The sequence below is a fragment of the Dunckerocampus dactyliophorus genome, chromosome 2 (assembly GCF_027744805.1).
Source record: "Dunckerocampus dactyliophorus isolate RoL2022-P2 chromosome 2, RoL_Ddac_1.1, whole genome shotgun sequence".
In the NCBI taxonomy this organism is placed as follows: Eukaryota; Metazoa; Chordata; class Actinopteri; order Syngnathiformes; family Syngnathidae; genus Dunckerocampus; species Dunckerocampus dactyliophorus.
Genome location: NC_072820.1, coordinates 4494842 through 4783199, shown reverse-complemented (window position 1 = coordinate 4783199; position 288358 = coordinate 4494842). Strand labels below are relative to the sequence as shown.

Genomic DNA, 288358 nt, shown 5'->3' with positions numbered 1-288358 from the left:
GCCCAATTTTTGATTACCTTTCTTTTTAACAGTCGTGTGCATTTGCAAATGACCCTCGGCCCATACCGTAGTTTGAGGAAACGCAGCAGTGGCTCTGAAGTCACAAGCGGGAATAAATATTGAGCAGAAATGGACAAAGAACAGGGGATTTTGACTGGTAATTTTCAGATGGCTTTCTTGACAAGACCAAACTTATTTGCATCCACCGTCGGTGTGAGCTGAGTTGTCACGGAGTATGTCGCCTCTCATACGAGTGTTTTTTAGATGTGAGCCGTCTCTTGGCTGATTTTTTGCTTTAAACCTGCGAGCTAAAATTTGGTTTACGAACTGCTAGTTACCGGCAGGCATAGCCGAGGACAGCTATTTGGGGGCTTGTGTAATTTTGAGAATGACTGAAGACAAGAATTAATTTAAACAGCATTAGCATTGCACCAGCTTGTCATCAGGAAAGCTTTTCAACACATCGAAACATACGTACATTATAGCGATCTAATTGATCTTATTTATGATGTATTGTGTAAAGCTATGACATCAAATTAAAAGCACTAAATGAATACAGACCCACCATCCACTAGTTCGAACCTGAAGTTTGTTTTTCAGGTGCACAAATATGCACATTAGCAGTCAATAAGATTATCAAATTTGACCTTTATGCGTTCCCACATAGTATCAGCATTTGCGACCAAATATGAGGTGAAAGAAAAAGGAGGAGAATACAGTATAGTAGTCTATCTGTGCAGCACGGGAGAAAGTTAGATGGTGTGTTCAAGGACCGTTGAACAAAGTGGGACAAGTCGCACCTCGCATTAGACAAGCAAAACCTGTGGCATTTCTAACTGTATGTTAATTTTTTAAATTAAATAATGACCCATATTTCCAAAATTAGTATCTTTTACATAAAATTTGATGGAGTTATTTACAAATAATTAATTTTTTAAAGTTTTTAAGTGTGTGGGGTTTTTTTTAATCATTGCGCCTGAACGTTTCCCGCGGCCGGTGGTTGAGGACCCCTGCCTTACAGCGTGCTTGGGGATATGATGTGCTCTTTTACACATTTGAAAATACAGTAAGATTGCCACTTTTATACAATTGGAAATTATTTCCATTAATTGCCATAACATATAATTCATTTTTAATCGAAGTTTGCGCTGTTTAGTGTCCTCCTTATTGAGTTGTTTGGCTCTGCAGCCTTAACTGGAGACTCTAAATTGCCCATAGGTGTGAATGTGAGTGTGAATGGTTGCTTGTCTAAATGTGCTCTGCGATTGGCTGGCGTCCAGTCCAGAGTCTACCCCACCTCTAGCCCGAAGACACCCACAACCCTACTGAGGACAAGCGGCATATAAAATGGATGGATGGTTCTGCAGCCTGTCACTACCGGATCAACTACCCATTTGCGCATGCTTGGACCAACTGCCCGAAATGCGTTGCCAGATATGTTTTAGGGATTTTGAGTCATTCTGCGCTGCAGTTGGGTTAATTGCGTTAAAATTTTAAATCAGATTAATAATGTTACTGGTTGAATCTGCATGAAGGTGCCATTTTTTTTTATTATGTGAGAGGCTGTAAAAAAAGTTATTAATTATTAGTATACACATTTTAGTATTTTCTCTTTAAACTTTGCCCTATTTTTCCAATTTTTGCTGTTTTATTTATGTAATTTTATGTTTACAATGTGATGAGGGCCAATAAAAAAAAAGAGGCAAAAAAAACCCCACAGGCAAATACACACACACACACACACCTACACACACACACACACACACACAGAGTCTCCTAAGAATTAGCCTCATTGTTTCCCCAAAGTGCCCAAAGATGTTACGTGCACATCTCTTCCCCATGCACAAAACCTGCATATTACTCACTTGATACGTATCTGGTAGCTAGCTAATTTGGAACAGAACAGCCCAAAAGCGTTTAGCATGTTTTGTGGTGTGACTTGGCAGAGTGGCATGTCCGGGAAAGCTACGGGTTAATTTAAGACTGGAAGCAAAAGCTGTTGCCAATTAGGAGCAGTGAACGCCACATGTGGGCTATGCAGAAGGAGCAAAAGGGGGCAGAGACCAGCGAGTGCACTGGAGCTCGACAACTTCAGTTGCTCCTTACGTGGATGGACAGTCAACAACTGAAGGGACTCTGAAGATAAGCAAGATAAAACAGACCTGAAGGATTAAGACACACAAAAGCACCTTTTCATCATCTCAACATGGCATGTATTTCTGCAATGTTTATTTTCAGTGTCAGTTTTTTACTGAGCAGGACTGAGAGTGCTTCCGAAATGTGCCGGGGCTCTCGGTGTCTCACTAACCAGGATAGGAGCACGGCGTGCGTGGGAGCACACTGCACAGACACTGCAGCACCCAGACGACAGTTTCACCTTGGACAAATGCACCCCAGCTACCAACAGGACTCTCGTGCATACGCTCACCACCAAGCCAAGGCAGCACCTTTGACCCCTTACACCAACATCCAACCTCAGCAAGGAGGCTTTGTCCAGCGAACCAGTAGCGATGGCACCAGGAGGACCAATCCGAGAACCATCACCGCTGAGGTGTTTCATCCTGGCTGTGCAGGCGGGACCTGTCCGACGACTGGCGCACATCGCCCCACGCCTGGCAACGGGGATGCATCACAGGACTGCAAAGGGAATAACTGTAAACTGCGTCAAGCTAAACCTTGTATTGGCTGCAACACGCAGAAAGGGGAAGATGGGAACTCTTCTCCGATTCATATAAGAGACAGAGCGGCACAATTTGTGGAGGAGAGGTCAGAACGTGGTCACTGGATACAGTTGACGTGTGACATGAAAGCAGGTCTGTATCTAATGTCATGATATTACTGTAAGTAAGAGCTCCTAATGGCTGACTAAGGTGAGCAAATGATTAGAAACACCTTTCAGTATGCTGCAGTGCAGTTCTACACTACTAAAGAACCACAGTCACTTAAATACCTGTAGTACAGGCCTCCTTCGCAAGGATGGAATTTGATGTTACACATTTCCATATGATGTCTTTATTCTTTGTTTTGTTTGTAATGCTATGTGTTGATGCTATTTTTTCTTTATATTATGACTTTATTTTCTGAATATTTTGTCCCTATTCTCCATTTTGGCAGTTGTTTTTTTAGTTATATTTTTAGAGCGTGCCGAGGCCCAATAAAAAACATCCGCAGGCTGTTAATGGCCCCTGGGCCACACGTTGGACATCCCTGGCCTAGACAGACCAAATCATGATGAACCAAACACAAACAGTTAGTGGTTTGGTCCGCAACAGATCAGAAAAGAGGCAAACCCTGTTTTCCAAAGTCAAAGCTGATGTGTGTGAATATGTTGTTTTGCCTAAAACACAACGATAATAGGTCGGCTTTCATGGATGACTAAAGAAATTAAAAAAAAAACAGATTTTAGAGACTGAAATGACAGTATATTTACATTTGTAAATGGAAAAAATGATTAATTGAACACCAAAATAGTTATATACTGTAATGGATAATGGATTTATCATTGATTATTTGCTGCAGCTCTAATGATGCATTTCTATTTACCGAGTGTCTGGAATTTTGAAATGTCAAATCGTTAAGAACTGCTTACTGTACTATATCTTCATTAGTTGCCCCGACTTCTTTGGCAGTGCTTTCCAATACAACAGCAGCATGCTTGGCACCTCAATGATGGATGGTTAACACGTCTTTCTCATTGCCGTGATGTTCTAAAGTATGTTCCACTCTTGGCTTGGACATCTGTGTGTACTTTGTATGTTCTCTTCATGCCTGCGTGGGTTTTCTTTGGGTACTCCGGTTTCCTCACACAGTCCAAAAACATGCATGTTCGGTTATTGTGGCTGATGAGTGTTTGACGTAATGATTTCTCTATCTTACTGCAGGTACAAATGACGTTCCCTCTGAAGATGCTGTCGTTTTGCAGCTGCAGCTGTCCAAGGACCAAGAGAAGCTTGTGGAAGCTATGAAGGGTCAGCAGGAAGAGGTCAAAGAGCTGCACAGACGCCTCAGCGAGCAACAGGGGGCGCTAGTCTACCAGCAGATAGAAATACTGGAGCAACAGAGGAAGATGCATGACTACATGGAGCAAGTGAGTGTCCAGTGAGAGTGATGGAGATGTTCGATCATGTATAGTTGACCTCTGTGTCTTAGAATAGTCGTGCTCACAGAGGAAGAATTGAGTTTAATTAGTTCATTTTGTGGTTTTTCAAGGTAAAGGTACAATACAATGTACTATTGGACACCATCAAGCAAATGTCAATGCAGAACCTTCAGGAGGAGCTGGATACTCGCACTGACGCCCCGAGTGAGCCGAGTGGACCTCACCGAGCCCAGCAGGCCCTCTCTTTGCACAAGGTGGACATGGAGGCCAGTGTCATGGAGGTAAATATCAAATATGTGCAAATTTGATTGATAAATGATTGGACTGACTGATGCCCCCCAGGTGGGCCATTTCCTTGTGGCTTGTGGAAGCTGTGGTCCTGAAGAGTACTGTGGCTTCAGCAGTGGTCATCCTCGCTGTGAGAAGTGCACCGTGTGTCCTTCTGGATTCTTTCTGGTTGCCCAGTGTTCAGTGCACGCAGACAGAATCTGCCAGGTTAGATGTGTCATTTTGGTCATATGTACTCGTCACTCTGTTGTCAGAACAGAAAGAAAGTACCATCATTTCCGTAATTGAGTGCACCCGAATGTCCACCGCGTCCACCAAATTTAAAGAGATAAAAAACTGTACATACAGTATATGGGTCGCACAATCAACAGCTGCCGCGGTCCAAGCAGAAGATGTAGTAATTCTACACTTGATCAAACTTGCTTAAGATTTGTCAGATCAAAAGACGATCGCTGCATAAGACTTCAAAACGTGTGATATTGGCTTTTACCGCGGAAATGCACAACTTTCTGTTTCGGCACTCTAAGCATTATGGCAGTGGTTCTCAGTTATTTTCTGTCATGCCCCCACTGGGGGACAAAAATGTTTTTGTGCCCCCCCAAATTGAAATACTATTGAGAAACTGATGATATCTATTTATTTATCTGTACTGTACAGACTGAACTCGAAACTGAAACCAGTGAAATGCAACAAAATGGAGTGCAGTGAAGCATACAAGCGTATTTAAGAGTCAAATTGCATGCTGGATACGACAAATTCATACATGTTGGCAGGTCTGCACTAATACTGAAAGTCTTCCCTCCTTCTCACGGCCCTCCTGACAATTCACCCCACTATTTGGGAAGCGTGTGAAAAAAGTAGCGGCTTATGGTCTGGAAATTAGGGTAAACACCTTTTTGGTCATTTTGTGTTCAATGGCACAATGTTAACTTTACATTTGTTCTTGCAGGACAGAGATGAATGCCTTGAAATAACTGACCTTTGTGAAGATCAACTTAAATGTCTAAACACACCAGGTAATACAACTTCTGTCAAAATTGATTGTAAAATATAACATAGTCTCTATGCATTCATGGACCACATGGCATGGCGGTCCAACATGATATATGTTATCCTCCTATTCCGTGTGGAAGTGGTACATTTTTGGCTTCTTACTTTCTTTCTTCCCCACTCCATTTGTATTATGACACATTCTCTATTTTTTTCTCTCCTTCCCAAATAGAAGATGGTAACATTCAAACACAGGAAATGAAGCAACTATCAGTGTCAGAAATCACAAAACTCTTTAACCCTACACTACAGTATTGCTACAGTATCGTTGAGCATGTTCAAGGATATTAGTTACAGTAATGTTTTCTGTTCTCTCTTTTATTACTGTTTGATTTAATTCATGTATTTACTGGATATTATACACGTGTTCTCTGTACAGTGTGAGCGACGTAAGTGTTAATTTAGGCATGAGTTCCGACTTTACAATTACAACTCGTGGGAAGGAACGGAATTCGTTCCTAACCTGAGGACCTCCGGTATATAATTATATGTATCTATGTTAAGGATGAGCGAGTACACCACTATCTGTATCTGTATCTGTTCACCCATCGAAATTATCCATGTTCGTATCTGTACTACCAGAAGTGGGCGTGGTTTATCCGAAAATGTGTGGGGCTTAAATCGGTGCATCATTTTAAGTCTGATATTGACATGGATTGATCACAAGTTGCTATATTTATTGTTTATTATTCAGCTATATGTGTACTGCGTATGTGTGTAAGTGACCTGTTAGACTTCATTATTTCATCGTTTTTTTAACGATCTGTATGAAGTTCTTGATTCATGCAAACATCCACTGATGGCAAACAGGGAAATAATCTGTCAGCCTCGTTCACTGTATTTTTCTCAAAAGCACCGCGTGCAGTACCACAAGCAAAGTTTTCTAACTTTGTATCACCAGCCAAATAAGCAAGCAGACGACAAAAACAAAAACAAACCCGGCACTGCAATGCAAAGGTTTTTTTTTCTAGTTATATTTAAATGTGCATTTGTATTTAACTATAAATGTTTTGAGTCGTATTTCTTTTTCATGTTCTTCTCAGGTGGATTTAGGTGTCAAGGGATGACAGAGCGAGATGCCAGGGCCGGCATGTGTGGGCACGGCTACTTCTACAACTTGGACATGGATGAGTGTCAGGCCTGTGCCGAGTGTGATGGAGAAGCTGTGCCATCACCGTGTACTTTTGTATCAGACACCATCTGTGCTGGACCTTCTGCCGGTGACAGCGTTCTCTCTCTGTCCTGGGCCGGACATGTGAGTCTGCCCGGTGCCAAAGGCCGCATGATGAATCTTGCCTCGCCAGGAGTGCCGCTGCACATCCGAGGAGCGGGCGACGGAAGTCTGGTGTCGGCCGAGGAGGGACGCCTGCTGCTGAGGAAGCACGGACTGGTCTGGCTGGAGGAAAACCTCTCTGTAAGCCACGGCTGCCGCAGCTTCGTGCAATTGTCTTTGCATCTGAACGGTACAGATGTCTCTGAAGGTCGTCACCTAAGCGGAATCAGAATTGAGCAACAAGAAATAAGGTTACTCCAGGGTGTCAGCATGAGCGGGGTAGCAGAGGTCGCCCCTGGTTACATGATCTCCACTTCCCTTTGGAGTGCCAACCAACATTGCAACCAAAGTAATGAAGGTCTGCAGCTGCATGACCCCTCAGCTGCTTCTCTTAGCCTCATGTGGCTCTCTCACGACACTGGTGCTGTCGCCATGACGGCACAGGCGATGCTGTCTGCACATTACCACACAAACCATCGCGCGATCTTTAGCACCACCTCCACTTCGGACCCTTACGTAGTCGGGTTGACTCATGACGGTCGTGGTGTACGGTTTGCAGAAAGCGGGACCGTGCGCTTTGTGTATCAGCAGGCGTTGTACTCCATGGGTCAGGCATGCGTGAGTGAAGGCTTCCAAATGTTGGCGTACCTCAACCGTAACGGTACCGGCATGGAGCTGTGCCGGAGCTTCAAACCAGGTGTCCACTACCGCGACACATCCATATCTCTCTCTGGAGCGACTGAAGTTGGTTCTGGAGACACGCTGGCCTATGAGATTCTGTCTCCTGCTCAGTGCAACGTACGTTTCTTTAGTGACGCCACAGGCATCAGTCTCCTCAGCTTGGTTTGGGTTCCTGCTGCTATCTCCTCTTCTATCCATGCCTCTGTGGCTCAAACGGGACTTCCCTCAGGAGCCGTACGAAACAAGCCTCTCTTCTTTCGCCAGACCAGTCCCCAGGTGCACCAAATGGGGCTGCCAGGAAAGGGGTCCACAGATCCGAGCCGAGATTTTGTCTTCAGGGAGAGCGGCACTGCCAGTGTTGCTCTAGACATCAAACTGATTCACTCGTGCAGCCTGGTAAAGGTGACTCTGCTCAGGCTTAATGACCCAGAGGGGAGAGCACGATCCGTCCCCCTTTCCCAGCAAGTGGGTGGACAGATGCCTGATGGTAGCCAATGGGCCAGTGTGAGCCTGCGAACGTCCTTCCAGGTACAAAACGGCACCACAGTGTTCTTCACACTGGACTGTGTACGAGGAAGAGTCAACCAAGTCAGCCACCACACAGGAAGTGGAGTGTCAGTCCTCTGGGTGGCAGCATAACATCAGAACTGCTTGAACAAATGGATTCCATTCCAGCGACCAGAGGAAATTTAAAGAACCGACTCATTACTGAATTACACAGCTTTTGGGCAAAAATACTGGGACACCTGGCCATTAAATCGATGGGAAGTAAAATTGGAAGAATTGCTCCCCTGTGCAGCTACAACATCTTTCACAACACCAGGACTTTCTATAAAATCTTTGTGCATGTCTGTGGGAATTTTTGTCCACTCGTCCAGAAGAACATTTGTGAGCCTGAGAGAGGACTTGTTGTCTCACAGTCTTAACTCCTTCCACACCGTACTCGTCCAATACAACAGAAGACGACCATCCCAAAATTGATTGGCCAAAGTTGGAATTGATCAAAAGACAAAGAACTGACTGATTTACTTGGGGGGTAAGTCCGAAGACCTTCGCCCATATGTTTATTCCTATACTTAATATAGCTTACAAAAGTACACCCCTCACATTTCAGCAGCCATTTCATTATAACTTCTATTGGGACATTACTACAGATAAAAATCTTAGATTTAACCTTGAGTAGTCAGAGCTAGATGATCTGTCTTCTGAAAATAAGTACTCACACAACCATTATTGTCTAAATAGCTGGCAACACAAGGGAGTACGAGTCACAGTGCCACAGCCAGCTAGTGTGGCTGTGCGATGATGATAGTATGTTATTTAATCCTCACTCCCTGATGCCTTAAGAGCTGCGCTGGACAACGGTTTGACAAGCCAGGGTTTTTGGCTCACTAGTCCAGCGCTGACTGACTTATCTCTCAATCAGTGGGGATGTGTGGATGCGGGATTGAGCTCAGGCAGGGTGCAGGGACTGGTTCTTGTTACACAAACTGTGCCCAAAGCATCAGTATTTAGTTTTGTGGATTAGATTGCAGATATAGAAGACAATATGGGACTCCAGCTTTGTACTTTTTTTAACTAAGTACTTTTTTGCCCAGTAATAAAGAAATTCAAGTGCTCATGACACCAAAACACCGTAAGTGAAAATTAACATTCAAAGGCATACTTCCTGTGTTTGATGTGTGCTCGAATATTGAAATATTTGTCATGTTTAAATATTTTTGTCACTTTTTCTGGGTCTGGAGGAGGCGGAGCAAGTGACATCTACACAGGACCGTCCCACTCAGAAGTTCCCGTTCACTACAATGCATTCCCTGTTATTATGTGTCAGTCTTCTGTGAATTTTTGTTTTGTGTTATATATTTTTTTATATTATGCCGCTCGTTGCGTTGAAGGCTTTTGCTGGAACACTCGAGGAGACGGAGTAAGTTTGTTTACATTTCTAAAAGACACCACTGGCCTCGTCAGATGATTGGCGAACTTTGTGGGACAAATGTGGAAATAAAAAGTCCAAAAGACCGAGAACAGACATTTGAGCTTGAAAGGCAAGTTATAGTAATAACAATAAACTGGAGAACATGATAAATAGGTGTCTGTTAACATGAATAGGTTGTATGTTAACGTGACATATTAACAGTTATTCGGACAACTATATCCTAAACAACACAAGTAGTTTACTTGTACTGTAGCTTCTAATCTGCAGAATGTGATTTCTTTTTGGGGGCATTTGCGTTCCGTCTTTTTCAGTTGACTTTATACTGTAAGCTGATGTTTACCTTGTACAGTATAAGTCGCGGGACCAGCCAAAGCATGAAAAAAAGTGCGACTTATAGTCCGGAAAATATGGTACTTTTATTTTGTTACTGTTTTTATAAAACTTTTTTTGCTGTCTTGAGCACTTTAGTAAGGTGGATCAATGACAAATTTAAAATATTATTTTTTTATGAAATGCAAAAGAATGCAACAATACCAAAAAAGTGACTGCCCGTTTCACTTTCAGTTTTGCTTGAGGAATTTATGACGGCAAACTCGGCTATAAAATGTCATAAAATCTCAACCTAACATTCTTCCACATTTGTGTATAAACATAACATACACTTATAATGACTTTCTTTCTTCTTCCTTTTCGGCTTCCTTTAAACTGATTCATGTTTGTTTCTACCCTTTTTATAGCCAGCAAGACAGATCACCTTCTGCATCTGTTATCCATCCGATATTTCACTGCACTGCAGCATTACAAGTATATATTACTGTATCCGCAAATGTAGCATGATTCACCAGTCACTATATGTGTAGCCTAGCATTGTGTGGTACTACAGTATATAAGTTGGCTTTGATATTTATGTAAAGAAACGACCAGTCACTCTCACCACATTTCCTGCTGTCATCAAGAAAATGTTAGTCCGTGTTATGAGCATGTGTTTCATATTAGTCACCATTTTCGAATGTGAACGTTTACTGCGTGCCTTGTTTAATGTGCTGTGTTCTGCATCTTAAACAGACGCACATGTTCCACAGAGGTCCTGTTAATACACAATTGTCATAAGATGTAGCTATCACGTACCACAGCAAGTGCTAAATTTATATTCGATAGTCATGGAAACAAATAAAGGTCTTGTTCTGTTTTCCGACACGATTTGTGACCTTTCTCATGTCAGAGTTTTAGAGGCTGGTCGATCTTGGCAGATCCTTCCAGGTGCTTCCGATTACACAAGAAAGCGATGAACCGCTTTTCCATAAATTTAAATGACAAAATGATATTATTCAGCCACCAGTGGCCCGCCGACAACCTCCTCACCCCCTCACTGCTGAATTGTTTTGGCATGAAATCAAACGTTCCCAGGTGTGTTTTATGAAAACCAGTAGACCAGTTGATGTACTTGTTACCTCACATTGGTGCATGTTTGCTATGGATTTTTAAGGAAATCACAACAAACTGATTGTGGACTACTTTAGATAGTCAAATATGTATTTTAATGCAACAATGGCACATTTTAAAGTAATATAAGGGGAAATTGTTCCAAATGGACGTCAAGATCATCTGGACGTAGTTTCCATTTATGTTGAGTCCAATTGGGATTCCATAAATAAAATAGTTTTTTAAAAGTCTTGCATAATCCCACACATTAGGCAAAACATTAGGGACACTAGCATCTGATATCTAATGAGATCCAATACAAGGATTGTATGAAAATGTCTGCCTTACAGACATAATGCCTGAGAGATGATAAAAGCCTATATTAATATGTACAGTATATTATTCCTTCTTTAATTTTCAAACTGTATGTACTCTATAAATCATGCTTACCAAAATAATAAATGTATTTTGATGCCCAGACTAGAGCTGTCCTATCTAGTCTTTGAGCATGAACTGATGACACCTGCCCTGAGGCACTGCCTATCCTCTAGTCCAGGGGTGTCAAACTCGTGCCATGGAGGGCCGAGACACTGCAGGTTTTCTTTCCAGCCAGTCACTAAAGCAGGTGATTTTAATGATCAGCACCTTCAGTTTGAGGGAAGGAGCTCATCAATAAAATCACCTGCTGAAGAAACTGGTTGGAGAGAAAACCTGCAGCGTCTCGGCCCTCCAGGGCACGAGTTTGACACATGTGCTCTAGTCCCTTCAGACTACGACTGTCCTATCTAGTCTTTCGTGAGTCTGAAGAGACTAGATAGGTGAGTACAGCTGTCCTATCTAGTCTTTGAACAGGTCTGAAGAGACTAGATGTGAGTAGAGCTGTCCTATGTAGTCTTTGAGCGAGACTGATGGGACCGCCATCTAGTCCCTTCAGAATAGAGCTGTCCAATCTAGTCTTTAAGCAAGACTGGATGGACTAAATAGGAGAGTAGAGCTGTCCTATCTAGTCTTTGAACAAGTCAGAAGGGAGTCTGAAGAGACTAGATGTGAGTAGAGCTGTCCTATGTAGTCTTTGAGCGAGACTGTATGGATGCCCAATCTCGCCCCTTCAGATGAGAGCTGTCCTATCTAGTCTTTAAACAAGACTGAATGGACTAGATAGGGGAGTAGAGCTCTCCTATCTAGTCTTTCAGTGAGTCTGAAGGAACTCAATAGGTCCCTGTCCTATGTAGTCTTTGAACAAGTCTGAAGGGAGTCTGAAGAGACTAGATGTGAGTATTGCTGTCCTATGTAGTCTTTAAGCGAGACTTAAGGGACGCCCAATCTAGCCCCTTCAGATTAGAGCTGTCCTATCTAGTCATTAAGCAAGACTGAATGGACTAGATAGGGGAGTAGAGCTGTCCTAGCTAGTCTTTCAGTGAGTCTGAAGGGACTAAACAGGTGAGTAGAGCTATCCTATCTAGTCTTTGAACAAGTCTAAAGAGAGTCTGAAGAGACTAGACGTGAGTAGAGCTGTCCTATGTAGTCTTTGAGCGAGACTGAAGGGACGCCCAATCTAGCCCCTTCAGATTAGAGCTGTCCTCTCTCGTCTTTCAGTGAGCCTGAAGGGACTAGATAGGGGAGTGCAGCTGTCCTATTTAGTCTTTGAGCAAGTCCTTATGAAGGGACTAGTCCCCAATGTAGTCCCTTCAGACTAGAGCTGACCTATCTAGTCTTTAAGCAAGTATTAATGGACTAGATAGGGGAGTAGAGCTGTCCTATTTAGTCTTTCAGTGAGTCTGAAGGGACTAGATAGGTGAGTAGAGCTGTCCTATCTAGTCTTTTGTTGCCCCTCCCGCCTGAAGAGGGGTGGGAATTATAATCCTGTGGTATAGAATAAGGAAGACAATCCACAATGAGTTGTTGTATCTTCACCAGCAGGATTTATTCTTCTTAGAAAAATAACACTTCAAGTATTATCAGTTTAACCTTCATTTGAACACTGATTAAACAGTTATACAACAGCATTTCTGATGTTAAGGCATTTTCTTCACATGTCAATCAAGTGACAATTTAGGGACAAAATGTATACTTATATAACATAACTTTAGCACAATAACATCATCAACACAGTCAATTCACAGATTTCAATTAGCCTGCTTAGTGCTGTTCACCATGCACCAAGGCCTGTTAGCGTTAGCCATTTAGCGTGTGCTTAAATGCTCAACAATACATTGTATAACGTACCACTTTACATGTAGCTGTTTACTTTATCAACATTCTCCACTCTTTACATCTGTTTGTGTGAGTTATTTCTACTTTCTACTAACCTGTGGTATAGAATAAGGAAGACAATCCACAATGAGTTGTTGTATCTTCACCAGCAGGATTTATTCTTCCTCTGTCGCTTTAATACCTCCTCTATACCACTATCGCTACCAGCACCCCCTAGTGGACTTGCGGTATTACACCTGAACACCAACAATGGGGATTTGAATTATTTTAGAGACAAACATATTTTTAAAATAGTGGGGTGTCTGTTTTTAACAACTGAATTTTACATATCCAACATCTTTATGAATTATTACCACTTTTAACTACTTTAAGCATATTTATGCATTTTAAACTGTTTTTAGCCATGTTAACTTATTGTATCCTTTTTTATGTACCTTACACTTTCAACAAGTCCTTATGAAGGGACTAGTCCCCAATCTCATCCCTTCAGACTAGAGCTGTCCTATCTAGTCTTTCAACAAATCTGAAGGGACTACTCCCCAATCTAGTTCCTTCAGACTAGAACTGTCGTATCTTGTCCCTATCTTTGAGCGAGTTTTACTAGAGCTGTCCTCTCTAGTCTTAAAGCAAGTCTGAAGGGACTAGATAGGGGATTAGAGCAGTCCTATCTAGTCGTTGAGCCTGAACTGATGAAGCCTGCTCGGCTGAGGGACGAAATCAGACAACTTGAGCCGTCCGGTTCCATCAATTAAAAAAAAGAGCATGGATGAATGAGAATATTCACACATATGTATTTTGATGATTTCTCTGCAAAAGCCAAGCAGAGTAAGACATAGTCCGCACTATAAATGTATGTAAACTTAATCAAAATATGTACCCCATGTATAGTAGTAAAATATAATATTTGTGTGTTCCATTAAAATGATGGACAGTTCTATAATAAGACCATGTACAAAAAACTAAACACATTCAAACTCCCTTCAGCTATTAAGTTTTTATTTTCTTTGCATGTGTATAGCACTTCTTGCATCAATATGTAGTCTTTATGTAGTCTAGTAGTCCATTAAATGAGTCTATTACAGCAGCCACTATCATCTTAGCTTTACAAAGCACACAATTGTTACATGAAAAAAAAAAAAAAACATCAGTGGGCTTTCAGCAACATTCAAGCCTCGTACAAGCAAACTGTCCTAAATGCACACGTCATCTCCACTGTTACATAAGCGTGATAACTGCGACGTGTGAGCAGCCGTTTGTCCAGTACAGTGAATCCATGACCAAAACAATACAGTTTGGTAAGTGTCGTTAAAAACCCCCACACATTAAAACAGTCTGATTACAGTAATTGTCTGGTATGACGATGGTCTTTCGGCACTTACGTGTTGAGTGTTGCAGCTGTAAATCATTTGCATACTACAGTATAGGAAAGGCATCTTTGAGGCAAATCAAATGAAAGGATCAAACAGCAAAACAGTGAAGCAATGCCATGTGTCTGAAATGCCAACTGGAGGAGAAATGCAATTATGTATGAGTGAGTTTGCATGCTAAAAGCCAGTGACTGCATGTACAGTATGTGTATGCGTTTACACAGAACTACGGCAGTAAGAAAGTTTCCACTGAATAGAATCATCTTGGAAAAACTCTCAACGGCAGTTAACATTTTGCTTTTTGGTCCATGCTGCAGAGACATTAGAGACATAGTGGACAGACACCTAATTAGGAGTACATGACAGCAAGGATAGCGAGTAAGTAGTGAAATACATTGATGGAGTGCTTGCAGGAGGTAGAGAGGAGGATAAATAAGGCCAGGAAAGAAGAAAAGTGTTTCAGTGCAAGATCTCCAGCAGGAGACGCTTGAAGTCGCCGCCGCACTCCGAATCCAGGGCGTCTTTTAGGGTGACGTCGTACTTCTCCAGGTACATGTCCTTCACCGTCTCCAGGTCGATCTGGTTGGTAAAGTTGCCGTCGGCACAGAAAAGAGCTCAGTTTTTGCCGGGATTTCATTCGTTGTTGTTTTTCCACCATAAAACATAAAACCAAGTAAAAACATACAACATCCAAGCAGTCGTATATTTACTTATTGGGGGAATAAATATATAAAAAATAAAGCAGCAAGAAAACCCAGAGTTTGTAGTTTCTTTTGGTGTGTTTTTGTTTTAGAAGAGTACCGCTGACAACAAAAAGGATGTGATGACAACCATAGAACCAAAACTGGAACTGATGTCCACTGTGTTCTTATTATTACTAAAACTAAAAAGTTGGTGTCCGTGTGGTGTCTCGCTGCCACATTGTGTCTTTGGGAACAGTCCCGTCTTCAGTGAAGGTAAAAGTAACCTCAAATGTTCATTTAACCCTTTTATTCCCCATTTTTATAAATTTACACGTGTTTTGTGTTAACATTTGAGGGTCAACCGCTGATGACATCATAGGCGGGCGACATAGCTGACTTCCCGTTGCCAATTTGTTAGCTAGCTAATAGGATGCTAACAAGAAAGGACGTCTTCTGATATTAAAAAAAAAACAAAACACGTGCGCACTCACCTCAGAGCGACCCACAATGATGCGGATGAGAGTGTCCTCATCCGTACCGAGTCCTTTCATAGCAGCGTTAAGACGCCGGGCGAAGTAAAGCTGGGGGTTCTTGGCACACCTTACTATAGCACACACACATTCACTCAATTAGGGCACAAATATTTGGTAAATATCTCCTGTAAAACGTCAACCTCAGCTGGAACATCTGGCTTCCTCCCACATTCCAAAAAGACGCATGTTAGGTCATTACACGCTGGACATGTGCATGGGTGCGAATGTGAGGTGGTGTTCTATTATACCAGGGGTGTCCAAACTTTTTCTATCGAGGGCCACATACCGAAAAATCAAAGGATGGACGGCCACTTTGATATTTTACATTTCGTAAACCAGCTCGTGTAGATTTACTGTATATTTCAAGAAAAAGCAGCCATGTTAGCTTTGTGATGCTTTTTGAAAAGGCATTTTATTCGCCTAACATTCTTCCTTTATTACTTTTTTTTCCTTTGCTCATTTCCCCATTCCTCTTGTAGTTTTTTTCATTTTACAAATATTGCAACATTTACATTTTCTTTTCCCCGTATCGTTATGACCTCATTCCTATAATATTTGGACTTGATTGTCGTAATATTAGAACTTTTTCCCCAACCTAAAATTCCAAAAAATTGCAACTTTGCTTTTTGTTTTGTTTCTACATAATATGATGACTTTAGAAAATAGCGTCTGTTTTCCTTTAATATTTCAACTTTCACTTTAATGAATTAGATTTGAATTTTGATTATTATTTCATTGTTTATTTTAATAATTAGATTGTTATTATTGTTTCTTCCTCATTATATTATGACTTCTTTCTCATAATATCATTAATTTATGCTCTTCACATTTAAACTTTATTCTCATAAAATTACTGCTTTTTTTTTTTTTTTGGTGGTCCACTGTGGTGAAGAGATTTACCGGATCCGGATCCTAGTTTCTACCCCTACCTAGTAGAACCGCTGCTCCTCCGCATTGAGAGGAGCCAGATGAGGTGGTTTGGGCATCTGGTCAAGATGCCTACCGGACGCCTCCCCGGGGAGGTGTTCAGGGCACGTCCCGCCGGCAGGAGGCCTCGGGGAAGACCCAGGACACGTTGGAGAGACTATGTCTCTCACCTGGCCTGGGAACGCCTCGGGGTCTGCCGGGAGGAGCTGGATGAAGTGCCGGGGGAAAGGGAAGTCTGGGTTTCCCTGCTTAGGCCGCCGCCCCCGCAGCCCGGCCTCGGATAAGTGGTAGAAGATGGATGGATTTTCATTTTCTTGTTTATTGTATTTTTAGAATGTGCCACGGGCTGCAAATGGCCCCCCAGCCGCACTTTATAGTAGTTTCTATCATGGTTAAAAAAAAACAAGTAATTGATACGCCCAAAAAAAAAGTCTGTTGTGTTTAACTCAATGCAAGTTTTGAGGCCGGATCGGCTGTCGATGCTCGTGCTTCTGTAGCCAAGTGAACTTTTGCGTCTCATAAAAAGTGTGCAATCTCTACGCTTGACAAAAAAAAGCGTGAAGCGTAAAAGCATAAATGCGTAAACAGTGTACGTGTACGTGTACGCGGGACACTTGGAGCGAATGGGATGTGTTTTCTTCTATTTTCAGACGAAACATTTTTGTTTTTACCAAAAGTTTGTATTTGCAGGTTAGTGTTGTGGGAAATCCTTTCGTTGCATACCTAGAGTGACGTAACAGTCCTTTAGAGTTCCTGTGGCCTCTGAGTCAATTGTATCCAAAATATCTGTCCCTGAAAGCTTCAAGACAAAGTTGAATGAATCAAGATGGACATAAAGTAAGGATGCCAACCAGTGCGTCCTCACAGAATGAACACTACTTACCGCCTCATAGGCCTTAAAAGTGGCCTGAAGCTGCATGTAGTTCCTGTGTGCCAAGATGTGGCTGAAGGTGGACTCGTCCGTGCCAAACGTGCCTTCTCCAGCCTGTGGGTTACAAATAAATAAGAGCAGGAAACCTTTCAGTCCGATCTGGTTCCAATTTGCAGGAAAGATGTAAACACACCATTTGGCTGAAAACTGTTTGAAGCTAAGTAAACAGTAATGCGCTCATTTTCAGGTGCTCAAAACCTGCTTGCAGCAAAATGATCAACATTTTATGACCGGTTGAAAAATGGCAAGAATTTACATTTTGCACTGTTGGATCTTAAGGAGGCTCTAAGTAGAGTTTCAAAATGGACAAAGAAGAAATGGGAGTGAGTCAAAAAAGCAATTTATTGCAAACAAGCCTATTACATCAAAAGTTTAAGACCACAGCCTTTAAAAGACTAAATCTTGGCAAAAATGTGGCTTCTGTTATGTTCTGTGTTGTCGCTCTGCTGCCGCCTGCCGCCATGTCATTTCAGTGCACCATCTCCCTGCAGCAGGCGGAGCTTTCCAGTCACACCTGTGCCTCATTAGCATCTCCTTATTAGCGCTGCAGCGCCAGCACACCGGTGCCAGATTGCACCGTCATGCTCCACACGCTCACCTTGTGTTGTTTGCTACCCTCGCCTCGCTTTCTGGCTTTTAGTTTTGTACTATTGTCAAGAGTACCTGCCCGCCTTGTTTCAGCTGTTTTGGGTTCCGCTATTGTGACCTTTTCCTGCTCTAGTTTATGTAGCAGTGACTTTTTGTTGGGCCTTTTCTATTAGTACTTCCTGCCTACTAGCTTAGTAGTGATTTTTGTATTAGTAGCTTTTTAGTGGCGCTGCCATTTCTATTTGTTGTACCTTTTTTCATTTTTTCTTCTCTCTGATGATAAAGAATGGAACCTTGACGGTCCTGATGGCTACCAGCGTTACCGGCATGACAAGGAGATCCCACCTGAGATGTTTTCCACACGGCACAGTGGAGGGGGCGCCATTATGATCTGGGGTGCTTTTTCCTTCAATGGAACAATGGAGCTTCAGGTTGTGCAGGGGCGTCAAACGGAAGCTGGTTATGTGAAGATGTTGCAGGGGGCGTCCCTCATGACTGGCGGACCTCGTCTGTGTGGTGATGACTGACTTTTTCAACAGGACGACGCTGAACTTCACAATGCCCGCCTCACGAAGGACTTCCCGAGGAATAAGCTCACTCTTCTGGACCACCCTGCGTGTTCCCCTGATCTAAATCCAATTTACAACATTTGGGGATGGACGGCAAGGGAAGTTTCCTAAAATGGACATCAGTTCCAGACGGTGGATGCCCTCCGTGAAGCCATCTTCACCACCTGGAGCAACTACCGTCATGTGCGATGTCATGTGAGGTGTCGGCTTACTGATTCATTCCACAAGTGTGCTTTTCTATGCCAGTTTTGTGTTCTTTTTTATGTGCTGCCTTTGCAGAAGGGCAAAGGAGAAAAGTGTGATGAAGACCACAGAACACACAACCCGTCTTTTATACTGCATACGTACGATGTTGCTGCTATTGGAATCTTAATATCCCGAGGGGATTATTGAGGTCAATCTAATCGAATGTACGTCAACCAGCATCATGGCACATCGGAGGTTCAGGTTGGGCTCACGTGACCAAACACTTAACATTAAAATGGTGCTTTTGCAGACATAAAATCAGATGAGCAATTAACTCTGCGCTCCACATCACATCTGAGAAAGTACCTCAAACAAAGACGTGGCGTCCTGTTCGGCCAAACCCTCGTCCACCTCGTAGCCCTCGTCTCTGCTGGCCTGTAGACAGGTTTGATGATGAAGATAAAGAGATTTAGCAAGGGGGAGAAAGGCCGACGCGATGGATTACACAAATATCCTCGCATATTTGATGGGATCATACTCATCTGCAACACATTCATAGGATATAGTAGGAAGTCACAAGGCTTTGTTGTGTTTGTGGTTTCTTTCAAGGGGAAGGAAAAGGGTGGGGGCGATGAGAGGGATGGAGATGGTATGCAGGCATAACAATGGCGCCGTGTGTTGCTAAACATCTCAGTAGGCGAACACAAGCACACACAAAAATGCACCATCCGTACTAATGATTCATTTACTCAATGGTCCTTGATCAGGTGAATCAAAAGCTTACCTGCAACAGAGAGATGAGAAGGTTCCTCACATCTCCACTGGTGTCATCCTCTACATCGGCCTCCAGGTCACGTTCGTGCACTGCAAAGTCATTACTTTAAACAAAAAGTTCATATTTACCGGGTTCAATATATTTGATTCTAGTGAAAGTGTATCACTGTTGTACAGTAATCCCTCATTTATCACGGTTAATTAATTACGATTAAGATTCCTTATTTATAAATACAATATTTTGGTAGTTAGAGCATAGAAAACCTGTTTACAACCTTCTAAATACGGGTTTTAACATTATTAGAGCCCTCTAGACACACGGTAACACCCCTATAGTCACCTTTGTATTTGTACTTTATTTATCCCACAGTGGGGAAATTCACTTTTTACCTTTACACCTTTAATTCATACCTTTAATTCACCTTTACACTCATATTAGCCATTATAGTTGACATAATACGAGTAAATAAGACATAAATAAGATTCGTGCTCGTCTGCGTTGCTGTAAATGTGTTTCGGCGCTATGGGGAGCTGAGTGAGGGACGAACAGGAAGTGATGTCAGGGGTTCAGAGTTGAGTTTTAGCTTCATTACGGCCCTAACAGTAGCCGGTGTTTTTATTAATGATTATTGTGCCTGTTGTGAGATAATTCAAACCTGCTGGTGCTTGTGTGTCTCACCGAACATTACAGTAACATTTGTGACACCGAGTGACGAGTATAGAACTACACAGTAGCACACACATCATCACAACATCTTTGAATGCGTCTTCTGCATGCCTTATATTTGTATTTTAGTTCATTTTGCCATTTTTATGCTTAAACACCTAACCCGGGCAAATAATAGGTAACATTTGTTTAAATAGGTATATATTTTTCCTAAAAATAGGCCGTATCCAACCACGAATCGGCATGATTTATTCATGAATATATTTTTGTAAAACTGCGAGAGAGCGAAGCTGTGAAATTCGAACACCGAAGTGGCGAGCGATGACTGTTCACATAACCGTATTGTTTTTTTCATTCAATCCAAATGCCTACCTCGCTCACGGTGCAACCAAAAACTACACAAAAAGTAAAAGTACCACACGGACTAGGCAGGTCCCAAAATAAATGTTATATATAAATACAAAACAATACTATTTTATGGTCATTTATAACCCACTAGGCATGCCGGGGAGCCCACATGTACACTTCCCCAAAAGGGTGTTACCCAGCATACCTTGCGGGTGACACACTGGTATGAAATGGTATTGTTTTGCATGCATATTCGTGTTTATTTCCATACTCGCATCATCCGTGTGTTGTAGTTATTGTGTGCAGGGTCACCATGGCAACAATTTTGAAGGTGTCTGTGGTATTTTTATGATGACTCAGCCAAAAACAGAACCTACCCTGGGCGTAGGCCTCCTTGTAGGCAATGACGTCCTGATCGAAAACACAAAAAGAGCAAGTTGAGGGAAGCCACTTTAACAAATGGGAACATACAAGAATATTGGCAGACCTCATTGGCAGCCGTGCACAGGATCTCAACCAGCACCGCTTCGTCCGTGCCCGCCCCCTTCATGGCCTTCCTCAGCTCCTTGGCGAAGTACACGCTGGGGGGGTCCAACATGGCCACGATGGCGCTCTCCAAGTTACCAGTCAGCTCCTTTTTCAGGACCTCCTCCAACTCCTCAAAAAAGAGAGACGCGCCAGATTGCCGACAGGCAGGAAGCGAGGGAAAAAAGGCGGGCGGATACTTACATCATCATACTTTTCAAAATAAGCCTGCTTGATCTCCAGACGTTGCGCTGCAGAGCGATTGGCCAGTATTTGAATAATGGCCTCCTCATCGGTGCCTGGGGAATAAACGCATCAAGAGTCAATTGAAGTCATCGAGGTTATGTTCCGTTATGTGGCATCACATCTCGGCTTGCTTTATAGGACTGAACATAGAGTTACAACAACTAAATCACACACAAAAACACACTTTCCTGCAATATTGACATCTAGAATATGTGAAAACATTTTTGCTTAAATCTAGCCTCATAAAAGCAAATTTGGTCTCAATTTAAGAATCTTATAAGAGCATTTGGCTTGCTTCTTACCTTTTAATAAGAGCATTTTACCTAAATCGAGCTATTTTAGGACTCATTCTTGTCTTAAAGGTCACGGGGAAAAGATTCTCGTCCTAAGAATTCTAGCCAAGCAACTTTTGCTTACCGCATTGGCTGAATTTTTTGCTAGAAATAAAAGAAGTTGTCTCATTTTTAATATCATTCGGGCTGCTTTCAAGTATGGCTGTTTTTGCAGTGTATAAATCCCAAAACAACTACACTTTTCTGCAATGTTGATGCCGACGGTCTCCAATCGCTGGACATCCGCTGTCGTAGGTTCATGTCAGAGTCGGTCAAAGTTGTGTTCCGGGCATCACATCTTGTCAAAAGACAGTCGTAGTCGAGTCACAACAAGTAAAACACAAGAGAAAACACTCTTTCTGGTGGCGATACACTCGTAAGATGATGTCATTAAAGAAGAGTTGCTATATTTAGCGTTATTTTCTATCTACATAAATGTCCGATAACTAAAATAGGATGTTTCCTGACTAACTATTTGGAAATGGGCACAAAAAAGAGGCACCGGTCACGTCCTCGGGGCTCCACTAATGTTTCCTCCCCTCCCTTCCCCGCTTGACAAACCAGTATTTCCAGTGAAGGTGCAAATGAGTGTGTACATTTCTGGTTGTGTGAAACAAGAGCAAACGACGACCAAGCTTCACCTGCGTGAAATGACTGAGCTTTGTTTTATGTTCCGACGCGTAACCAGAAAGCCTTGACCGAAATAAAGTAAGAAGATGAACATACTCACCTAAACCTTTGCACGCTTGTCTAATAGCCTTTATGTCCGTTGTCGTATCAAAGTCCTCAAATGGGACGATGGTGGGCTGGAGAGTAAAAACAGACATGGCAGTCAAATGTTACTGCTGTACTTGCTCTCTCCGACATAAGACACAGTGTGTCCCATGCATTCATTTTTTACTTGGACTGTTCGAGGAAACATTTCAAATCCGGAGGAACTGACCGACGGCTTCTAGTTCGCAAGAGCGGTCTTTCTCCCGAGCACTGGCATTGCGCTTGCTTTGCATTCACGCCAACAGAAGATTCAATTGCTAAACTTATTTCTTGGTCTCATAGTATTATTTGGACTGTTGTTAGAATAAAAGAAGGGTTGGTCCCAACAGAACCACCACAAAGAGATCAGGTACTACCTGTTCTCCCTCATTCATAAACGCAAAACGCGTACGATGCCAGGACGATTCAGTAACTTTAAATCGATTCGGTATCCTCTTAGCCAAAAATTCAACCGGCGTGACTGTGAAATGAATACTGGAGGTGCAGGTGAAGTTTCCTAGATGCCCGTTGCTTTTTGTAAGGGGATCAGGTTCTAATGATTAATGCCCTCACCTTAGGGCGCAAAGGGAATGTGGTATGGTATCGTCAATTAGGTAGTGAAACGTTCTCACCTGATCAGAGCAGCCGTTTGAAAGAACGGTGCAGCAACTAGCAAGTCAACTAGCGGCCTCCTTGCGCCCTTTGCCGCTTAACAGAGACACCGAACGGGATAGCGTGCTGTGGTGGGTTTATTAGCAAGCGTGCGCCATTTATTGCTTCCTCGTATGTGAGCGTGAACACCCACCTGTGCCCACGTGACCACGCCCCTCTACACCCGTGCAGACTAAACACAGCGCTCTCCACCACACTTTAAACCCGTCTCCCTCGAGCAAGAATACACGAGTGACAGACGTTTGGCAGCGCACATCCGTGTTGTGACCTGGACACGCCAGGCTGGATGATGACGTCACTAAGCGTCCCTGCTACTGGACCGTAAACGACCGTCTGGAGGCGTACAGACGTCTTCATCATTAGAAGTGCTAAAAAAACAAAAGCCTGCCATACTTAAATCCTAATGCTTTATTTCCGAGTATCGATTCTATCGACTGATTGCCTTTTAAACGGTGTTACATCAGTAAATGTCGTCAGGAAGGGAAACTTGCTGAACACAGAATCATCGGATTATAAAGCGATGCATCGACGTAGTGAATGAATGGTTGTACTCCTACAAAAAAGGGTAAGAAGTTGACTTAGGGATATTAGTGTACATATTCAGGGTATTCCCCGTGTTTTTCGGTTAACGTGGAAAATGTGCAGTCAAATTTTGCCTTGGTTTGCGTACATTTTCGTGTTCGCATACAATATGTCTTGTTGTGTTATTAATACACTGCATGAGTCCAACTGTGTTCTAAATGTATTTATTTTTTTATCAGAAAAGGTCCCACGGAAACAGGAACTGCAAATCAGCTCCGGCGCCTGTCTATGATGTCATCAGCCGTTGACTCTGTAGTTCTTTGCTAACTAACACAGTTACGCCACAAGTCTCACAAATATGAACACAAAACACGTTTAGAATTGTACTTTTACATGCATAAAACAATTCTAAATGCATATAAATGGCGAACGAAAAGGATAAATGAACATTTAAGGCTCCTTTTAATCTTGCAGTGGACCCTGCAAGGTTTCTAGCGTTTCCTGTTCTGTAGTAAGCAGCAGTAGAACATAGGTAAGTTTCGGGAAAATATTAGATCCCAACAAAAAAAAGGGAGAAAAACTGATTTTTGTGCAAAAATACACTTCAAGCTTTCATTTTGACACACGTTTTGCTTTTATGGCAGCTCAAATATCTAAACGACTACACCACAACATAAACGACACAAAAAAGGGGTTGTTTTACATCAAAATAACAATTTATTTACAAATATAACACCATGAGCTATTTACAATTTCACATTTGGAACTAAACTGTGTGTGTGTTGACGTGTGCGCGCGTGCGCATGCGTTACAATTTCCCTGCAATGCGTAACGCTACACTCCTCCACGCTCTCCCACTTCCTCCTTGCTGTCCAAATACATGGAAAAGGTCATCAAAGATTATCAAATGCACTTCTGCCACCTTGTGTATAAGAATAAGTACGTCTTTGGTATTGAATGAGTTCATGTTATCGGATTTATTGGTATAATGTCATAATTCCCTCATATTGGCTCCATAATTATCGTGTGCCGCTAACTTTTACCTTCCTTGAAGACGTGGCATCGAGACACCACACAGACGCCGCCTTCCCGTTTTTGTCCTGATTTATTTCTTGACTTCAATAGTGTTTCCCGCCTTCTTTATCAAAATCCTGGCACCTGCAAATTTACTTGGCTCCGTTTTGGGTTATTTTGGAGCCGTGATCAAAAGAAAAGCAGAGACTTGTGGTGAGAAACACGACTGAATTTAAGAAATAACTCCTGGCTTGGCCTGTCACGATAACAAATTTTGGTGGTCGATGATTGTGCTACAAATTATTGTCGATATTCGATTTTATCGGCAATTTTTTGGGGATAATTTTTTTTTTCATACATTTTCATGAAAAGGTGTAATTCACATTTGAACAACTGGATGGTACTCAAGTATAGTGTACGGTGTACCTGTATGAAAAATTAACTTGACACAGAAGTTGCCTGTATGTATGTTTTTGCAAAGTAGCCAGCGACGCTGTCTGTGGGTGCGCCCCTTTGTTTATACTTACCAACCGAACGCCTCAGTACACGTTGACTATCGGGACGAAGGCTCCGTTGCCTGAGCACCTCCATCTGTAGCTTTTTTTCCCCAGTTGAGAAAACTGTCCGTGTCAGTCGTCGGTGTTCATGAACTCACCGTGTTCCTTTGTTTAAAACCGAAATACTCGCATTCGCTTTTGTGCCGTCATCCACGTGTATGCTGGCTCACGAAGCTGCTAGGTAGTAGGGTAGCAGCTAGTAGCCCTGCCTCCACAAAGAGGCTGAATGAGATGAGCCCACTCACTCTGTTCATTCCACGCTAGAACCAATGTGCACAGACAGATGCAGAGTAAACGTAGCCTTGATTGTAAACCTAGAAAAACATGTTTTGTGTTGACATTTTTGGCATTTTTCTGACATTGTGCCTTTTTGCTCAATTTATTCCCAATTCAGTAGTTTTTTTTTTCTTTCTTGTTGTTTAACTTTATTTCTAGAAATGAACCGCGGGTCGCAAATGGCCCCCAGGCTGCACTAAGCAGTTAACTCAACATTTGTTCATCATTTTTGACTGTAAAAGTTTGCTTTGCCATTGACGCTGGAAGTGGTTTTACCCCATAACGAGACGCTCATATTGCAATTATTGGCTTATCGTACTAATTCAAGCTGCTAAAGCGCAAACACTGCGTCCCGCGCGTTGCCACAAAGCGTTTCTAATGAGTAATTTATCATCCCCAATGAAACAAGAGGAGGTTTGGGAGTGGAGGTCCTGGGTGTGACATGCAGGCCATTTTGTTGTGCACAACGTTGCTGTGTCATGGCTGAGAGCGTCCTCCCTCTCTCCATACAATGCAGCATTATCGATTACACTTTCCACATTATTACTGCTGCCTGCCTCCACCTTTGAATTGTGCAAAAATTGTTTTGAAAAAAAAGGACTACTTCAAAGATTTGAAAGCTGAATAAAACCTACTGTTGCGTTTATTATTATTATTATTATTATTTTCCTTTGAATTTAAATACATCCACAGCTGACAAGCTCGCCAGCCCAGGTGTAAAAAGTGCGTTTTTAAAAGGAAGGGGCGTGCAAAACTCCTGAAATGGGACACAACTAGCCCCCAAACAACGAACAAGACATTTGACAGACACTTTCGTTACAAAAAGTACTCAGAAATCCAAAACGACGAGCACACTTCATTAGAATTGAGATTATTACGTCAGTGGATGTTTGCCTACCTGCACGTTACCCATGATGCTCCTGACCAGTCTGTGTTGTTATTAACACAACAAGCAAGTGTTGCGTGTTCGGATGCGTGTGTGATGATGAAAAGGAGTGTCAGGTCTGGTCGGATGATCCTGCAGAGACTCAGCCCTGTCCGGTACCGCAGAAGTGACGTCACCATTGCGTACTTTAAAAAAAAAGGCTATTTATATCAGCTGTTTTAGTCAATAACTTATTAATACGGGACAACAATATACGGATACCATGAACGCTTCTTGTTTTGGTCGATGTGGTTTGTGCTGGACAGGCCTCATTTATAGATGTCATGACTCCAGTCCCCCACCGGGTGGCAGCGTTGCACAGCACGTGGAAAAACAGTTTTTCTGAATCAGCCGAAAAGGACGCAAAAGGAGGGGCGAAGGACAACAGGTGAAAGTAATAATGACCTGTAGCGGAAACGCGGGTAGGTAAACGTTAATAGAAGCCGACAACGTGCGGTAGCAACCATAACCAATGCAAAATGTCCGACAGAAGGCTTGGATATGACTTTATGCAGCACTCTCAATGCATTATGCAAATCTGGATGGAATACAGGAAGTGTTAATATTGCATAAAGTGAATGTGGGCCATAATCAAGGCAAGTGGCTCTTTTTTTTTCCACATGCAGTATAAAAACTATAAAGGAGGTACTGTAATTATATTCAGGACAAGTGTTTATATTCAAATAATAATTATTATCACAATAATAGGACAGCATGGTGTCGCCGTTGTCAGCATATGACAGAACAAAATGTTGGAAAAAATGTTATTGCCAAAATCGGTGCAAATTCCCGCACGTTCGCGATTACAATGTGCAGATTTTGTTTTTTAAGAAACCAATCATTTTCCTCTGAAAGCAGGATGTTTTTTTTCCACACAGAAAACACATCTCATTCACTACAGGTTATTTGTGTCAAAAACAGGCATTTTTATGAGCATATCAACTTGTGTCCCGAACTGTAATAAATACAGTTTTACTGTTAATAAAATGCAGTCAAAAATGGGCATATTTCACACATGGTTGCAAATGGTGATTAATCATGATTAGTTAATTTGAGAACTGCAATGAACCTGACTTAAAATTTTAATCATCATATTATTAAATTATTTTGTTTATTTATTGTGGATAAATAACTAAAATAACTTATTTATATTAATTCACAAGTTGTAACTCTGTTGTAACACATACTTATACTGTCTTATTTTCTTATGTTATTCAGAAGTGCTAAACGGTACACGTGGAACACGGGACGTGAACACATTTATTAGCAGTTGCTGTGAAACAGGGAGGGGTCAGATTAAATAAGCTCTGCTTCTTCCTACTCCTTTTTGGACATGCGGAATTGTGAACTGTAATATGCGATGTATTCCGATGCAACGTGTACGCATGATGAAAATAAATTAAAGCATCACCATTGAACCATAATAATAATAATAATAGTAATCATAACCATAATAATAGACCCCTAAAGCGCAAAAAGAGCCAGACCAGTGATAGTGAGTTTTATTATAAATATTCCATTTTAATTGTATATACATGCAACAGAATATGAATGTCCATATATAAATACCCCCACGTGGACGCTAAAACAGTCTGTAACATTTTGGGAGTGAAACCATATAACAAGCATCAAATAGTGTACATGAAGTGGGCAAAACCTGTGTTTCAGATCTGATAGCAAAACCATCAGTAAGAATTGACTACATTTAACGCATTTTGCTGTGCTGACTTCTGAAACAGCCCATTACGTCATCCATGAAACCATTTCAAAACTCCTCTCTCACAGTATTTTCATTCTCTGTCTTGTATGTGAATTATGCTCAAGCGTGGCGCACGCGTGCACACATGACTCATGACTCATGACAGGGGTAGTGTGTGATCACGCGGCACAACAGTTGATGATGTCCTGCATCCCAATAGAAGGAGAAAAACAAACCAATTGAATATGAGCAAACCATTTTTAAGAAGTGCGTTCGAAATGTGAAAAAAGTGACACAAGTGATATTCACTCCTGACAGCTTTTTAAAGAAGTGTGTAATACTTAAATGTGTGGGGTTTTTCCCCCTAAAAAGAGCACATAGTAAAAGACACAAAAACTTGTAAGTGCTTCAACACTCATTACCGGGGACTGCAAGTTGGTATTTGCACAAATGGTGGTTCAGGAGAGACAAACACCATAACAACATTAATAATTCCACTGTTGTAACGAGTAAAAATAAACATCAGGATGCTTCACAGATACCGCATGCGATAGCTTTTCCAAGATGCCGACAAACAGCAGAAGAAGGCTGGACGATAATATTTTGTTGTCCCCGTCGTCTTCTAAACAAACATCATCATTCATCACGTATTTGGTCTGGTTTCACACAGCTTCTATGTACTGTAATGGTCCCACCGTTTCTTACCTGTCTGCCCTTTTGTGCATCATCAGTATCTATCCATCCATCCATTTTTTTTCCACCTATCCAGATCCGTGTTGCAGGTGGCAGCAGTGTCAGAAGGGAAGCCCTGACTTCTCGGTCTCTGGCCACAACTTCTAGCTCCATTGGGAGGACACCGAAGCGTTCCCAGACCAGCTTTGATGGTCTGATGTGATCATGGTCCCTTCAGCGTGTCCTAGGTCTGCCCAGGGGCCTCCTCACCTCACCAGGGGGATGTCTGGAGCCATTTGGCCTAGATGCCAGAGCCACCTCAACTACTCCTCCAGCACAACGACGACATTACTACAGATGGTGCACCGATTCATCTGTAAACCTAACACACTAAACGTCCTGATTGAACTCCTCTACCTCGGAGAAGACCTCACTCCCGACCCGAAGGGTACAATCCAATCTTTTCTGACTGAGAACCACGGCCTCAGACTTGGAGGTTCTGAGTTGCAAACCGTCCAAGTAAACACTGAAGGTCACAGCTTGATGAGGCCATCAGGACCACATCGTCTGCAAATAGCAGAGAAGACATCCTAAGGCCCTCAAACTGGACTCCCTCGACGCACTGGCTGAGCTTAAAAATTCTGTCAATAATAATTCTGAACAGAATCTGTAACAAAGGGTAGCCGGCGAGGGCTACCATTCACCGGGAACAGGCTTGACTTACTGCTGGCAATGCAAAGCAGGTGAACAAGGACCGAATGGCAAGTAGCAGCATGCCACTGACCCTGCACTCCTGGAGCACCTTTGACAGGACGACACCGTGAGGGACACAGTCAAATGCATTTTCCAAGTCCACAAAACATGTAGACCGGTTGGTCAAGCCTCCATGTACCCTTGCCAGGGTGTAGAGCTGGACCAGTGTTCTGCCACCAGGATGAAAACCACATTGTACCTCCTGGAGCCAAGGTTCGACTAACGGTCGTACCCTTCTCTCCAGCACCCTGGAATAGACTTTCCCAGGGAGGCTGAGGAGTGTGATCCCCCTATAGTTAGAACACACTCTCCAGTCACCCTCCAGTCCCAGAGGGACCATCCCTCCGGTCTGCCAATCCAGAGGTACTGTTCCTGACTTCCACGCAATGTTGGAGATACTTGTCAACCAAGACAGTCCCTCAACATCCAGAGCTTTGCCGCTGAGCAGTTTTTTGACTACCTCAGACACCTCAGGTGTTGGACCTGTCTTCGGAAACCGCTACGTCTATGGAAGGTATGTCAGTGGGATTGCGAAGAGCCTCAGGATATTCCTTCCACCGCTCATATCCGTCAGTATCTAATGGACTGTAATGAGCTTGTCAATAGTCCAATATCTGATTGGTGAAGCATTCACTTTTTGTGGCAGACAGATCCGCTGGTAAATACAAGTAAGATTCAAATTCTTTTTAGTAAAACAAGTGTGGTTTAAAAAGTGCAGACTAGCAATTAAAGTGACTTCAAGGTTGCGTTGGTAGCAACATAACAGGAGCTTGCAATTGCAAATTTTCCATTCAGCATCTTATTTCCTTCACTGAAAAACAAGGAAAGGGATGGGAAAAACAAGTAACACATGCATCTGCAGAACTGTCGTTGTCGAAGACTGGATAGCCTAACACTTCAGTTGTTAAAGTCCCTCTGGCTTTATTACTTATAAACAGTGTTGGACAAATTATTTGTAAATAGTTATAGTTACTAGTTACCCAAAAAAGTAATTGAATTAGTACTCCTTCACAGAGGTTGGTAGAATAGCCAAATATTTTCCTCAAGTAAGAGTTACTTTAGAATAATATGACCCAAGTAAAAAGTAGTTCTGTAAATAATTAAGACTACTCACGTACTCAGTAACTGGAATAGTAATTAATTAGATTACCCGTAACTGGTAAAAAAATATTGGCGTTACTAACACCGATATTCCCAACACTGCTTATAAATGCACCAAACATTTGTGTCCAATTTGTCTTCTATCTGTAATTGTAATTTCTATCCATGATTAGCATAGAAATAGAGCAAATTATTTAACTCAACCATGTCACAATCAAAGGTGTTTAAGAATGTCCTTCAGTGTAAAAAAGGATTGCCACGTACTTCCTGAAAAGTGCACAAGTCAGACTTGAATGAGGGTCTGGGTCTTTTCAATCAGACATTTCAACCTTTTCTTGGTTTTGTTGATTGGTCAGGAGTCCGTGAATACAAATAAAAAAACAAGACATCTCAGTCATCATGCCCTCTCCCCACGGTCTTGGTCCTCAAAGTCCCAGGGACAAACGTCAGCCATTTTTGGAGCGCTAACAACTGCAGGTTTGTAACTCCTCTCTTTCTTCCTGTCAGTTGAGGTTTTAGTCTGACCAAAGCTGCTGTGCGAGGCTTCGGTCTCTCTAGAGAGGACCTCTGCCTTCCTGACCTCTATCCCCTCTGGGTCTCTGCTGGAGCTCCTCCGCCGCTCAGAGACCGGACCGCCACACTCTGACGACTGGCTAATACGCCTTCTCTCTGACACTGGCTTGCTGGAGGAGCTCCGTCTTTCTCGGGGTTTCTCCCTCCCCTTCTCCTTTTCCGGTTTGTGAGTGGATGAGCAGGAACCTTTCCGTTTTTTCTTGTGTGTGGAGGGGCTGCTGCAGGTCTTCTCCTGCTTGGGAGAGGGCGGGCTGGAGTAATCCCAAGGGCAGATCTCTACCATTAAGGAGGGAGGCTGCAAAAGGCTTCCGGTGGACTTGGAGTGGTCTGAGTGAAGTGCCTTAGGCTTCCCATCAGTGGGGGTGACGCTCTTTTTACGCCGGATTCTGTCTGGCGAAATGGACTCTGAAACCCCCTCCAGCATGGGCTGCTCGTCAAACTCCCAGGCGGACACATCTGGCTTGAGAGGCAGAGGTGACCTGGGTACACGAGTTTTCCTCGTCTCCCTGACCTCCTCCCTTTCCCCCCCTCTATCTTTAGAACGGCGTCTGTTGGAAGGGGACTGTCCAGTTTTCGGTCTCTGCTGAGACCGACTACTTTTGCTGATACCAGAGCTGCTACTTCCTCTTCGGCTTGTATCGGCTTCCTCTGGGGCGATGGAAACATGTTTCTGGGTCTTGGTTTCGGAGGGTGTCTGAGGCTCTTCCATCTCCCAGGGACAAACTTCGGAAACATCATACAAGTTCCTGCCCGTCTCAGAGCAAATTGATGGCTGGCTGCCGCTCACCTGTTAGTTAAGCAATGAAATAAAAACATAAGGTGATTCAAAAGGTCCTCAGTCATGAAAAACAGTCATTGCATGCAGTGACTTTGTTTGCCAGTGCCCAGGATGAGGCATGCCCCCTAACCCATAGACCTTAAGCACTCCCTCCGCAGACCCTTTAGGGCCACCATAGTTTAAAAAAAAAAGTCAGCATAAAAAAGAAATACATTCCATTGTTGCCCTCATGGTTAGCATGTTCCTGTGCTATTAGCACAGTCAGGAGATCGTGGGTTCGAATATCGGTTTGGGCATCTCTGTTCCCAAAGTTTGCACGCTTTCCCTGTGTGTGGGTTTACTCCGGGTGTTCCAGCTTCCTCCCACATTCCAAAAACATTCATGTTAGGTTAATTGGAGACTCTGGTTGCATTCCACCGGCAGTTTGAGTTGCCCTTGATGACTTCCCCTATGCACTTGCCCTCGGGGGAATCCTCGCCACCATCATAAGTGTCGGTCCATTTCTCCAAAAAGCTGAGGTAAACTTGGTGAGATCTACCATTGCAGGGCTGACGGTCGATGGTGACTCGAGATTTGTATATCCCCCACAATGCATTGCAGTGGGGCAACAAGGGCAACTAAAACTGCTATTGGAACGCAGCCTCTGTGAATGGGAGTGTGAATGGTTGTTTGTCTATACATGCCCTGGCTGGCAGCCAGTCCAGAGTGTACCCCAACTCTTGCCTGAAGTCAGCTGGGGGTAGGATAGGCTCCAGCTTACCCATGACCAAAACAAGCGGTATAGAAAATGGATGGAGGGTCTAGACCTCATAGCTGGCTACAGGCATGCTAGACAAGGACTCTTAAATAGGTAGAAGAGGAGAGCGTGATGCAAGTAAAGGACCGATGACGTGTTGAATGGATTCAACGAAATTGTCCGAGGTAGCTGGGAGCACACCTGTTGTATTACTGTAAGTTCAGCGAGGTTTCAGCTGGTCGCTGGTTAATTTTCTTTGTATTTGTTTTTTTTCCACCTTTTACGCTTGTACTTGCTTGTTCTCTTGGATTTATTGTCCCTTTTTTCAAGGCAGCTGGGAGCGCACCTGTTTGTAATGTGTAATTAGAGTTTTACTTCATGGGGCTTCAGCTAGTCGCTGATTGTCTTTGCTTCACCTGTGATGCTTGTACTTGTGTTCCTTTGGATTTATTCTACTTTAGTTCACACTTACACATTCCTGTTTACACCTGCCATTGTGAGTTTTGTGTTTAGCCTTTGCGGTCCCTCCTTTCTTTTCTGATACTTTAGTGCTTTGCATTTTGTGCGCCATGCCGCTCCATGTGAGCTAATCTACATTGATTACACCAGCCACTATGTCCTTGCATGCTGGGGTAACGCTCCGTGATCCATGAATCACGTAACATAATAAAACAAAATGACCCCAGCAGCTTTATTAGATAATAGTGTGCAAGAAATTGTCAGTTTTGGTCTCGGTTATGTCGACAACCGCATATGTGAATGTCAGTCAGCCAGTCGGAGGATTAGGGTTAGGGTTAGGGTTAGGGTTAGAGTCAGGGAGGATTCCACTGTGTTAGTTTTCTTCTTTCAGGCTCCCTAGTAGCGGTAAAATTATATTTACTAAGCCACTGTGGTTAATCTACATTAACAGTCGTTAATGAGTACATGGTATTTGTTAGGGCAAAAGCAAAAGATGCCAAGCTTTAGATGTGCAAAACATGGCATGGTTGCCGTGGCAATGCCAGAGAGGCCACTCTACTAATTATAAACCAGCATACCATCAGTTATTTGGAGGCTGATCTAATCAAACATTTGGCAACAGATGACTGTCATTAACTCTCTGAGGATGTGAGAGTGATCCGTGCACACGAATTGAGCACATTATTTCATTTCAACTAGGGATGCTCGGCCACCGATCAGTATCGGCCGATTTTCATGAAAAAAGCACGTGATCGACATATGCCCATAAATGCCTTTCAGCCCCGACCACAAAAGCTGATCACCTTAGGCTCGTACTATTGTAGCGCCCCTAGCGAGCGTCCCCCGCCCACCTTCACACTGTGCAGGCATGCCAAACCCAAAACAAACATCTGTGCCGTGTGGAACTTACCTGCCGTTTGTGAGAGTATCAATTTTGCATGCCACGGAAAATATCGCACCGGGGTAGCATATTAAAAAGCTTTAATAAAGCATTCGAAGAACAAACACTTGACGGAGTATGGTGAGTTTTCGAGGCTCACGATGTGACCATCAAACAGATCAGATCAATAAACATTGCCAAAATCATGGGAGTAGTGTCTAAACCAGATTTAGAGAGACTAAGCCATGCCTTTGTCTCCAGCACGCTAGCCTTCTCACCGGGCTCTCTAAACGAGCTGTAAAACAGCCGCAGTACATCCAGGATGCTGCTGCTCAAGTCCTGACTAGAACCAGGAAATATGACCATATTAGACCAGTACTCAGGTCTCTGCACTGGCTTCCTGCCGCTTAGAGAATCGACTTTTAAAACAGCTCTGCTTGTGTAGAAGGTTTTTCATGGTCTTGCGGCAAATTACATCCCTGACATGTTAGAGCCACATGAACCATCTCGAGCTCTGAGAAGCTCAGGGAGTGGTCTCCTGCGGGTGGCCAGAGTCAGGACTAAACAGGGTGAGGCTGCCTTTCAGTTTTATGCCGCCAAAATCTGGAACGGTCTTCCAGAAGATGTGCGACAATCCTCAACTTTGGCAATGTTCAAATCCAAACTGAAAACACGTCTATTCAACTGTGCGTATGACAACTGATAGTAGTTCATCTGCACTCTTCATTTTTTCATCTTTTTTTTAGTTTTATGGAACTTTATGTAATGATTTTATGAAGTGATTTTACCCTTCTTTTCTGTATAGCACTTTGAATTACTTTGTGTATGAATTGTGCTTTATAAATAAATTTGCATTGCCATCATCAGTCAAACGGCAGCTAATGTAGCTAAAACGCTGGACAACATTCGCCCGTATGTGCTTGACAGTCAGAAGTCTAAAGCAAATAACCCGAAAAATGATTGAATTCACCAGACTAGACGAGCAGCCTCTCCCAGCAGTGGAAGACACCGGGTTTGCTGACTGCTCTCAGTTTCACTCAGGGATGATCGGTATCGGAATCGTCAGCATAAAACCCTGATCGGAGTATGTAAACTAATTGAAAATGTACCTGCTGCTTCATGATGCCCATCTTCAAGGGTGTCTTGGAATACTCCACCGACTGGCTCACGATCATTTTGGGATAATGCTCAGGAGTCTCATCCACCTCGGACAGCATCCTGCCCTCCTGACACTTCAAACCTTTTTTGCTGGCGTCCTCCACACTTTGCGTCTTGCCGGCGAGCCCCGGCATCTTCTCCTTGGCGCTGGCGATCACACTGAGAGACTTCTGCATGATGGAGGTGCGCAGGTGCACAGGTTTCTTTTCATGTGTTAAATTGTGAACGCTGGCTGATTTCCAGAAGAGGGGGACTGACTCTGTCGACTCGGCCGGTTCCAGCTTGGGCGGCGGGGCGGCCGGTTCCAGCTGCTTCTTGGAATGTTTGCGGCCAATGAGGGAACCCAGAAGAGAACCCTCCCCGACACCTCCCACTGGAGTCGTTTTGTCTCCTGCTGTGGAGCCACTTTGGCTTCCATTTTCCTCATCTTGGTCACAAACGTGGTCATAGCTCAGCGACTTCTGCAAGCCTATCACTTTGTTCTTCAGAGAGTCATCTCGGGCTTTTCCTAAAGGAAGAATAAAAGCGATTGTTGGACATTTATGAAAAATCTCCCTCTCACTTTAAGATGACATATCATTTCTAGGTTGATGTATTGGCAACAAAGCATTTTGTGGCTCCCAGTTGGAGGTCTCTCCCGCTCAGTGCAGACTTAAATATCTTGACAAGTATTGGATTTGCAGCCCTTGCAGCGTGAAGTCTAAGTGAATTTTACATGCACCATTTACAGGAGGCCTACAAGGTCACTGCCTGTCTTCATTTCACTCCCTGTATGGCGCTGACATCAAATGTTCGGAGGCAGCTGAATGTGTTTTTACAACTCACTTGTTTTAAGCTAGAAATGCATCATACCTGTCAACATTTGCATGTGAAAATAATGGCAGTTTTCCTGGAAAATAAGGTGAAATGGCTCGTACTGTCACCGTTGTCACCTGCAGTACGGGAGAGGATTTTCACAGGAAAGTCACGGGTCACTATTAAATGTTTGGGCGACAGGAAAGAAAGACAAAATGCCGGAATTTACAGTGGAAAACGGAGAGGTTGACTGGTATAACAGACATAAACAACCAAAGTGATATCGCTAAGGATCTGCATCCCGATCGGCTAAGGGACTGTAGACCATCAATCCATCTCCTCCATGCCATGTGCCCTGTACAGTACAGAATGCCTTCAGCTTGCCTAATTGTTCGATCGCTAGCAGTGTGGCTCTTTAGTGCTGTATGTTTGCTAGTTTTCTCCCCGGCAAAGCTCACAATGTCTCCGGTTCGTACCATAAAGAAGGAGGAAAGTAACATAAGGACCACAGCAGCACTACATTTTAACAAGGATGCAAAAAGGGCTTTAACTGTCCGCAACAAGACCACGGAGAGGCCGCCTCTGCGGATGCCGTGGCAGAGGCAAACATGAGCACATTTAAAGCCATCATCGAGCAAGGGGGACATGAGCCTGAACAAGTTTTTAATATGGATGAGACAGGCTTATTTTGGAAACACTACATCGCTGATTCAGCCCATGGACCAAGGCGCAAGTTGCGCTTTAAGGGCCCTCCATGCGCAACATATAGATTTTCTCATGTCTGAGAAAAGTGTATAAAGTGTGTGGTGAGGGGTTTTACAGCCTTAAAACATATATAATAAACAAAAAACATATACTGTAAACGAAAAAAAACAGATAATAAACAAAAAAACATCCTGTCAATGAAAAAATATAGAATGAATGAAAATACATATATAAAAAATGAAAAAATAGATTTCACTTAACACTGGTATATGTTGGAAACTAACCCCCGCGTTAAATGAGGGAACACTGTACATGTTTGCTGTACATTTTACCTGTATTATCACATATTTAGCATTTTTAAACAAATTGCCTATTTTTGTAGGAAACAAAATCCTCAAACTTGAGGGAGGCTGTGAACGCTGAATCGTGAATATGCGGGCATCCACTGTACTGCATTTGCTAAGTCTTGTATTGTATTCCATCCATGACCACAGATCTCACCGTGATGACTCATCTCCATGTGGTTTCTCCTCAAAGTGCTGCGGTTGCTGCCGTGTTCGCTGCCGTCCTCGCGGCTGCACTGGCGGTGTATGTGCATGGTCTCGGGGATCTCTGTGATTCGTTTCATCAGGGTACGGCCGAGGCCCTTTTTGGAGTTGCGCTTCTTTTGGAGGTGAGGGTTGTTGGCGAGCATCTTCTTGCGTTTGTAGACCTCCAGCTGAGCGTAGAGCTTTTTCAACTCGTCCTAAAAAAAAAAGAAGACTTTGGATCTTGTTGGAGTTGGAGTTTAGTTGTAGAGTTGTAGTTTACATCAAATAAATGTAAGTATCAGTCACTGACAACACAGATGAACACAAAATGCACTTTTTAAAAGAAACTTTTTATTATGAAGGGAGAAATAAAATCCAAACCTACATGGTCCTGTGTGAAAAAGTGTTTGCCCCCTAAACCTAATAACTGGTTGGGCCACCCTTAGCAGCAACAACTGCAATCAAGCGTTTGTGATAACTTGCAATGAGTCTCTTACAGCGCTGGGGAGGAATTTTGGCCCACTCATCTTTGCAGAATTGTTGTCATTCAGCCACATTGGAGGTTTTTCCAGCATGAAGCGCCTTTTTAAGGTCATGCCACAGCATCTCAATAGGATTCAGGTCAGGACTTTGACTAGGCCACTCCAAAGTCTTCATTTTGTTTTTCTTCAGCCATTCAGAGGTGGACTTGCTGGTGTGTTTTGGATCATTGTCCTGCTGCAGAACCCAAGTTGGTTTCAGCTTGAGGTCACCAACAGATGGCCGGACATTCTTCCTCAGGATTTTTTGGTAGACAGCAGAATTCATGGTTCCATTTATCACAGCAAGTCTTCCAGGTCCTGAAGCAGCAAAACAGCCCCAGACCATCACACTACCACCACCATATTTTACTGTTGGTATGATGTTCTGTGAAATGCGGTGTTACTTTTACCAGATGTAATGGGACACACACCTTCCAAAAAGTTAAACTTTTGTCTCGTCAGACCAAAGAGTATTTTCCCAAACGTCTTGGGGATCATCAAGATGTTTTCTAGCAAAAGTGAGACGAGCCTTTGTTCAGCAGTGGTTTTGGTCTTGGAACTCTGCCATGCAGGCTGTTTTTGCCCAGTGTCTTTCTTATGGTGGAGTCATGAACACTGACCTTAACTGAGGCAAGTGAGGTGAAGTTCTTGGATGTTGTTGTGGGGTCTTTTGTGACCTCTTGGATGAGTCGTTGCTGCTCTCTTGAGGTAATTTTGGTTGGCGGGCCACTCCTGGGAAGGTTCACCACTGTTCCATGTTTTCATCATTTGTGGGTATGGCTCTCACTGTGGTTCGCTGGAGTCCCAAAGCTTTAGAAATGGCTTTATAACCTTTTCCAGACTGATCTCAATTAATCTTAGTTATGTATAACAGGGGGCAATCACTTTTTCACACAGGGCCATGTAGGTTTGTATTTTTTTCTCCATTACTAATAAAAAGCTTCATTTAAAAACTGCATTTTGTTTACAGTTGTGTTGTCATTGACTAATATTTAAATTTGTTTGATGATCTGAAATATTTAAGTGTGACAAACATGCAAAAAAAAAAGAAATCAGGAAGTGGGCAAACACTTTTTCACACCACTGTATATATTTGTAGTGGATCTCAATAGATTGTCCAGGTGCCCTTTAAATAGCACCATTCACCTCTCTGCTGGATTCATTATCCCTCACCCGAATATCCTCAGGGTCCAAGCTGTGCTCGCTCCAGGCCGACGTGATGCTGTTGTTGAGGTAAGAACCAGATCTCCCGATGTCCAGCTCCTCCTCATAGGCCTCAGTGGCAATGTCATCCCGGGCCTGAGTCCCTTTGGACAGGAACTAAGACAAATGGAGAGTACCATAAAAAGAAATTAAAAAAAAACAAGAAAAGGTTTAACAAGGTGCACTTATTGTACATACTGTCTATTCATCATTTGACAAAATAATACTTTGGCCGAGAAGGAAATCAGAGGTGTGACAGCACTAGGCAATTGTTTCCTGCAGCGAACAAGTAAGTGATATGGATTTTATGAAATTACATTAGTTCCTTTCCTGTCTGAAATTGAATTTGCTCGAACTGGACAAATGAGTCATTCCTGCCAATATAAAGCACAGAATAAGACATGATTACGTACGAGCTGGTACTTCAGCAAACTTCCTGCAAACTTCCCGTGATAGAATCAATTAAATGAAGGTCATGATGCTGCAGTCTTGCGCTGACAGGAAAATACACCATCAGGGTGCTGTAGTTATTTTGCACCAGCTCACACAATTGCATGTAATAAAAGGAAATCTGGATATCAACCGATACCGATATCGGCAGAAGCTCTTCCCACAACCTAATATTAATGAGCACATCATGATTCTTTTCCTGTAAAGCCATTGAATGCATTTCACAAACACTGTGCCAAAATAAGACAAATCCTGCAATACGCAATGTAAGTTACAGAGAACGTGACATATTTATTTTTAATTTAGAAAATCATCACCAATAGCCAACTAAAATAACAGGCTAGTCATAATAAATTCATAAATACGAATCCAGTTAAATAATACCGGCAATCATGCAATTTGGGAAGCTGCACACTTCTATGTTGCACAAACATCCGCATAAGAAGGTGCCAAGTATGAAACTCTGGTCCAATCAACTTGCCACCCCGTGTCCCCCTGCGTCCACATTTTCCTGGGAAGCAACGGCTCCAACGCAGCAGGAACTCTGGCCACAGTGTCCTGGATTTTAAGTTATTCCTGACGATGGTACTCACAACAAATGATCAAAGAGAAGACAAATAAAACCGCAGTGAGCTGAGGGAAGCAGGGAGCCAGACACACCGGCTTATATTATGCCATTTAATTCATGAAAAAATGGTCTCAAAATGCTGATAAAATTGATTATCGACGAAAATTTGTAGCACAATTTGTTATCGTGACAGGTCAAGCTGTGTCTGATTGTGTGTCCAAAGAACATGTTTTTTTTGTTAGTACTTCCTTGTTGGTTTTTCCTTCTTTCCAGGACATCTTTACTATTTTACGTACACACCATGTGGTATTAGCGTCCCTCGCAGCGCTTCAGTCTTTGCAAATGGTCTAGTTACAATCCAACGGCATTCCAGACCGCAGACGTCATCACTCGTGCGGCGATATCATTATTGGCAGAAAAAAATGATCAAATTTTTATGCCAGTAGCTGCCGATATTATCGGACATCACAAGGACAATATATTATTTTATTGATATTGTTACATTGTCTTATATCGTTGTAGTAAATATTGTTCAAATGTGCACAAATAAACATGCTGATACAAAAATGTCATTCTGATTATTGTCATGATAAACAAATGAGAGACAAAAATCACTAAAATCATCATCAATGATCAACGAAGCATCATTCCACGATCGTGAACACCGACCAAGTAAAAAAAAAAAAAAGTTGTATCGGTATAATCGATACTGACCCTGTATTTACTTGATACTGAACTGATAGGAAAGTTTTTAGTATCGCCCGCCTTTAATTTTAGCACCAAGTGAGCCTCATTCAAACACCACAGCCAATGTCCGCCCCCTTTTGGCGTGAGGACATGAGGATACTAAGCCACTATAGATCAGGGGTGTCCAAAGTGCACCCAGGGGCTATTTGTAGCCCGTAGCCCGTGGTTTTTTTTTGCATTCTAGAAATATAAGAAAAAAAAAAGAAATTTCATCAGAAATTTTACAAGAATAAAGTAAAAATATTCAGAGAAAAAAGTTTAAAAATGAAATAGTTGTATGATTTTAGTAGCAGAGAGTTGAAATATTAAATAAAAAATGATATTTTTTCTAAGTTGTAATATTTAACAACAAAACTAAAAAAAAAAAAAAAAAAAAAGGAAAAATCAACTGAAATTTGACCAGAATAAAGTCAAAATATTAAGAGATAAAAGTTGCAATCTAAGGACAAAAAGTTAGAATTTTACAAAAATAACGTAATATCATCGGGAAAAATAATATAATTTTAGTAGTGTAAAGTTGAAATATTAAAGAAAAAAGGTTGTAATATTATGAGGAAAAAAACAAACAGCTAATAAGGTTGTCATTTTTGGAAAATCTGGTTGTGAAAAAAATGAGAATGTTACAAGAATAAAGTCAAAATATTATGGGAATAAAGTCATAATTACGGGAAGAAAATTTACAAAGTTGACATAGTTGGAAAAAAAATGTTTAATGGAAAAAATAGCTGTCGTTTTACAAGAATAAAGTCAAAACATTGAGAAAAAAGTTGTATTCTAGCAAAAAAAAGTTAAAATTTTACAAGAATAAACTCATAATGATGAAAAATGTCATTTTAGTAGCACAGAGTCGAAATATGAAATATTATTTTTTTAAATGAAAGTCGTAATATGAGAAACAAGCAAAACAAAACAAAGTTCTCATTTTTGGAAAAGGTTGAGACATGGGAATAAAGTCAAAATATTATGGGGATAAAGTCATAATTATGAGAAGAAAATTGACAAGAACAAAGTCAAACTATTTGGAAAGTTTAAAAAAAAACAGCAGCAGAAATAAATAAAAAAAGAACTGAAGAAAATGTAGGAGAAAAAATATTAAGAGAAAAATGTTGCATTTTGCATTACAATAAACTCTAATATTATGAAATTAAATTATTAAGTCAAAATATTACAAAAAATATAAATTATTTAAGAAGAAAGTTGAAATATTCAGAAAAAATTTTAAATGGAGGGGAAAAAGAGCAGAGAGTGAAGTTGACACTAATAATAGCATTTTTCACCTCATCACAAAGCTGAGATGCAGTTCTTTCTTAACTTCTTAGCATATTTGCATGTGTTGCTTTACAAAATATCAAAGTCTTTTCATTTTTCACTGTGTGGCCCTCGGTGGAAAAAGTTTGGACACCCCCGCCATATATAGACAGAGTCGGAGATGATGGCGCAATGATTCAGTTATGCTTGAGCAGAGAAAGTGAGAGTAAAGCGTGGCCAAATATTTAGGCCAGACTGAGAAACAGCCGGCGTGTGAGCTTAACAGCCTCCCGTTGTGCTTCATTATCCCAGCGTACTCGACTGACTGGAACGTCTGAAGAGCCTAATTAAGACCGAATAAAAGAAGCAAAAACGTCGATGGTGCGCTGCTTTTCTCTCGCAGCGGGACAATTAAATGTTTTCCATCAGACATAAGAGACTGCGTATAAAGACACCCCTGGGAGAGTTTAGCGAAATTACAGTCATGACTAAGACGTCTTGAAAGGGTCAAAGGCACTGTGAATATACAGCATGTTTCCATCAATTGATTTTAAGATGATTGATGAAGGCGCAGCGACAACGTAAATCTCTGTATTGATTCTAACTTTCATTACAGGACATTAAAGGGGTTCTGTGCTTCTCATTTAGAAAATGAGTATGAATCCCAGTGGGGGGCACTACAGTAACATTCGTTTCACAAAATACTGTAATTATTTAGTTGTACACTGGGTAAATCTGCATTCTTCTCCTCTCAGATTCAGCAGCTTCCTTCCTTCGGCTGTGCCTACTTGGTTGTTATTGGTCCAGGTTCGATCACCCCCTCCCCAAACCCCTCCCACACCACGCCACCACTCAGAGCTGCATGGAGATAATAATAATAATAAATATCATCAAACAGTGAAGAAGAAATGGCAACGGGATCTCATTGGATGACTACAGTCATTCCTCATTCAGTTCCAGACCCGACCGTGATAAGTGAATTTCCGCAAAGTAGGATTCCTTATCTATAAATCCAATATTTGTGTAATTACGGCATAGAAAACTTGTTTATGAGCTTCTAAATACGTTTTTTTTTAAACTTTATTAGAGGCCTCTTGACATGAAATAACATTCTTATATATTCCTATATAATATAGTAAACATAAGAGAAAATAAGACATAATATTCACTCACACATGTTAGCACCGTCAAGGTCCTTGTTGTTGTTCCTTTTTTTAACTTTATTTTTTTCTGTACAGTACTTCCTGTGGTGCCTACTCATTTTTTTTTTGCATGTTCATTTCACTGATGTCCGCTTTGAAGGAACACCTTCACAAGAAGCATTTGGCATGAAAGTACGGTCTAAACGCATTTTGAAAAAGACTGTTACTTCACCGGCGAAATAATACCAGCCGGTACACAGGCAAAAAAAAAAAAAAAAAAAGACAAGAATGACAACTACGTCAAAGTTGCCACAGGACAGAGTAAGTCATGTCTTGTTTACATATTCTATTCTAAACACTATTCCATGATAGCGACAAGGCTTGCAATAATTGAAGCAATAATTGAAGGATAAGCAATAAGCAAAACGAGAAATCTTCACGTTTTAATCTCGCGGGATCTTGTGACACCTCTGGTAAAACATGATGAAATATTTTTGACGTTATTTTTTTTTCTAATAGCAGGCAGTAGTCAACCACAAAACAGCAATGATGTACCCACAGACAAGTATATAAACCTGAGATGGTGTACTGTGTGGTGCAATAAACTACCTCAAACTATTCCCAAGAGCGTCTCAGGCCACTGAACTGGGGGTGGACAGACGCTCATTAGCCGCAGATATGGAAGCATACCTTTGGGACAAGAAGCAGACCCACAGTCACGGTGACAGTTAGATGTGTGTGGGCAAAGATCAGCATCAGCATCCAGTCAGGGTGAAGGCCGGGTGCCAGAGAGAACCTGCCGGAACACAAAGACTGAAAGTTTTAAGTAGATAAACAGAGAGCTTTTCCTGTTTGTGAATCAATGCCTGCCGGCAGTGCTTCCTTTGTCTGTTTACAGAAGCTGTAAATAAAGTAGGACTGCATGAAGATGGAAGGTGTGGTGTTTCAGCTAAAAGAAACCCAGGTCAGACCTGGACATTATATGTTGGCTTTTTTCAATTACTGTGTGTGCATTTAGAAGTTGTTTAATGTTTCGGGAGATGGCGCATGGGGAGTGATGCAAGTTTTATGCGTTGTTGGTCGTCACTTTAAAGGCGAGCAAGCGCTGTTGACTGATGTTTCCGGAACAGACGACTGGTTTGGTGTCCTCATGTTTGCATCATTTGGTGAGCTGTTGCGTGTTCTGAGCATTGTTGTACATTGAAGGTGACAACCCAGAACAAAACACAAGCTAGGGGCTGTGATCAGAATAGGGTTGATGATCAGTAATGTCATATTACAGTCTTACCCAACTTTCATTTAGCTGACATTGAAAAAAACCTCATGGCACACCACCAATTGAATCTCAGCGAACACTGCTTTTCGCCGGGTATTCCAAAACAATGCATGGAGACGCTAAATCAGGGGTGTCCACAGTGCGGCATGCAGCTGTTGTTTTTGAATTTAAAAATATAATTGAACAAGAAAAGTAAAACAAAAAAAAACTCGTGAATCATGGTGGAGGGGTTTGAGGGCCCGAGTGATCCTAGGAGCTCTGTTGTCTGGGGCTATATGCCCCTGGTAGGGTGTCCCAAAGCAAGCAGGTCCTAGGTGTCAAGCCAGACCAAGAGTGATTCAGAAGACCCTATGAATAAAAACAAGAGGAGGGACCGCACCTCGCCCGGACGTGGGATACCGGGGCCTCGCCCTGGAGCCAGGCCGGGCCCAGCCCGAAGAAGCCACACGGGATCTCCCCCCGTAGCGCACAATGTGCAAACCAGATGAAAACCCTTAAATGGGCTAAAATAAGTGGCTATATTTTTCATCAGCATGTCAAAGATAACATCCTCTACTTACTCTTGTACGTGTGTATGTGTGTGTGTGTGTGATTTCATGCAGAGAGCAAAATAGGCCAATGCAATCTCCGTAATCAACCGCTGTCATCTAACGTTCACTTCATGTGCCCTCCAGTAAAAGATGAGTGTGCCAACCAAGTCAGTGTCACAATCTCAGCTTTGAATAAGTGTCATGGCTTCCAATCAAACATGTGCTTTTGGGAGCATCATATGAATGAAAGATGCCTTGTTTACAATTTATTAACTCATTCCTTACCAAAGACGTAGTCCTACATTTTTATAAACTCCAACGCCCGATCCCAACAACGTATTTATACGTCATTTACAGTTGTTTGCGCGAGAGGCGAGAAGAGGTGATGACGCAACTCTCCACTAATGCATTTCACTTCAGAGCAAGTTTAAGCCATAAAAAACGGCCACAAGGTGGCAGAAGTGCATTTGATAAGAGCTGGGCAGAGATCATGTAGATGGCAAGATCACACATGACAGGAAGGAGGAAGTGAGAGAGCTCGGACGAGTGTAGCGTGCACAAGGTTATGCATTGTAGGGAAAGTCTAACGCATGCACACACACACACGTGCACACACACAGTTTAGTTGGAAAAGTGAAAACTGTAAAGAGTTCACGGTGTTATATTTGTAAATAAATTGTTATTTTGATGTAAAACAGCCCTTTTTTTGTGTCGTTTATGTTGTGGTATAGTTGTTTAGATATTTGAGCTGTCACAAAGGCAAAACATATTCGTGTCAAAGTGAAAGAAAGTTATGCTTGAAATGTATCTTTTCACAAAAAGCTGGTTTTCTCCCTTTTTTTAGTTGGCAACTGATATTTTCCTGAAACTTACCTACGTTCTACTGCTGATTACTAAAGAACGGAAAGAGGTGGAAACAAACTTTTTTTTCTGATGAAAGACAGGAGTCTAATCTTTGTTTTGGTAGGTTCCATGTTTATATAGCCATAGAACACAATGTTCTGCGCACCTTGAAAGATCACTGTCTTTTGAAAAATGGCTGGGATTGAATGAGTTAACATGGTGTTTGACTTTTGAAACTACAGACTCTCCATTTTTTGTCTCTTGCTCCCGTTTCTTTTGTTTTGATTTTAATTCTCAACTTACAATGTGGTTACAACCCCTCAGTGCAAAATGTGAATACAAGTCATCCCAGATTTTGTTTGCGTGCATGTGAGGGTGTGTGTGTGTGTCAAACGCTAAGCAAGCCGGGCTTATCTCTGGTCCACAGCCAACCAGAACCATCAGGCAAGTGAGCACAGCATGATTTATAACCACGGTAATGATAAATCTGCGCACACTGGACCCTTGAGTTTTTTAATGAATTTAAAGAACATCTTTTTTTGTCCCACTGACTCCTGGGAAACGCTGCTCATGTTAAACATCTCAGTACCAATTTTATTATGTGGGGTTGAAGTCCATCATCAACAAGATCATCTTTGATAATAGCAGTCTGTAACCTGCCTGGTTCAGCCCCGATGGCTTGAACCAAGGTCCGCAGAATGAGAGTTGAGAGCGCTAGCCGCCATGCTAAAAGTCCGGACGCTCAACTCAATGTCCAGCGTGACTCTTAAGGAATTACATCCGTACAGCCACACAGGCTGGCACCCGTTACAAGTCCTTGCTGGCGTCTGATTGGAAGTGGAGCTCTGTGCCCGTTGCTGATCCAGTCAGTGTCTCTGAATGCGGAACACCTTCCACTTCTGGCCACTCCAGGTAGGTTGTACTTGTAGTACAGGTATTTGAAGGCACCAAAAGATAAGTAAGGGCTTCTTGATGCCGTCACCTTGATTCTTCTTAAATCTTTGGACATTCATTTGCTTCCTTTTCATTTCTTGTGACCTGTTGGTTCTCGGATCATACTCCACTGTCTTAGCAATTTCAAGAGTGCTGCATCTTTTGGAAAGATTTGTATTTATTTTTTTTATTTATTTTACAATTTTGGACTTTTCAGCATCAGTTACACGTCTTGTTTGGCCCATTTTGTCTGAGGGAATGAAGCTGCCTAAAATGTCTATCATAATCAAATCAATAATCAAAATGTCTATGCCCGTGTCTAACATTTATCATTTTTAAAAAATTCATATTTTATTATTTTCCATGATTTTTTTAATTTTTATACATAATATTATGTATTATATATATTTATAAATAATTATAATTTAAAAAATATTTACATTTTAAATTATTTTTTTAAATGTCAGATTTTTTTTTGACAGATTTTTAATACTGTATATATATTATCATTATTATATCCATGCATTTTCTGTGCCGCTTGTTCTCATTAGGATCGCGGGGGTATGCTGGAGCCCATCCCAACTGACTTTGGGCGAGAGGCGGGGTACACCCTGGACTGGTCGCCGGCCAATCGGACAAAAAATAAATTAATTAATCATGTAGCGCTCATTTACTCAGGGGAAACTCCTTTTTTTGGGATGGTTCTGGTTTGCTTCTGTGGTCCACGTCATTCCATGGTGTTACTTCACCTGACACTCTCATTATCCCAACGATGGAGCTGAACTTCGCCTTTGTTGTGACATCGATACATTTCGCACCAGTTTTGCACCCACCTGATGATGTGGAAGACGGCCGATAGGAGGAGTTCATTGTAGATTGCCACCGCCATGTACCGCGGCTCGTGGAAGGCCGAGTGGATTGTTCGGACAGCGTAGCACAGGTAGACGCCCCAAAACAGGAACAGGAACTCCGCTGGGAAGCAAAAGAAACCAAGTTGATTTACTGTAATGTTTTTCAGTATATTGTTATATCTACACCTCAAGCTTCTTTCCAGAGTGAGCAACACATACCTGTCCTGTATAACAATGGAGAAATTATTTTTATTTTTATATACCACTTATCCTGTTGAGGGTCACTGGTAAGATAAAGACTAACCCAGCTGACTACAGCGCACCCGATTACAGGGCACATATAGACAAACAACCAATCACACTCTTACTGAGATGGAACTAAAGCAGGGGTGTCCAAAGTGTGGCCCGGGGACCATTTGTGAACCGCAGCCGTTTTTTTATCGGCCCGCGGCTCATTCTAAAAATACAATCTAACAAAGACACTAAAAAAAACAGCAAAAGCAAAGTTGGAAAAAAGCAGTAATTTTACAAGAAGAAAGTCAAAAAATGAAGAGAAAAAAATTGTATTCTGACAAGGAAAATTTTGTAATTTTACGAGAATAACGTCAAACTATTATGCGGAAAAATAATGCCATTTTAGTAGCATAGAGGTGAAATACAGTGTTCTTCGTTTATCACGGGGGATAGGTTCACAAAATACCTTGCAATAAGTGAAATCTGCGAAGTAGCCAACTCAAATTTTTATACAATTGTTATATATATATTTAGGCTGTAAAACACCTCACCATGCACTTATACACTTTTCTCAGACGGGCAATAACATTTTCTCACATTTCTCTCTTCTTTAAACACTCTCACAGTTCAAATTTCATTTGAATTTTAATGATCAATCTACGAGGTTGGACACAAGAAACACTGTATTGCGTTTTTTCAGAAAGTAATTAATTAAGGGGCAGTACGAAACACTGAGACAAAATTACCTTACATTACATTACCTTAACACTGCATGATTAAGTTCATTATGATATTTTTGCCGAGCTGCTGGAAAAGTGAATTTCCCTTTCCGATTAATAAAGTATCTACAAGTATCTATCTATGGAGTTGTGAAGTCAGCCATGGCATGTCCGACATGATAGAGTGGAAAAAAATTCTCCTCCTATTCCGTGTGGAAATGGTAAGTTTTTGGCTTCTAAAGTTTAGAAAAAATTAATTTGAGGCTAACTGGTTAGCTCGCCAGCTTTCGAGTCCCTGCAGCGTATGAGTTGTGCAATGTTGTGTAAACAACGAATAATAGGAGTGTGAAGGTGACTATACTGGTGTAATTTCATGTCGACAGGGCTCTAATAATGTTAAAACCCATATTTAGAAAGTCATAAATAAGTTTTCTATGCTTTGACTACGAAAATATTCAATTTATTAACATTGAATCTTATATGGCAAACATTAATTTGAATGGAACCAATTAACCGCTACAAACGAGGAACCACTGTATACAGAAATGACTTAAATTATTATTCTTTTAATTATAAAATAAAAATTCAGCCTCAGTTTTGCTCGAGTATTCATCTATTTCACCTCAATGTGTTTGATTTACCTGTTTTATTTGACGCCTCCACTCATTCGAACTTCCTATTTACTATTACAAATTATTTCATATTTGATTTCTTTCATTACATTTTAATCTTATGTTATCCTTATTTTTATGTCTTCTTATCACCTTCCTTTCGTTTCACTCAGGAAGTGAAGATATGGTGTGAATGAATGAGACGGGGTGGGATTAAAGAAGATCTGCTTCTTCCTACTACTTGTCAGATATGTTGATTTGTTTCAAAAAACATTATAAACAAAAACATACCATACCATCCCCAAAAATGGCAAAAGAGCAGGTAACGCATATGGTATAGGGTCTTGATTTATGTCTTATAGACCGCAAATGGCACCATTAACTCCAGCGTGAGGTCTATAAGAGTACATAAAGTATTTGCAGTGATTACAGTCTATTAATATTTATGACTATATGTCATTAAATTACACGCTACTTAGTCTCGGGATGTCCGGGGAGCTCCTCGTGCACGATAAATCAAATAAATGCTTGTATGCTGTTTTGCTGTTGTTCAGTCCCAAATAACGTATTGCTTCTTAGACAGAGGAGTGTTCACGTTGGACATAGCACCACAAGGTCATTTTCGTGTTTATTTTCATCATCAAGACGACATGTGGAGCTGCTCGAGTGTTCACAAGCAGCTTTGCAGGGTGTTTCCTATTTGAAGCGTAGCCTCAGTACCAATGTGTCCTCCATGGTTGTCACAGCAACCGGCAGGCTCCCTCATTTCCTGCTCCTGCACACAGCGCACACATGCAAATATGGAGGGATCGTCGTGTTTAACGTCAGTCACTCCGTTGACAGTGCCTGGTGTGTGAGGTTCTCTCTTTCTTTCATCTGCCGAGCATCCTCAGCCCTCCTTTCTCCTACACACCAGCAAGCATGACAGACGTTCCCACTGTAGTCGCTCAAGGAAGCAGCATTATATGCCATTGTACCAGTTGGGAAAAATGACTGGTAAATTCTGAGAAGTATATAAGCAAAACATTGTCGCTTTCACAACTCTCGCAGCAAACAATAATACTTACTAAGCATTTGGAATGTCTGGAAGGAAAAAGAAACCACCGGTGTGCTAAGGAACAGACGTGGGACAGGTAGACCAAGGAAAACGTCACAAGTTGATGACAGTTACACTGTGAGAGATGTAACGGAAGCCCCTAAAGCAACTCTTAGTGACATCAGCAACAACCTGCAGGGGGCAGGAGTGGAGGTGTCACTGTCTACTACTGGTAGAAGACTCCATAAACACAAAGGACAATGGCAACACCAGAAGACGCAGACCACTCATCGGCAAGAAGAATAGAACGTGTCAAGGGAAAATCTGCTGCTGGCTCAAAAATAGATGAGAGACGAGACAAGTGCTTTGAGAGTGATGAGAGGTACAATTTAATGAAAGGAGACCGGCGGCTTCTCGACAAAATGTCTGACTGTTCATGCTGAAATGTAAAACCATGTATTCAAGGAGTGGGGTAAGCAGCGACGATGAAGGGCAGACTCGCATGCCCAGACACCCAAGGCTATTTCAATCAGGTGGTAAGCATGTGGAGGACGTGTTTTGGAGACCAGATGCCTCTAGCCTCAAGCAGACAATTATAGCAAGTCAGTGTGCATCAGATGGGTGGGTGGATTTTACAGTATAAATGCAATAACAAACCATGCTTTCCTGACAGGAAGGCCAAAAAGTACAGCGATAAAACAAATGCAACAGGAAGTTAGCCAGGCAGCCAGGAGTGCCAGACCTGAGGGATATCTGCCTTTAAAGAATTAAGAAATAATATTTTACACTAGAAACCAATTTTACGGCAATTATTTAACAAAGACAAAGAATTTCATTACAATGGTCTCATGTCTTTAAAGGGGGATATCCCTTAGGTCTGGCGCCCCAGGTAGCGTGGCTAACTTCCGTTTTGTTCTGTGACCTTGTCGCATTTCTCTGATGCTGGGGGTTCGTATTTGTTTTTGGCATTTGCAGCCTTTTCCCGTTGCATTGGCTTTATGGTGTTTGTGTTTTTTTTGGTATACGATCGTTTCTGCGGACACCGTTTTTATTTCTACTAACAGTTCTGGAGGGAAGAGCACCCACATTTAGCCTGATGAATGACGCTAAGGTTTGAGTTAATGGCAAACATTGTTCCCGTTAGATCTGTTTGGGAATAAAACCCCACTGGGCTCATGCAATAGGAGATGATGCATGCTTGTGCTCCCCTTTGAGCACCTTACAAATACAACAAAGGCTATTGATTCATTTTTAAAGGATCCAGGAGTTCTGTTTTGGGAGGCATTCTGTAGCAATGGGCAGAAAAGTGAGTAGTGACGCTCAGCTTGGTGAATAACTTTTCAAAGCGCTGTGAGGGCTGCTACCTGGTGCACGAGGATACTGCCAAGACTTGTTTGTCACGATGTGACAGCTATGTGTGGCGAGTATGAGAAGACACTATCTGGGAGCTCGCAGGAAGCGATGAAAATAAACTGTACATTTGTTCACAAGTCCGTGTTCTTCTATAAGGGGACAGTAAATGTGTGAAAATGATTTTGCAGCATAATCTACCACTTTAACACTCAAAAAATAAATAAAGACGGAACAAAATGATCTCATTATATACACTCCTGGTGTAAATATTTAGACCAGTTGAGAAATTGCAAGAATTTACATTTGGCACCGGAGGGTCTAAGTAGAGCTTCAAAATGCACAAAGAAGAAATGGGAGGGAGACCAAAACATTTTTTGACTAAGCAATTTATTGCAAACAAGCATTAAAGTGAAATAGGCTGTTCATCAGCTGATTAAAAGTTTAAGGCCACAGCCTTGAAAAGCCAAAATCTTGGCAAAAATGTGGATTCAATGTCATTTTCTGTCAGGTATTCAGTCATGATCTCTTGATGGCAAAGGCGAAAAAGCGTTCTCTCTTTGAACGCAGTCGGATTGTTGAGCTGCATAAGCTGAGGTTGGACGCAGTAAGACAGTCTTTTGAAACTTCTTCAAACATCCTAAAGGTTATGGAACAATAAAAGTTAAGTGGTAGACCCCAAAAAAAATCACCGGTTGGCTGTCCGTCAAGACACGGGACCATCCTCGACCCGAATGAAGGTTGTCACTGGTTCCAAGTGCAGTCCAATAACCATCAGACGGCATTTGTGAGAGAAGGGTTTTAAGAAGAAAACAGCTTCAAAGGCCTCGTCTCCTTCAACGCCACAAAGTTGCTCGTTTGGAATTTGCACGAGAGCACCAAACATGGGACATCAAAATGTGGAAGAAGGTTTTATTCTCTGATGAGAAAAAATGGAACCTTGACGGCCCTGATGGCTTCCAACGTTACCGGCATGACAAGGAGATGTTTTACACACGGCACAGTGGAGGGATCAGGATCCTTCAATGGAACAATGGAGCTTCAGGTTGTGCAGGGGCGTCAAACGGCAGCTGGCTATGTGGAGATGTTGCAGGGGGCATCCCTCATGACTGAAGGCCCTCGTCTGTGTGTTTAGCTATGGTCTTAAACTTTTGATCCGCTGATGAACAGCCTATTTCACTTTAATGCTTGTTTGCAATAAATTGCTTACTCAAAATGTTTTTGTCTCACTCCCATTTCCTCTTTTTGAATTATAAATCTCTACTTAGGACCTCCTTAAAATCCAACAGTGCAAAATGTAAATTCTTGCAATTTTGATCTTAAAATTTTGATCAGGAGTGTATATGATACACGAAAATGAAAAGTTTGGACACCCTCACCCTAAAATGTCACATAAAAACGCAAAATCTTCCAAATAACTGACCTGTTGACGCTAGGTGATTATGAAGTGACTCACCAACAGCCATCATGTAGTCCCAGCGGTCTAACAGACACATACGAAACTGCAGTCCTTCTGGTGAGAAGCCAGCTGTGATTAAAGCCCGACTCAGCTCAGGGTTCTGGCACACCGCTGAGGTCCAGGCCACCAGGAACCACAGCACCACCAGCAGAATCACCGTCAGCAGCCTCAGGACTCGCCAGCTGGTCATGTAGGGCGTCCTTTGGGCAGTGCGTGACAAGAACACCTTTAACACTCTGCAGGGCGCGAGAAGAGAAGACAAGACATCTTTGTCAGCATGCACAGTGGGATGAACAACGCCTTCATTGTTTTTTGTGGATGTTTACTTGAATTAGAGTAATATATTTTGTGTTGAAGGGACAAATGCAGGGATTACCGCTTAAAGGAGGAATTAACTAACAAGAGAACGTGTTTGCTTTTTTACCAACAAGACGGATTTAGCTAATTGGAAATTCCTCATGGGGCTCAGCTGGTAGAGGCGGTTTATTTACTGTATAATTTGTTCTTTTCACTGCTTCCACAAGACAATATTGCATCTGGAAAGAGAATTCAAACACATCAGCCAAAATGAATTTAATGGATTTTTCCAATACTGGAGGTGAAGAGCCATATGGACTTGGAGATAGGATCATCAGCCGCAGCAGATATGCAGACAGTCATTGGGAGCGGCTCGTAAGAGGTCCCCCCCCTCCCCCCCTCACCCCCACCCCGGGGCGCACTTCACAGCCAGCCAGCCAGCCAGCCAGTACGGAAGTACATCAAATTGGTACACTGGCGAACATTGGAGAACACTCTGACCGCCTTGACCTCCCTCGACTGACACATGCACAGGAAGTGTGCGTCTGAGCAGTCGAAGGCAGCAGAAGATAGACATGATGTGAAATTTAAATGAGATGCTTGGTGATGTGTGTGCACCAGTGTGCAGACCAAGACGAACTGGAGAAATGGGCTCTTTGGATGCTTGATTTGGCTGCACAAGTCAACATTTTAAACACAGCTCTTATTCTGAAATAGTGTAGTTCTGGGCCATTCCACCAAGATAAAACGTCAGTTGCTCTAAATCTGTTAACACACATATTGAACTACTCAGAATGTGTGTTAGCCCATCTCAGACAGCTATTTTTAATTGTTGTATGAGTTTCCTAAGCCAAAATGATTAATTTAAGCAACTGGAGTGAGTTTTTGGCGTAGAATTAGCAAATACGTGAAATATAGCCACACGGCATGTTGACACTAAGCACATTACAGTGCGTAAATAAATTACTTTGCATAAATAAATAACATAAAAAAAATTAGGTTACAGGATAGTAAACGCCACCCCCTATCATATTTGAACTTGAATATACAGAAAAATGAATGAGTGAACTTACTTTGGGCCTTCCCATGGCATCCACAAAGTTGCACCCACAGCCTCTGCAGGCTGTGGGTGCAACTTTCTACGGGTGATGTGACTTGTAGAATATTAAACTCCCATGAGCTCACCGCTCATGCGAGGTGCAGAGCGAGTTGGGTGGCGATGTTCTGATGGGGGACTTCAACGCTCATGTCGGCGGCGACAGTGAAACCTGTAAGAACGGCCCTTCTGATCTGGTACTTCGTTATTGGACTTCTGAACTCGTCGCAGATTGTCCATAACACCATGTCCAAGCATAACGTGTGCACTTGGCACCAGGACACACCGGGCCATGGTTAGATGATTGACTTTGTGGTCGTGTCATCAGACTTGCAGCCACATGTTTTGGACACTCGGGTGAAGAGAGGGGTGGAGATGTCAACCGATCACCATCTGGTGGTGAGTTGGCTCCGATGGTGGGGGAGGAGGCCAGTCAGACCTGGCAGGTCCAAAAGCACTTTTGAGGATCTGCTGGGAACATCTGGCAGAGTTCCCTGTCAGAAGGAGTTTCGACTCCCACCTCCGGGAGAGCTTCTGCCATGTAGGCAGCGGATATTTAGCCCGAGTGGGCCGTGCCTCCATTGTGGAGGCGGCTGATCAGAAAGGAAGTGGTATGTGTAAGGTGGTCTGTGCCTGTTGTAGAAGTAATCCCAGAGCAGTGAGGGATGCCGTCAAGCTGAAGAAGGAGTCCTTTTGGCACCTGGCACTCCGGCGACAGCTGACAGGTACCAGCAGGCCAAGCGGTCTGCAGCTGTGGAGGTCGGGAGGAGTTCAGAGAAGCCATGGAAAACGACTTCCATACAGCTTCTTAGAGATTGTGGACCACCATTTGCCGTCCCAGGAGGGGGAAGTGTATGGTGGGGATGGTGTGCTTCTGACCTGGACTCCAGATGCTGTGAACCTGGTGGAAGGAATACTTCGAAAGACTTCCTCAATCCCACCGACACGCCTTCCAATGACTCACTAGTACCACGCAACAATAGGCTTTTATTATTTTATAATTAATAATAACATAAGTCATATAAATAATAACAGTCATCGTCATCATTACGGAGGCATGTATATTGGCATATTCAAGCAACGTTTTTTTAACTAAATATAGGACATTAGCAACGAGTTTACCTGTACAGCTTGAGGATGATGGTGCCGTACATAATGGCGAAACCCAGCAGGCGTACCCATCTCAGCAGGATGCAGCGGAAGACACTGGGGTGGAAGTACAGTATCATCACCTGCAGGGGAATACAACATACAGCCTATCAGCGTCCATCTTGTCACCATCAAGGGGAGACACAAAATACAGGAATACAATATTATATTCCATGAAAATCAATTTCCATATCACAAGACAGACAGAAATGAAGAAAAAAATAAGCATCCGTTATTTGTTATAATTGGAATGGGATGGGAGACTGGATGTTCTGAACTCCTGTTTCCGTGACAGCTTTGTATTGAGTACAATGATGACGCCTGGAAAGGATGCCATTTAATCCCAACTGTACATGACTTCAGTGTTTCCCACTCATTCATTTATTTCAGGCGGCCCGACACAAATACAGTACATTTGGACCGCCACAGATAGATTCGGCGCTACCTTTTCAGCCCCGCTTACAAACGCATGATAATGGGACTGTGTGTGTAGCTTGTCGATACAACTCCGTACAGTAGACGCCATCGTACTTTTGCTTCTTAACCTCATACGCACATACCACAACTATTATAACGCATCATTCATATAATACCGCTGCACAAAATGAAACCAACACTTATTTGGACCACAAACTGTATAATAAAGAGCCCTTCTGCTGGTTGCAGTCTTGTCCAAAATGAGCGAAGGCCCGCTAAATCAATCATAACCGCACAATCTACCAAATTCTACCCAATTAATAGGTTGCTCTGCTCGTCCCTATGCAGCAAAATCTCTCTGTAACTGAACTCCTGGAAAGAAGAAGCAATGTAATTATTCTTACTTCATGTCGTATTCATTGCTTTTTAATGGAGGCACAGATAAAATCCCTCCATTAAGTGGGAATTCAGTACCACAGATAAAGGTTTGAAGTACATTACTAACACACTGAATGATTCTTATCTTATCATATCGGCCTATCTGATTCAACCGCGGGTTGGAGTTACAAGGAAGCCGGTCTTTTACAAATCTTTAGTACATCGGGAATATTCATTATCCATTCATCCATTTTCAACGCCGCTTCAGCATGCTAGAGCCTATCCCAGCTGACTTTGGGTGAGAGGCAGGGGACACCCTGGACTGGTCGCCAGCCAATCACAGGGCGGATGGATATTCATGATTTCAACGTGAAATATGTAAACACAGCAACACACCGAAAAACCAGTTACATTGTCTATAGCAGTGATTCTCAACTGGTACGTTGTGGAGTCGTTTTCAGTAGGTTGCGACACGCAGCTGCAGATATCTGCTGGATGAGAGCGCGCCATAAAGAGTGTGACAGCGTCTCACCGCTGCAGCTCATGTTGTGTCGCAAGCAGTACCTTTAAATATAAGGTATTTGAGAAGATTGAGTAAAACTTTTGCAGTTTGGGTCACCTCTTGTCATTGAGGGGTGCCGGTGGGTCCCGCAGCCAGATCAGCTGAGAACCGCTGCTTTAGAGCGGCGGTTCTCAACTGGTAGGTCGTGACTGGTTCGGTCACGTGTCTTTGCAGCCGTCCCTTGCTACATCGTGGTTTTTCAAAAATTGGTTAATTGGGTAATTATTGTTAATTATTAAATGATCACTGGCTAAATCAACCAAAATACAAATATAAGGCATTTAGATGATGTTATATGTAGTGTAACATCTCTGATGTCGTGTGCGCCTTTAAGAGGCGGGGCCTGGGAAGTGCTAGCTACTGTAGAGTTGCTGAGTGTTAGCATCAGTTAGCAGTGTGTCTAAATAATGTCTTATTTATGTTTAAAACGTCTTACTTTCTATTATTATGTCAACTATATTGGGTCATACAAGTGTAAAAGTGGCTATAGGAGTGTTATTTCATGTCTGGTGGGCTCTAATAATGCTAAAAAAAACATTTTTAAAAAGTCTTAAACAGGTTTTCTATGCTTTAACTCCGAAAATATTCCATTTATAATTAAGGAATCCTACTTCGCAGATATTCACTTATCACAGCGGGTCTGGAACCAATTAACCGCAACAAACGAGGGACGACTGTAATGTAATGACCTGATGTCCATGAATGCACCTTTCCTTCTTGTCCGTGCTGTTTACGTGCTACGCCGCCGGAAGATATTTGAGAAATTTCCGCTATTTGGCTCACTGCTTGTCACCGGGGGGGTGACGTTGGGTTGAGGACCACAGGTCTGTAAGGTGCGACAAAGTTCAGATTGTAAACCTCCGGCCGTTGGCGAGTACAACGTTTCCTGTTTTGTTTTTGTTTTTTATCAAAAAAAGAGGACAGCGGACTTGAACGTCTTTAATAAATCCCAAATTAAACAAACCGCTTTTTATTCTTAATTGTTCTCCTTCGCTACGTGGCGTGTGCCTTCCTGTTTTTCCAAGTGGATGGTCTTATTGTGGCTCAGGTTGGAATTGAAACCCCGGTTCCATCCCTGACAGAAGAGCTCACATTTTTATTTACTTTCTTTCACACTTCCTCTGCCGTCTGGCTTCTATCCAATTCACACAAAAGGATTTTGACACGAACATGAAGTCTCCAGTAAGTGGCAATCACAGGCAGAACGGACTTCGTTCCTCCCACCGCTTGCTCTCTCTCGCTTCTTTGTCATCTCCGAGCAAGTCGTCCATACATCCTGTCTGCCACCACATAGATTGTAAACATGCTCCACCTGCCACTCTTTCATTTTCCACACACTGCAGGAGTGTCTCAGGTGCGGCCCGGGGGCCATTTGCACATTCTCAAAATGTCATTTAACAAAAAACAACTAAAATGACTATAATAATTTTTCCTCATAATATTCCAAGTTTATTCTTTCAAAATTGGGACTTTTTTCTCGACTTTTTCTCATAATATTTGGACTTTCCAACGATCTCAACATATCACGAGAAGAAAATTCACAAAGATTAGACGCAGTTTTGTCTTGAAACGTTTATAACTTCTTAGCATATCTAGTGAATCATTTGCCTCCATCTGACCCTGTCTTCTGCATCCTCTTCTCTCACACCAACTACCTTCATGTCCTCTGAACACGACTGAACACGAAATGCAGTTTTTAAATGAAACTTTTTATTATTAAGAGAGAAAAAAATCCATGCCTACATGGCCCTGTGTGAAAAAGTGATTTCCCCCCCCTGTTAAAACATTTCTAAAGCTTTGGGACTCCAGCGAACCACAGTGAGAGCCATTAACCACAAATGGCAAAAACATGGAACAGTGTTGAAACATCCCAGGAGTGGTCGACCAATCAAAATGACCCCAAGAGAGCAGCAACGGCTCATCCAAGAGGTCACAAAAGACCCCACAACAACATCCAAAGAACTGCAGGCCTCACTTGCCTCAGTGAAGGTCAGTGTTCATGACTCCACCATAAGAAAGACACTGGGCAAAATTGGCCTTCATGGCAGAGTTCCAAGGCCAAAACCACTGCTGAACAAAAAGAACATTAAGGCTTGTCTCAATTTTGCCAGAAAACATCTTGATGATCCCCAAGACCTTTGGGAAAATACTCTGTGGTCTGACGAGGCAAAAGTTGAACATTTTGGAAGGTGTGTGTCTCAAGTATATATATATATATATGAAAGTATATATTATGCATCTATACTTACATAAGTATAACAACATTTCCATCTTTTTTTATCCTTTAGTATTACCCCCATGAGCTTTTTTCATGAACTATACCAAGATAACAAAATAACAGTGTAAAATAATCTGTTGTTCTGTGTGCCTCGATTTGCAGTCCAGGTTGTTTTGTGGCACACTATGTGTTGAATAATTTACACTTGACTCTACCACAGTTATCACATACCGCTTGGCGTGAGGTTTGTTCTCACCTGTTCCTCCTCTCATAGCAGCAAAATGCTCTGCGAGCGTGATTCTACGTATTTCCACCACGGAAAAGAAATCCTTTTATTCACCGTATGGACGTAACCTTCTTGGGGGTTGGAAGGGCCAAAGTGAAAGGTGGATTGTTGAATACGTATTCCTAGTTATATCCCTGCACACTTCATATTCATAGCTACAGTGTGGGGTTCCAGTCTGTGTATGCTTTATTCATACAGTAGATATTCAAATGACTGCGGTGTATTTTACAACTCATTGTACAGTAACAAATATGATGTTTTTCACCCCTTTTCACTTTCCGTGGGGGTTACCTTCCGTCAGGGCAGCAAACTAATGAAAGCGTGCTTTTATGTCATCGCATTAATCGGTATTTTTGAATAATCTGACACCGTCTTGGAATGGGTGATTCGTCATTCAGCCAAAATGTGCCCCACTGAAACACTCCCTTTTTCGACCCATCTATAGAACACAATCATGAAGAGATCAAACATACTTCAGTTTTCATTTGTTTAATACTTTGTATTCAATTTCAAAAGTTTTTTTTTAATTTAATAAATGGTTTCTAAAATATTTCATTTGAAGTCAGCAGCAATTGACAACAAGGACGCTACAATAACGCAGATTGTGCTGAATTCAGCAATACGTAGAAACACGTTTTATTTATGGATTATCACCCTCAATTTATATACAGAAATTACTTAATTTAAAAAAATACATAGAAATGTGTGATTCATTTAAAATGTATATATTTATGCTATTTATACTGGATATTTACTTGCCTTATTTAATGTCTCCGCTTATTGTAACAGATTTATTTAAATTAATTATTCCTATATTATCACTTTTATTCAATTTTAATATTATTTTTATTCTTATTTTTCCACATTTTTTCCTTCCTTTTCCTTAAAACTACACAAGCTATATCGTGTTTTATCATTTTATTTGCTTTTTTATAGATCATTTTTTGTTGTTATTCATATTTTACTTGAAGAAAATATTAAGAATATATTTAATTTTAACCACCATCAATTGACAATAACAACTTTCATTTCATTTATGGATTATCACCAATAAATTATTGCTCAATTTATATGCAGAAATTACTTAATTACAAATAATTCAAATAATTCAAATTAAAATGTGCTTTCAGTTAACATTTTTCCTCTACAATTTATATATTTGTCATTTTTATATATGTCCTATATATGTCACTTTATCACCAATAACTTATTGCTTATAAAAAATAAAAAAAACAATTAAAATTTAATTTTATTAAATGAAATTATGGGAATTGCGCAACACAGTTTAAAATTTTGCTCCAGTATGTATATTTATCCTCAATATTTTTTACTTTCCTTGTCCTATTAAATGTCTCCACTTATTCTAAAACATTTGTTTCTATTTCTTATGAACAATTTTAGCACGTTTATAACATTTGTATCTTATTTTAATCATTCATTTTACTTTTTTTTTTCTTCCTTTTACTTAACACTGCACAACTCAAGCTACACCGTGTTATCATTTGAACCCCTATTTGCTTCTTGATGTGTTTTTTTCACACGGGAAGTGAAGAAAATGCAAGCAAACGGAATATTGCAAGTGTTATTAGTAATGTTATTAGTTATAGACATGGAGAAAGGGTCCGCTCTACTTCTTCCTACTCCTTTTCAAATGTAACCACATCATGTTCCGTCATGTTACTCGTTCCTCCACGACGCGCTGCCACAAAGACACCAGTGAGGGTGCAGACGAGAGTCCAAGAGGAGAACTAAAGGCAGATCAGAACAATAAAAGTTTCTTCCTCATCCTGCATATTTATGTGTCTCATCTCTTTGTGTCTCTGCAGAAGCCATCCACTCTTCCAGACCTCCTATCTACATGACAACAATAAATCACCTTGGCAAATAGGAGGCGTAAGTAGGCCACCCTGTTTCTCACACCCACGTATGCAAACGCAGGCATGCACACATTTGTCCTGCATCATGCAGACATGTCACGCCCTTTCCGCAATGCTACCTACAGAGTAAGTCACAGGGGACCGTGCGATTAAAAAGCACATTTTTGTATCACCCAGAAGAAACGGTGGCCCTCCTTGGTTTTCATCCAAGCCTCCTCCATCAATTAATCAGCAGATGTACAGTATTTTTAAAACCAGCGGCGCTAGAAGTAGATGGACTGTTTAAAAATGCAGTGAGCACCAGAACGGAGCAGCTGCGCCGTGCTTGGTGGCGGCAGAAAGGAAACAAACTGTATCTTACGACGGCATGGAACTTGAATGGCAGACATAAAGAAGAGATGAAGAGGCAAGCATGAGATGAGAAGCTGGGGGAACGGTAGAGGCACACTTAAAAGGTAGCAAGATAATAGGAAGTGCGGTGGGAAAAAAAACAAAAGGAAAGAGAGGGAGACACCCTCCTGTGTGTGCACATGGATATGCGAGAGGAGCTATTTTTGGTGTCTTTGGTGCAACTGGGGAGCAGGGAGGATGAATGCAAACTCCAGTCCTCCTATCACGTGTAGGCAAACTTCTTCAGCAACAAAAATGCCAGGTGCTTTGTGTCGTTCACAAGATAACGCTCCGGCAGCGGGAGGAGGAGTATTTATTTGCTCGACACACTAATGCTAACAGCAAACATCCAGGCGGCAGGTTTTACACTTTTGAAAATGCAAATCCCCTGTTTACCTCATGCAGATCTCCCTCCCTTTGCATTGCTACTTTTTTAAATTACCGAACTATCGAAATTATTCCTGATGTGAGAGACTCTGTGCTTTGTGGTGATACATGGTTCATTACGGTAATCATAGGGACTGCGAGTGGGTTTGTAGAAAAGGGGTATTTTATCCTTTTTATATCGTTTTTTACCGATTGTTTTTGTGTTTTGCTGTGTTTGGCACTTTTTGCTGCACTGAAAAAAAAAAATGTTAACATTTACTTGGAAAAATCCAACTTTTTGCAGGATGATATTCTAATTCAACCCTACCACAAGGACATTCCTTTGCTCTGATCACATGAACGCTAAACAGGATTGGTAAATAAATGTTATACATTGTTCCCTCGTTTAACACGGGGGATAGGTTCCCAAATTAGCTCGCAATAAAAATGAAATCCGCGAAGTAGCCAACTTTACAATTATTATATGTTTTAAGGCTGTAAAACCCCTCAGCATGCACTTTTTCCTCAGTCAGGCATGAACATTTTCTCACATTTCTCTCTTGTTTAAACACTCTCAAAGGTCACACCTTGGTTTGACTTTTAATGATCAACCTATGAGGTTGGACACAAGAAATTATGAAGTGACTCACGCGTATTTCACTCCTCCGACCGAGCCTCTTTGTCCTGGCGCCGCTCCGCTGGAGCGTTTTTGCATCCTTGTTAAAGCATATTATTGCTGTCGTCCTATTTTCCTCGTCCTCCTCCTCCTTCGACGTTGATCTATTAATGGCGCCCTACAGCCGTGTAACTTCTAACTTCCTTCAACATTTCCGGAGGTCCAACTTTTTGTGTGATGGTTGGCTTCCTCTGCCTTTTGGGTGCGGAACGTTCCGCCGACATTGTGGGTTTTGTCGGGGGATAAACGTGCAAACATACAGAGTTCAGAGTCACCGCAAGCTGTTTGCTAGCGACCACACAACAGGAAACACGGAAGTGCGGCACGAATGAGATTGATTGACAGTGGTCTACAGCCAATCAGGACGCAGAAGACAATGTTCATACGCTGAAACCCGAAACAGCGAGGCCGCGAAAGATGAACCCCAATGGAGCGAGGGACCACCGTATTACAAATATGTTTTCTTGTGTGAAAGAATGAAGTAAGGTGTATTTGCAGTATTCATTTTTAGTGATTAGTAGGGTTGTCACAAGATCTCACGAGATGAAAACCTGACAACATTTATCGTTCAGAAAAAAAAGTCTCATGGGCACTAAGCCTGGGACGATAATAAACAAATTAATGACTCATAACATACCAAAAAACACCCACATATTCCCGCCGCAAGGCATGCTGGGTAGCTTGTGGTACATTTCTCCCAACATTTTGCCGTGTTTGTCGCATTTTTGCTAGATTGCAAAATATGTTGAGGGTGTTGTCAAAGAAGTAAACAAGGAGGAGTTAACATACTCTGGATATCCAAAGTTTTAGTGTTCATAGTTCACATAGTTGCAGCTGGACTACCCAGCATGCCTTGCGGGCATTTGGGAAAAAGTTACAGTCTCAAGTTACATGTTATGTTTGGCCATCCATCCATTTTCTATACCGCTTCTCCTCATTAGGGTCGCGGGGGTATGCTGGAGCCTATCCCAGCTGACTTCGGGTGACAGGCGGGGTACACCCTGGACTGGTCGCCAGCCAGTCGCAGGGCACATATAGACAAACAACCATTCACACTCACATTCATACCTATGGACAATTTAGAGTAACATGCATGTTTTTGGAATGTGGGAGGAGAAAAACCTGGAGACGGGGAGAACATGCAAGCACCACACAGAAATGCCCAAGGGAGAATCGAACCCGGTCTTCCCGATCTCCAGACTGTTACTGTGTTGCCCAACTAACCACTAGACCACCGTGTGGCCCTTGTTGATTTATGTGATGCGTTAACCTGCTGTGGATGTGTTGTGTTTTGGTTTCATTGCACCGTGAGCAAGTATGTCGCTCTGTTTGATGCCACCTATATGTATAGACGGCGCCTCCACCAAATTGTTTAACCCAATGTGGCCCGCGAGTCAACGAATTTGCTCACCCCCGGCATAATGCATGACACTTACGGCGAAAATAACACAAACAATTCCAGGTGGACTGGCTGTAATTTCTATAAATAACAACATGACTTGGGGTCCAAAACAATGCAAACTGAGTGAGAGAGGTGGAAAATCATCTACTTACGGGGAAGTACAGTAGTAACGCCCCAAACAACATTGCTTCCAGCAGAATGAATCCAGATGTGCGGATACTCTGTACACGAGGAAAGACGGGTGGGTTTTCAGGTGCGGCACATAATAGCATACCACAATATAAGATATATGTTATATGTTATAGTTATAGTGCACGGATATGAACTGATATCACATTTCTATACCAATATCAGCAGATAACATCGGTTGGATGGTATTATTGGGCATCCTTAGTAATATACATGTAATTCTATTTCCTATTCGTTTACAGTATAGCCCACAAGGCATCGTAGGCAACGTCCGGTTGGGGACGTTTGTGCACGGGCAACAGGCTTTATCTGCTTACCTTATTTCTTCTGAGGTGGTAAACTGCCACCATACTGGCCAAGTCCAGCACCATGCACAAGCCCTGGAAGGAGGCCACCGCCATCCGCAGCCCGCCGTCCTCCTGGGCGAGGCAGGGCGTGTTGTCTCTGCAGTCAGGACAGCCCTCGCGGCAAGGAAGGCACTTAACGGAAACATCAGAAGTGTCCTCTCTGTGAGGGTCCCGCTCCTTATCTGACAACAGGACGGGGGGGGTTTAGTCAGACATGTGAATACTGATGAGTTCATACAACGCTACCAGAAATTCCCTCACTAATTAGGAGACAGGTTTGATTTACTTAATTAGATTGACAAATGTAAAGAGATTGTATTTAGCAGTGTCACTTTCGACTCCTAAGTGGTTTCTTGAAACTAATTAGTTTGAATGAGCAAGAACTCACCAGTCCAATAAATCAAAATATCGCTGCAATGATAACAACACAAAGGCTTTAATTAGGGAGATTAGGGAATAATGAAGGGGAAAAAAGAACAAAGCATTGTAACACTGCATTCTTAATTACTCATGTCTGCAGGATTGTTGTTGTACACAAACATGTTGCTCTAATCACGTCTTCTCCCAGACTGCCGTTCAAACAGCTTAACTCTACAAGTGTTCTGCGGGTTACACGGTAGTTGATTGGGTTCGATACGTTCTAATGCATTCAAAGATGTCAGTCTTGTCCGGGGGTCGCCAACCCGTCGATCGTGAGCTACTAGTTGATCTTTGTGACTTTGCAGGTCGATCGCGAGAACATTTTGAAAAAAATGTATGATCATATCGGAGAGGCCGCTTGTACCCGTGATCTTGTCCTTTCGGTCACTACCCAAAGCTCATGAGCATAGGTGAGGGTGGGAACATAGATGACCGGTAAATTGAGAGCTTTGCCTTTCGGCTCAGCTCCCTCTTCACCACGACAGACCAATGCAGAGTCCGCATGACTGCAGACGCCACACCAATCCGCCAGTCAATCTCACATTCCATCCTTCCCTCACTCAAGAGCAAGACCCCGAGGTACTTAAACTCCTCCACTTGGGGCAGGATCTCATCCCAGACCCAGAGATGACAGGCCACCCTTTTCCGGCCGACTGTGTTCCTCTTGTGGGTACTAACTCTTGTGGGTAGTATTCAAAAAGTATGGGGTCCTGGACCACCTAAGTCAGGCGGTTCGCTCCTTGTATGACCGGTTGTCAGAGCTTGGTCCGCATTGCCGGCAATAAGTTGAACTCGTTTCCAATGACGTTTGGACTCTGCCAGGGCTGCCCTTTGTCACATATTCTCTTCATTACTTTTATGGACGGAATTTCTAGATAGACACTTTATTCATCTCCAAGGGGATCCGGTTTGGTGACTGTAGGATTGGGTCTCTGCTGTTTGCAGACGATGTGGTCCTGCAGGCGTGATCTTGCCATGATCTTCAACTCTCACAGGGTCGGTTCGCAGCAAAGTGTGAAGCGGCTGGGATGAGAATCAGCACCTTCAAGTCCGAATCCATGGTTCTCGCCCGGAAACCCATCATGACCAGCAGTGGCGGGAATTTTGTTTGTTTTGAGGGAACTGGTTCCTTTGGCTCTTAGGGCACCCAAACGGCTCCACAGAATTTGTTGTTTCTTAATTTGATTTCTTACCAAAATACATGTTTATTATTTATATCAAGCACATGTGTGAAACTCGTGCCCTGGAGGGCCGAGACGCTGCAGGTTTTCTCTCCAACCAGTTTCTTCAGCAGGTAATTTAATTGATGAGCTCCTTCCCTCAAACTGAAGGTGTCGATCATTAAAATCACCTGCTTCAGTGACTGGCTGGAAAGAAAACCTGCAGTGTCTCGGCCCTCCATGGCACGAGTTTGACACCCCTGCTATAGAATAACATGGAACAGATTGCAGCAAAAACGTAATTACAATAAACAAAAAGACAGACCCATCTCAATTTGCCGAAAAGGTCCATTCTGATTGTGTGTATTATTTGTAAATTTGCAACTATTTGCTGTGAAACAACACAACATCAACAAAACATTACACAACCAAATATACATTAAAATGTGGAAAAACTCAAAGTAAAAGCAGCATCGAGGTGACAGTTTTTGCTAGTGATTAAAGGGTCACAGAGATCGATTTTCATATGTGCAGATGGTCATAAATGCCTATCAACTGGTCTGGCTGCGGGACCCACCATCGCCCCTCAATCACCCAAATTGCCGACATTTTTCAACTCAAGCGTCTCAAATATCTTATATTTAAAGCGACTGTTTGCAACACAGCATTAGCTGCAGCGGTGAGGCCGCTGTCTTTCTCTTTATGTTGCGCTCTTCTCCAGCAGATATCTGCAGCTGTGTGTCAGATGGACAGAATGTTAAGTCACCAATCGACGACCTTCCCCTCCTGCTCAAGCTTGACAAAGTCTCCCATCAACATGACACGGACTAGTGGCGACTGAGCAAGCGAATAGCACAGACGAGAATGCGAAATGGATTCGGGTCATGACATTATTATTTTTTTGCCCAGGCAAAAACCCGCGACCCACTGAAAATGGTTGGGTCACAACCACCAGCTGAGAATCCACCAGTGCAAATGAAAAGGTATACCATTACTAATTACAGCTGCAACAATTAATCCATTAATCAACGATAAATCAATTATCGAGTTAATCGCCAACTATTTTGGTATTTGATTAATTGTTTTTTACTTTAAAAATGTAACTATCCTCTAATTTCAGCCTCTCGATTGTAAATATTTTTAACTTCCTTAGTCATCCCTGCAAGCAGACCTAATATCTTTGGGTTTTAGGCAAAAGACGATATTCACACACATCAACTTTGGCTTTGGAAAACACTGACCAACATGTTTGCCTCTTTCCTGATACGCTGCGAACCAAACCGCTAACTGTTTGTATTTGGTTCATATTGATTTGGTCTGCCGAGGGCCTGACCGATTATGCAATGAATTGAAACAACAAGCTTCAGATCGACTAAGAAAATAATCACTAGTTGCAGCCCTATGGGTAATACTATAATCAATGGATATGGACACTGTAAGGTACGAATACTGCATGAATATTTATTGCACATTATATCCAATAACCTCTTACACAGTGGAGAGTTGTTCTATAAATGAATAGCAGTCTCTCAGAGAAAGAGCCCCTCTTCCGCTGCAGTTTCATGGATAGGATGCAAAGAATTGCCCATGATGAGCAGTTTGCTCCTTGATCTATTGTCCTTCGCTGACTCAAATGACTCCTGCATCAGTCCCATATTGTCACCAGCCTTCTTAATGACTGTATTAATCGTGCTCGTCCCGGGCACTGATGCTGCCCCCCTCCCAGCAGACCACAGAGAAGTAGCTGGCACTTGCTACCACAAACTGGTAAACGATGAATAATAGCTTGCTGCACACAAAGGGAATCCAGTCAGCTCATTACCGTCTTTACACATGTTGGTCCTGCAGCCCAGTCCATTGTTCAAGCGTAATCCTTACCTATTAAATAATCAATTGCGTCCTTTCCAGCGCAGTTTTCCTAGCTTTACCTTGTAAACTTCCAACTTGCCACAAAGAGAATGAAAGGCGCTGCAGTCATATGCAGCATGTGACATAAGATATCCGATTGCCTAAACGACAACCTAAGTTTGATAACTTTTTTTTTAATATCACAGTCTTTCTCTCGCCGCGTCCTTTTGGCCTGTTGCTAGGGAACAATCATTCTCCAGCCGAGTCTGGTCTGTCTGATCTTCAGATGTGCGCAAAGAATACAGCAGACACTTTTCCAAGAGGGGCTATCAGGGTCAGCAGCTGCTGCGAGGCAGCCTGAATCGCTGTGATTTTTAAATGTCTGTTCACAGAATGAGCCTGCAGACCTCTTGCCTCATCATGCTGCATTACAATAAAGCTCCAGCTTAGCATATCATGGCCCCGGGGGCACAGAATTGCTAGAGTCAGGGATGAGAACCCCTGCAGCTGCTTGATTATTTCGTTCATCAGAGCCAAGCTTGCTGCCTGAGGACACTGCAGTGCTCTCAGTCAAAGGTGCCAGCGTGAATGCAGGCATTTGACTCAAGCGCACAATCAGGAGCGGTAATGATACGCTGTGAAATTGTTCAAACCATGACTAGAAGGAATTAAGATCTGGTACCAATGTGTTGAGTCATATTTTTGCAACCAAAGCTGACTCCATTTGACAAGTGTCATACTGATATTTGCTTGCAAAGTTTAACAATGACAAGATAGGAAAGACAGAAGGCACGCTCCCAAGATTTGGGACTTATTGTGAATTATGACCCCTAAAGCAACCGGCCTGCGATCCACCTTTCGGAAAAGGTAGCAGTAATCAGCTGTTGTTGTGGTGTTGCTGTACAATAAACAAACGCACACACTCATTTTTGGTCCTTAATTATTTATTATTTCCAAGCCATAATACGACGGAGAGCGCTGCGCTTGGCGGAGGTTCCATTTTTGCCGGCGTTTGTTTGTGTTCAAAATAACTTGAAAGGTTCTGAATGGATTCGGATTAAATTTTCAGGAATTGTCGGAAATGGGGACATTGTTTGGGACATTCAGGCTACCTATATTTATTTTGAAAAAAAATTTTTTTTCAAGTGTACATTTTTCCCAGAATGTACACTTTTCCGTAAAACCTACTATTACTTCCACATTTCTCAACCGATTCACGCTAACGTTAGCATACTAACATTTTTAGCTATTTTCATGGTTAGACACATATATAAACACTTAGCACTATCATGCTAGGTGTTAGCATGCTAACATTAGCATGTTAGCATTGCTAGCATGCTAACATTCGTACAGTAGCATTTTTAGCCATTTTCTGAGGTAGACACTTATAGATAGACTTAGCACTGTCATGCTAGGTGTTAGCATGCTAACATTAGCACATTAACATTGCTAGCATGCTAACATTAGCAAAGTAGCATTTTTAGCCATTTTCATAGCTAGACACATACATAAACGCTTATACCACTTGTTGGTATAGACTGTTTTAAATTAAAAAAATTCATTTTTAGTCTTTAATATTTCAACTTTATGCTCTTTTTTTATTACATTTTGACTTTATTCTCCTTATATTTTTTCTTTATTCTCGTGAAGTTGTCATCTCCATGGCAACTGCTGTGTGTGCGGTGACTTCCTGTGGACTAGAGGCTTCAAGAGGCTGGGCGAACTTCTTCAGGCCTACACACACATGCATCCAAGGACACTCTCACAAATGCACATACACACACATGCACGCACACACACCACACTTCCCTAGTCCCACGCCTTCATCATCCCCCTAGTGCAGAAAGGCGGGGTCCACGTTATGCGCCAACATGGCTGGTCTGAAATACCTACAACTCCCTTTTCCGCTCCCCTGGTGCAAGGTTTCAAGTTGTGCGCTTACTTGTGCCCATGTTGCTGATGTTTTTTGCCAGTCCCGCACCGTTAAACAGTTTTTGCTGGAATTATATGGATAGCAGTTGGAGCTGTTTGCATTGCCCTTGTCAGTTCTTCAATGAACCTGTATTCGTGCAGAAGCGGGACTCCAATACTGCACACCAAAGCTTGTCATTTGCACGACAGCAAAAAAAACCCAATGAGGAATTCCTGCAGGTTTGTAATGCCACAAACCCCGGGATACCCTTTCAAAGCCAGAAGAGGAATATCAAACGGAAATGTACTGCTGTCAACTGCTAAAAGGACTGCTTTTTCCTCAGTCCTAAAAGGCTTGCATGAGAAGATGCAGGTTTTGATGTGACACGGAGTTGCAATAAGTACTGTAACAGCAAAGAGGGATTTGTAACCTACTTTTAAAGCCATTGAGCGCCACAAGACTCGGATGGTAAAATCCTCTTCTGCACTGGCACTTGTATTTGTCCAACACAAATCCATGGCCGGAGATGGGCGTGCACTGAGAGAAGAAAAGACACAGACACACACACACACACACACACACACATACACCTTTAGAGGGTAATGCTAATCCAACTGTGGTTAACACAACAATAATATTACAAAGAGTAGGAACCGTACACGTGGGAGGTCACATTATTGTGTGAAACCTCAGAAGTCAATTTAGCAAGCAACACGAGAAAAGAAAACAAATATACCCCAGAATTGACGTGAAATAAGGTGACTCGCAAGTATGCAGTGTGCGCCTGCAGTGTGTGGCAAAAGAATAAAGAATCGCCTGAGAATCGTTCACTTTTTGCAACACATTACGCCTCCTAAGCAGCAGTGCGCCAAGGAAAAGGAAAGCCGTCACCACGGAGAAGAGACATTTTATCATTCCAAACTGTTCTCTTTTTATTTCTGTTTCTGTTTATTTCTTCATGTGTTCTGTGTACAGTGTGAGTGACGTAGGAGTTCATTTCGGTGTAAGTTCTGACTTGCACTAAACCTCAACTTAGTGACCCGAGCACCACCTGTGTGAGAACCATCACGATTGTTTTCTTCAGACTTAGACAGACTTAGACCGGAAATTGTTTGGTTACAGTAGCTCAATTGCAGAAGAAAAAGAAAGACACACACTCACATAAAATGTATTAAAACAAAAAGAATAAAAAATAAACAAGATTTGCATATTTACTAATAGTGTGTAAAAACATAAGTAGATACAAGTGCATTTACACTTTATACAATGGAGGGCAGACAGTACAGCAAAATAATGTTGAGACAGGTGAGTCAATGTAGAGCTGGATGGCGTGTGGAATGAATGAAGTCCTGTAGCGTTTACTGTGGGAACGGAACTGGAGGAGTCTGTTGGAAAATGAGCTCCGCTGCCCCTCTATTGTCCGATGGAGTGGGCGGGTGGGGTTGTCCATGATGGAGAGCAGTTTTTAACCACCGTACTGTACTGTACTGTAGCTACTGTGACCTGCTGCCACTCTCTCAGGCGGGAATCAAAGAAGCGGCTAAAGCTCCTCTCTTTTACACATTTAAGTCAAATCATGACCTCATGAAATGTGGCCTCTCTATTCATGTACACCAGGGGTACCAGACTTTTTCCACTGAGGGCCACATAGTGAAAAATGAAAGGATGCCCCCGCCATTTTGTTGTTTTGTAAACCCATACATGGACGTATGCTCAGGAAGTAAAAAAAAAAAAACCTGCATCTGAGTTTTGTGATTTTAGTGAAAAATTCTGTTATTAGTATGAACTTCGGTCCTTGATCATTTTTCCCATTTTTGCTGTTGTTGGTTTTTTAAATTTTCCAAATATTATATAAAAGTTGGAATAAATATTATGGCTTTATTCCCATAATATTTTGACTTTATTTCCAACTTTTTCCCCCAACCCGATTTCCCGAAAATTACACTTCTATTTTGTTTTGTTTGTTCCGCATAATATTACAACTTAAAAAAAAGAATGTATTTTTTCTTTAATATGTCAACTCTGTGCTATTAAAATGACATTATTTTTCCTCATAAGTGTATTCTCGTGAAATTGTTTACCTTTTTCTTGTCAGAATACGACTTTTTTTCTCTTAATATTTGGACTTTATTGACGTAAAATTACAACTGTTTTATTTTCAATTTCTGCTGTTGTTGTTGTTTTTTTTTTAACTATTTCAGCTTTTATATTGTAATGACTTTCATAACAGTAAGACTTAAAAAAAAAGCTTTTTTGTTATTTTTCCTCATAATATGACAACATTATTCTTTAAAATTATGACTTTTTCTTGTTAGGTTACAACTTCTTTCTCTTGATATTTTGATAGATACTTTATTTCTCTCCAAGAGAAGGTCACATTTCCAGCAGTTGTACAAGAGTGTCATAGTACATTTAATCACTTCAAAAAATAATAAAACAAACAAGGCAAGATGGGAGAGATAAGAAAATAAGAAAATGGAATAAGAGTAAATAAATAAATACAGAACAGATGTCTTCAAATTCAATAATACTTAATAAAGTAATAAGTCCAGTCCTGTGTGTGTTTTTATTGCTCCCCCTTGCATGGCGTGGGGGAGGAATGATCTGCTCAGTCTTTCAGCGTAGCAGGACAGTGATAGTAATCGGCCGCTCGAGGTGCACTTCTGTTGGGACATGGAGCTGTGCATTGGATGATGCTGGTTGGTTTGACTTCATTCTTGTAAAATGATTGCAGATTTTTCCATTTTTGCTGTTGTTGTTGTTGTTTTTTTTAGTTTTCTTGTTAAATTGTACTTTTATAATATGCGGCGGGCCAATCAACGAACAGCCGTGAGCTGCAAATGGCCCCTGGGCGGCCCTTTGGACACCCCCTGATGTACAGTAGACCACATTTACAAGTCATATCAGCGCTGAGCTCACCTGAGTAGCAAGACCACAGAGGACGCTACATCCACAATCATTTTCCATCAAAACAATTAACCGGTAATCAATCTGCACAGAATAACTTGTGTTCCCGCATAGAACTCTGCACTTGGTTAACTCTGGTTCGGTTAATGAACTCGCTGGAGTCAAGTTATTGTGTCTTCAATATGATGCTATTATTCTGCAGTGGGAGGCAGCCGCAGCAGCAGCAGGCCCACTTATAAACACGGCTGATGTCAGGGGAAATCACAGAGCTTTGCCAAGTAACAGGGACACTAATTAATATCTAAATTAAGAATTACGGGTTGTTTGCAGAATTCTGCATAACTGCAGCGTGGTTTTTACCTCCACAAGCTTACGTACCATCTGGAGCTGAATGACTCGGTTTTGGACACACGTGGCAGCCGCTAAAATTAAAGCGGCAATAAATTTGGCATGAATGTTCATAAATAGTGCAGCGCTTCGCTGCGGGGAGGATGATAGGGCCAGCTAAATATATACTTGCTTGGCCACAAAATATGTCTGACTTACCGGAGCCATCTAATTTCTTGTGGTTTTATGTCACGCTACCGCCGTTGGCGTAAAGTTGCTGACTTTATGACCGAATGAATTTCACTTTTTGCAATGACTTACAGTGGTGTAAAAACACGTCTACCCCCTTCCTGATTTCTTATTTCTTTGCATGTTTGTCACACTTAAATGTTTCAGATCATCAAACAAATTTAAATAATAGTCAATAACAACACAACTGAACACAAAATGCAGTTTTTAAATGAAACGATTTACTAGAAAAAAAAGGAAACCAAATGGCCCTGTGTGAAAAAGTGATTGCCCGCCCGTTTAAAACATACCTTAACTGTGGTTTATCACACCTGAGTTCAATTTCTCTGGCATAGCTAGCTTTGGGACTCCAGCGAACCACAGTGAGAGCCATTATCCACAAATGGCGAAAACATGAACAGTGGTGAACTTTCCCGGGAGTGGTCGGCCAACCAAAATGACTCCAAGAGCGCAGCAACAACTCATCCAAGAGGTCACAAAAGACCCCACAACAACATCCAAAGAACTGCAGGCCTCACTTGCCTCAGTTAAGGTCAGTGTTCATGACTCCACCATAAGAAAGACACTGGGCAAAAACGGCCTGCATGGCAGAGTTCCAAGACCAAAAGCACTGCTGAACAAAGAGAACATTAGGGGTTGTCTAAATTTTGCCAGAAAACATCTTGATGATCCCCAAGACCTTTGGGAAAATACTCTGTGGTCTGATGAGACAAAAGTTGAACTTTTTGGAAAGTGTGTGTCCCATTACATCTGGCGTAAAAGTTAACGCCGCATTTCAGAAAAAGAACATACCAACAGTAAAATACGGTGGTGGTAGTGTGATGGTCTGGGTCTGTTTTGCTGTGATAAATGGAACCATGAACTTCTGCAAGTTATCGCAAACGCTTGATTGCAGTTGTTGCTGCTAAGGGTGGCCCAACCAGTTATTAGGTTTAGGGGGCAATCACTTTTTCACACAGGACCACGTAGGTTTGGATGTTTTTTCTCCCTTAATAATAAAAATTTCATTTAAAAACTGCATTTTGTGTTCAGCTGTGTTGTCCTTGATTAATATTTAAATTTGTTTGATGATCTGAAACATTTAAGTGTGACAAACATGCAAAACAATCAGGAAGGGGGCAAACACTTTTTCACCTCTCTGTACTGTACTGTACTGTTTTTTAGGCTGCGACTCCGTCTTTGCTGGTGCTAAAACGCATGTTTACTACTTTCATTTTCCACATAGCTGCATTGTAATGAAGACAGCAAGTTGCAATATGCTACAATTCCTTTCCCAATTGCTACAATAATTCCTTTCTTTTTGTTCTAAACTAAAAGCAGTTACATCAGGAGAAGATAAATATCTTAAACCATTTAAAAAGACTTTAAACTGATTGTGGAAGCTTTCATCATGCAGCAAGTCTGCATCCGGCACTGGGCGGAGCAACGAGGCACACCTGAGTGCTCCCAGCATTTGCGTGTTGTCTTCTGCCTTCCTCGTTACCTCCAGTAGTCCTTCCTACGCATGCTAGTTCTTCTTTTGTGCATCTTTAAGGTCAGTGAAGCATGAAGACATGAACATGTAAAAATTGTGGGCTTTTTTAACAGTAGTACATGTATGCTAGACATGTTTGCTTGTATTATCACCTATTTATAAATTATTAAAATTTTTTTAGTGTTTTCTGCGCAAAAAAAACAGCCTTTTTTTCTTTCTTTTTTTTTTTTTTTTTAATAAAACTCCGTAAATTTTGCGAGGTTGTGAATGCTGAATTGGGAATGAGCGGGGATACACTGTCCTGAACAATTTTTATGGGGATCACAAAAATGAAAAATGAAGTGGCAAAGGTATGGAAACACAAAATTGAAGTCATTTCCCAAACATGTTGGGCCATGACGGTATTGCGTGTTTTGTGTCGCTTCTCTGCTTTTCTCCTCGTCGCCCCGGATGGCCTTGTTGCTCCAGCCGCACACTTTTAGTTGAGCTTTTTGTTTTTTTGACTGACTTCCCGCTCTTTGTGAGCAACTGTCACAACAACGGAATTCATAAAGTAGAAGGTTTCACACCGGCCGAGTCAATCTCCAGACGTAAAGCCCACAGAGCATGCAATTTACTTGCTGAAGAGGAGACGGAAGGGCATAACCCTCGAAAACAAACAACAACTGAAAGAGGTTTCGGTGAGCCTGGAAAAGCATCACAAAAGGAGAAAAAGTTTGGTGATGCTAATTGTCACACGTTTGCTGCACTTAACAAAGGATTTGCAATTAAATGTTATTCACGTCAATCTATTTAAGTATATCTGTTTCATTTCACGCCTCCCTGGGGAGGTGTTCAGGGCACGTCCGACCGTTAGGAGGCCTCGGGGAAGACCCAGGACACGTTGGAGAGACTGTGTCTCTCAGCTGGCCTGGGAAGGCCTCGGGATCGGCCGGGAGGTGCTGGACGAAGTAGCTGGGGAGAGCGAAGTCTGGGCTTCCCTGCTTAGGTGCTGCCCCCCGTGACCCGACATCAGGTAAGCAGAAGGAGATTGACAAGAAAAAAGTTGAAATATGTAGAAAAAAAATTGCTGTAATTTTACGAGAATAAAGTCAAAACATTCCGAGAAAAAAGCCTTACTCTAATGAGAAAAACACTTGCAATGTTATGAGAATAAACTCACAAAATTATGAGGAAAAATAATGTCATTTTAGAAAAAAAGAAAAAAATACGTTATTTTGTCAAAGTCATAATATGAGAAAAAAGCAAAACTAGATAAAGTTGTCCTTTTCGGAAAATTAGGTTGGTGAAAAGGTTATAATATTATGGGAATAAAATCACATTTATGACAAGAAAATGTACAAGAAGTGGAAAACCAAAACAACCAGCAGCTGAAATTCAATAAATATTAAATATCAATATATTTGTTAATCTTGCGAGAAAACATTTCAAGATAAAAAAAGTTGCATTTTTACGAGAATAAACTTGAAATATGAAGTCACAATATTACAAAATTTACAAAGAAAGAGAAAGTAGAAAGTTTACATATTTAGAAATGGGCAAACACGGGGGAGAAAAGAGCAAAGATCATGCTAATGCTTTTTCACCTATATCGCAAAGCTGAGAAAGAGTTATATATGTATATATATATAGTATAACTTATAATACTGTATCTACATGTGTTGCTTTCCAAAATATCAAAGCATCCTTTGATTTTTCAGTATGTGCCAACACCAAGGATTCACACTTTATGAAAGAGTGTTTTCAAAAATGAGGCTGACTGGAATTTAGCATCAAGTATGCTTGTACAAAGTAAAACAGCAAATACTTCATCGATAAGTGAGCGCAGATCTTGCGGGAATAGCACTGAAAAACACATATGCAATAGATAAGATGCCGCGTGAGAACTAATATTAAAATTACCCAACCACTAAAGTGCCTTTAAAGCACACATTGCTTGTCGTCTAACACCGTGCAGTGCCACTTTATCCCTTTATAGACTGTAAGCAACGCACATCTGATAGTAAAGCTCTCCTCATTTTTCTTCAGGCATAATGAAAGAGCTATAAAAGGCGGTTCCATTTGATGAGCCCTTTCATCAGGCCACAGGCTGACAATGAGACATTATTTAATAATTGCATGTTACTTTGGATGCAGAGCAGCTTTTAATGCTCAACTCTGGAGCTCTTGGCTCTCACACTGCCAGGCTGAATTGTTATTCACAGCTAGTGCAAAAAATACCTGTCTGTGACAAGGGAAACCTGCAGGGACTAAATGATGCTGTAAAAAATAACCAAAACAGATGCTTCTTGTCGCTTACAACACACTTTAATAAATGGTGAGAAATGTGCATACATTATACAGGAAATTATGTTCCAGGACCGCCAGTGAATATCAAAAAACGGGTAATGATACGCCCATAAAAATGTCTATTTCTGACACATGCTTTACGTGCGCCTCACACACTGATAAGTATAAAATGGATAGGTACTCAACGCCGATGAATAGGGGCGTCACGAGACACCCAACTCTCGAGACAAGACGTTGCACGAGATTTTAACATTCATTTTAAGAAGAGTGCAATGAAAAATATGACTGGACAAACAATTTTTTTATTTAACCGAGTCACAAATCAATGCAGATGCGCTTTGAAATGTTTCTTGTCCAGCAAATTGACAGTAAACTGTATTATGTCAACATTTTTTGAGACCAAATAAACCAATGTTTTAATAATAAATATTAATATATCATAATAATCCAATATTTTCTTTGTTATGTCATTTTTAATTCTGCAAATCTGTACAACTGCCATTTGTGACATGCATTTTCTCACAGACAACTCGTACTGTCTGTGAAACGTTTGCAGCATTTCCTGGAATGCTGGCTTTTCAACTGTATTAAAGACCAGCATTCCTTTTACGATGGCTTTCTGCACACCATTTTTCACTGTTTCGCTTTCGTATTTAGTGTGCCAACTCCTAACTTCTAACAACGTTACCTTGCATTGCTCCTGACAAGGCCCCCTTCTCCCACATAGAGACAATGTGACTGTATGACTGACAAGAGGTGTCACTCTGTTCTCCGTTGTTCTATGCTGGACCAATACACAGAGTGACCTCCCTTCCTGCCTGTTTGGAGGCGACAGACAATAAAAACAGATACGCATGCACATGGCAATATGTGGAGGCTGGCAAAATTATTTAAGTTCATTTATCGTGTGATGAATTTATTTATGACCGTGAGACAGTTTTTTTTCTGAACGAGAAATCTCATGTTTTAATCTCTTGTGACACGAGATCTTGTGACACCCCTACTGATGAATGATCATGTATGATGATGATGAACATATGGAATCGAAGACACGGTGTAGCCAGTCACAGCACTCAACTACACTATGATGCTTTCAAGGACCGCCAAAGTGCAACATTGCAAGGCTTGGTGAAAAAACATGATTAGTGAAGCATAAAGACATAAACATGCAACAACATGTATGCTCAAAACAAAACATTTTGTGGGGAGCACTCCGGGATTATGGGGTACCGGACCAGCTAATGAGGGTTGTCCTCCGTCACCGATTTCGTTCATTACTTTTACGGACAGAATTTTTAGGCACAGCCAGGGAGTTGAGGGGTTCCAGTTTGGTGGACGCAGGATTGGATCTCTGCTTTTTGCAGGTGATGTGGTCCTGCTGGCTGCATCGGTTCGAAGCCAAATGTGCAGCGGCCGAGATGATAATCAGCACATCCAAGTCCGAGTCCATGGTTCTCACCCAGAAAAGGGTAGAGTGCCATCTCAGGGTCGGAGATGAGATCCTGCCCCTAGTGGAGGAGTTTGTGTACCTCGGGGTCTTTGTCACGAGTGAGGCAAGGATGGAACGCAAGATCAACAGACGGATTGGTGCAGCATCTGGAGTGATGCGGATTTGCATTGGTCCGCTGTGGTGAAGAGGGAGCTGAGCCAAAAGGCAAAGCTCTCAATTAACCGGTTGATCTACGTTCATACCCTTACCCATGGTCATGAGCTTTGGTTAGTGACCGAAAGGACGTGATCGTGGGTACAAGTGGACAAAATGAGTTTTCTCCATGGGGTAGCTGGGCTCTCCCTTAGAGGTAAGGTGAGAAGCGCTGTCATCCGGGAGAAACTCGGAGTAGAACCGCTACTCAGTCCAAGAGATCATCTGAAGTCTGGGCCCATCAACGTGCTGCTTTGATCAGTTACCCACTAGATTTCTAAAGTCTGTGCTGAGCAGTTTGCTACCACAACTCGTGCATCTCTTCTGAAGAAGAGCAGTTTTGATGCCATAGTACTGAACAACTATCGGCCCATATCAAACCTGCCATTCTTGGGAAAAGTCTTAGAAAAGGTTGTATACCAACAGCTTACTGACTTTCTGCTCTCTAACAATGTGTTTGATACTTTCCAATCAGGTTTTAGGCCCCACCACAGCACAGAGAAAGCTCTGATCAAGGTGACAAATGATATCCGTCTGAACACACCACGCAGGCAAAGTCTTACTTTTAGTTTAGCTCAGCCGGACCTGAGCGCTGCCTTTGACACAGCTGACCATGTGATCTTATTACAAAGGTTCGAAAGCTGGGTGGGAATCTCTGGTACTGCTCTAAACTGGTTCAATTCCTATCTGGAGGACAGGAAGTACTTGATGGAATTGGTAACTGTGTCTCAGAGCAAATGGCTATGACATGTGGGGTTCCCCGGGGGTCAATCCTGGGACCCCTATTGTTCAATCTGTACATGCTTCCTTTAGACCAACTAATACGCAGCTGCAACGTGTCCGACCACAACCATGCAGACGACACTCAGATCTACGTGTCACTGACGGCCGGTGAACATGGTCCTGCAGATTTACTTTGTCACTGCATCAAACAGATCAGTGTGTGGATGCGAAACAACTTTCTCCAGCTAAACTCAGACAAAACTGAAATCATTGTCTTTGGCCCACAGAAACAAAGAGAAAAAAGTGTTATCAGTCACCTTGAGACTCTTTCTCTAAAAGGTTAGAAACCGAGGGGTAATAAAGAACTCAGATCTGAACTTTAGCAGCCACATTAAATCAATAACATCATCATCTTTTTACCAGCTAAAAACATTGCCAAAATCAAGGGAACAGTGTCTAAGCCAGATTTAGAGAGACTCATCCATGCCTTTGCCAGCAGGCTAGATGGCTGTAACGGCCTTCTCACCAGGCTCTCTTAACGAGCCGTAAAATAGCTGCAGTACATCCAGAATGCTGCTGCTCGAGTGATGACTAGAACCAGGAAATATGACCATATTAGTCCAGTACTCAGATCTCAGAGAATAGACTTTGAAACAGCTCTGCTTGTGTACAAGTCTTTTCATGGTCTTGCGCCAAAGTACATCTCCGACACATGAGAGCCACATAAACCATCTTGAGCTCTGAGAAGCTCAGGGAGTGGTCTCTTGCGGGTGCCCAGAGTAAGGACTAAACACGGTGAGGCTGCGTTTCAGTTTTATGCTGCCAAAATCTGGAACAATCTTCCAGAAGATGTGCGACAATCCTCAACTTTGGCAACGTTCAAATCTTTTTTAATAAATTTGATCTGCATTCTTTTAACTCTATAAATAAACTCTATAACTCTATAAATAAACTTGCCTTGCCTTACTCCTCCTCATTGAGAGGAGCCAGATGAGGTGGCTCGGGCATCTGGTCAGGATGCCTCCCGGACACCTCCCTGGGGAGCTGTTCAGGGCACATCCGAGCGGTAGGAGGCATCGAGGAAGACCCAGGAAACGTTGGAGAGACTATGTCTCTATGTCCTGTTGCGAGGAGCAGGACGAAGTAGCCTCACAGAGGGAAGTCTAGGCTTCCCTGCTTAGGCTGCTGCCCCCGCGACCCGACCTCGGATAACTGGAAGAAGATGGTTTGATGACCAAAATTTCACAAATTTGCGGGGCCATAAATGCTGAATTGAGAATGTGCAGGAAACCACTGTAATTGTTTTAAGCGGTGTGTAGATACTTTATCATCATTATATCATATCATGCTGTCATATATTACATCATTTTATTACTCATTTTAAGTTCTTGTTTCATTAAACCACAAAAGCAAAAAAAACCCGGAGCAAACAAATCTTTCTGATCGGTGTCTTTAATACGCAGAACCAAATAATTCACGTTTTTGCATCGATACCACAGAGAAATATCACTGTTATCGGGCTGTACTACATCGCACACATACGCTTGAAATATTTTGACACTTAAAAATGAATTATCTTCAAATCTAACATGTAAGTTCCTTCTCTTTGGCTTGCGTTACACCTGTTTAGCTTTCCTCACCGCCCAGCAATGTGATAAAAAGCTGTGAACAAGATGCTAAGATGGGAGTTGGCAAAAGCATGAGAATGAGAAAGCACTCTCTGTCCCTCAGAGGTCTATAAATACACTGGAAGCATTAAACCCTAAAAGCATTACAATTGGTTTGTCCCTCGAGTAAAGAATCTTCCCGCTGCTGTTTCACAAGACAACCCAACACCGGAATAAAGAAATGTGAGGAACAGACGTTGGACTCACTGCTGCTTTCGATCCCAGCCATTTTTCAAAAGACGATTTTGACTGATCTTTCAAGGCACACAGAATATTGTGATCTATGGCTACATGGATTATAAACATGGGACCTACCAAAAGAAAGATTAGACTGCTGTGTCTCATTAGAAAAAAAACATTTGTTTTTGATTTGATATTTAGTTTGAAATTTTTCTTGACATTTTTGAAAATGTGTTTATTTTGTGTTATTTTGTTAATTGATTGTTTGGGGGGGGGGGTTCCAACAAAACTAGGTAAAAGTGATGTTAAATGTTCAGTTGTCCACTCCTTTGTCATTTGTAATTATTTATGAATCTTTTTTTTTTGGATCTATAAAATGTGTTTTTTGTTTTAGTTAACATTTTTGGGTGTCGAACGGATTAATTGGATTCACTGTGGTGTGAAAAAGTGTTTAGCCCCTTCTTGATTTCTCATTTTTTTGCTTGCTCGTCACATTTGAATGTTTCACATCATCAAACAAATTGAAATATTACTCAATGACGACTAACTAACACAAAATGCAGTTTTGAAATGAAACTTTTTTATTATTAAGAGAGAAAAAAATCTGAACCAAATGGTCCTGTGTGAAAAAGTGATTGCCCCCTAAACCTAATAACTGGTTGGGCCACCCTTAGCAGCAACAACTGCAATCAAGCGTTTGTGATAACTTGCAATGAGTCTCTTACAGCGCTGGGGAGGAATTTTGGCCCACTCATCTTTGCAGAATTGTTGTCATTCAGTCACATTGGAGGGTTTTCCAGCATGAAGCGCCTTTTTAAGGTCATGCCACAGCATCTCAATAGGATTCAGGTCAGGACTTTGACTAGACCACTCCAAAGTCTTCATTTTGTTTTTCTTCAGCCATTCAGAGGTGGACTTGCTGGTGTGTTTTGGATCATTGGGCCTCATTCACGAACATCTTCTTAAAAGTCTTCTTAAGAAGTGTACTTAAGAAGGCGTGGGTTGGAAACTGCGCCACATTCACGACACGTTCTTAAGTAGGGATAATCGTTCGCACCGGTGTTCTTAGGTTGATGAATGCCAACAGCGATGCACATGCATGTAAGGCCTAATTTGCATAGGTCACCGTCTATTATTTCCTATATAAGGTAAAAAATGTGCCGTGCGCAACAGGCAGCTGGAGGCGGAGATGGCAACGCGCAAGGGCAAGACTGAGGAGCAGCTGGACAACAAACGAAAGAAAAACTTCAATTCTACTGAAATAGAGGTGCTTTTACAAGGAGTGACCGAACACAAGACCACCTTATTTTCAAGTGTATCCACCGGTCATCAGGCCATCCAAAAAGAGCCGGCCGTTTCCACGGAGAAACGCACCACCGCAGAGGTTAAAAAGAAGTGTTTTGACTTAAAATCAGAGTAAAAAAAAAGATTAGACTGCACCGGAGGGATCTGGAGGAAACGGGAGGTGGGCCATCAATCAGAAACCAAACCATTTCAGAAACTCTAGAAAATATTTACACAATCATGATGGAAAAATAAAGTCAAAATACATAGTTTGTGTGTGACAATTTATTTTTTCTGTGGTTACATTTGATTAGACGTTGCCTAATTAATACAGCAGCCCCGTGCTCTGGCTCTGGGGGTGCATGTCGTTATCTGGGGGTGCTACGTGCGCAATAGACACACCACATTTCATTGTGATGTTATTCTGATGATCCTGCATACCTGCAAGAACAGAGAGGGAAGCACTACATTTTTTGGGATCAGGTTGCAAAATCCATCATGAGGGCGATTGCGCATTGAAAGTGCAAGCTTTGCTTGTGCGTAAGAGTCCCCCTGAGCGTTCGTAGAATTTGTTCTTAGATCTAAGAACTGTGAGTTAAGAACACGTTTCGTGAATGCCAAAAATCTTCGTAAGAAGGCTTTAAGAACACATTTGTGCGTAAGAACGTTTCGTGATAGAGGCCCATTGTCCTGCTGCAGAACCCACGTTGGTTTCAGCTTGAGGGCACCAACAGATGGCCGGACATTCTCCTTCAGGTTTTTTTGGTAGACACCAGAATTCATGATTCCATTTATCACAGCAAGTCTTCCAGGTCCCGAGGGAGCAAAACAGCCCCTGACCATCACACTACCACCACCATATTTTACTGTTGGGATGATGTTCTTTTTCTGAAATGCAGTGTTACTTTTCCACAAGATGTAATGGGACACACACCTTCCAAAAAGTTTGACGTTTGTTTCATCAGACCAGAGAGTATTTTCCCAAAAGATTTGGGAATCATCAAGATGTTTTCTGGCAAAATTGAGACGAGCCTTAATGTTCTTTTTGTTCAGCGGTGGTTTTGGTCTTGGAACTCTGCCATGCAGGCCGTTTTTGTCCAGTGTCTTTCTTATGGTGGAGTCATGAACACTGACCTTAACTGAGGCAAGTGAGGCCTGCAGTTCTTTGGATGTTGTTGTGGGGTCTTTTGTGACCTCTTGGATGAGTCGTCGCTGCGCTCTTGGGATCATTTTCGTTGGCCAACCACTCCTGGGAAGGTTCACCACTGTTCCATGTTTTCGCCATTTGTGGATAATGGCTCTCACTGTGGTTTGCTGGAGTCCCAAAGCTTTCGAAATGGCTTTATAACCTTTTCCACACTGATAGATCTCAATTACTTACTTTCTGGGGTGGAGCAACAGGTGGGGCAATCACTTTTCCACACAGAGCCATGTAGGTTTCCCTTAATAATAAAAAGTTTCAGTAAAAAACTGCATTCTGGGTTCAGTTGTGTTGTCATTAACTAATATTTCAATTTGTTTGATGATCTGAAGGATGATCGGGAAGGGGGCAAACACTTTTTCACACCACTGTACATTATTTTCTATTGGAAAATTAGCTTTGGTTAGAGTCCCTTTTGGTTTGAGTCGGACGTTCTGGAATGGATTAATGATGTTAGCCAAGGCGCCGCTGTAGTTCCAGCGCTCTATATTACACGCTTCTCTGTCGCTCTCCAGACCAACACACAATACACCATTCTTAAAAAAAAGGCATTGTTTTGAGACAAAATGTGTATATTTTCCATTTTTTAAGCATCGGTTCGGGCATGTCAGCGTCAGCACCGTTTCAAAAGTACGATATCCAACTCTATACAAGACGGTCACATATGAGAGGGATTGGAAGGGAAAGTGATTAGAAGAAATTTTGTGTTCTGGTTCTATACCCCTGCCAGCCCAACCACTTGCTCTTTTTTGGAAGGGTATACTTTTTGATTCATACCAGCTCAGAGAACAAAACTCAGTTGGACATAGTTATTAAAACAGACTGTAAGGCAAATGGAACTTCTGGTTGGCAGCTCAGCCTTTGGACATTCATCATAAGTGCAATGAACCTGTCATTTTAGAGGTTATAAAACAAGTGTTCTCATTCAGAGAATTGGGTGGGTGGTCCCAAGACCTCCACGTGGATTCGAGTGTGAGGCCCCACTCAATTGTGATCCCAATGTCTGGTATGCACCCACACTTTGTTGCAGCAGCCACTGAGCTGCAGGCAACAGATTAGGGAGTGATTGGTGCCTCCCTATGGAAAATGAATCCTCCTCTCTGCTGCCACGTCTTATCTCTCCTTGTCTTGTCTGACTTCTATACATCCTCGTCCTTCCTTGCACTCTCCTTCCGTACTTCACGCTATAATGCATGAGTCATCAGCATAATTAAAGATTATAGAATGGATAATGAAGAAATCTGCAAATCATGCAGTAATTCTTCAGTTGGTACCAAACATCTTGAAAAATATACACTCCCTCTCATGTTTAAACTTTACTTGGGATTTTTTTGTGTGTGTTCATCCATGTGACGGTCAGCGGACTCAGTGGAGTGGCGTTTAGGACAGACGCAATTATAGTAGTTCTGAATCCTAGAGCATATACTTATAGATTTGAAACGTCATACCCTCTCACATTGCAACTGATTGATGGAGCATCGAGCAGCAGTACAATATACAGTAGGTGAACTCACAGTACTCACGCACGCACTGCAAGGTGCTATATTTCACTCCTTCGATTTTTGGTCAGAATATAGGACAACATATCTTCTGCACAGAAAATAACTACAAATGCTCAATAAGCTTCTTTGTGACAAGAGAACCTGCATTGCAGTGCCATCCACCCATCCATTTGCTTCCACTTATCCGAGGTCGGGTCGAGGGGGCAACAGCCGCAAAGACATATAAATATATCTTTGGGATCGGGAGTTCGGGTTTATAAAAACGGATAAATACGTCCTTGGTATTGATTGAGTTAATTAAATACGACTGGAATTAAATGTGTTATTAAATGTGCCATTAATTCATGAAATAAACGAGTACACCATGAAAGAATGACTTCAATGCGTCATTAATTATATCAATTGGAATTAAATACATAATAATAAATCATCCAAATGCCAGTTTAGTGTGAAAACACATGCAATCATTTCAATATTTCATTCATTATTTCACTGTTTAGTTAATTATTTCACTATTGACCTGTGTCGGGAATTTATTTTAACTGTCAAACCGACACATCAATACAGCTGTAAATAATTACTTAAATGTGTAATTAATTCAATAAAATTATTAAATGTGCCATTCATTGCTGAAATAAATAAATACACTGTGAAATAATTACTTAAATGTGTCATTAATTCATTAAAATTGGAATTAAATACGTAAATGTGTTATTAAATGTGTCATTAATTAAGTAAAATTATTGAATGTGCCATTAATTCAAGGAATTATTAAATACACCATGAAATAAGTACTTAAATGTGTCATTAATTCATTAAAATACCAGTTCACTTAATGTAAAACCTTTTTTCCAATTACTATTTTGTAAAATGATCTGCCAAGTCTCGGGGGGGGTTATGAAATAAGCACGCCACACAGAATGCTGTGGTATCGCAAACAGAGAATACCTGCAACATACGGTACGCTCCCCTCCGATAGTATTGGAACAGTGTGGCCAATTCCTTTATTTTTGTTGGATTTCACATGAAAAGATAAAATGGAATAGAATATGAGACAAGAGATCAATATTCTATCCAGGTATTTTACATGTGGATCTGATCCACAACTTAGAAGAGCACCTTTGTTTGAAAATGCCAATTTAAAGAAAGCTGCAAGCAAAGTCATTGGGAAATCCTTCACCATGCAACAAGACAAACACCCCCAAACACACTGGCGGAACAACAAAAGGGAAAAAAAGACCATACTGCCATGTACGTTACCATTACCATGTGGTTTCAACCTATACTTGCCAGCAGCTGTGTGTGTTCATCATCAAAGAAATCATTAATTATGCACTGAAAGCTGCATTTTTTAACAGTTCAATTCAAGGTCGATAAGCCTTCCGTTTTCATGCACAGCGCTCAACCGTGAGCAGCAGGAAGCTTTCTCTGCAGCTTTACATTCAATGTACTTAATAAACGGGTTTGCTCTGGGGGACCGTATGGGAAGCATCCAAAACAGAGTGTGAAATCACATGACTGGTCTTTATGACAACCACCGGGCTGGAGGGCCGCAAAAAACATCCAGTTGCAACAGAAAAATTAATAGACACACATTTTTCAAATTGTATTTTATTGTTTTACATTAGATAAATACACAGACGTTGCCTTGTGGTCAAAGTTGGGCATGCTAATCCGCCAAATCCCCTGTGTGTGAGTGGGAGTTCGTTGTTTCGTCATTTTGGATTCAAGTTCAAAGGAAATATCCAGAACTTGCGTTACGTCATAATGGCATCGAACACGTTGCCATTCCCATCCAATTACAGTTCTTGTGAAGAAGTTTTTTGACCACTACCAAAAAAAAAAAAAAAAAAACGGACGTGAAAAACACACGTCAATCCTCGCTCTCTCTGGAAAACAAACTCTACGCTTGCACCGATGGTGAGCATGCCATATTTGCATTTGATAATAAGGGATTTTATTTTTTATTTTTTTGTAGAAAATTAGGGAAAATAAGGGAAATGTTTTGCAGTTGCAGCAGCGTCAAGGTGATAGGTGTTTTGTGCGCTTTTGGTGCATGGAGATGAGAAACGTCAGTCAGGTCAGGTCATAGGAACCGCCGTAGAAATCAGAGAAGCATCGATCTGAATCCGTTTTCACCTACAGGATGTTGCCATAGCGACAGCAACTGCTTTCAAACGTGTGAGACCAGCTGAGAAACCCACTCATATCATCTGACGTTCGCTGTTGTTCCCTTAAAAAGACCGGGGGTCATGGGGATTTTGTGCACATTACGCAAGCAATCATTCTCCAGCTGTTACTTTACTACGTCTGACCAAGAACTCTTTAGAAGCTTTTAGTAGATATGGTCAAAATAGCATGTGTTTTTTCTTTTTTTACTCCCTTTTGTCCATGCTTTTCTGACTTATTAGGGCTCACTTCACAATTGACTTGGGCACAATCTTAAAATAATTATTGGTGTATAAACCGCACCCACTAAATTTAGAGGAAAAAATTGATTTGCACATATATAAGCCGCACCGGTGTATAAGCCACACGTGTCCACGTCATAAAATGACATAACTGTGGCGCGCACGAGTCCATGAGGACAAGGCAGCTCTTTATTTGACAGGAGCCAATCGTGAGCTATGAAAAAACTCACAACAAGCTTGTCAACTCATTGGAAATTGCAGGAGGTTATTACTCAAAATAACAGTCTGACTCACAGTGTCATCTTACAAAGAACATTAAACTCACACAGCAACTTAACACTCAAATGATATGCCTAATAAATATACAAACATGTACCAGTACCAGTCCAAAATGAAAAAAAAATACATTTTAGAGTTTTCCCATAATGCATTTTGTTTGAGCAAAGCATTTCATTTGAGGATAAGCAGCATTGAAAATGGATGGATGGCGCTGCAATGCTGCCTCTGTCTACCATAGGGAGCCAGAGGAGTCCAGAGGGAGGCTGACGTCATTGCAGCACCCCAATGAAGGTGTTGCTGAGATGCAATGAATTATGGGAAAACTTTCAAAGAGGTGTTTTTTCCATTTTCAACTCATATCGATATGTTTGTATATTTCTGTTATACCTTTTGAGTGTTAAGTTGCTGTGTGATGAGTTTAGTGACACCGTCAGTCAGACTGTCATATTGTTATACTGTTACATATAATGACCTCCTGCGATTTCCAGTGGGTTGACAAGCTCGATGTGAGTGCACTGATAGCTTGTGATTGGCTCCTGCCAAAGAAAGAGCTACCGTTTCCTCACCGTCTGGCGAGAGGCACAATATTTAAACAATTAGCAGCAGTTGTGAAGTAAAGGAGATGTCACAAGATTAGAATTTAGCCATAAATTAGCCGCACCGCTGTACAAGCCACAGTGTTCGAGGTTTTTACGATAATAGAATTGAACGCTCACCTCAAATAAAAACGTTAAAATACAAGGAAATGCAAGGAAATTTAAACAAAACATCAGCTAATTCAAAGTGAAACGGTACACAAAAAGCCATAGTCGCAAAAAAAATAAATAGACTAGGAGGTACAGCAAGGGCTAACATAAAACTCACCATTGGAGGTGGAAACAGGAATGCGCCCGAGCAGGACAATACTACCAGGGAACAAGCTGCAACAGAAAGCATCCAACACACAGCTAACAGCAGTCCAAAGAAAAGTAGCGAAAAACAAAGAACTGGCTACAAGCAGAAGCCCCCAGCCGAACTAAACAGGACTACTACCAACTACCAATGACAAGCAGGTGCGCTCCCAGCTCCCTCTAACCACAGTAAAGGTACTACATACAGTGCTAGACAGGAAACGGAAATAACAAAATAAGATCACAGATCAGGAAATAAGGGTGGAATGAAGAAAAACCAAACCAAGAGTCCACACCTCTTACTCGAAGTCAGCTGGGATCAGCTTAGACTCACCCATGACTGGGAGCAGGCAGGGTAGAAAATGAATAAATAAATAAATTCATAGTTATCACTGCAACGCAAATCAGCACCTCCAAGCCCATGGTTCTCGCCCGGAAAAGGGTTGAGCGCCATCTCCGGGTCAGGGGATGAGATCCTGCCCCAAGTGGAGGAGTTTAAGTGCCTTGGGATCTTGTTCAGGTGTGACGTCTGCAGTGATGCGGACACTGCATCGGTCCATTGTTATATATGTTTTTACATGAAATGAACTGGCATTTTAATGATTTAATGACAGATTTAAGTCATTCTTTCACGGTTTATTGATTTATTTCATTCTGCCCCATTTGATCCTCCATACCATTGGCTCGTCATTGTTGCATATTATTTTAAGAACTATAGAACAACAACAAAAAAAAGCCAAACAAATAGACATTTTTATGAAAATAACTTTCCTATTCTAAAGCAGGGTCCTGCGGGGCCATTCAGGTTTCTTGCAGCAGTGCAGAGAGGAGCCACGTGTGTACAGGTGATAAATTTTTCAGATGCGAGCGACTCGCATCACTAAAAATACGTACTTGCTGTGCTGCTGCCAGAATTAATAGCGTTGCTCTTTACAGCAGTGCTCAAGGTCTTTGTTTGAATCATGTTGCCTATGAATGTTCCTGCAAATTAGATGCGCTGAGAAAAAGAATGGAACAGGGTGCATGTGATAACAGCCCAGGTCATCCGGTTCTGGGAAGGAAGATGTTATGCGGGAGCATATTCAGCAATCAGAGGAGGCGGATGTCACTTCTCACTGACTTTCAAACTTTAAGTGATGATTTAAATGCCAAATTACCAAAAAAAAGCTCTGCTTTTTAAGGGAATAAAATGCTGGCAGATGCGGGAAAATCATTTCTGGCGGGCCTATCCTCTCTTTTCTGAGGATTTAATTGGCTTATGAAAATGGAGTAGGGGTGTTTAACAAGGCCACATGGAAAGGAGGGTGTGATAACTAGAGACAAGAAGAAGTGAGAGAAATCTGAGCTCAAATGAAAACGGAGCGTGAGGCAGAGAGCAGGAAAAGGAGGCAGTGTGGGGTTTAGAGTGGGTAACCCTTCTTGGCTGTCATAGTAGCTTATACTCATTAGCAGAGCTCTGCTTTTGCAGGCTTTTATCTCCAGCGACACATTTCCCAGAATGGGCAAAAACAAACACACACATGCATATGCAAACATACTCAGCCCACTTTGATGCTTACTACACTTTAAAAGCGCACCATTGAAATCCCAAATTCATTGTCTCATAAGCATCCAGTCACAAATCACCCGAACAAATCATGTTGAGACTCTTGTATAATTACAGGAGTAATCATGTAAGAGGCAACCCTTGTGACTCGTCATCCATAATTCATGAGGTCTTGTGTTTAGTCCATGGTGACAAATCCCACTTCCTCCGCAGCCTTTGCTGGAACTGAGAAGTGCAAGGAAAATCCAACAAACCGCACAGAAAAAAATCTATATGCAGTTAACCCATAGTTTATTTTCTTAAAGGGGCCCTATCCTGCTCATTTCAGGGGCTTTTACAATACATACATCTTAAGTAAGTGGAGACGACATGCCATGGCTAAGATTGAGTGAAAAAAAGGTTCTCCTCTCAATCCATGTGGAAGTGGTAAGTTTTGGACTTTTTTGTCCTTCTTTCCCACTCTGTATGAAACACTTAGCAGGGAATCCCAGACTTCCCTCTCCCCAGCTACTTCATCCAGCTCCTCCTGACGGGTCCCGAGGCGTTACCAGGCCAGTTGAGAGACATAGTCTCTCCAACGTGTCCAGGGTCTTCCCCGAGGCCTCCTACGCGCACGTTGAGGGGAGCCCACACACGCTGAAGCCTCCTAACGGCCCTGAACACCTCCCCTTGGAGGCGTCCGGGAGGCATCCTGACCAGATGCTCGAGCCACCACATCTTCCTCCTCTCAATGCGGAGGAGCAGCGGTTCTGCTCTGAATTTCTCTCGGATGACATGCTTCTCACCCTATATCTACCGGTAAATTGAGAGCTTTGCCTTTCGGCTCAGCTCCGTCTTCACCGCAACAGATTGATGCAGAGTCCGCATCACTGCAGACGCCGGACCAACCCGCATGTCGATCTCGCATTCCATCCTTCCCTCACTCATGAACAAAACTCAGAGGCACGTAAACTCCTCCACTTGGGTCAGCATCTCACTCCCAACCCGGAGATGGTGATGGTGCTCCACCCTTTTCCGGGTGAGAACCATGGACTCAGCTATGGAAGTGCTGATTCCTGTACCAGCTGCTTCACACTCGGTTGCGAAAACCTGTATTTAGAAAGTCATAAGCAGGTTTAAAGAGGCAGTGATATTCTAACCGCAATATAACGAGGGACAACTGTAATTGGATCAATATTGGAGAATTTTCAGCAAAGGGGAAGTGACCCCGAGGTAGATCTTTGACTCTCCAGAAAACAACGGCCTTACTGCCAGACACGACTTTTGTGGTAGCTGTTTCAGTTCTTGCCATTATTTCATGTTTTGCGCTCTTATTTTGTTCTCTCCGTTTCCTGTTTTGGGTTCTTAATGCTGCATCTTTACTGTGGTTGAGGGAGCTGCAGGGTGCAGCTGTAATCTTCATCTTGCTGTGAGTTCACTAGACTTTCCTTGTAGAGGTCCTGCTCCATCACTCTTCTCTACGGCTACTCCCGGACCAACTGTACGTCTTTCTAGTGCTCCGGTAGTCACATCTTGTGATCTCACCTCTGTGTGCTTCTCCTGCAGAGCTGAGCGCAGTGGTTCCTCTTCCCTTTGTTTTTTTGTACCTTGTGTTTTTAGACTTCTCCGCCTAAGACTTTATTGATCACACAGGCTGCCATGACTCCGCATCGTGGGGCACCCCTAAGATTACAGCAGAACGTGACGGATAGGGCCCCTTTAATTGAATCCAGCCAACTTCACACTCGGTTCCAGTGATGTGTGGATCGATACTGAAATATTGATACCTCCGATACCAGTGCTCTAAAATTGATTCTCACATCAAAATATCAATACTTTGATACTTCAGTCATTTGAGGTAATGTATATCGTTAGCAGGAACACAGTGGAAAGTCACTAAATGATTGAGCTCTTGTCCAAATGACACGCGATTGATTACCTTTTATTCCGGGTAACCACAGTCAGTTGTTGAAACGAAGGGGGATCGTAAACAGAGCCATGTGTGAGTTGTGAATTACAGCCTAACCTTGGTTAGTGTCATTAATTTCTTCCAGAAGGTCTGACTCTAACTGAAACGGACGCTAACCAAATCCATTTTTCCCATAAAAAATAATGTAAATCCAATTCGTTTTCTCCAGAAAGCCAAAAATGCTCAAACAAAACACGTTTTTATAGATTCACAATTATAGTTTGACATGCAGAAAACAATTAAAAATGCATATAAATGAATATATATATGAATGAAAGGGATAAATGAATATTTAAGGTTACTTTTACTTTCACTGACGACGTGATTCTTGATTACTGTCCCCAAAGACACGATGTGGCAGCGAGATCGACCACCTACCTGCTTTGACATGAGTTGTTTCTTGAATTCAATAGTGTGCCTCACCTCGACACTGTAGGAAAATTGCAAGTGTCAGCATTTAATAAAGAAGGTGAGAAACACTAATGAATTCAAGAACTAAGTCACAGCAAAACAGGAAGGTGGTTTCCGTGTGTGCCTTGCTGTCACGTTGTGTCTTTGGAAACGGTACTCTTCAATCAACGCAAAGTAACATCAATTGTTCATTTAGCCCTTTCATTCGTCGTTTATATGCAATTTAGAACTGTTTTATGCACGTAAAACTATCATTGTAACTATAAAAACGTGTTTTGTGCATTTTTCAGAGCCAACCGCTGATGAAATCATAGACAGACTTCCGGTTCTGGTTGCCATTTTGTTTGCTAGCTAATACGATGCTAACACAGAAGGATGTTTTCTGATTGAAAAAAAATACATATTAAGAATACAGATGGGCTCACGCAGTGTATTATTAGCATGACAGGACACGTGGCATATTTACTTTAACTGGCGAATGCGCGCAAACCATGCAATATTGTGGCGTAAATTTTCGACCAAAAAAAACATGCTAACTGGGGCGGACGCTAACTGAGGCTTGACTGTAGTTTTCAATATAGTAGTTCTTAATAAATAAATGATTTATTTTAGTGGTTTTATTATTTTACATATTTTCAGTTTTTATTGTTTAAAACACAATTTTTGCACATTTTATAAGATTTTGTCCTTTTTTTGTATTGTGTTAGCTTGGCTATATTATAAATCACATCGCTACCTCAATATAATTAAGAGTTTAAAATAAATCAATTACTTTGATGTCTTGTATTCTTTATACTATCACTTGAAATACATTATGGTTCGAACATCACTCCCTTACGCTATAGTGTTTCTTCAGAAATTAATTAATTAATAAATGACAACTGTTTCAGGTTGACTATGGCCTATTATTAGTCAAAAAATATTGAAAAGCAAGTTATACGTATTATTCTGGCCATTAGACGTCAGTAATGTTACAGGACATTTGATTAGATTACATTCACACTGCATGTAGTCAGCCATGGCGTGTACGACACGACATAGTTCTCCCCCCATTCCGTGTGGAAGTGGTAAGGTTTTGGCTTCTTACTTTGTCCTTCTTCCTTACTCAATTTGAAGTACTTTCTTAAGTTTAGAATGAGTACATTTGAGAGGCTAACTAGTTTGCTCGATAGCTTACGATGCTTGCATGCAGTCTCTTGTGTCCCTGAGTGATCCCGTACAGTGATCCATTACAGTTGAGCAATGTGTTGTAAACAAAGAATAATAGGCGTGTTAAGGTGACTGTAGGTGTGTTATTTCATGTCTACAGGGGTCTAATAATGGTAAAAAAAATCATATTTTAAAAGTTATAAATAGGTTTTCTACACTTTATGAAATTATTACATATCATTGAAATTCACTTAATGCGGTCGAGTCTGGAACCAATTAACCGCGATAAACTTGTGTAAAAGTGACGACTGTCCATCCATCCATTTTCTATACCGCTTCATCCTCATTAGGGTCGCGGGGGCATGCTGGAGCCTATCCCAGCTGACTTCGGGCGACAGGCAGGGTACACCCTGGACTGGTCGCCAGCCAATCGCAGGGCACATATAGACAAACAACCATTCACACTCACATTCATACCTATGGACAATTTAGAGTCGCCAATTAACCTCACCTGCATGTTTTTGGGAATGTGGGAGGAAGCCGGAGCACCCGGAGAAAACCCACGCGCACACGGGGAGAACATGCAAACTCCACACAGAAATGCCCAAGGGAGAATCGAACCCAGGTCTTCCCGATCTCCAGGATCTTCCTGTGTTGGCCAACGTGCTAACCACTAGACCACCGTGCGGCCCTAAAGTGACGACTGTACACAATTTTTTTTTTTTAATTATGAGGCACATTAGGTGTATTTGCAAGTATCGGTATCGGTTCGGTATCCCCGATACCAGCCAGAATTTTACTCAAGATCGGATCGGATAAAAAATCTGTGGTATCGCACATCACTGCTGGGTACCAACCTTTGCAGACCTTTCGAAAGTTCATTTAAGAACTATGGGATTTTAAACTTGGGCTTCAAAATCATTTTGATGTTGAACTGGTGCTGTAATGAGGATTTTTAATAGAGTGTCATTCAATGGCATGGAAGTCAAGCTCACCTACTTTGCTGGTCTATAATTTGTGAACACCTCTCATGCTGTGTTGTACAAATTCCAACAGTGATTCCCAGGCCAGTGGCCCCAAAATCCAGCAACTGTAGCTTCCCAGTGTTGGTCCAGCCCACCACAAAAAAACAACAATTGTTGCAGCTCCATTGTTCAGGGATGTTAGAGGAGGATAACAAGGGTACACCAGGTAGATCACATCCACATTGGAATAATGTGAATGTACTAGCAAACAAAGTCACTCTGTGGAGACTTGTTGGCCCAAACAGTTTCATAGACCATTAATGGTGTGTTTATGGCTGGTTATGTTGCCCTCAAGTTGCCAAGCATAACAATTCACACAGCTCTCAGTTCAATGAGACATAAAGTTTGAAAGCTGGGGCGCATAATCACAGCGCCCCTGCTGAACACATCCGAGAGGTGTTAATGTTGGCCAGCTGCACTGAACCATCACATCAAAAAGAGACGACACTGCAAAGTTGATGCTCCAACACATTGAGACAGACTTAACTCTTATTACTTCTGTGTGGTGTGGTTGGAGAAATGAGCTATGCATTGACTTTCCATAGGCCATTTCCGCTAACGGGGGATTTTTCGTGAGAAAGACAAGAGGAGAGTATATATAGAGATGTCTTTGTTTGTGTAAGCTGTGTGTGTGTAAACTCTTCTACTCGGGAACCACTGCACACAGAAAGGGTAAAAATTTGGCAAGACATGCAACTGTACTCTGTTACCTGGGCTTTTATTTTTCTGACAAATACACCACATGGTGGCGCTGTTATTAAACCCTCAAAAGCCGAACTGACTTGAATTTGTTTCACACAGCTCAATGCGCTCTACAAAACGTCCACTGTGACTTTTGAGTGCTTAGCTGAATCGTCACAAAATTTGGTGCACACCTGAAAGGAACTGACATGCACATGTGTGTAAAATTTCAGCAAGATTAGTTAGAAAACATGACCGCCATCAACCAAAACGTCTTTGGAAGGGCATGTCCGTGACTTAGCAACTAATTGCTCATAAGTCACTGACTATCTGTCTCGTGATTGTACAACTGTGACAATATCGCTTTTGCACTCCTTTTCAAAATTTTAAGACCACTTGAAAAATTGCAACTATTTACATGTTGCACTCTTGGATCTGGAGGTTCCAAGTAGAGCTTCAAAATGCAAAAAGAAGAAATGGGGGTGAGACAAAACATGTTGGACTAAGCTTTATTGCAAACAAGCATTAAAGTAAAATAGGCTGTTCATCAGCTGATCATAGCTCAAAAATCCGTGAAACTCCCCTAAAATAGAAATGAAATAAAAAGGAATGAGTATCTGCGCCATTCTTGTTAACTCAAAAATTAGTTTGGGCATGCTTGTTGCCAGTGTTTCCAGGAGGCCAGTGGGAATGTTGCTCCAGGGTGTGAAGATGGCTTCACGGACGGCATCCACTGTCTGGAACTGATGCTCGTTTTTGTAAACTTTCCTTGCCATCCATCCCCAAATGTTCTCAATGGGATTTAAATCAGGGAAACACGCACACAAGAGTGACATTCCTCTGGAAGAAGTCTTTTGTCAGGCGGGTATTGTGAACTGCAGCGTTGTCCTTTTGAAAAAGCCAGTCATTACCACACAGACCAGGGCCTTCAGTCATGAGGGACGCCCCCTGCAACATCTCCACATAGCAGGCTGCCGTTTGACGCCCCTGCACAACCTGAAGCTCCATTGTTACATTGAAGAAGAAAAGCACCCCAAGATCATGATGGCGCCCCCTCCAGTGTGCCATGTGGAAAACATTTCAGGTGGGATCTCCTTGTCATGCCAGTAACGTTGGAAGCCATCAGAGAATTCAACTTTCCTCCACCTTTCAATGTCCCATGTTTGGTGCTCTCCTGGCCAAACGGGCAATTTTATGGTGGTGAAGAAGGAAAGGCCTTTGTTTTTTCTTCTTAAAAGCCTTCTCTCGCAGATGCCGTCTGATGGTTATCGCACCGCACTCAGCATCAGTAACAACCTTCATTTGGGCCAAGGATCGTCCCGTGCCTTGACGGACAGCCAATCGGATTCTCCGGCTCTGTTACATTCCAGCCCGCAGGCTCTTATTTCCGTGTTCTTGCTACCTTCAGACTTCCGGGAGGTGGGCGCTGGGCGGAGCCACGAGCTGCAGCTACAATCAGTCTGGCACTATTTAACGGCAGCCCTGTTCCTAGTGTGTTGTCGGAGTATTTTCTTGCTACCTTGCTTATATCCCGCTGTGCTTTGTGTTTCACATCTCCCAATTCCATTTGTCAAGTGCTATAGGTAAGCCTTTTTGTGTTAATGTTGCCTTGCTCTTAGTTTGTATCCTGCTTGTTGTTTTGCCCCAGCAGCGCTTTATTTTGTTACTTTGTTTTGTTTCTGCGCTCCTTTTGTTTGGGTTTTTTCACTTACCGATGTTTTTTGTTCTCTTTACGACCATTAAAGTATTTTTGTGAACATTTATGATTGCCTGCGGCTCCTGCTTCCGGGGTTCGCTGACACTCAACCTTCAGTCTCAAATGTCTTACTGCGTCCAACCTCAGCAGCAATGGCGCGCTGAGAGAGGCAGTGTTCAAAGAGAGAAAGCTTTTTTGCCTTTGCCATCAAGAGATCATGACAGTGTGAATACCTGACAGAAAACAACATTGAATCAACATTTGTGCCAACAATTTGGCTTTTAAAGGCTGTGGTCTTGAACAGAAGTCCCACCCCGCTATTTGAGAAGCACCAGAGAACCACAGAAAGCATTAAACTGCCTCAAGTAGGAACAAGCTGAGGGAAGAGAAGTATACAAAAGGCAAGAGGCAGAACTGACACGATAATGAGCTCATCCGCACATTAGAAACAGCACTGCAAGCGTGAGCATGTACTGAGGTTAGACGATGAGGATTAATTATTTTTCCACAGTCGTCGTTTGCCTTAGGTGACCCTTTATAACAGTTAAATAAATATACTCATGGCTTTGCAAGTTTTGAATGGTATCAGGCTCGAGCTTCTTCTGGGCCGCCCTGAGAGATGACCCTGCAGATGCAGTTATACGTCTTAATTAGCCCAGTCAGATAATTCAATGATCCAGCCAGCGACGAAAAATTGATTACGCTGTTATGAAATCATCATAGTAATCTGACAAAATATCTTTGGCTGTTCATAATATTGGAATAAAGGACTGTGCGGCATGAATCTCGCCTCCCACGTTGCTACTCAAAAAAGATAAACAACAGTGATGACTCAAGCTGGCAGTGAATCACCATGTGAATGTGCCAAATATGGCATGTGTTAGGAGAATCATCATCATCACAGAGTAAGAGGCGGCAAAATGTGCATTGTTGGCATGCATTTTTCTGAGGCTACTCACTCCTCAAAGCCCACTCCCTCATTTACTGCTCATACACGAAAAGCAACCAGCCAGCCAGCCAGCCAATAACCAATCTGCATTTGTTGCAGAATACCTATTTTATATTTACTAATAAAGGTCAAAGGGGGAGGCAGGGAGACGGCACGTGAAGTCAGAGCGAAAATGCTGCTTACATGCGCTGTTCTCGCATGTGGAAATTGTTCAAATAGGGATTTTGGTAAAGGTTATTACTAAGATAATCCATCATGAAGTGGTAATGTTCAAGAAACAACCAGAAATTACAGAGAAAGGTGGCTGCTGAACTCGTCTCTCTTGCTGAGTGAACACGCTCGAGTTTGACTGACGACAACAAGAACACTTTTCAAAAAACAAAGTTAAAATATTGTTGGGACTCCAAAATGCTCATGAAAATGTGCAATGCAGAAAGAATTCCCTCACAACTGACAACTGTAGATTTGTCATTTCCTCATACCGCTTCAGCTAAATCAGGGGTGTCCAAAGTGCGGCCCGGGGGCCATTTGCGGCACGCATTCTAAAAATAGAATTTACTTTCAAAAAGTACAAAAGAAAACAATGAAAAAATCAGACGGAATTTTACAAGAATAAAATCAAATATTAAGAGAAAAAAGTTGAAAAAGAAAAGAGCCGTAAATTTAGGAGAATAGCGTAACATAACGAGGAAAAATAGAGTAATTCTAGTCGTTAGACAATTCCAATTTATTAAAAACTAATCTTTTGGTCGGATTGTCTTTATGTTCACTAAACAACCACACACAAGTAGTGTTTTGAAGATAAAGTTGTTCAGTGATACTTGAAAAAGTTAGTACGTACCCCACAAAGGTAATATCCACTTCCCCGTGGGACAAAAATGAGCTCCAAACTAACCGCATTGCTTGTTTGTTTTAAAAACATAATTTCACTGTGGTGAAAAGTCACTTTGGAGTCCGGAGATGAGAAGCTAGGTGGATAATTCTAGCTTGGTAGCTGGCTAGCTAGTTAGCTGCGGACAACTAGGCAAAGCGTGTCAAGAAAGATGCAAGAAAAGTGGAATATCAATAGGTTTGACATGGGAGTGATCAAACACGCTGGCATGGATTGGTGTAGTCTGTGTCAAGCTGTCAGACTGAAACCATTGGAGGTTTTACAGACTAGTGTTGATTCTCACGGCAATACGGACCATTTTCGGCTCAGTACGGATGTCGGCAACCCAATGTGACACAGCACACATGCACATTCATGTCACGTTTCTGTTGTCATGACATGAATTGTCATGTCACCGCCGCATGGCGATCGTTTCTTGTGATCGCCGTTGAAAGGCATTTATCGGCATATGCCGATCACGTCTCTTTTAAGGAAATACTATACTAATCGGTGGCCGATCCATCGGATCATCCCCAGTAAAAAAGTCATAAATATGAGAGGAAAATTTACAAAAAACAGTTGAAATAGCTGGAAACTTCATTTAAAAAAAACAATTGGATTCTAACAAGAAAAAAGTTGCAATTTTACAGGAAAAACCCGCAATATTATGAGGAAAAATAATGTCAATTTAGTAGCATTGAGATTAAATAATAAAGAAAAAATATGTTGTTGTTTTTTAAAGTAGTCATAGGTAATTAGGTTGGGGAAAAAGTTATAATATTATGGGATAAAATGTAAATATTATGGGAATAAAGTCCTAATATTACAAGAAGAAATTTAAGAAATCAGCAAAAATGGGGGAAAAGAACAGCAAACACTGATGTTCATAGTAATAATAGGCTTTTTCACCTCCATCACAAAGCTGAGATGTGATGTTTTCTTGAAATATATATAACTTCTTCGCCTATCTACATGTGCGGCTTTACAAAATATCAGTGGCCCTTGCATCCTTTCATTTTTCACTATGTTTGGACACCCCAGGTCTAAATCCCCCATCTGTATAAGTGGCAAGTTATTCAATAAACACCATAAATATACTGCCAAGAAAATAGGATGGAAAAGTAACACACAAAAAGGGGAAGAAAGTCTGCACCAGCCGTACATTGAACCTGTGCCGGAAAGTAATAAAGTTACACCTAAAATGCTCTCTTCATTAACTCTAAGCTACGAAAACACACATCTTCACTTGTTTAAAATAAATATTTCTAGAAATAGACTAGTGTTCTGGCAGAGCGATACAATCTAATAGCAAATATGAACCACCCATGTCAATTGCAGGCTACTGGGAAGCAACCTAACAGGGTTGCGATTGCATTCTTTCATCAAATTAATATTCATACGCTACACCTCCACGGAAAAACACAGCGAAACGATGAAGGACACATACCACAATGTGTTCATGCAGACTGACTTGGTGTCAAAATGCAAACAGAAATGTTAGAAGCGCTACGTCTGATGGAAGATAAGCTTGTTTTCAGCTACTTCATGTCTTTATACAACACACCGTGCACACTCAAAATTGGAGCAAATCATTTCAGCGGCATACAGCGTTATTCACATTACTCTGCCAACCATTTTACAAAGATACTGAGCGTGTATGTGGCTGTATCGAAATGTTTGCCCCCTCATCCGAACACGTGGTTGCAGCCCAGCAGCACTGTTTCTCACCTTGTGTAGCCCCGCACCACCACCAACACAAACCAAGAAATGGGGAGGGGGCGCACAGACAAAGAGCATGGTCAATTATTCAACCCATCTTGATGCAATCCATTACGCTACATTTATTATACATCACATGGCGAGCGACATGCCATCCACGCATGGCCGTCTACAGAGCCTCTCCCTCCCTGATGGAGTCACAGAGGCTTCCCGCACTACATCACGTGAAATTCATTGGCACCGACATGAGCGTGGAAGCTGAAATGCAGGACCCCACACAAACTGACGCATGCAGACTGAACACACACGTTCAGGGGAGCCCACACACACTGACACATGCAGACAGAACACGGGTGGTCTAACAGGCGACGGATCGCTGCCTCTCCATCAACTTGGAAAGTGTCAAACATGATATATAGCCTGTATATGTATAGCCATCCCAGCAGCGCATTTACAGTATTCAAATGAGATATGAAGTGTTCATACCTGGACTGGTAGCTTTTAGTATTTTTGTGTACTTTTGTGTTTACCTTTATATCTTACCTTAAAAACTATTTATTTTGCCTTGACTGATTTCCTTTTTTTTTCAGTGCAACCCCCCGTGTGTGACTATATTGTTATATTTTTCTTTTTGGAATAATGTATTAACACATTTTGCATAAAATCACCCAAAACCCAAAGTATCAGACACATTAAATCGATAACATCATCTTTTTACCACCTAAAAACATTGCCAAAATCAAGGGAATAGTGTCTAAGCCAGATTTAGAGAGACTAATCCATGCCTTTGTCTCCAGCACACTAGACTACTGCAACGGCCTTCTCACCGGGCTCTCTAAACGAGCTGTAAAACAGCTGCAGTACATCCAGATTGCTGCTGCTCGAGTCCTGACTAGAGCCAGGAAATATGACCATATTAGTCCAGTACTCAGGTCTAAGCACTGGCTTGAGCCACATGAACGATCTCGAGCTCTGAGAAGCTTAGGGAGGGGTCTCCTGCGGGCGCCCAGAGTCAGGACTAAACACGGTGAGGCTGCGTTTCAGTTTTATGCTGCCAAAATCTGGAACAATCTTCCAGAAGATGTGCGACAATCCTCAACTTTGGCAACGTTCAAATCCAAACTGAAAATTTGTTGTTTTATCGAATGATTTATGAAACTTTACGAAATGATTTTAGAATGATTTGATGTTTTTATGGAATGATTTTATGATGTGATTTTACTCTTCTTTTCTGTAAAGCACTTTGAATGACTTTGTGTTTAAATTGTGCTCTATAAATACACCCCTTACACAATGTGGCCCATTCCAGGAAAAAAAAAGCTTTTTGTCCACCTCAAGGAAGCTGAAGACAACATCTGTGATCATCGAGCGGGAAAACCTTTCACAGCCGTCATGTGCATCTTTGTTAGCTCTGCAACTAAATGGCTGTTCACGCTTTCATTGATTTATGATTGATTTATGATGATTGCTACCACTAGTAAGGTGCTGTCATTCCCCGTTTACTTTCGGTGTGAAAGCGGCTGCCGAAATGTGACAAAATCAGGGTGAATATTATTGATCATACACCTGGCTTTGCTTGACCAATTTTTCACCATTTAATGACCTGAAGTCTGCATTTTCATGGTGAGTTGAAAGGGAGTGAGGGCATCATTATGCTACGCTGCCTATGATACTGCCCCGGAATTTTCCGCGTCTGCGAGTTGAGACACTTCTGAGAGTTCAAATGAATTTTCATTTGTTGAAAGGGCGTCTTCTGTTTTGAAATGACGCAAGAACGTGAAAAAGGCTGTAAGAAGTTGTGTTTTATTTGCTTTTATTTGCTGAAAATGACCCATAGTCCTGATTTTATCCGACAGTTTTGAGGTTATACAGTTGTCCCTCGCCACAAACATAGCTCCCTCACTCTATCGCGTTTTTTCAAAAATTAATTAATTAATTAATGATCATTGTTTCATGGTTGACTACGTCCTATTTTTAGTAAAAAAAATATTGAAAGACAAGTCATATGTAGTATTCTGGTCACTAGGAATCAGTAATGTCACGTTGATGAATTAGATTAGATTACCTTCACACTGCATGGAGTCAGCCATGGCATGTCCGACATGACAAAGTGAAAAAAAGTTCTCCTCCTATTGTGTGTGGAAGTGGTATGTATTTGGCTTCTTACTTTGTCATTCTTCCCCGTTCCGTTTGACACCCTTTCTTAATTTTTTTTTTTTTGAAATGAAACCCTTTCTTAAATTTAGAATAAATACACTGGAGGCTAACAAGTTACCTGGGTTAGCTTGCTATGTTTAAAGCGGCGGCCGTCTGTTGTTTCCCTGCAGTGATACCGTAAGGCTGCGCATTAGAGTTGCACAATGTGGTGTAAAGAAAGAATAATAGTGTAAAGGTTACTACAGGGGTAGTTTCATGTCTACAGGGCTCTAAAAATTGCTAAAACCCAAATTTAGAAGGTCATGAACAGGTTTTCTATGTTCTAACTAGGTAAATATTCCATGTATAATCCTAATTCTGGAACCAATTAACCGTGATAAACGAGGGACAACTGTATAATCTTTTCGAAGAGTCTAATAACTTGCATCATCGCTGATCATTTCTGAATGAACTAACACTTCTTGTTTGGGTTTTTGCTCAATTAGTTGAAACATTCAAGCACAATCCAAGCAACGAAGAGCAGGTCAATGACACGCTTCAGAAGGAAACTAGCGGCAACACTTCACTGAACAAAACCTCATTGTTGCAATGGCATACTGAGTTTTAGTGGAGTCAAGGGTGTAAGAATGAGTTAACAGAGAAATGTGCTACTGCACTTACTTGCATGCTGGTGAGGTTGCAGCGATGTGTCCCCGCAAACCAGCCGCTGGTGGAGCACTGGTCAATATCCACATCCTGCAGGTTCACGTCCACACGGACAACACCCCTGCCAGGTGGAGAAGACAGGAGAAAGAAAGAGTAATTAGGGCTGTGTAAATGAAGTCAAGGCAGAGAAAAGATGTGGCACAGCAGTCGTTAAGTATGTGTGAAGAATAAAGTGTTGGAAAAGTAAATTAAACGGTATAGAAAGAGCTATCCCCTCGAGAAAGAAGGTCAAGAGTGTAAGTGGGAAGGAAAGACGGTTTGGGGAAGAAGTTAAGACTGAGGAAGATAAAAAAAAACAACCTTAAGCAGGGAAAAAACGTTTCAATATTATAATATAGCGTGTCAGTGATAGTGTAGTGGTTCACTCGGCTCAGTGAATGTGATTGGGAAGGGTGTTCTGTTTCTACAGTGGTGTGGAAAAATGTTTGCCCCATTCGTGATTTCTTATTTTTTTGCATGTTTGTCACACTTACTATAAATATTTCAGATCATCAAACGACTTGACATATTAGTCACTGACAACACAACACAACACAAAATGCAGTTTTTAAACCTAAACCTAATAACTGGTTGGGCCACCCTTAGCAGCAACAACTGCAATCAAGCGTTGGTGATAACTTGCAATGAGTCTCTTACAGCGCTGTGGAGGAATTTTGGCCCACTCATCTTTGCAGAATTGTTGTCATTCAGCCACATTGGAGGGTTTTCCAGCATGAAGCGCCTTTTTAAGGTCATGCCACAGCATCTCAATAGGATTCAGGTCAGGACTTTGACTAGGTCACTCCAAAGTCTTCATTTTGTTTTTCTTCAGCCATTCAGAGGTGGACTTGCTGGTGTGTTTTGGATCATTGTCCTGCTGCAGAACCCAAGTTGGCTTCAGCTTGAGGTCACCAACAGATGGCCGGACATTCTCCTTCAGGATTTTTTGGTAGACAGCAGAATTCATGGTTCCATTTATCACAGCAAGTCTTCCAGGTCCTGAAGCAGCAAAACAGCCGCAGACCATCACACTACCACCACCGTAATTTACTGTTGGTATGATGTTCTTTTTCTGAAATGTGGCGTTACTTTTACGCCAGATGTAATGGGACACACAGCTTCCAACAAGTTCAACTTCTCGTCAAGTCTGATGCTTGTGTGTCTCCCAAAATATCACAGTAACATTACTGACACTCAGTGACAAGTGTGGAATACTACATATCATCACAACGTCTTTCAATGCTTCTTCTGAATGCCTCATATTTGTATTTTACTTCATTTAGCCATTTTTATGTATGAAAGTGCTTACTTTAGGCAAAAAAATGTCATATTCAACCACAAAAGCGGCACGATTTATTCATTCATATAGATATGATAGAGTGAAGCCGCGAAATTTGAAGCGCTGAATGGCGAGGGACGACTGTAATGACTTTAAAAGGATTGAATTTTCACACACAAGAGTGTAAAATAAATATTCCTTAAAGCCGTCTCCTTCATTGAACGGTGGTCTTACCGGATCTCAAAAAAAACCTGCCAGTTATATACTGTACAACTTCACACCACAATCCTCCCTCTACTCTTTTTCTCTTTTGTGTTTCAGTGGATGAGTCTGACACCCGCTGTCTCCATCTGCCTGCTGGGAAGTGGAACAAACAACCATGGAAAGAGGCTTTCACCACCACGTAGCCTCTGTAGTACACAGCCAGACAGAACGAGAAAGGATGCGTGTGTATGTCTGTCTGTGTGTGTGTAACAGTCAAAGCTTGATAACACTAAAACCATTCACATCTGACAACTGCATCCACATTTCACATCTTTATATACTGTATATTGAGTTCATTTTTTAAATTTAATATACTGTAGCCTGAGCAGCCTGTAAAAAAAAAAGAAGCAAATTGCACAAGAATGGGAAGAAAGGCTTAATCCTTTCTGTCCAGACTTGCTATTTTTAGAAACATCAACACAGCGCTGAGATGAGCAGAGGACGCAGTTAAACACAAAGGGCCCATAGCTCCCGTGAACATGAACCGTGAAAGAGTTCAGTATTATGGTTTGTCATTATACTGCAGTGCATCTTTATGAGGCCCACTGCATCATTACATCATCAATTTATTACATTTTATCCAAAGCTGATTTGTTAATTGGCATTTAATTCATGTTTTAATGTATTTTATTTGTCTAAGCTTTTACAAATTACTGTATGGCAGGGGTGTCCAAAGTGCGGCACGGGGGCCATTTGCATCCTGAGGCTGTTGTTTTATTGGCCCGCTGGACAAATATAGCTTAACAAGAATTTTTTTTTTTTTAATTTAAAAAAGAGGAAAAAACAGCAGGAATTGTATCAGAATAAAGTCAATATATTAAGAGAAAAAGTTGGACTAACAAGAAAAAGTCATACATTTACGAGAATAATGTTGTAATATTATGAGGAAAAAAATCTTCATTTTAGCATCAAGAAGTTAAAACATTAAAGAAAAAAGATGTTTTTTTTTTTATTATGAGAAACAAAGAAAACAACAAATAAAGTTCTAATTGGTTGCGCAAAAACTTAGAATGTTATGACAATAAAGTCTAAATATTATGGGAATAGAGTCAGAATTCTGAGAAGAAAATTTACAAGAAGAAAGTTGAAACAGTTGGAAAATTACAAAAAAACCCAACAGAAATTGACAAAAACAGACGTAATTTTATGTGGATATAGTCAAAATATTAAGAAAAAAAAGTCATATTCTAATGAGAAAAAAGGTCACAATTTTTTTTACCAGACTAAACTAATATTATGAGTAAAAATAATGTAATTTTAATAGCACAGAGTTGAAATATTAAAGAAAAAGTACATTATTTTATATAAAGTCGTAATATTATGAGAAACTAAACAAAATAAAATAAAACTGTAAATCTTTTAAATGATGTTAGCATGCTAACAGCATGTCAGCATTGGTAATATGCTAACATTATCATGTTAACATTTAAGCAATTTTCATAGGTTTAAACCGACACAAAGACTAAGCGCTATTATGCTCGGTGATAGCATGCTAACAGCTAGCATGTTAGCATTGCTGACATAGCATGCTGACATTAACATTTTATCTTTTTTGCTATTTTCGTCTGTATTACCTTACATAGACACTTAGCGCTATCGTGCTAGGTGTTAGCATATTAGCAACATTCGACAGCGAGTGCAGCATTGCAGTTTGGCGTCAGCATTGCCAGCATTCAGACGCAATTTCACCCGAAATTGCACATTCTAGTATTAATATAATAATCCGATTTTTTTTTTTTAAAACAACAGCAAAAATGGAAAAAGACCCAATTTTTAAACTCATAAAAGGGTTTTTCAACTATATCACAAAGCTGAGATGCATTTTTTTTCGTGAAATATGGCTAACTTCTTAGCATATCTACATATGCACGTTTACACAGTATCAAAGTGGCCCTGGTATCCTTTCATTTTTCAGTATTTGACCCCCGGTGGAAAAAGCCCTATTCATACGGGCCTCAGTGGCCATATGCTGTACACTTGTACATCCGTTATTATTTACTCACATAGTGTTATTGATTCTTGCACCTCTCCTTGTCATGTGAGAACCCCGGGTGTTTCACCGTGCAGATTTACAACCCACTCATGCAAACGCCACACTGCGTAGATGCATTCAGCAGCACGAATCTAACAGTGGCGCTCAGATGCTGTGCATGAAGAAGACATGCCCAGCTGTGTTGTGACAGGAGAGCATTTTAAATGAGAAAGGTCTACGATTCCTTCTGCACCATCTGTTTTCTTCTTTCAGTGCTACTTTCACATTTGCATTTAGATCACATAATAATGTCCAATGTGGGTTGTCATTATGTGTGTAAATCTTAAAACCCTTTATAGCTAGTTTGGCTGCGGGACCCACCATCACCCCTTAATGACAAGCAGCAACGCAAATTGCAGAATTGTTTCAACTCAAACTTGCAGCAAAACAAATAGCACAGACAAGAACACGAAGTGCATTCAGGGCGGGGGGTTTTTTGGCCCACGCAAAGACCCGCAACCCAGCAGTTGAGAATCACTGCTTTATAGGACACTCATTGAAATACTGGGACATACGTTTTACAAATATTATAGCACATGGAAGACTTATCTACCAAAATGTTAATCATCATCTTTATAAAGTGAAACCTCGGTAAACGTATGCCCTGGTTAGTGTGTTTTTTCGGTTAACGGCAAAAATTTACGCCAAGATTTTGCGCGTACACTTTCCAGTTAGCGTACAATGTGCCTTGATATTAATACACTGCGTGAATCCAACTGTGTTCTTAACCGGAAGTCGGTTCCGTTGCCTGTCTATGATGTCAACAGTGGTTGACACTGTAGTTCTTTGCTAACTAACAGCTACAGTGTTCCCTCGCTATGTCGGCGGTTCATCTTTCGCGGATTCGCGTTTTTTTAAGTGCAATTTTGCACAGGAGTAAAATACTACAACAGGAGCAATGTGTTTCAACACTACAGCCGAACGCCGCCAGGACGACGCACATCAGAGGAGCGGATACGGTGAGTCACTTCATAATTTCTTGCGTCCAAGAGATTGATCATTAAAATTCCAACGGAAGACTTAGCAACTCGTTGTCTTAACACTTGTTTTTTTTAACTGTGACGTCCACATTGCAGACAACGGGGGCCTCCATGGTGTTTACAGAAAACCCACACACACCAATACCTCCTCTTTGACCCGCACCACCCACTGGAACACAAACTGGGTGTTATCAGAACCCTACAACACAGAGATGGTAATGTTCCCACCAGGCTATAGGCCAAAGAGAACCCGAGGGAGGCCCTCAAAAGCTGTTGTTCACCAGCTGACCGTTTGTAAAAAGTGCATCTCGTTCCAGAAGGAACCAAAGCAAGGTGGATGAGGAGGAAAAGAGTAGCAGACGGAAGAACATTAGCATGCCGTATGTCTCAGGACTATCTAAGAAGGATTCTTAACAAACACAACATACCAGTACACTTCAAACCTGCTCACACTTTGAGACAGACGTTGGCACAACCCAAAAACAGGACACCTCATACCCTTGGAGAACAATCTGGTGTATGTTGCCCAGTGCAGTGAGGAATGCACCGATTTTGACATTGGGGAAACCAAGCAGCCAGCTAACTCTTCAGGCCAAGACTCTGCGGTCTACCCGCACCTCAAAGAGAAAGACCTCTCTTTCGAGGACAAAAATGTACACATTCTGGACAGAGAAGACAGATGGTTTGAAAGAAGAGTGAAGGTTGAAAATAAGGATGTCCAGATCCAATCTTCAGGATCAAGATCGGCTGCCGATCCCCTGTATTTTGAAGGAGGGAGTCGATCCGGTTGCCGTATCACGTTCGTAACTCTGAGCCACACTCCAACATGGTTGCCACCCGACTCCCGCCACCCACAAGAAGACGAAAGCGCAACACCACCATGTAAACATGTCGGCGGCGTACCGTGGTGGAGTTAGTTTCACGTTGGACGTTTGGCTCCGTAGCTACAGCGGTAGGTCCCCTCACTGCGCCCGGACTGCTGTGTCATGGTGGCCATCTAGACATTTCAGGTATCATTTCAGGTATTGCCACCCCTGTGTGAGTAATGGTCTCACCTTAGCCACCACAATGAAAGATTTCTGGCTCTGCCACTGCCCGCACAAGAAGTACTGCTCTAACCACTGGTTGTTTACAATCGAAACCGTCAATAAATTACTATCGCGCTGAAGAGAGTTTGTTATTCTAAATCACACCACAAATTGATCTATAACCATGTCAAATGATGTGTCCTATCCTAAAAGTATTTTGGATGGCCATTTTTTCCAATTTTGTCTTTTATTGGATGGATTTTGTATTGGATTAGGGACCTGACTAGACTTTGTTACAAATCCAAACAATATTGTTGCTCATGCTGTGTCGCAAAAACGTACATTCAGCAATACTTTGGTTACATTCTTTTTAATGCATTGATCGGATCGGATCGGTTTGGCAAGACTATAAAAAAAAATCAGACCGGAAGCTGGAAAATGTGGATCGGGACATCCCTAGTTGAAAAGCCATCTGTGAACAGAGGGGCCGGGGGCTCCGACACCATCTTCCTCCCACATACAATGCTGTCCTTTCATCCTTTTCTAAAAGATTCAGTTACAGCCACCTTGGTTTCAGGTGGGTCCATGACCATCCTTACAGCTAACGAAGGTGGTACCACCCAAACGGCCATCGCTGGCAGGCAGAGGCCCCACTCCATTGTATCCTAACAACGTTATTTGACAAATTAGAGGACAAATAGATTGGCTCTTGCACCAAGCTCTCGGACTAGAGCTGTCCTATCTAGTATGACTAGTGTGTGTCCCACCTAGTCTTTGAGCATGAACTGATGAAGCCTGCTCGGATGAGAGGAGAAACGTCTTCTAAGACAACCTGAACAGCGCAGTTGCGATCGATTCAATGCCCTGGGAATCCAATCCAATCCACATTATTTATGGAGCCCATTTTATAAACAGTTCCCAAAGTGCTGCACAATGTAGTCAAATAATAAATAAGTAAAAGTACCAATTATTACAGTAAAAACTAATAAATCAAATAAAAACAAGAGCATTTAAAACATTAAGACATTGAAAACAACAATAAAAACAATAAAAGTAATAAATAAAATAAATAGTTAAAAAAAAAACAAAAAACGAGGACAAGTAAAACCAATTAAAACTAAAAGAAAAGAATAAGAGATACAGAGGACCACACGACTCACGGCGAGTTAAAAGACAGTAAATAAAAGTGGGTTGTAAGACAAAACTTAAAGCATTCAATTGTGGGGGCTGTTTTTACATGGGGGGGGATTGTTCCACAGCCCGGGGCCGACGACAGTAAAGTCCCGGTCTCCCCTTGTCTTAAGTCTCGTCTTGGGCACCGCTAGTTGGAGCTGGCCTTCGGACCTCAATGAGCACACTGGAGTGGAGCATTGCGGCTTATTCCAGAGTAAAGCGCATTACAGTAGTCCAGATGTGACAAAATAAAAGCGTGCATGACTTGTTCCAAATGTTGCAAAGATAAAAAATGATTTGATTTGAGATGAAAGCTGAAGATGATAACAGCAGGATTTTACAACGGCGTTGATTTGTTTATTAAGCTTAAAATCACCGTCAAGTATGACGCCAAGGCCGGTGGCTGTAGGACGTGCATAGTTTTTGAGGTCCAAAAGGGTGCCGCTTGCCTCATTGAGCTTGAAGACATTTTCAGCCAACCAGACCTTGACGTCACTTAAGGACTCGAGAAAGGGTGTCGGGGGGCATGATCATTTTTTGTGACTGGTATATCTGCATAAAAGTGATGCCATGCTTTGTAAATATTGTGCTAAATAGGATCATCAGGTACACAGCAAACAGGATGGGCCCAAGAATTGATCCCTGGGGGACTCCACAATCAAGCGTGAATATTCACAGGCATCATGCCACATGGCGTCGTTGTCAACAACACATCTTCAATGAAGCTGAAAGTAACCTTAAATGGTCATTTTTATCCCTTTCATTCATCATTTACATGCATTTCGAATTCTTTTCTGCATGTCAAACTATAATTGTAAAATATACTAATGTGTTTTGTGTTTACATTCGGGTGGGTGTGTCGGCATGCCCCCCACTCTAAGGCTGTAGAAATGTATCATTTCGCCCGATAATCCGGAAAAAAATCTATTATAATGAAACATGTACAATGCAAATGAGTTAAATATTTAATGGGGGTGAGTTTAATTCATTTAATGTGCTGTAATTTATTTACAGTAGTGCCAATTCAATGCTGAAGTTATCTGAAGGTATTTTTCATGTTTAGGACGATGCTACCCACAGACTGAATGAATAATACATCAATGTATTGTAAATACATTAAGCTATTTTTAAAGTATACTGATATCTATTATAACGGTGAAACGTTTTCAGAAAAAACGTGTATGTGGTTTTGAGTACGTTACTTTCTTTGGGGGGGGGGGGGTGCTAGAGTGATAATTTGTAGTAAAATGAGCTGTGCTCTTTGTGCTGTAATGAAATTGAGTCTCAGATGTTAACTTCTTTGTGTTAAATATATATTTGCACATGGATGGCTCTGATGCTCTCTTCTTCCTCTCACCTGAACTCTGGTGCAGAATCCCTCCTGAGTCCATAGAAGCCAGCTGACAAGGTGAGAAGCCAATGGGGCACAAAAGCCCCATGTTCGCACTCCAGGTAAGGCGCAGACCACTTAATGTGGTTCTTGTCCAGCAGGTAAACTCCAGCCTTGGGATCAGATCTTCTTCTGTGCGTGTGTGCTCTCCTTCCATCCCTAAACTCGTTGAACCACTCGGACTCGGGGCTCCTGCTCCTCAGCAGCCGGTGCGCGGAGCTGGAGAGGTCCTGCAGCACCACTTCCTTCTCGGTCCTGGTTGCTTGCAGAAAGACGTGAGGGCTCGGCGTCGGCGCTTCCCCGTGGAAGGTCACCACAGCTCTGTGGATTTTGGGGTCCCCCTCGAGGATGCTCCGAACCAACGCGTGATACCAGTGCAGGTCGCGCTGAAAGGTCTCCTCTCCGGACCTGTTGGCCTGCAGGATCATGTTCAAGAAGTTGGTGGCGTGCGTCATGGTCTCCAGGATGCCGTGCAGCGAGTAGTGGGAGGCGACGTGCAGGCCGCCTCGCAGGCTGCTGAGCTCGTACCTCCGTGAGCAGTTGACCTGCCTCAGCGCCGAGGAGTCGCCGCTGTGGAGGAAAGCCGTCACCACCCTCGGGAGGTCCTCCTCGATCTTGTGCGCTACCACGGTGCGCTCGGTGGCCGGCAGCGAGTGGTAATAGGTCGGGTGATGGGGCGGCTCCCTGTTGATGACTTGGGTGCCAAGCACTGTATTTTCGTCTCGGTCGATGTCCGACCACTCCACATATCCGTAGTTCGAGCCCAAAACAAGCCCGGTTTGTAGGAGCAAGACCAGGAGAGCCATCCTTCCTCTTCAGCGGCACGGAGGAGAAAGCGCTTGGACAAGTGTGGCGAGCATAACCAACAGCACGACACAGCACAGGAGCACACACAAGAAAAAGAGCCAACAAAAATGTCCACTTTTCAGTCACAGCGCTCAATGAAAATCAACCTGATTCCTCTTCAATGCGCCATTCATTCATTAGGAGCGACCACATCCATGGCAGAAGAGTAAAAGGAGGAAGGAGTAAATTGGTCTCCAAGTTCTGTCATTTCCCTCCCCTCGACAAAAAAAAAAAAAAAAAAAAATCCCAATAGGCCACGGGAGGTGTCGCCCACTACAGTGTGTGGTCGTTTCTCACAGCCAGCCTGCCGGAGGTGGGCGGGGCGTGGGAAAGGACTGGAGCTGTCCAGTTCTGAAAGTAAATAGTAATAGCACCAGGATATTCCTCAAATTTCCCAATGGGAATGTCATCATTAATCGTGCAGAATAATGTATGATGGAGCAATGAAACCACCAGGTTTCTGCAATTAGGCACATTTAGGGGTAAAATGGCTGTCATGCTTGTTTACCATTGACTAACTTTAATAGCTTGGATGCATTATAGGAGCAAATGCAAAAGCTGCTAGTGGCTCTCATTCAAATTCTTTGGCTTTTTGCCTCAAAGCCCTCCTGTCTCCAATAACTCCTGAGGTGACATTTTGTTTGTGCACAGTACAACAATCCAGTAGAGCCTGTAGATATAACAATATCAACCATGTAACACATGAACAACACAACAAAAAAAATCATATATTTCTGAAAATAAGAGAAGTGAGCTGAGAAATATCAATCGCAATAAGATCTGATCTGATCAATTAGATACTGATACTACCCTTGCTATGAGTATTACCGATACGCCCACCCCTACAGATGTGGGTCCTCAAACTTAAATTAAGGGCCAGAATTTTTCTCTGCAGACACTGTATATATATATATGTATTAGGGCTGTCAAATGATTACAAATTTTGATCAGATTAATCACAGTTCTAATTAATTGACAATGATTAATCACCATTATCAACTATGTCTAAAATATGCCCATTTTTACTGTATTTAATGAACAGAAAGACAAATGACAGGACAGGATTATATATATTTGTATGTATTAACAGCTTAAAATGAGCTGAATATGTCAGTCAAGCTAAAAGATACCGCACAAGTCTCATAATCTATGTTTCTCTTTCATAGCAGCAGAACATTTGAATCACACTTTAGACGGTGTTATTACGAGTAGTGTGGGGTTGCGTTCAAAGACATCACGTAATTTAATATAAATGTACTTGTTTTCAGTGTATTTTCCAGCATACTTAAACGTAGCAAATTGTACATTCGAATTAAGAGTTACAAAGTGAGTGATAAGAATATCTACTTCATGTTTTTCTTTATATTCTTGTTTATTTAAACACACTCGCGCGCGCGTTATAAAGCCGATTTTTGTGATGTTCGGAGTGTCCCTGAATGCATCTCGCTTTCTTGTCATGACAATCAGGAAGTGTCGCTCCCAGGGTGAACGGACTAGAGATGTGTGAGTTGGAGATACATACAGTATGTGGTGTTGGAATTGTACTGCTGTTGATGTGTTCAGGTCAGAATGAAGTTAGAAGAGTGTCAGACTCTGTGTGCCTGCGTGGGAACGCTCCATTGTGCTCCATTGTGCTATGTGCTCAACTGTGCTTATGATGACGGATCCGTCTGCTATCACAACAGAGGCGTGCTTGCTCTGGTGTGCATGCGTTAATTACACTAAAACATTTAACGTAATTAATGAAATGAATTAGGTACGCGTTATTTTTGACAGCCCATATATATACAGTATATATATACAAATACATATGCAGTACAGGCCAAAAGTTTTCCTGATTAGATTCTCACTGAAGGCATCAACACTATGAAGGAACACGGAGAACACTTAACAAAAAAGTGTGAACTAACTACTAATACGTTTTATATTTAAGATTCCTCAAAGTAGCGCAAAATAGCTTTTTTGATAGCGCTGCAAACCCTTTGTAGAGGGCACTGCGGACTGCGGATAAAAGTTGTACAGCACCACTAAGCTTGTTATTATCATGGTTCATGGTTTTAATTCATCCTGAACATGCATATGAGTCAAAGAGTAGCACATCACATAGTACAATTCACAATTTTGCGTGTCCAAAAAGGAGTAGGAAGAAGCAAAGCTTATTTAATCCTACCCCTCATCAGTTTCACATCAGTTGCAATACATTTATTCACCTCTTTTTCTTCCAAGTGTACTTTGTAGGCCTACATAACAATGTAGTGCAATCATAGCCAAGGTTTTTACTTACTAAAAGGAAGCTAGAGGCTTAATAATAACTGATAGAATATATCCACGACCCACAGAACAAAGCTGTGCTAGTAATGTCTTACACTTGTTTTTTATATTTTACTTTTTATACGGCAGTGTCATTACAGCTTTAGTTCATCAGGAAGTGACGGGAAGTGACGGTGGGCGTCCCGAGCAGGAGAGCTAGGCTCAGTGCTAGCTGTGAGTTTGGAGAGAGTTGGGAAGTGTGTTTATGTTGGCGTGGATGTAAAGTCCTGCAGTGTTCTCCGCTGTTAATAAAGCCATTAATGTGCATCGGCGACGTGAGTCTCTCCTTCCCCACAACAAGCGGCATTACAGTATTGACCAGTGCACACCAGGAAATAAACGGTGTCATTTCTTACAGGCATTGGCTGGACAGCTATATAGTGGGGCTTGTTTAACCTTTGCCTTGTGGGCAAGCAGGAAGGAGAGACGATGCTGAGAGATGTGTGTGTGTTCTGAGCTGCTGTCTGGTGGCCGCGTTCAAGAAATAAAGTTGGCAGAAGCAACAGGAGAAGTTTCCTTCTTTGCTTCGGAGCTGAATAACACTGTCAAGTTAACAGACTAGTAGCGAACGGAAAACAAGACTGCTTTGTTTGTGTCGAATACAGAAGATGAGGACTTTGATGGATTTGTGGATGAGGATTGATGAAAAATAGTACATTCTAAAATACTTCAATTAAGTACAACCGAACTCAGTTTTGCTCCCGCTGCCGCATGCATGCTAGCGTATGTTTTTTTATTTATTGTAGCGTCGCTGGGAGCACGTCCTGTTCCCAGCCTAATTTGCGGTAATGTTTTGGTGCAAATGCTCTTAAAGTTACATGTTTGACCAGGAAATAGCAAGCTCAAAAGAAGACGGCTTTTTTATGTGGAACAACTGACAGTTTGTGTGGATCTTGTGAATGATTGTGACTGAGTTAGGACTCAGTAATTAAAGTCTACGCACGACGCCTTCATTGATTGAAAAACGAAACTTTTTCATGCATAAAGCTTCTACTTGAGTCGGTAATTTGGCTGCTATATGCAGTCAGATATTGACCAAGGGAGACAAAATGGGTGGCCGCTGGCCGCGTTGGACAGGTGACTGCTATACACAGGGTCTATAACATGTAAATTTGCTGCGGGGGATTTTTCAGTGGCTGCTATAGGGAGGTGGCCCTTCTATAAAAGAAGCCGCTAAGACAGGTTTGACTGTATATATATATATATATATATATATATATATATATATATATACAGTATATATATATATATAGTGTAAAAGTGTTTTCCCCCTTCCTAATTGATGATTTTTTGCATGTTTGTCACACTTAAATGTTTCAGATCATCAAACAAATCTAAATATTAGTCAATGACAACACAACTGAACACAAAATGCAATTTTTAAATGAAACTTTTTTTTATTAAGGGAGAAAAAAAATCCAAACCTACATGGCCCTGTGTGAAAAAATGATTGCCCCTTCATGAAAACATAACTTAACTGAGATTAATTGAAATCTATCAGTGTGGAAAAAGTTATAAAGCCATTTCTAAAGCTTTGGGACTCCAGCGAACCACAGTGAGAGCTATTATCCACAAATGGAGAAAACATGGAACAGTGGTGAACCTTCAGTGGCAGGCCATCCAACATGACCCCAAGAGCGCAGCGACGACTCATCCAAGAGGTCACAAAAGACCCCACAACAACATCCAAACATCACTCCCTAATCTGTTGCCTGCAGCTCAGTGGCTGCTGCGACAAAGTGTAGGCACATACCGTACATTGGGATCACAATTGAGTGGGGCCTCACGCTCAAATCCACGTGGAGGTCTTGGGACCACCCAGAACACTTGTTTTATAACCTCTAAAATGACAGGTTCATTGCACTTATGATGAATGTCCAAAGGCTGAGCTGCCAACCAGAAGTTCCATTTGCCTTACAGTCTGTTTTAATAACTATGTCCAACTGAGTTTTGTTCTCTGAGCTGGTATGAATCAAAAGGTATACCCTTCCAAAAAAGGGTACTGAACTGCAGGCCTCACTTGCCTCAGCTAAGGTCAGTGTTCATGACTCCAACATAAGAAAGACACTGGGCAAAAATGGCCTGCATGGCAGAGTTCCACGACCAAAAACACTGCAGGCACCTCTCAATTTTGCCAATTTTGTGGCTGAATTTAGGCAATTCTGCAAAGAATTCCCCCCCAGCACTGTAAGAGACTCATTGCAAGTTATCACAAACCCTTGATTGCAGTTGTTGCTGCTAAGGGTGGCACAACCAGTTATTAGGTTTAGGGGGCAATCACTTTTTCACACAGGGCCATGTAGTTTTGGATTTTTTCCTCCCTCATTCCAAAAACTTGCATGTTAAATTTTCCATAAGTATGAATGTGAGAGTGAATGCTTGTTTGTGTATACGTACCCTGCGATTGCCCAAAGTCAGCTGGGATAGGCTCCAGCATACCCGCGACCCCAGTGAGGAGAAGCGGCATAGAAGATGGATAATATACATATTCAGGGATATGTGTATACACGTGCGTATCATTCCTTGCCACGTCACGCTTCAAATTTTGTGGTTTTTCACATTTTTTAAAAAATATATGAATGAATAAATCATGGTTTGTGGTTGAACATGGCCTATTGTTAGTCTACATGCAAATTTCAGGAAATGGTAAGTAATTTTTGCCTAAATTAAAAATGTTCAAGCATAAAAATGGCTAAATGGAACTTAAATAAAAATAAAAGGCATTCAAAAGATGCATTCAAAGATGTTGATGAAATGTGGTATTCTACACTGGTCACTTGGCGTCAGTGATGTTACAGAGGACACACAAGCACAACTTGATCACCGGAACAACAGGCTTTTATTGCAGGTTTGAAAATACAATGTATGATCCCTAATAAAAATCCCTAATAAAAACATGGGCTACTGTCGCAGCTGTTACCCACGCAAAGTTGAAACTCAACTCTGAATCCCTGACGTCACTTTCCTCACTTTGGGGAACACATTTTGAGTAACACACGAGCACGAGTCTTATTTATGTCTTAAATGGCTCATTAACTCTTATTTTGCCTACTATATTGTGACAGTGTAAAGGTGACTACGGGGCTTTTAGTTCATGTCTAGAGGGCTCTAATAATGTTTTTAAACAAATGTAGAAGGTTGAACGGTTGTTTTCTATGCTCTAACTATGAAAATATTCCATTTCTGAATAAGGAATCCTAATATTTTTTAGCTTTTGTCAGTGTTAACAGACTTATATACTATCTGGTATTTTTTAGCTTTTGTCAGTGTTAACAGACTTATATACTATCTGGTATTTTTTAGCTTTTGTCAGTGTTAACAGACTTATATACTATCTGTACTGCAGCAAGCCACGAATGTCTTGCATGGGTCCAGATTTAAAAAAACAGAACCGCCTGAACCGTCAATAATTAGAGGGAATGGGAGGATGGACCGCTTCAAATTTGTGATGAAAGTACCTCCGCAGGTTATATTCCGTCGTTTACTTCATTACAAAGTTTACTTCATTACTGCAAGTTCGATAAGTACGTATTTTGGAGCCCAGTCCAATTTACAGTGTTGTTCGGGCCGTCTTCTACTACTGCTGCTTCAGTGTGACTCAAAAGCCTCAGTCTTGCCCCCAGCTTTGGCGGGCAGGATGTAGCCCGTACGTCGCCTATTGAGGACCACTGGACTACAGTATTGGGGAACTCAAACGCAAAAACAACTGAACACTTTTTGAATTGCATATTCTTCCATGGCCGAGTCGGTGGCCTGATCTCAACCTGACAGAACTTGCTTTTCACAAACTAAAGACAAAAGTGACCCATAGTGTTGATGGCTGCAGTAAAGTCCTGGCAGAACATCTCCAGGGAGGAAGCATTTTGCAATTTGGCTGTCATGTGACCGCAATTGACTTTTTGCCTCGTACTTGCGTGACTCTTCCGTGCTGACTCTTCTGTCATCGGTTAGAACGCCCATGGGAGCCCATCTCGCAATGTTCTGCGGACATGTCTAGTTTGTTGTCTCTTGCGCTTTGCAGAGATGGTCTGTTGTCAGCCTGAGAGTGAAAATGGGCGTTGCACTGGCCAAGGTGACTCACGGGCTGCTGCCACGGCAGTAGAAAGTGATGACTGTAGACACTCTCCCCTACATGATGGCCACTGCAGCCACTAATGAAGAAGGTAACCTATTTGGCCCTGCAGCATCTGCAATTACACTTGTAGCTCTCACATCTGTGCAGACATAAGACTTAGAGGGGAAAAAGATGACACTGCGTGAGATGAGTGCTCCTGACCCCGCTATTTCATCCTCTTTTACAAGCTGCACTGCCTCTCCTAATGTAATGAATATTTCATAGTCATTTGCTTCTTCATCTGCATGCTTTACAACTTGAGTCCGTGCACCCACAACCATGGTAGAGACTGCTGCACCAGCCATCTTTACCACTTTGCTCGCTCAGAGGTTTAGGGTTTGATCAGAGGAAACCAATGAAGGAAAAAATGCTGGGTGTCCTTTTCTTCCCGAAAGCCAGCTGCATTCAAACAAAAATGTGTCACTCAAGGACTATTCTATTTATAAGTTAGCATACCTTTGCCTCTAATTTTATATACCGTCATTTGAAAATGTTACGACACCTCATGCGCAGTGCACTCCAAATCTGACAAAACATGCACAAAATTATAGAACATCATGCAGTGTCCTGATTGTGTCACATGACTGTACATCTAAGTGAGTTATATGCACATCTGAATGTGACAGCACAATCGTGTGTGCGTCAACTCACTTGAGTCCTACCATAATAACTCTTTAAACACAATAACAGCAAAAAAAATGCAAAAATCACACTTTCATACACACATACACACAATTTCAGTCAGTTAAGTACACTGAGGCAGTCAAATCTGTGCTGCCCTCTAGCGGTGTACGACTTAAATCGTCAAGCTTGCGTTACTTGTAGTCGGTCACTCCTGAATGCGAGTAAAAAGTCCAGCTAAACTTTGACATTGTAAGCCATGCATCAATATTTACTATATAATATATATTTGACAATAATATATCTACGTTTAAAACACACTTCGATTTAGGAGGGTGGTTGAGGGTATTTTAGGAACAGGTGGGGAGGGGGTTAGAGATATACAGAGGGTAGTGATAGAATATTTGAAAGACACAGGATTATATAATAGAATATAGATAATAATTAGATAATTTTATTATAGTATTATTATTAAGATTATTATTATTAGTAGTAGTATAAGTAGTATCCACATTATCTAAGTTAGTATAAAGTAAGATACTGTATGTGGCCCATGTTACATACTCCGGTACAATAGGTGGCGGTATGCACCTTTTAAAGTCATGGTTGCAACCCGCCATTAAACTAAAAGAAGAAGAAGAAGAGGGTAGTTGAGGACTTAGGGAACAGTATTTCCGACAACAGATGGATACCATGAACGCAACTGTTTATGACGACACAGGAAGTGATCGCGTTAGGCTAGCTGTTTGAGCTAGCAGTTTGCTTCTAACTGGTGGTAGGTAACCACGTTCAAGTCTTTGGTAAGTTGTTGTTCGTGTATTTTGGTTAATTTAGACACTTTTGGAAGTTTGTCCCTCAGCGAGTGCGCCAACAAACAATTCGACGCTATCGGCTAACAGTAGCTAAACCTGTGTAAATATTTGGTAAGTTACAGAGGGTGCACCATTTGTTTATACTTTGCAAAGACTGCTTGGGCAATCCTCGTTAATTGAATTGCCCCTTAGGTTGATTGGCTCCAGATGGATTCTCCTCGGCAATCTAACCGGTCCAGCCAAAAACGAGAAGTAAAGGTCAGCCAAAGTGAGTCCAAAACTCCTCGTCGTAAAGATGCCTATGCCAGGCTTCTGAGCCAGCACCGCAGCTGCACTTTCACCAAATTCCTGGAGCAGTATGCCCAGGAGTCTCTCCCAAGGGAAGACAATGGGCCGGGTGTACCGCTTAAAGCTCAGGGTGACAGGTTGAACATGCACCAACAAAAAGTGGACCCAGTACCAAATATTTCATCTGATTCCAGTGACTTTTCCCCCTCTTCCTGGAAAGACAAAGGAGACGAGAGCTCCCTGTCTTTGTATATGATGAAATTAAGCATTCACAATGCACAGCAAGATGGTGAAAGGAAACCGGGTGTGTCTGAGAAGCAGCGAAAGACACAGAGAAGGGATACCGCCACCAGCCAAGATGGAGACATTGAGTCCGGTGAGGAGCTCAGTGTTTTAGGACCAAATGACACCAAGAAGCACCAGCGTCAGCGGAAGAAAACCAAAGACTCCAACAAGGACATCTCAAAGGATGGCGGCCTGTTGGTGGAGTACAAATCCTGCTCAAACAAACCTGAGCAAGAGGACACAAAGAAGGCAAAAAAAAATAATCTATCCAAGCAGCCGGACGATAAGATAAAAGATTCGATAACAAAATGTGGAGGCGACTGTCACAAGCCAAGACCTAAGTCCCCTCATGATAAAAACAAACAGCAAGCGCCCACAGGTACATTCAGTTTAATTTCATGTTTATTTTGTATTTTGATCTTTCAAATAACTCAATTTGGTTTCAGCGTCCAGTGTCAACTCGACTGCAGAGAAGAATAAGAACAGAGGAGGCAGGGGGTCGAGGAAACAAGTGTTTGAACCGTATATGACCTCTGAGGACGTTTCTCACGGCCTTAAACGGGGAGAACTTATTCAGGTACAATTCCTGAGATGGTGGCCACATTTCTGAGCATATTTTAAGCCACATAAGTATAATGTTCTGGTGTGATTCTTTTTGGACCCCAACATCACAACATGCATTATCATGTTTGCCATCAAATAAGTGACTTAATGAGTTCAAAAAGTTGCAAATAACTAATTCAGTTTGCGTTTAAATATTGTTTGTAATTATGTTCTGTTGTTAGATTTTTGAAAGCGAACGGTAAATTCGCAAAAATGACATTTACAGTTGTTGGCGCCACCCTTGATGAGGTAGCTCTCGCAGTTCAGCCTCATTCCGGAAGTGACGTCATCGGGGTGACGCCTCTCGGCTAAAGCGGAGTAAACAAACGCTTCTCGAGGTAGATGGTCGACTTGGTTCAGTATATTTTTCATCCAAGCAGTCATGCCAAGATGCTGTGTTGCCGCTGGATGTTGACAGATTCTGAGTGATACTGTAAGTTTGTTCTTTTTTCCAAAAAGAGGAAGGTTTAAGACAAAAATGGACAAAACAAGTGCAGAGAACAAAAGACAGATGGACGCCCACCTGAGTTCTGTTCTGTGCAGTGACCATTTCACTGGTGACTGCTATGAAGGAACATGTTTTTAAGAAGCATTTGGCTTGAAAGTACGGTATAAACGCATTTTGAAAAAGAATGCTATTCCGCCGGTAAACAGGGAAAAAAAAGGCAAGAAGAACAACGTCAAAGTTGTAGAGTAAGTCATGTCTGGTTTACATAATGTATTCTAAACACTATTCCATGATAGCGACAAGGCTGTAAAGCAGGGGTAGGGAACCTATGGCTCGGGAGCCAGATGTGGCTCTTTTGATGACTGCATCTGGCTCTCAAACATGTCTTAACACGATAAAAATGTATTTTAGTTTTTTTTTTGTTCGCTCACCTTTAAAGTACATTACAGAAATCCCAGTGTTAAAAATAATGCTCAAAATATAAAACTTTCTTATGCGTTTTAGTCCATCCATCCATTTTCTACCTCAATGCGGTGTGGCCAGTGCCAGCTGTCCTTCCGATATTTTCCGGGTCAGACACCAAAATTGGATAATGCGGTAGCCTACGCGCATCATTGAGATGTCAAGAAGTAGCTAATTCTGTAGAGCCGACCCTTTTGACAAAGAAGATGGTGAAAAGAAAAAGATACGGAGTACGGTGCAAATCCACGCAGCACCAGAAGTCGCATTAATGGTAAGAAGTATTTTATTTATTATTGGATAGCTTCAGTATAACAATGTTAATAAAAAGAATAACTTTAGAGACTTTAGAGGTCTTGCTTAAAAATGCCCACATTTAGTTGTATTCAATGTTAAAAAATATTATGTGGCTCTCCCGGAAATACATTTTAAAATATGTGGCTTTTATGGCTCTCTTAGCCAAAAAGGTTCCCGACCCCTGCTGTAAAGCATTGTACATGTTATATAAGCATCTTTTCACAGCATATGTATGTTTACTGTGAGGGGTGGCGACTGCGACGAAATATAAAATAAATCAGGCTATAAAACCCCCTTTACGCTCATTAAGAAGCTGATTTAAACAATAATTGAAGGATAAGCAACTCTAGAGTCATTTACTCTTCCCATTCTGTGTTTTGAAGGCGACCGATCTTCATCTCCATGTCTTAAGTCCATGTTCTGCAAGTTCTCTTAGTTCATCTCCAAATGTTTCTCCCTTCTTTTCTCCGCCCAAAACTATTGACAAATCGCTTAAATCCTCGCTATAATCACTGTACACACCCTCTGTCTCGTACACCGCTATGTTTGTTTACCTGAGTGGTGAACAGCGAGAGCGAGCTTGTCATGGCTGGCGCCATGAACTACAAATGTCATTTTTTTGCGAATTTACCATTCACCTTCAAACAATATGTAACATATTTAAGCCAAGTTGATCAATCATGTCAGCGACCCTTTAAATAGTGGTACAACGTAGGAAAGCTGTTGTGGCCTAAATTGATGGGTATTATTTTCTTCTAGGGACAACTGCGAATCAACCCCAAGAAGTACCATGAAGCGTTCATCCCATCCCCTGTAAGTACTTTTTGTCGTCAAATTTGCATGTAATTTAAAACAAGACTTATGCATATCTTTTTAAAGAGAAATCCTGGTGCTATTATTAGTAGCAACTTCCACATCTCACCTTTGATGACGGTGGTAATGCACAATGCCTGGCCGTGTGGAGGTGCCCTGCATTCCTGGGTTGTCTGCATTTTCACACTTCGCCTTTTGTGATCGCTCGTGTTTGATTACCGAGTAAATGCATGACGCAAGAAACACCGTATACCGCGTGGGAGTTCGAAGTGGAGTTACGATTCATATGACCGCCTCACAGGTAGCGCGAAACCCATTAGTGGCGGTCCACCCCAAGTAAAAGAATGTAAGGGAAACGCTGCTCTTTGCTGAAATGTGTACCGTACATGGGTCACCGAAATGACATAATTGTGTTCGCTCACAGGATGACACTCGAGATATCTTTTTGGATGGGATTATAGCTCGTAACAGGGCACTGAATGGAGACATAGTTGTGGTGCAAGTCTTACCACGGGAGCAATGGAAGGTAAATTCAACTCTCATGTACAGTATACAGGGTGTCCCAAAAACATGTATACACACTTTAAATAGGTGTTTAACTAGGTGTTTATTATTATATGTTACATTTTCCAAGTGTCACCGACTGTTTTCAAACTGACGTCCGTCGTGGTCCAGACACTGCTGACAACACGAAGCAATGGAATCGCTCACGTCACGAAACAGTTCCCTGGGTTTATGCGTGCATTCACGTTCAATGGCTGCTCTCAACCCAGCGACTGTTGCAGCTCTCATAGCGTAGACTTTGGCGTTTAGGTATCCCCATTAAAAAAAAGTCTAGTAGTGTGAGGTCTGGTGAACAAGGAGGGCATTCAATGAAACCCCTTCGTCCAATGCACCTGTTTGGCAAGGTCTCATCAAGGAAGGATTTAACATCACAGTAGTAGTGTGGGCGTGCTCCATCATGCTGAAAAAAAAAAAACCTCTTCGTCTTTAAAGTCTTCTCTAACACGTGGGGTGACAGACTGTTACAGCAAGTGTATACATTTTTTTGGGACACCCTGTATGTAATAGTTTTAACCATGGCACCACCAACCTGGATCCTCTGAAGTTGAATTGTTATTCAGACAAATATTTTTGTAAACGTACTAAAACATAATTTTGGTGTCATAAATGTTTGCCCGTGTAGGTTGTGAGGTCGGACACTGACTGTGAAGGAGCCAGTGAGCCAGAGACCCAGAAGGCACGTGTGCTACAAACTACACAGAATAAGATGGAGCAAAAGCCACACGTGTCTGTGGAAGAACAGCATAGCGACCCGGATGAACTTGCATGCAAAGGTCAGAACATGACCCTTCATGCTCATTTTACCATTCATGGAACAGTACGTTTTTTGTTTTTTTTTAATAAATACATTGTAGTGCCCCACAACGACATGCAGCCATCCAAAATGTATCCTGACTGTAGCAAGGCTTATATACTAGTTGTACGTATCTCCGTAAAGGGCAAGAGAAGCGCGGAGGTTGTTTTTGCCGGCGTTTATCTGTTTGTTTGTGTTCAAAATAACTTGAAAAGTTCTGAATGGATTTGGATGACATTTTCAAGAATTGTCAAAAATGGGATATGGAAGAACTGATGATATTTTGAGGGTGATCCGGATCACCGTCTGGACCCAGGAATTTTTTAAGAGGATTCTTTGACATTACGAGTTCGTACCATTTTCGGCATTTGTGCATATAACTCCACAAGTTGTGTGACCCGGAGGAGTTTGCAGCTGTGGAATGGGGCGGAGCAAGCATTTCACAGTATGCTTTGTTGAAGTTAAAATGATCACTTTTGAGTGTCTTATTCCCATTTCAGGTGGTATTTTGGACAGACAAGTTGGAATAGTTTTAAAGTGGTGTGGTTTTCAGTCGGGTGCAGTACTACTCCTGTTACTTTGAGTCCAAATCTGACACCTTCAGCAACAATGGTTGTGTAACTAGTGCTATTTACAGTAGTAGTGTGACCACTTATGGAGTAGTTTAAACTGACAATTACATTATTGTGCAGATGATTGTGAGCACGTTGTTTGATGAGACCCGCGATATGGCCCAATCTAATCCTACTCTATTTTCCAAACGCTTTTACGGGCCTTCAGTTTGACACATGTCACACAGAGTATTGTTTTGTTACCCTAACTTGGTACATAAAACGCTAAGTAGAAACAAACAGAAATGCAGTGTGTTGTACAACAATGTAGTGTTAAATTAATACTGCGACAGTGTCAACATGATTAAAATCTTTGGTGAGGAAGAATTTTGATGCAGATCTCAGTAGATTGTGCAGGCATTGTGTGGTTGTATAACATTCCAAGCGCTCACTTGCATCCAAATGAAGTAATAACAGCTGTTTTTTTTCTGTCATCTGTTTGCAGGCCCACTGAGAAACACCTTAACACCACAGTCCAATGGGGAAATGCTCCAGATGACTGCTAAAGTGAGCTCTCAATCTACCTGCTTTTTATGATAATTATCTACTAGATGTTATTGTTGGTGGTGATGGGCGTTCATGAGTATACCCTTTTCATCGTCCATGTGTCAGGTGGTGTACATTGTTGAAAAGAAGCACTCAAGGGCTGTGACAGGCGCCCTAAAATTTCTGCCCGACAAACCTTTTGCCATGTTCTCCCCCGTGGACCACCGCGTGCCAAGGATTAATGTTCCCCTAACTGACTGCCCAGAGGACTTTAGCTCCCGCCCGGGGGATTACGCCAACACCCTGTTCATCTGCCGTATCACCAACTGGCCATCTGACAATAACTTTGCAGAAGGGTGAGTAGCGTGGTCTGTAAATAACAAGCACTGCGTTCTCATTGTTTTCTGTTTTTTTGGTCCGTCAGCCGACTGGCCAAGACGTTGGGTCAAGCTGGAGAAATCGAGCCGGAAACCGAAGGTATTCTGGTAGAGTATGACGTCGATTTTTCGGAGTTCTCAGATGAAGTGTTAGACTGCTTGCCCAAGAATGTGCCGTGGATCATCCCACCTGAGGAGATGACCAAGAGAAGAGACCTAAGGTGGGGACAGTATGCTTTAGAATGATTCTTTTATGTGCTATTGCCGTGTAAATAAGAGTGACTTCCCTGGTCACTGCACAATTGAAAGTGGTAAGCTTGAGCTTGGTACGCTTGTGCATTTTATTAGGCGATATATTCATTTTACTCATAAAGGACAATTGTGCTTTCATGTGTAGGAAGGAGTGCATCTTCACAATTGACCCAGCGACTGCCAGAGACCTGGATGATGCCTTGTCTTGTAAACAGCTGCCAGATGGTAATTCACACTTTGGTAGATACAGTACATCCTGTGTCTCACCTAAGTGAGTACACCACTCACATTTCACAACCGTTATTACAGCATATCTTCTCAAGGGGCAATACTTAAAGGGATAGTTTGGATTTTTTGACGTGTGACAAGTAGTATGATCGGTTCTGGTCGGATTTCCGTAACGGGGAAGATAGTTCTGCTTAGTTGCTGGGACATTTAAGTAAAGAGCCTTCTCAAAACAATATGCGTTCAAAAGAGTAATACATTTGCAACCTCCAAAAAATTAGACCTCACAAATCGCTATGCGTAACATTTATATCCCGCTGTGTCGCCTCTCCATTCGTGTGTATGTGATGAAGACGCATCATCTTCCACTGTGGAACACACACAACCAAGATGACCGCGGCACTCCATCACAGAGGCGACAGTGCGCTGGGACACAGCGGGAGACAAATACAACGCAGAATGATTTGTGAGGTCTGATTTATTTTTATTTTTATTTTTTTTGAGGAGGCATTTTTATGATGCAAATGTTTTACTCTTTTGAACCCACATTGTCTTGAGAAGCCAAACTCTTTACTTAAATGACCCGGCAACTTAGCAGAACTACGTTCGTCACGGAAATCCGACCAGAACTGGACTCGTGGGACCAAATGGGCGGGTAAGTCACTGTTGATATAGTCCAGTGCTGATGGGGACGTCATACAACTTTATGTCAGAAAATCCGAACTACCTCTTTAAAGGAAAACTGCAGTTTTTCAAAAACAGCTTAAAAGACTCAGCTAAGAATGCATGTAATGGGAAACACTTATTCCGTCTATAAAGCCTTCTGAAAAAATTCCAAAAAGCACCAACAACGCGCCATTTACATATACTGTGACGTGCATATTAACCAAGCTACAGCGACATAGTTATTATTATTGTTATTATTATTATTATTATTATTATTATTATTATTATTATTATTAACATTGTTACGCTGAACTACTTTACTGGTGTGTTGACACCTCGCTGGTGCTAGCTACTAACCACACACTTGCCCGCAGTGCGTCACAATGCCTCAGGCCACTGCCGAAAGGTAACGCTACATATTGGAGCTGCCGCTACTGCTGCTGCTGTTTTTATTCATGAATTTTCTAAAGTTAATGCTAAATGTAGCATTCGTTTCTAAGTTGCTCTGTGAAATCAATGCACCCAGGAAGGAAGTTCCGGTAATGCTTAAAAGGACCAAAATACTATAAGCATTACATATTATCATGAATGTACCTGTTACTACATGGTCACAGCATGTATATAAAACCTTGTTGGAGGTGTTTCAGTACCGGTCTTTGTAGGCGGCATCGGTGTGTGCCATTACGTGAAGTAATGAGCTGTCTCTTTTTTATCTGTTTTTATATCTTCAGAATGCCCAGAAAAAAGATAGACGTGTGTTTATGCCTTACATAAGGATTGTGGATGATGAGCAAAATTACTGAAAAAGTGCAGTTTTCCTTAAAGAAATGAAACTTGGATTGTATTGCAGGATGGATATACAAGCCACTGTAATGACTCAACACACCGCCATTGTTGTCTAAATAGCCGGCAACACAGGTGAGCACAGTTGTGGCCAAAGGTTTTGAGAATGACGCAAGTATTGGTTCACAAAGTTTGCTGCTTCAGTGTTTTTGTCAGCTCTTACTATGTTCCCCAAACCACTTAATTATCACTTTTGCCTTTGGAAAAGGCATTGGTCGTCACCAAACTGTTGTACTGTATGGTTGGGAGAAGTTGGTTCTGGAGGCTGTTGTGGTGCCATTGTTTATGTGTCCTCAGGAGTCCAATACCTATCTTGTGCAGAATACCAGTCTGCCCCTGATGTTTTTCCGAGAGAGGAGTGGCTTCTGTGCACCCTTCTTGACACCAGGACACCTTCCAAAAGTCTTCGCCTCACTGTGCGTGCAGAAGCACTCACATCTGCCTGCTACCATTCCTGAGCAAGCGCTGCACTGGTGGTGCCCCCATCCTGCAGCTAAATCAACTTTCTTAGACAGTCCAGATGCTCGCTGGACTTTCTTGGGTGCCCTGAAACCTTCTTCACAGCAATTGAACCTCTCTCCTTGAAGTTCTTAATGGTCTGATAAATGTTTGGTTTACGTTCCATCCTACTAACAGCAATATGTGTGCCTGTGAAGCCCTTTTTTGTGCAAAGCAGTGATGACTTCACGTCTTTCCTTGCAAGTAACAACAAAGATTTCAAGCACCACCCCCCTTTTTAAAGCTTCCAGTGTATTATTCTCACTCAATCAGGATGACAGAGTCATCACCAGCCTTTGTCTTTGTCAACACTCTTACGTATGTTGACCAGAGAATCACGAACATGATGTCAGTTGGTCCTATTGTAGCAGGGCTGAAATGCAGTGGAAATGTTTTTTTTAAGTTTAAGTTCATTTTCATGACAAAGAGGAACTTTGCAATTAATTGCCACTGATCTTATCACTCTTCATAAGGGGTATATCCAAATTGCCATCATAAAAACTGATGTAGCAGACTTTGTGAAAATTAATATTTGTGTCATTCTCAAAACTTTTGGCCATGACTGCACACCTGACAGTGGACAAATCAATACTGTTTTCCACCTTTTACACTAACGATTCTAATACAACTAAGTTACATCCACGTTTCTTTTCTGTCGTAGTGTCTCCTGAAAAGATTTAATAAAAAGGTTGCTGAAATGAAAGGGGTGTCCCCACATTTTCGCTGCAGTCAGACGTGACTTCAGTGAAGCGCCCTTCAATTCACACCTCCTTCCAGAGGGTCCATGACTGGGGATCCTGGTGGTCTTTTTGCACTTATTGGAGAATGTCCTCAAAGTGTGTTTTCATTTCATACAGGCAACTATGAGGTGGGAGTCCACATTGCCGATGTCAGTTATTTTGTCGAGGAGGGCAACGCTTTGGATACCATTGCTAGCCAGCGAGCCACAAGTGTGTACCTTGTTCAAAAAGTGAGTAGCTTTTTGTCACTTTATTGGAAAATTCTGTTTGATACCTCAAATATCATCATGGCCCCTTTTGGATTATTTGGTGTTTTTGGGTTGCAGCTACAGGTGTCATGAGTCACAAGACAAGACGATACACAAGATTGAGTCGGCGAGACGAGATTTTAACTTTACTTTTATAAGAAAGCCACAATGAAAAAATATTTAAAATATATTGCAATCTACTAATATAATTTCTACAGCATTACACTCATCTCATCGCATTCTCTGTGCATGCTACCGGCCCCGCCTCCACCCACTGAGACGAAGAGACTGTATGACTGACAAAAGGGCTCACCCCGTTCATGCCCTTGTTGTACAGAACAAATTTGCCAAGGTGCTGAAAGCACAGAATGCACAGAGTGAACTCTCTTCCTGCCTGTTTGGAGGTGGGAGACGAGGAAAACAGACACGCATGCCTATGGCAATATATTGAGGCTGGCAAAATTACCCAGTTCGTTTTCATTTACTGTGTGATTAAATCATTTATTTATTATCGTCCCAGGCCTAGTGCCCACAAGCCTTTTTTTTTTTTTTTTTTTCTGAACAAGAAATATTGTCACATTTTAATCTCGCGACACGTCTATTTGTAGCTCATTAGCCACTGTCTTAATGCTCATTTCAACGTGATCTTGTGCGTCATCACTCTCCAGGTGATCCCTATGTTACCTAGGCTGCTTTGTGAGGAGCTCTGCAGTCTGAACCCTCTCACTGACAGGCTCACCTTCTCTGTCATTTGGAAAATCTCACCAGAAGGAAAGGTATGTATATACACAACCACATGATAATTTCAGTGTCGAAACGGTGAAGTCAAATTTCATTTGAACTAAAACTAAATGTGTTTGTTGCCATAGTCTTGTTATGCGTTGTTCCCCATATAGTAAATAAATAATGTATAGTAGATACCTGCTTTTTGTGGGGGTTTCTGCCCGGGACCATCAGCAAATGGCGAAAGTCTGCGAGGAGTTGATCCCCATAAGTTTCTTGATCTTATCCCCCCCCCCCCTTTTTTTTTAAATGTTGTAAGAAGGCTAAATATGGGGGAGATATATATGTGTATATACCTGTGTGTGTGTGTGTGTGTGTGTGTGTGTGTGTGTATATATATATATATATATATATATATATATATATATATATATATATATATATATATATATAAAACAAAACTTTGTTTTATTATTAGTTATTAGCTTCTTCTCTTGGACATTTTTTTTTTTTCAATTTTTCCTGTTTTTTTTGGTTTAATTTTAGTTGTACACTTGCCGTGGGCCAGTTTAAAAAAAATAAAATTAAAAAAAAAGCCAAGTGCCGCAAATGGCTCCCGGGCTGCACTTTGGACACCTCTCCCCTAGACAGACCAAGGGGGTATTCTGCAAAGCGAGTTTAGTGGGTTAGCAAGCTGTGTTGAGTGGAAAGCCTGACTTGCCTGTTGAGCGAAGGTAGCGATCTTTTAAAGCAGCCATGTCACCCTGAAAGTGCCACTGTTTCACTGTTTAGCTAATTCGGAGATGGCGTCACCATTTATCCGTTGCCCCCGAGGGGACATGGAGGAAAAACAAATGGGGGGAAAAAAGAGCGTTCCCTGATATTAACTATCTATAAGAGAGAGAGATTTTCAGACGAGGGAATACACTAGATATGTTCACACGAGCACCAGGAATAAAATGCAAAATGTAATATTGTAATAATGCAATATGACTACATGTCACAGCACAGTTGCGAGTTCTCAGCCGGTTAGTCTTCTGATATTACAATGCAAGCACTCTCAGGCATCAAGCAACTGAAAGAAAACACGTGGTTATGTCAACACTGCCATCTAATGGTCACAACCAGATACAACATGAAGACACATTTCAAGATTAACAAACGACAGTTGTTGCTCCAATGTATTTATTTTTTAAATGGGTAAGTGTTAAAAAGTCCAAGTTGTGCAGTGTTGAGCGTTGATAAATGAAAAGACTAGTAGGGTATAGTTAGTATAAGAAATCAGTGCTAACTTGGCAATTACATGCTCACCATTATTCTGTCAGCGGTCCTCCCTCACTGTATTGGTGGCGACTGTGTTGCTTTTAGCAGTCATAATCTTTTGGGAACTCCTCATAACGCCCCATAATAATTACTTGCTCATCTTGTATAAAATACACCAGCCGGGATGGCTACATATTTGAGCAGAAGTAGAATAATATGCCGTCAAGCGCCCCCTTTCATGTGAACTTGCACTTAGCACAAAGCCAAGAACCGGACTTGACAAAGTTAGCCGATAACCACCGTTGCAGTACCGTTTAGTTCTGCTTGGGGAATTTAGGTTCTGTTAAGCTGCATCTTGAGTACAAAGCCTGGGTTGGCTGAGCTGCTTTTGCAGAATACCCCCCCAAATCAATCAAAATCAATGGTGGTCTGGTCTGCAACAGATCAGAAAAGAGCCAACAATGTTGATCAGTGTTGTCCAAAGTAAAATCTGATGTGTGTGAATATCATGTTTTGTCTAAAACACAAAGTCCGTAGGTCTGCTTTTATGGATGACTAAGGAAATAAAAGATAAAAGAACATTTTGAGAGGCTGAATTCAGAGGATATTTACATTACCATCCATTCATCTTCTTTGCTGCTTTTCCTCACTTGGGTCGCGGGCATATGCCCGAGCCTATCCCAGCCGACTTAGGGCCAGCGGCGGACTGGTTGCCAGCCAATGGCAGGGCACATATAGACACATTCATGCCTGTGGAAAATTTTGAATCGCCAATTAACCTAACATGCATGTTTTTGGAAAGTGGGAGTACTTGGAGAAAACCCACGCATGGGGAGAACATGCAAACTCCACACAGAGATGCCCAAGCGGGGATTCGAACCCTGATCGTCCAGACCTCCTGACTGTGTGGCCACCGTGCTAACCACTAGGCCGCTGTGTGGCCTGATATTTACATTTTTAGAAAAAAACCTATGAATCGAAAGCCAAAATAGTTGTAGATTAACGGAATAATCGATTAATTGTTAATTGTTGCAGCTCTAATAATGTAAGATGAGCAGATGGAATTGATGTAGAAGTTATGTTTCACTTTTGCATCTCACGGCGACTGTGGGACATTCAAGTACCGCCAAACATGTGAAATCTCAATGCTTGAAGAAAAAACATGAACAGTGAAGCTTAAAGACATAGATATGCTTTTTTATTTATTTATTTATTTTACAGTGGTACATGTATGCTGTACATCTTGCCTGTATTATCACGTGTTTACAAATTATTTCTCAGAAATTATTTCTGACTTAAAGTGAATGAGAAAAGATGGCTTATTTTTGGAGAGAAAAAATAAAAATATCTTTTGTGACCTAAAATCGACAAATTTGCAGTGCTGTGGATGCTGGAAACTAAAACTAAATTTAAAAAAAAATAGCCATTTTGAAGAAATGCAGAGAAAATGTTAAAACTTAGACACCTGCAAGACTTGACACTTCAAAACGAAGACCGTTCATGAAGTAGACATGGCCAAATACTGTACAGTCATCCTCATTTGTCTTTTCTTCCTTCCAACAGATCCTGAGTGAGTGGTTTGGCCGCTCTGTGATTCGCTCCTGTGTCAAATTGAGTTACGACCACGCTCAGAGCATGATCGAGGCCCCCGAGAAGATGTTTGCGGCAGAAGAGCTGCCACCTGTGGACCCCGAGCACCCCATTGATGAGATCCACCAAGCTGTGCTGAACCTACACTACATTGCCAAAAACCTGAGAGCCCAGCGTTTCTATGGTGGAGCGCTCCGACTGGATCAGGTTAGCCCTCCTGTGCTGCCTGATTTGAACTATGAGTGGCTACAAGGACATTTTGAGGTTTAATCATCCACTTTACCATCCACTTTTTGCTTTGTTTTAGCTGAAACTGTCTTTCACTTTGGACAAAGAGACCATGATGCCTCAAGGCTGCTACATTTACCAGTACCGGGACAGTAACAAGTTGGTATTGAAGCTCAAATATCAAGCTTTGGACTGAAGTTTGTTAAGAAGTGCTTAAAAACCACCCTTGTGTGCCTTGGTCCCTTTTCACTCAGGTTGGTTGAGGAGTTCATGCTTCTGGCTAACATCGCCACAGCCAACCATATTTACAAACGCTTCCCTGAGCTGGCATTGCTCAGACGCCACCCTCCACCCAAGGCTAAGATGGTGGATGAGCTGCAGGAGCTGTGTGACCAGCTGGGCATCGACATTGACCTTTCATCCGCTGGTGCATTGCATGTTGGTGCTCACTCATTGCAACTTGTACAGATAAAACAGTTCAAAGTGACCTTAGTCCTAATGTTGTTCATCTACTGACATTTTAATGGAAAATTGCACTTTAAAAAACATTTTGGCCATCATCATGCACAGTCCTTATGTGAGACATGAACACACGTCTTTCTCTTTTCTGTGCCTTCTAAAGATATAAAAACGGCTAAAAAGGGGCATCCCATTGATGCACGTAATGGGACACACCTATTCTGCCTACGAAGCTTGCTATTAAAACACCTCCAAGGTTTTATGGTTTTATAATCATGCTGTGATCGTGTAGTAACATGTACATTCATGATAACATGTGATGCTTACAGTATTTTGCTGTATTTTGGTCCTTTTAAGTATTCTCGGAACTTCCTTCCTGGGCGCATTGACAACATAAAAACGAACGCCTACACCAGCATTCACTTTTCCAAACTCAAAAACACTCAGCAGTGGCGCCAGCTCCGATATGTAGCGGCACCTTTCGGTAGTGGCCTGACGCGCTGCGAGTGTCACTACGCCATTGGGGTAGTTCTTCAGTGTAACAATCATAATAATAATTACAATGTCACTGTAGCTCGATTAATATGCACGTCACATTATATGTAAATGGTGCGTTGTTTTTGGTTTTTGGAGGTTTTTTCAGAAGGCTTTATAGGCCGAATAGGTGTGTCCCATTACACACATTCTATGCTGCCTTTTTTTTTTTTTTTTTTTTTTTAGCTGTTTTTATATTTTTTAGAAGGCACCAAAAAGAGAGACGTGTGTTCATGTCTCACATAAGGATAGTGGATGATGGGCAAAACATTTTTTTTAAAGTGCAGTTTTTCTTTTAACACTTTAGTAATGGTCATGGTTTGACTTACTTTGAACGTGCATACAAGGTTACATTAGTGCACATCACATATCTACAGTATAACTACTACTGTAGTATAATAAAGCATGTACATTAGTGCATTGATAAGTAAATACCTCCAAGTAAATAAGTTTAGTAGTTACAGTTGGCATAAGATACATGAGTACAGAATATATTCTCTTTAGAAATAAGGTTCAGGGTAATGAACACAGTGTGGTTCAGTATTCTTAGCACCCTGCAAACACCATACAGAATTGTGTTGTTATTACATTGTAAGTTCTTTGCTCAGTCCGTTCCATTATTTAATTCCACATACTGATACTGTATGATGAAAGTTTGTGGTGTTTTTAAGTTTAGTTTGTCCCTAAGGTCGTACTTGTCCTTTTTTGTTGAGAAGAATTGTGTTCCAGTATTTGTTAATGGATTGAATATTTTCTCTCTTTTTCTAAACATGTAGAAGAGTCTACTTGCCACACTTGGCATTGATGAATATTCTACTGCTAGGAAGGAAGTCCTCACCCATATGTGCTCCAGACCCATGCAGGTTAGCTTCATTGTTTACCGTCTATTTAGATTAGATTGATGTGACAAAAATGTGTCTCTAACAGACACATATCGGATAAAGTGTTTTTTTTTTTTTTGGGTCGTGATTTTGTGTATTTTCTAGATGGCGCTGTACTTTTGTACAGGTGTACTCCACGACGAGAAGCTTTTTAAGCATTACGCCCTGAACGTTCCTCTGTACACTCACTTCACGTCACCCATCCGACGCTACGCCGACATCATCGTGCACCGACTTCTGGCGTCTTCGCTGAGTATGGCATTGAACACAACGCACGAGTCCGTTTTCGTGGCAGCGGCAGAAATGTTCTCACTCTTTGTATGTTCATGCAGAGTGTGGTCCTAAGTTAGGACTGTCGACAGAGGGAGTCCAAAAACAGGCGTTGCGCTGCAATGAAAAGAAGACTGCATCCAAAAGAGTTCAAGAGCTCAGCTCTGAGCTGTTCTTTGGAGTATTTGTGAAGGTGGGTGACCCCAGCCACAGCGTTTGGTACACCTTTTAAAATGTATAATGAATGAATAACCAATGAGGTCCAACAAGGTGCCTTGACAAAGGTAACCAGAAAGGCACTCGGTAGTGTGCATAGCTCTCCTAAAATGGAAGGATTGTGGTCTGCATTCCAACACAAAGTATTCCTGGCAAGGAGCAGTTTAAAAAATGGTCTATATGAGTTGATGACCGAGTTATTTGGTGTTCATAAGTCTGATGGCAGGAGGTTACTCCAAACGTACCGTAGCCTCCTGCCTGAGGGGAGGGGGTCAAGCAGATTGTGTCCAGGGTGAGAAGGGTCAGCTGTGATCCGGCCATCGCGCCTCCGAGTCTTGAAGACATACTGGGCCCTGGAGAGATGGAAGGGTGCAGCCGATCTCCTTCTCAGCCGCATGCACAACGTGCTGCAGTCTGTGCCCGTCCCTGGCAGTGTCCCCAGTGATTGTGGAGGTGAGGGTGGACTCGATGATGGTCGTGCAGAACTGCACCAGCATCTTGGTTGGCAGCTTGAGTTTACTCAGCTGCCACAGGAAGAACGTCTTCTGCTGGGCCTTTTTGATGGTCCCTAGGAATGGGGGGGTTTGACTTTCCTGAAGTCCATAGTCATCTCCACAGTCTTCTGGCCGTTCAGCTCCAGATTGTGACTGCACCAGGACACCATCCTGCCCACCTCCCTCCTGCAGGACAGTATCATCCACAAACCTTATCAGTTAACTTGCAATTGTGAAGAATATAGACATTTTTTGGATAAAAATCTGTTTTTTTTTAAACCACTGTTGGCAACATATGCTAGCCAGTGGTGGTGGTCTTATATTTTTGGGGGTGAAGAAAGTGTCATTTGGAGCACTTTTTTAAATAGTGCTTTATTTACGATGCAACCGTCCACTTTTAGTATTGCAGTTATTTTGAGGTTGTGTTCAACAGGACTGTGGCCCCCTGGACTCTGAAGCTATGGTGATGGGCGTGTTGGATCAGTCCTTTGATGTGCTGGTTCTTCGCTACGGGGTGCAGAAACGCATCTACTGCAAGGTTAGCCACAGTATACGTTATGAACAAATGCTTCAGCTATCATTTCATAGTTACATTTTGTTTGTTTTTTGTTTTTTTTTAAGTTTCCAAATGTTTAAGCTTTCTTCTTTTCATAATATTATGACTTTATTCCCATAATATAACTTCCCCCAACCTAATTTTCCAAAAATGACAACTTGATTTTGTTTTAATATTTCAACTTAAAAAAATAACCATTAAAATGACTTTATTTTTCCTCATAATATCCCATTTGTTCATTAAATTCATTCATTTATTAAAATTGCTACTTTTTTCTCATTAGAATACGACTTTTTTTCTCATATTTTGACTATTCTTCTAAAATTACAGCTATTTTTTTTTCCATTTCTGCTGTTGATTTTTTTTAATTTCCCAGCTATATCAACATTCTTCTTGTCGTAATTATGACTTTATTCTTGTAACATAACTTCTTCTGCTGCAAGATTTTCCAAAAATTACACCTTTTGCTTGTCTTGCTTATTATGACTTTTAAAAAGTGTTTTTCTCCTACTATTTCAACTTTGCTACTAAAACGATGTTATGTTTTCTCATATTACAAAGTTATTCTCGTAAAATTATTAGATTACAACTTTTTTCTCTTAATATTTTGACTATTTTTGGAAAATTACAACTATTTTTTTCCCCTTAAAAAAAAAAAGTCTTTTTAATGATATTTTTAGAATGTGCGACAGGCCGATCAAAAAGCAGCCTCGAGCCGCACTTTGAACACCCCCTGTCTAGCATGTCTGCAAAGCCTTTGAACAAGCACCATGGTTTATCTTTATGAGAAGCGCCAATCAGTGTACTGCACTGCCAACCGCTCAGAGCATCTACGCTGCCTAATTGTTTAACAGAATTTCTGAACAAGTACAAATGAAAGCGTTTCAATCAAGTAACCGTGTAATTATGCTTGATGAGCAAATCAGCTCAGCACGTGTACGTCTCTACTGTCACTTCTTATCTACCTGGAGGCCACATTTTAACTGGCATGACAGCTGTGAAAAGGAAAGAGAAGCCGTGCACAGTCGCACGATGCTTGATTTATTCCAACAAACCATTTGTCTCTGTGGCCATCAGTCTGTTGCCGGCCTGGCCTCTTTCCAGCATCGCAAGGTAGGGAAAAAATCAGAGCTGACTCTCCTGTGGACGCCAGAGGACCTACAGGGAACCCCAGTAGAGCAGGTAAGACTAGTCTGTTAATAGCAATCCTGTCAGTTTCAAGTGAATGTTGACAAATACGGTGGTACCTTGGTTAACGTCTGCCTCGGTTAGCACATTTTTTAGTTAACCTCCAACATTTTTGTTGTTTGTTTATACCGCCATCTTGGATCATGCGCCCAAGATGAAGTCTCGCAATACTATGCATTGTGGGTGCCATTTTTAGGGCAACAGCTTTTGTTTATATCAGAGTTGATGCTGCCAGAGAGAGATACACAACTTAAGAAAAACAGTCATGGAAAAAATGATTAGACCGCCCTTGTTTCTTCAGTTTAGTGATCCATTTTAATGCCTGGTACAACTAAAGGCACATTTTTTTGGACAAATATAATGATAACAAATATAGCGCATAAGAGTTGAATTTGTAAGAGCTGATATCTAGCAACTTCCATGGTTTTCTTGATAATAACCAAAATCACGTAAGTTCTTACATGAGTAGCTATAGCACTGTACTGCCAAAAATGTAACTCTTATGAGCTAATTTTTGTTATCATTATTACATTTGTCCAAACAAAGGTACCTTTAGGGGTATCAGGCATTAAAATGAAACTGTAGAAACAAGGATGGTCTAATAAATGTATTTACTTTCTACAAAGGAATTTAAGTTAATGCCTCTCGTTTATACATTCACACACGTACTAATACACTTAGGTAGAGTTAGGCACCAAAAACAACGTATTTAATCTTCTCAGATGGCTAAGATAGGACTTCATGGATCCCACACAGGTAGTAATTCATATTACATCAGCTATAGAGCACAAAGTAGTGTCACAGTGCAGCTTATACACAGTGTATGTATGTCTGTGTGTGTGTATTTAAGTAAGTTTAATGATTAGTTTTACAGCAATAAAATAAGAACATTAAGCTATCAATCAAAAATAACAATCAGCAAATTTATGTATTTTAAACAATACCCCTTTAACTAAAAATGATTTCAATATTTCCAAAAAATAACATAAATCAAGGCACAAGAAACAGAAATGTATTCTTGTATAAAATATGTAATACATTAATTATCTAATCAGAGATGGGTGGAGTGGCTAACAAAACAGCTGTACTCATTTAAGAGTATTGTTACTTTACAGCAATTTTACTCAAGAAAAAGATATGTGATGTTATATGGGATATCGGTAGCAGTTGATACCTGAATAGGAAATTGAGAGTTGGACAATATTGGTTATCAGCAAAAAAAAAAAAAAGCCAATATCGGACCTCCCTAATTGTGATGCATCCATAATGCCCAACGCTAATGTAAAACTAATTGTCTATAAAATGTGTTTTGTGTTAAAAGTTTTGGGTGTCTATAATGGATTAGTTGGATTTACAGTATTTTCTATGGTAAAACTTGCCTTGGTTGGAGTCCATTTTGGTTTGAGTTGAACCTTCTGGAACAGATTAATGACGTTACCCAAGGCATCACTGTAATTACTGTATTTTTTTCCATGACTGTAGCAAATACTAAACTTTGTACATAATCGCAAATTTCCAAGTATGCATTCTATTTGTTTTAGAGGAAGACCGGGGGGGGGTTAATGAAAAAACTATTGGTTTGTGAATTGCTGATTTCTCCTTAGGTCATTTCCATCTTCACACTGGTGGAGGTGCAGCTCAAAGCAGACAGCGTGCCCATGAAATACAGCGCAGTGCTCAAGAGGCCCAGTGCAAACACATCTTAAATACTTCCCTGCGCTCTGTAACTGCCGGACACGTACAGTAAGCAGCGTTACTCGGTTTTACGCATGGACATCACCATTAGCGCCAAACCACTTGTACGTAGTCTAACATGGTGTGACTTGAATTAATTTACTTGGGAATCGTGGTATCACTCTGAAGTAGTCGGTAATAGCTTTTAGCCTCATTTACTCTGTGCAGGAATTGTTCTAATTATGAATTTTGAACAATTTTTTTTTAGTATTTTTTTTTTTACCACAGTACATGTACGGTAAGTGGTATTTAAAAAAAGGGAATAGAATGTGAACTCATTTTATCATTTTACTTCAGGCTTATGCCACAGTTAGCATTTGCACTTGTCAACTAGTACTTCTTAATGATGACGTAATTGCAGCGTTTTATGCAGTGAAACACATATATTTCACAAAGTACCGCTTATGGTTTACATTTAAGTTCCTAGAAATGCCATACCCAAGGCCTAAACGTAGGTCTGGTATTGCTTACCTTAATAAGCTGAATAATTTATTCATCTTTGTCGTTTTTACTACAAGATTGATTGACTTGAATGTAAATTGCTGCTGAGTTCTTCATTAATTGTATTCTAATGTGCTTGGAAGCTTCTTTTTTTAAGGACTGATACTTTTAAACAAGCTTCCCTTTTTGCTTTAACAGTACCTCAGTTGAGTTCATGCTGAATTGTGCCATTTGATTAGGTTTTTTTCCTGTCTTGAAAGCATGCATGGTTTAGTTTGCGTTCCATTTTGACATGAGCTTTAAAGGAAAACTGCACTTAAAAAAAAAAAATTTGCCCACAAATCTCACGTACAACATGAACATGCATGTCTTTCTCTTTTCTCTGTGTTCTAAAGATATAAAACCGGTGAAAAGAGACAGCTCATTACTGCACGTAATGGGACACACCTATGCCGCCTACAAAGACCGCTATTAAAATACCTCCAAAAACCTCCATCAAGGTTTTATGGTTTTATATCCATGCTGTGCCAATGTAGTAACAGGTACATTCATGATAACATGTAATACTTAGTGTTTTGGTCCTTGTAAGCTTTACCAGAACTTCCTTCCTGAATGCATTGATTTCATACAGCAAGATGGAAATGACCGCTACACCTTGCATTAGCTTTTCCAAACTCAAAAATAAAAGCACAGCAGCAACTCTAATGTGTAGCGTTACCTTTCGGTAGTGGCCTGAGCTCTGTGGCGCGGGGGCGAGTGTGTGGTGAAGCTGGTCGCTAGCCGGCTAGTAGCTAGCCCAAGTGGAGTGGCAAGGTGTCAGTATGCCAGTAAAGTAGTTCTTAAGTGTAACAATGTTGCGCGAGCGGCTGCACGGTGGCCTATTGGCGAGCTTGTTGGACACACAGTCAGGAGATTGGGAAGATCTGGGTTGGAATCTCCGTTGCGCATCTCTGTGTGGTGTTTGCATGTTCCCCCTGTGCATGCGTGGGTTTTCTCCCTCATTCCAAAAACATGCATGTTAGGTTAATTGGAGACTCTAAATTTTCCATAGGTATGAATGTGAGAGTCTTTATGTGCCCTGATTGACTGGCGACCAGTCCAGGGTGTACCCCGCCTCTCGCCCGAAGTCAGCTGGGATAGGCTCCAGCAGACCCTAGTGAGGATAAGAGGCATAGAAGATGGATGGATGTTGCGCTAGCTTGGTTAATAGGCACATCACATTATATGTAAATGGAATGTTGTTGGTGCTTTTAGGAGTTTTTTCAGAAGGCCTTATAGGAGGAATAGGTTTTTCCCATTACGTGCATTCTTAGCTGCATCTTTTTAGCTGTTTTTGTATCTTCAGAACGCACGGAAAAGAGAAAGACGTGTGTTCATGTCTCTCGTAAGGATTGTGCATGATGGGCAAAAGTGCAGTTTTCCTTTTAGACATATGAAATACATTAGTTTTAATTGCCAAACAAGTGGACTGTTTGTGATGGGGGTGGGCGTGGGAATGTGTATAGAAAAAGTTATTTTGCAGTGTCATCGTCATGTGTAACCTCACTTACTCGACAGGCAATGGTGTGCCGCAGCCTTTTTTTTGACATGTTTATCGGATGTCATGACAGAAAGGCAGCAAGAGAGTGCGAGAAAAAGACGACTTTAACCTCTGTCGCTAGATAAATAAACCCATGCATACTTGAAAATGTGTTCTGCTGTGTCACTCTTTTTTTTCTTCTTCTTCTTTCTAAATAGACAAATATATTGTGACAGCTCACAGGGGAGTGTCTGCAGTCAACAATTACAAACTGCAAGCACTCTCAGGTGACTCCAGGCAGTCCGCACTGGGTACACCTTTCAGTGGAGACATCCCTTACACATTTTTATTTCACATTTGTAACACTTGAGTGATAAAAGAAACATTGCCAATTATCGGTGCGTCATGCTGATAAACCTCTCCAAAAAGGCGTGTCTGTAAAGAAATAGACATTGGGTGTGACGATTTATGCAACCTATTTTAGTACCTTATCAAATCTGTCCCCTTCAAAAAAGAAATGCTGTTTCTCAACCGGGTTATGTAGGTATTCATTATTTATTTATACTGGTTTTGTCTGGTTTACATTACACAACTTATTTATAAGCAACATAAAAGAGTTCTACGCTGGTGTGACAATGAAACAAAAGTAGGGTAGAAGTCGATCTTTATTTCTAGACTTACTATGACGTGTTATCATCGCCACGCCTATGCACTCCATGGCGCGATAAACCCATCAATCTTTGTGTTGCCACAGTAGCACCCGGAACTTTTACTTTATGATCATCTGGTGTCAAGGTCAGCTGCATTTTATGTCTTTCCAGGGCCCAAACTCTTGTCTAGTATGTCTGTTGTGGGAGAAGTTTATTTTTACAGTATGCTGCTAAAGCAACATTTAGTGTATTTTCCGGACTAGAAGTCCCGATTTTTGTCATAGTTTGACTGGTCCTGCGATTTGCATATAAAAAATATTTATAGATAATTGAACCTGTTTTTAAGTGTTAATTCATACTAAATGTTGTGAACAAAGGAGTGAACGTTACCAATGAGTAGGCTTGTGACAATACATGCTGCTTATTATGTTCATTCAGCCCAGCGGTGCCCATTACGTCGATCGCGATCTACCGTACCTTTAGATCGCCACGGTAGTTTGGGTTGATCGCGTCAACGTCACTTTGCAGATGTCATATGACATCAGTCAGCTGACATTAAGCTCCCCTCCTGATTCGCTCTTGCTCCCCCGCGGCATGTCAAGATATTACTGATAAACTAACTCAGCGGTAAGATGCTTATAGTTATAGTAAAGTTGTCCTTTGACTTATGAGAAAGTGTATTGGTTGATGGCTTTGCTTCGCATCATGAACTCCGCTAGAGAAATCAGTGTTTTCTCCACGTCCGCTTCTTAAACTATTATTTCATGATGAAATGGAACATGTGCCCATTGCTGAAACCTTTTTAATATGTTGCCTTGACTTCGGCTGCATTGTCTTTTGCATCATCATCTTAAATTCTTGTATATGGGTAGTGTTTGATATCAAATGCTAACTGGATGTAACACATGAACTGTGTGCCCTAATGAACGTTACATAGCTAATTTGCCTGACATATTACCAGTACTCAGGTTATGTACACAACTATTGGGGAATCGTGTGTAATTATCTTTATTGCCATACTGAATCTAATTATGATATCAGCTACTTTGATTATGTGTCAGCTTTGAAAATGTGCATGTGAAATACTAATCATTAATATGTACAATAGTATTTCAAAGTTTACCGGTTAGATTTTATGTATGTTTATATGTTTTATAGAAAGAGGTAGATCATTTTGACTTGTAACTTGCATGCTGAAAAAGTGCATGCACCCCTGATATAACATACATAAATAGTTTTTTTTTTTTTACATACATACACTAAATATATATTTTATGGATAGGAGGTTTGCATATATTTTGTGTATGAGGTAGATCTTTGGGACTTGGTCATTTTATAAGTAGCTCGCAGGCTGAAAAAGTGTAAGCACTGCTGATTTAGTCTCTTCAGCCTCCCAGGTATGTTATTGTGCAGTTGAATAACCGTTAATGTGGCACCTATTCAGCCTGTTGTTCTGTGTGCTATTGTGTAGTTCACAGGTGTCAAACTCAAAGCCCGGGCGCCAGATTCGGCCCGCCATATTGTTTTATGTGGCCCGCAAAAGCCAAGAAGTAACACACATCAAAAAGACATGTTTTTAAAAAATTATACTATTTTTGTGTTATTTTTGAAAATATATATTTTTTTACTCTATAACTATGTACAGTATTCCCTCGCTACATTGCGGTTCACCTTTCACGTGCTTTCAACGTCACGCACTTTGTCAGTCTCTCTATTGCTTTTGTTGACTGTCTCTGTGTCACTTTCGTCTCGAGGCAAATATGCCCTTTAGCTTGAGGTTTCTTGAGCCTGAGGCTTTCAAAACCAAACCCACTGGTGATAGTGGATTTTTTGTCACACTAGAAAGAAAGACTCACTATAAACCTTGCAATCCTACCTCCACTCCGGGTTCTCAGCGTCACTCGTTTGCTCTGTGACGTGACTTTTTTTTTTCATCAGAGTTCAACATTTGTCGCGGTCCAAGCAGAAGCTGCAGTAATGCTCCACTTGATCAAACTTACTTAAGATTTGTCAGATCAAAACGCAATTGCTGCACAAGATTCCAAAACGTGGCCGTGCGATTTTTGGCGTTCCCCAAATGGATGCATTTTTTAATTTAATTGTGTTCGTGGAGAACATAGTTGTGACCATGAAACAGGACTATGTCGACACGCATGGAGGACGTATAAAATATCTAAACTTGCGTTGGACACGCTAATTACGCATGTGGGCTGCACGTGTGGCACGCAACACACATAGGAGTCCGCAAGTGCGACGTATGAAAAAAGTGACATTTTTCTCCAAACCTGACACCGGCAAAACGTACAAATGATGCACCTTGACCGTACGGACGATGCACGAACACGTCGTCTTGCAACCTGGAAAAAACGTAAGCCCCGTAGAGTTTGACATGTCAAAGAACCTCAGCAGCAGGTGTGCGGCCAGTCTACGGCGAGAAAATCAGCACGCAGTGTCCCCCCCCCATCCCGTGCGTTTCTTGTGGTTTTTTGCACGTAAACCCGTCGTAGGAGCCCATACGACCGGTTGTGACCAAGGTTTTAGCGTCCACTTCACTACTTCCCGCAGCTTCACTCTAAGCATCATGGGAACCGTAGTTCTTTTAGCCATAAATGAGCCGCATCATGATAAGCTGCAGGGTTCAAAGCATGAGAAAAAAGTAGACTCTAAACACTGGAAATTGTAGTAAAATGGGTTGTTTTTCATCAAAATAACTATTTATTTACAAATATAACACCATGAACTATTTAAAATTTCACATTTGGAACTGAACCATGTATGTGCGCACGTGCGTGTGTATGCATGTGCATGCGTTAAAATGTTCCTACAATGCGTAACCTTCTACACTCCTCCACGCTCTCCCACTTCCTCCTTCCCGTCATGTGTGATGCTTCCATTCACATGATCCCTGCCGAGTTCTTATCGAATGCACTTCCGCCACCTTGTGGCCATTTTTGTGGCTTAAAATTGCTCTGAAGGGAAATGCATTAGCCTAGAGTTGCGTCATCGCCTCTTTTTGCCTCTCGCGCAAAAAAACGTAAAAGACGTAAAACTAGGTTGTTGGGATCGGGCGTTCGGGTGTATACAAACGTATAAATACGTCTTTGGTATTGAATGAGTTAAATGTCTGTTCTTGTTCATGAATTTTGTGAAAAAGAGTTCTAAATACGATTTGTCGTCCAGTGCGTCTTTTTTTTCCTCTTCATAGCGCTTTTTTTTTTTTTTTTTTTTTTACTGATACAAAAATAAAATACGGTACTTCGGGTGTGAAGCATACTTTATACTGCTAGAAAGTGGCAGTAACTGAGGGGGGGGGACAAAGCATGCTTCTTCAACAGATGTCAAATGATTAGTGCATGTTGATCACTTTTATCTCTTATTTACATCTTTATTGCCAAGACAATCTGTGTGTTTGGAAGTCCCACCTCGTACATGCCGCCAGGGTCCAAAGTCCCCATATAAATTCACTACAACAGCCACCATTTGACCCTAGTAAATACACAATGCTGCACGGTTGTTTGAATAGCTTATATTAGCACATTAAACACGTGTGATGTTGCTCCTTGTTCGTGAGTCAGTGTCTTGGCTGAAACGTACCCTGCTCAGGATAGATAGGTCTGTATTGAAGGGTGAAAGGACCACAGTCGATGTAACTGGATCTTTTTTCATTTAAGAACACTGAACGGATCCAACCCGTCTCATCTCGGAGGACACCTTCTTGTTGTAAGTCTGGTAATAAGTCCTGTGTTACTCTCCCCGACCTCCTTCTGAGCCTGGCAGTGCAAAGTCAAAGTGCCATAAAGTCGGTGTGTCCAAGTATTTCCTCCCTTTTCTCCTAGTGTCATCACAGAGCGTGAAAAGACAGGATTTGATCAAGAGATCTCTCGACACAGGAACTGAAAGGTAAGGTTCTCAACCCCAATGGTTAGGATCCTTTTCTCTAAACCAGGAGTGTCCAAACTTTTTCCAGCGAGGGCCACATACTGAAAAATGAAAGGATACAAGGGCCACTTTGATGTAGCTTTGTGATATAGGTGTAAAGTGTACTATTGGTAGGAACTTCAGTCTTTGCTCTTCTTTTCCCATTATTCCCCCTTTCTTCTTAAATCTTCATGAAACATTTTTTGTAATATTATGACTTTAATCCCCTAATATTAGAATATTTTCCTTCAACCTAATTTTCAAAAATTACAGATTTATTTTGTTTTGTTTGTCATAATACTACAACTATTAAAAAAAAAAAGTATTTTTTTCCTTTAATATTTCAATTACTTTTTTTCCACATTATATTACAAGTTTGTTCTCATTAGAGTGTAACTTTCTTCTGTTTGAGAAAAAATATAAATTTTTTTTTTTTTTTTTGGTTTTTCATAATATTACGCGTTTAAAATAAAATAATGCTTTTAATATTTCAACTTCTTATGTTTATCATGATATCACGATGTTATTCTTATAAAATTATGACTTTTCCTCTTTTTTCTCTTACTATTTTGATTTTATTTTTGTAAAATTACTGTGGATTTTTACATTTTTGCTGTCATTTGGAAAATTTTAAAAATATTATTTGAACTTTCTTATATCTTTGTAAATGTTATTTTTGTAATATTTTGACTTTATTCCGATGATATAACTTTTTCCCCAGTCTAATTAATTTTGTCGTAAGAAGACAACTTTTTAAAAAATATTTTTTTCTTTAATCTTTCAACTTTTTTCCTTTTTCCTCTTAATATTTTTACATTTATTTTTTAACTAGTTAAAGGTTTTGTTGTTTTTACTTTCTCATAATTTTTCCTTCAACCTAATTTTCCTGAATTTCCAACTTGATTATTATTATTTTTATATATTATCACTTGAAAAACTATATTTCTTTAATATTTCAACTTTATGCTCCTGTCTTTCTTCTTTTTCCTCATATTACGATGTTATTCTCTTATTTTTCTCTTATTTTGGCTTTATTATTGTAAAATAACTGATGATTTTTTAAAATTTTTGCTGTTTTTCTTCTTTTTTTTAATATATTTTCTTGTTAGATTATACTTTTAGAATATGCTCCATCAGGCCGCACTTGGACACCCCGGGTGTAAAACAATCAATGTATCACACTTCATGTTTCAGCTTTGCTCTTCAGATTGTTGCCACGTTTCCTGTCATTCGTCATTATAATGTGTTTTTTTTTTTTTTGTTCTGGGTGTAGAAACATTGCATATTGGTGATGCTGAGAAAGGTAAGACTTTCCAAAGAGAGTGTTTTGTTTCTCATTCATTCAGATAAATACAGTCCATGAACTAAAGTGAGTGTGCTATGGTGCTTCCAGGGAGAGTGGGTTTGGCTAGACTCGGACACCGGGGTTCCCATCGGAGCCAGGGTCAAAGTAACGCCAAGTGGTCAGTGTTTATTGGTGGATGATGTGGGAAAGGTAAGTACCCTCCCCTCCCATTTTTGACTTCTGTGTCATTTTATTCCTTACTTTTGGTTCTATTCCACACATGGTCAGGAGCACAAACTGTCCCAGGAAGAGGAAGCCTCCCTCAAGATCATGCACCCCACATCAGTGGAGGGTGTGGACGACATGATCAAACTGGGGGACATGACGGAAGCTGGCCTGCTGCGAAACCTGCTGCTGCGCCACAAACAAGGAATCATCTATGTAAGTTACACACAATTTGGCTGATCGTGCTTTTTTTTCCCATAGAAATGCCAGGGTCTTTTCTATACAACACAAACGTTTTTCGAAAATTGCTGGTTATATTCAGTCAGCAATTGGACTTTCAGCTCAAGCAAGTAAAATTACAGATAAACGTGATATAAAAAAAATGATACTGGAGCATTTACCAGCAATGAGAGTTCCGTGTGAACGCGCAATAAAATAAGGCAATTACTTCCGCAAAGCACAAACATGGAGGACATGCTGTGATACATTTTGTCATTTTGGAATTTTCTGTCTGTTAAGGTAAAGGGTTTGGCTTGGGGCCCGATAATATTCAAGATACAATTTTAAAATTCACAAATATATTTTAAAATTCAGAAATATTAAAATTCACAAAATATTTCTGGGCCGCACGTTGGCCAATACAGGAACAGCCTGGAGATCGGGAAGACCTGGGTTCAATTCTCCCCTGGGCATTTCTGTGTGGAGTTTGCATGTTCTCCCCGTGTGCGCGTGGGTTTTCTCCGGGCACTCCGGCTTCCTCCCAATTGGCGACTCTAAATTGCCCATAGGTATGAATGTGAGTGTGAATGGTTGTTTGTCTATATGTGCCCTGCCATTGGCTGGTGACCAGTCCAGGGTGTACCCCGCCTGTCGCCCGAAGTCAGCTGGGATAGGCTCCAGCATGCCCCCGCGACCCTAATGAGGATGAAGCGGTATAGAAAATGGATGGATGGATGGACAAAATATTTCTACAACTTCATAGATAATATGCTGTATATACACTCCTGATCTAAATGTTAAGACCAGTTAAAAAATTGCAAGAATGTACATTTTGCACTGTTGGATCTTAAGGAGGTTCTCAGCAGAGCTTCAAAATGCAAAAAGAAGAAATGGGAGTGGGACAAAAAAAGATTTTGGAGTAAGCAGTTGATTGTAAACAAGCGTTAAAGGCTTAAATAGGCTGATCATCAGCTGATCCAAAGTTCAAGACCACAGCCTTTAAAAGCCAAAATCCTGGTAAAAATGTGGATTCAATGTCAGGTGTTCACACTGTCTGATCTCTTGATGGCAAAGGCAAAAAAGCTTTCTCTCTTTGAACGCGGTGGGATTGTCGAGCTGCATAAGCAGCGCACCCTTGCTGCTGAGGTTGGACGCAGTAAGACAGTCATTAGAAACTTGGTTGAAAGATGCTGAGGGGTTATGTAACTAAAAAATCAGGTGGTAAATGTCACCAGCTCTGAGCCGGATGATTCGATTTGCTGTCCGTCAAGACGCGGGACCATCCTCAACCCAAATGAAGATTGTTACTGGTTGTCGAGTGCGGTCCAATAACCATCAGATGGCATCAAAACGTCTTCAAAGGCCTTGTCTCCTTCAAGGCCACAAAATTGCCCGTTTGGAATTTGCAGGAGAGCACAAAACATGGGACATTGAAAGGTGGAAAAATGTTTTTATTCTTTGATGGGAAAAAATGGAACCTTGACGGTCCTGATGGCTTCCAACGTTACTGGCATGACAAGAAGAGCCCACCTGAGATGTTTTCCACACCATCATGATCTGGGGTGCTTTCTCCTTCAGTGGAACAATAGAGCTTCAGGTTGTGCAGGGGCATCAAATGGCAGCTGGCTATGTGGAGATGTTGCAGGGGGCGTCCCTCATGACTGAAGGCACTCATCTGTGTAGTAATGACTGACTTTTTCAACACGACAACGCTACACTTCGCAATGCCCGTATGGCAAAGGGGGCGGGGGTCTTTTTTTTTTATCTATGGTCTTTTGATCAGCAGATGATCATTAAATACATTTTCTACTAACTACCAGTAATTTCATTTTGGGAAGAAATGAAAAAAAGATATTTTAATATTTGTTTGTCATGAAACCTTCTTTGTATTTGTAAATATTATTTGATCGTATTTCACTGAAACTGGCATGTCAAAGCCACAACTCACAAAATGTTTTTTCATTTAAATAAAGCAACTGCAAGGTGAGCATGCTTTGTCTGATTTATTTGTTTAAGCTTCTTAATGTTGCATAACACTTTTCTTCCAGACTTACACAGGCTCAGTGCTGGTGGCAGTGAACCCGTACCAGTTTTTCCCCATATATTCAAATGAGCAGGTGAGTTTACAAGCCCCTGGGCACTCACATTTCTATTCATCAGCTGTATCGGCACATATTTGATGTTGTCATTCCGCTCTCCTTCAGGTAAGACTGTACCGGGGTAAAAAGCTCGGGGAACTCCCTCCTCACATCTTTGCCATCGCTGAATCCTGCTACTTCAACATGAAACGCCATCATAGGAACCAGTGCTGCATCATCAGGTCAGACTGAGAGACTTCCAGTGTCTTTCTAAACATCCATGAATAGAACAGCCTTAAAGGAGGGGTTTCCAAACTTTATCCACTGAGGGACGGTTACTGAAAAATGAAAGGATTGGGGGGGGGGCCGCGGCCGCGGCCGCGCCACGCCACGCCACGCCACGCCACGCCACTTTTACAGTTTTCAAGTCAACCCATGTAGATGTGCTGAGACGGTTTATTTTATATTTAAAGAAAAAACTGTCTCTACCTCAGCTTCAGTTATTAGTGACAAAGCATACAGCGTTATCAGTATTATTATTATTATTGTTATTAGTATTTCTCCTTACATTACACTTTTTTTCACTCACTTTTCCTTTCTGCTTTCTTCTTGTACATTTTTCTTGTAATCTTATGTCTTTATTCTCATAATATGTTGACTTTTATCGCAATATTATAACTTTTAGCCAACCTAATTTTCCTAAAATTGCAACTTTACTTTTTGTTTTGTTTGTTTCACGTAACTTTAAATATTTTAGCCTTTAATATTTCAACTTAATGCTATTTATTCTCTTAATATTGTGACTTTGTCGCAATATTTAGTATTTAGTCATTATTCTTGTGAAATCACTGTTCCTTTTTCCCATTTTTACCGTTGTTGTTTTTTTTTTTGTTTTCTTGTTTAATTGTATTTTTAGAATGTGCTGGGGGCCAATAAAAAAACAGCCGCTGGCTGTAAATGGCCCCCAGGCCGCACTTTGGATACCCCTGATCTTACGCAGTCATAATGAATTCACTTTAGTTTAAAAATATGCCAAAGGCCAATAAAAAAAAATAAAAGAAAAAAGATCCGTGGGCCCGGCCGCACTTTGGACACCCCTGCCTAAAGAATGTTGCTCTTTCTTTCTCTTAAAGTGGAGAGTCTGGAGCAGGAAAGACTGAGAGCACCAAACTGATCTTACAGTACTTGGCAGCAGTCAGCGGTGAACTCTCTGAGCAGCAGATTGAGCAGCAGATCCTGGAGTCCAACCCAATACTGGAAGGTACTGTAAAAACGGAATGAAGTAATCCCTCGTTTATCACAGTTAAATGGTTCCAGGCCCGACCGTGATAAGTGAATGCAAATTGCACGAAGTAGGATTCCTTTTTTTAGAAATGGAATACTATTTAGCATTATGGGAGCCCCCTAGACATGAAATTGCACCCCTATAGTCACAATTACTCGTATTACCCTATTTAGTAGACATAATAATACAAAACATGACATTTTAGACGTAAATAACACATAACATAGACTCACATGTTAGCATTGACAGCGACAGGGACAGGAGCAGGATCAATAGGCTGATCAGGAGAGCGATTTTGTATTCACTATGTCTATGCATTGCATGCATTGTCTATGACTATGCATTCTTTACTTGTGTACATACTTGTGTATCTTGCTTGCTGCTGTAACAGATGAATTTCCCTGCTGTGGGATTAATAAAGTACTACTACTACTACTACTACTACTACTTCCTGCGGTGGCTGTTGCCTCATCAATGTTATGTTACTCACACTTGTTGACGAGTGTAGAATACTACTATAATGCAGTTAACGATGCACTTCAGTCGCTTTATTAACAAGCAGAGAGCGCATATGCAGTGAACATTCACACAGGAGCTGCTGTCGGTCACAACACACGCCAGTCACACGCACTGTCCATACCGCTAACGCTCAGTTAAACACAGTAAACTCTAGCTAGCTGACAGCACACATGTCACTTCCTGGGCCCCGCCCCTTAGAGGAGCACGCAACAAGTCACAGATATTACAATACATATCTTCTGAATACCTTTATAATTGTATTTTTATTCATTTAGCCATTTTTATGCTTTAAAATGCTTAATTTAGGCCAAGAATACTTACAATATTCTTAAATATGCACGCTTTTTTATGAATAAAAGGCCGTGTTCAACCACAAACAGCGATCATTTATGAATTAATGAATGTTTGAAAAATTAGCCACAGTAGACTGCATTGAGAACTGCATTTATTTATTTAGAGATAATTCATTTATTTTTCATATGTTAAATACCCAAAATTCGGATGTATCAGCTGCTTTTTTTTTTTTTTTACTTTGAACCCTGCGGCTTATACAGTGGTGCTAAATTCTTTGGAAAAAAAAAAAAAAGAAAACAAAAGGGGTACAGTATACCTGACAAATATACATACAAGTGCCAATATGAGTTTGAAATGAAAAAAACACAACTCTTAAAGTTTTCCTGTAATGCATTACATCTGGGGCGCTGCAATGACGTCAACCTCCCTTTGAGCTCTGAGCTCCGGGCTCTTCTGTCTCTCTCTGGTGGACAGAAGCAGCACTGCCACACCATCCATCCATTTTCGATGCTGCTTGTCCTCCAATTAAATGCTTTGCTCAAACGAATGCAATATGGGAAAACTTTAAAATGTTGTTTTCTTTCATTTTAAACTTGTATTGATATACGTTTGTATATTTCTGAGGTATACCTTTTGGGTGTTGACCTCCTGCAATTTCCAATGGGTTGACAAGCTCGTCATGAGTTTTTTTTCATCACTCGTGATTGGCTCTCGTCAGATAAAGAGCTGCCTGGTCCTCACAGACTCGTTTGCACCACGGTGTGCCATTTTATGACATGGACATGTGCGGCTTATACACCAGAATTTACAGTACATATTTTCCACTGTCATCTTATATGGTGTAAAAATGACTTTTGGCTTGACTTGTTGTCTTTTTTCAATAAAGATATTTCAAAATAACACATTTTTATATTTATAATACGTAATAATAATGATAATACAGTGAAACCGTGATATTTTTGCCCAAGGTTATCATACAGTCACAATCTCCGACCCATGCCGAGCCGTATCAGTTACTCGCAGTTTTTCGGCATTCGCTAGTAGTTCCGGAACGTGACTCGCATTAAAATTGTGGATCTAGTGTACACCTCACTGGCATAGATAGATGAGCAAAGATACATTATTTGTCAGGAGTAAATATTTGTTCCCCGGCACGGCCGTATATGATTAAAACTGTTCCTTTGTGATTGAAACAGCTTTTGGGAATGCAAAGACCATCAGAAATGACAACTCCAGTCGCTTTGGGAAATATTTGGAGATCTTCTTCAATGATGCTGGCGTGATTGAGGGGGCCAGAGTGGAGCAATACCTGCTGGAGAAGTCTCGGGTCTGCCATCAGGTGAGGACACTCTCGAAACTACGCCACAGCTTGCCTGTGGGCATGTCTCCAGCGGAGGCTCTCATTGGTAACGGAGACAACACATCACGGCAGAAGATAGTCTTAACGGACTGATAAGCTTCCCTCCTATCGCTAGTTGGAGAAACATAAACCTAAGATACAGATGTCACCTTCTGATCACATTTCAAGCACTTTTACGTTTAGCAAAAGGTAACATTGCTCAGTTTTGTCACCACCTCAGGCCCAGGAGGAGCGCAACTACCATATATTTTACTGCATGCTGGCAGGAATCACAACAGAGGAGAGGAAAAGTCTGCATCTTTGTGATGCAAAGGAATACAAATTCCTCACCAGGGTAAGTCAAGTGTCAAACCATTGCTCGAATTCCTTAGGAGACTGTTGCTTTTATATTGTTTATATAGATTTGTACTCACCTGAAGTGTAGGTGAGCTAATATGTGACCAGTACTTTGTTTGCTATTGTGTTTGTAGTGGTGCAGAACTGCCATGCATCACACAGAGAGGCGTTTCTCATAAATGAACTTTCTCAGGTTGATAAATAAAGCCGCGGTAATATTGAAAACACCTAACTGTCGTCATGTGCGCAAACATTTTGGGGGACACCAGTTGCAAAAAATATTCATGAAATTATTATTATTATTATTATTATATATACATACTAAGGCTGTCAAAAATAGCATGTTAACGGCGGTAGCTAATTGATTAATTATGTTAAAATCTTGAGCGTAACTGACGCATGCACATCTGGTCAAGCCACACCTCTCTGTTATGACGACAAGGGGGGGGGGGCACAATAGCGTCCTCACACAGAGGCCGGCGCTCTTTTATGACTTTATTCTGACCTGAATACATCAGCAGCAATTTAATTCCTGCACCGTGTATGTATCTCCAACTCACAAACACGACTTCCGTCCGCTTGCCAGCGGAACGACACTTCCTTATTGTCACTACTACGACCGCGAGGTGCGTTCAGTGACACGCCGTACATCACAGCAACGTCTTTATTAAGCACGTATGTGTGGTATAAATAAACAGAAAGGCAAAGAAAAACGACCATATTTTCCAGACTATAAGTCGCAGTTTTTTTCATGGTTTGGCTGGTCCTGCGACTTATACTCCAGAGCGACTTATGTATGGGTTTTTTTTCACACCGAGCCGTGAGAGGGCGCTCGAGGCTTGTGTGTCAGTATCTGCTACTCTTATCGCTCCTGTACCACTGAAAATGTACAACGTAAACCTCAACTTGAGAAAGACGGAACACAAAGGCCCCCAAAAAGAAAACCATTGTGTGCAGATTACAAACTGCACTTAAACTAGTTATGTTATGTTGCTGAGGCTGTAGTTATCTGAATAACTGTTAATATATTACGTTAACATACCACCTGTTCACGTTATGTTAGCGTTGTTCTCCATTTTATTATTACGATAACTTGCCTTTCACGATGAAACGTCTGTTCTTGGTCTCTAAAATAAATTTCCCACAAAAATGCAGCTTACATATGTTTTTTTTCTTTTTCTTTGTACATTTTTGGCTGGTCATGGCGTCCCACAGGGTTCCGTGCTAGGACTTTTAATGTTCATCCTTTATATGTCCCCCTTTGGCAATATCATTAGAAAACACTCCATTAACTTCCTCCGCTATGCAGATGACACACAACCGTACTTATCAATGACACCCAACCAAGCTAATCAGCTGTCCAAACTCCAGGCGTGTCTTAACGACATAAAGAGCTGGATGACCTCAAACCTTTCACTATTCAACTCAGATAAGACTTAAATCGTAGTCCCTGGTTCACAGCACGTCAGAGACAAGATTGCAGAAGATATTACCACCCTAGATGGTCTTGCACTCACCCCCCCCCAAGGTACAGTCAGAAACCTTGGTGTCATCTTTGCTAAGGACCTTTCCTTTACTTCCCAAATACGACAAGTGTCAAGAACAGCATTTTTCTATTTACAAAACATAAAGAAAATCAGAACATTTCTGCCACTACCAGGTGCAGAACAACGTGTTCATGCTATTTGTAACTCTGTTCATAGGTTTCCCTACGAAATCTTTTAAAGAATCTTCAGTTAGTCCGAAATACTGCCGCACGAATCTTAACCAGAACCAGAAGAAGAGATCATACCTCACCTCTATTAACCCCACTGCTCCGGTTACCTGTAAAATTTAGAATTGAATTTAAAATTCTCCTTACATACAAAGTACTACACAGTCAGGCACCAGTATATCTAAAAGAGCCCCTAGAACCCTGTCAACCCAGGAGAACACTGCGCTCCCAGAATTTACAATTACTTGCCACTCCTAGAATTTGTAGAAGATTGGGAGGCATAGCATTTAGTTATCAGGCCTCTCTGTTATGGAACCATCTCCCCGACTCAATCCGGGGGGGGCACACACACACCACATATAGCTAGAACTGAGCCCTGATACCATGATTTGTATCAGAAACACTCCTCTGTGTTCCTTGGACTAAGACTAAGACTTCTAGCTTGATCCACCATCTCACCATCTGTTTTTATATCTTAACCCAACCGGTCAAGACAGACGGCCCCCCCACAGAGCCTGGGTTCTGTTCAAGGTTTTTCCCTGCCTCCGTCGCAAAGCGCCCGCTCATGTGGCGTTTTAGTCAGTGTTTTTCATTTGTGGCCTTCGTGTGTAAAGTGCCATGAGGTAGCTGCTGTTGTGGTTTGGCGCTTTGTAATTAATTCGTTTGACAACTGCGATTAATTTGATTTTTAAAATTTAATCATTTGACAGCCCTATTATTTACAAATATGATTAAATTCTAATCATTTTTTTTAAGCTGATGACACAGTACACACTATATTTATTTATTTTTGACTGTTTTCTGACAGTTGAAATGTCACACTAATACTACCTCACCAGACTCCCATGTAGCTCATTTTAATGCCTTCCTTTCATCTCAAGAGCTGCAATTTGAAATGAAACTAAACTAATGAACTTGCCTAAAAGGTTTTTAAATTGTCTGCCTGAGCGACCTCCCTCTCTCCTCTCGTTAGAACATGACAAACGTCAGTAAACAGCTGGACATGAAAATGAACGGGGGGTGGGAAAAAAACCATGCGGGGTAAAAGGCCCCGCCAGGGGTCTGTCCGTGCACGTGCCTCAACACAGCACATCATCCGTTCCGGCGTACTTGCATGTGTCACCAGTCGAGTAAATGTATCGCAGGGGGACTGCATCGCATGTGAAGGAAGGCGTGACACCGAGGACTTCAGTCGTATTCGATCTGCCATGAAGATTCTGACATTCTCAGAGCAGCAGTGTTATGAAATTCTCAAGCTCCTTGCGGCTATTTTACACCTGGGCAACGTCTCCTTCGAAGGCAAGTGAAGGTTCAAAGTTTGTATGATATTTTTGTCATTGTCATTTGACCCCCCCAACAGTGCTTATGTGACGAAATAGCATAAATATAAGTGTTAAACTGATGCTGACCTTTGTGATTTTACACCAGCCAACACACAAAATAACCTGGAAACCAGCGACGTCAGCAAATCAGAACATTTCAGCATTGCGGCCTCACTGCTCGAGGTTTGTCTTCTTGTCTTGGCAGCCGTAAAGATGCACAAACAGAGGAATGTGCTACACGTACACTCTACTCTCTGTTTTTATGTGCGTGTTTCCCGCAGGTCCAAACGTCCTCTCTGGCCAACAGTTTGACCCATCGTTCCTTTATGACCAACAGAGAGAGGGTGACCAAACCCCTGGACTGTGAGCAGGCCGCTGCCAGTCGAGACGCCTTTGTCAAGGTCTGACACATTGCAGCTAAGCCTCCAGTTAGGTGGCAGCAGAGCTCAAACTAATCAACAGGCTATGCTCAATCCAGTAGCGTAGGGTAGCATGCTAACCGTTAACAGGTTAGCTTTGTCAATATGCCAAAGTTATCATCATTTAAGGCATTTTTATAGGTATACATTTGCATAAACACTAAGCACTATCATTTCCCATGCTAGCATTGCTCGCATGTTAAAATTAGCATGTTATCACAGGTATAAACTTACATAGACACTTGGTGTTTTCTTGTTAGACATTAACATGCTATCAGTTAGCATGTTAACATTTAAGCAATTTTCATATGTACAAACATATATAAAGACGAAGTGTTATTATGCTAGGTGTTAGCATGCTAACTGATAGCATTGTTAACATGCTAACATTAGCATCTGAGCTTTTGGCTATTTTCAAATGTATAAACTTACATAGACAATGTTTTCATTGTAGGTGATAGCATGATGCTAACATAAGCATGAAAGCATTTTTAACCACTTTTATATGTATAAACTTAAGTAGACAGTGTTATTATGCTACGTGTTAGCATGCTGATAGTTAGAATGCTAGCGTTGTTACCATCTCAGCATTTGAGCCATTTTCAGGTATTACTTTAGATTACTTTAACAACTATGTTGCTAGGTGTTAGCATATGAGCAGTTAGCATGCTAGCTACAGCATTTCAGTGCGGCGTCAGCTTGTCAGGGTTTGGGCGAGGGATTCGACAGCGAGTGCAGAATTGCTGATCAACTTCAGCATAGCCAGCATTCACACGCAAATCGCAGATTCTAGTTGTACAGTACATGTAATACATCATTATACTGTATCGTCAATGGGAGTACCCAGCATGCATTGCTGGTCCCATTGAATTGATGTGCCAGTATTTCATTCTATATCGTATTTTAAGTGTAAACCAACTGAACACTGACGTGTGTCTCATCCCTCAGGCGATCTACAACAAACTGTTCATATGGATTGTCGGGAAAATCAACAGCGTCATCTACAAGAAACTCGCTGACAACCGCAGATCTTCCTATCTGTCTATCGGCTTGCTTGACATATTTGGCTTTGAGAACTTCCAAACAAACAGGTCAGAAAGCTTCTCATGCGACTTCAAAAGTCAGAGAAGTCACCTAAAAGTGAACAAACTCGCCTGTTTTGCGCTCCAGTTTTGAGCAGTTGTGCATAAACTTCGCCAATGAGAAGCTGCAGCAGTTCTTCGTGGGACACATTTTCAAGCTGGAGCAGAAGGAATATCTGAAAGAAGACATTGTGTGGAAGAACATCAACTTTGGTGACAATCAGAAGATTCTGGACCTTCTGGCTGGGAAGCCCTGCAACCTGCTGGCTCTGATCGATGAGGAAAGCCACTTCCCAAAGGTGGTGTTCCGCACTGGTTCCACTTGCACATAGTGAATCTTTTTATTGTAAAGCTCTGAGGCCCAGGCAGCTCTTTATTTGACAGGAGCCAATCACGAGCTACAAGGGAACTCGCGACAAGCCGATCAGGCAATCGGAAATCGCAGGAGGTCATTACTCGATATCACAGTCTGACTCACGGTGTCATCTTCCAAAGAACGCTAAAATGATCACACAGCAACTTAACACTCAATAGATAGCTAAGAAATATACAATGCAAGTACCAATACGAGTTGAAAGTAAAAACTGTTTTAACGGTTTTACATCATGCCTTTCTTCCCAGCGAGGCATTTTATTCCCTCTGCCCACCAGAGGGAGGGGGCCGAATGAATCATTGCAGCGCCCGGCCAATGAAATGCTTTGCTTGGAAGAAATGCATGATGGGAAACCGTAGCTGTTTTTTTTAATTCTAAACTCGCATTGGTACTTGTATCGGTTCTTTCTTACCTACCTTTGAGTGTTAAGTTGCTGTGTGATGATTTTAGAGTTCTTTCTAAGATTTCACCGTGAGTCAGACTGTTGTACCGGCGATTTCCGATGGTTTGACCAGATCGTCGCGAGTTCCCTTATAGCTCGTGATTGGCTCCTGCCAAAGAAAGAGTCCTCGCTGACTCGCAAGCAGCACAGTATTCACACGATTAGCGGTAGCTCAGAAGTAAAGGAGATTAGAACTTAGCCAAAATTAGCCGCGCCGCTGAATAAGCCGCGGGGTTCAAAGTTTAGGAAAACACAGTGCCTGTTTTCAGTGAAATAATGGTGGTGGTGGTTGACAGGGCTCAGATTTCACGATGCTCGGCAAGATGAACCAGCAGCACCGCAGAGACAAGACCTTCATCGCCTCTAAGAGAGAACACGACACGGACTTCGGGATCTGTCACTTTGCAGGCGTGGTTTATTATGACTCCAAAGGTAGGTAGCTAATGCCACCACTCGTGCTGTAGGGAGCATCCTGGTTGTGCCTGTACAGTTTTTATTATTTAGACACAAAGTGTCAACTAAGGTCTCTGCATTACGCACATTGTTCCCTCCCAATGCACAGCTGCTGCTATACGATGCTGATTATATTTCATGAATTCCTGCCGACAAGCTGTGTCCTCCCAGGTGTTGTTCGTGTTGTGGCCCTTGTGTGTATGACGGGGGTGTCCAAACTTTTTCCAGCGAGGGCCACATAGTGAAAAGTGAAAGGATGCAAGGGCCAACACACAGAGATATGCTAAGAAGCTATGCTGTATGTAGCTTAAGAAAAAACTGCATTTCACCTTTGTAGTACAGGTGAAATGTTACTAAAAATGACCTTTTTTCCATAACAACTTTAGAATTTAAAGTTAAAGTTAAGTTAAAGTTTAAAATTGCGACTTTTGTTCTTCGTTCGATTATTACTTTTTTTTCCTAATATTTTGACTTTATGTCCTTAAAAATTAAATTTTTCCATTTATGCTGTTTTTTTTTTAAATATCCCAACTATATCATTTCAGCATTCCTCTTGTAAATTTTCTTCTCGTAATGATAGCTTTATAATGTATTTTTTTCTTTATAGCAACATTGTTATTAAAATGATATTTTTCCTCATTTTACAAGTTTATTCTCATAAAATTGCAACTGTTCCATTATTTTTCTCTTAACATTTTGACTTTACTCTGGTAAAAATTCTGCTGTTGCTGTTTTTTTTTTTGTATAATTTTCAAAATATTTCAACTCTCTTCTCCTAATATTTTGACTTCATTCCCGTAAAATTACAGCTATTTTTCCATTTCTGCTGTTTTTTTTTTATTTTCCAACTATATAATTTCAGCATTCCACTTGTAAATTTTCTTCTCGTAATGATAACTTTATAATGTATTTTTTCTTTATCATTAACATTGTTACTAAAATGCTATTTTTCCTCATTTTACAAGTTTATTCTCATAAAATTGCAACTGTTACATTGTTTTTCTCTTAATATTTTGACTTTACTCTGGTAAAAATTCAGAAGTATAAAGTCATAATCGAATGAAGAACAAAAGTCACAATTTTACAAGAATAAACTGGTATTATTATGGAAAAGACGTCGTTTTCAGTAGCGTTTCGCCTCTATTACAAAGGTGAAATGCAGTTTTTTCTTAAGCTACATATACAGTAGCTTCTTAGCATATCTCCATGCGTTGCTTTACAAAATGTCAAAGCGGCCCTTGCATCCTTTCATTTTTCACTATGTGGCCCTCGCTGGAAAAAGTTTGGACACCCCTGTGTTAGATGGTAATATTTGTGTGTGTGTCCTTGAAGGGTTCCTTGAGAAGAACAGAGATGCTGTAAGCGCTGACATATTCAAGATGGTTGAAATCTCCACCAACAAGCTGCTTCAGCAGATCTTCGTATCAGAGCCGTCAATCAATGGAGTCAAGACGACGAAAAACATGAAGATCATCATGACACCCAGGAACTCCATGCGGGTATGGAAGCGTCTTCCACATTTGGACTCATTTTAAACTCTTCATTGCCATTGCCTTGCGTTGTTGTGTGATTTCGTCTCAGTCCCCAGCTGACAACCGCAAGCAAGTGCCGACCCTGAGCGGTCAGTTCCGTCAGTCTCTGGACGCCCTCATGAAGGCTCTGTCCGTCTGCCAGCCTTACTTCATCCGCTGCTTCAAACCCAACAACAACAAACAGTCTGAGGTGAAGGATCAGTCCAAATCATGCAAGTTAGGTTAACTGGAGACTCTTAACCGTCACTGAATTTGTCTATATGTGCCCTGTGATTGGCTGGCAACCACTTCAGGGTGTCCCCCGCCTCTCCCGTGAAGTCAGCTGCCTGCAAATGCGTTTAGCAACTAGATCAGGGGTGTCAAACTCGTGCCATGGAGGGCCGAGACACTGTAGGTTTTCTTTCCAGCCAGTCACTAAAGCAGGTGATTTTAATGATCAGCGCCTTCATTTTGAGGGAAGGAGCTCATCAATTAAATCACCTGCTGAAGAAACTGGTTGGAGAGAAAACCTGCAGCGTCTCGGCCCTCCAGGGCACGAGTTTGACACATGTGAACTTGATGATGGCAATGACAGTGAAGAAGACGTGCGAAGATGGCGTGTGAATGCAGAATGAAGTATTTAATACAAACAACCAAAAAAATTAGAGCAAGCGATTGCAAAGCATTTTTGAATGGCATGGTAACTCAAAGTGTCTGTATATGTTAATACTTAGTAACATTTTTTTACATTTTCATATGTTACTGTTAGAATGCTAGCGCTAACATGCTAACACCTAACATGATAGCACTAAGTGTTTATATAAGTTTCTACTCATGAAAATGACTAAAATGTTAGTGTGCTAACGTTAGAATGCAAAACCTAGCATGATAGTGTTGAGTGTCTGTCAATGTTGATACGAATGAAAATGGATAAAAATGCTACTACGCTAATGTTAGCGTCCTTGCAATGCTAACATGCTAACTTTATCATGATAACACTTAGCATGATAGCACAACGTGTTTCTATGAGTTCTACTTATAAAAACGGCTAAAAGTGCTACTTTTTGTAACATTAGCACGTTAGCATGCTAATCTTAGCATGCAACATCAAGAAAGGTAGCGTGGATGTTAATACTCGCTAGCATGCCAGCATTAGTATAGTAGCATTTTCTACCATTTTTATGCATGCTAACATGTAGCACGATAGCGCAATATGCCAGGAACGTCAAATGTGCATTTTGACTTTGGAATGATTTAAATCGGTTGAAAAATGTGGCAGCAGTGACAATTGTTTTTAGAGAAAAGTAGGAATTTTGTGTAAAGCTAGCATTTTTGCCACGTGAAAAACAGGTAGCCTGATTGTCCTGAACGTATTCCGCAGTTTGATGTTTGGAATGACTTGAACAGGTTGAGAAACGTGGTAGTAGAAACATTTGCTACGGATTTACAGAAAGTGAGAATTTTCCGTAAAATGAACAATTTTGTCATGTCAAAAATAGGTAGCTTGAAGCTTAAACGTATTTGAACAGTTTGTTGTTGGAATGGCTTGAATGAATTGCAAAATCTCGATGTTGAAAGAAATCTTAGAAGAAGAGGAAGTAGCGTTACAAAAAAAGTGTAAGTTTTGCGGAAATTTTTTTTTTTGAAACTTGAAAAATGGTCAGTTTGAGTGGAATGGTTTCATGGTTGGAATCGGTGGAGAAATGTGCGAATGGTGGAAATTTGAAAAATGGCCCATCCATTTTTAATAGTAAAAATGGGAAAATCTTGGAATGTTTTGAAATATCTGAGTCGATAGCAAACTATTCCCGAACGAGCGGAACGATTTCATGCTGGATTGGTTCGAATCAGTCAAAAAGTGGAGGAGGAGTTAGAGGGGAAAAAAAAAAAAACGGCGGAATAAAAACAATCAAAACACCTGGTTAGAATTTTGTAAGTGTCAATTCACACAAAAAGATGAAAAGTAACATTACACGTTACATAAAACCAGATCTGACCCACCAGACTACAATATGACGCCTGTGTGCTTGGTCAACAATGTCGCCTTCCATAAAGCAGCTAATTTCCTGCTTCCTTTGAGAACCCATTTTGTCGTTGATGATAAAAAATTCTGCGCTAATGTTCTGTGTGATATCCTTTGAAGGACTTTGACCGAGAGCTTTGCATGCGTCAGCTGAGATACTCCGGCATGATGGACACCATCCGCATCAGGAAGCTGGGCTATCCCATCCGACACACCTTTGAGGAATTCCTGAATCGCTACCGGGTGCTCCTGAAGATGACCGACTGCGACCCCAAAACTGTGAGATATCATACCCAAGAGTATTTATATATACTGTAGGTATTAGCTACACCTGCCTTTGCAAAGATAATCATTTGCTCATCTTCCAGTGATGCTTAAACGTACTTTCAAAGTGTCAATCAAAACTGTGCATTAGCTCATTCGATACCGAAGACGTATTCAAACGTTTTTATAAACCCGAACGCCTGATCCCAAAGATGTATTTATAAGTCTTTTACGTTTTTTTCCCGCGAGAGGCAAAAAGAGGTGATGACGCAACTGCACACGAATAAATAGATGCCCCTTTTTGACCCAATAAAAAAAGGCCACAAGGTGGCAGAAGTACATTTGATAAGAGCTCGCCATGTATTAACACACTGGACAGCAAGGAGGAAGTGGAAGAGAAGATGCAGAAGGCTACGCATTGTAGGGGAATTTTATCGCGTGCACACACAATGGTTAGTTCCAGTTGTGAAAATTGTAAGTAGTTATGGTGTTATGTTTGTAAATAAATTATTATGATGTAAAACAACCGTTTTTTGTGTTGTTTATGTTGCGGTATAGTTGTTTTAAATAGTTGAGCTGTCGCAAAAGCAAAAAATTTGCGTCAAATTGAAGGTTATGCTTGAAATGTAATTAATCACAGAAAGCTGTTTTTCTCCCTTTCCTTGTCGGGAACTATTTTTTTTCCTGAAACTTACCGATGTTCTACTGCTGATTTACTAAAGAACAGAAAAAGGAGGAACAAAAGAGTAATCGTTCTTTTTGTAGGTTTACTTGCCAGAGAACACAATATTCTATATGCCTTGAAAGATCAGTCAAAAGAGTCTAAAATGGACGGTACTGAAGGGGTTGTCTTTTGAAAAATGTCTGGGTTTGAATGAGCTAATACCGTTTTTTTTTATATCGCTTGTATTGTGTATGTTTCTGCTTCATGTGCCATTTCCTGACGATGAATTCGCCTGTCAATATCCATCGATGAAACGCTCTCTCCGCAGAACACAGCTGCCGCCTGTTGTGATGCCATCTGCCAGACAGCAATTACAGCATCTGACGAGTGGAAAATTGGGAAAACCAAGATTTTTCTGAAGGTTCTGAAAAGCATTTACTGGTCTGCATGGTTACTTTTTGCCAGTATTTTCTCATACTGGTGAAATCGTGCTTATGGGAAATCATACGGACTTGAGTCGCACTTTTTTTTCATGGTTTGGCTGGTCCTGGGACTTATACTCCGGAGCGACGTATATGTTTTGGGGGGTTTTTTCCACCACACCGACAGCCGCCAGAGGGCGCTCGGGGCTTGTGTGCCAGTATCTGCTACTCCTATCGCTCCTGTACCACTGAAAATGTACAACGTAAACATCAACTTGAGAAAGACGGAACACAAATGCCCCCAAAAAAGAAAACCATTGTGTGCAGATTACAAGCTGCAAGTAAACTAGTTCTGTTATGTTGCTGAGGCTGTAGTTATCTGAATACCTGTTAATGTATTAACATACCACATGTTCACGTTATGTTAGCATTGTTCTCCATTTTATTATTAAGATAACTTGCCTTTCGAGATGAAACGTCTGTTCTTGGTCTCTGAGTTTCTAAAATAAATTTCCCACAAAAAAATGCGACTTATAGTCCAGTGCGACTTACATACGTTTTTTTTCTTCTTCATTGTGCATTTTTGGCTGGTCATGGCGTCCCACAGGGTTCAGTGCTAGGACTTCTATTGTTCAGTCTTCTTTGGCAATATCATTATGTGCATAACTGTTAATATGTCACGTTAACATACCACCTATTTGCGTTAGGTTAACAGACGCGTACTTAGCCTGTTGGTCTCCATTTTATTATTACTATAACTTGCCTTTCAAGATGAAATGTCTGATTTTATCAAATAAATTTCCCCCCAAAAAATGCGACTTATAATCCAATGCGATTTATATGTTTTTTTTCTTCTTCATTGTGCACTTTTGGCTGGTGCGACTTCTGCTCGGACGTGACTTATAGTCCGGAAAACACGGTACACTTGGGGTGCTTTTCTGTTATGTTCCTCCCTTCCTCCTGCTGTTTTTGTGCTATGCCGTTTGTTTCTTTTTAAATCTCTGTGAGGGTTTCCAGGATGAATCACAAGACTGACAGTTGTGCTTTCCAGGATGCCCATGATGCCGTTCTGGAACGCTTGAGGGAAGAAGAATTCAGCAAGAAAGCGCTTGTGATTCAGCGGGTCATGCTGGGATACAAACACAGGTGATATCTTTGGGCAGACAGAGTTTGGGGTTTGGGTGCACCTAATGTCACGAGTGATGTTATTGTTATTAGAAAGTCTTTTCTGAAGAAGCGGAGGGCTGCCGTGGTCTTACAGAAACACTGGAGAGCTTACAGGGAAAACAAAGTGCATCGAAAGGTAATTCTGTATAAACTGGATCTATATCTAACACTGTATGTGACATTTATTTTGCCAACTCATCCCACTTCCAAATAGCTCCTGCAAGGTTTTGGACGCCTCGTGTCAAAGGTCCGTGGCCGGATGCTTCAGTCCCAGTATCAAAGACAGCGAGCGGCAGCCGTCATTTTACAAACTCACGTATGTAATCAAGATATTCTTTGTGCACCAACCAATGCTCTGTGTTTAATTTGATGTGAAAACTCATCTCATTTACTGTAAGTCGGTAATCATTTGCACATACATGATAATACCGGTAATATCTGTTAAAAAAAGACCACCATTTTTACATATTTGGGGGTTTTTTTGTCAAGCCTTGACATTTCACTTTGTTTGAGGGTCCTTGAATGCACCATAGTTGTGTTCTCCTGCGACGCTACGGAAGCACTAGCTTTGACAGTTAGCAATCATTACATTATCATTTATTAGTGGTAACTGCTAGGGGTCTCACAAGATCATTAGCATCTTAGCTTTTTGCTCTTTTCAAATGTATAAACTTACATAGGTAGTGATACAAACATTAGCATTTTTAACCACTTCCATTTGTCTAAACCAGGGGTGTCCAGTCTTTTTCCAGCGAGGGCCACATACTGAAAAATGAAAGGGCCACTTTGATATTTAGTAAAGCAACACTTAGAGATATGCTAAGAAGCTATACTGTATGTAGCTCAAGCAAAAACTTCATTTCAGCTTTGTAATATGGGTGAAATGCTACAAAAAATGACGTTTTTTCCATAATAATACCAGTTTATTCTTGTAAAATTGCGACTTTTGTTCTTCATTCGATTATGACTTTTTTTCTGCACATTTTGACTTTATTACAGCTGTTTTTTCCATTTCTGCTGGGTTCTATTCCCATAATTTGTAAAAAAAATCTTAAAAAAAAAATGATGTATATTTTCTTTGTTTCAACATTGTTATTAAAATGCTATTTTTCCTCATATTACAAGTTTATTCTCATAAAATTGCAACTTTTTTCCCATTAGAAACACTTTTTTTCTCTGAATATTTGGACTTTACTAAATTTCAGTTGTTTTCTATTTGTTTTTTTTGTATAATTTTCCAAATATTTCAACTTTCTTTTTGTATATTTTCTTCTCCTAATACTTTTACTTTATTCTCATTTTATACATTTTTTAAAGTTTTTAAAAATCCTAAAATGACTTTTTTCCTTATACTATCACTTGTGAAATTATGGCTTTTTTTCCTTGCTAAATTACAAGTCTTCTCTTAATATTTTGACTTTTGATAGATTTTCCCATTTTTGCTGCTTTTGTTGTTTTTTTTTAATTTCCTTGTTAAATTACATTTCAGACTGTTCTGCGGGCCAATAAAATCACAGCCACGGGCCGCAAATGGCCCCCGGGCCGCGCTTTGGACACCCCTGGTCTAAACCTACGTAGACACTTGGTGTTATTATTGGTGTTAGCATGCAAACAGTTAACATGCTAGAGTTGTTAACATTCCAACATTAGCATGTTAGCATTTCAGCCATTTTCAACTTTCAGACACTTAGTGCCGTCATGCTAGCTACAGCATTTCAGTCCCGCGTCAGCTTATGAGGGTTTGCAGCGATTGCAGCATTGCAGATAGACGTCCGCAATGCCGCAAAATTATTTTTATATATTTTAAAGTCAAAGCAAGCAAATGTACAGTATTTGCTTTTTTAAAATCGCCTGTGTCATCTGTTGAAAAACACACACAAAACACATAATTAGATGCATTTTAGTGGAATTTAGTACGACATTCGGGAAGAAGATCTCGTGTCACAAGATCTCGCGAGATTAAAACGTGACAAGATTTTTAGTTCGTTCGTGGGCACCAGGCCTGAGACGCTTCTAAACAAGCAGGAAGAGGTTTCACTCTGTGCATTGTGTGATTAATTCCTTGATTTATTAGTGCCCACAAGACTTTTTTTTTTTCTGAACAAGAAATCTTGTCACATTTTAATCTCGTGAGATCTTGTGACATCCCTAGTACCTGTACATTTTATACTTTAAATGCATATTTAAGGCTTAAACATGGGTTGTGTCACAAGTGAACAATGGCAATTGAAGAGAGAAGGGGAAGGCTCTGGAGCTGAATCAAATGTGGTGCATTTACAGAGGTGTGGAAAAGGTGTTTGCCCCCCTTCCTGATTTCTTTTTTTTTGCATGTTTGTCACACGTAAATGTTTCAGATCATCAAACAAGTTTAAATATTAGTCAATGACAACTCAACTGAACACAAAATGTGTTTTTAAAATGAAACTTTTTATTAAGGGAGAAAAAAAATCCAAACCTACATGGTCCCTGTGGGAAAAAGTGATTTCCCCCCCCCCCTGTTAAAACATAACTTTTTTTTTCTCTCTTAATAATAAAGTTTTATTTAAAAATTGCATTTTGTGTTCAGCTGTGTTGTCATTGACTAATATTTAAATTAGTTTGATGATCTGAAACATTAAAGTGTGACAAACATAAAAAAAAATAAGAAATCAGGAAGGGGGCAAACACTTTTTCACACCACTGTATATATACTGTGTATCTTTTACCGGTCATCTAAAATGACAAGTAAGCACTGAGATGCTGTGTAGATACGGGGCTACCAGACGAGGAAGGGCTGGAAGCAGAAGAGAGATGCGGTCTTGCTGCTGCAGGCTTACACCAGAGGATTCCTGGCTAGAAGATCATTTCAGGGAATGAGGACTCATGTAAGTGATGAAACTCTTAAAAATTACAAATAAATACCATGCTAATCGTCCATCCTCTCCCGCTCATCTGACAGGGCTTCCTTTCACACACGGAGCTTGAGAACGAGGACGACATTGCATTAGAGCTCCAGCGCAGACTAGAAGAAGTCATCATTCAGGCTCAGCAAGCTGACGAGGAGCCTGAGCCAATCGCTGAGGCGGAGGTGGCGGCGGAGAAAGACGACGATGGCCTGCTCACACCCATTGTGCAAATCATAGTACATGAAGCACCAGATGAATCAGCATCGGAGGAAGAGGAGGTTCGATGTGTGCCGAAGCAAGTCTATGACATATTAACGAAGCAAATGCATTCAAATATCCAACGTATCTTTCTTTAGATTGTACAGAAAGTAGACACCATGTCTGAGATAAGCATCCCTTCCTCATACGCAACAACCCCGACTCCATCATTCGAGGAAGAAGACGACTTTGAAGACTCCACCGAGGAGTTTTCTTTCTACAAGTTTAGCATTCTTCACTTCCAGGGTGACGCCAGCCACACACACATCACACAGAGACTCAGGAAGCCTCTTCTGCAGCACGACGATGAGGCCGACACGTTGGTGAGTGGGGAAGACATGCATACTTCATCCTTGCTCTGGTCCAGCGAGGGCCACAGGGTGAAAAATGAAAGGACTCGAGGACCACTTGGATATTTTGTAAAGCAACACACATAGATATGTTAAGAAGTTATATTTATTTCAAGAAAAAACTGCATTTATACTGTAGGTGAAAAAGCCTATTATTAGTATCAACTTTGATTTTTGACCTTTTTTTTTTTTTTTTTACATTTAAGTTTTCTAAACATTTAAACTTTCTTCTTAAATTATCTTCGTACATTTTATTCTCATAATATTTAGACTTTATTCCCATATTCTAACTTTTTCCCCAATGTAATTCCTCAAAAATTACAACTTTATTTTGTTTTGTCTATTAAAAAAAATAGTAATATTATTATTTCTTTAATATTTTAACTCTACATGACTAAAATGACATTATTTTTCCACATACTATTATGACCTTATTCTCATAAAACTGCACCTTTTTTTCTCATTAAAATATAACTTTATTGTCATAAAATTACAGCTGTTTTTTCATTTCTGCTGTTTTTTTTAAATTTTCCAACTATTTCAGCTTTCTTCTTGTAAATTTTATTCCCATAATTACGATTTTAGTAATATTATTTGACTTTATTTTCATTACATAACTTTGCCCGCAAACTAATTTCCCAAAAATTACAACTATATTTAGTTGTTGTTTTTTTTTTTCATATTACAACTTAAAAAAAAAGTCTTAAATATTTCAACTCTTTGCTACTACAACAAATTATTCTCGTAAAATTGACTTTTTCTTGTTAGAGTTTTTTTTTTGTTAATACTTTGACCTCATTCTTGTAGAATTACTGCTGACTTTTCATTTTCTTGCTAATATTGTTTTTTTTGTTTTTTTTAGTGTTCTTGTTAAATTATATTTTTAGAATGTGCGGCAGGCCAATAAAAAACGGCCACGGGCCACACTTTGGACACCCCTGCTCTATGTGGACATGATGTCTCCTTTTATCCCCGTCTAGGCATGTTTGACCGTGTGGTGGATTATACTGCGATTCATGGGGGACCTGCCAGAGCCCAAATCCCAGGATGCCATTTCTCAGGTCTCTCTCAGCATCTCCCGGCCTCTGCCTCACAGACAAGGCAGGAGGCTGAGCAACCTGGTGGGACTCGACCAGGTTAGTCTGGAGGAATGACGAGTTTGATGGCTGCCAGAGCCGAGCTCTGAAATGATATTACTTTGTTGGCTATTAGAAAATACTTAGGAAGAACAAGAAAAAGCATGGAAACAGAAAAGCATCTGCAATTCCTGAGGAGGTCAGTTCACATGCGCTGATAATCCTGTTTGCCATTTTTTGTTAGAATTTAATATTTTTCTTTTTTTTCCCCCACAAAACTAGCCCGAAGACGTCACAGAGGATGAGGGTGTTTTAATCGGAGAAGGTCCCACACTAGACAGGCCACTTTCCTCCCTTGAAAAACTGCATATTATTGTTGGATACGCTCTATCCAGACGAGGCATAAGGTGAATATATGAGACGAACAGTAGAACAGGCTTATCAATATTGCATACATCAGGGATGCGGCCCACGGGCCATTTCTGGCCCACAACTCATTTTATGATATACACAGTGGTGTGAAAAAGTGTTTGCTCCCTTCCTGATTTCTTTTTTTTTTTTTGCATGTTTGTCACACCTAATTGTTTCAGATCATCAAATAAATTTAAATTTTAGTCAATGACAACACAACTGAATACATAATGCAGTGTTATGAAGGGACACAAAAAATCCAAACCTACAGGAAAAAGTGATTGCCCCCTAAACCTAATAAGTGGTTGTGCCACCCTTAGCAGCAACAACTGCAATCAAGCGTTTGTGATAACTTGCAATGAGTCTCTTACAGCGCTGTGGAGGAATTTTGGCCCACTCATCTTTGCAGAATTGTTGTAATTCAGCCACATTGGAGGGTTTTCCAGCATGAAGCGCCTTTTTAAGGTCATGCCACAGCATCTCAATAGGATTCAGGTCAGGACTTTGACTAGGCCACTCCAAAGTCTTCATTTTGTTTTTCTTCAGCCATTCAGAGGTGGACTTGCTGGTGTGTTTTGGATCATTGTCCTGCTGCAGAACCCAAGTTGGTTTCAGCTTGAGGTCACCAACATTCTCCTTCAGGAATTTTTGGCAGACAGCAGAATTCATGGTTCCATTTATCACAGCAAGTCTACCAGGTCCTGAAGCAGCAAAACAGCCCAAGACCATCACACTACCACTACCATATTTTACTGTTGGTATGATGTTCTTTTTCTGAAATGCGTCCAGATGTAATGGGACACACAGCTTCCAAAAAGTTCAACTTTTGTCTCTTATTTTCGTAAAGGTCTTGGGGATCATCAAGATGTTTTCTGGAAAAACTGAGATGAGCCTTAATGTTCTTTTTGTTCAGCAGTGGTTTTGGTCTTGGAACTTTGCCATGCAGGCCGTTTTTGCCCAGTGTCTTTCTTATGGTGGAGTCATGAACTCTGACCTTAACTGAGGCAAGTGATGCCTGCAGTTCTTTGGATGTTGTTGTGGGGTCTTTTGTGACCTCTTGAATGAGTCGTCACTGCACTCTTGGGGTAATTTTGGTTGACCGGCCACTCCTGGGAAGGTTCACCTCTGTTCCATGTTTTCACCATTTGTGCATAATGGCTCTCACTGTGGTTCTCTGGAGTCCCAAAGCTTTAGAAATGGCTTTATAACCTTTTCCAGACTGATAGATCTCAATTAATCTCAGTTATGTTATGTTTTAGCAGAGGGGGCATTCACTTTTTCACAGCACTGTGTTATTATAGATATTGCACTAGATGTTGATGTTTTGTTCAGATAGCTCGGTGTATATTTAGCTACATCGGATGGTTTTAGAATCTTTAATGTACAAAAAGTACCAACTGCATCCCTCAAGTTTTCTGTATGTAACCCTTGATGGCGAAAGTTTGGACACCCCTGGCATGTATGTTTGTATAAGAGACAATAAAAAGTTCAACAAAAATACATTCCCGGATCACAGGCGAATGGCAAAAAAAAAAAAAAAATTGTCTATTTTTGACACATCAAAATTTGGGGGATTTTGCTTTTGGATCAACATTTGCAATAAAAGTGACTGTTCTAATCATTACACTAGAGTCAGCTCCAGAACTTTCCCCTTCTCTCTTCAATTGCCATTGTTCACTTGCAACACAATCCAGGTTGAAGCGCTAAATGTGCCTCACATCCTTATTGAACACATTTAAAGTATAAACTGCGTGATGAAATTGAATGATAATGTAAGATGATCCATGCACAGATGGAATCGGAGTTACGCCGTAGCTTTTAGCCTGGTCGTCATGGCTAGACCTAGTGGCTAGCGGGCGAGAGAAGACATTTCTCCAAGACGCGTCGACATAATCCACACTGCTTGCCTGTTGCAAGTCCAATAACGACTTATGATCATATGATAACTTGTGATGACCTCGCTGCAAGTTTTGAGGCCGGATTGACTGTCGAAGTTAGTGCTTCTGTAGCCAAACAAACTTTGCATTCAGGACCGCCGAGAAAAAGTGCGAAATCTCAACGCTTGACGAAAAAAGATTACCAGTGAAGCATAAAGTCATAAACATGTAAAAAAATTGTGGGATTTCTAACTGTGGTACAAATTGGTAATAGTGAATGAGATGTGTGTTCTGTGTGGAAAAAAACACCCTATTATCAGGGGAAAAATGCTGAAAATAATTTTTTGACCAAACTGTGAATTTGCTTAATCACGACTGTGTGGGGATCTACTGTATAATGTTTTCTTTTTTTTATTTTTGTATTAATGCCAATATGATATGAAGTCCTCTTCTGGGCTTTTTGTTTTATTTGATTTTTCTCCTTGCACAGGGATGAGATTTACTGTCAGATCTGTAAGCAGCTGTTGAAGAATAAAAACAGAACAAGCTGTGTGCAAGGATGGCGACTTCTCTCCATCTGTCTGGGCATCTTCCCCCCGACAGAGCTCTTCATAAAGGTAAGCTTCACCAGCTTGCCTCCGTGTAAAACTACCAGTTTTTTCCAGAGTAGTGATGGCTGCTACAGCATAGTTAAAATGTTAGCTGCAAGCTGCACTCCTGATTAAACATTTTAAGACCAGTTGGAATATTTCAAGGATTTTGCACTGTGGGTCTTAAGGAGGTTCTAAACAGAGCTTCAAAATACAAAAAAAAAGAAATGGGAGTGAGATAAAAAAAAAAATAGTAGATAGTAGATACTCAAAAGTCTTTTCTGTCTCCAGCTGTGTAAAATGTAAATTCTTGCAAGTTTTCAACCGGTCTTCACATTTTGATCGAGATTGTGTAGTAACCGAAATGATTCAGAACGAGTAAGAAATACATTCTTGAAATATTTGTGTAGGCGATCTATAGAATATAACAGTTTCACTTTATGACTTGAGCTCTTGAAATAAATTCACTTTTCAAACATATTCTAAGATGCACCTGTGTATGTTTGATGCACAACAGCATGTAACTTTGTGCCTCAGCTTTCACCCAACATAAGAAATCAGTGACGGTACAGCAACGGGCTGTGAATTTAAGTTAGTGAGCCTTTAAAATAGTACAGTACAATTGATACATCATGAATTTCCCTTCTGACTGTAAATGATTTCTTATTGCTGTGTTTCTCGTAATTTTATTTCATAGCTGTCTTATTCCACACTCTCCCACAGTATCTGGAGAACTTTGTCCGCAGGGGGCCAGATGGTTATGGAGAATATTGCAGTAAGCTCCTGCAGCGCATTCAAGCCAACGGTGAAAGAAAAGAGCTGCCCTGTTGGATAGAATTACAGGTACGTACTCGTCGGTCCTCATCGGATTGGTTGTGGAGGTAAAAATAATTCTCATCAACTTTAAGGTTTATCTTTTCCCTCACTGACAGGCTGTCAAATCCAAGGAGCCCATCGAAATGACCGTCAGTCTGACTGATGGCAGTAATGTCAACTTGCAGCTGGACTCGGCCTCCACCTCTGCGGAGGTCTGTCAAGCTGTGGCTGACAAGATTAATCTGCGTGACACATATGGATTCTCCCTCTACATCCGCCTCTTTGATAAAGTGAGCTTTACTTCCTCTGCTAAACAGGCGAGGGATTTTCCTGAAGACCGGCTTTGCTAAATCTCATATTAACCTTAAGTGGGACAGCACTCTTTAATCATTTTGACCTTTTGACTCCAGATGTGGTCTCTGGGCAGCTGTGGGAAGCACGTGTTGGATGCGGTGTCCCAGTGCGAGCAGGAGATGAGGAGGCAGGGCAAGGAGGAGCGGGACACCCCCGTGAAGCTTGCAATCCGCAAAGAGCTCTTCACGCCCTGGCACGACTGCTCTCAAGACTCCATCAGCACGGATCTCATCTACAGGCAGCTCACTCAGGGCATCAAGTCTGGAGAGTACACCAGCGAGAAGGTGAGGCCCTGAACGCAGTGGGCTGAAGTTCTGATACAATATTAGCACGTCAGATAAAGGCCACTACATGTGGTACACCTGCACTGTCAAATCACCATTTACAGTGGCAGCAAGAGCATTTACTAAAAGCCATCATCTTGGATGGATTTGGCCTATGCCCTGGAAGTGACACATGCAGTGATCCTCCCCTGTGAGAGCATAATACAACTGGGCCTACCTTACTTGCCAAAAAAACTATACTTCTGGAGCATATTTTCCCACACACCCCTGACTGTTGGGTCGGGTCGCTGAGCAGGTTTGAAAAATCCTTTTTTCTTTATTATTCTCAAGCTGCTGCACCTCCCCTGAAGTCTTCTGGCGCCTGCCAGGGGTGGCGTGCCTCCTTTTGAAAATACCTGGCCTACGTCATACACCTCCATTATGTTTTGTGGAATTCTTGGAATAAACTTAACTAAACATACAACAGAGACTAAAAATACAAAATGTTTGGGTTGACAATTGACAATGATTGACCAATGCTGTCAGGTAATCAGAATACACGAAAACATTCATACAGCTACAGTGTCAGCATGATGCAGTGCTGTTACAACCACAAATAGGTTCCGCTGCGGAACCACCAGCGAATGGTGAAAAACAGCCAGTAACTGACACGCCCATGAAATAGTCTTTCAGACACACGGCCTGCTACGAGTCATACCCTTCCAAACCCTCCTGCTAGCTTGATGTTGACTTTCTCTTGCGATTTCGGATCAACATTTGCAATAAAAGTGACTGTTGAAATTATTTGATTACATTCACCTCCAGAAACCTCCCCTTCTCTCTTCGATTGCCATCGTACACTTGTGACACAATCCGGGTCTAAGCCCTCAATATGCCTCACACACTTTTTAAACACATTTAAAGTATAACTAATGCGTATAACTACGGTGCGTTCCAGGACCTCAGAACAAAGGGTGAAATCTCAGCGCTTAACAAAAAAATCTTACCATTGAATCATAAAGACATAAGCATGCATCATAAACAGGTTGGCCGCCCTGTGAGAAGTCTAGGTCAGATCAGAAGCACTTCTAATGAGAGTTCAGCAAGCAGTCAGACTTGGACTAGGATTTGCAAACCATTACGTCAACCTGTTGTCTTGAGGGTTGGCTCTTTCCTTACATGGTCAAGACACATGTTTCTTTGACATTGACTAACGACTGTCACATCTATGAAATCATGGCGCCAACCAGTCTACCATCTTTGAGACTCTGGGCCTCTTCCCAAACATTGCCTGCAACTGGGGAAAAAAGGTGCAATGAAATGAGTAATTAACTAATAAAGGGGCGTCATTGTCATTCATCTTATCACTCTTCATAACATTCTGGAGTATATGCAAATTTGCCATTATGAAAACTGATGCAGCAGACTTTGTGTGAAATTCGTGTTTGTGTCATTCTCAAAACTTTAGAGCCATGACTGACAATTCCATCCATCCATTTTCTATGCCGCTTGTCCTCACTAGTGTTGTGGGGGTATGCTGGGGCCTATCCCAGTTGACTTTCGGCGAGAGGCGGGGTACACCCTGGACTGGTTGCCAGCCAATACTGTATATATACAAATTATTACTGACTTATGGTGAATGAGATGTTTTCTGTGGGGAAAAAACGGCCTATTTTCTGAGAATTATTTGTTTTTATTTCTGCAAGTTTGCAGGGCCTTGAATGCTGAATTGCGAGTGTGCGGGGCTCTACTGTTCAACCACAATACCTATCTGACAGTGTCAATCACAACCAAGCATGATCTTTGCAAAGGCTGCATTTTTTGATATCTTTCTTGTTAGATCTCTCAGATCATTGCAGGAGTACCTTCCTGGTGTCCAGTACTGCAATTACATGTCTTTATTAAATACAATATGCTGTTTATAACATGGTAAAAAAAAAACAGAATCTGTCACTTGAAGTGTGCTTAGTACATGCAAAGACTATTAGGTATCCCGTTATGTATACTTGGACCCACAATTAGAAAATAGTGTATTCAGTCAAATCTACAATATGTTTCTCAGGAGGATGAATATATCCAGCTAGCAGCAAAGCACTATTACATCCAGTTTGGCTCTGCATACAGCAAAGAGAACATGCAGAAGGTGGTGGAAGACTGCATTGCTACGCCTCTCATCGAAAACAAGTCCATGGGAAAATGGGTCCAGCTCATCAGCTCAGCATTCTTACAGGTGGGAGAGACCAAATCAACGACAACACAAAAACCGGCCCCGATTTCATGCTGTGTTCTCCACATCACGCCAAGTATTGTATGTGAGGCAACACCTGAGTAAAGTTCTCACATCCGCAGGGCCCTTACAGCAATGGTACTGTGAGCAAAGACAGCGTTAAAGGAGAACTCGTCGACAGCGCTCGAGAGAAATGGGCGGTGCACTTCTCCAAGTTTTATGAAGTTACGATGGTGTCCGGTCAGTCAACTGATTCTACATACAGTGCTTTAAAAAGTCAACGAGATGGCATTCATGGGGTAACTTTGGATTGATACTTTCCTAAATATACCCACAGGACGTCCTCTGCCCAAAAGCAGGTTCATTGTGGCGGTTAACTGGACTGGCATCTTCTTCATGGATGGAAGAGACAAGAGACTTCTTGAGCTGCCTTACCTGGAGCTAAACCGAGTCCAAACGTTAAGGTACGGTTGATGTCTGAAGTCGTTGCTGTGGACACCATGATCATTTCTGTTTCCTTATGCTTTTTTCTAGCAACGGCCCTTTAAGTGACCGGTCGATAAGTGTATCCACTGTTCAAGAGGAATTTGTCCTAAAGTGTGACGAAGCTGATGACATGGTTGCACTTGTAGAGCACAACCTGAGTGGACTGCGAGCCCGCTCGGTATTTGCGCTGGCCCAGCAGGACTCCAATAAATCAGGTAGAGGAGTTTTGTAACAATTCATCGAGAAACCAACATGAAGAACATAATTCCATGCTGCTACTCCTACAGATGACCCCACATTCTTGGTGTTTAAACGAGGGGACGTCTTGTTGATAGAGAAGGATCACAAATATTCTTCTGACAAGAACATCGTCAAGGCAACAAATCAGAAGACAAACAACAGCGGCGCCGTCGATGAGGCCGTATTGCAGTTTCTTCCAACTCTCAGTAGACCCACTGAGGAAATGCTGGTAGTGTATATTCAGTAAGATTTTATTTGCCTAAGACAAGGGCATCCAGATTTTTTCCACCGACGTCCTGATTTAAGGTTGGGGGTTCCACTTTTGAGCATTAAAGATGCTGAAACGAATCCAGTGTAGGTCAATATACAGTGGTGTGAAAAAGTGTTTGACCCCTCCTGTTAAAACGTAACTGAGATGAATTGAGATCTATCAGTCTGGAAAAGGTTATAAGACCATTTCTAAAGCTTTGGGACTCCAGCCAACTACAGTGAGAGCCATCATCTACAAATGGCCAAAACATGGAACAGTGATGGCCAACCAAAATGACCCCAAGAGCACAGTGACAACTCATCCAAGAGGTCACAAAAGACCCCACAACAACATCCAAAGAACTGCTCACTACTCACTAGCCTCAGTTAAGGTCAGTGTTCATGACTCCACCATAAGAAAGACACTGGGCAAAATGGCCTGCATGGCAGAGTTCCGAGACTAAAACCACTGCTGAACAAATCTCACTTTTGCCAGAAAACATCTTGATGAATCCAAAGACCTTTGGGAAAATTCTGTGGTCTGACGAGACAAAAGTTGAACTTTTTGGAAGGTGTGTGTCCTTTTACATCTGGCGTAAAAGTAACACCGCATTTCAGAAAAAGATCATACCAACAGTAAAATATGGTGGTGGTAGTGTGATGGTCTGGGGCTGTTTTGCTGCTTCAGGACCTGGAAGACATGCTGTGATAAATGGAACCATGAATTCTGCTGTCTACCAAAAAAATCCTGAGGGAGAATGTCCGGCCATCTGTTGGTGACCTCAAGCTGAAACCAACTTGGGTTCTGCAGCAGGACAATGATCCAAAACACACCAGCAAGTCCACCTCTGAATGGCTGAAGAAAAACAAAATGAAGACTTTGGAGTGGCCTAGTCAAAGTTCTGACCTGAATCCTATTGAGATGCTGTGGCATGACCTTAAAAAGGCACTTCATGCTGGAAAACCCTCCAATGTGGCTGAATGACAACAATTCTGCAAAGATGAGTGGGCCAAAATTCCTCCCCAGCGCTGTAAGAGACTCATTGCAAGTTATCACAAACGCTTGATTGCAGTTGTTGCTGCTAAGGGTGGCCCAACCACTTATTAGGTTTAGGGGGCAATCACTTTTTCTTTTTTTTTTTTTTTCTTTTTTTTTTTACACAGGACCATTTGGATTTGTCTCTCCCTTAATAATAAGCTTCATTGAAAAACAAAACTGCATTTTGTGTTCAGTTGTGTTGTCATTGGCTAATATTTAAATTTGTTTGATCTGAAACATTTAATTGTGACAAACATGCAAAAAAATAAGAAATCAGGATTGGGGCAAACACTTTTCACACCACTGTATGCTGTGTTCCATCCATTGTCCCCCACTTATCTGGGTCCAGATCCCATGAGCTACAGTCTCAGCAGGGAATCCCAGACCTCCTGGTTTCCAGCCACGTCTTTTAGTTCCATAGGGGGGGTGCTGAGGCCTTCCCAGGCTAGCTATGAAGCATAATGCCCCCAGGCTTCAATTTGGACACCCCTGGCCTAGGATTAGATGACATGCATTGCAAACAAAATATATAGAAGTGGTCTAAGAATCATTTTGGTTCAATTGTTTCTGACCCAATCAGGAACTGCTCAGTCCAGGCCAGAGGACATCTGTGACACAAAGTGGGCCCCAGAGAGAAGAAAAAGTTTCTCCAGTCTCTTTGAGAGAGTTCGCTTTGGACAATTTTAGGTAACGTTTTGTGTTTCTTGTAATTATAAAAAGCAGCTCATTATGCCATTGCAAGAACGTGAGATGCATTCAGGGACACTCCGAACATTTAACTCTTCATTCAATTGTACAAACAAGTAAATTCACCTTAAATTACGCAATGTCTTTGAATGCAACCCCTCGTTGCTCATTATAACAGTTTAAAGTGTGATCCAAATCATGTGTGAATCACTACTATTAAAGAAGCTAGTGTTAGACAAATTGATTTTTAGACTCGTGTGGTATCTTTTAGTTTGATTGACATACTCAGTTCATTTGGAGCTGTTAACACATACAAATGTATATATAATGCTGTCATGTCATTTAGCTTTCTGTTCGTTAAATACAGCAAAAATGGGCATATTTCAGACATAGTTGCTAATGGTGCTTAATCGTTATTGATTAATTTAAAAACGGATTCATCTGATTGAAATTTGTAATCTTTTGACAGCCCTAATTTAAATAAATTATACACTTAAATGAAAGGAATCGATTAATAATTTATTTAAACCCTGAACTGTACTGAGGCAGCGGGGTGAGTTACAATAAAGCCAAGTTAATATACAACAAAAGGAAAAAGAGGACAAATGATAGAAAATATGTGACAATAAAACAAGAAAATATGTCAAACATGACAACCATTAAAATAAATGATTCATGATGAATAACTACTATAATGAAAACTTTATTCACGCGTGGCTTTTCAACAGACAAAAGTTTCAAGCAAACATTACCTCAAATGACTAAAGTGTCGATATTTTGACTTGAGAATCGATTTTAGAGCATGAAGAGCTGTTATTGGAAGTATCGATGCGCACATCACAAGAAAATAGTTAAATGGCCGGACACACGCGCACTTTATGTCCAAATGCAGTTACATTAATGTCTGATGGTACCCATAAAGTAGGTGTCATGTCTCTTTTAACCCGCTCCCTCTGTGTTCCCACATGTCACAGACCTCTTGGTAAAGAGAGGTTGTGGGTGTGTTCGAGAGAACCTCTGAAGCAGCCGCTGCTGAAGAACCTGGTCCGCAACTCTGAGCTCAGCTACCTCGCCTGCAACGCCTTCACTGATATCCTCAGAACCAATATTATTGTCTATGTTGTCATACTATCCCGGTTTTGTTTTTTTTTACACGGAGTCCGTCCTTAACCTTGGGTGCTACCTATTCTGAAGTACATGGGTGACTATCCCATCAAACAGATCCGCAGTCCAGTAGAGTTGACTGACCAGATCTTTGGCCCGGCTGCGCAACACGAAGACCTGCAGGATGAGATTTACTGTCAGATCATGAGGCAGATGACGAGCAACAACAACAGGTAGTTGTTTTTTTTCGTTGTCATGCACCTAATTGTAATTCAGTATAAGCGCTGCTGTAAGTGTTGTCCCTGTCCTGCCTGTAGGCTGAGCATGGAGCGTGGATGGCAGCTGATGTGGTTGTGTACAGGCTTGTTCCCGCCCAGTCAGTATTTGATGAGACACGCTCAGCGTTTCCTGGAGTCACGACCCAGAGAACTTTTGGCAGCAGGATGTCTACAGAGGCTGCAGCAGATGCGCAGGTCAGGCTGGGGATGAAAGTTGAGTAACTGGGTTGTATATGCAAATTCTGCAAAACGAATACCGTAAATTCCGCTGTATAAGCCGCACCTGCAAAATTTCGAGGAAAAAACAGTTATGTACATGTATAAGCCGCACATGTCCAATGGCATATTGTGGCATGTACGAGTCCGTGAGGACCAGGCAGCTCTTTATTTGAAAGGAGCCAATCATGAGGTATGAAAAACTCACGATGAGCTTATCAACCCATTGGAAATTGTAGGAGGTCATTACTCAATGTAACAGTTATGACTCACGGTGTCATCTTACAAAGAACATTAGACTCATCACACAGTTACTTAACACTCAAAAGGTATACATTTTACCAATACAAGTTTAAAATGAATAAAACCCAACATTTTGCATTTTGTTTGAGCAAAACATTTCATTGGAAGGCAAGCAGCATAGAAAATGGATGGATGGCGCTGGAATGCTGCATCTGTCCACCAGAACGAGCCAGAGGGGCCCAGCGGGAGGCTGACATTGCTCAGATGCAACGCATTATGGGAAAACGTTAAGAGTTGTGTTTTTTACATGTTAAACTCTTATTGGTACATGTTTGTATATTTATTAGGTTTATATTTTGAGTGTTAAGTTGCTGTGTGATGAGTTTGGTGTTCTTAGTAAGATGACTCTGTGAGTCAGACTGTTATATTGTCATACTGTTATATATAATGACCTCCTGCGATTTCCAACGGGTTGACAAGCTCATTGTGAAGTGCACTGATAGCTTGTGATTGGCTCCTGCCAAAGAAAGAGCTACCGTTTCATCACAGATGCATGAGCAGCACAGTATTTAAATAATTAGTAGCAGTTCTGAAGTAAAGGAGATGTCACAAGGTTAGAATTTAGCCATAAATTAACTGCACCGCTGCATAAGCCACAGGGTTCAAAGTTTAAGAAAAAAGTAGCGGCTTAATACTGCAATTTACGGTACTACCGTTTAAAAAGGTGGGTGTAGTGGCACAAACCGTCACCGAGATTGAGCTATCCTAAACCGGGTGGTAAATGATGTCATAGTCTAATTTGCATAATTTGCCATGATGTATGAAAACCTGTTTACGACCTTCTAAATACGGTTTTTAACATTATTAGAGCTCTCTACACATGAAATAACACCCCTATAGTCACCTTTACACTCGTACTATACTGATATGGTAGATGTAATAAGAGAAAATAAGCCATTTAAGACATAAATAAGACTTGTGGTCATGTGTGTTGCTGTAAATTTGTTCCGGTGCCAGGGGAGCTGAATGGGGGAGCGGACAGAAAGGGATGTCAGGGGTTCACAGTTGAGTTGTAGTTTGGCGTGGCTGCAACAGGAGCCGATGTTAGGGATTATTGTGACGGTTGTGGCATCACTGAAAGCCTGCAATAAAAGCCTGTTGTTCCGGCGATCAAGTCTGGTGCTTGTGAGTCTCACGGAACAGTACAGTAACATTACTGACCAGTGTAGAATACTACTACACATACTTTCTCAACATCTTTGAATGCGTTTTCTGAACGCCTTATATTGCTATTTTAGTTCATTTTACCATTTTTATACTTAAATGCTTAATTTAGGCAACAAATACGTATAATTTGGATCAATACGCATTTAAAAAAAAAACTATTAATAGGCCGTATTCAACCAAGAAACCATTATGACTTATTAATTTATTTTTGATGTCACAAAATTCAAAGCGCGTAGTGGCGAGTGGTTACTGTATGTGTGCCGTGCTGCCACAGATAAATGAATGGATGAATGTGAAACACTGCTGTTGTTGTTCTCAACGTTTGTCTCCTGTGTGTTTTGTTTCCTCAGCAAGGAGCCCAGGAAGCATCCTCCTCATCTGGTCGAAGTGGATGCCATCCAGCAAAACAGCAGCCTCATTTTCCATAAAATCCACTTCCCAAATGACTCCAATGATGTAAGCCACAAGACTTTTTAAAAGTTTTTAAAACAGATTGTGTGTTCTTTGGGCGCATGTTAGACCCATGCATTGAATAAGAAGGATGAGCATGTATTAAAATTCACGGGGGTTATGATCCAAGCGAAACACCGTATAATTGACACAGCCGTAAAAATGCCTAAGCATTATAACAGGGGTGTCCAAAGTTTTTCCACCGAGGGCCACGTTCTGAAAAATGAAATGATGCAAGAGCCACTTATAGTGATATAGGTGAAAAAGCCTATTTGTATGAATTTTGGTGTTTGCTCTTTTTTGCCCCATTTTTGCTGGGCTTTTTTCCAAATCTTTCAACTTTCTTCTTCAGGAATATTCATAAATTTTCTTCTCGTAATATCTTGACGTCATTATTTTGACGTTACACCCATAACATTCTAACCTTTTGCTCAACCTTTTTCGAGCGACAAAGCACAAATGAATTTTTAAACTAAGAAATTTGTGAATATGCAGGGATTCACGGTATGTATTACTTTGACATTCTTCTCTTTTTGCAGATAATTGAAGTGACATCCACAACCACAATCCAAGACCTGTGCTGCAGTATTGCCTCTCAACTCAAGCTGAGCTCAGCCGATGGATACGGCCTTTATTTGAAAACACCAAATCGGGTAAGTTTGGATGATATTCCTGCAAAATATTTGTCATTTTCCATGTAAGTTTGGTCAGAGGTGTCATGACTCTACCTTGTAATTGCATAACTTCAGGTGCTGAGCTTGAATGAGCAGAAATATTTCTTTGACAGTTTAAGGGAGACTTCTGATGCTCCTAAGAAAGGGAAAAAAGTGAGAGAAGGTAACGAAAAGTATATTTTGAATAATCATCAGCCTCTTCATATTTATGATTGACATTTTGCTTACCAGGAAACTTGGGAAACACGCCCTATCTGGTGATTTTTAAGAGGAAGCTGTGGTTCAACGTGATCCCGGGCAAAGACTTGGTCGCAGACCTTACCTTCCATTTCCCACAGGTATCCCAACTGATGCTTCATTCCACTTTGCATGTTGCTGCTAGTTTCCATATAACCTACAGTGCTGTGAAAAAGTGTCTGGCCCCTTCCTGATTTCTTTTTTTTTTTGTCACATTTAAATGTTTCATATGATCAAACAAATTTAACTATTAGCCAGTGACAACACAACTGAACACAAAATGCAGTTTTTAAATGAAACTGTGTATTATTAAGGAAGAAAAAAATCCAAAATCTTGGTGGCCCTAAAAAGTGATTGGTTCTAAAGCTTTGGGACACCAGCGAACCACAGTGAGAGCCATTATCCACAAATGACGAAAACATGGAACAGTGGTGAACCTTTCCCAGAAGTGGCCGGCCAACCAAAATGACCCCAAGAGCGCAGCAACAACTCATCCAAGAGGTCACAAAAGACCCCACAACAACATCCAAACAACTGCAGGCCTCACTTGCCTCAGTTAAGGTCAGTGTTCATGACTCCACCATAAGAAAGACACTGGCCGAAAACAGTCTGCATGGCAGAGTTCCAAGACCAAAACTACTGTTGAACAAAAAGAACATTAAGGCTCATCTCAATTTTGCCAGAAAACATCTTGATGATCCCCAAGACCTTTGGGAAAATACTCTGTGGTCTGATGAGACAAAAGTTTACCTTTTTGTAAGGTGTGTGTCCCATTACATCAGGCGTAAAAGTAATGCCGCATTTCATAAAAAGATCATACCAACAGTAAAATGTGGTGGTAGTGTGATGGTCTGGGGCTGTTGTGCTGCTTCAGGACCAGGAAGACTTGCTGTGATAAATGGAACCATGAATTCTGCTGTCTACCAAAAAATCCTGAAGGAGAATGTCCGGCCATCTGTTGGTGGCCTCAAGCTGAAACCAACTTGGGTTCTGCAGCAGAACAACAAACGCTTGATTGCAGTTGTTGCTGCTATGGTGGCACAACCAGTTATTAGGTTTAGGGGGCAATCACTTTTTCACACAGGACCAGTAGGTTTGTATTTTTTTCTCCCTTAATAATAAAAAGTTTCTTTTAAAAACTGCATTTTGTGTTCAGTTGTGTTGTCATTGACTAATAATTAAAATTGTTTGATGATCTGAAACATTTAAGTGTGACAAACATGCAAAAAAAAAAAGAAATCATGAAGGGAACAAACACCTTTTCACACCACTGTATATGTGACCCCACATTGCCATCATTTAGGAACTTCCAAAATACCTGCGTGGGTACCACAGCTGCAGCAAAGAGGACATGATCAGACTGGGTGGACTGCTTTTCAGAGCAAAGGTGGATTCTGACCGATCGCAGTTTATTATGATCCCCAAAATGCTGAGGGAGCTGGTTCCCGCTGACCAGATCAAAAGCGCATCCCCTGAGGAGTGGAAGAAGGTATAGGAGTGGATGGAAAGAGAAGTGCAGAAGTACAGTTGATGTGGTTTTGCACGCACAGGAATGGACTCACATGATTTTTTTTTTCTTTTTTTGTTCAACTTGCAGCACATCATGTCCTCCTACAACAAGCAGAGTGGCATCACAGTGAAGGAATCCAAAATTGCTTTCCTGCAAGCCATCTCAAGCTGGCCCACCTTTGGCTGTGCCTTCTTTGAAGTTAAAGTAAGTCATGAGGATGAAAGGAGAGGTCTGCAGACAATGACTGTCGATATGGGAAGGACTCCGGTGAATATGCAGTTTCTTCATCATACGTTTCATTTTGCAGCAAACATGTGAATCGAGCTACCCGAGTACAGTTTTGATTGCTATCAGCAAGCAAGGTGTGAGTCTAATCAACCCAAAATCAAAGGTATGCATAATAACTTTTCTTAAAAAAAAAAAAAAAAAAACTATATTAAAATATATGTTGTGGACAAAAGTATTGGGACAGCAGGTACTTTCACCTACACTACAGAAACTAATTATGTAAGCAAATATGATTATGATTCACACTCTCTATTCTAGTTTATTCCAAGGGTTTATAGGAGTGTAGGTCAGGGTTCTCAAGTTCTTACCCATCACAGAACTGCCCAAAGGTGTCTTGTCCAACCCCCGATTAGCCGATTAAGAAATGTGTGTCATTTTGTCACGATAATGTATAATTTATAGTAGATAGATAAATTAATCACAAATGAAAATAAACTGGAAACATTTTGCCGGCCTCCATATATTGCCATGTGCAATATTTCCTCGTCTCTTGCCTTCAAACAGGCAGGAAGAGGGTTCACTCTCTGCATCGGTTCAGCACCTAGAGTCGAACGTCGTTTGAGCAGAGTGAGACCTCTTGTCAATCATACGGTTTCTTTGCCTATGTAGTGGCGAGGGAGGGCGGTTAGCATGAATGCACAGCAAAAGACTCGCCCCAGTGAGGAAAAATGCAAGATAACATCGTAGAAATTAGGAAGCAAAAAGGCTGCTTGCAAAGCCAAATGCCTCAGCTCCCGTCTGGGAATGAGCAAGGAGCCCATGAACACGAAAACAAAAGTAGTGACAACAAAAAAAGAACGTGCCCACCTCAAACATATCCACCCCACCCAGTTTTTTGTAGTGTAGTTGAATGCAGTCTCAACTGGTTTGGCTGCGGGATACACCATCACCCTCAGTGACAAGTGGTGACCCAAATTGCAGGATATTTTAAATTCCAACTCCTCAGACATTTTATATTTTAAGGGACTGTTTTCAACACACCGTGAGCTATAGCACTGCACGCTCTTCTCCAGCAGATATCTGCAGCTGTGTCTCGGACTGACGGCACATTAAGTCTCCACTCAGTGTTTTTATTTTATACTTCTTAAAGTTAATCTCATCTCGTTCTCGTAGACCCAGTCTCGTGCACCGTCTCGTCTTGTGAGTTGGGTGTCTCCCCTCAACACCCCTCGTCTCAATACTTTTGTCCTTGCAATGTTAATTTTTTTTATCAGTATCCGTGCATTCGTATTATGCGGTGACATATTCTGTGGTTTGAGTTTTTATGTTACTGGAGACCACAAATGATATAACAAATTCAGTTATGATGGAAACCTTTTAGGAGTTGCTGGTCATGCATCCGTTCAGCCGCATCACAGAGTGCCACAGTGTCGGTGGCTACTTCCAGATGACCATCGGCACCTTGGTGAGAGGCAATGTGTTTGTGTGTGAAACCTCACAGGTGAGTGTCTTGCACCTCGATCTACCCTATTTAAGGTTATTGATTTCTAGATGGAACTATGCTTGATATCTGTTTTGCGATGTGTCAGGGTCACACGATGGAGGACCTTCTCAGATCGTACGTCAGCATGTATGAGCGACAGAGGCAGGCTTTTCGATCAAGAAACCACGTGTTTACTTGATGCGCTGTGCTTCACCTTCGCTCCAAAATGTCCACAATCCGCAACAAGATGGGAGTATTTAATGTTGTTTCATTCTGTCACTCTTTGTTGTAACTGAAATTCATGCTGTATAGTTACCAAGGCTATAAATTATACATAATAAACATGTATCTTCACACAGCCAGCAGTAATATTGACCATTCATTAATAGGCATTAAGCACCTTTTTTTTTCCCGTGTCCTACTGTGTATATTCGTATTATCGCACCTAAATGGAGGCAGTTCATAAAATGTCAGCCAGAATGTCCTCAGATGCCCTCCCTGCAGCTCGAGAGGACTCCATAAATTGTGGATTGTAGTGCAACATAGTAGTCGGTTTACACAATCCCTCCTCATTGCTTTAAGACTATTGCTCTGTTTCCATGGAAACCCTGTGGCCAAAAAAAAAAAAAACAGGTTTCCACAGACAGGTGCTTACAATGTGCATTATGATTATTTGTGCCTCTTTCTTTATCTTGTGGAATTGGAAAGTTATTCCTAAACTAGATCGACAAGAAAAAAATGTATGTTAATGAATAATGAGTCCCATGAATGCACAGTACAGTACGACAAATTGCATTTTCAATTAAGTACTGAAGCGAGTGTATCATACGGGGAACACTGACTAGATATTTTAGTGTGTTAATGTAATAAAAGTGGAAAAAATGTAGGCCAAAATGCTTGAATACTTAAACACCTTAGGGTATGATTGTACATATTACCCTACAAGGAGGCAAAGGCGTTTTGATGCACTGCACCAAATTTGGAACAAAAGACCTTATGTAGCCCACAGGCCACATCACTATAGCTTCCCACCTGCACACCCCTCCCTGCAACCACCACCCTACTAAATGCAGACATGCACAGAAGGGGTGGGCGATACTGCAAATGTTGATATCCATCTGATACCAAATAAATACTGTACTGTACAAGGCCAGTATTGCCTGTACTGATACAAATACTTTTTTGCTTGAAAATGTTCAAGATAATTTAATTATTTTTATGATGTTGCCTTTAATTTGTTGATCTTGGTGATAATCGCAATAAAACACAGGATAAATATTTTAGGCAAATGGAAATAGTATATGAATATAACAATACAAGACAATGTAATAATATAAACGAAATAGTACAATGATTCCTTTTTTTTGGTTGTTTGTACCAAAAGTAAATAGTGCAAAGTAAGTAAACAAAAGCAAAAACTACTATCGGCTCTCATTCAAATCCTTTGCCTTTTTGCCCCCAAAGCCCTGTCGGATTTTGTAAAATATGTGACAGTATGAACAACACAACAAAAACAGATATTTGAGAAAAATAGAGTTGAAAAGTATTGACTTTGTGACGCTGGTATCGATCCGATACTGCTACTGTACTAGCATTGGTTGCGGTGCTATCAATATTTGTATCGATCCGCCCACCCCTAATGCACACACAAGCCATATGCTGACTTTTGTACATTGTTGTGCTTACATAAACAAGCAAGGTAACGCTTTGTGCATTTTTTGCATTTATGAGGATTATTGTTAACATGTATGTTATGTTAAAACTTGTGTGTGTGTGGGCGCGCGCCCCCGTATGTTCGTGCGAGTCGCAGTTTTAGCTTTTAATTCCTCAACCAGTCAAGAAGTTGTTTTCGCCGCACTAAGAGGCTGTTCTTGGGTCAATGTCGAGCGGTGCCTTCCGGTGAGCACGCAGCTGATGTCAAGGAGGAAGAAATGATCCCAGATCAGTGTCTATTTCTGTGTCACGCCCCCTCCCCTCCCTACTTCCCGCGCTGCTAGGTGCGCGCTGGCCTCGCGATAGCCTCGCCTACTGGAATCAAAGCCCGGCTCGAGAAGTGGATGCTGACAAGCGGTCATCATGCAAAGGTTACACCGGATCCCCTCCATCGAGCCTCCTAGGAAGACGCTCATCCGCAGGATCCACCCGGACTACAACATACGAGACGTCTAGCGAAGCACCGTAGCCAAATAAAGTCACGGTCAGCGGCCATTTTTTTGGCTACAGCAGGTGTGAATCGATGGACGACAACTCAGAGCTTCGTCGAATTATTGAGAGTGCGTACTTTGGCTCTGCTCGGCGGCAAAGTGCCTTGATGAGTGTCCAAAGTAACAGTGGAAGTGGTGGTGGAAGTTTGGAGGCGACGCCATCTTGGTCACAGCTCTCCTCCTCCCCAACGATTTCTCAACAACATATAACGGCGACCGCAAAGAGCAAGGAAGGTATACGAGCTCGACAAGTGCTAGGACGAGTGTCCCTCTCCTCCAAGTGTGTGTTTTTGTAAGGGGCTGGCGTGGGTTATTGTAACTGCATCGAGCTAACGTTTGTGGAAGTACACAAAAAATGGATGTCAAGTTCACTGATGCCGTGAGCCAAACGTCAGCTGTCACTTGTGTTGATGGCTAGTCAAAGTAGCTTGGAGCTATCATGTCCGCACAAAGGCAGTGCTACTGTGCTCGGTGACATTTTTACCTTCGTATGAGACTGTCGAGCGTCATAGTTACTAGTTTGTTGTCGCCGTTTGTAACTGTTAGATGCCCAGCTGTAGTTGGATACAAAACAACTTATGTATACGTACTTACGCATTAGTAAAGGCGCTGTCGTGCCACTGCTGCTATAAACGTACAGCTAGGCCATCACATACTGAAATGCATTGTAATGTCCCTATTATCACTTACACACGCTGGTGCATGGTAATTACTCTGTTGTTGTGGCGTTAGTGGAGTATAGTAATGGCTTATACGCATTCTCCTAGTAGTCTTATGTGTTAAAACTGGGGCTGTCAAATGATTCAAAATTGTAATCAAATTAATCAGTTTTCCACTTAATTGATCGTGATTAATTAACATTTGCAACTATGTGTGAAATATGCCAATTTTTGCTGAGTTTTATGAACAAAAAGATAAATGACAGACATAATTATATGTATATATATCAACAGCCCTAAATGAACTGAAAATGTAGCTCAAGCTAAAAGCACACATGTCTGAAAATCAATTTGCCTAACACTAGTGTGTTAAATAGTAGCACAACATTTGAATCACACTAACTGTGTTATTAGAGCCATGAAGAGTTGTGTTCAAAGACACCAAGTAATTTAAGTTGAGTTCACATTATGAGTGTAGATGTATTTTCTGGGATTTCCGACCATGAAATTGTGCTTTTGCAGTAAGAGTTACGTGAGTGAGTCATAAGCATATCCACTTGTTTTACTTTCTTTCTGTTATTTAGGCCACACATGCGTGCATAATTAAGGCGTTACTGTGAGTTTCGGAATGTCCATGAACACATCTTGCAGAGACCTGTTTTGTGAGTTGGCGATACCTATATGGCATTGGAATTGCACTGCTGTTGATGTGTTCAGGTCAGAATAAAGTTCTAAAAGAGCGTCACACTCTGTGTGACTGTGTGGGTACACCACCCTATGCTTCCGTCTGCCGTCATAAAAGAGAGGTATGGCTTGACATGATGCCCACGCGTTAATGAGCCTAAAAATGTTTACGTAATGAATTAAATACATGACGTACCGCCATTAACACACCATCTTTGACAGCCGTAATTAAAACTGTATTTTTTTCCAGCAGTGAAATTACTGCAATATCAATACAGATGTTGGTAAGGAATGTCCTTGGTTGTAAATAGAAACATATACTGTACACAAAACACATGAAGGAAAATCAAATACAATAATAAAAAGATTTAATACAAGGTTTATGCTCGATGGTCGCAGTGGTCGAGCGACTTGGGCCGCGCATGCAGCCAGTGCTGAGTGTCGAGTTTCGCCCCTTTTGTGAGCATTTTTGCGATGCATGGTTTTCGTTTGATGGTGGTGGCTTTCCTTTTCTTTGGCGCACTGCCATTGGAGGAGTCTGCCTTGCACTTGGGAGACACGAAGAAGGGCGGGAGGTTGGCGACGTCCTTTCTTGGCGCGGCCACGCGTGCCTATGCGTTCTTCTGCCGCGCACACGTAACTAGCTCTCGACGGAGGCTTGTAATAATGAAACCAAACTGCTTAGGACTCAAGTTTTTAATTTGAGGGAGTGTGTCGTAGCCGTGAATCATAAATGTCACATTGCATTATAAGACATGCATTTTTACTGATTTATATAAACATCCAATATATTTTTATTTCATATATAAAGAAGCCCAGAAAAAGCTTTGTCCGCGGATAACCTCACACAGGCCCCGCTGTGCACTCGATGCACAAGGGGTTCCAAATGTCAGTCATCACTTTTGGGCCATGCCCCTGTGCCAGAAGCTACCTAAAGATGACAGCGATGCAGGAAATATCCAATAAGCAAGCAAACGCCTGCAGCGACAATAAGACTTAAAACAATGCAAAAAGAAATGGCACAAATCAAAGCCCAGGCAGGCTGCTTATGTAGCGTATGTGGGCACTATTGCTTGTGTGTGTGTGACAGGTTTACAAATATAAGCCGTAAGGGGCACATTTCAATGCATTCATGAGATAGTTCATGTTATTGGTGTAAAATCAGCCTCCTCCTGACGTCTTTTTATAGTCTATCTCTTTCTAGAACAGAAACATCACATCCCAATAGCATCGGGCATCATCGCATGACAGTGCATCTTTTAAAGAGCCATCTACTTCACTCGTTTTCATCCTCCATTTGCTCACTCCCAAACAGTCTCTTTTCCTAGCGCCTTAGATTTTTCAGGGAGTGTTTGTTTGGACACATGTAACCTGAACTGTTGTGTTGCCGCTGCCCCTTGCATCAGGCCCCATGGACGAGCTGCACAGCCTGGACCCCCGGAGACAGGAGCTGCTGGAGGCCAGGTTTACAGGAGCTGTGAGTGGCAACACGGGAGGCAGCGCTGGGAGCATGAGTGGAGGTGCTAAGGTAACAGTGCACCACAGTCCTGCATCATTCGGCAGACACAGAAATAATGTGGCCCTTTTGTGCCGACCTCTTGACTGCTAAATAAATGTATTAAATGTTGAATATGTTAGAAGTCGGCAAGTATGCTATCAGTAATGTCTTTCCGCTCTCAAAATGTAATAGGGATGCGCCAAAGTTGTAATCTAACGACAAGCCGTGGTTGCCTTTTCAAGAGAGGATGATTTTAGAGGTGCAAGAAAAGGCCGTTTTTAATTTAGTTTTAGTCACAGCTTTTTGACTAAAATTGATTTAGATAAGTTGGCTAAATTTTGCGTTTTAGTCAGCTAAAATGACAATTTTGGATTTTTGAAGTAAAATATAAAGGCTAACATCTAAAAGAATTCGGGACAGAAAGTAGACCTGCTTTCAATGACTATATCAATAAATCCATCTCACACTAAACCTAGTCTTCTATTTATAGTTCATATGAGAAAATATCTAAATAAACAATATATACTTTCTAACAAATGTTATTAGTTTTAACTCATAATATCTTAGAATCATATTATTTAGACTAAAAATAAAAAACATTCACTTTTTTTCCTCAGGTGTTCAATAATAATATATGAGTGATATGACACAGTGCTATTGTATGAAGTAATACATCCACTCTGCATAACGCACCGGGTGTCTGTATTGCAGCTCTGCTCTTTCTCAGCAATTAAAACTGCAGTAAACATAACATGAAAATAATAACAGACTTGTCACTTGGATGACTCACCTGCAGTTGCCACTTGAGGTTAGCTGTCTTTCTAGCAGCGATCATCGCTCACATGGTTTACACAGTTACTTGTTCTGCATAGCGTCAAATGTGGGCATGTCTACTGTTCTGCAAAATAGCCGTCTACTAGATGAAATTAGATATGATTGGATTTCATATTTGTTGACGAAGCTGTCGGTTCATTTTGTCTTAGTTTTCATCGAACAAGCATTTGTTTGGATTAGTCGACATCTTGTTTCATCAGGTGAAAAAAGGTTGATGACGAAAATGAAATTAACACTGCTTGAGTGTGTTTGTGTGCAGGGTCTGGCCAATGAGTCCTCCAACCACAGCTATGGAAGCCTTGGATCGTCCAGCGACAAAGAGTCTGAGGTGACCCATTTGCATTGTCGCTTACACAGTCACCATAGAGTCGTTGTTCAATAGCGCGAAACAAAGGGCAGACCTCCGCAACTTTTGGAATCAAACCTGTGCAAACCTGGTCCGATCCATGACAAAAGTAGAACTACCGTAAATGAATTGGAACGTCTTTTTAGCTATTAAGGTTGTGCGTAAGCACATGCTCCACTCCCTGGAGATGCTTTGCCAGCCACCTTTTTTGGCTGCTTGTTTGTGGGTCGTCTTCAGTATGTAAAAAGCATGCTCTTTTGTGTTAAGATGGCACCACTGACTTGACCAATAAAGAATATTCAATTTCTGTGCCTCGATTCCAGACTTCAGGCAGCCATTGATTGCAAATCATTTTAATCCCAAGGATGGTGTAATAGTTACAGTTATGGCAGTTGTGAAAATACTACTGAGTCCCTGCTAAATTGGCTGTACAGGTGGTCCTCGGTCCAGCGGCTACATACGCACTGCCTTTAATTATTAATATTGTACAAAAAGAAAAAGACAATAACCGTAATTTCCGGTGAATAAGCCGCTACTTTTTTCTCACGCCTTGAACGGCTAATTTGTGGTTGCGTTCTGGTCTCGCGACATCTCGTGTGCTTTGTACGAAGGCCCCATCATTGTGATGTGTGATACCACTGATTTCTTTTCCGATTTGATACTGAGTAAAGTTCAGGCTGGTAACAGCGATTTCAATACGATACTTTGTGCAAATACACCTAATGTGGCGGGTACATAAAAAAAAACGCAAAACATGTAGACAAGGTCTACAATAATTTAGTTACTTTCCACTGTGTTCCTGTTAATGATGTACATTACCTCAAATGACAGAAGTATCCAAGTATCGATAGTTCGATTTGAAAATCGATTTTGGAGCCTAAAGATCTGGTGTCGGAGGTATCAATATTTCAGTATCGATCCGCACATCGCTAGTCATCATGGTCGACGCGTGGAGAGGTGCATGTGATGCGGCTTTCAGGTAGAAGACGATCGATCTAGCGGCTTTTGCTGCGGTCTGCCGGTGGATCTTGGCAGTGTCGAGCGGTGTCGGGAGGTCCGCTGTTGCCGGTGGGTTTCGGGGGGTGGCTGGACTGCTGCGTGTTGGGCCCGGGGGCTGATTTGCCTTGGGGCCAGAGTGACGCTGGTAGCGACAACGAAAGGAGCAAGACTGGTGGTGTGTATGCTGGGGGAATTGTGGGGCTGTTCGGCTCCAACACTTGAAAAGGATGACTTTAGTGGTTTTAGTTCCCACGAGGAGGAGGAGAATGGCGATGAATGACTTTTCTGTCATGCTACTGTTTAGCCAGCTGTGTTACACACACTTCGGCAAAAAGCATTTATTTAATTAAAGTAAAAAAAAATCTTTCTGTGTAACATCTGTCTGTGTGCTAAATATGCCATGTTACGATATGGACACCTGCGGCTTATAGTATGGTGCGGCCTTTATACTGTATGTACAAATAATTTTTTTTCAGTATGTGTGGCTTAAAAAGCCAGTGCGCTCTGTAGTCTGGAAATTACGGTAGTTAGAAAAGATAGGGATGCCTTTTAAAATGTGATCAAGTCATCAATGTGTGGATTGTCATTAAGGTGAAAAGAAAAATACAAATACCCATCATAAAAAATAAACACAACACAACACAACATTAATCTAGAGTAATAACTCTTGGTGGAGGCAATTAGCCTTAGGGACTGGTTTCAGAGTTTATTACATGGTCTTTCTTTCCCCAGTTGGATTCTCTTAGCTGTGGAGTTATTTTTGTGCTCGGCCCACTTGTCTTTCTGTCTCTCCCTCTACCTGTACCTCTCCCTCTCTTCTCTGCATAGAACTCTGATATGAAAAGAGGGAGCTCCCCTGCCTACTCAGTATGTACTCTCTCTTTCCTGCTGAAAGCCGCCACAGGAGCTTTCTTAGGTAAAGCTCAGGGGACTTATGCATTTTCTCTCCTCCTCTTCTCTTGTGTCGACTTACAGACCCCAGAGAAGAAGCACTCCGAATCATCCAGAGGGAGGAAAAGGAAAGCTGACACCTATTCGGAGAGCAGTCAAGGTAGGAAACTCTTGAAAGTCAGCAGAATTGAAAGCCTTTTTTTACGTTCTAACCTGTTATCCTGATTCCCTATGCAGGGAAGTCCTCGACTCGCGGGCATAAGATCAGCGACTACTTTGATGTGAGGGTTATTTTTGCTGGCGTCACTGTAAAATATTCTCATTTTAAATTTTTATCAGGATTCTGATTTATTTTGTCCCTGTGAAGTTCCAGGGGGGTAATGGCTCCAGTCCAGTTAGGGGCCTGCCATCAGCTCGCCGGTCTCCACAGAGCTCACACTCTGCACCAGGCTCAATAGTGAGTAATAAGTATAGCATATGCTTGATGTAGTGGCTCAAGGTTTACAATTGATGCTCCAATCAGGGTTTTATGCAGATGATTCCGATCATCCATGAGTTGACATGGGCCGATACCGATCACATGGATTAACTGTATTATTTAAAAACTAAAGTTGGGGGGGTTGCTTTTATTTTTGTGAAACCATTTTTGTGCTATTTGACACAAAACTGAATTTAATTTGCTGTTTGTTTTGGAGTAATACGAATACAAGGGGAAATAAATTGTTAAATAATTTTATATTAGTTCAAGATAACAAAATAAACAGAATAAAATAATACAAATATTAAGTATCTTTTGTAAATAGAAATGTGTCCTGCTTAAGTTAAGAGAGAATAAACGGAGTGTCCAGGTTGCAGGGTTGTCCACCTTTCATCACTATTCAAGCTGTCAACTATTTGAGTTTTATTTTTGGCTGGCAACATTTCAATTGTACACCACTTTATTTACCTAGCACATCTCCACTCAAACAGTGCGGCCATCGTCTTTATGCTATTTTGTGTTCATTTGTCATCATATAAAGCTGAATTCAACAGTTATAATTAAAAAAGCTACTGAGTTGACGCAAATATTCTTTGATCCTTCGGTGAGCTACTCAATATCACCTTGCAAGCTCGGAGACCCCGTGATAGTATCACCGTCATTGGGCTGGAAACGACCACACACTAATAGTGTTTTGAGGACAAGACATGATTATTATATTGACAAAATTGTTCAGTTACACTTGAAAAAGTTAGTACGTACTCCATGAATGTGATATCCACTTCCCTGTGGGACAAAAACGAGCTCCAAACTAACCGAATTACTTGTTTGTTTTGAAAACAAAATGTCACTGTGGTTAAAAAGTCATATTTGGAGACGAGAAGCTAGGTGGACTTGCTTGCTGGCTAGCTAGCTGGCTGGCTTCCGCCAGTGACAGCTACCTAAAGCGTTTAAACAAAGATGCAAGAAAAGTCCAACACCAACAGGTTTGATAAGGGAGTGATCAAACACGCTGGCATAGGTTGGCGTAGCCTGTGTCAAGATGTCAAACTGAAACCATTGAGGTTTACAGACTAGTTTTGATTCTTGCGGCAATACGGGACGAAGTGCATCCCTTATCAGCCCATGACAGGTGTTGGCGACCCCACGTGACACAGTACACATGTAGGGTTTGCCGCCGCATGACGATTGTTTTTTATGATCAACTTTGAAAGGCGTTTATCGACATATGCCGATCACTTTTTTTTTTTTTTAACAGAAATTACTCATACTAATTGTTGGCGGATCGATCGGAGCATACCTATTTACAATATTAACAATCTTTGCTGTGTCTGCAGATCCGGCAAAACAGCTCCTCCCCCACGAGTTTGTGTTTTGCGGAACATAATCCCAAATCCAGTAAATGCGTCCAGGTAGGATGAAACACTTTCCTCTCCAGTGACGTGCGGTGAGGTTCATGGCTGGTGAGGCACTGACTTACTTGCAAGTTGCTGATTAAAGGGACTGTATGCAGCGGATTCTTCCAGCTGCCTAGCGGGCGCCAACATCCAAAGGTATGAATAGCATTACAGCCTGCCTCTCCCTGCTTGGAGTACGTAAGACCTAACACATGTCACGCACATCAGTAGTATATGTAGTCAGCTATTAGGATACAACTTTTTCATTTCCGATCCGATATTGTAGCCTTGAATATCGGCTTATACCAATATCAATCCGATACAGACATTTATTACTTACTTTCAGTGTGGAATGTTAGGAAAAGCTTCATCAAGTGACATTAGTCAAACAGGGAACAATAATCAGCAACAATAGGTAGCGGCTCAGCATAATACAGACTCTCCAAAAAGTAGCCACTAAAGTTACAATTTAATATTTTCATGAAATGTCTTTATTTGCATATGTTGGTATGGACATCATCCTTTGGTTTATACCAGAATTTATTGCATAACTGCATGCATGACAGTTGGCAAAAAAAAATCCTCCCCAAAAATTAAAGGGTTAAAATTTAAGGAAAAAACTGTGATACAAAATGATAATTTTTGTTCTTCTACGCTGCGGTACCCAAATTTGTCCGACAAGACCAATCTTGTCGGAAAAATATGGTTTAATTGTCGAACCGTACTTTCTCTGCAACAACATCAGCGGTGACGATTATCTCCGGATGTTGATTGAGCATGTCGTTCGTACTCTTGAGGAATGCTGCTTTTCGTCTTCAAGGAAATGGTCGGTTGGCATGGAATATTTTCATAGAGCATAGAAAACCTGTGTATGACGTTCTAATTGTAATTTGAATTTGTAATTGTATTTTTTACCATTATTAGAGCCATTATAGTCACCTTTATGCTGCTGTTATTCATTGTTTACACCACATTGCATCTCTTATGCTGCAGGGAGTTGAGACAGCTGCTAGCTGGTGAGCTAGTGAACTAACAAAAGCTAGCAAGCTAACCAGTTAGCCTCAAATTGCTTTCATCTAAACTTAAGAAGGCAAAACCTTACCACTTCCACACGGAACGGGAGGATAACTTTTTTTCCACTTTTGTCATGACGGACACACTATTGCTGAGTTAATGACTTCATGCAGTGTTAAAGTAAGGTAATGTACAGTAATGTCTCAATGTTTTGTGGCATTACTGCTGCTGTTTTGACTAATAATAGACCTACCATGGCACAGAAATCATGATTTAATTCCAGAAAATTTTGCGAGGGAGCGATAATCGGACCGCAATATTGCGAGGGGCGATTGTATGTTTCATAAAACCAAAAACAATGTATAGTCTTATCTTTTATGTGACACACGAACTCCATGCGCCTATCCTTCTACAGGAAAAGCTCTGCTACTTTGTTTTAAAAGTCTGATTACCTTTTGCATTGTCTGAAAGTCCATTTTGGAGAAGCTTGGATATATAATCCTCCATTTTGGCAGTCAGATTAATTCCGCAAAGCATAAAATACCTTTATTGCAGTTGACTTGTTACTGATGCTTGACGACACATTGCTGTTTGTGTATTTCAATAAATTGGGAAAAAAACAAAAAACGCTGGTGCTGGTGGCTTTTCCTCTCTATAGAAGGACGGCAACAACAAGCGCCCGCCAGCTCACATACACCCCAGTCCCTTCATGGCGGGTGAGCCTGAGTACTGTGCACAGTGTGCACCTCACCGTATGACATTTCTCTATATTTTATTGTCTGATTAGCAAGAGTAATGATGTCACGCTTGCATTAAAGACATTACACAGACTGTAGAAAGTCATGGTGTGTAATAAATGTTTGTGCAAACATTGCATTGGTGACATGCTGACAAACAGAAAACAGGCATGCGCCCACACAACCCAGTTTATGAAGGACTGCGCACGCAGAGGGTAAGCTCGGCAGTGCACTAGGCAGAGAGGAGCCTCATCTCTGGTTTCTGGCCTGTATTTGATCAGGAAATGTGCAAATTTGGTGTTTTTAAGAGGATTGGAATTATGCAGAAAGCTACTACTACTACTTTATCATTTTTTATGATGCTGTGCCTCACCTGCTTCCCCTGACCGCACGTCAGTGGTCCTCTCACACACTGATTCCCAGCACTGTATATGGATTAATATTGTTGCCTCTTTGTTCTGCTGTGTTAGACGGAGTTAACAGGACTGAAACTAGCTGCTCTTGAGAGCAACAAGAATCTTGACCTGGAAAAGAAAGAGGGACGAATAGACGACCTCCTCAGGGTATGTTGAATGTTTACAACCTCTGAGTTACGAACATAGACTCAGTATTAGGACAGAAGTGTTGGGACACACCTCTCATGTGATTGGTATGGATCAAGTATTTTGGACATTTTGGGCAGTTCCAACTTTGTGGGAACAGTATTTTCTGTCTCAGCATGACTGTGCCCCAGTGCACAGAGCAAACCACTGAAATACTTGAATGTGGAATAGCCTGAGAGTCCTGACTTCCAAACCAACAAACACCTTGGGGATGACCTACAACAGTGATTGACCTCTGATATCTCAAAATGATTGAGATGTTGAAGGTGCTGTTGTCATGTTGTGAAGGGTATTTTATCTTCCAAGTGTCCCAGTACTTGAGGCTGTCTAATGTTAAGTCTGTTGAGTGTTTTGTTTCTGTGTTCTTCTGTATTCTTGCACCGTGTCATTATGGTGTTTTGCAAACAGGCTAACTGTGACCTGCGGAGACAGATTGATGAACAGCAAAAACTCCTGGAGAAGTACAAGGAGAGACTGAACAAGTGCATTACTATGAGCAAGAAGCTCCTCATAGAGAAGGTATCTATCTTTGCGTGTACGCACAGCCACCTCATCATCATAAGAAACACAGAAAACATGAAGAGCACAACATGTTACTCATGTAGCGCTGGAACACCACAATATCCAGTCCCTCCAGTAATATCCAGTGTGCAAAGAGGTCATAGATGACAGATGCCACAGGAGCATATAAAATTTTCCTCATATTTCCTCCTAAAAAAAACAAACTCACATGTTCCTGTTGAAGCTCACTATTTCCGTCATCATCATCATCATCATCATCATCGTCTTATTAGTGCATGTGCCTTGCATGATTTTATGTTCAGAGCACCCAGGAGAAGCAGTCATGCCGTGAGAAGAGCATGCAGGACCGTCTCCGTCTCGGCCACTTCACCACTGTGAGACATGGGGCATCCTACACGGAGCAGTGGACTGACGGATATGCATTCCAGAACCTGATCAAGTAAAGAGGCTATATGTGCATGCAGCATGTTTCTTGTCATTTACTGTAAAGTATGCAGTTAGCGCTACAAAAATAAATGACGCTTGGCTGTATGCAGGCAGCAAGAAGGCATCAACCAACAGAGAGAGGACATTGAGCGTCAGAGGAAGCTGCTAGCTAAGAGGAAGCCTCCAAACCCAGCATCACCCTCCCTGTCTGTGGCCTCCACCTCTGAACCCAAGCAGAGAAAGACCAAGGTGGTCAACGGCAATGATTCAGACCCCTTCCTCAAGCCCTCCCTGCCCCAGCTGTGAGTACACCAGGGGGAGAGTTGCAACTAACACTGCCCTCTGCATCAATACATATGTTACATTTACTTTTGTTGTTGTTGTTTGTTAGACTGACCCTAGCTGAGTACCACGAGCAGGAGGAGATTTTCAAGCTCCGCCTTGGGCACCTGAAGAAGGTCAGTAACAACCCAACGCTTTATATTTGAAAACATGATACAGCTTTTTTATTTCCGATCGGATTCTGATATTGCAGCCTTGAATATCAGCCAATACTGATATTGATCTGATATCAGCACGAATCATGCATACTTCTTTTACAGTAATCCCTCACTATATCGCGGTTCGAATATTGCTCCCTCACTATGTCGCGGTTTTTCAAATAATAAGTTTTTCACTCAGCTGCACAGTCTTTTTGGGACTTCAACGAAAAGCACAGCCACAAGACTGACATCACTCCCAATCCTCGCTAAACATGCTAGCACACGCTGTTGTTGTGATCACAAGGGTTCTGCATGCGGAATAGAAGGGCTGCTACTGGCTAGACATGCTAGTGTGGAGCCTGGAATGTTTGTATCGAAATGAGATTTTAGATGTAGGTCGATATAAATCAATACTGTTGTATGTTGTTTTTTTTTTTTGCTGATATCAGACCAGGACACCACTATTATTTGAACTGGTAGTACATTCAGAGATGTCTTCAGTGCTAAATGGCTGCTAAATTTGTATCTATTTCTGTCTGCGTTGTGGTCCACGCAGGAGGAGGCTGAGATCCAAGCAGAGCTGGAGCGATTGGAGCGCGTGAGGAATCTTCACATCAGAGAGCTGAAGAGGATAAACAATGAGGACAGCTCGGCGTAAGTCCAAGCTTCCTCCATTTGCTGCCTAAATGTGTGGAAAGAAATCAGCATTATATGTACTGTAGATTGCGGTCTACAGCTCACAAAGCTTAACTCCCACCCCACACAGGTTTAAAGACCATCCCACTCTGAACGAACGCTACCTTTTACTGCACTTGCTGGGCAGGGGCGGCTTCAGCGAAGTTTACAAGGTAAGATCGTCTTGGCTGCACTCCATGTTTCCCTTTGTCTCTTTGCCAAGTGTGCTGCGATACAAATGTGTGTTTGCTCTGTACCATGACAGGCCTTTGACCTGTTTGAGCAGCGCTACGCCGCTGTTAAAATCCACCAGCTCAACAAGAACTGGAGGGAGGAGAAAAAAGAGAACTACCACAAGTGAGCTCTGTCAGCTTTAAATCTACCAACACACACATCAACACACACATGTTGACATTGATTTCCTTCCAGGCATGCATGCAGGGAATATCGGATACACAAGCAGCTGGACCATCCCAGAATAGTCAAACTGTATGACTATTTCTCCCTGGATACTGACACGTAAGTCACCTCTGACCTCTGGGTGGCTCCACATCATCCTTGACATTGCTTATTATGCTGCATGGGGCTAATCTGTGTTTGTAAAGCATTCACTGCCAGTTGGCGGTCAGTCGAACCTTTTGTAACGGCCCTCATAATGCATGAGCTGCGTGTGTGGTCTGCCTCAAGGTTCCCTGTCAGAGCAAATATTAGAATGTGTCTTATCACTTATGGAATGTGTAAACAGTGACAGCAAATCACAGAAATATTGTGCGTCTGACTCATGTCTGTGGAGGTACAGCCTCAGTGCTGAAGTCCTACCTACTGGTCCTTGAACAGATTGCGCCATCTGTGCTTATGTGTTTTAGTGTTGTTTACAGGGTGTCCTGATTTAAGTCTCTTTTAAGAGTTTCTGAGGAAAAGCCAACTCTGTTTCATCTAATCTTCCTCCGATTTGAGCGGATTGTCATTTTTTGTCCAAGCAGGTTCTGTACAGTGCTAGAGTTCTGCGAAGGCAACGACCTGGATTTCTACTTGAAGCAAAACAAGCTGATGTCAGAGAAGGAGGCCCGCTCCATCGTCATGCAGATTGTCAGCGCCTTGCGGTATCTCAATGAGATCAAGCCCCCTATCATTCACTACGACCTCAAACCTGGTGAGTTCGGATTTTAGAACAGGGAAAAAAACAACAGGGGACAATGGTGCACTCATTCTGTTTTTTAAAAAACATTGTACCAAATGCTGCAGGTAACATATTACTAGTGGATGGAACTGCATGTGGAGAAATCAAAATCACAGACTTTGGATTGTCAAAGATCATGGATGATGATAACTATGGTGTGGACGGGATGGACCTCACATCCCAGGGAGCAGGGACTTACTGGTAGAACGCACTCTATAACTATAAGTTAAACATGCATTCTTATCCTTAATCTATTTAATAATAATGTGTGTTCCAGGTACCTCCCTCCAGAGTGTTTTGTTGTGGGAAAGGAGCCGCCAAAAATTTCAAACAAGGTGGATGTCTGGTCTGTGGGAGTGATCTTCTTCCAGTGCCTCTATGGGCGCAAGGTAAAGAGCCAACTGGAAAAATGTAGCAGCTTACATAGACTTGTACTGATTGGTCCAAGGTTGAATTGGTTCAAAACTAGATCTTAGCACAGTCGTCCCTCACCACATCGCATTTCGAATAGCGCACCCTCACTTTATTGCGGTTTAAGAAAAATAATAAATGATCACTTTTTCATGGTTGAATACGGCCTGTTATTAGTAAAAAAAAATAAAAAATAAAAATGTATTAGCAAAATGTGTTTATTCTTGCCCTAAATGAAGCATTTTCAAGCATAAAAATGCTTAAATGCAACTAAATTAACTGAAAGACAAAAATACAAGGCATTCTACTGTAATTGTTAATGTAGGATTAAACATTGGCCACTAGGTGTCAGTAATTGACAAACACTAGGCATGATCAGCAGGGCAGGCATTTATTGCAGGTTTAAATGATCTCACAACAGGCACAATAATAACATAATAATCTTAATAATAACACAGGCTACTGTTGGAGGCCATAACCCACGACAAGTTAAAACTCAACTCTGAACCTCAAACGTCATTTCCTGTTCTCCCACATCTGTCCGCCCGGTACTAAGGTTTCCTCAGGAACACTTCTACCGTGACACACATGAGCAGGACTTTTATTTGCGTCTTAAATGGCTTATTTACAGAGTGGATAGTACGAGTGTAAAACCATTTATTGCCGCCATTACACTACATTACATCAATACATTGATGAGATACTAGCCACCACAGGAAGTACTCGGTCCAAAAAGAAACAACAAACTGCTAACGTGTGAGTCTGTTATCTTATTTATGTCTAATGAGTTTTTATTGTTTCTGATTATATCGGCTACAGTATATCAAGTAACACAAATGTAAAGGTGACTATATGGGTGTGATCATGTCTAGAGAGTTCTACTAATGTTAAAACCCCAATTGAGAAGATTGTAAACAGGTTTTCTATGCTATAACTATGAAAATATGCAATTTATTAATATCGAATTAGCATTCTTGTGTGGAACCAATTAACCATGATAAACAAGGCATTACTGTGGATTCAGTTAAAACTAAGGCAACTTAATTCCTGTTGCCCATTTAAAAAATGTTAGTATCTTTATAAACTTTGTCTTGCCAAGCAGCATAAAGAATTGTAAAGATTAAAGTGTTGGGCATATTCATTATGTATTGATTTTACTATAAAAGCAGTTTAACAATCACACACAATCAGATCAAGGAGAAATATACTGCTGTCCTTACATCGAGAAAGGATTAACTCGATATTCATGTGTTTATTGTGATTGAATGTTTTTTAAAATCATAATAAGTTTTTTTGGCATCTTTTTTGTTTTACTAGCCGTTTGGTCACAACCAGTCTCAGCAAGACATTCTCCAGGAAAACACCATTCTCAAAGCCACTGAGGTCCAGTTCCCTGCTAAACCACAGGCCAGCACAGAAGCCAAGGTACACACGCACACACACACACACACACACACACACACAAACTACGTGTGCTGCATTTTTTTAATGTGAACACTGCTTATCATCTGATAGCAACCATTTGAAACTGATTAGTAGTATGTCATGTTTTTATTATAAATTGTTATTATTTTAATTTCCATTTTTACTAGGGGTGCTCCGATTGATCGGCCACTGATCAGTATTGGAAGATTTCCGCGAAAAATCGATCGGCATATGCTGATAAATGCCTTTCATCGCCGATCGCAGAAGCACAAAAGATCACCTGTGGGTAGTACTATTGCAGTCCACCTTAACTAACGTCTTAGCCATCGTGCTCCTCCCACTTTCCGTCACAGTGTGCAAGCTTGCCAAAGCAAAACCATCATGTGTGTGGAACTTACCTACCAGCACATGCCACAAAAACTATCTTGCGGGGGTAGTAGCACATTCAAAAGCTTTAAAGGGATTTTTTGACATGAAGTCGTATAACATGCCCATCAGCAGTGCAGTGCATGCAACTGTGACTTACCCCCACTCCGTCCCGTGAGACGAGTTCTGGTCAGATTTCAGCATTTTATTATTTATTTATTTATTTATTTATTTGTTTGTTTGTTTGTTTGTTTGTTTGTTTGTTTGTATTAATGTCTCTTCTGTTGTTGTTGCTTAATTTATTGGTATTTATGTTTCTGATGTTCTTATTCATTTTGTTGTGTTTTTCTTTCTTTCTTTTTCTGGGAGAATGAACAGAACAAGAATTTCATTGCATAGCAGAACTACCTGTTTTACTGTGCATATGACAATAAAAGTCTTGAATCTTGAATTTCAGTGATGAGGAACATAGTTTTGGTTAGTTGGTGGGGCCACTTAAGTAAAGAGTTGGGCTTCTCAAAACAATATGCGTTCAAAAGAGGAATACATTAGCGTCACAAAAATGCCTCCTTGAAAAAAACAGACCTCACAATCGCTCTGCGTTACTTTCTCCCCGTCGTATCGCTGCGCTTCCGTTGTTGTGTATGTGTTCCACAGCGAGACTCGTGACACAACAATGGATGTGCAGCAATTCGACGGGAGAGAAGGTAACGCAGAGCGATTGTGAGGTTTGATTTTTTTTTTTAAGGAGGCATTTTTCTGGTGCAAATGAACGCATATTGTTTTGAGAAGTCAAACTAACGGTAACTATGTTCCTCATCACCGAATGCGATGGGTGATGGCTTTTGTGATGGGCGTTGAAAGGTATTTATCGACATATGCCGAGCTCGTGATTTTTCACGGAAATCGACAGATACTGATCGTTGACCGATCGATCTGAACACCCTTAATATTTTTTGTATTATTTTAAATAATATTTTTTAGATTTACTAAGAATTTTGTGCTTTTAATCTCCATAATTAGGCTGTTCATTGGTAAAATGTATACATATATATTTTGCCCTGCATTGTTAAAGCTTGAGTTGCACAGAAAGTGCCTACCTCACTCACAGTGCAACCAAGAATAACACAAGTAACACATGTGCAACATAGTGTAACGCTACCACAGGGACAACACAGGTATGGAAATAGACGCTTACACACTAAATATACATGCTAAACAATATTATTTTTTACTAATTTATAACCTGTAAGGCATGCTGGGAAGTCCACGCGTAAACTTCCCCAACAGGAAGTTACCCAGCATGCTTTGTGGGTTATATATTAGTATAAAATAGTATTGTCTTGCCTGTATATTAGTGTGTAAGCATTTATTTTGATACCAGCATAGTCCATGTGGTGCAGTTACATGGTGTGTTCCACATGTTTTTTTGGTTTTGTTGAGTGAGGGAAGCATTCACATGACTGAAAGAAAATACATTGTGCTGATCACACAATGGTTTAAGTGGACGCTTCTTTAGGCACACAGTCCGATATCCAGTCCTAAATTCCTAAATCTAAGGAGAAATTTCCCCCTCGACTTCCCACCCACCTTCCCTCCCCTTTCTGCAGGCGTTTATCCGCCGCTGTCTTGCCTACCGTAAGGAGGACAGGTTCGACGTGCACCAGCTGTGCTCGGACTCCTACCTCCTCCCTCACATGAGACGCTCAAACTCCTCCAGCTCCCTGCAGCCCCCTGCCTCATCACTCACCACCTACTGATTGGCTCTCTTAATATGATTGACAGCACCGTGTGGCCAGTCCTGGGGGCAGGATTGATGGAAATGCATGGCGGATGTGGATAAATCTTGAAAAGCAGAGATCTTCCAGAATGCATCCATTAGCAAACGAGCCTAATTAAAGGGAAACTAGGAGGGAATAGTAGGGGTTGATGCTCCTGATTTCACTATGAAAGCATCTGAAATAAGAGACCTGGAATTGGGGCTTGTAGATGTTTATGGATGATGTTAATGAACCTCTTAGGAGACATTTGTACAGCTCGCAGACACCCTGTCCAAGCTCGTCTCTTCGTTCCACTTCATCACGTAGCTTTGTCAGAAAGACCGGCGCCTCAAGGACGATGACTTGGAGAAGCAGAAGTGAGTGAGTGCTCATACCTAATAAGGGAAGTTTTTCAGAAAATAACAAGAAATTTCTCTCATCGGACGCAAAAGTAAATGCGGGAAATTTACAGGAAACTATTTAAATGCGAGGGCGACAGAAAAGAAAAGGCAAAACACGAGAGTTTCCCGGGAAAACGGGAGGCTTGAGAAGTATGTTTCCGTTTAACACAAAGGATGGCTGCATCTCATTGATTAAAAAAAAAAAAAAAATCCAGATAACAAATTCTGGTGTTGAATTGCACTTCCCACTCAGATTGTGACATCCTGGTGTTGCCGTTTTGTTATGAAGTGCGACTGCAGAGTCCTCGGTCTGCATTTTAGTTGTGTCGCAAAGTAGCCGAGGTTACAGAACATAGATGTGATTTTTATGTCTGAATCCATTATTGCTGTTTAGGAAAAGTCATACACCAGCCTGGAGTGGGCTGGACTGGACCCAGGACTACTCAGAGGGGGTTCAGTGAACATTTCTCACTATCGACTATCTAAAGAGGCTTGTCCTTGCTTCCCGTTGTCTTTGTGTTTTCCTCCAGAAAGCTGATCTCTTTGCTGCTACACGTCTTGCTCTAACTTTGTAATGTGTGAATGGCTTTGGCCTTGATTATGTGTGAACCACTTTCCCCTTTTTTGCCATCTACATCCACGTGGATTATTGTTTAGCTTCCATGGAAAAGACATGCTGGCTAGTCGGAGAGGGAGTGCTGGGATTCAGCTAAAAAGCAGCTAGGTAAATATAAACGTAGACTAACTTCATGTGAAGCCTTCTCAGGGCATTGAATCGATCACGACTTACATCAGTTCATGCTCAAAGACCAGATAGGACGACTCTTTGACTGGCAGAGGCCTTACCCCACACAAAAAAAGTGAAACCATTCTTTTTGTGGGGTATGCTTGTACCTTAGAGCAGGGGTGTCCAAAGTCGTAATTTTATGAGAATAAGATTGTAATATTATGAGGAAAAAGCATAAAGCATAAAGTTTTTTAAAATGGTAATATTATGAAAAAAAAAAACAGGTAATTTTAGGTAAATGATGTTGGTGAAGGGCCGCACGGTGGTCTAGTGGTTAGCATGTTGGCCAATACAGGAACAGCCTGGAGATCAGGAAGACCTGGGTTCGATTCTCCCCTGGGCATTTCTGTGTGGAGTTTGCATGTTCTTCCCGTGTGCGTGTGGGTTTTCTCCACGCGCGCAGGTTGTAATTTTGGAAAATTAGGATGGGGAAAAAGTCATAATATTACCACACAAAAAAAAGTAGGATTATTCAAGAAGAAAGTTGACATATTTGGAAAGTTTATTTCAGGAAAAGAAAAAAAACAGCAAAAAATGGGGGAAAAAGAGCAAAGATTGAAGTTAATTTCAGCTACTTTATATCCCAAAGCTGAGATGCAGTTTTTTCTTCTTAGCATATCGCCATGTGTTGCTTTACAAAATATCAATGCGGCCCTTGCATCCTTTCATTTGGCACTATGTGGCCCTCGCTGGAAAAAGTCTGGACACCCCTGCCTTAGAGGATAAAAAGATGTCCCGTGTAGTCTTGAGCATGACTGGATGAAGCCTGAACAAACTAGTTGCGATCGGCTGAATGCCCTCAGAATACAAAGACCTGGATGAATAAGATATTCATGTAAGGGCAGGTTGCCGGCTGTTAGCATGAAAGTTGCAAGCCCAGAACTGTGTCCACTTTTTTTGGTTGTCATTTTGTAATATGAGCCTTTTGGGGGCGTTAGAAGAAGAAAACATGCATCCCTCGTGTTCAGTCAGGAGCATGGAGTGCATACTTTTAATATCATTCAACGTGCATAGACAGACATAAGTGCAGCCATTAGTAAGCGACATGTGGGACCATATTAGCGGGAAGGGGTCAACGCTTGGCCATTCCATTCAAATGCAATAAAGATTGCCTTCAATGTCTTGCTGCGGTTTTTACTGTGTAGACTCATGCTACCTCGCTGAATGGGGGGAGGGGGAGGTGTGAGTGACACAAATATTAGTATATTTTGACTCAAGATGGTTTGTAAACAACACATAGCTCCAACAAGCAGGTCTCACCCCAACAATTGATAGCGCTAATCCAGAGAGTTTAGAACAAAAATCACTCTGTGTAAATATCTACTGTTGTTTTTTTCCTCCCCTATTCCTGCATGAATGTGGGACACGGGTGATCACAACTGAGCGAAAGAGAAATTTGGAGGCACTGGGACTTCCATGCTACTGCAACAGAGCACAACGTGTTGTACTTAACACAGGGGTGTCCAAAGTGCGGCCGGCGCTTTTTTAGAGAGGGGGCGGGGGGTATTTTACGAGAAACCAAACAAAATAAAGTTGTGATTTTTGGAAAATTGGGTTGAGGAAAAAGGTCAAAATATGAGAATAAAGTTATTATATTACTAGAAGAACATTTACACGAAAAAAGTTAAAATAGTTGGAAAATAAATATAAAAAATACAGCAGAAAGGGGAAAATACATCTGTGATTTTATGAGAATAATGTCAAAATATTAAGAAAGAAAACTGCAATTTTACAAGAATAAAGTCATGAAAAAAAAATCTAATTTTAGTAGCAAAGACTTGGCATATTAAAGAAAATACATATTTTTTTAAAGTGGGAATATTATGAATTAGTTATAAATTAGGTTGGGGAGAAATTATATTATTGGAATAATGTCAAAATATGAAAATAAAGTCAATAAATAATATGACTGAAAAATTATATTGTAATATGAGGAACAAAACAGTAATTTTTTGAGAATTATTGAGAAAAAGTAATATTACTAATATGGGAATAAGAACATTTACAAAGAGAAACTTGAAATAGTTGGAAAATTAAAAAAAAAAGCAGAAATGGGAAAAATACTTTGACTAGAATAAAAGTCAAAATATTTAGAGAAAAAAATTATTTAATGACAAAAATGTTGCAATTTTACAAGAATAAACTTGTAATAAAAGCAAAGAGTTAAAACACTAAAGAAAAAGTTGTACGATGAATTAGGTTGGGGGAAGAGCTATATTATGGGAATCAAATTATATTATGAAAAGAAAGTTGAAGTATTTGGGAAAATTAAAAAACAGCAAAAATGGAGGCGAAAAGAGCAAAGACTTCCAACTATATCACAAATCTGAGATGCAGTTTTTTCTTGAAATATGTATGACTTCTTAGCACTTCTTGTGTTGCTTTACAAAATGTCAAAGCGGCCCTTGGTGGAAAAAGTTTGGACACCCCTGCTCTAACGTCACACTTGAAACTGAATAAAAACAAACTGATGTGGTCACTGTAGGTCAGGGGTCTCAAACTCACACTTACCTGGGCTGGGGGCTGCTGGAGGTAGAGCCTAGCAAGTATTCCCCAAAATACAACTGAGACCTGGCAGCGCTTCCTCTTACACGGTGTAGCTGGGAGTGTTTCTGACTTCCCAGCATGCCTTGCGGCACTTGTTTTGTATAAAGTCGCTAATGTACGTGGTTAGAGTTAACATTACAGCTGCAACAATTAATCGATAATTAACAGCTACTTTGGTGTTCAATTAAAAAAAAAAATCTTATTTAAAAATGTAAATATCCTCTCAAATGTTTTTTTTAGTTTTTTTTGTTTTTTTTAGACAGCAAACATAAAAGATATTCACACATCAGCTTTGACATTGGAAAACAATGAATGACATTTTTGCCTCTTTTCTGATGTGTTGCAGACCAAGCTGCTAACAGTTTGCGTTTGGTTCATACTGATTTGGTCCATCTCTAAGACACTGATGTTAAACTCAAGGCCCGGGGGCCAGATTCGGCCCGCCATATGATTGTATGTGGCCCACGAAAGCCTGGAAACAATGCATGTCAAAAAGACACTTATTTTGTTATTTTAAAATCTATATATTTTATTCTTCATTTCATTTTGAAAATCCTTTTCAATGTTATAGGTTTTATTTATTGTGAAAAATCATTTTATTTAAAAAACAAAATTTTTTACATCAAAATGTCGATCTTTCCTGCTAAATATATTTGTTAAAGTTTGTATTTTTGTTGTCAAATCCAATTGAAAATTGATTAATGAATAATTACAATTATACAATAGATGTATTCTCAAATCTGCACGGGGCACCTTGACTTCTTTCAATGCAAGTTTGTTGGTAAAACAATATGTGAAAATAATAATCAAATGTGTCATAATATCATGTGGTGATCATACAGTACATTAATATGGCTTCAGTTACAGGTGGCCCTCTGAGGGTAACCATAACTGTGATGTGACCCACAGTGAAAATGAGTTTGACACCCCTGATATAAGGCCTAAGCGATTACTCAATTAATGGAAACGACAAGCTTCAGATTAATTGACTAAGAAAATAATTAATTGCAGCCCTTGTTGTTTATTATTCCCCATAGTCGTAGTAATGTGTTTACTTACCTGTTACATGTGCTGTCATTGTTGTGTTTGCGCCGTCATTGTAGTTAAGTGTCCCATCTAGTGACTGATGCCAGGCAGCAGAAGACAATGCAGGAATCGACATGAGAAAGTTGGGTTGACCTCAGCTTTGACTCAAGGACAGTTGAAGCAGACTTGCTTGTCATGGCGGATGGATTGCGCCGGTAAGGAAGTACAGGTAAATCTATCCCCCAAATACCTCAATGTTTTCATAAAAACACATGCTCGGTGTAAAATGTGTTTGGGTTTATTGCTTGCACTGTGCATACTTGAGATATTTAAAGTTTCATGTTTACAGTGACAGCCTTTGCCACCGTGGTAGTTGAATGTAACCCAACTGCAGCCATGTTTCTCCCGGATGCATCACCCTCAGGGTAATGCATGGAGCTCATGCAGTTATTTCTCCCAAGTGTCTGTTGTATAGGGAAAGCCATAATCAGACATACAAAAGGAGAAAAACTTATCGCAAAATGCAAAGGTGGTGCAAAATATAGCAGTGTTGGTACAATCGCAATAAGAAATGGATACATGGGCCTGGAGGTCAACTAAATCAAATACATGGCAAGAATGGAAGGCTTTACAGTGAATGTACCAGGGTTAGAACCATGCCAAGTTCTCCTGTCTGTGTTGGATCACAGGAGGGATGATGATGATGATGTACTAAGGCAGCCCTTGTCAGAACTTTGGAGCAGACGAGCACAAGGATCTGTGACTAGTGTTTTTGAAGTAGCGCCTGACATACAGAAGAACTCTGACTAGCGTTAACATAGTAATGCTGTCTTTAATTTAGGGTGTCATGACTTTACTACCATTTGGTGAGGTATAATGTAAAGGTATCGCAGAGCCTTGCAGTGGCATTATGTACAAAGCCCAACAGTCAGTCTTTAGCTTTCTGAGAATGTGGCCCCTGGAACAATTGTAAGTACACTACCGGTCAAAAGAACACTCCAATTTCTCTCGAAAGAAATTTTTGTAGCAACAAATGACTTTCTCCAGTACAACGCTGTTCAACTGATGCTCACAATGGTATAGTACCACAGTGTGTTCCGAACACTGCTTTTATGCAGACAGAGGAGGTAGCAAGTACTCCAGAACTTGGAACACCTGTAGGAATTGGTAGCACCAACTGTGGAACAGCTTTTAATTGTTGACAGATTTTGTGGTTCCTGAAACAGGCATTTTTGTATAATATACAGAATTGTTCATTTTTTGGGTAACCTTACTTTTTTTTTTTTTTTAACCTCTGGCACTTCACCACTTACTGTTGTCAAACTATTCATTGGACTTGAATGACTTGAATTCCTATAAATAACTGAAAAAATTAGGGTGTTCTAAAACTTTTGACCAGCAGTGTAATGTATATTATCCCATTTCTTTAACCAGACACACTTCATCCACATTCAGAACCTCTGACTGGGTACAACCCGCCCCCGGCCAAATAAATAGAAAAAACAAAGACGAGAGACAGGAGAGGATAGAGAAACCGGGTGTGTGTTTTGCTTCCATAGTTAAGCGAGATATACATTTCCAAGTTACGAGGACGTTAGTGTCGTTTCCGTAGGAGGCTGCAGGTCCGTGACATTTGTGGCATCGGTGACAGGCTCTGTGGCAGGCGTCACTGTGACAGAGGCCAGTGGGGCGGCGGTGGAAGTGGGTAGGAGGGGGGCCACACTCTGAGGCAGGAGGGGAGTCAGCTGGGAGGGCAGCATGGTGGGCATAGGGGGCAGAGGGGCAAGGCCAGGTAGGTTCAGGGGAGCGACCAAGGGAGGAACTGCTGGAAACAAAAGATTAAAAAAAAAAAAAAAATTCACATGATTACACAACTTTTCCATTTTTATCTTGACAGATACATGTGAGCACACCCCTCATATGTCAGCAACAGCAAGAGGAGGATGAGTCGTGTACCTGTGCTTCCAGCTGCCGCTAAGCTGCTGCTCCCTGCTAGGGAGATGGCACCGAGGTCCGGGAGTGGCAGGTTCAGATTGGGAAGGTTGGGTAGCGGAGGTAGGCCACCAGGGAGGGGCATCAAGCCTGAAAAGAAAAACAACGTGTGTACAAGAAATGTCCATCGGCACTGTGATAAATCCGCTTGAAAGACTGTACAGTATACGCACCCATACATACTTTTAAAAACTTACAGCAGCTTTGTGTTCATACTGTAAAAACAGAACACCAAGACACTGCTGCTTTTTAGAAGGCTTTACTGTCAAATCCTAACAGGTGTGCGTTTCCCACTACAATCACACAACTCACATCCAGGCAGTGGTGGTTTCGGGCACGTACTTCATGTAAAAGTGCACAGCGCAGCATTGATTAAACCAGAAAAATAAACAAAATTGCGCTGTTATGTGTAATCAGTGGCGGAGCCACGGGGTGGTCAGGGGTGCCCGTGGTCACCCTCACGGCCGGGGGCCAATTTTGACAAACGTGGCTCTGTGAGGCAGAACATTAGTTCAGCCTAAACGCTGTTTCCGCTTCGACGCATTTCACTGCAGCACACAAATTTCCGTATTATGCCCTGCACGGGTTTGGCCACCATGATGGTGAGACAATGAAAACATGTCCTCAGCACACTGCTCAGCTATTAATTGCTCTAATAGTGGTGGCCGTGGCCACCCTGGTCACTCTCCGGCCACCCCACTGGGCATCTAGACAATTCAAGTATCAACTTATCGCCACCCGTATGTGGGTAATGGTCTCACTTAGGCTACTCCAGTGAAAAATGTCTGGCTCCACCACTGTGTGTCATGTCAGTGGTGGAATATTGGTGAGTCTGTGTGGGGAATTGGCGCCCCCCTGTGTTGTGTGGGCAAACGGCCATTGCACCCAGTCAAGCGCCTTTACTGGCATCCCGAATTTAGACATGTCTAACATAGCGCCACCCTGTTACAATACAGTGTATTTATCTTGCAATGACTCAATGGAAAGGGGGAAAACCACTGACTTATTTGAAGTGATGCAACGTGGAATTCATGACTAAATAAGCTCAGCCTGTGGGATCTTATAAACCAAGTTCATTTAATGTTGTGTTGGTCATATTAAAATCAGTCATTACTGAGGAAAAAAAATCTGAAAAACTGAAATGGATGGCTCACCTGGTAGCGTGGTGGCAGGATTGAGGGGAGCGAGGGGGCTGAGGGATGGGCTGGAGGAGGCGGGGAGCAGAGGGACTGTGGGCAAACCTGGTGAGGAAGAAGGAGGAGGTAGAACTAGTTAGGTTATGATGCCATCTACAGTACAAGCTACACAGACAGTCCCATAACAATGCATCCATGAGCGATGGCAAATAAAAAAATAAAATAAAACCTGTGGCAGTCTAAATGTATTTGTGGAGGTAACCCACGAATACATGAAACCAATGTACCCTAAACGAATACTTACAACTACAAAACTTTCTATATATCTCAAATTAAAGCACTTTTGGAAGCCAGGATTATGTAGAAATGGAAAAAAAAACAAAACAAAAACGTACCTGTTTGCAGCTCACTGGGCATAGTGGGCGGGGCTGTGCTGATTGACAGGCTTGACAACGAGTCCTCAAGGCCAGCGGGGAGTGTGGGTGCAATATGGGGCGGGGTCACGGCCGACAACTGGACCTGGACAAGTTAAGGTAAAAATAAAATGAGTTATTTAAATGCTGCAGTGATTTGAATCCATATGAGCTCCCACGGAAATGTTTTCAGATCACAACGGCAAAGTGTTTTATTGTTTCAGCCTCTCATCCACATGGGAACTGTGTTCTGGGTGACCTGAAACGGTATGTTTCATCCAGAGTGAGAAAATCTTGAGTTTCCCGGCCTGTCGTTGCCGCGTATACAGGCAGTACGATGACGCCACTGACTCACCGCCACGTGACCAGAAGTGAGCTTTGACCACAAACCAACATACTATCCGAGTATTTCCATGTACATGACTCACCCCAGTCGACATTCTCCTCATATTTTGTTGTCTTATACTCCATAATGACTCGTAGAAGGAATTCCTCTTCTCGCAAGTCTTGAAAAGCGAAAGACAACAGACTTTCTTTCTTCTCCTATGATTTGGTGTGCCACGTGGTTCTGACCGCGTTTGTTCACAGCGCCACACATAGGTGCGTGTGTGTATTACATTGTTTTCACTCAGTGATTCGTTCCCATCTGGATGCAACAATTTACTAATCCGGCAGAGTATGGATGCAAACCAGCCAAAAAATAAATAAAAAAAATACTCTAAGGAACGTTCCCGTGTGGACAGGGCTTAAGTTGTATAAGATGAGGTCATGTGTGCATGCAGCCAATACCTCTGTGAATCCATCCTTCAAAGGACTGACAGGCACGCCAGACGCATTCCCGGGGAAGCTGATCTTTTTCCCCTCCTCGAAAGGCCGGGTGGGGATCCTGTGGAGGTATCCATAGCCAATCCCGCATCCAAGGCTGCACCGGGGGGGCGGATAATGCGTCAAACAACGTTTACATTTGAATTTGAGGTTAGCCTTGTTTAATAAATCACGCACCGACATGATTTAGAAGCAGAACACGACAAGGCCGCAAGTAATAGCTGCAAAATGGCAGCAAGTGGCTGATGCTGATTGACCTCGTTGCCTAATCTGCAAGGTATTTTGTGGTTTAGGAATTTTCTCATGAAAAATGACAGCTTCACATCATGGTGATAGCACACTGGCGTAGAACCACGCACTATTTGTTAAGCTACGCAGAAACTCCCATTATAACGTGTTTGTCAGCCAGGGCAAACAGTTAATACGAAATTTAAAATAACAAAAATATATAAGGTAGCACCAAATTTATCTGTCGCAATCCAAATGTACTTGTGGTGGGCTGCAACAGTAAATGCATGTATGGGAAACACTGGTTTCTGACCATGTTGTTTTCTCTTAAATTTAAATTACACTTTACAACTGTAAGTGAGGCCCTGGAGCAGAAAAACTTTGTTGTACTTTACTGCTGCTTTAATTAAATGATTACAGCTGTAGCCCAAAGTAGCATCTTGATTTGTCTCCAGGTCCTAATCGCCAAACCACAAAACTATTCATTGGATCAAATGTTTCATGTTCCTGCTTGGAAAGCCCACTTTAATTAACAACATCAGCTAAAAGCAGACTTATTACCTTGAATGGAGGAGGTTATGTTTGTTTGTTTGTTAATGGCATCGGTCTCAAAGTTGAGGACAGATGAGTTGCTTAACTGTTCACATTCTAAATCAAGATTGACCTCGGCAGTTACTGTATCTGAGACATTCTCGCCAGTGAAAACACAGAATATGAATATTATTTAGTGCATTACCTCCCCTCTCCTCCCCAGGCACTATTGGGCGTGATGACCACCTCTCTGCAGTTGTCGGTGTCTGTGTTGTACACATAAAGCTTCAGGCCCTTCCCCTCGTGGCTCTCTATCAGAGAGAACAAGTCCTCAGACTGCACAGGAAGAAGACGCCATCATCACCAGGTGAAGAATACATACACAACACACACCACTGCATATTTCACCCACTATAACAGCCCACCTCGTTCATAACAGTGTCAGCTCCAATAACGTAGTCAGTGTGTGGCCTCAAACCGGCAAGGGCTGCGGGGGAATTGGGCTCCACTTCCTGCGGAGGTGTACAGCGAGTGAGCGCCGAGCCACATGAAGCAAAACAGATGCGATCGCGAGGTTTACGTACCAGAACGTGCCAAACATTCTCATTGGCGCCTTCAAAGCTGCAGAAGCGAATCGAAACGCCAAGCAAGCCTTGGCCCCCCCACAGGTTGCTGGGGGTGACTGTGGATTCCCGCAGCTCCAGGGTCTTTGAGGAGTAAACCAGCATCTTGACTGGTTTCTCTACACTGGCTTTGAGGAGGTCCTTTAAGGTGTCGTTATCCTTGTTCTGTGGAGGGAGGCGCAGTAGAGGCAATCAGGAAAGAAGTTTGCTCTCACAGCCACTGCCGCCTTACCAGTCGGGTGTTATTGATGGAGACGATGAAGTCAAAGAAAGGTTCCAGTCCTGCTCGGTGGCCAGGTGAGTTCTCCTGAACCTGCAGAGACACAATAAGGGACTGTCAATCTAAACCCGTGTCGGGGTCGCTTGTGAATCCATCTTAATGTGGAAATAGTACAAAACATTGGAGTCTTCAAGTATTTAAGGGGTTAAAATTCATCTTAACATACATAATCAGTATTGTGATTCGTCACAGAATTTAAATTTTTTGTCAATGGCATGCAATCGTACTACTAGGTTAGCATCAATCGCCTCAGCGTGTAAAATCACACAATTGGCTTATTATGTAAATATTTGTCAGCAACCTTTCAAAAATGTAGCCTAATACAGATGGGGGTCCCCACATGTTGACGGTCCCAAGATAGGAGCTTTTGATCAACCACCTTGCCAGGTGTCATTCAGTCTCGCTGAGTAACATGTAGCATTTTAGCGACTTAAATGCTTCCCGCAAGTACATTTTACTAGCTGCAAACACAACATAACAGGTAATTTTGTGTTGCTCTACCTCACAAGGCCCGAAGTGACACCCGCTTCCTGGTCAACACAGCGGTTGGGGGGAAATTAGCAATGCTAGGCTAATAGCTAAGAACCGGATGTGGACGCGTACTAACTCACCCGGAGGACGTGGTAGCCTTCTGAGCCGCCTCCCGGTATCTCCACGCTCTGTGCACCTCCCATTGTGTCGATGTCCTTAAGGGTTTTTTAAGGTTTAACGGCAGGCTAAGTCCAGGGAACAGGAAAGTACCCGACTACTTGTACTCACCGGGTACACGTCGTCAAATGAGTGGTCATCTGCTGCGCATGCGCTGTTACGTGGCAGGAAGTGGAAGACCCCAATTTCCACGTCGGGGTTACAGTTGTATTATGTACCACACGAATGCATCCAGTACAGTAAAACATGAATTTATACATTAGTAACGTTTCTTTTCTTATGTTTGCAAACGGTATCTTGAACAATATGTATGGTACGTCACCCACTAAAATGTCTTGTAATTACTTACAGTTATACGGGTATATAAACTGATCAGATTCAGTGTATTGAAATACTGAATATTGCCTTGATAGTCGTACACTTAATACATAAATTAGTCAATTTATATTTGCTTGTTGGTATTTATAATTTTAACAGAGTGGTGTGAAAAAGCGTCTGCTTAACACAAAATGCAGTTTTTAAATGAAACGTTTTATTGTTAGGGGATTTTAAAAAAATCCAAACCTACATGGCCCTGTGTGAAAAAGTGATTGCCCTGCCCTGTTAAAACATAACTTAACTGAGATTAAGTTGTCATTGACTAATATTTAAATTTGTTTGATGATCTGAAACATTAAAGTGTGACAAACGTGCAAAAAAAAAAAAAAGATATCAGGAAGGGGGCAAGAGGGCAGGGACGACTCATCCAAGAAGTCACAAAAGACCCCACAAAAACATTCAAAAATCTGCAGGCCTCACTTGCCTCAGTTAAGGTCAGTGTTCATGACTCCACCATAAGAAAGACACTGGGCAAGAACGGCCTGCATGGCAGCGTTCCAAGACCAAAACCACTGCTGAACAAAAGGAATATTAAGGCTCGTCTCAATTTTGCCAGAAAACATCTTGATGATCCCCAAGACCTTTGGGAAAAATACTCTGTGGTCTGAAGAGACGAAAGTTGAAGTTTTGGAAGGTGTGTGTCCCATTACATCAGGTGTAAAAGTAGCACTGCCTCTCAGAAAAAGAACATCATACCAACAGTAAAATATGGTGGTGGTAGTGTGATGGTCTGGGGCTGTTTTGTTGCTTCAGGACCTGAAGCATGAATTCTGCTGTCTACCAAAAATCCCTGAAGGAGAATGTTCGGCCATCTGTTGGTGAAACCAAGCTGAAACCAACTTGGGTTCTGCAGCAGGACAATGATCCAAAACACACCAGCAAGTCCACCTCTGAATGGCTGAAGAAAAACAAAATGAAGACTTTGGAGTGGCCTAGTCAAAGTCCTGACCTGAATCCTATTGAGATGCTGTGGCATGACCTTAAAAAGACGCTTCATGCTGGAAAACCCTCCAATGTGGTTGAATGACAACAGTTCTGCAAAGATGAGTGGGCCAAAATTCCTCCACAGCGCTGTAAGAGACTGATTTTTGTGCAGATGTAACCAAGTGATGTTGCTTGAACCTTAATAGAACTTGTTAATCCTGTCCAAAACAAATAAAACATACCATACCATGCACTGCACAGTGTAACTGTACCCTGCACTTGACACATGTATAAACTAGAAGAGCAGGAATTTCTGGTATAGAAATATGAATGTCTATGCACGTATGTAAATAATAAGACATATAGTATACCCTTGAAGCTACTTATAATGTTGCAATGAATGTCATTCACAGTTTTCCAATATACCCTGACTATATATCATACAGAAGTGTGTCTTTTATCACTTCAGCATAGAATAGGGGTATCCGAAGTATGGCCCGCGGCTGTTTTTTTTCATTGTCCTGCGGCACATTCAAAAGATATAATGTAACAAGAAAACTAAAGAAGCAACAGCAAAAGTGGAAAAAAACAGCTGTAATTTTACAGAAATAAAATCAAAATATTAAGAGAAAAAGTTGTAATCTAAGAAGAAAAAAAGGCGGACTTTTACAAGAATAACGTAATGTTACGAGGAAAAATAATGTCATTTTAGTAGCATAAAGTTAAAATATTAAAGAAAAAATACCTTGTTATTTAAGTTGTAATATGAGAAACAAAAAATTTTGAAAAATTAGGTTGCATAAAAAGTTATAATGTTGTGAAAATAAAATAAAATATTATATGAATGAAGTCATAATTAAGACAAGAAAAAAACAACAGAAATGGAAAAAACAACAGCAAAAATTTCACAACAATAAAGTCAAAATATTGAAAAAAAAGTAATCTAATGAGGAAAAAAGTCGCAATTTTCTGAGAATAAACTAATATTTTTTTAAAAAATGACACTTTAGTAGCAGAGAGTTGAAATATGTAGTAAAAAAAAAAGACATTCTTTTTAAAAATCGAAAACCAAACAAACTAAAAGAATGAAATTGTATTTTTTTGGAAAATTGGTTTGGGAAAAAAGTTATATTGTTACAAGAATAAAGTCAAAATATCATGGGAATAAAGTCATAACTATGAGAAGAAAATGTATCAGAAGAAAGTTGACCTATTTGAGGAAAAAACAACAGCAGAAATGGAAAAAAGCAGCAGAAATTTTCCTTGAAAAAGTCGTATTCTAATGAGAAAATAAGTCGCAATTTTACAAAAATAAACTTGTAATGTTATGAGGAAAAACATCACGTTAGTAGCATAGAGTTGGAATATTACATTTTTTTAATGCTGGAATATTATGAGAAACAAACAAAACAAAATAAACTTTTAATTTTTGGAAAATTTTGGAAAAAGTTTTAATATTACTAGAATAAAGTCAAAATATTATGAAAATAAAGTTATAATATTACGGGAAGGAACTTTACGAGGATTATTTAACAAGAAGTTGAAAAATTTTAAAAATTTAAAAATGGGAAAAAAGAGAAAAAGTTGATAGTAATAATATGCTTAGATGCAGTTTTTTTCTTGAAATATATATCTCTTTTTGGGACATCAATATGTGTTGCTTTACGAAATATCAAAGTGGCCCTTGCATCCTTTCATTTTTCACTGTGGCCCTCAGTGGAAAAAAGTTTGGACACCCCTGGCACAGAATATCTCTCATGACGACATGTTTTGCTCATTTTCTTACGTATACTTATGCATGCACATCAATCTGAAAATTACACATGATTGCAGGGATTTATATTTATTAATTTGTTGGTTTGGGAATTTGTATGTGAATACGCTTTGGACATAAAAACATGAATGCCAGCACTGAATACATGATTTGTCGTACACAGCCGTCACCACTAGAGGGCACCGGCGTCCCGTTCTTGGTGTAAAGCACAATATTGGCCTGTTTTTTTATGGGAATGTTATGAAAACTCTGCAACCTTTCTCCGTCTTTCTTTAGAGATGCAGTGATGCTGAATCGTATTATATCCTCCCGTCGGAGCACAGCGAGAGCGCGAAGAGGGGATGATGGTCAATGGAGCAAATGTGGGGTAAGAATTTCCACTGAGGAGTGAGAAAACAAAGATGTGAGGAGGCTTTCATGCTGGACAAGCCGACACACAGCCGGGAGCGAAACAAAATGCGTTTTAGATGATCGAGCACAGACATAACACGGATGTAGAGTGTGTTAAAAAAAATGGAAGACTCAACAAATCACTGAGCTTTAACATGAATAGACTTTATTAAACATCTTATTAGAGATTGTGTGATTTTTTTATTTTATTTTTTTGTTAAAGTGCCTCCAGGGTATCTCCTATGAAACATTCCTTCACAGCTGCTCAAAACCATACTGGTCACATACAGGAGTCACTCTTTCAATATGATTTAAGCAATTGCACCATTGACGTAATGGTCCCCGGTTACCATCAAGGTTTTGTTAAATAACTCTATAGAATTCATACACGTCCATTTACAATGGAGGAAAGGTGAACATAGTGCAAAGACACAAACAGGAACCCCTTGAACAAGATATTCCACTGAGCTCCCATAATACTGGGAATACAGTTAATATGTATTACAATAAATATACTATATTACAGTAAATGCATTAGAATTCCGACAGATACGAGAGAGAGTACATTCTCGCAACCTCGTACGTCTCGCTAAATGAAAAGACCAGCCAGAGGAACATAAACAGTAGACGTCTTTCTCCATCCTGTCGGAACGGCCCGTCGGTCGCCTCAGACATTCAAAGACTCACAATCACAGAAAGAAGCGCACAATAAAAATTGCATCGCCGTTGAGGGTCAAGAGATCACGTCTTACAAACATCGAGTGAGTTACACACGAGGAATAATGACTCGCGCTATTTCCGCTCAGTTCTCTTTCTTTGGCCGACAAAGTCACAGTCCTGTGATTTACATGTACAAATCATCACCATGAACTACACATGAAGATACATTAAAATATACCTGAATTTGAATCTTTTCTTTCTTCTAAATCTATATGTAATCAAATATTCATAGATATTATTTAAGAACACGCACGGGTATCACACGATTGCATATGAAACAGACAATGAGCCAGCATTTTGGAAACGTGAAAGTATTCACAGCCATCGTTTCATTGTCCATGAGGGAGAACATGACGTTTGGTGACAGAAGGGGGTTCCTCTCAGCTTATTACACTTATTGGCTATGCCGTGCTCATGTGTTCGTTATTATCGTCAATGAAGAGCATCCCTTCGTAACACTATACGCACACTTTAGAAGAATCGCCTCATGACACTTTGTTAGATCTGTGCTTTTACGTATTGAACCACAATCAACATGAAATGACACGAGATTGAACACACGCACGCATCCATCAGTTACCTGGAACTATGTGGTCATACGCCTACAGGAGGACACGTGTGTGTGTGTTGGGGGGCAGGGGGGGCAGTCTTGCAGTGTTTTTGTTGAGTTTGGTCAGAATGATGCGCCATAGAAATACAACACAAAGAACACCGGTGGCGCCTAAAGGTGGTCTACAGGTCCTGACCCAGCCTCTCTATCTCGTCAATGAGGAAGTCGATGTCAGACTGAGTGGCCGCGTGGTTGGAGACGACCATGCGGAAGAAGTTGACTTTGTTACCCTGAGGCTGGTAGCCCACCATTGTGGTCCCTGACTCCATCATCATGGCCTTGATCTTTGGTGCGACCTGGCAATGAGAGAAAAGGAAGTAAGGATGGAGAGCCTGCGGTAGGATGACTGGCGTTCAGTGGTGACGAGGCTGACACGTGTCTCACCCTGTGGAGCTTTTCTCGCCTCTCCTCGCTCTCCGGCATGGCCCTCAGGCTGGGTGGGATGTACCAGAAGCAAACGTTGGTGTGCTGGGGCTGCAGACACAAAAGAACGAGACACAACAGCTTGGTGAATTCAATTCAATTACATTTTATTTACTGTGTTTTCTGGACTATAAGTCACATTTGTTTCATAGTTTGGCTGGTCCTGTGACTTATATACAAAAATATATATAGAATTTAACATCTTTTTACCCTTGACAGCCGTGAGAGGGCGCTCTCGGCTTGTGACAACCGAGGATGGATTCAGTGATGTGGAATGAGATCGGGAGCTCGGTGAATTTGCCTCCCAGTAACTTGCTTGTTGGACTCGCTGCCCTATTATGTTAATTTAGCCTATTCAGCCTCACAGGTATGTTCCTGATGCCAGGGGTGTCCAAAGTATGGCCCAGGGGCCATTTGAGGCCCACGGCTGTGATTTTATCGTCTGGTCTGAAGGAAAAACTCCCTCTAAGAAAGGACACCTCAAACAGAGCACATGCTTTGTGGGGTGTCCATCTGTCTTGACCAACTGGGTTGAGATAGGGCAGTGGTCACCAACCTTTGTGAGCCCAAGATCCCTGGTCTCGGCCATGAACCTAGGCGAGATCTACCCTCCAGACATAACCATATAAGCGCATTTCTGCAGCAGCTGCCCGGATAAGAAGCAGCATTAGCTGCCGTAAAAAACAAAACGTCCGCCCTGAACAGTGCCCGCACTAAACGTATAATTAGTGAATTTACAACAGCGATCAACCGAATAAGTCCCAAAGATCGACGGGTTGGCGACCCCTGAGATAGAGAGACAAGGTAGATGGAACAAATAGAGCAGTGGTTCTCAACTGGTGGGTCGCGGATCCATTCTGAGTCGGTCCCAAACAGCAAATGAAAAAAATTCCATGAAAATATGTAACACACAACTCATGTCTGACTTCAAGTAATATATCTGATTTTTTCGTCTTTTTGATATTTGATTTTAATTTATGCTTTATTTGTATGCGTGCCGTTATCATTTTCTTCCTCATTTCCTTGACAAAATGATTTAGTATATTCCTCTAAAATAGCACGTTGGACATGGAATTAATGTTTCAAAAGATGACAGGCAATTTAAAAAAACAAAAACATTTACAAATAAATAAATGAAGGAATGAATAAATACATTAGAAAAAAGACTTAAATAAAAGTGACAAAAATAACATTAATTAACTTAAATACAAAAACATTAATTGACTTAAATAAAAGTGTAAAAAAAAAATGCAAATAAAAATGGCTTCAATAAAAGTGTAAAAAAAAATGCAAAAAATGACCAAGTGTAAAAAATAAAAATTAGTTAAAATGACTTAAATATGAGTGTAAAAAAATTTTTCAAAATAAAAATGACTTAAATAAAAGTGTAAAAAGTAATAATGCAAGAAATGACTAAGTGTAAAAAAATAAAAATGAATTAAAAGTACTTAAATATGAGTGTAAAAAAACAATAAAAATAAAAATGACTTAAATAAAAGTGTAAAAAATAATAATACAAAAAATGACTAAGTGTAAAAAATAAAAATGACTTAAATAAAAGTGTAAAAAAATAATGCAAATAAAAATGGCTTCAATAAAAGTGTAAAAAAATAATGCAAAAAATGACCAAGTGTCAAAAATAAAAATTAGTTAAAATGACTTAAATATGAGTATGAAAAAACAATAAAAATAAAAATGACTTAAATAAAAGTGTTAAAAAATGACCAAGTGTAAAAAATAAAAATTAGTTAAAATGACTTAAATATGAGTGTAAAAATTTTTTTCAAAATAAAAATGACTTAAATAAAAGTGTAAAAAGTAATAATGCAAGAAATGACTAAGTGTAAAAAAATAAAAATGAATTAAAAGTACTTAAATATGAGTGTAAAAAAACAATACAAATAAAAATGACTTAAATAAAAGTGTAAAAAATAATAATACAAAAAATGACTAAGTGTAAAAAATAAAAATGACTTACAGTAAATAAAAGTGTAAAAAATAATAATACAAAAAATGACTAAGTACAAAAAATAAAAGAACATTAAAATGACTTAAATAAAAGTGCAAATAAAATAAAAACAACAATGCACGCCTGGGGGAGGCACAACAAGGGCACAACGACAGTAAATAAGAAAAATAGTCCCTCTTACCACTCCATCAAACACCATCTGGTACCCCTCTCTGTTCTTGATCTTGTTGTACAGGTACTGAGACAGATCCAAGCACCTGTCGATGTGCTGCTCAAACCCGATGGTGCCCTGTGAGGAGAAACACAGCATCTCACTGTAGTCATGCCATGGCCGCAGAACCAATTAACATGCACATTGTAAAGGTAGGTCGTATTACCTTGGCCTTCCACATGAGCCAGAACTTAAATATGTCCACATGCCTCCCACATTGGATGGCTTTGTCTCCGGTGTCATACGTGACGTCGTACTGCTTGTCCGGTTGGAACAAATACCCAGCACACATGGAGTTGCACCCTCCCATCAGTCCCTGCAAACAGGCACACATTTCTCTGTAGATCCTCAGCTCGTGGTGGAAATATGTCAAGATGACTGAGCGTTTGTGTTCTGATGCTACACCGGCTGCCAAAGCGCTGATGTTTGTGTCCTGTACCTTCTCTCTGACGAGGATGGCGGAACACTGCAGAGGCACACCCATCATCTTGTGAGGGTTCCATGTGACCGAGTTTGCCCTGCAAAGTTGAAACAAGATATGCCAATGAGGAGTCACCGCTGGAGTACCCAGCATGCCTTGCGGGCACATTGTAATGAATCATTTGTATGTGGGTTGTGTATGAGTGATTAAAAAAAATGTCCATGGCTTTAGTGGCTAAATATGCAACCTATTAGCAAAACGTCCCGCATTTGATAGGCTAAATGTTGAGGTTAGACATTATGCATCGCATTTACCTCTCAATTCCGTTGAGCTTATGGCGGTGCTTCCTGGACATCAGCAGTCCGCCGCCCCACGCGCCCTATGGAGACAAGACAGCACCGTTACACAAAGGCAATAACGACAGGAATTACTAGACATGCATGATATCTTTTCTTTCAAACTGATACCGATAACCTTCTGCTTCTCGAGACCGATATGATACCGATAACCAATAATTCATATTATCATATCTAGTTTTTAAAAATGTATATTTAACTATAGCTAGTGCACACCTGGAGGTAAGAAGGACTTGAACAAATTTGTGATTTGATCAACTGCACCTGTTGACTTGTCTTCATGAAATATCATGACATCACTACTATCAGGAGAACCAGAGTATAGAGGGGAGGGAGCCACCAGCTGTGGTCCAGCAAAGTGCACTATATTTGGACACACGCTCCGAGCAGCTGGCATGCTGCTATGGAGGTTAGGAGACGCGGAGTATAGAGCGGGAAGAGCCACCTGGGTGGCCCGGTAAGGTGCACTGTATTCGGGCACACGCTCAGAGCAGCCGGTGTGATGCCACAGAGCTCTCTGTAAACCTTTTGCGCTTTTCAAACACCGTGGTGCCGGCGCTACAGGTGGCTGATATGGTTTGTGTGTGTGCTCGGTGGGACCGCAAAGCATTTGGCATAACGTCCTTCCTCTTAAAGCGAATATTTGTTTACAAGTGAGCTCAGGGGAAGTTACAACAGGCCGTTAACATTGCATGCAGGAAAAGAAAGGGGCGCTTGATTTGCTCACCCGCGCAATAAGGGTAATTTCGCCTCATTGGAGCGTTTTTTTTTTTTTTAGTTATTGGTTATCTGAGCTATTTATAGTTTTTTTTTTTTAAACCCGAACGCTCAGTCCCAAACACGTATTTATATGTCTTTTATGTTTTTTTGTGGGAGAGGCTAAAAGAGGCGCTAATGCAACTCCCCACTGAAGGAGATGTCCATGGAGTAATTTTAGTGCTCTAAAAACGGCACTAAGTGGCAGAGATCGGCATGGATCTTTTGCATGTAAAAACACACTCGACAGCAAGGAGGACGTGGAAGAGCGTGGAGGAGTAGAGCGTCCAGAAGGTTACGCTTTGTAGGGAAGTTTAGTTCCAAATGTTCATTCAATACCAAAGACGTATTCAAACGTTTTCATAAACCCGAACGCCTGATCCCAAAGATGTATTTATAAGTCTTTTACGTTTTTTTCCGCAAGAGGCAAAAAGAGGTGACGACGCAACTGCACACTAATAAATAGATGCCCCTTTTTAAAGCAGTTTTAAGCCATAAAAAAGGCCACAAGGTGGCAGAAGTGCATTTCATAAGAGCTCGGCATGTATTAAAACACTGGACAGCAAGGAGGAAGTGGAAGAGAAGGTACAGAAGGTTACGCATTGTAGGGGAATTTTAACTCATGCACACGCGTGCACACGTGCACACACACCGTTTACTTCCAATTGTGAAAATTGTAAATACTTCATGGTGTTATATTTGCAAATAAGTTGTTATTTTGATGTAAAACAACCCTTTTTTGTGTTCTTTATAGTTGTTTAGATTGTTGAGTTGTCACAAAAGCAAAAAAAATGGTGTCAAAGTGAAAGTGATGCTTGAAATGTGCAGCATCTTTTCACAAAAACCTGTTTTTCTCCTTTTTTTAGTCAGGAACTGATATTTTCCTGAAACTTACCTACAGTATGTTCTACTGCTGATTACTAAAGAACGGGAAAAGGTAGAAACAAGCTTCTTGTTCCTGATGCAAGACGAGAGTCTAATCTTTCTTCTGGTCGGTTCCACGGAACACAATATTCTGTGTGCCTTGAAAAGTCAGCCAAAATTGTCCAAAATGGACGGTACTGAAGGGGTTGAGTTTTGAAAAATGGCTGGGATTGAATGAATGAATGAACGTCGATGTGGTAATTCCCTGATATCGGCCCGATAATTACGCCATGCACCCCCAGAAATGATGATCGCTTCTGCTCACGTCAACATGGAGCCACAGGTTGTACTTCTCGCAGATGTCAGCGATCTCGTTGATCGGGTCAAAGGCTCCGTAGACAGTGGAGCCACCCGTGGCGTTGACAAACAGCGGCACGTAACCCTGTTGGAGAAGCAAACACGACAATCTCAGATCAGAGAAACGTGCAACGGGCCGCCCAGCGGAGACAAAAGGCCCAACCTTCTGTTTAGCGTCAATAATCTTGGCTTCCAGATCAGCAGGAATGACCCTCCCCCTGAAAGAATGTACCATGTTTGACTGCACTGATGCATTTTTTAAATGAATACGTGCATTTTGTTACCTCTCATCTGTGCTCAACAGAATCACATTCTCAGTGCCGAAACCAAGAGCAGCACCGGCCTTCTTTATGGAGTAGTGGCTCTGCAGGAACAACACACACGCGGTAAAAACATGATCCTTACTGACGCAGTCACTCGAGCTTGTGGGGCTTAATGGCAGCTATTCAAATCTCCAAGCAGATGTTTTGTTACGTTTCATGTGACTCACGTGTTCAGATGTGAAGAGAACCAGGCGTGGAGCTGCAGACATGCCTTTGGTCTTGACCTCTGGGAAGTACTTGTAACGCGCGATCATCACGCTGTACATGTTTGAAATGGCGCCCCCTGTTGAGCAGAAGAGACGCCAACGTTTAATGTGTGAATGCGGCGGGTAAGACGACGTTTCTATTATTATTTATAAATCAGTATTAGGGCCACACTGATGTTTTTTTTTTTGTTGAATAAATGAAAAATGTTCAAAAGCAGCTTTTTTTCCTCATAAATTGCAACTTTTTGGACTTTTTTTCTCCATGTATTTTTATTTTTTCCATTTCTGTGTGGCCCTGATAGGTTCCTGGCTCCTGGTAGGTTTTGTCCTTGATTGGCAAATGACAAATGTTCCTCTGTTTTCGAGGGAACCTAAAATGAGACTGTGCCAGGTCGACTGACATTTATATTTTTGTCTTTAAAATTTTTTTTTGTTAAAAAGCAGCTTTTGTCTTTTTTTTCGCTCATAATATTACAACTTTTTTCATATATTTTTATTGTATTTTATTTTTTCTTTTATGAATTAGTGATTTTCTTTAATGAATGAAATTTTTTCCTTTCAAAAAAACCCTACTTTTTCCTAAAACAAAAACAGATATGTTTTGTAATAAAATGACATTTTTTTTGTAGTGATATCACCCATCCATCCATTTTCTATTAGGGTCGTGGGGGCATGCTGGAGCCTATCCCAGCTGACTTTGGGTGACAGGCGGGGTACACCCTGGACTGGTTGCCAGCCAATCACAGGGCACATAGAGACAAACAATCATTCAGACTCACATTCTTACATGTTTTCATTTATTTTAAATAAGATAATTTTATATGAGATAATGTTAGTAACAATGTTGAAATTAAAAAAAACATTTTTTTTCAAAGATATAAAGTTATAATTACGAGAAGAAAATTTACAGGAAGGAAGCTGAAATTAAATAGTTGTTAAATTTTAAAAAAGCCAGCAGAAATGCAGAAAAAACAGCTCTAATTTGACAGGAATAAAGTCAAAATATTAAGAAAAAAAGTTATAATCTAATGAAGGACAAAAGTCATAATTTTACAAGAATAAACTCATAAAAACTTCATTTTTAGTAGCATTTTACCTCTATTACGAAGCTGAAATGCAGTTTATTATTGAGCTACATGGAGCTTCTTAGCACCCTATGAGTTGTTTTACAAAATATCAAAGTGGCCTTTGGATCCTTTCATTTTTCAGAATGTGGCCTTTGGTGGAAAAAGTTTGGACACCCCTGCTTTAGGCCCGAGCAGGAAAAATGCCGCTTTTTTTTTTACTATTTTCTAGGGCCCTCAGTCATCACAGTGATTGCCTTTATTGATATTATACAGCACAATGTGGTATGAATAAATCATCCTTTCTAACCCAATAACACTCCATGTATTTCTCGGCTGACCTGGTGAGAAAAGGCCGTCTCCCTCTCCGCCGGGCCAGCCAATCATCTCCCTCATCTTCTTCAGCGTCAGCTGCTCCATCAACACAAACACTGGCGCGATCTCGTAGGTGAACCTGTCAATCGTGTGGTTTAAAATGCTGGCATCAGCACATCACGGGGCGTCACTGCAACATCTCAGTCTAACGATTGCACTGACGTGAGAAAAAGAGACTGTTTGGTATGTATACACACACACACACACACACACACACACACATTGGTTTTCCATTAGCTCCTCTATAATTCCATCGGCAGAGCCTAAATTGGTGCCCGTGCCGACTGACTGAGCTAATTAAAGCGCCTGATAGGAGACTTATAGGCAGCAAACATTCATATTCAAATGCCTTGTGAAATCCCTCAGTAGTTTAATTAAAGCACACAAAGCTGTGATGGCTATCTGTCAATCCTGCCAGGCCTCAGCGGCAAGTCCGAGAGGACATCGGCGTGTGTTTGGGACAGATAACACAACGCCGTGTGTGTGTGTGTGTGTGTGTTGTCTGCATCATACACAAAAACTGATGATAACGCCACCTTTTTGAAATAAAAAGACCAGAAGTCACAGGAGATGAAGGTGTGCTGCTCAACTAAAGCGGTCCAGGATGAGTGAAAGTAGGCTAAACGTGTCCCGCAAGCCCACACCTCCCACACTGGCTGATCCCTCCTGGTAATGGGGCCACTTAGAGCGCCACCGTTACCACTGGAAAAACACCTCGTCCGCAATTACTCTGCATGTTCTGCGACAGAGGAACGGCTTTTGTGTTTTGCGCGGCTCGGGTGCAAGAGGCGAGATAAAGACGGGGGGGGGGGGGCTGGGAAAACAAAGAAAGAGGGAGGGAGAGGGGATGACTTGGACGAGGGGACACAGAAAGGACAGCGGGGATTTAAAAAATATATACTGTATATGAGAAGAAATACACTTTGTGCTTCGAATTTCGCAGCTTCACTCTATCACGGGTTTTCAAAAATATATTAATGCTGTTTCATTGTTGAATAAGGCCTATTATTAACTCATTCAATCCCAGCCATTTGTCAAAAGACAACCCCTTCAGATGATTTTGACTGATATTTCAAGGCACACAGAATATTGTGTTCTATGGCTATGTAGACGTGGAACCTACCAAAGGAAAGACTAGACTCCCGTCTTTCATCAGGAAAAAAAAGTTGGCTTCTACGTTTTTCTGTTCTTTAGTAATCAGCAGTAGAACATTGGTGCGTTTCAGGAAAATATCAGTTCCTGACTAAAAATGGGAGAAAACCAGCTTTCGGTGAAAAGATAACTTTCACAAGCATAACTTTCACTTTGACACAAATATTTTTGGCTTTTGCGACAGCTCAAGTATCTAAACAACTGTACCAACATAAACAACACAAAAAAGGGGTTGTTTTACATCAAAATAACACTTTATTTACAAATATAACACCATGAACTATTTACAATTTTCACATTTGGAACTGAACTATGTGTGTGCACGCATGCATAAAATGTCCCTACAATGCGTAACCTTGTGCACGCTACACTCCTCCACGCTCTCCCACTTCCTCCTTCCTGTTGTGTGCGATTTTTCCGTTCACTTGGTCCCTGCCGAGCTCTTACCAAATGCACTTCCGCCACCTCGTGGCCGTTTTTATGGCTTAAAATTGCTCTGCAGTGAAATGCATTTGTGGAGAGTTGCGTCATCGCCTCTTTTTGCCGCTCACGCAAAAACGCGTAAAAGACATATAAATACGTTGTTGAGGTCAGGTGTTCGCATTTATAAAAACGTATAAATACGTCTTTGGTATTGAATCATTTAATTAAAAATATGCATATTTATGCAAATTTCAAGCATAAAAATGGCTAAATGAATTCAAAATAAACATAAGGCATTCAGAAGACGCATTCAAAAACGTGATGATATGTAGTACTCTATGCTGGTCGCTACGTGTCAGTAATGTTCCTGTAATGTTCCGTGAGACACACAAGCACCAGACTTCATCGCCAGAACAACAGGCTTTTATTGCAGGTTTGAATTATCTCACAACAGTCACAATAAGACGGGATACCGTTGCGGCCGTAACCCACGCCAAACTAACTCTGAACCCCTGATTTCACTTCCTGTCCTTCCCCCGCTCAGCTCCCCTAGCAACGGAACACATTTACAGCAACACGCACAAGCACGAGTTATGGTGTCAACTACATTGGGTAATACGAGTGTAAAGGTGACTATAGGGGTGTTATTTCATGTCTAGAGGGCTCTAATGATGTTAAAACTCATATTTAGAAGGTTGTAAACAGGTTTTCTATGCGCAAACTGAGGAAAAAATGGATTCATTGTGACAAACGAGGGATTACTGTGCCGTGTTGCCTCATTTATCCCTCGTTCCCAAAATAGCCCGCGATAAGTGAAATCGTCAAAGTCGCCAACTTTATTTGTTTACAATGATTATATATGTTTTAAGGCTGTAAAACCCCTCACCATACACTTTCTCAGACAGGCATTAACATTTTATCACATTTTAAACACTTGAGTTCAAATTTTGTTTGAATTTTAATGATCAGTCTACGAGGTCGGACAAGAAATTATGAAGTGACTCACGCGTATTTCACTCCTCTGACAGTGCTTCGTCCAGGCGCCTTTCGGCTGCAGCGTTTTTGTATCCTTCTTAAAACATATTCCTCCTGCCGTCGTCCTCCTCCTCGTCCTACTCTTTCAACCGGAGATTCATTTAGCTGGTTAGCTTCTTCTTCTTCTTCCATTGTTTATTGGTGGTTGGCAAGCAGCTCTCGCTGTTAGCTAGTTTGCTAGCGTCGGCACAAAGGAGATTGATTGACAATGGTCTACAAGCCAATCAGGACGCAGAACACACTGGGCGGGTTCTCCTTTATAGCCAATGAGGACTGCTGTGTCTCTATATTAAGCCGGCTACTGCGGGTTCCTAATATAGTGGTACAGGCACTTAAACACGCTGAGATGAGGTGGATACAATAACAGACACATACAACAGAGCACCCATAGGTGGCTTTAATACACCACAAGGATGCACAACACAATGCGCGTTCATACGCTACTAAAAAAACATATGCTAAATTTCATCCGCAAAAGGTGAGCCGCGATGTAGCGGGGGAACGCTGAGTTACCAAAAAGAAAAGAAAGAAAGACACACAGCACGCATGATATTCCAAAACCTCGTCCAAATTCTCCTCCTTGAGAGCCATTTCACGCTGTAATGACAATAATGGTGATGATTATCACAATCAGAGCCAATCATTGGTCTTTTGAGGGTGAAAATTACTCCTCAGTCACCTGCCCGTCTCCAGGGACAGCCTCTAAATGCCCTTATTACCATCATCAAGGGCACTCGTGTGTGTGTGTGTGTGTGTGTGTGTGTGTGAGTGTCTCTTTGTGTGTCTTTTATATGAACAACCCTCATGACCCGCGACGTCACTCTTCCCCTCGGCGCCTTAAAGCACCGCCGAGTCCGACAGTATCCATGGGGTGGGGGGGACAACGGAGCGCTCCGCGGGGAGCCGCGGCGGGCTCTTTCCACAGTGCGACAGGGTTTTGCGTGATGCCTGAGGACATTGTGTGACAGTGTGGGGCCCAGCTGGCCTATCAGCTAAGACCAGCTCACAATGAGCCTGCAGTCAATGGACCGGAAAGCTTTGCTGCTGAATCTGGGACCGCCAGGCTGGATGTGTGCGATACAGAAGATGGGGTGGTGTCATGACTAATGATTTGAGAAATGGGATAAATGAAGTGCCTCCATTTGTGCTGATTATCTCTACCTTGATCTTTTATTCCTCAGCCCAGCGAGTCAAATAAATGACAGCTGCATATTTAATATTCAGGATACGTCGCACTGCTCCTTTTGTTGGCCACTGAATGGCCGTTTCTCTTAGTTGTGGCATGTTTGGACTTTTCGCTTTGGTTTTTCTCCGTTTCTGCCATCATTTATGGGACTGTGCTTTTGTTTTGTTACGTCCGTTTCCTGTTTACTCTGGTCAGAGGGAGCTCGGGAACACACCCGTCTATGATTTGTAATTAGGGGTGTACAGTGGAACACAAGAAAGAATGTAAAGCCCTTCTAGACGCCCCAAAATAATCACAAATACAGTGAATAATTCTAGTTTTACATGCCGAAAATAATGACAAATAATTACCAATGTGGACTTCCCGTACATCCTGCCGAGATCAAACTAGAAGGTAATTTTTCTCACGTTCTCAATCAAATTGCCGGCGCTCGCCACTTCCTTTGGCCCCATGGTGGGTTATTTAGCAGCCGCACTCAATAAAAAAAAAGCTCGTCCGACAAGTCAGCCAGGTTTAGGGCGCTTTGTTTGGGCGCTTGATTTCCAAGAACGACACAGTTTAGGGCAAACAGACTGGTTCGTTACGTGCAATATCGGACGAAAACCGCGGCAAAATTTTAGCGAAAATATGCGATGACAACCGAATCGTGTGAAAACCGGCAAGGTTTGACTGTATTTAGTTCAGCCGGGGCTTCGGCTTTTGTTTTGTTTGTTTCTCCTAGTATTACAACTTTTAAAAAAATATCTATTTTTTGTTAAATATTTCGACTACTAAAATGACATTTACTCCTCATAATGTTGCGAGTTTATGTTCATGAAAGTGCGACATATTTTCTCGTTTAAATACGACTTTTTCTCGTAAAATTTCTTCTTTTCTCCCCTACATTTTCTTCTCATGATTATGACTTTATTTCCATAATATTTTGACTTCATTCTCATAATATCTTTATCATAATATCATAATATCATAATATCTTTTTCCCCAACTCAGTTTTCCAGAGATTACATCATTCTTTTTTTTTCCCCGAAGCTATTTCAACTTTCTTCCCGTAAATGTTCTTTTCCTAATTATGCCTTTATTCCCATAATATTTAATATTTAACCTTTTTCTGCAGCCTAATTTTCCAAAAATCATAACTTTATTCGTTGTTTTGTTTGTTTCTCATAATATTACAACTTAAAAAATAAAAATAAAAACAGTTTCAGCTTTATCTACTAAAAGAACATTATTTTTCCTCATTCTCATGAAATTTCGACTTTTTTCTTGCTGGATTTCAACTTTTTTCTCTTAATATTTGGACTTTAGTCCTGTAAAATTACTGCTGTTTTTTTCATTTGTGATTTTTAAAAAAAATGTTTTTTTTTTTTTGTTTTCTTGTTAAAATGTTAAATCTAGACTGTGCCGCACGGCCCCACTTTGGACACAACCTCGCATGCTGGGGTAGCGCTACACCCAATCATTGCCACCATCATGTGCAGGAGTGTAAACCGAACAATTTGCACAAAGTATTAATGTAACAGTGGGTATCTGCACCACTTGCATGTAATCAATAGACTGATCCAGATATTTGCATCCGTGGGTGTGCTATTCTTCGCATTTTAGCAACTTCATTAAAAATGATGTTCCTATAAGTAAGAAAGTTCATGAAAGTTGACATAAATAGAAGTGTAAAATTAGCTTCAGCCTATTATTAGTTAACAAGATTGTATATTTGAGCAGATTTTACGTGTTTTTGGCCTAAATTAAGCATTTTCAAGCTTGAAAATGGCTAAATGAGCTCGTGTACAAATATATCGCATTCAGAAAACGCGCTATACTCACGCATTCAAAGACCAAGGCCTGGGTACGCGGACCTAACGTAGCATTATCATCATCATGGAACACGTCCACAGGCTAGTGGCTGTGTGTAAGAATTGTGTGTGTGTAAATATAATGTACAAGTACATAAGTATTATTGCTATGTAAGCGTGCAGTAAGCACATCAAATGAAACCAACCGTAGACTAGGGGTGTGTGTGACAGTGAAAACGAGCCCAAAACAACAGGGAACTTGGACATTTGTAAGCCATTTTACTAAAAAAAAACAACCCCTAAGTGGCTTATAGTAAGCACACCTGGCAACGCTGATGTGTGAGTTCATATTATGTCTTATCTATGTCTTATATGTCTTATATTCCCTTATAACGTCTAATATATTCAGTAATAAGACTGTAAAGGCCCAAATTTTGGACAAAATTAAGCATTTTCCATCATAAATGAACTAAAATAGAGATATAAGGCATTCAAAGACGTTGCAATGATATGTAGTATTCCACACCGGCCACTAGGTGTCAGTAATGTCACATTGATGAGACAATAGCCACTGCAGGACGTACCGTCTACCGGAAACGCAGTTGGTTCTAAGCATGTGCGGTCAGCCTATCTTTCGGCAGTCACATATTTGGCATGTGTGCTCTACGCCATCCGTCTTTCTATTTTACGGCGGCAGTACACGTCACCCCGTGTTTGGATGGATGGTACTTGGATGGAACTCTCGCTGAATCCTCTAGATCAGGGGTGTCCAAACTATTTCCACTAAGGGCCCCTTACGAAAACATCATAAGATGCGGGGGACGATTTTACTTTTTTTTTTTTTTTAAACCAACCCAAACAATACACATATAAAATATATTTATTCATTTTATCAGTGAAAAAGTGTATTATTATTATTATTATTATTATTATTATTATTATGGAGTGTTTCTCCTTACATTACTTTTTGGCTGTTTTTTATAAGATGGGAATAAAGTCAAAATATTAGGAGAAGAAAATATACAAGCAGAAAATTATTTTATATTTTAAATTTATTTATATTTTTATTTAAGTATTTTGAAAATTATCCCCAAAAAAATCAAGAGCCGAAATTTGACCAGAGTAAAGTCAAAATATTAAGAGAAAAGTTGCAATTTTATGAGAATAAACTTCTAAAATGAGGAAAAATATAATTTTAGTAACAATGTCGAAATAAAGAAAAAATACATTCTTCTTAAAAGATATAAAGAGAAAATTTATAAGAGGAAAGCTGAAATTAAATGGTTGAAAAAAACAACAAAAAACCAGCAGAAATGGAAAAAACTGCTGTCATTTTACGGGAATAAAGTCAAAATATTAAGAAAAAATGTCATAATCGAACGAAGAACAAAAGTTGCATTTTTTGAAGAATAAACTCGTATTATTATGGAAAAAAACTTCATTTTTAGTAGCATTTCACCCATATTACAAAGGTTAATTTTTTTTCTTGAGCTACATATACCTGTAGCTTCTTAGCATATATCTGTGTTGGTTTACACAATAATGTATCAAAGTGGCCCTTGCGTCCTTTCATTTTTCACTATGTGGCCCTCGCTGGAAAAAGTTTGGACACCCCTGGTTTATATTATGTCTTATTTTCTCTTATTATGTTTACTATATTGTGTAATACGAGTATAAAGGTGACTATAGGGGTGTTATTTCAGATCTAGAGGGCTCTAATAATGTTAAAAAACGTATTTAGAAGGTCGTAAACGGGTTTTTGGCCCGTTTACTTTCCAGAAATTCACTTATCACCTGTCATATATGCAGTATATATTTTTGAAGTGCAAGCGTCTCTTCATTCTGACATGACACACTAGCATGAATGTGTTTATTGGGGGTTTGCATGAGTGTGGGTGTGTCTGTGCCGATGTGGCTCATGCCCTCTATCAGACGAGGCCTCCGTGTAACTGTGACCTGAGATCAATATGCAATCTAACCACCCCTGAGGCTGGACCGACTGAGACACACACAGTGCAGCACAGCGGCTGCCAACCTTCTATCAATTCCCTCTGGTCTCTACAGGGGAAAAAACTCACGTTTACAATAACTGGCAGGGCTGCGCTGAGACAAGCGGCCTACAAAGTGCACATTGTGTCACGGCATGCAGAGGGGGGTTCCATCGATGGATACACACAAGCACGCCAGTAAGGATGAGAGCGTGTGACTTACATGTTGGTGTTGGCGGTGGAGGTGAGCCACTCTCCGGCAAGGCCGATGATGTCCAGGCCTGAGGACAACTGGTTGAAGAAGCGAGGGTGACCTGAGAGGGAAACAAACGGTGTTTAATTGTCTTATGTGTCCTACTTAGCTCACATTTTGTGTTAATGTGATCCCCCGGGCAATAAAACCTAAATAGATTGGTTTACCACTCTGTTAACAAGGTTAAAGTACGACAGCCATTTAGACTCCAAGGTCCTTGCACACACAGCATCAAAACGCCTTCAGCTCGAATGCAGTCGTGGGTGGAAATGTAAATGTGTCGCTGGTCGGCTCACATAGTAAGTAGCTGGCCACGCCGTCTGATCCGGGGCTCTCTAAAGTGCGGCCCTTTGACGCTGTTTTTTTTTGGGGTCCACGGCACATTCTGAAAATGTATTTAACAAGAAAACTAAGAGGAAAAAAACAGTAGTAATTTTACAGGAATAAAGTCAAAATATTAAATGAAAAAAGTAATATTATGAGGTAAAAATAAACTTTAAAAATAACATTCTTTTAGAAGCATAAAGCTGAAATATTAAAGAAAAAAGACGGGGTCAAAACAAAAAAATGTAGGAAAATTAGGTTGCGGAAAAAGTTATAATGTTACAAGAATGACGGAATAAATAAGAGAGGAATGTTTACAAGAAGAACTTTGAAATAGTTGGGGGAAAAAAACAGCAGAAATGGCAGAAAGCAGAAATATTTCAAGAAGAAAGTCAAAATATTACAAGAAAAATGTCATGCAATTTTTGGCAAATCGTGTTGTGGAAACAGTTATGATATTATGAGAATAAAGTCAAAATATTATGGGAATAAAGTCAGAAATATGAGAAGAGATTTTACAAGAAGAATACTGAACTATTTGAAAGTAAAAAAAAAAAAGAACAAAAAAACAGCAGAACTTTTATGAGAAAAAAGTCGTATTCTGACAAGAAAATAAGTCTCAATTTTCAAAAAAAAACCCCAAAACCTTCATTTTCGCAGCATATAGCTGACCTCCTCCTGACTACCAGCAGTGGACATTGGTAAACCTGAGTATCTCTCACCCTCGTCACACAACTGAATTCATTCATTCAGACATTTAGAGCTTTCGAGTGAAGCCAAATGTGAAGGGGTGGAGCTTTGTTACCTTTGATTACATCATAAAAGAAAATGGCTCCCCTGAGCGCAGGCACCTTTTATGGCAAGAGGAAAAGTAAGGCTTATAATTTGGCTTGAAACGTTGTTGGCGTGTTTTCCATGAGTCTCTTAAGAAAACATGAAGTGTTGAGCCTGGTAGTTACGTCTTGAAAAAGTGTCCTCTGTAGTGGACATTTGTAGTTGTTTCATGAAGATCGCCAACGACCTTGATGTTTCACATGAGGAAAGAAGAAGCGAGGTTACCTTGGTAGTTACAGAAGGAAAGTGTATTGGAGAACCAGCTGTTCTTCATTTGGCAGAGTGTGTTCCCCAAGGCACCCACCTGTTCCTTGACAGGTACTTTGCAACAATCGACCTCCTTGACGCCCTGATGACAAAAGGGCTGACAGGGACCGGAACCTTGATGAATAACAGGATTTCCAAAAGTGCTGCAAGATGGTAGGGGATAAGCCCTTCAGAAAGAAAGGAAGAGCCGTCGTCAGAGATGGGGGTGAGACGAAGCACACCTGAACTTGCTGTCATAAGCTGGTTGGACAACAAGCCAGCGGTCATGGCATCGTCTGCCTATGGGACTGAACCTCAGGACGCACGCAGAGAACATTTGTCCAGGTGTCAAGTCACCGGCAATTCCCGAGTTCAACACCGACATGGGTGGTGTGGACTTGGTCGACCAAATGTTGAGTTTCTACAGGACAGGATGGCCTCTCGCACTAGGAAATGGACAATGCGTGCAGTTTTCCACTTTTTTGACCTGGCAATCACCAACTCATGGCTTCAGTAGAAGAGTGACTGCCAGTTTCTGCGGAAGAAACCACCCAAGTTCCTTGACGTCAAACTGCTCCTTGGTGAAGAGTGAATCACTCGAGCCCAAGCAGGAATCACAAGTGACGCTAAGATGACGACACTCCCCCACGTCAAAAGTGGAAGCCGCAGCCAAGTGCAGCTCTGAGACACTTCTGGTGCCATCCATCTTCCACAGATGGCGGACGAAACACATGCATCAAATAGAACATACCGTATGTGCACAAAGTTTTCCTTTGTGTTTCCAAGAAAGGGGATTGCTTGATTGAGTTGAAGTATCACACCAAAGAATCTCACAAGAAAAGAGATGATTTATGTTTGCGTTGAACTCTTTCTCATGTTGACTTTTTGATATTTTCTGTTGGACTAACTGGTCGCCAACAAAGTATGAGGTTGCGATGTCCACTGTAGAGGACACATCATAGCTTCCAAAGAAGAACTTTTGTTTCAAAAAATTCTTTTTCAGCATTCCAATTACTTTGCAAAGATTGGGGAATTTCAAAATAAATGTGACTGGGAAATATTTTTTTTCCTGGTCGTCAGGAGGATGTAGTCGAAATATAACAAGAGTTTACGAGAATAAAGTCAAAGTAGGAAGAGAAAAATGTAATCTTCTAGTGAGAAAAACGAAGCAATTTGAGTCATTTTAGTAACATGGACTTGAAATATTAAAGACAGAAGACTTAATCTTATGAGAAACAAACAAAACAAAGAAAGAAGCTGCAATTTTTGGAAAATTGGGTTGCGGAAGAAGTTATTTTATGAGAATAAAGTCAAAATATTATGGGACGAAAGCGTCATAATAGAAGAAGAAAGTTGAACTATTTGGAAAATTAAAAAACAAAAACAGCAGCTAAATGGGAAAAAACTGCAGAAATTTAACATGAAAAAAGTCGTACTCTAGCGACAAAATAAGTCTCAATTTTATGGGAAAAACTCGTAATGTTACGAGAATAAAGTCATAAATACGAGAAGAAAAATTCCAAGAAGAATGTTGAATGCAAAAGAATGCAAAAATTGAAAAAAAACCAGCAGAAATTTAACAAGAAAAAGGATGTATTCTAATGAGAACATTTTATGAGAATAAACAACAATTATAAGGAAAAATAATGTCATTTTTGTAGCATGCAATTAAAATATTAAAGAAAATCATTGTTTGACGTCATAATATGAGAAACAAACTCAAGAAAATCTTATGTGAATAAAGTCAAAATATTTTGGGAATAAAGTCATAATTACTAGAAGAACATTTACAAGAAGAAAGTTGAAATAGTTGGGAAAAAACAACAGCAGAAATGGAAAAAACAGCAGAAATTTTCCAACAATAAAGTCAAAATATTAAGAGAAAACTGTCATCTTCTAACGAGAAAAAAGTTGCAATTAAACAAGAATAAACTTGTAATATTTTGAAGAAAAATGTCATTTTATTAGCATAGAGTTGTCATTTTAAAGAAAAAAGTCGTAATATTATGAAAAACAACCAAAACTAAGAATTAATTTATAACTTTTGGAAAAAACCGGGGTGGGGAAAAAGTTCTGATTTTACGAGAATAAAGTCAGAATTGCGAGAAGAAAATTGACAAGAAGTAAGTTGAAATAGTTGGAAAATAACAACAAAAAAACCAGCAGCAGAAATTTAACAAGAAAAAAGATGTATTCTAACGAGAAAATTGTGTGAGAATAAACTAGAATTACAAGGAAAAATAATGTCATCTTTGTTGCATACAGTTAAAATATTAAAGAAAAAGTCATTGTTTGAAGTCATAAAATGAGAAACAAACACCAGAAAATCTTATTAGAATAAAGTCAAAATATTTTGGGAACAAAGTCATAGTATTACAAGAAGAAAATGTACTCAGATTATTTAAGAAGAATTTAAGAAAATTTAAAAAGGACAGCAAAAATGGTGAAAAAAAGATTGATACTAATGATAGTAATAATAAGCTTTTTTACCTGCAGTATATTACAAAGCCGAGATGCAGTTCTTTCTTGAAAGCTATGTAGCTTTTTAGCATATAGCTTTACAAAAGATCAACGCATCCTTTCAGTCTACGGGTGCCCAATGAAGTGCCTATACTGGACGTGCACCGTACAGCAAAGAAGAAAAGTGTTTCAGCACCGCGGACAGCTCCTAAATTCTCAGCCGTATGTGGGAAAGCAAACATGAATCTCCGAGTTAAAAGCGAAGCGGACACCGAGTGATGTACGGTATTAAATCCCAAGGGACGGTTTAGGCGCTGTCGTTTTAACAGCTGCAAACAGGCCGTGTCAAGACGCCCTCAGGCAACGCTTGCTTTAATAAGTCCGATGAGAGAGCAGGGGGAGTGCGTTATTAGCACGGGTGCCATAAATAAGGCAGTGGGGCTGCAAACACATGATGATGCCTTCGCCTTTACGTCACCCGATTATCACAGTAGCCCATCCAGGAATGTATGTCGTTGACTTTTTCTACATTTATTTCCTACCTGTCCGGACGCCATATTTGAGCGTGTCTCTGCAGTCCACCAGGATCTGCTCCAGAGATTCCGGCTGGTCGGACAGCTCCAGGTTGAAGCCCTCCATGCCCTCCAGGAGCTGGTGAGGGTGGTGGAAATCCAGCACCTTGGTGGAGCGGTCGAAGGTCTTCTTCACGTAGTTGGTAAGGATGTCAACCACCTCCAGTAAGAACTGCATGGTCGGTTCTTCTCCATTCTTTGCAGGCAGCAGGTCTGGGAAGGCGCAAGGAAATATGAGAATGATGAACATTGGTGGGGTTTTGGTCAGAAAATTTTAATTTTTGAATGTTTCTCCAACCATAGGCTGTTTTTCTGCAGGAAACGTTTCATGATCCATAAGTTGGTAATAATTATTATAAATATGCGATAATGCAGGTGACATGTACCACTGTTAGAAAAATCACACAATTTTTACACATTTTTTTTCAGTGTTGAAATTTTGCACTTTATTGGGTGGTCTTTGAACGCACCATAGTATGCTGTTTTGATTAGTGGTGAGTACCTATGCATTTTATGCTTTAAATTAGGGCTGTCAAAGTTAAGGGGATAACAGAAGTTTCCTTTAACGGCGCTCATTTTTTTGGACGCGCGATTAACAAGCACACGTCCTGTTTCATCCTCGGCACACACCGAGCAAATATTGAGCAAAGAAAAGGGTATTTTGAATGGTAAGTTTCGTTTCATAGCGCTGGCAGATGCTGTTGAATCATATCGAATTGAATCGTATCGTTTGTACACTGTATCAAATTGGTCTGTTTTTAAAATACAAAGTTTTTGATTAGTATCGTAACTCATGTATCTAGATGCGTATGGAAGCGTTTACCACAAAGACATTTACATCCCTACTTCTTATGGATAAAAACCTCTCTCTATGTGTGATTAATTGCGATTAATTGCAAGTTAACTATGGACGAAATGTGATTAATTGGGATTAAATATTTTAATCAATTGACAACCCTACTTCAGTGTGTGAGGCATATTTAGGGCAGACAATCAGAACAGTCACTTTTATTGCAAAAGTTTATCTGAAATCAGAAGAGCACGTCAAAATCAACTAGCAGGAAACCGTGTGTCAAAAATGGACATTTTCGTATCAATTACTCACATTTTTCACCATTTGCTGGTGGTACAGGAACATACAGTAAAGTGGTGTGAAAAAGTGTTTGCCCTCATTACTGATTTCTTATTTTTTTGCATGTTTGTCACACTTAAATGATTCAGATCACCAAACTAATTGAAATATTAGTCAATGACAACACAACTGAATACAAAATGCAGTTTTTAAATGAAACTTTTTATGATTAAGGGAGAAAAAAATCCAAACCTACATGGTCCTGTGTGAAAAAGTGATTGCCCCCTAAACCTAATAACTGGTTGGGCCACCCTTAGCAGCAACAACTGCAATCAAGGGTTTGTGATAACGTGCAATGAGTCTCTTACAGCGCTGGGGAGGAATTTTGGCCCACTCGTCTTTGCAGAATTGTTGTCATTCAGCCACATTGGAGGGTTTTCCAGCATGAAGCGCCTTTTTAAGGTCATGCCACAGCATCTCAATAGGATTCAGGTCAGGACTTTGACTAGGCCACTCCAAAGTCTTCATTTTGTTTTTCTTCAGCCATTCAGAGGTGGACTTGCTGGTGTGTTTTGGATCATTGTCCTGCTGCAGAACCCAAGTTGGTTTCAGCTTGAGGTCACAAACAGATGGCCGGACATTCTCCTTCAGGATTTTTTGGTAGACAGCAGAATTCATGGTTCCATTTATCACAGCAAGTCTTCCAGGTCCTGAAGCAGCAAAACAGCCCCAGACCATCACACTACCACCACCTTATTTTACTGTTGGTATGATGGTCTTTCTATGAAATGAAATGCAGTGTTACTTTTATGCCAGGTGTAATGGGACACACACCTTCCAAAAAGTTCAACATTTGTCTCAGGGATCATCAAGGTGTTTTCTGGCAAAATTGAGATTAGCCTTAATGTTCTTTTTGCTCAGCAGTGGTTTTGGTCTTGGAACTCTGCCATGGAGGCCGTTTTTGCCCAGTGTCTTTCTTATGGTGGAGTCATGAACACTGACCTTAACTGAGGCAAGTGAGGCCTGCAGTTCTTTGGATGTTGTTGTGGGGTCTTTTGTGACCTCTTGGATGAGTCGTCGCTGCACTCTTGGGGTCATTTTGGTTTGCTGGTCACTCCTGGGAAGGTTCACCACTGTTCCATGTTTTCATCATTTGTGGTTCGCTGGAGTCCCAAAGCTTTAGAAATGTTTTTTATAACCTTTTCCACACTGATAGACCTCAATTAATCTCAATTAAATAATGTTTTAGCGGGGGGCGGGGGGGGGGGGGGGGGGGGGGCATTCACTTTTCCACACTGGGCCATGTTTTTTTTTCTCCCTTAATAAAAAAAAGGTTCATTTAAAAACTGCATTTTGTGTCAGTTGTGTTGTCATCGACTAATATTGAAATTAATTTGATGATCTGAAACATTTAAATGTGACAAGCATGGAAAAAATAAAAAATCAGGAAGTGTGCAAACACCTTTTCACACCACTGTAACTATTAATTCATGCATGTTAAATGTAGACATGTGCTTATGTGATATGCTAACAATATGCGCCAACATGCTAAAAGCATTCATTTGAAATGAATGATTTGCTTTTTACACGCTGAGCTGCTCTATGAGGAAAATGACGGATGGTTACAGTCTACCCTCATTAAGGGAAAATACGGTGTTGCAGTTCCAGAAAAGTAAAAAAAAAAAAAAGAAATACATCAATATTATATGTTAAAAAGAAATAACTTAAAGCAAAATATAATTGTCTGTCATTTTATCATCTGATTGGCTGGTTTCTTTCTCTATAAAAGGTTAAATGTGCTCCCAATATTTTTGGATGATGATGACGGTGTTTCTCACCCCGAGCAAACAGGTTGGAGAAGTCGGTCTCGGTGCGTCGGAAGCGGGCGTCCCTGTCACTGTTGTCGCAAGAGAGCAGGTTCTTCTGGCCCAGTCGGCCCTTCTCCTCCAGGCTGTTGTTCTTCTGCAGGAACCCTAGAGTGTTGCACGGGGAGGTGCACGAGTTATCACCAAACAGCTCCATGTCTCTCACACACGCAGGCCAATATTTATAATGATGGCTTTTTAAAAAAAAACAACGACCAAAGAGTCACACTTTAGTTAGTTATGCATCACTAAAAACTATTTCTGATGGAGGCCAAGCAAACCTCGGCTATATATAGAAAATAGACCACACCCCCAACTGCACAAACACACACACACACACACACACACACACTCATGGCAGCTCAAGACTGATCAACCCAGTGATCAGGACAGCTTCCAGGCATGGCCCAGTACCGCCAGCACACACACACACACACACACACACACACCCATAAAGAGGGTTAATGAAGGATGACCAGAACCCGAGCACGTCTGCTGTCGCTGTATAGGCCTGCACGGTGATTGGTGCTTGTGAAAAGGCCCGTAATAAGGAAGCATGTCGCCAATGTGACTAAAAAAAAAACAAAAACACATGCGTAAATTTCTTCCAGCTCCTTAGTGCGCATTCTTATATGTGAAATCACACATTTACAATGAAAAACGCAATTTCCCCTGATCATTATTTGCAATTATCAAATATATATATTGTCAATAATAGGATATAAAAATGATTAAATGACTATATACAGTGGACAAACCGTCAATAATTGTTTTAATGGCACAATGACATTAAATTAAAAATATATGTATGCGTATTTAAGGGCTACTGTGTGTTGTTTGTCTGCATAGGAGGTGAAATGGAGTAGACATGGTTCGTGTCCGGGGGCGGTCAGGGTGGGTGAGAGGATCTCTCATCATCAGACCCACGGGCTAATGTCCACTGACCTTCAGAAGATGAAAACACACTGTGACAGTTCTCTTCCTACTGCCTCAACTGTGGCCTATTTTAAGAAGCTGCCACTTTATTCGGCACACAGCCGACTGTAAAAATAAAAGGACAATAATGATACACTTTGCAGTGACGCGTGCAACCGCGCTCTTAATTGATGTTGATTCCCGGGGTGAACTATAGGTGTGCACGTGTCCATACTTACAACGTGGCCCATGAAAAACAAAACAACTTACCGCAAATCTTCATGCCCAGTTTCCGTGTGCATCCATGCATCCACGCATACTCGTAGGCTAAAACAGAATACACCTTTTTTTTAATGTCGGGTTGTGTGCAGCCTGCACGGAGGGTGGATGCAAGAGCCGGCCAAGCATGGCGGCGGTATAGGCGGGGTGTGGATGGATGCGGGACAGCCACCATGCTTTTTTGTTTTGTTTGAAATATGGAAGACGTGTTGCACGTGTAATGGCGGTAGGCTACGTGTAAAAGTGGAAAAGCGTCTAATAATGACGGCGAATGAGACGCTTGAGTGATACAGTATCTGGGAAGTGAGCGCCTGTTTGGTAGGGGAGGCCGTACCGATCCGAATTTGGATAGTGACGATACCAAAGCCAGTAGCAGCTCCCCCCCCACCCCCAGATAATTGTGTGTTTTCTTGTTGTGTTGTTACATTATTTACAAAGTCGGGGAATACGTAGGGTTAAAAAACATCACTGACTTTTGACCTTATTTTGCTTTAAATTTTATTCTGATGAATAAATTCAAGTCAAAAATCATTCAAGGATCTGGAGGGTTTCCAGATCGATACCAGAAATTGCCGGTATCGCCCAGCCTTACTTTTTCGTTCCAAGAACCGTATTTGGTCATAGCGTCGTAACATTTCCGACCTATAAGGCCAAATCAATAGGTTCGCGCGCGCGCACACAGACACACACCAAGCAGCCAAAGGGGCGGGTGAGGGAATTAACACCCGTGAAATGAGCTCACGGAGGAGGGCGGGAATTAATTGAGTAAAACAGTGTGTGTGTGTGTGTGACTGGAGCGAGCTGGTGAGGTCCCGGAAGTCTATATAGCAGACGGGTATAATAGTCTATCATATACACACACACACACACACACACACGCACACGAGTGTGGGCATGCATGAGCGAAGAAGAGGTCCATTGTGACTAAATGCAAAGCGACAGAATCATGGAGGAAAAAAAGAGAACGAATTTTCACATCATCAAATAAACAGATTTGTTTGCACAAATAAACACACACACGCACACACGCAAAGCCACCGCTCGCGAGATGAAGCATATCGCGGCGAGATAATAATAATTGCATTCGATTGCATATCGGCGCCAATGCATGCGACACACGGCGGAACAAAATGAACGAATACTCGGTATTGACTGCGTTGTGCCGAATCTGCTCAAAACTGCGTCAGAAAAAACGAAACATCTTTCCAAAAATATCAATTCTAACTCATCTGCGCAAAATGAAGTCGAAAAAAAAATGAAATATTTATTTGAACTCATCTGCTCAGAAGAAAATGTGAAAAAATATTGACAAAATATTCATTCGTTCTAAAAAAAAAAAAAAGAGGCTTCGATTCGAATGACAAGTGTGTCATGTCAATGTCATGTCAATTGTCGAATGACAATTAATTGATGCATGCAACAATAGCCGGAAACCACTTCACTATTGACACTGCTCAAAATCCACACAGGGAAAAAAATGAATCAATATTAACACAATAATTCTAACACGTCTGCTTCAAATCAAGTCAGACTAAAAGAACGAATATTGACAAAGTTAAAATGACAGCTAACTAATCCTGATCCTCTTCTTTTAAAGTCTGCAATTATCATGACTATTGCATGAAGGCCAAAGCGTGCAACATGGGGCAGAACAATGAATTCATACTGATACAATATTTATCCTAACCCAGCAAGGGCTCATTCAAAAAACTGTGATGAATATTTGCATAGAAAAATGTATCTGCTGCAAATGTAGTCTAGAAAATATTTCAGAAATGCGCTGGGAAAAAAGTGTGAAACGCCCACTCGTCCAAACATGTGTAATTAAGACTGCAATTAAGTGCGCCAATGTGTCGCACGATGGAATATTATCCTAAAGAAATATGGCGCATTGTTTCTGTATGGCGCACCGCTGCACCCGACCAGACAGACAAGCACAGGAGAGACAGACAGGCAGCTGTGATGGCTCTGTTTTTAACCGCAGTGATTAACGACGGAGCCCACACAGCAAATGACCCGGGCGAGAGTCGCTTTCCCCCCGCAGACAGAGAAGGAGGGGTGGCGGCAGAGACGGATGGAGGGAGTGCATGGAGTGTGCGCACTTTGAGCAAGGCACCCAAATACTCTCAGCCATGCACAGCATGTGACCATCGGGCGGGGAGGGGTGGGGGCGGGGGGTCGGTATTCACATACTTGTGGATGGGGGTCTTAAATTGGCGGTGTTGGGGTCTTGGTCCCCGCCGGTGGCTCTCGGTTCTGACGTGGCCATCACTCTTTTGTTTTTATCTGATCTCCAGATAGGATGCAATTCAACTGGAAATAAAATAGGAGTTGTGGACACCAATAAATCACATATATGTACATTTTAATGCAAGGTAAAGTCTGCACATGCACATCCACATTGCAGGGTGATATGGTGCACATTTGCCAGCTTGGACGCCCTATTTGGAAGCACAGTTGCGCGCTGGCAGAGCTGACACAATAAGGGACAAATGCGTGTGGTGATAACACCGACAACCCCTTTCGGAAACGGGCTGCAATATTTCTCCAACTCAATTAGGCATTAAATCGTGTCAGAGCTGCAGTATATCTCAATAGTGATAAATAAGAATAACAAAAAGAGATGGCATCAAGTGAAATTAGACCTTGCTTTTTGGATCAGTTGCATTTGAAAGTATAAATAACACGTGAAACGGATAAGACACGTCACGGAGAGCAATTAAAATGAATGTTTAATTGACGCGTGTCACAAACAAATGCGTTATTGGTTGCACAAATATCAATTAAGGTGAAAAAACAATTGTTCAGTCACATTTACGCACAATAGATGTGTCTGAGCGATAGAAGGAGAGACGTCTTACCGGTGCAGGTGTCGTGGAATCCACACGCAGTAGATGTTGTGCACGGAAGCGCGCCAATCAAATCCTATCCAGCGGTGCACAAGTGAACACGATCTCCCTCAAGAACATTTTTATGCCTTATTTATATCAGGAAGCTCCGGCTGCCCATTGGTCTGTTCGCACACACACACACACACACGCACACACACATGAGTCACACCCTCACCTCCCTCTGATGACTCAGAAGGGACACCAAGGGACACCATCGATTAAGAAGCAAATCCAAAACAAAAATACCCTTGCATTTTTGTGTGTCACTGTGAAATGTGTGCAGGCTTTGTTTGCATACTGTATGTGCCACCTTGGGTAGAAAATAGTTTGTGAGGTCACAGTTCAACAAAGACTGTTGATTTAGCTGGTCCCTCAGGGTTTTTTTTGGTTTTTAAAACAGGTGTACCCAGATAAAAAAAAAGTTAAACGCATGACTGCCTTGGAAAGCAACACAAAGTCATTTACAGTGTTCCCTCGCTCAATCGCGGTTCGCCTTTTGCGGACTCGCTGTTTCTCAGATTATTTTGCACAATTTTAGTGCTTTTTTTTTTTTTTTACAGCGTATGAAGCCTGTTACATGCTGAGCCTGGCCCTTTAAGAAGAACTGCATTGTGGTAAGTTGAGTGTTGTAGTTCTTCTGTGCTTTAGCACAGCTAGCGATGTGCCCCTCTCTCTCTCTCTCTCTTTCTCTCTCTGTTTCTCTCTCTCTATTCTCTCTCTTCTGTCTGCACCGCCCATTGTCTCCTGCGTCCTGATTGGCTGTAGACCAATGTCAATCAGTCTCCTTCCTGCCGTCTCCTGTTGTGGTCATGGCTACCAAACTAGCTAACCGTGTGAGCTGCTTGCTAACCGCCAATACTGTGAACAATAGAAACAGAAGAAGCTAACCGTGTGAGGAAAATACAGCAACAGTAGCAATATGCGTTAACAAAGATACAAAAACGCTACAGCCGTACGCCGCCAGGATGAGGAGGCACGGCCACAGGAGTGAAATACGCGTGAGTCATTTACTAATTTCTTGAGTCCAACCTATAGTAGATTGGTCATGACAATTCAAATGAAATTTGAACTCCGAGAGTGTTTAAACAAGAGAGAAATGTGAGAAAATGCTGATGCCTGTCTGAGAAAAGTGTATAAAGTGCACGTGAGGGGCTTTACAGCCTTATAATTGTGAAAAAAGATTGTTGGCTACTTGGCAGATTTCACTTATTGCGGGCTATTTTGGGAACCTGTCCCCCGCGATAAGCGAGGGAACACAGTGTAGCTACTATTAAACAGGGGTGTGATGAGTCGCACGACAATGCAGATGCATTTTCTTATAAAGTTATAAAACATTTTCTAACCTCATGCATGAGCCAAAGTGTGACGCTTTTAACTGTTGAACTTCTTTCCACAAATTTGAACTTAAACTAAAAAGTAGCAAAAATGTTTGCTGAAAATTTTGAACGGGCCTGCCTGTTGCTTATTTCTGGCCCGGTGTTGTATCCCTGCAGGTTGCTCACACGTTATACACACAGTATGGCCTTAAAGGGACAGGTGTCAGCAGTGTAGTGCATCAGCGGTGACTTACCCGTTACTTTCTCTCCCGTCGTATCACTGTGCGACGTCGCCTTTCACATGTAAACACTGTGGAACACATGCACAGCAACGCTGACGGGGGTGCCAAAAAATCCGAACTATCCCTTTAAGGGTGAGGTCCTACTCAAATGGCCTGTTTTCAACATTGATTGTCAATTACATCGCCATCGCCATCGCCACAGAATGTTATCAAATATGAACAGGGCTCCTCCCCCCATCGAGACCTATCCAGTGATGTAACATTTCTCGGGGTTCTTTCACACTGTGAGCTGAAGGGTGAGGGTGATCCTCCACACAAAATGTGATAAACTATAAATAGCACACCTCCACTCATCAAGTTCTATCCAGGGATGGAGTACGTGTTGGGGTTTTTCACACAGTATGGGCCGAAAACGGGCGTTCCTAATCAACTGGCCCGTTTTCAACGTTGTCGGTCACTTACGTCGTCACGGTTACGCAGAATGTTAGCAAATATAAATAGGGCTCTTGCCCCCATTGTGACCTAGCCCGTGATACCACATTTGCTGGGCTTCTTCGCACTGAATGGGCTGAAGGGGGATGGGTCCCTAATAAAGTGGCCTGTTTTCAACTTTGGTTGTCAATTACGTCACCGTGGTATAAAACATATAAAAAAATACAAATAGGACTCCCCCCCCCATGCGATGATATAACATTTGTTGGGGAGGTTCCGAATGAAGTGGCCCGCTTTCCAATTTGTTCGTCTATTACGTTGCCACGGTTACACACAATGTTACAAACTATTAATAGCACACTTTCACTTAATATTGTCCGTGACCCACACCAAGATAAAACTGAACTCTGAACCACTTCTTGTTCGCCCACCATTACGTTCCCCTAGGGAACACATTTATAGCAACACACAACAAGCACAAGTCTTATTTATGTTTTAATTGGCTTATTTACTCTCATTATGTCTACTATATTGGCTTATAGGGGTGTAAAGGTGACTATAGGGGTGTTATTTCATGTCTAGAGAGCTCTAATAATGCTAAAACACATTTGGAAGCTGGTTTTCTATGCTCTACTTAGAAAAATAAGGAATTCTACTTGACAGATTACTGCATTTACTAATATCATGTACGGTGGCTGACAGGGGCAGCCTACTGCACATGCCAACCTAAATCAATGTTTTATAGTTTTGTAGTAATTTGTAGTTGTGTAGGCTGGGACAAGTAAGAGCACACTTTAACAAGCCTTGCCGTGTTTTTCTCTGAAGCTTGAGCCACTTAAATAAGGCACTTCTATTACGCTGCATTCAAATGTTTTGTATTTAGCAGCATTTTTATTGCAGAATAGCTTTTGGCCGTCAGCATTCATACAAGAATACATTTCTAACAATCCCAGTACTTTGTCAGCACAACTGTAAAAATATCCACATGGGCACATCTTAACAATATATTGTTTTGGTAAGGTTCTATTTTTGCTTTGTTTTGTAAATTGGTTCTTGAACCGGCTTTGTGTTCTTGTCAGCCAGCGCTCTGATGAGTTTACAGTTTGTCGTTTGGGTCCTGAAAGCCTGACGCTGCTTACTTGCGTTCTTATCCTCAACCTCCTTCCTTTTGTCTCAATGTGAGGCAAAAAAAAAAGTGTGACCGGTAGGGATGTCCCGGTCTTCGGGATGCAGATCCGCTGTATTTTGAAGATCGGATAATATCGGCTTCCGCCACGAGATCGGGCTGATCCGTTTGCCGTATGACGCTTGTAATTCTGGGCCGCACTCCAACATGGTAGGTGCGGTAATGTGCCTCAAAGCTGGTTGCCACTCGACTTCCGCCACCTTCAAGAAGAAGAAAACGCAACAGCACCATGCAGACATGTCTGTGGTGTAAAGTTTGCTTCACCTTGGACGTTGGATATTCGGCCTGTAGTTCCCCCTCACTGTGGCCAGACCGCTGCATCATGGTGCGGGGAACTCGCACGGGAAGTGCTGCTGTAACCGCTGGTTGTATACTAGGGACCGTCAATAAATGACTATTGCGTTGAAGGGAGTTTGTTAAAAAAAAGTCATATATTCCAAATCACACCACAAATGAACCTTCAATCATGGCAAACAATTAGTCCTACCTTAAAAGTATTTTGCAAGCCCATTTTTCCCCATTTGATCTTTTATTGGATCTTTTATTGGACTAGGGACCTCACTCGCAGAGGTTTGTTACAAAAGCCAAACGATATTGTTGGACATGCTGTGTAATAAAAAAGTAAATTCAGCAATACTTTGGTTGTGATATCAATTCCTCAAATTCATGTTTGTAACAAAAACTTATTAAGAAAATAAAATGATCGCTACTGGATCGGACTGGCAAGACTATAAAAAAAAAATCTGATCGGGTCAGAAGCCAAAAAAATGTGGATCGGGACATCCCTCGTGACCGGATAAGGGGGCAGTGGCCCACTTTGTCTCCAGTGCTGCCCACACTGGTGTATGAATGGCAGCCACATTTCCATCAATCTACCCCAGAGCAGCTGTGGCCACAGATGTAGTTTACCACCACCAGTGTGTGACAGAGGAGGGAATGAATAATGAAGTGCTTTGGGTACCTTGTACAGGGTCTGGCAAAATGATCTGACACATATGTAGGTTAAATAAAAGGCAAATAAAGTAATGAAACAAAAAGTGTTTTTATTTTCGAAAAGTACATATAATGCCATTTTTTTCATATGATGCCATTTTGCTTTGTTTCTTTATATTGCCATTGTTTTTCGTTTCTTTTTCAGTTGCTGCCCTGAATTGGACTGGTGAGCATCGCGCTTTCGTTGCGGAAACGTTTATCAAAACAAACGAATCTGTAACCGCAACACAACGAGCGTTCCGTTTGCACTTCAATCTTGGCAGACATGATCCCGTACCACCATCTGGTTATGGATACCAACTTCACAGCTACTGGATCTGCATTGAGTGTGTGGACAAGAATGGATCCCATTTGACTGATTTCATTTTTAAAACATTATGAAACAGAATGGCATTATCTGTACTTTTGGAAAATAAAAACTCTTTCTTGTTTCTTTGCTTTATTTGCCTTTTATTTAACCTACAAATGTGTCAGATCATTTTGCCTGACCCTGTACAAAGGCTCCATATAAAATCAATCCATTATTAGCATTTCACAAATCCCCACGAAATTTGGTGCACGCCTTTAAGGGGCTGACAAGCACGTGTGGAAAATTTGAGCAAGGTTCGTTGAAAAACATGGCTGCCATCAAGAACTAACTAACTAATTGTTAAATGATTCTAATTTGAGGTAGGAATGGGTGATATACACAATATACGATCGGAATGATATCAATTTGGCGTATGATATTTTAATTGTATGGCCGTATCATGATAATGCAGGCTGATAACACAATCTAACCTCGTCCCGCAAAATAGAGAGCGACAAGCCGCGGCAGGCTGAAACACGTCGTCGATGTAATGCAGAGCCCCGTTACACCGTGAGTGCGTTTTTCCTCTGGAGTCTCTGCAGCTTGAATTTATGTTGTATAATTACTGTTTTGCAAAACCGGACTTACTAATGAGTAGCGGCGCCATTCTTGTTAATCAGCTCAAAAATGGGTTTGGGCATGCTTGATGCCAATGTTTCCAGGAGGCTTGTGGGAATGTTGCTCCAGGTGGTGAAGATGGCTTCAAGGAGGGCATCCACTGTCTGGAACTGATGTCCATTTTTGTAAACCTCCCTTCCCATCCATCCCCAAATGTTCTCCGTTGGATTTAGATGAGGGGAACACGCAGGATGGTCCAAAAGCGTGAGCTTATTCCTCTGGAAGAAGTCCTTTGTCAGGCGGGCCTTCAGTCATGAGGGATGCCCCCTGCAACATCTCCACATAGCCAGTTGCCGTTTGACGCCCCTGCACAAACTGAACCTCTATTGTTCCATTAAAAGAAAAAGCACCATCATGATGGTGTGGAAAACATTTTAAGTGGGATCTCCTTCTCCTGCCAGTAACACTGGAAGCCATCACGATTGCCAAGGTTACATTTTTTCTCATCAGAGAATAAAACTTACTTCCACCTTTCAATGTCCCATTTTTGGTGCTCTTGTGCAAATTGCAAACAAACATTTTTGTGGTGTTGAAGGAGACGAGGCCTTTTTCTTCTGTGATGGTTATTGGACCGCACTCGGCACCGGTAACAACCTTTATTTGGGCTGAGGATGGTCCCATGTCTTGACGGACAGCCAATTGGATCCTCCGGCTCAGGGCCAAAAATGACATTGAATCCACATTTTTGCCAAGATTTTGGCTGTGGTCTCAAACTTTTCATCAACCGATGAACAACCTATTTCACTCTAACGCTTGTGTGCAATACGCTCACTGCTCAATGCTCACTCCCATTTCTTCATTTTGAATTTTGAAGCTTGACTTAGAACCTCCTTAAGATCCAACAGCGCAAAATGTAAATTCTTGACATTTTTCAACTGATATATCATGATATTAGGGATGTGGGATAATATTGGCATGAAAATGAGATATCGGTATCGGTCTGTCTTGATACTGTTTCTGATACTGTCTCTCTGCATGTTGAGGTCACACTGTATCCACCGATTGCATGAAAGGTGCTTTTCACGGTCTGTCAGCTTATGCCACAATACCATTCCTTCTCAAGTACCAGCAGTGTGCACAGTTAATGACCCCCCCAGTACAGACAATAATATTCACCTTTATGACTTGACAACACTGCACGCATCATAATTTTTTTTGCCTCTGACCTGAACTCCTCTTCATAACCTTGACATGGACAATAACACTGAGATATCACAGTGGCTCGTGTCTGGCGGGCGACGACTTCAGTGTCCCAACTGCCACCCTCACGCCTGCGTGCTGCCCCACTGAATAGGCAGCGAGCGGCCGTTATGTTCATTCAGCCATGGGGAGTGATACAGCCTTTATCAGGTGGCGCTCAAATTTTCTCCCTACCACATGTGGCACGTGCAGGCAACTGGTGAAGATGAGGGCCAGGGTGCGAAAGGGACCCAAAATATAACACCTGCTGATTACCCTTTACCCATTGTGAGCGTACACAGGGTACCGTCACACAGCCACACAAGATGGCATCCGTTACGCTTGCACTAAACTAATGACATCCGTAACAAGAGCCACGATACCGAGTGTGATGGAAGCAGAGGCAGGTTCACTCCGATGCAGAGACAAACTTTCTTGTCCGAAGAATCACAATGCACTGCAGGCATGGTAACTTTGAAACAAAAGGTGAAAAACACGCAAGAGTAACAACAAATGACAGGAAAAACAGCTTTTTTTTTGGTGATACTGGATGGAATTTTATCTTGTCATGTTGTCAACGGTCACCTGCAGTCTTTCTCAGACGTGTCACCTGACCACAGTGAAGTGGCCAACCTGATAAGACCTGCACGGCCACGCCCCAAGTCTCCACAGTCCATCATCGGGCGGTGGAAGGTGTAGAAATCCATCCAATACACGCTACATATGAAAAAACAAATGGAGCTGATTGGCTGATATAGTTATACACAACGTCTAAAACAGCACAGGGAAAGTTCCAAGGACAACAAGCCAACACAAAACTTGAGATATAAAAATATATTTAATATTAGGTTTGCAACAATGTATGTATCTGTATCGAACCGCATGATACAGCGGTCTCGGTTCGGTAGCGCTATGAATCCAACCATACCATAACCCAGACGTTGACGTCACATGACATCAGTCAACATGCAAAACTTCATTTTTCTTCGTTATCGTCCAAATACACACAAGTGAAGTCCTCCCGGCATTTATTGCAAAACGTCCGTGCGCCCTGAACTCCATTACGGAAATGTGCTTTTCTACACTTCCTTGTCATTGAATTCATGACGAATTGAAAAATGTTTTCATTGCTCGAGTTTTTTTATGTGTTGCCTTGACTTGGGCTGAACTGTCATTTGGATAATTGTTTTCGTTTATTTTATAATTGCAAACTGGATGTGTGCATGAACTGTGGAAATAATGAACACGACGTAGCGTGATTGAAATACCGGATGAGCGGAACTATTAACGAGTTGTAGAATGATCTTCATTGCTATGTCGAATTGAAGTGTGAATTATTTGATTATTTTTGCTGGTTTTGTGTTATATCCGTCTAACGTCTAAGTATGCGAGGCAGAAAATGAGGCAGCTACTGTATATCTGCACCAGATACGTTTAATTGAATTTAAAAACTGCACTGCTGAGATGAAGCAAATGTTGGCCATTTCAATGAAATACAAGTTTAAAAAAGGCATGAAAACATTTCTTTTTTGTATCAAAAAAATGTTGTGACACTAAGCTATGGAATCACAACAGAACTGTGAGCTTTCTGTATCGTTGCACCCCTACGAAATGTATTTACATATATAAATATATGAACAAATAAATACAATATGAATAAATAATAAAATAATAATAATGATTACATATGCAGAGGTGTGAAAATGTATTTGTCCCCTTCCTGATTTTTTGCATGTTTGTCACACTTAAATGTTTCAGATCATCAAATGTAAATATTAGTCAATGACAACACAGCTAAACACAGAATGCAGTTTTTAAATGAAGGTTTTTGTTATTAAGGAAGAAAAAAAAATCCAATCCAAACTTACATGGCCCTGTGTGAAAAAGTGATTGTCCCGCCCCCACAAATATTCTGTGGTCTGACGAGACAGTTGACATTTTTGGAAGCTGTTTGTCTGGCAGCAATTCAGAAAAAGAACATCATACCAACAGTAAAATATGGTGGTGGTAGTGTGATGGTCTGGGGCTGTTTTGCTGCTTCAGGACCTGGAAGACTTGCTGTGATAAATGGAACCATGAATTCTGCTGTCTACCAAAAAATCCTGAAGGAGAATGTCCGGCCATCTGTTGGTGACCTCAAGCTGAAACCAACTTGGGTTCTGCAGCAGGACAATGATCCAAAACACATGATCCAAACAGCAAGTCCACCTCTGAATGGCTGAAGAAAAACAAAATGAAGACTTTGGAGTGGCCTAGTCAAAGTCCTGACCTGAATCCTATTGAGATGCTGTGGCATGACCTTAAAAAGGCGCTTCATGCTGGAAAACCCTCCAATGTGGCTGAATTACAACAATTCTGCAAAGATGAGTGGGCCAAAATTCCTCCCCAGCGCTGTAAGAGACTCATTGCAAGTTATCACAAACGCTTGATTGCAGTTGTTGCTGCTAAGGGTGGCCCAACCAGTTATTAGCTTTAGGGGGCAATCACTTTTTCACACAGGGCCATGTAGGTTTCCATTTTTTCTCCCTTAATAATCAAAAGTTTCATTTAAAAACTGCATTTTGTGTTCAGTTGTGCCGTCATTGACTAATATTTACATTTGTTTGATGATGTGAAACATTTAAGTGTGTTTCCTGAAGTGTAGATGGAGTTAGACAGGATGTTCAGCAATGCTTGATATCTACTTTCCATGAGTCATACCAAAACCTCCCAGTTTTTGGCAACATATTGTGTTGTATCAACTGTCACCCTTGTCATCTTTAGCAGAAGGAAGGAAGTTTGTTTCGCATCCAAAAAAATGAATGAACACAAGAGGAAAATGAGATAAAGTATGGTGAAGAGTGTGAGCATATTCTGTTAAGCCAATGGCAGTCAAGCGTTATTTGCTAATATTACAAATAATGATTTTCTCCCCGTATGTGGAATTTATAGTATGAGATCGCTATCACGTGACTTGCTCTTCTTCTCCTGCTCCTCATCTGATGGTAAGGATGAGCTTGGACTCTCAGATGGTTCTCCATCACTTCCAGAGTCACCCCCCCCCTCCTCGTCACTATCACCGCTGTCCTGCTCTGCGTGGAAAAAGAACAGCAGTTTTTTGTGAGCCTGCATCATCCCCATGCTTATATGGAGGGCTTTTCACCTTCTAGCAGCTTCCTCTGGATGAGAGGGAGGAACTCACAAGCTTCAGGATTCTGTGGGTCATAGAGGAGAACTGAAGAGATAGCATTAGAGTGATTTTACGTGTCGACAGCCGCAGCTGATGGCTGCAGAGTGCAGGTGAACGTACTCATCTGGCACAGTCTTCTGGCCTGCTGGAGGTCCTTGGCCTTCAAAGCTCTGAGGAACTGAAAGCAGAGATGTTCACTTCAACTCTCATATTGTTGATTCCAGAGATGAGAAGTCTCACTTCACCTCAGTTTTCAGCCCCACTGGAACCTGAAGGTCTTCCTCTGTATTTTCTCCACTTTGTTTTCCATTCTCATTTTGCATTGCAGGTATTTACTCTGGAAGCATTAGAATAATCACAAACTTGGTGTGTTTGCGCAGTGAATTTGCAGTAGAACACGCTGACGTCCATCACGCTGAAGCTGCTCTTCAGAGGCGTGAGCTCGCCCTTCAATCCTGAAAGCATGTTTAGCTTTCACAGTGCAAATATGAGTGAGTTTTATTGGTCAGATGACATTGCATCCACACATCTGATCACTGACTCGTGGACAAAAAGTAATTATTGCCTGGATTCAATAAAAATCCCTGGCTGAGGATGTGCAGCGACGTTGTGTTCAAAGAAACAAAGTACTGACAAGGTAGCACAACATATACTGCATATTGAGCAGTAAAATGGAATGCAGTCCTGGGTTTGCTGTTAGTCACCATGCTGGCATGACTAAATAGTAATATAACGGATGTAGGATGTCATGTAGCGTACATTTAGTACTGTTTTGCAAGGGGGGAGTTAAATGGAAACCTTACAATACTGATTAATTGTACCTGCGTTGTACAGTATTGTACGTTTCACTGACAAGACTAATACAAGAGCTGTGGAACCATCTTTAATTCCGACGCCAATTAAAGGAAATAGTATAGCCTGGACTGTCAAGGCAAATGTTCACTCCATCAGTAACCTGAGTCATCGAATGAAGGTATGAAAATAAACACCAATAGATAATATCATATACTGTACGGTGGGGTGGAAATTGTTTGCCCCCTTCCGGATTTCTCACTTTTTGCATTTTTGAATCATCAAACAAATGTAAATATCAGTCCATGACAACACAACTGAACACAAAATGCAGTTTTTAAATGAAACTTTTCCTCCTTCAGGATCTTTTGGCAGACAGCAGAATTCATGTTTCCTATCTTCTATATGAATGAATTTAAACTCCAATTTAGATGATTATCTCGCAAGTCAATGCACCTTTTTCTGGGTTACTTTCACCACGTACGTATCAAGGATACGTCTTATAGGCTGAAGCATTTTTCTCTCCACAACTCTTACCTGGTTGTTCTACAAAATGAAGGCTATTCACGTCTATGCCGTCCTTAAACACTTACAATAGCAGAAGTAGTGGACTCGTGCAGCAAACTCTTGCTTGTAGTACGTAAAGTGCTGCCATGCAACAAGGTGGCGACGCAAAAAGGTTACCATAACAACCCATGCAAACGTGGCCTTTTCGACTCAATACTGCCCCCTTTGATATTGAAGGTATTGCAACAGGAATAAACTCAAGGAAATAAATCAACCGATCATTTATTGCAAGGGTGTCCAAAGTTTTGGAAAAATGAGAAATGAAAGGATGCAAGGGCCACTTTGATATTTTTTTTTCGATTTTCTAAAATAATATTTCAACTTTATTCTTAAATATTTTCTGCAAATGTTCTTCGTGTAATATTACGAATTTATTCTCAGACTATTTTGACTTTATTCTCGTATTATTACTTTTTCCCCGACCTAATTTTCCAAAAAAGTACACATTTATTTTATTTTGTCTGTTTCTCATAATATTATGACTTTTAATGAACGAATAAAATGACTTGAAAATAACAACATATTAATATATAATTAAATATTGAAACTTTATGCTAGTTTCCTCATAATATTATGAGTTTATTCCTACAAAATTGCGAATTTTTTTCGTTAATATTTTGACTTTATTCTGGTGAAATTGCCAGGTTTTTTTCCCATTACTGTTGTTGTTTTTATTTAATTTTCCAACTATTTTGACTTTCTTCTTGTATGTTTTCTTCTCACAATTACGACTTTATTTCCGTAGTATTTTGACATTTTTTCAGAACATTATAACTTTTCCCCCAACCAAATTTTTACAAAATTACAATTTTATTAATTGTTTTGTTTGTTTGTCATAATATTATGACTTCAAAAAATAACATGTTTTTTCTTTAATATTTCAACTTTATGCTACTATAATAAACCTCATTTTTTCTCATATTATTACGACGTTATTCTCGTAAGATTAGTTTACAACTTTTTTCTCTTCATATTTTCACTTTATTCTTGCAAAATTACAGCTGATTTTTCCATTGTCATTGTTGTTGTTGCTTTTTATTTACTTTTTGTGTTCAATTATATTTTTACAATGTGATGCAGACCAATAAAAAAAACAATCGCAGGCCGCAAATGGCCCCTGAGCTGCACTTTAATAAATCCCTGATTTATTGAATAAATACAGCAGGAGGCAAAGCATTCCACATAAATTGTTGTAAAATAATTACATAGAAATCAAGTAATGTCTTGAAGGCATTTAATTTTTCAACACAAGACATTTAGACCCCAAAATATAAATACACAACGTTAAAGTGAATTTTTATTTCGTAAATGCTTGTTTTATTTTTAGCTGAGAATGACACAAGAAAGTGTCAAAGCTGAAATAATAAAGCCATTTTCCATAAAGCTGGTGTTCTTAGTGTATAGCTTATTAGAATGCTCTGGATTATGCTTATTAGAATGATGCAGGTTATGGCAGAAGTTGCCAGAACCATGAATCAGATTAAAAACAAACAAACAAAACATTCTGGTAAGTATTTTTCAATAACATCACAATCAATTAATCAGCCGTGTGTTGAATGAGACATTATAATAGGGTGGGCGTATTCATTACTTGTGCTGGCGGACGTGCTGTACTGCCAGTGTTACCCAATACAACTCAGTGACAAAAATGACATATTTACAATTTGCCTTTTCCCTCTTTCCATTCCAATCTTGAGCATGTTGCTGCTTCTGTCCACCTTGCATGGCCTCCATCTTTCATCCATTAAGTGGCTGTAACTGGTACATTAGCTGTGCATATGTTGAAAAAGATACCGTCAATCTACAGTATGAGTGTGTGTTTGTGTGTGTGTGTGTGTGTGTGTGTGTGTGTGTGTGTGTGTGTGAAAGACAAAGAGAAAAAGGGCTCGTGTGCGTGGCTAATGTGTTCAGGTCTCAATGATTGACTCTTTTTTTTCTTTTAAGCGTTGTCCAAAACCATCAGGACGATGTAAACTGACAGAGTTGTCACAGAGGTTAAAAGTGAGCCCCTGATTGACAGGCGTGTTCACTTAGATGACTGTGTAGAGGCGATGTTCAGGGAAAACCAATGTTGCACTGTTGCAGCGGTGTGAAAAAGTATTTGTACCCTTCCTGATTTATTATTTTTTTGCATGTCTGTCACACTTACATGTTTCAAATCACCAAACAAATTTAAATGTTAGTCAATGATAACACAACTGAACACAAAATGCAGTTTTTAAATGAAGGTTTTTATTGTTAAGGGAGAAAAAATCCAAACCTACATGGTCCTGTGTGAAAAAGTGATTGCCCCCTAAACCTAATAAGTGGTTGGGCCCCCCATAGCAGCAACAACTGCAGTCAAGCGTTTGTGATAACTTGCAATGAGTCTCTTACAGCGCTGGGGGGGAATTTTGGCCCACTCATCTTTGCAGAATTGTTGTCATTCAGCCACATTGGAGGGTTTTCCAGCATGAAGCGCCTTTTTAAGGTCATGCCACAGCATCTCAATAGGATTCAGGTCAGGACTTTGACTAGGCCACTCCAAAGTCTTCATTTTGTTTTTCTTCATCCATTCAGAGGTGGACTTGCTGGTGTGTTTTGGATCATTGTCCTGCTGCAGAACCCAAGTTGGTTTCAGCTTGAGGTCATTCTCCTTTAGGAGACTTCATGGTTCCATTTATCACAGCATGTCTTCCAAGCAGCAAAACAGCCCCAGATCATCACACTACCACCACCATATTTTACTGTTGGTATGATGTTCTTTTTCTGAAATGCGGCCAGATGTAATGGGACACACACCTTCCAAAAAGTTCAACTTTTGTCTCGTCAGACCACAGAGTATTTTCCCAAAGGTCTTGGGGATCATCAAGATGTTTTCTGGCAAAATTGAGACAGGCCTTAATGTGTCTTTTTGTTCAGCAGTGGTTTTGGTCTTGGAACTCTGCCATGCAGGCCGTTTTTGCCCAGTGTCTTTCTTATGGTGGAGTCATGAACACTGACCTTAACTGAGGCAAGTGAGGCCTGCAGTTCTTTGGATGTTGTGGGGTCTTTTGTGACCTCTTGTATGAGTCATCACTGCGCTCTTGGGGTCATTTTGGTCGGCCGGCCACTCTTGGGATGGTTCACTACTGTTCCATGTTTTCACCATTGGGGGTAATGGCTCTCACTGTGGTTCGCTGCAGTCCCAAAACTTTATAAGAAATGGCTTTATAACCTTTTCCACACTGATATATCTCAATCTATCTCAGTTATTTTTGGGGGGCGGGGGGCAATCACTTTTTCACACAGGGCCATGTACAGTAGGTGTGACATGTTGCCGATTCACATCACATCATGCCGCCAAGAAAAAAAAGCAGCCAAGCTTACGAATTTCAAATCCTCTCTGAATGTGGCCTAAATTTTTAAACTTTCTGATACCGGCTGGTTCTGCTTAATTCATGCTGATTTGTGCTTATGGGGGCGGGGTTGGGTTTCTTCCCTGGTATTTGATCATCAAATGTGCAAAATTTTTCAACAGTGTGTTGAAATGCTTTTACAAAACAACACGTCCAATTAAAGTTGAGGAAAAATCCAGCAAATAAGCCAAATACTATGAAGGTTATAAGGTGCTGGGTTACTGTCGTCGCCTAACAACAGATGGACCAAAACTGCACACAAACACACATCCATCAGACCCACACAGAGCCACCTGCCATATGAGTTTGATTGGAAAATATATTCCATCCAGATGACGCGGTAACAGAATCATTTCACACTTCAGTGACCCTCTGCAATTTTATTGTGTACATGCGAGAGCGTGCGTGTGTGTGTGTGTGCGTGCATGTGTGTGTGCGTGCGTGTGTGCGAGGGGTACAATGTCTACTGCACGCACCTGCAGAGACTCTGCCTCACGCCCGTTTCCATATGATGAGTCCGAAGGCCATCTTGAAACAGAACGCAGACACAAAAGGCGGGCTGACACCTTGCATACGTCACCACGTGAGGTGTGTAACATGCATTCCTGTGACGCCGAGCCAATGAACATCATGTTCACAACGTAGGATCATTAATAGGGAGCAGGTTTAAGAAAAAAAGAAGCTACATCCACTTGTCATTGTAATGACTTCATCTGGGGGTTCTATTTGCCTTATACGTATACTATGTATGTATATGTAGTGCATAAACGCTCTACTGTGTCCTCAGGCGTACACTTTTATGAAGCATCTGTGCATGTGTATCAGTGTGAGGCAGTAGACGATCCATCCATCCACATGCGGCGCATAATAATAAATGCAAATTACAATTAGAGCAGCCTGGAGAGGATAATTGCTCCATTATGGCTTCTCTGTGTGTGTGTGTGTGTGTGTGTGTGTGTGTGTGTGTGAGTGAGTGTGTGCGTAGCACAGAAAGGGAGAGGAGGTAGGCAAATGCCAGCCGCTTACATCACATTCAGGCTACATAACAGAACAAGGGAGAAGCTACAAGTATCGATCTATTGTTGGACCCAGTTCTATATTTCCTGTATGAATGCCAAGTAAGGCTAATTAAAGCTTTTGACGTAACCGCGGTTCACAAATGAAAATAAAACCACGCACGTTTGCAGTGCAAAATTGAGAGGAAACGTCATTGAATTTAATTCCTTTCCAGACACGCTTTGTATTGTGTGATTGTTGGAATGTACGCTGCTATGCATACCATGCACAACTGAAGACGTGCGGGGGCTACACCGGTATTGGGGGGCAGCGCAGAATGCTGGCTAGGCTGCGAGGCAACTAACATGATATGATGTCCTATTTTCCCCTTTTTGCAACCTGGAAGAACTATTCAAGGATGATCTCAATTGCTTTTCTTGCTTTCCTCTCATTTACATTTTTATGTGGATTCTTCCGTTTTCATATGTTGTGATGGGAGTATTGCGTATGGTTCTGAGCTGTGATTCAGGGGATGAACTATAGGTTAGAGACAGGCCAAAAGAGAAGAAGAGCTGCGCAAGGCGCTTTGGCTGCATTGAAGTGTGGAGTGTGTTTTGCTGTCAGGCCTACGTTCCCAAAGTGGGGTACACACAAATTGTTAAAGGGGGCATGTGAATAATACATTGACGTTTCGCAGTGCGCTGGAACGCCACATCACGTGAACAGCACCTGCAAAGCAGTGCATTTGTGTTGTTCAGTGTTGTGTGCGTTATATGAAGAAATAAGGCAATTTGATGCTTATGTTGTGCGTTAAGTAGGGGTGTCACAATATCTCGATTAAAATGTGACAAGATCTCTTGTTCAGAAAAACAACCCACTAGACCTGGGATGACAATAAATTAATTAATTAATCACAGAATAAATTAAAATGAAATTGACCATTTTGCCAGCCTCAATATATTGCCATGCGCATGTGTGTCTGTTTTCCTCGTCTCTGGCCTCCAAACAGGCAGGAACTCTGAGCATTGGTTTCAGCACCTTTGTTCCACAGAACAATGGCATGAACGGAGGGAGCATTTTTGTTAGTCATACAGCCTCTTGAGTGTACCGTCGTAGGGAGCAATGCAAGGTAATGTAGTAGAAATTAAATTAGTACAGAGCATTATTCTGTATTGTCAATATTTTCTATATTTATTTAATAGCAATTTTCTATTAAAGTAGTCTCGTCCCGTTCTCGTAGACCCAAGCTCGTGTATCGTCTCGTGAACTACGTGTCTCCTGACACCCCCAGCAGTAAGCATGTTTAATCTTGGAGATTTCATTTATATTTTGTGCTAAAGGAGAGCTGGACTTCTTTCGTGGCGCTGTAACTACTTAGCATATTTTCTGGGCTATACGAGCTTGTAATTTGTTCCTTGACTGGATGCACTGACTACTGTATATAAAATAAGCCATAGGATTTTTTTTGGAGCATCGATTAGACGTCAAAATGCCTTCATCAAAAAAAACACTGTTTCTCAGCGCATCAAGAGGCTGGAGATTAGCTGGAGGTAAGGAAAAGAACGAGAAAACAATTGTTAATAGCGCCTCCTTAATTGTAAAAGTCCCCCTGGGTGATTCAATTACACATTCAAATAGGATGACATACAGTACACACTGTAAAGTCACAGATGCACAATCAGAAGCCATTAACAAGCATGGATGTCTTGTTTTTGCAAGAACATGCAAGAATGTGTTCTTTTGAGGAGCTACTATATTAACCACCAGATGAAATGTCATGTCCATGTTCAATTTCACAATTTTTTTTCACAATTTTACAGGAAGAAATCAACCACCAGGCTCTATTTCGACATTATGTTTGGCTTTGTAAGCACCCTTCCACTTACCCTTTCCATTTCTCTGACACACTACTTAGAAAATAATGGAGCTGATCCATCTGTCTCTCCCTCAGCACATTTCTCATTTCCTCACTCGTCAACTGTGAGTTTCTTCATTTTTCTTACCCCCTCCATCTCTGTCCCTCCCCTGGATCATCCTTCTTAGAAGCTTTTTCATTCCACCCCTTCCTTTCATCGCATCCATCTGCCTCAACATCTATGCCCGCAGCTGGGCTTTTGCTTGCTACTCTTGCTGCGTCCACCAAGGGAAGACGGAATTTGTCGAAGAGTATTATTGTGTTGCTGTGCCTTATATTTCACTAACTTATTATAACCTTAAAATGCTTAAAAGGGTGTGAGAGGTTATATTAACTGTGTTAGGTGATTTCTTTCAAAGTTAACAGGTAAAAAAAAAACACAGCATAGCATAATGCAGAAGGGTACGGAGCCCTGGAGGGGACAAGGTGAAAAAAAAACAGAGAGCGAGAAAAAAAGAAAAAATCCTGAGCAACTATTGCGAGAGCTTGAGGAACGTTTGGGAGATTCCGAGAAACTATGGCGAGATTGTGAGAATTTTTTTTTGCAAGGTCCGGAGAAACTGTTGCAAGATTCAGATGCATTTTTTCAAGATCCGAAGAAAGTATTGCAAGATCCAGAAAAAGTTTTGTGAGACCTCAAGAAAGTATTGTGAGATCTCGAGAAACTATTGCAAGATTCAGAGAAATGTTTGCGAGATCCCCGTAAGCTATTGCAAGTTCCCGAGAAATGTTTGTAAGATCCTGACAAACTATTGCAAGACTATTGAGACTATTGAGAAATTTTTGCAAGATCCCAAAAAAGTTCTGCAGGGTCCTGAGAAACAATTTTGAGAGTCTGAGAATTTTTTGCCAGCTCCCCAGAAACTATTGCGAGATCCTGAAAAACAATGTCAAGATTCTGATAAAGTTTTTCCAGAGCCCGAGAAAGTGTTGCGAGATCCGTAGAAACTAATGCGAGATTCAAGATTCAGATACATTTTTGCAAGATCCCAAGAAACTATTGCGAGACCCCAAGAAACTATTGTGAGATCTCGCGAAACTGTTGCAAGATTCAGAGAAATCTTTGCAAGGTCTCAAGAACTATAGCAAGATCTCGAGAAAGTTTTGTGAGCCCTCAAGAAAGTTTTGTGAGACCTCAAGAAAGTATTTTGAGATCTCGAAAAACTATTGCAAGTTCCCGAGAAATGTTTGTAAGATCCTGACAAACTATTGCAAGACTATTGAGACTATTGAGAAATTTTTGCAAGATCCGTAGAAACTAATGCGAGATTCAAGATTCAGATACATTTTTGCAAGATCCCAAGAAACTATTGCGAGACCCCAAGAAACTATTGTGAGATCTCGCGAAACTGTTGCAAGATTCAGAGAAATCTTTGCAAGGTCTCAAGAACTATAGCAAGATCTCGAGAAAGTTTTGTGAGCCCTCAAGAAAGTTTTGTGAGACCTCAAGAAAGTATTTTGAGATCTCGAAAAACTATTGCAAGTTCCCGAGAAATGTTTGTAAGATCCTGACAAACTATTGCAAGACTATTGAGACTATTGAGAAATTTTTGCAAGATCCGTAGAAACTAATGCGAGATTCAAGATTCAGATACATTTTTGCAAGATCCCAAGAAACTATTGCGAGACCCCAAGAAACTATTGTGAGATCTCGCGAAACTGTTGCAAGATTCAGAGAAATCTTTGCAAGGTCTCAAGAACTATAGCAAGATCTCGAGAAAGTTTTGTGAGCCCTCAAGAAAGTTTTGTGAGACCTCAAGAAAGTATTTTGAGATCTCGAAAAACTATTGCAAGTTCCCGAGAAATGTTTGTAAGATCCTGACAAACTATTGCAAGACTATTGAGACTATTGAGAAATTTTTGCAAGATCCGTAGAAACTAATGCGAGATTCAAGATTCAGATACATTTTTGCAAGATCCCAAGAAACTATTGCGAGACCCCAAGAAACTATTGTGAGATCTCGCGAAACTGTTGCGAGATTCAGAGAAATCTTTGCGAGATCCAAAGAAACTATTGCGAGATCCAGAGAATGTTTGCTAGATCTCCAGAAACTGTTGGAGATGCTGCAAATGTTGTTGATTGCTGATCATTACATCAGCAGGGTCCTATGGTCACAACAGAGGATGTTATACGTACATCCTGCAGTACCACTGAAGCTGTCCAGACTACTGCAATTGGTTCAGAATAGTCTTTAAGACGCGACAATCCCTTCGTGCGCAAAATCCTCCTCAGATGTCTTGAACTCATATGAAAACCATGTCTACGGTAAAGAAAACGTTTGATGTTTTTATATTTGAGGCTGATCTGAAAATGATTTTACTTGACCACATTTCAGGTGCTTGCGGCACCCTCTGACTTCTGCTCCCTTTTTTGCATATGATCACCCCTACGCTGTTTTACCATTTCACTGTTTCACACTGCAAAAACAGCCATACTTGTGTTGGACATGAAAGAACTCATTTCTGGCTAAATATATCTTCCTAAGAATTGGCTAGCTATACTTTCTGAATATAAGATTATTTTTCTCAAGTGAAAATTGCTAGACAAGAAATGTTTTTCTTAAGAAAAAGGAGATGGTTGCTAAAAATGGGAGCTTTTTACTTTTTCCCTTCAAACACCAGCATATTTCTAACAATTTTTATTTCTGACTTTTGAGTCACTTTAGAGAAAGAAAGAAAGGAATTTCAGGCTTAAAAAAAATGATGTTTAGGGTATTTTTACTGCTGTCAAATGTCAAAACAGGACAAATTTGACCGAGCCAGTATGGAACGGTTAAATAGGGACACTTTAGCGATCATCTCACTCTTATCCTGGTCGTCATCTGCAAGTCTGTTTAATGTGGTTTTGCATTTTTTGTAGGTAATATCTTTTCGTTTACTTTTTGCTGGGGCGCCAACCACAGTGATCCAGCACGGTTCATCACTCATAGTGTACCCTCTCCTAATTTCTCCCTCCTCAGTCCCCCTTTTACATGTTAGCTACTCCAGCCAGAAATTCCATCAAGGAGTCGAGATCTCCCGAGGAGCAAGGAGGGAGAAATGTTTGGAGAAATGAGACGTCCTTCACTCAGTGAGGTCGTTTAATGGAGATGTCAATCAAAGATGATGTGTAGCGCGATTGTATCTCTCCGCAGCTGAGTTGCAATTACAGCATCCCGTACGTCCACGGTACCTTCATGTGACGCCAGAGTTATACAGCTCATGTCTGATCAGTGACACACTGTTACTCTATAACCTTAACTTATATTACTAAATGCGCTAAAACCACTCAATATAACACATTTATGCTGAAGTGTGCCAGTTTTAGACATTAAAAAATCATTAGTTTAGTAGCAAAAATGGTGTCAAATCACCCACTTTGGGACATTTTTATTTTCTTGATGTCGGTAAATGCATTTCCTAATTACCCGCATTAATCGCGTGTTGTGACGACAAGCAGCGTAAAAATTAGCATTCGACTCATGACATACTGATCCAAATAAAACACCGTACTATATGATTCTTTAAAATTAGATTGAAAATGGCATAAACAAAAGAATTATGAATTGATTTATGGGTTCTCTTCTGTTCCTAGTCAGAATGTTTTGTTTTTTGCTGTCATTCCTTGAAGCCTTTTGTTTTCCTCGTGATTTTTATTTTTTATTTTTTTTACTCTTGACTGTTTCTTCAACTGCGTCTCTTGCCTTGTCCTTGCTTGTTTCGTTTGCCACTTCGGACTGCTCCACGTGTATGACCCTTGTCTTCAGCCTAGCCCTTATCGGACTGGTTATCCTCTTTGCACTGTCAGTAAAATAGAATTTTTGTCATAAAACATCTGTCATAGCTCGGGGTGTAACCACTCATTCATTACATTGATGCATCGATTTATATTTCTGTGATTCAATTACATCAATCTGTGTTCCGCAATTTCCATTTCAGACATCATATGTCAATCTAACATTGTTTAAAACGGTAATGAATCGATTGTATCGATACTTGGGAATGGAGCACTTTTTTTTGTACTTTTAATGATAAAAACATTCAACTTTACCCGATTCAGACTGCCTGTCTGTGATGTCATTGTTTTCCGGGTATGTGGTCGTCATGGAAGTTGTAGTGGACCTGTGAAATACAGTTGATTCGCTTCTTCCTCCTTTGATCAGTTGATTCACTTACAGCATGTTGACAGTCTTACCAAGTAAAATTCCTTATTTTCATTTAGCAGCCTTCTGCTTCTTTTCGTTGAATCATATTTTGGGTATTATAAGAATTGATGTTCATGTGCAGCATATATCCTGTGTACATCAATGCTCTTTTTTCATATATCAGTTATCGGCCCACATATCGGATATCAGATTTTTATAATTCAAAAAACCAAAGAAGCAGAAAAAACTTAGAAAATATACAAAAATAAGTTAACAAACAGTTTGAGAGAATATTATAGTCAATTGTTAAACAAGAACAAAAACAAGGTTAGAGCAACATGGGGCATCCTGGCGTTAAGAAAGCAGACTACCCTCATTATTTCACAGATGGAAATGTCAAATATGACAATATGAATGACGTAGTTGAAAAGTTCAGTAACTACTTTGTAAATATTGGACCGGAACTAGAAACAAATATCCCAAATTACCCACCAGTAGCGGAAAGGAATGAAATTACAGACAAGAATCCCAATTCCATGTTCTTCACTAACATTACAGAAAAGGAAATCATCAATATTATTAATAAATTTGAAGCAAAACAATCAACCGATTGCAACGGAATAGAAATGGACACGATAAAAAGGGTTATGAAGGAGATTGCACAACCGCTAACGTACCTTGGAAACCTATCATTCCAGACTGGTGCATTTCCAAACAAAATGAAAATAGTAGTTCCAATTTTTTAAAATGGAAACAAACATCACTTCACAAACTACCGACCAGTGTCCTGATTACCACAACTTTCCCAAATCATTGAAAAGCTATTCAACAACAGGTTGGACAAATTTATAAATAAAAATGAATTACTCGCGGACAGCCAATAGGGATGCAGAACTAACATTTCAACTTCCATGGCACTAATTGAAATTACAGAGGAAATTACCAATGCTATAGATCACAGAAAGTGTGCAGCCTTCGACACAATTAATCATGATATCCAAATCACAAAACTAGAAAGGTATAGAGTCAGAGGGTTGGTCTTGAACTGGGTTAAAAGCGACTTAGCAGACAGAAGGCAATATGTGAAGCAAGGAGACTATATTGTACATCCGCGAGGTTAAATATATCATGCGGCGTACCCCAGGGGCCAATCCTAGGACCCAAACTGTTCAATCTATATATAAAAGACATCTGTAAAGTCCCGAAAGACCTAAAGCTAGTATTATTTGCAGACAATACAACTGCATTCTGTTCTGGAGATACTGTAGCACATCAGAGCTAGTAAAAAAAACCCACAGATGAACTAACTGTACTAAAAAGATGGTTTGATAAAAACAGAGCCTGAGCCCAAGTAAAACTAAAGTAATGCCATTTGGTGTGCAAAAAGGAAGCGTATGAGCAAATACAAATTGATGGTGTAGACATTGACAGGGTGAACGAAAATACATTTCTCTGGATTATAATAGACGAGAAGATGAACTGGAAATCTCACATTAAAAATTTACAACATAAAGTGGCAAGAAACACCTCAATACTGAATTAAAGCAAAATTTGTTCTAGACCAAAAAGCACAACATACGCTGTACTGTTCACTGATATCACCATATCTAACTTATTGCGTGGAGTTCTCGATTCAGCCAAAAGTTACTGAATCGATTTAAAGTTACTGAATTGTTTCGGATCGTATCGTTCTAAATTAAATCGTTCTTGAATCGTATCGGCAACCACGAGTCGTGATACGAATCGAATCATTATTAACACCCCTAGTCATAGCCCTACATGGTTTCTGAGCCAGTCTTTCAGTTCCAGTCTGCTTTGCAGTTCCACAGAAGCTGCCATGGATGATGACGGAGAAACAATTCAAAGCGTTTTGTGTTTTGTATTTACAGGGACACCCTTAGACCAAGTAACATGTCTCTAGCTAAGTAGCTCAGTCTGCAAGCACTTGGGCTTCACAACCAGAGGGTCCCAGTTCGAGAAATAATAAAATTGCATCTAGTTGTTTGAGAAATGCTCGCCTGCTTACAAACTATTGACGAGGTGCTTCCTCCCACGCTCAGCTCAGGGGCGCAGTCATAATTTGCATGATCCCTAACTCTGACATCTGTCCTGGCATGCCTGAATGTGTGTAGTCTGTGTTGTATTTCTGATGTGCAACAAAATATATACAACAGAGTGTCAATTCAATTTCCCCTTCAGGGATTATAATCTGTATAATAAATGTAAAAACAAGATTTGTTTAGCTGATTCCAACACACCCTGTGGGACAAAGTCAACAGGTTTGGATTTGCTGTTCCAAAGTGCAAACTCAACAGAATTTTACTGTTTGGTGGAAGTGTGGGAAATTACTTCAGTTTCTTACTCCAGCTTTCCTTGGTGTGAGCAATAGGCTTTTTTACATGGAGATTGTATTATAGGATACAATTGGCTACAAGTCTCACACACTTAATGCAGTCAACCATAACACACAAAAAAATCGAACTGCGGGATGAGTGAAGGAGAGGCATTCACAAGCGGAAAAACACCAGACCGGACCAGGACAAACCAGGATGCATTGCCATGGGAACCCAAGCTAAATGGGAAGATCAAAGGAGACCACATCTTCTTGGTCTGATTAAGACCAGGACTATATCTGGCATTGGAAGCAAGATGGGGGCAGACATTTTTTGAGAGCAGCAATGACTTGCCAAGATGTTTTCCAACCATCCATCCATTCATTTCAAAATAATGTCTCCTAAAATTAGACTTAACCATGAAAGGTTATCCATACATCCATACATCCATCCTAGGGTCGCGGGTATGATGGAGCCTAATGTGGGAGGAAACCAGAGTACCCGGAGAAAACCCACGTACGCACGCACGGAGATTCGAACCCAGGTCTTCCCAATCTCCTGACTGTGTGGCCAACATGCTAACCACTCGGCCACCGTGTGGCCGCCAAGATGTTTTCCCTTCTCAAAAGGTTTGTGCATTTTTGCTTAAATCAATCACACAGTAAAATACATCTAAGACAACAAACACACTGAAAAGGGTCATCGGGGGCCTTACTTTATGTTTCTCCCTTCAAGAATCTGTAAATTAGCATTTGGTTGCCTTGGCTTTTACCACCGAACCCAGCAAAGTTGGCATATCACCACAATGCTGTGTGCTTTTGTGTGCCAATACCTGTCAGTATTTACCATTTACGCAGGCGTTTCCCAGCCTGGATATACAACCTCCAACGAATCCAAAGGCAGAATTTTAACTCCATCCTCCCATTTCGTGTCTATTCCATTCATACAGAAGCACAACCAGAAAAATAAGCAGATAAATCTTGGAAAAAAGGATAAAGTAAGTGACAGGCTAGCAGCAACTTGAAAGATGGAGGATGCAACAGGGAAACATCTCAACTGCTTCTTCGGTGTGTCACGTACTAGAAAGAGTTATTCCCACGGCACAAAGGCGTGATTATGATACCATAACACAAGGTGCCATAAAGGAAACGCTGTCAGCTAAATGAAGAACAGAGTGTGGCAACATGCTTGTCATTATGTGATCAATCAAACCAGTCGAGCAGGAACCCATCCATCAAGAAAGATGTCATCTCTGGACACTTTCGCTCTCGTCTAACTAACACCATGTCACGTGCTGTACACAGGCTTGGTCGTCTGGATTTGTGTGGTTGTCCCGCTGTCATTTGACTCTTTTCCAGGGTGGCTACAAGTCACCACTTTCAAAACGCCAGCGCTGATAAGAGGTGAGGAATAACCAAACATGTCGGCCACACACTGGCTGGGATCACACACACAGGCGGCCGCCTTTTAATATTTCACCGGGAAGAAGAAAGGAGTGCATGCATCATTGTGACAGAGGCAGAATGAAGAGAGACATCCCTCTGTTATCTCCACACACACATGCACTGTCAGAGATTTATGGTACAAGGCTTTAATAGTGCCCTCACACACGCACACATCTCTCTCCGTACAGCACAACCCTGTCTCACACACACACAAACACAAAAACATCCATCCATTTTTCTTTGACCTCCTCATCCTCCTGTCTGACTCTCCATTTCCCACTTTTGGGCTCCTTTTTGAGATCACACTGTTTGTCTGTTTGGCTCCTGTTGTTTTTCGCTTCGGTGAAAGTACAATAACAAAGACGTCAGAGGGGGTAAATTAGTTTTCAAGCAAGGAAGACTTTCAATACTGTCAAGCATTGGAGGTAGAAGTTGCCAGTCGGCCAGTAGCTTTTTGAAATAAATAGTGTACTGCCTCTAATAAAAAATTTAAAAAAACTAGCTGACAGCCATACATGACTTTCTAATGGGGAGTGGTTAAACCTTAAGCACAAAGCGTTTAACCGTGATTTATAGAGCCACTTGGCAAGGCTCAACTCCTATTTCTTCCACAGAGAAAACTGTGCACGCAGTCGCTTTTGGTGCAGATTTATTCAAGTAAGCAAAGCTGTGAAATTGAGGATTTATTTTGCAGGGGAGACACAAGGTCAGTGGAGTGAAAGCAAAACTTTGATCCACTAATTATAGCCTAAGCAGGATTCATTTATACGGCAAACCTGAAAGGTCAAACATGATGTGTTGTTTATGTGGTTGTGATATGATAGGGCACAGGTTGGCAAACCCTGATATAGTGGTTAACAAATTTTGCCAGTCAATCGCGATCGACAGGTTGGCGACCCCTGATATAGTGGTTAGTACGTGGTTGGTTAGTGACATACCAAAAGACACGCAAGAGATCTCAAGGCATCTTCATCCCGTTGTGTAATGCAGGGGTCACAAACCCGTTGATCGACCCAGTCGATATGTGGGACATGCCCGGTCAATCGCTCTTCTAAATTCCACAATTAGATGTTTAGAATTAGTACAGGCACTGTTCAGGGCGGACTTCATCTTTTTTATGCCAGGCACATTGCAGGGCATCGAATAGTCCTTCTCAGGACCAATAGCACATTCGAGCCATCCGGGCAGCTGCTGTTGAAATTTGCGTAAATGTTTATGACTGCCTGTCTTGGTGATCAGAGATACCAGACAATACATCAGACGTTATATCAATGTCAAATCAGACAGCTGGATGAAAATCTGAACTGAGTATTAATAAAGCTCATCAAGCGTTTGGGGGTAGATCTTGGCAGGTTCGCGGCTGAGACCAGGGATCTTGGGCTCAAAAAGGTTGGTGACCACTACACTATACAATCACGGCTGAAAGGCACGTCAAGCTAGTCAGGAGTCCAAACTAGAATCTTCTGATCCATACAGTCATACACGTTATCCATTGGGCCACAATGACAGTAATTGCACTTGGCCAGCCATCTTGATGGGTGCAGTCGCCTCTCTCCTGAGGTCTAATTCTCAATTATCTGCTGAAAGAGATTTGATGCAATAGTTTATAAATGCCACATGCATAGTTTTCAATTAAAAAGCAACCCCCCAAAATTTTTATTAATAACTGAATCTATTTTTCATTTACTGCATTCAAGGAAGGAATCTCCCTTACTTTCCTTTATATTCTGGAAAATGTATCTTATTTGTAAATACAAAGTATGCACCTAGATGAGAACCCATGAGATCTACGCTGCTTTGGACTGTCACCAGACTAAAACGGCTAATAATGTTGTTAAATGAATATTGTTAAATAAATACATCTCTGACAGTGTCATTGAAAGCGGAATTATTATTATTCTATCTTAGATACTGCTCTCATCAGAGCAAAGGCAAAGGCATCTAATGCTTGGGACCCCAGTCTTGAAGGGGGTCCTCGAGGGCTGAGCAGTGACAATGTGGAGAGTTTCCAGTGACGAGGCAAGAAAAATGGTAATGGTTTAATTTATTTGAACATGCATACAGTTTACATTGGAATACATCACATATTACAATTGACAGTTCCACATGTCCAAAAGGAGTAGGAAGAAGCAAAGCTTATTTAATCCTACCCCTCCCCCCATCCTTTTTTACATCAATTGCACGACATTTGTTCACTTCCTGTATTGCAAATACACTCTCTTCTGGTTGAATACATAGGAAAATGATGTAATAATGTGGTAAAACAGTGGTCTAATTTCATGTCACTGTAACTGCTTCATATGACAACCATAATAAATAATATGTGTGAACATTGTTGATAATGGGTGAGTGCGATTAAACATAGCACTGACTCACATAGGAATGAAGAGTAATAAGTGACAAGAAGGAAGAGTTAGTAGTGAGTGTAGTGGTGTTTAGACATGGCATTGCATGCACACGGTGTTTCACGACTCCCCTTCCTTGTACTTTGCAAACATCAAACGCTTATATTGTTTCTTGAAATGGCTCATGTTAGTGCTCTGTTTGAGTTCCTTGCTCAATCCGTTCCATATACAGAAATACATGCAGGTTTTAAGCCTTGTTCTGGCGTATAAATGTTTTAAATACCATTTGCCACCTGCAGTACTGGAGGGTTGACAGGTATACTTCGGGCACTGAGGGAATCTACAATTGCCTCCGGGTGCATCTGATGCTGAGGCTGCTGAGTGTGCGTCCCTTTTGCTTATGTATAAAGATAAGGAACTGAGATTGTTTGCATTTAAAGTGACTGGCATCTTCCCAGTAGCGTGTCAATCCAAAAGCACTCCTGGAGATGACATACACCTGAGATGAGCAGAGGTTACATCAAGGACGCGTTTAGAACATGACTATTGATATAGCTTGCTAATCATTGCAACAGGCTGGGTTTTTGTGTTCCGTAATAGCATTAATGAGCCTTAACATGTGTGTGTGTGTGTGCGTGTGCGTGTGTGTGTGTGTGTATGAGAGAGAGAGCGCGAGCAACAGAGCATTACCTGCGATTGACTGGTTGAAAAACACTAAATAATCGTTCTTTTCTGCTTCTCCTTTTTTTACCTGAAGAACACGTTCTGTATGCGGGAGGGGTTAGCAGTCTCCTTCAAACACACACACACACACACTTTGCACTCTCATGAACACACACTCTCTCACCCTTCAACACAGCCCTATAATTTGCCAGATGCGGTGAATTGCCGGTTACTATGGCAACTACAGAGAGGAGAGTTTTTCGTTTCGCTCAATTTTGGCATATGGCTGCAAAGACACACGCAATGGCTGAATGGTCCAATGGTGGAGATCTGCAGACTTATGTTGGCGACAGAAACAAATGAATGGTCATTTGAAGTCAACCAATTAGAGAGGTGATTGCTGTGCTTGCTGCGCGCTTGCAGGTGGTTGTTTTTTTTATTAACAAACACACACACACACACACACAGTAAACACAATCATTAATATGGTTTACAAAAAAGTAGCTGAGCTTACACAACGTCTTTGACAAGCTCAGTGTAATATAACACACACACACACACACATGCACACCACATTTGTGTTTCTGTGATGTTTGACTTCCTCATTAGAGTGTGTGGCATCTAAAAAAGTGTACAAATGCTACATTAAAGGCTGATAATTCCAGGAAAAAAAACTCCCAAGTCATCACCTACACTGAAACATGCTACTGCTGAGCCAATAAGAGAGGATTATTCTTAACTATCTCCCACACACACACACACACACACACATGCACTGCTGCATCTGGTTTGGGCTGATAAGAGACATTTTCCTGCCCTCAGGGAATCGGGTAAAAGTAGAACACGACAGAAGGCGATGGGAAGGAGGGGTGGAATTGTTTTGGTGTGGAGTGAGAGTTAAAGTTGAGGCGTGTGTGAGTGCCCCGTCATCGTCATTGACAGCAGTCCTGCCTGCCACGTTTTGTCTAAAACCCCACGAGAGTGTGCGTCCATACTGCGCATGATGCTGCAGGCTGATTTCGGGAAACAGCAGCTAATCAATTAACAGCATGTTCACACACACACACACACACTCACACACGCACACACACACACACACATTCCACCATCCAATGAGTCATTTTTTTCAAGGTGAACACACCTTTTGATGGAATTGAGAGTTGGTCAGAAAAAGGTTTAGAAACAAATAGTTCAATGTCATTTTTATACTTATAGGTTTTCACTTCAGGTATTGTGCATTGGCTTTGCGGAATAACAATAAGCTGTGAGCTTGTCCTTGGTTTGCCCTTTGGGAACCAGAAGGCAGGGACTCAGAGTTCCCCGCTGCTCATAGAAGTGTGCGTGGGCGTCTTACGTATGTCTGACGACCATCAAGCCGGCTACGTCAGCCGACGTTCCTCTCGCCTCCATTTTTTTTTTTTTTTTTTGCTTCTTTTTGTCAAGCTTCGCAAATTTCCCTTTAAGCTTTCAATCTGCTTTGCGGGAGCATGAAGCCCCGGTCCGCCATAGCCAAACAGCGGGGAAGGAATTTACATAAATCTGCATGGCTAATGTACTGTGCAAATTGAAGGAGTGACACTGTGACTTCCCCTTTTCTCGTCGACAACATAATACGGCAAGTGACCTCAAACCAAAAATGTAATGGCCTGATAAATTCATTTCCTTTCATTCGGCGCAGAAAACAAACTGCATTTGTATGTGTAATTGCCCATGAGGAAGAGAGATGGAAGGTAGAAAGGGAACATGTGTAAGAGAGCGAGAGAGAAAAAGAAGTGAATAAACAAAGGAGATGGATGGAGCCATTAAAACAGTTGCTAATCCAATCTAACAGGGAGAAGAGTGAAGGACAGTGGGAGAAGACATACTGTCATGTGTTGCTATAAATGTAGGCCAAAATGTGTAAAGGGTTGTTAGAGATGGTTAGAAATGTAACCGGTGTAAGCAAGTGTAAATAGACTGTAAAATACTGTGTGCTCTTTTCTTGGCAGGAGAAGAGCATTAAATCAGCAGCATTACATGAAATCTAAGTCCAGCGAAACATCTGGCAACCCCTCCAAACAGGCTTTAGAATATACTGACACTGCAATATTCATTTTTGAGTGAAAACCTCTGGAAAAACAAACACAAATCAGACTTTTCACATTCACGGGTTGGAGTGTCACGCGACACACAGTTCACACGAGATTGGGTTTACGAGACGAGGCGAGATTTTTGCTTTACTTTCAAGAAAAGTACAATGAAAAAGTATAAAAAAATATATATGACAATATACTGCAATTTACTAATATAATTTCTACTCTGTTACACTCCTCTGCACTTTGTGTGTATGCTAGAGGCCCCGCCTCCACCCACCGAGACAAAGAGACTGTATGACTGACAAAAGAGCTCAGTCCGTTTGTGCCGTTGTTCTATAAAGCAAACACACCAAGGTGGTGAAACCAATGCACACAGTGAGCCCTCCTCCTGTGTGTTTGGAGGTGGGAGACGAGGAAAAAAGACACGCATGCTCATGGCGATATATTGAGGCTGGCAAAATGATCGAGTTTATTTTCATTTCTTGTGTGATTAATTAATTTATTATCGTCCCAGGACAAGTGCCCACGAGACAGTTTTATTTCTGAACAAGAAATCTTGTGACACTTTTATTATTTTATTTTATTATTTTATTTTACAGGACACGACTAGCAAATAACAACGAGTCCATGTCCATGTATCGAACTATCGCAATATTTAAGCCAACAATGGATGATCGATACGCTCTGGCCCTGTATTGTTTTTTTTATTATTATTAAAATACAGCTGCTGTAAACGTCTTCCACCATTCTACCTCGGTGAGTCACCATTTTACATGTCATCCAGAAGGAGCTCTTTTGGAGTACTTTCACACTTAGAGCATAGAAAACCTGTTTACGACCTTCTAAATACAGTTTTTTTTACATTTTTGGAGCCCTCCAGGCATGAAGTAACACCCATATAGTCACCTTTATAGTCAAAGAAAATAAGCCATTTCAGACATAAATAAGACTCGTGTGCGTCGCAGTAAATGTGTTCTGGTGCGAGTCGGGGAGCAGAAGGGGTGACGGACAGGAAGTGAGGTTGAGTTTTAGCTTGTCGTGGGTTATGACCATAACAGTAGCCGGTGTTATCATTATTATTATTATTATTATTATTATTATTAGTAGTAGTAGTAGTAGTAGTAGTAGTAGTAGTAGTAGTAGTAGTAGTAGTAGTAGTATAATTATTATTATATTGTTATTGTGCCTCAGACTCAACAGCCTTGGGCAATCACCCCTCCCCTTGCATATGCACATCCTTTCCTGAAGAAGTTAGACATTTTCTCTAGAAACCGTCCAGGTTGTATTGATTTGTCTTTTTGCATACAAGTTTTCTACCCCTCATTATTCTCAAAAAACTTGTCTTGTCTCTTCTCGGTTTCTATGCCGTTTATCCTCACTAGGGTGTATTTTTTTTTGCATCATTGCACCTCACAGCTTCCCGCGGCCCGCTGGTTGGGGACCCCTGATCTAAGGCATCATTGTGCACCAGTAGATGTCACTTTCCTCGTCCACGCTTGACATCCTGCAGTCCACAGGCTGGAGAACTACTGCACTCACTGTCACCAGATGCTTTTTTGCTATCTTTGGGCAAACAAAAAAATTTTTCTTCAGTGCAGGTGAAATATGACGTGTCAGCAAAGGCCTTGGAGAAGTTTTTGCCATTTTGCGTGTTATATTTTTTGCAAGTAGACCATTTTCTCAGACCTTCAGCAGAGGGCCTTGACGACAGGATGTTGCTGATAGTAGAAGGACCTTAAGGGTGTGGATGCTTACTGGACAAGGATGAATGTCAAAGTGATGCACACATGGTTTTAGAGGGGTTTGGTGTACTCTGAATAAAACTAAAACAATGCAAAGTAATGCAAGAAGCCGAACAATAAAGACCAGTGACGCATGAGGACATGGGAATGACGTCAAATGTGCTGTAAGAATTCCTTTTTAGAATATCAGTAAGCTTTTGTGTAACCGCGGCTCACCTCCATCATCATCCGGTCTGAATGCAATCAGAACGCAGCATCCACAGCGATGAGTCTTCTCAGAGCTGGGGGAGTTCGGGGGGGATGCAGAGCACAGTGAGGGAGGGCATGGTAAACAACTAGGACAGGCACACACTAAGACACACACTAACTATTGTGGACAAGCCTTCGCTTTCCATTAAGTTCAGTGTTGCCCCGAGGATGGGGTAAAAATACTTCACCACGAAGGACCAACACAACAACGGTGTGTCCCTGCTGTGTGTCTACAGTAAAGGAAAAACATTTCAATAGCAGTGGCAAATATACAACTGCAGTCTGATTTATTCATCCAATCTCGCTCAGCAAATTGGAATGAGGATTTCCAATCGAGCCTTTCTTCCGAAAATTAAATCTGCAGTATGTTAATCCTGGAGGATAGAATTGTAGAGGAGCGAACAAGTCGTGATGTACCCTAACTAGGACATGAGTGGGCGTTTAAACCCTTCAGCATGAAAAGACTTGCACCGCATGCACTAATACACCGCATGACTTCCGCATACCGTATGACATCACACGAGCTGAAATAAATAGCTCCACTTACTTTTTCAGAAACACAAACATCCCTCACATGTTATTAGTACAGCAACGTGAAAAAGTGTTTGAAATTGAGTCCCAAAGCTTTAGAAATGGCTTTATAACCTTTTCCACACTGATAGATCTCAATGCATTTTGTGTTCAGTTGGGTTGTCATTGACAAATATTTAAATTTATTTGATGATCTAAAACATTTAAGAAATCAGGAAGGGGACAAACACTTTTTCATAGCACTGTAAATACTGTAAATTCAAATATTAAGCAAGTATGAATGTATACAGTAGATGCCCGTACGATAAACACTGGTGCAACCAAAAGTCACACATTTGGAACAAACAATGTAACTGCACGCTTACACACTAGCATACATCCAAAACAATGCTACCTAATCTGTTGGGGAAGTGTGCATGTGGGCTACCCAGCATACCTTGGGGGTCACACATGCATACAAAATTGTGTTGTTGCACTTAAATTAGTGTGCAAGCGTCTATTTCCGCACCCACATAGTCTGTATGGTGCAGTTACATTGTGTGCTCCACATGTGTTACTTGTTTTCTTACTTCTGCCTCTGACTACTTTCTGTGCAACTGAAGCTTTGCCAATGTGCCATTTTTTTTCTACCAATACAAGGCACAACACAAAAATAATGTTTTAATCAAAAATCTGTAAATTTGAGCGGTTGTGACTGAAATGTGCGTAAAGTGAAATAATGACGGCTAAAACAGGGGTGTGCAAAATGGGTATAGACTGTATATACACATGCAGGTTATTGAGGTTATGTAACTATGCAGTCACATTGAGAATTCCTGACTACATTATACTGTCTATCTGTCTATCACTCAGTGACACACACACACACATTGTGTGCACAGGCATTTACTGCTGTAAAACACCAGGCAGGTGATGCTGCATTGACATTGCTGTTCCTCGGTCACTCATTATAAGCACATCTGTGTACAAGCAATGACTTTTTCAATGACACAGGTCAGAACAAATAAAGAGTCCTTCCACCAAATCAGTGCCATTTGTTGTAATTCACTCAAAATAAACTCACCGGTACATTTTCTGTCTTTTTTTTCCAACTATAAATCAGATAATATACAGGTTGAACTACTCAAAATGTGTACTGGCTGTGTTGCTATTCAGTCATGGTTAAAATATGATCAAATACATGGAAAAGTAAATGAGTGAGGCCGCACGGTGGTCTAGTGGTTAGCAAGTTGGCCACACAGTCAGGAGATCTGCAACATCTGGCTTCGAATTTCGGTTTGGTCATCTCTGTCTGACGTTTGCAAGTTCTCCCCGTGCGTGCGTGGGTTTTCTCCAGGTACTCCGGCTTCCTCCCACGTTCCAAAAACATGTATGTTAGGTTAATTGGAGACTCTAATTTGTCCATAGGTATGAATGTGAGTGTGAATGGTTGTTTGTCTATATGTGCCCTGCAATTGGCTGGCCACCAGTGCAGGGTGTACCCTGCCTCTTGCTCAAAGTCAGCTGGGATAGGCTCCAGCATACCCCCGCAACCCTAGTGAGGATAAGCGGATGTGTGGAAAACCTTTCATGGTTAAGTCTAATTTTAGGAAACATTATTTTTCCAGTGTTCAAGTAGCTCAAATGAATCTATTACATTTTATTTATTAAATATGCAATCAGATAAATTGTGCAGGATACTTTGGTTAACAAAATAAAATGTGACAGTTAATTCTGTGGTACACTTACACATTTTATTTCCTGCAGGGGCACAAATGGCACCAATTCCTTAAACAATTAGCACAGCAATCCAGCATGCGTGGGTGTGTTTCATGATGTGTGCACGCTGTCATCAAGAGGGGCAATGCTCTTGCATACCAGATAAATACCACTGCTGCTATAATATATGAGATAGTGTTACAGTATGAAACTATATGATGCTCCATACAACAGCATTCTCTCCTTATTATGTAGCAAACACAGATATACCCCCTGCGATACTGAAAGCGTCTTCTCAGGCTTGCGTTTGACAAATCACCACATTAAATGTGGGCAATTTTAAGAGCACCCTCCATCCCTGTCCTTATTGGTTTCAGATAAAACTGCAATAATTCCACCCGTCTATTTCCGTTAGTCGATGTGTGTGTGTTGCAGTCATCCAAGCTCCACACACACACATGCACAACGATACACACACCTCCCGTTTCTCCTTGGTCATTAATAATGTACTGATGGCAATGCTGAGGTTGCTGACCCATTGCCGACCCATTCATCAAACAATACAACAAGCATATGATATTAATACATACACAGTAGATGAATGTCTTCCAGTCCCGAAAATTGAGCCCTTTCGTTTCCAGAGGCTGAAATTGGAAGGACGAATGTGATAGAAGACAGATAAGACGGACTTGCGGTATTTACAGCGGCGATATATCGTGTGAAAATCTATGGACACATACATTCTGACAGGTACATCAGCCACACAAATTCAAGCCCTGCAAAAGGTGATATACAGACACATTTCCTAATTATAGATACATCCGTCGTCCTGTTATCTGTGAGATGTAATTGAATGACCTGAACGTAATCAAGTGTATCTGGCGGGGCCACCATCCAAGGAGGGTCAATAAAGTGTTTAACGGGCCATGGTGATGTGGGACTGTTGCGTAGTATTGTATTGCCCTCTAGTGCTGATGAGAAAAAAGTGCAAATACTTGCTCCTCATACAATATGTTTTATGGCATGCTTTTTTCCCCCTTATGTTATTTTTTCTTATGTTCTAATATTACCATATTCATTTCTTTTGAAATACGAATGGCAGATTACATATGATAAGCGTGTTGATTGTATTTTACTGGAAGTTTAACATGGCACCTCATGGCAAAGAACTTACTGAGGACGTGACAAAAAATAATTGTGGCTCTACACAAAGATGTTCTAGGCCAGGGGTGCCCATTATGTCGGTCACGAGCCAAGGTAGTAAACGTCACTTTGTAGATGTCTTATGACATCAGTCGGCTGACATTAAGCTCCCGTCCTGATTCGCTCTTGCTCCCCCTCGGCAATGGTGAACAGACGTGTCAAACTCCACACAGAGATGCAACTTTCATCTTTATTGTTGATGTTTTATGCAATGATTTTATGAAGTGATTTTACCCTTCTTGCCTGAAAAGCACTTTGAGTTACCTTGTGTATGAATTGTGCTCTATAAATAAACTTGCCTTGCCTTGGCTATGTGCATACATTGCTCGTCCTTGGCCCAAACAATCCGTCATACCACCTAATACAGCATAATACTTATGGCTGTGAGCACAGAGAAACACCTCATTTTAGGTCATTTAAAAAAAAAATTGGTAGAGGACGCAAGCCTTACAAGTTTCTATGTCATCGGACAGAGACACTATTTGCAGAAAAATATCTTCCACTCTTCTGGAAAGACTGGCAGATACTGTAGTACAACTTGTATTATTCAAATATTTTAGTGGTATATTTTAATTGTACCTCTTTGATGCTGGTATGGGTTACCGTAGAGGCCAATAATCCACCCTGTCAGGTTGATTAGTGTTTTATGAGAGTACTGGACCTCTAATTCTGTTAATGTGGTCATTTGTCCTCATAATAACTTATGATTAATGCCGTCTTTTGGCCGAGGGGACGATGATATTTTCACAGGGTCATAGAAAGGCTATATGTGCAGTAAAAACAATGCTATAAATCAACAACTACAATTATGGAAAGTATCGAGAAGTCAAACAATGGACTAAGTATATTCGTTATACACCGCTCAAAAAAACTAAAGAAACACTTAAACAACACAGTGTAACTCCAAGTCAATCACACGCCTGTGAAATCAAACTGACAGACTGACAATCAATATCACGTGCTGTTGTGCAAATGGAATAGACAACAGGTGGACAGCAAGACACTGTAACCCCAATAAATAAATAAATAAAATGAAAATCATAAATATTTTTTGTGTTATTTTGTTGTCAGCACATTCAACTATGCAGAGAACAAAATATTTAATAAGAATATTTCCTTCATTCGGATATAGGATGTGTTATGTCAGTGTTCCTTTTATTTTTTTGAGCATTATACAATGTTTATGTTAGTTTTACTCCTGTACTTACTAGTTACTCTTCATCCTTTTATTATTATACATAAATAATTAAAATTTAAATAAATAAAACAATAAAATAATAAATAAATAATAATAACGTATTATTACACATCATGGACTTTTTTTATTACTTAAAAATGCTTCATTGCATTATTTGGTTATTTACAGCACAAACTCTACTACGACACATTACTACAAAAAAGGTACATATTGAGCACAGGAAGTGAACAAATTATTAGTGATTTCTGAGACAGGGAGAAATAAGATCCTTCTAAATAAACTAAACCATTACTATGATAAAAGAAATACACCAGACGACCAATTTAAAAACCAATTGAAAGCCTCAAGCCCACGTTCAGCAATGGGGGGGAGGTTGCATAGCAACGCACGTGGGCGGGGTCAGTTATGGTAGTAGCCAATAGGGGACGAAAGGCGGGCCGTCCTCCTCAAACACGAAAGGAGGAGGAGCGGGGAAACGGAGCCGCATGTTCAGACCCCGGCAAGGACTCAGGCCCGCCCATTAGCCACTGTTAACATCCTATTTTATACCTGGCGCTTGACAAAGCTTCATTGTGAGGCACTGCACGACCGGGAAAAAATGTCCAGCTTCAACTGGAAACCGTTTGTTTACGGCGGACTGGCTTCTGTGACGGCGGAATGCGGTGAGTGATGTGCGAGGAAGCTGCCAGGAGGCCCGAATGCGTGGCTGGCTGTCTGTCTGGCTCCGTCGTGTCCGGGCTGACGGCATGGTGGTCTGTATTACAGGTACATTTCCAATCGACTTAGCCAAGACACGTCTTCAGGTTCAAGGCCAAGTAGGCGACAGTAAATACCGAGAAATTCGGTACCGGGGCATGCTGCACGCTATCGTCAGGATAGCACGAGAGGAGGGCTTTCGAACACTGTATTCAGGGTACGTACAGCAGCTTCTGTTTTTGTTAATTTGCCTGTTCTGACTATACATCTTCCCTTCGAGTATAAAGTCACGAATTTCCCGTAAATGGTACCACTTCCTCCTAATGTGCACTTTTTTAAATTGGGGTGGGTGGATCCGAGTACCGATTGTATCTATAACAAGTCAAGCACAAGTATCGAATTGATACTGTGTAGTGATGAGACCGATATTTTTCAGTTTTTGTTGTTGTTCATATTGTTACTCAGTATATAAGTCAAAGGACACAGGAGGGACTTAATTTTGCAAAAACAATTGTATGTAATAAAATAGAATAAGAATAATTGGACGCTATTATATTTTTTATGTTGTATTTGTCTTATATTGTTGTATTTATGCAGTAATACCTTGTTTATTGTGTTTCCAGGCTTGACCGTATTAAGTGAATTTCCGCTAAGTAGGATTCCTCATTTATAAATTGAGTGTTTTCATAGTTATAGCATAGAAACAGTAAACATGATTAAACATTAATAAAGCCCTTTAGACATGAAATAACACCCCTATATTCACCTCTACACTTGTATTACCCAATACAGTAGACAT

General features: G+C 41.1%; 9 protein-coding genes across 26 annotated transcripts in view; 5 read left to right on the top strand and 4 right to left on the bottom strand.

The window, feature by feature from the left end:
- si:ch211-252f13.5 (uncharacterized) overlaps positions 1-10210 on the top strand; it is a 17819-nt gene extending 7609 nt beyond the window's left edge. The window contains exons 1-8 of one of the 10 annotated variants that reach the window (XR_008569664.1): positions 717-2813; positions 3882-4087; positions 4210-4380; positions 4442-4594; positions 5337-5403; positions 6481-8427; positions 8990-9027; positions 9140-10207. Coding sequence is in view for 4 of the 10 variants with exons in the window: in XM_054769280.1 (XP_054625255.1) it covers positions 2207-2813; positions 3882-4087; positions 4210-4380; positions 4442-4594; positions 5337-5403; positions 6481-8030 (2754 nt within the window). In the remaining 6 variants the exon portion in view is untranslated. The other 9 variants (XR_008569663.1, XR_008569665.1, XR_008569660.1 and 6 more) reach the window with 9 other exon arrangements.
- Positions 10211-13938: 3728 nt separating this feature from the next.
- On the bottom strand, positions 13939-26630 carry LOC129174679 (annexin A13-like). 2 transcript variants are annotated; one of them, XM_054766484.1, is made up of 12 exons: positions 26581-26630; positions 26332-26504; positions 22370-22445; positions 21266-21360; positions 21024-21191; positions 20914-20947; positions 19532-19611; positions 19114-19182; positions 17357-17458; positions 17197-17272; positions 15505-15617; positions 13939-14909 (listed from the first exon to the last, which is right to left on the bottom strand). In XM_054766484.1, exons 2-12 carry the CDS (start codon positions 26344-26346, stop codon positions 14790-14792), a joined length of 948 nt encoding a protein of 315 aa, XP_054622459.1. In that variant the 5' UTR covers positions 26347-26504; positions 26581-26630; the 3' UTR covers positions 13939-14789. The 2 variants fall into 2 exon arrangements, with proteins under 2 accessions (XP_054622459.1, XP_054622455.1); XM_054766480.1 differs by having other exon boundaries at positions 21024-21194; positions 26581-26625.
- A 1194-nt stretch (positions 26631-27824) lies between these two features.
- LOC129174664 (probable G-protein coupled receptor 158) lies at positions 27825-112997 on the bottom strand. Its single transcript, XM_054766478.1, has 13 exons — positions 111883-112997; positions 103746-103851; positions 70343-70445; positions 64539-64750; positions 64185-64253; positions 55434-55543; positions 52916-53154; positions 47492-47630; positions 43767-43872; positions 38892-39038; positions 37169-37412; positions 35119-35675; positions 27825-31943 (listed from the first exon to the last, which is right to left on the bottom strand). The coding sequence occupies exons 1-13, from the start codon at positions 112719-112721 to the stop codon at positions 30981-30983; spliced, it is 3834 nt and encodes a 1277-aa protein (XP_054622453.1). The 5' UTR covers positions 112722-112997; the 3' UTR covers positions 27825-30980.
- Positions 112998-120262: 7265 nt separating this feature from the next.
- Positions 120263-142401, top strand: dis3l2 (DIS3 like 3'-5' exoribonuclease 2). 2 transcript variants are annotated; one of them, XM_054767312.1, is made up of 22 exons: positions 120263-120581; positions 120654-120729; positions 120811-121570; positions 121638-121768; positions 123758-123811; positions 124236-124337; positions 124998-125148; positions 126225-126286; positions 126392-126621; positions 126690-126863; positions 127040-127119; positions 129984-130096; positions 130783-130890; positions 133664-133897; positions 133998-134077; positions 134173-134356; positions 135688-135774; positions 135898-136045; positions 136125-136255; positions 137206-137310; positions 138406-138510; positions 140121-142401. In XM_054767312.1, exons 3-22 carry the CDS (start codon positions 120826-120828, stop codon positions 140220-140222), a joined length of 3126 nt encoding a protein of 1041 aa, XP_054623287.1. In that variant the 5' UTR covers positions 120263-120581; positions 120654-120729; positions 120811-120825; the 3' UTR covers positions 140223-142401. The 2 variants fall into 2 exon arrangements, with proteins under 2 accessions (XP_054623287.1, XP_054623286.1); XM_054767311.1 differs by having other exon boundaries at positions 120263-120729.
- Positions 142402-146260: 3859 nt separating this feature from the next.
- Positions 146261-188138, top strand: LOC129176851 (unconventional myosin-VIIb-like). Its single transcript, XM_054767313.1, has 51 exons — positions 146261-146580; positions 146697-146760; positions 148052-148081; positions 148172-148273; positions 148352-148504; positions 150556-150624; positions 150712-150827; positions 151719-151846; positions 153880-154022; positions 154264-154377; positions 157239-157392; positions 157522-157598; positions 157697-157816; positions 158783-158925; positions 159005-159215; positions 160028-160163; positions 161517-161683; positions 161766-161906; positions 163839-163997; positions 164975-165067; positions 166120-166214; positions 166287-166371; positions 166450-166551; positions 168983-169099; positions 169174-169398; positions 169477-169701; positions 170709-170864; positions 170941-171003; positions 171087-171211; positions 173583-173709; positions 174406-174525; positions 174615-174788; positions 174909-175136; positions 177178-177345; positions 177465-177582; positions 177680-177806; positions 177877-178043; positions 178116-178297; positions 179937-180043; positions 181018-181133; positions 181227-181380; positions 181465-181620; positions 183462-183567; positions 184101-184214; positions 184311-184398; positions 184467-184573; positions 185776-185961; positions 186070-186186; positions 186290-186373; positions 187592-187711; positions 187800-188138. Exons 3-51 carry the CDS (start codon positions 148070-148072, stop codon positions 187890-187892), a joined length of 6390 nt encoding a protein of 2129 aa, XP_054623288.1. The 5' UTR covers positions 146261-146580; positions 146697-146760; positions 148052-148069; the 3' UTR covers positions 187893-188138.
- A 1548-nt stretch (positions 188139-189686) lies between these two features.
- LOC129195110 (serine/threonine-protein kinase tousled-like 1-B) lies at positions 189687-215237 on the top strand. 4 transcript variants are annotated; one of them, XR_008573873.1, is made up of 23 exons: positions 189687-190131; positions 192647-192768; positions 193832-193900; positions 195746-195784; positions 195893-195968; positions 196046-196089; positions 196182-196265; positions 197624-197698; positions 199905-199997; positions 200445-200555; positions 200861-200997; positions 201095-201286; positions 201376-201442; positions 202023-202120; positions 202233-202314; positions 202407-202498; positions 202571-202660; positions 203125-203294; positions 203387-203522; positions 203599-203710; positions 205050-205157; positions 207134-212273; positions 213942-215237. XR_008573873.1 is itself a non-coding variant. In XM_054800865.1 (22 exons), exons 1-22 carry the CDS (start codon positions 189930-189932, stop codon positions 207281-207283), a joined length of 2355 nt encoding a protein of 784 aa, XP_054656840.1. In that variant the 5' UTR covers positions 189688-189929; the 3' UTR covers positions 207284-213704. The 4 variants fall into 4 exon arrangements, 1 of the variants encoding a protein (XP_054656840.1); XR_008573870.1 differs by having other exon boundaries at positions 189688-190131; positions 196176-196265; positions 213942-215236; XR_008573874.1 differs by lacking the exon at positions 195746-195784 and having other exon boundaries at positions 189688-190131; positions 196176-196265; positions 213942-215236.
- LOC129195127 (Golgi reassembly-stacking protein 2-like) lies at positions 212188-218974 on the bottom strand. Of its 2 annotated transcripts, none has more exons than XM_054800910.1 (10): positions 218684-218974; positions 218025-218105; positions 217754-217957; positions 217595-217681; positions 217375-217505; positions 216375-216507; positions 215568-215691; positions 215191-215277; positions 214001-214126; positions 212188-213869 (listed from the first exon to the last, which is right to left on the bottom strand). In XM_054800910.1, the coding sequence occupies exons 1-10, from the start codon at positions 218744-218746 to the stop codon at positions 213628-213630; spliced, it is 1278 nt and encodes a 425-aa protein (XP_054656885.1). In that variant the 5' UTR covers positions 218747-218974; the 3' UTR covers positions 212188-213627. The 2 variants fall into 2 exon arrangements, with proteins under 2 accessions (XP_054656885.1, XP_054656894.1); XM_054800919.1 differs by having other exon boundaries at positions 212188-213866.
- A 3695-nt stretch (positions 218975-222669) lies between these two features.
- Positions 222670-250263, bottom strand: LOC129195121 (glutamate decarboxylase 1-like). 2 transcript variants are annotated; one of them, XM_054800887.1, is made up of 17 exons: positions 250097-250263; positions 249429-249548; positions 247227-247283; positions 246015-246149; positions 243075-243317; positions 238639-238729; positions 230808-230920; positions 229364-229479; positions 229158-229237; positions 229037-229091; positions 228842-228958; positions 226855-226919; positions 226559-226637; positions 226286-226435; positions 226090-226197; positions 223901-223990; positions 222670-223812 (listed from the first exon to the last, which is right to left on the bottom strand). In XM_054800887.1, exons 2-17 carry the CDS (start codon positions 249502-249504, stop codon positions 223639-223641), a joined length of 1749 nt encoding a protein of 582 aa, XP_054656862.1. In that variant the 5' UTR covers positions 249505-249548; positions 250097-250263; the 3' UTR covers positions 222670-223638. The 2 variants fall into 2 exon arrangements, with proteins under 2 accessions (XP_054656862.1, XP_054656872.1); XM_054800897.1 differs by lacking the exon at positions 247227-247283.
- A 37059-nt stretch (positions 250264-287322) lies between these two features.
- The window catches only part of LOC129177614 (kidney mitochondrial carrier protein 1), a 13031-nt gene continuing 11995 nt past the window's right edge, over positions 287323-288358 (top strand). For both annotated transcript variants that reach the window (XM_054768929.1, XM_054768930.1), the window contains exons 1-2: positions 287323-287525; positions 287629-287776. In XM_054768929.1, coding sequence (XP_054624904.1) covers positions 287462-287525; positions 287629-287776 — 212 coding nt within the window. In that variant the 5' untranslated portion in view covers positions 287323-287461. The remainder of the gene's footprint in view (positions 287526-287628; positions 287777-288358) is intronic.

Coding starts and splice junctions, on each gene's coding strand:
- LOC129174679 (XM_054766480.1), bottom strand. Junction 21,361..22,369: donor ACAAGCGTGCAAAGGTTTAG/GTGAGTATGTTC, acceptor TTTATTCCCCAG/GCACCGATGAGGAGGCCATT. Junction 14,910..15,504: donor TCATTGTGGGTCGCTCTGAG/GTGAGTGCGCAC, acceptor TTTACCAACCAG/ATCGACCTGGAGACGGTGAA.
- LOC129174664 (XM_054766478.1), bottom strand. CDS start 112,721: ATGGCTCTCCTGGTCTTGCTCCTACAAACCGGGCTTGTTTTGGGCTCG. Junction 53,155..55,433: donor ATCATCCTCAAGCTGTACAG/GTAAACTCGTTG, acceptor CGCGCCCTGCAG/AGTGTTAAAGGTGTTCTTGT. Junction 31,944..35,118: donor TGGGCATCATGAAGCAGCAG/GTACATTTTCAA, acceptor CTTAACTAACAG/GTGAGCGGCAGCCAGCCATC.
- dis3l2 (XM_054767312.1), top strand. CDS start 120,826: ATGGATTCTCCTCGGCAATCTAACCGGTCCAGCCAAAAACGAGAAGTA. Junction 126,864..127,039: donor ACCAAGAGAAGAGACCTAAG/GTGGGGACAGTA, acceptor TTTCATGTGTAG/GAAGGAGTGCATCTTCACAA. Junction 133,898..133,997: donor GAGCGCTCCGACTGGATCAG/GTTAGCCCTCCT, acceptor GCTTTGTTTTAG/CTGAAACTGTCTTTCACTTT.
- LOC129176851 (XM_054767313.1), top strand. Junction 150,625..150,711: donor CCATATATTCAAATGAGCAG/GTGAGTTTACAA, acceptor GCTCTCCTTCAG/GTAAGACTGTACCGGGGTAA. Junction 157,817..158,782: donor GTCGAGACGCCTTTGTCAAG/GTCTGACACATT, acceptor CTCATCCCTCAG/GCGATCTACAACAAACTGTT.
- LOC129195110 (XM_054800865.1), top strand. CDS start 189,930: ATGGACGACAACTCAGAGCTTCGTCGAATTATTGAGAGTGCGTACTTT. Junction 200,556..200,860: donor AGAAGCTCCTCATAGAGAAG/GTATCTATCTTT, acceptor TTTTATGTTCAG/AGCACCCAGGAGAAGCAGTC. Junction 202,121..202,232: donor AACAATGAGGACAGCTCGGC/GTAAGTCCAAGC, acceptor CACCCCACACAG/GTTTAAAGACCATCCCACTC.
- LOC129195127 (XM_054800910.1), bottom strand. CDS start 218,746: ATGGGAGGTGCACAGAGCGTGGAGATACCGGGAGGCGGCTCAGAAGGC. Junction 215,278..215,567: donor GCCCAGTGAGCTGCAAACAG/GTACGTTTTTGT, acceptor CTTCCTCACCAG/GTTTGCCCACAGTCCCTCTG. Junction 214,127..215,190: donor TCCTGCCACCACGCTACCAG/GTGAGCCATCCA, acceptor TTTTCTTTTCAG/GCTTGATGCCCCTCCCTGGT.
- LOC129195121 (XM_054800887.1), bottom strand. CDS start 249,504: ATGGCCACGTCAGAACCGAGAGCCACCGGCGGGGACCAAGACCCCAAC. Junction 229,238..229,363: donor TTCTCTTCACATCTGAACAC/GTGAGTCACATG, acceptor TTGTTCCTGCAG/AGCCACTACTCCATAAAGAA. Junction 226,198..226,285: donor GGCTCATGTGGAAGGCCAAG/GTAATACGACCT, acceptor TTCTCCTCACAG/GGCACCATCGGGTTTGAGCA.